We start from the raw sequence: 235,060 nt of genomic DNA on the forward strand, positions 1-235,060 counted from the left end.
CCTCCGTTCATTTTTGTGAATTTATACCACTATCCCCCTAAAATTTCGAACTCAGTTATTACATGTGAAATAGGAAGTTTTAACTTGCCTTCCGGTAGTAGGACTATATACTTGTTAAGTAAATTTAAAGTTATTAAAAGCTCTTACCTAGTAGAACATAGAATACTGTGACACGTTCACGGACGTAAAACAGACTGAATGATATAAGCGAGTCAAATTTGTTAGGGCTTTTGCTTTGGCAGATATAATAAAAAAAATCACTGATATTTAAATAATTAACATGAAACGTTAACTAAGAGCAGGTCATAATTACCATGTGATTGTATAAACAATTAGATCAGAGATTCACTAGCGGTGTTGATCAAGTCTTCCTTGAGTTGACTGGAAAGTACGCAAAATTATATATAATATAGATAATAATATTACTAATACATAAAATAGATGCATAATATAGATATATAATATATAAAATTACTAGTACATAATACATAAAATATAATACATCAAATAAAATACATAATAATACATAAAATAGACAATACTATTACTTTGCTCATGAAGACTGTTTGACATAAGGCCAGAATATTCATTTAGTAAAATTAATTTAGTAATTCATTCTTTAGTAAGAATTAATTCTTCGTTGTTTTAACCTTCTGTTATCTCCTTCCACAAACTATTCCACCATGGTAAATTATCCCTCAAAAAACAATTATCCCACAGAAAATTTTCACCACTTATCGAATTGAAAATACAAAGGGGAGGTAAGAAAAAGGAAGAAAAGAAGGGATTTTGGAATATATTATCCGTATTCTAAAATAGGAAGAGATAAATTGTGGAGAATATCATATAGTAGGCAAATTTTCTTAGGCAACTAATTTGAAAAAAAAAAATAAATTCAAAGAAAAAGCAAGATTAAAGCATTCACTATGGCCGTGATTAAGTGAACTTGAAAACATTGAGCTTCAAAACTGAAGTTAGGTTAGCCTTCTGTCTTTTAATTCTCTAGAGACCGTCGATTGTTAAAACTTCAAATAGCCCCATTTATCAAGTCTTGTGAATGGTTTTGATAGACAGCTTCCTTTGGCGAGATGCTTCAGCCGAGAAATAGTAATATATTTGGCTGCGTCTTGCAAAGCTTGGTTACCGACCAAGGGAGAAGAGAAAATGAGCAAAAGGGCACTATCATTCTCAGGTACAAAATGCCCATGTATATGAAGCTGTGACGGCATGCGTAGAGTGCATTTTAAAATTTATAAATAAAAAAACTAGTTTTTTTAACTGAAAGTAAGGAGCGACATTAAAACTTAAAACGAACAGAAATTACTCCGTATATGAAATGGGTCGTCCCCTCCGCAATCCCTCACTCTTTACACTAAAGTTTTTAATTGTTTTAAAAAGTAGAACTGTGACAAAGAGTCAAACTTTAGCGTAAAGACCGAGGGATTGCTGAGCATGATGCTCAATTCTTATAATGACGGCAGTCGACAAACTGCATGACGTCAGTCAACACACAAACAATTTATTTTTATATATACAGATATGAAGGGGTTCACCACCTCGTCAGAACCTCGGTCTTCACGCGAAAGCTTAAACTTTGTCCCAGTTTCTTAAGAATGACCCCTGAATCACAAAAGCCGTAGAATAAATAGTTGAAATTTCTAAAAATACTTTAGCGTAAAGAGCAAGGTATTAGGAGGAGGTGAGCCCCTCATATGCGTAATAATTTCTGTTCCTTTTAAGTATTAATGCTGCTCCTTACTTTCAGTTGAAAAAACTTTGTCATATTTATTTTTTCATTGTTTTTTTAAAATAATGCTAGAAAACCCTGCCCTCCCTTCATGGAAATTTTTTTCCCCATGACAAATTCCTCCATGAAAAGTTCCCCCAATATATCCCCCTCTTCTCAACCACTTCCCCCAACCAAATGAAAACACCCCTGAAAACGTATGTACACTTCCCAATAACCATTACTATGTGTAAGCACTGGTCAGTGTTTGTCACTTGTAGCCCCTCCAACGGAGACTGTGGGGAGTGAATCGTCCCAAAAGACATAGTTATAAGGATTTTCGACTACTCTGAATAAAATGGCTATCTCAGAATTTTGATCCGGTGACTTTGGGAAAATAATTAGCGTGGGACGAAAGCCTAGGTGCCCTCCGATTTTTTGGTCACTTAAAAAGGCCACTAGAACTTTTCATTTCCGTTAGAATGAGCCCTCTCGCAAGGTTCTAGGACCACTGGGTCGATACAATCAGCCCTGGAAAAATGATACGATATGATAGGAACGATACGATCTGAAATGATTCTTTCTGGCAACCGACTTGTAAAAATTTCAGGTAGCTGAAAATATTCTATGGAACTGTTAGAAAACAGGAAAATACATCGAAAAATGGTTCCAATCATCCTACAGGTTATTGTCTTCTGCTCATGATAGTACCGATTTTGTTCTAAAAGCAATATCCTTCATAGAGTAGGCTTGTGAAAAAGACCTAGACATTTTCTAAGATTTCTAAGCAATTAGAGGAAATAGAGCAAAACTGCGGAGTAACACTAGAAAATCTTGCGCCCCCTTCACAGAAATTATCGTCCCTGATGATAAATTACTCCATGGAAAGATCCTCCCACTTTAACCCTTTCCCTGACCCCCCTCCACCCCTCAACGCAAAAAGTCCCCCTGAAAATGGCTGTACACTTCCCGATAGCCATTACTATATGTAAACAGTGGTCAAAGTTTGTAACTTGCAGCTCCTCCCTCAGGGAATGTGGGGGATTAAGTCGTCCCTAAAGTCATAGTTATTAGGTTTTTCGACTATGCTGAACAAAGTGGCTATCTCAAAATTTTGATCCAGTGACTTTGGGAAAAAAACCATGACTCTTAGGGGGTATTCCCCCTATTTTCTAAAATAAAGTAAATTTTCTCCGGCTCGTAATTTTTGATGGGTAAGACTAAACTCGATATGATGTAATAAAAATATGATTTTTTATGTAACTATTGCCATCAAAATTCCGTTTTTTGGAGTTTCAGTTACTATTCAGCCGGGTCGCTCCTTACTACTGTTTGTTACCACGAACTGTTTGATACCAAGCTGACTTCTTAACATTTTTGATTTTCTAAACATTTCCTTAACCAGTTCCTTAACCACATTTCCTTAACCAGTATATAACGAATGGAAATCAGGCACATCCAAAACATTTCCCAAAATAGGCAGCAATTTCGCGGGGAAGGGGTGCTTTAAAAAACAGGCAAATTATACAAAACCTATACAAAGTAAGGGTTAGGTTAAGGGTTAGGTGACCAAAAACATAAGACTTTGGAGAGGAGCAGTGTCCCAAAGTATCCCCTCTTATGTAAGCACCTGCAACAAACGCAACACATCAACATTGAATAAAAAATGGTACAGAAGACAAATTCAGTTGCTTGATGATAAATATGGACATCAAGCACACTTTGTCACTCCTGAATTGTAGACCCCTTCCCCCCACCTTAAAGGCCAAAATATGTGGTTGGGATTGACACCTACGCTCATTTAAAAAAAATTTAAGAAGTTGTTGCCCTTTTTCTTTAGATTTTGTTGTTGTGATTCTTGTTTCTGTTGTCTGGGTAAGCTTTTCTGTATACTTAAATCTTTACAGGTGCTCTGTTAGTCAAGTAAGGTTTGCACTTCCGGAACACTGACGTACCGAAAAAGCTGAAATGAATGGTGTACGGTCAGAGTTGCCACCTCTAGCCATTGATCTATAGTTTTATTAATTTATTATGTGGCACTTTGCTTAATTGATTTTGATATTATTATTTTCCCTGTATAGTTAAACTGTTTTTTTTTTAGTCTTTATAGCAATAAAAGCTAAATTTGAAGGAACTCAAGAAAATAAATTTTCACAAAACGTTTCGAAAAGTTTGCCTTTTTTACGAAAAAGCCAATGACAGCATATCTTTGCTAGATTTCAATTTTAGTAATTGTTTATTCAACAAGCTTTTTCTAATGATTTTAGTAGTTCTAAACATTGTTTTTTTTTATCAGGATAATATCAGCTGTATATCAGTGACTATATTCATTTTCTGCCCTGATTCACGCTTAAATTTTGATAAATAATTATGTCGTTATTTTTTATAACACCATTTTTAGGTTTTCAAACAGTTCGTGGTAATGAACTGTAGTAAGGAGCGACCCGGCTCAATAGTAACCGAAAGTCTAAAAAACGGAATTTTGATACCAATAGTTACATCAAAAGAATACTGATTTTAAATACATAAGTTTCATCAAGTTTAGTCTTACCCATCAATAGTTACGAGCCTGAGAAAATTTACCTTATTTTAGAAAACAGAGGGAAACACCCCCTAAAAGTCCTATAATCTTAACAAAAATCCCACCGTCAGATTTAGCGTATCAGAAAACCCTGCTGTAGAAGTTTCAAACTTCTATCTACAAGAGGTCGGGGGTCTATCCAGGTCGGGGGTTACCTGGGAAGATCTTTCTATAGAGGAATTTATCATGAGGGAAGAAAATTTCCATGAAGAGAGCGCAGGATTTTCTAGCATTATTTAAATGAAACAATGATCAAATAAATAAAAAATTTATTCACCTGGAAGAGATGAGTAGCATTAAAACTTAAAACGAACATAAAATAATACGTATAAAAGAAGGTTTTCTCCTCCAGAATACTTCGCTCTTTACGCTAAACTATTTTTAGTAATTTCAACTATTTATTCTACGGCCTTTGTTATTGACGGATCATTCTTAAAGATTCGGTATAAAATTCAAGCTTTAGTATCAAGAACGAGGTATTGACGAGGGGGCAAATCCCCTCATATACATAATAAAAATACACAAATATAGAAGTTCGTTGCGTAAGTTAATTCGTAAGGTACGTATGTTTATTGCTAACGAAAACGCTCGTACAAAAAATAAAAAAAATCTAGTTGCATTTTTAAGTAACCGAAAATTGGAGAGCGACTAGACCTCCTCCCCCACCATTTTTTTAAATTTATCTGATCAAGACTATGAGAAAGCCATTTAGCAAAAAAGTTAATATACAAATTTTGTTTTAATTATTCATGTGCGGTGAGCCAAAATCAAAACATGCATTAATACAAAAACATTCAGAAATTAAATTTAAAAAAAATGTTTTTTTTACTGCAAGTAAGGAGCGACATTAAAACTTAAAACGAGCGAAAATTATTCCGTATGTGAGAGGGTTTCTTCCCTCCGCAACACCTCGCTCTTTATACTAAAGTTTTTTTTATCGTTTTAAAAAGTAGAGCTGTGAGAAAGAGTCAAACTAGCGTAAAAAGCGAGGCGTTGCGAAGGGGACAACACCTTTTATATACAGAACAATGTCTGTTGTCTTGAACAATTGCAAGCCTATTACCTCCAATCCATTATATATTCATGGCCGAAAATAATATACTACAAAGGGGAGGTAGCCCATGATCAATAATATAGCTAGAAAGAAGTTATCCTATCTGAACAGCCCACCAAACAAATAAAATCAGAAGGATTATCCACAATTCAAAATATGGTGTAATGCCAGGTCGTTCACTAGGCTGTAATTTCCTCGAGGTACGTCACGTCACATCTCAAGGTCACCACCCTGCACCTCGGCTCTGGGTCTGCATTCTCGGTTCTGATTGGGAAAACATGTGAAAGGTCTACCTGAATGCACTATGAGGCCAAACAAGCAAAATAGGAAAAAAGGAAAGAGCTTATATAAGAACAAAATCCTTCCTTTATATCGAAACAGCTTTATCATTTTGTACCCAGCTTATTCTCATCAGATGGTTTATTAGGGCCAGCTAGCATCAGGGAGTAGTCTATGACTGATCAAGTGAAATTATCACAAAAATGAGAGGAAATTTTGTAAGTTCTTTTAAAAACTCACGTAAACCAATGTGACTGGGGTTCTTAACATCTAGTCAGGCTTTTTTTTTTAGTGGTTTGTATTTAATAAGTAGGCTTATCATAACTGTTTATATGAAATCTGTGACTGATTATTAATTGACAAAATTTTTTCGAGGAAACTATCAAAATCAATTTTTTACGTTAATTAGCTCGTAATTTACTGCTGCGGAATAGCAAGGTGAAACAACTGTTCCAATATCTGTCTTTGACTCTGTCATCATTATTCTATGGTTGTTAATAATAATCATTATTTTAGATTTATTACAATAAGTATAAATATTAAAAATGATTCCAAAAATCTTTAAATGGTGTTTTTTTCAAAAATAAAATTCTTATTTTTTAAATGTTGTTTCATAAATAATTCTTAATTTTGTTTTCTCTCTTTCATCACTTTTGCAGCAGCGTCAGCGGATAAAACTTCTGAAAGAATCAAGGTAATGATTTTGTATATATCAATCCTAATCGTGGTTATAGTCTTTATTTTCGTCTCCTATTAAAGTTTTAATAAATTATACTCCATTTATCTTTCGAAATATTTTCTCGTCATTCATCATCACACTTAGTTAAATGTCGAGTTTGAACTTCTCCAAAATTTCAACTAGTTTAGAAGCATACTAGATGCTTAAGCCTAGGCTTTTCACCATTGTATTTGGAGTTGACAAATATCTTCAGGGTTGGTCTAACGCTAAAAGAGAATGTGGCAGGCTTAATAATAAAAGAGAATGTGGCAGGCTTTCAGGAATGAAACTAGGGCATATAATTCCCATTAACTTGAGGATGTTAACAAGTTCTATGCTTGTGTATCTTCTCTCCTCGTTTCTAGGGCTTAGAAGATGTTCTTGACGACAGGTGTCTTAACTTGGGCCTACTTATATTGGATAAAATTTTATTTAGGGGCTTCTTGATTTTAGGGGCAGTAGCCTAGTTCGAGTTTGGGGTAAAATTCTAGTTAATTGACCTCTTGCTATCTAAGAAAGCGTTTAGGTTAGGAAAATGAAACTTCCAGGGATGGGTCTACAGACTTAAGTATGTCCTGGGAAGGTGCATAGCAAAAAGTCAATGGATTAGAATTATTACCAATACATTTCCTAAATTTTGAAAAAAAAAACATTGATATGGCTCAAAATTCTACTCAAGTAACAGGAATTACATTTTCAGAACTAAAGGCAGAGAAAAAGCAAGTAGTAACTGCAAATTAAGGTAAAATGTTGTTTTGTCAAAATTTCAATAAGTATAGATCTGTCATGTAGGCAAATTTCAGGGCCCTTTAGAGGGAGAATGAGTAGTTAGAAACTTTAAAATACCTTCTGGGACATACTTTAGCCTGTAGACCCATCCCTGAAAGTTTCATTTTCCTAACCTAAACCCTTTCCAAGATTGTAAGAAGTCAATTAATTAGAATTTTACTCAGTTTGGTAATTAAAATTTTCAGGACTGATTCCAAGGCCTAAACACAACCTTGTAAGATGATACCAAGCTATTAGGCTACAATCCCATTAATTTGAGGATTTATAGGATTGATATTAATAGCCTAGTGCAAAATTACATCAAATATAAACAACCATTTGATTTTTAAGGCTATTTAAATTTGGGTAAAATTCTAGTTAGGCTACTACTAATAACTCACTGCAGCACCAAGCCGCCTGAGGCCAACACAGCTACGCACGCTCCTCCTCCAACCTAATCTATTTAAAGCCTCCCTCTTTACACCCTCCCAGGAAGTTCCCATTTCCTTTAAATCCTTAATTATGACATCCTCCCAACCCAGACAAGGACGACCTGCTTTCCGTGTAGCCCCAGACGGTTGGCCAAAAAGGACAATCTTCGGTAATCTGTCATCCTTCATCCGTAGAACGTGGCCTAGCCATCTCAACCTTTCTTTCATTATAGCCCCAGAAAGCGGGATTGAACCACACTTTTCGTACAACCTACTGTTTGAAATACGGTCAGTCAGCCGGGTACCCAGAACAATCCGTAGGCAATTTCTCTGGAAAACATCTAGTAAATTTTCATCTGCTTTTTGGAGTGTCCATGCTTCAGAGCCATATTTGACCACTGTCATCACTGTAGCTTCCAATATTCTAATCTTGGTTTGTAGGCTTATCTTTCTATTCTTCCAAACTTTTTTTAACTGTGAAAAAACACCCTGAGCTTTAGCTATTCTACTTTTAACATCTTCACTGCTCCCACCATCTTTACTAATAATACTACCAAGGTAACTGAAGCTCCCAACCTGATCAATCTTTTCGTTACCTAAGGTCACCTGTTCATCTTCACTTATTCCTAACCTTAGTGACTTAGTCTTCTTAACATTAATTTTCAAGCCTATTTTAGCACCCTGAACTCGTAAAACCTCTAAAAATTCATTCATTTTGCTCACACTTTCATCTAATATGCTTAAATCATCAGCATAATCTAAGTCCAGGAGCGTTCTTCCTCCCCATTTGATTCCATGGTCTCCAATTGCCTTTCCTGTGCTCCTTAAGACAAAGTCCATCAAAATGATCCATATAAAGGGGGATAGAACACAACCCTGCTTAACTCCTGATTTAATACAAAACCAGTTGCTAACCTCATTTCCTACCTTAACCGCAGCAGTATTATTCTCATACATAGCGCAAATCACTTTAATGTATTTTTCTGGTATACCATATAACGATAAGACCTTTGTTAACGCTGTTCTATCAACAGAATCGAAAGCTTGCTCATAATCGATAAAACTAAGGACCAAAGGTGTTTGACAATGAAGGGACTTCTCAATTATTAACCTAAGAGTGAAAACATGGTCGACACATCCTCTACCTTTTCTAAAACCGCATTGTTCTTCCCTTAAAACTTTGTCTACAGCATGTCTCAGTCTAAAAAGTATCATATTACTCAGTAATTTGCTACCTACAGAGACCAGACTAATGCCTTGATAATTCTGACATTCACTCTTGTCACCTTTCTTATACAGTGGTTTAATTAAGGTTTTCCTAAAATCATTGGGTACTTCCCCTTTTTCAAAAATCATGTTCATAATCTTCAGTAGCTTATTCCTAACCTCAGAACCACCATATTTAAGGAACTCATTAATCATACTATCAGCACCTGGGGCCTTATTATTTTTTAATCCTTCTAGTACTGTCACTAATTCTTCCTCACTAAACAAATCTTCCTTCACATCCAAGGTATCACAAACTTTTTCATTTTCATCTATATCTTTCCCTGCAACTGTATCTCGGTTTAGCACATTCTCAAAATGTTCCACCCATCTTTCTTTAACTTTTTCCTTATCACTAATTGTGGCCCCATTTCTATCTTTAACTGGGACTAGTCCGGATCGGCTACTCCCTTTCAATTTATTAACATGCCAGTATAATATTTTACTATTATGCCATCTAGCTGCATCTTCCAGATCCTCAGCAATTTTATCCATCGCCTCCATTTCACATCTCCTTAGTTCATATTTTAATGCTTTCTCCACTTTCTTTACATTCCTTTTGTTTTCATACGACCTATCGCTCAGATAATTCTTATACAAACCCCTTCTACTCTCTATTAAACCTAAAGCTTTTTCACTAATATTCCTAGTTGCTGTCTTAGCACTCTTCCCTAGGACACCATCAGCAACTTCACAAATTGTTTTTCTGAAATTATTCCATCCATCTTCCACATTGTCAAATTTTAAACCCTCAAGTTTAGTACTCAACTGTTCCTGGAATTTTTTTTCTCAAATTTTCATCCTGAAGTCTACCAACATCATAACTTTCCGGGAGGGAGTTACTCTTCCGAAATTTCAACTTTAAATTAACCTTAGACACTACTAGATGGTGATCTTTACTTTTAACATCAATAACAGCACTCCTATACACCCTAGTATCTTGTATTGATCCTGCTAGTCTTCTGTTTACAATAACATAATCAATAAGGTTTGCTGTCTTACCATCACGTGAATACCATGTCAACTTATGGGCCATTTTGTGACCAAACACCGTATTGGTTTTGCTATCTGGAGAAGGGATTAATTAGGAACACAAAACTTGCAGTGGGCTAACCCAATGAATCCAGAACCAAAATTATTCTTTTAGAAGGTTTCAAGTTCCTGTTTTGACTTTCTTCCAATTTCTAAGGTAAGGGAATCTGCCTAGGCTACTTGACAGGTCTAAACCTAATGAAATTTTGACAAAACAGCATTTTGTCTTAATTTTTACTCGTCACTTTCATTTTCTTTAGTTTTAGTTCTGAAAATGCAAATCCTGTTATTTGAGTAGAATTTTAAGCCATATTAATTTTTTTCTATAAATTTAAGAAATGTATTAAAAGATCCTTGAATCCTTGTAAATTGAGATTCAGCAATGTTATGAAGCTGAAAACTTTTATTGGGTATAATTCAGTAAATATATGACTGTCCATATTATTGACTTACCAATAAAGTGAAAATACCACTCAATACCTTTCTTTATACTTTTTACAAATGAAATAGGCCTATTCACTTCTATTGGAAAATTTGGTGAATATTGGTGTTACCTGAGCAATGGGGTAAAGCATAGCCTATATTAAATACTGCAATGGTTAGTTTAAATATTTAATATATGCTATGTTTTACCCCACCCCCACCCCTAATGTGCAAATACATAGCCCAAATTTGTTTCTAAACTTTTATAGATTTGCAATTTCAAATATACAATCAACAAAAATGGAAATGATTGCAATTCTATATGTATAAATACAAGAATATTTGGGCTGGAATAACTCCATAATGGTGAGTTTGTGGTAGTTTTGCAAGAGAAAAGATGTTCAAAAAGTCAAAATGCATCTATTAACAATAGTTTCATGACCAAAAATCCATATTTAAGCACTTTTTGAGCTCTTAAAAATGACAAACTTTCAAATACATTTCCTAAATTTAGAAAAACATTGATAGGCTATTGCTTAGGCTGTTCTACTCAAATAACAGGAATTGCATTGTCAAAAATAAAGGCAGAGTAAAAGTAACTGGTAATAGAAAATTAAGGTAAAAATGTTGTTTGTCAAAATTTCAATAGGTATCAAAATGTCATGTAGGCAAATTTCAGGGCCCTATATAGGGGGAGGGAGTGGAGGTGGGTACTTCAAAATACCTTCCCAAGATATACTTTAGCTTAGACCCACCCCCAAAAGCTTCATTGTCCTTACCTAACTGCTTTTAGCAAGAAGTCATTAGCTAGAATTTTACCATTTTTAGTAAAATAGCCTCCATGGAACACTAATTCAGTTCAATTCAGTCTTATTGTCAAGTAAGCTAACTTAAAGAATTGAGGAAGATAATGAATCTTGATAAAACATAAAGCAAGCAAACTTTCGCATGCAAACCGATAAGGGTTCGCGTAGCGCAGGTGCCGATCTCCTGATTCTCCGCCCTCGGCCGGGGGCGGCCGAGAAAATAGAAATAGGTTTTCTATTTGCCTACATTTTTGTTTTGTTTGGGTTCCTCTGACAAAAATGTGATTCATACATTGATATGATCATACATTTGATATACATTGACTGTATATCAAAGCCAAATGGTGTTGACTCACAGAATATTTCTTCGTTTTTAAAATTATTTTTTCAAGTATATGTCAAATTCTGAATTAGAATAAATTATTTACCACATGTTAATCTGCAAGTCATTCATATTATTTTGTAAATGCCATGTCTGGTTTGGTTTTATTTTTGGTAAAATTCTAGTTAATTGAATTCTTGTTATCTCAGAAAGGGTTTAGGTTAGGAAAATGAAACTTTCAGGGATGAATCTACAGACTAAAGTATGTCCTAGGAAGGTATTTTGAAACAACCACCTCCACTCTTCTCCCTCTAGAGGGCCCTCACCTTTGATGACCTTTAAAAGTGTGTGTTATTAAAGTGAAACCTTGCAAAATAGAACTTCTGCTTCATTGAACTACAACAAAATTGTTTTCAGCTTTGTACCTGCTCAACTCTATTTTATAAGGTTTTAAAGATTTCCTAAATTTTGAAAAAAACATTCATATGGCTCAAAATTCTAATCCAATAACAGGAATTGCATTTTCAGAACTAAAGGCAGAGAAAAAGCAACTAGTAAATGTAAATTAAGGTAAAATGTTGTTTGTCAAAATTTCAATAGGTATAGACCTGTCATATAGGCAAATTTCAGGGCCCTCTAGAGGGAGGAGTGGAGGTGGGTACTTTAAAATATCTTCCCGGGACATTCTTTACCCTGTAGACCCATCCCCGAAAATTTTATTTTCCTAATCTAAACCCTTTCCAAGATAGTGAAAAGTCAATTAACTAGAATTTTACCTTTTTTCTTGTTTTTTTTTTTTAAACAGTGAGATTTCAACAAAACTCAATGAATATTTTGGATCTATATCTAAGCTGTCTTTAGCAAAATAAATAAATATAAAATTAAATTTACATTTAATATAAAAAAACATTTTACATTTAAAAAAAACATTAATATTTAACACATTAAATTGTGTTAAAGTTGTAAAATTACAACTAGTAAATGTAAATTAAGGTAAAATTTTGTTTTGTCAAAATTTCAATAGGTATAGACCTGTCAAATAGGCAAATTTCAGGGCCCTCTAGAGGGAGGAGTGGAGGTGGGTACTTTAAAATATCTTCCTGGGACATTCTTTACCCTGTAGACCCATCCCCGAAAATTTTATTTTCCTAATCTAAACCCTTTCCAAGATAGTGAAAAGTCAATTAACTAGAATTTTACCTTTTTTCTTGTTTTTTTTTTAAACAGTGAGATTTCAACAAAACTCAATGAATATTTTGGATCTATATCTAAGCTGTCTTCAGCAAAATAAATAAATATAAAATTAAATTTACATTAAAATATGTTAAAATTTAAACAAAGAACAATAATGGAAAAGTCCCAACATCTTTACTGAGTAGAGGTTCTGATATTTATAGTAGACCTATTTTAATTTAAGAGAAACGCTTGTGTCTGGCTATCCTTAAAATATCGGCAATATGCACCTATGATATATACATATTTAGTGGGCTTTAAGTCCAAGACAAATGGGTGAATAATATATTGCCAAAACCTTTCTTGGTACTTGTTCATTATGGTGCCCATGTGTATAGAAGCCAATTAGAACTGGTTTTCATTGAGTTTGTGATCTGTTTTGAATGAAATTTATTAATTCTAATGAAATATCACAAAACAAGATGAAAATATGATACTAAGAGACAAATTTGGGCTTTATGTTTGTACTTCAGGGGGGGGGGTTGTAAATTATAGCAGGTCTGCATGCCAGGTGTGTTAAGGTACAAATATTCTGTATATTATAAAGCAAAAAAAATAGAATTGTTTTCTAACATCACACTGTCCAAATGCTTTACCCCTCCCCCTGCTTTGAAATTAGCTGAATTATATATTTCCAGTGTATTCCATCACTTGTCTTTTTCCTGTGTCACGGTAGGTTGGAAAAAACTAAAAAAAAATTGGTTGTAAACTATGTCCCGGAAGGTATTTTAAAGTACCTACCTCCACTCCCTCTAGAGGGTCCTGACCTTGGATGACCTTTAAAAATATGTGTTATAAAATCGAAACCTTGGAAAATAGATCTTGTGCTTGAATGAAGTACAACAAAATTGTTTTCAGCTTCAAAACTTTGCTCAATTCCAATTTACAAGGTCTTGGTATATGCAAATATTAAATTTTGAAAAAAAAAACGTTGATATGGTTCAAAATTCTACTCAAATAACAGGAATTGGTACTTCAAAATACTTTTGACATAGTTTAACCTGTAGACACATCCCTGAAAGTTTTGTTTCCCTAACCTAACTCCTTTCTGAGATAGCAAGTCGTCACTAAACTAGACTTTTACCCAAAATATTTTGGTATTTCCCTAGAGAGCTAATTGAACAGAAAGAATCATGTTAAGAAAACAATTCTCACTTCTTATTCTATGGAAAGTAAAAACCAGCAGGATCCGATTGAGCAGAATTTTGTGAAATTAAAACCCTTGGAACAAGAAAAGTAAAATTCTAGTTTAATGACTTCTTGCTTTATCGGAAAGGGGTTTGGTTAGGAAAACGAAACTTTCAGGGATGGGTCTACAGGCTAAAGTTTGTCCTGGGAAGGTATTTTGACGTACCTACCTCCACTCCCTCTCCCTCTAGAGGGTCCTGATCTTTGATGACCTCTAAAAATATGTGTGTTATAAAGTTAATAAAAAAAACTTTGATTGCAAAGAGCGAGGCGTTGCAGAGGGGAGATGTTCTTTCACATACGGAATAATTTATGTTCGTTTTAAGTTTTATTGTTGCTCCTTACATGCAGTTAAAAAAAACTTTTATTTAATTTCGGAACGTTTTTGAATTAATGTATGTTTTGATTTTGGCTCACCACACATGAATGACTACAATGTAATTTGCATATTTTTTTTTTTGCTAAATGGCTCTCATAGTTGTGAATAGACGATTTGTATAAAAAAAGGGTGGAGAAGAGGCCTAGTTGCCCTCGAATTTTTGGCTACTTAAAAATGCAACTTGATTTTTTTTTTGTATCAATGTTATTGTTAGTAATAAACATACGTGCGTTATTAATTAACTTAAGTTAAGAACTTCTATATTTGTATATTTTTACTACGTGTATGAGCGGGTTCGCCCTGTCGTCAATGCCTCGCTCTTTAGACTATAAGTTTGATTTTTATCCCAAATCTTTAAGAATGACCTCTGAATCACCAAGGCTGTAGAATAAATAGTTGAAAATACTAAAAATATCTTGGCCTAAAGAGCAAGGTATTGTGGAGGAGACGAATCCCCTTGTATACGTAATATTTTGTTTTCGTTTTTAGTTTTAATGCTAGTAAATTCTGCCAGGGGAAAATTGTTTTTATTCATTTTCAATTTTTTTTTAAATAATGCTAAAAAATCTTGCGCCCCCTTCACGTGAATTCTTTTCCCTCGTGATAAATTCCTCTATAAAAAGATCCTCTCATGTAAGCTGAGCAGAACGTCTATCTTGAAATTTTAATCCGGTGACTTTGGGGGTAAAATGTACATGGGTGGGGGCCTAGGTGCCCTGTCATTTTTGGTCACTTAAAGGGCACAAGAATTACATTTTTCGTTAGAATGAACCCTCTCGCGGCATTCCAGGACCATTGGGTCAATGATCACCCCTGAAAAAAACAAATACACATCCATGATCTGTCTTCTGGCAAAAAGTATAAAATTCCACATATTTGTCATACCTATGATAACATGCACCCATGATATATACATATTTAGTGGGCTTGAAGTCCAAGACAAATGGGTGAATAATATATTGCCAAAACCTTTCTTGGTATTTGTTCATTATGGTGCCTATGTGTATAGAAGCTAATTAGAACTGGTTTTCATTGAGTTTGTGATCCGTTTTGAATGAAATTTATTAATTCTAATGAAATATCACAAAACAAGATGAAAATATGATACTAAGCGACAAATTTGGGCTATATGTTTGTACTTCAGGGGGGGGGGGTTGTAAATTATAGCAGGTCTGCATGCCAGGTGTGTTAAGGTACAAATATTCTGTATATTATAAAGTAAAAAAAAAGAATTGTTTTCTAACATCACACTGTCCAAATGCTTTACCCCTCCCCCTGCTTTGAAATTTGCTGAATTATATATTTCCAGTGTATTCCATCACTTGTCTTTTTCCTGTGTCACGTTAGGTTGGAAAAAACTAAAAAAAATTGGTTGTAGACTATGTCCCGGGAGGTATTTTGAAGTACCTACCTCCACTCCCTCTCCTTCTAGAGGGTCCTGACCTTGGATGACCTTTAAAAATATGTGTTATAAAATCGAAACCTTGGAAAATTGATCTTGTGCTTGAATGAAGTACAACAAAATTGTTTTCAGCTTCAAAACTTTGCTCAATTCCAATTTACAAGGTCTTGGTATATGCAAATATTAAATTTTGAAAAAAACGTTGATATAGTTCAAAATTCTACTCAAATAACAGGAATTGGTACTTGAAAATACTTAGGACATAGTTTAGCCTGTAGACACATCCCTGAAAGTTTAGTTTCCCTAACCTAACTTCTTTCTGAGATAGCAAGTAGTCACTAAACTAGACTTTTACCCAAAATATTTTGGTATTTCCCTAGAGAGCTAATTGAACAGAAAGAATCATGTTAAGAAAACAATTTTCACTTCTTATTCTATGGAAAGTAAAAACCAGCAGGATCCGATTGAGCAAAATTTTGTGAAAATAAAACCCTCACATCTTGGAACAAGAAAAGTAAAATTCTAGTTTAATGACTTCTTGCTTTATCGGAAAGGGGTTTGGTTAGGAAAACGAAACTTTCAGGGATGGGTCTACAGGCTAAAGTTTGTCCTGGGAAGGTATTTTGACGTAAATACCTCCACTCCCTCTCCCTCTAGAGGGTCCTGACCTTTGATTACCTCTAAAAATATGTGTGTTATAAAAGTGAAATATTTCAAAACAGATCTTCTGCTTGAATGAAGTACAACAAAGTTGTTTCCAGCTTCACAACTTTGGTTTTAAAGATATGTAAATACATTTCCTAAATAAAAAAAAAATCCACTGATATGGCTCAGAATTCTTCTCAAATAACAGGAATTGCATTTTCAGAACTAAAGGTAGAGAAAAAGCAACTGGTAACTGAAAATTAAGGTAAAATGTTTTGTCAAAATTTCAATAGGTCTGGGACCTTCAAAATTTCAATAGGTCTGGGACCTGTCATGTAGGTAAATTTCAGGGCACTTCAAAATACCTCATGGGATATACTTGAGCCTGTAGACCTATTCTGAAAGTTTCATTTTCGTAACCTAACCCCTTTGCGAGATAGCAAGATGTCACTAAACTAGAATTTAGATCCTCCCTTAATAAACATTATTTCATGTATAGGTCTACTTAAAAATTCAGAGAGGGCTAGGCCTTTGTCAAGCATTTTGTCATTGATATTCCATAATAAGAGACTTAAGGCTCATGCCATTTTGCTGACTTAACTTTACCTAAAAGTCCTTAAAGGGGAACTGGACATTTGAAGCTATAACTTGGATGATCCTGTGATTTGCACTATGTACATTTCTTGAGCCCTTAACAAGGAGATGTTTTGGACCTTGAATGACCATGGTCACTGCAAACTGTGCAAATAGCTTCATTTTTATAGCTTGTGAATTGATGCCCATAAGCTTGACACTTGAAATATCTCACTGGGAGGGTGAGATATTCAGCTACTTTGGAGGATTATTATGGCATTCTTAAGGTCAACTTTGGTTTCAAACTTTAATCAAATCAAGTGGGTGTTGCCAATCTGTCTTGGACTGACACATTGTGGAATCAGTGCACAAAGTTCATCATTTATATTGTTGGGAACAAATTGAGCAATACCGAGGTGAAATAGGTTCCTGATTATTACAGTAAGAGATATATTGCTGTTCCGAAAGACCCTGGCAAAAGTTTCTGCATTGGCCTTGCTAGCTGTAACGACTTGCCAATTATCTCTTCTGTCCTGAACTTTGACAATTTTTTTTTTGCAAAGTGTCCTCAAATCTGACTGTTAGATCAGAGGGCAAATTCTTGAGTACCATTACTCATGAGGGCTTTGTTTCAGTAGCTGTAGGAACAATCAAGGGGGTGGGAGACATAGCTCAGAGGGGAGATGTTCTTTCATATACGGAATAATTTATGTTCGTTTTAAGTTTTAATGTTGCTCCTTACATGCAGTTAAAAAAACTTATTTAATTTCGGAACGTTTTTGAATTAATGTATGTTTTGATTTTGGCTCACCACACATGAATGACTGCAATGTAATTTGCATATTTTTTTTTTTTTTTGCTAAATGGCTCTCATAGTTGTGAATAGACGATTTGTATAAAAAAAGGGTGGGGAAGAGGCCTAGTTGCCCTCGAATTTTTGGCTACTTAAAAATGCAACTTGATTTTTTTTTTTTTGTATCAATGTTTTTGTTAGTAATAAACATACGTGTCTTACGAATTAACTTACGTTAAGAACTTCTATATTTGTATATCTCACCAAGAAAAATATTAGTAAAATTGAATCTTTGTACTTAATAAGTCGATTAGTCCCAAGGGAATTGATCCTCAAATATCTTATCAAAAACTGGGCATCATATCAAAAATTGTAAAAGTGACTAGTTTCCAATCTTTTCTGAGCCTATCTTTTCTAGCCTAAAAGAAAATTATATAGGAAAACATGAGAAGTTTAAATAGCTAACAGTTTTAGCTTTTGTATTAGGCTTAAATTTAGAAGAGAATAGCCATACTTGGGACAGTCCTAAAAAACAACCTTGTCATCTTGCAAAACAATTTCAAAGAAATTGGACAACAGCACCTTAGCAATAGATGACATCTGCAAAAGTTTCAAAGTCACCATTTCGTCGTAGTGGATGGGCCCTCAATTTTAGGTACACTCTCAAAAGTATTTTGTGAACTTCTTTGAAATTTTTAGAGAGATATATGTTTTGAAGTGGCCATTTTCTTATCTTCCTTGTGAAAAAAACTAAATAAAAACAACAAGTTTTTTTTAAAATGCAAGTAAGGAGCGACGTTGAAACTTAAAACGAACAGAAATTATTCTGTATATGAAAGGGGTTCTCCCTTCCGAATCGCCTCGCTCCTTATGCTAAAGTTAGACTCTGTCACAACTCTGCTTTTTAAAACAATAAAAAAAAAACTTTGATTGCAACGAGCGAGGCGTTGCAGAGGGGAGATGTACTTTCATATACGGAATAATTTATGTTCGTTTTAAGTTTTAATGTTGCTCCTTACATGCAGTTAAAAAAAACTTTTATGTAATTTCGGAATGTTTTTGAATTAATGTATGTTTTGATTTTGGCTCACCACACATGAATGACAAGAATGTAATTTGCATATTTTTTTTTGCTAAATGGCTCTCATAGTTGTGAATAGACGATTTGTATAAAAAAGGGTGGGGAAGAGGCCTAGTTGCCTTCCAATTTTTGCTACTTAAAAATGCAACTTGATTTTTTTGTATCAATGTTTTTGTTAGTAATAAACATACGTATCTTACGAATTAACACGTTAAGAACTTCTATATTTGTATATTTTTACTACGTGTATGAGGGGGTTCGCCCTGTCGTCAATGCCTCGCTCTTTAGACTATAAGTTTGATTTTTAGCCCAAATCTTTAAGAATGACCTCTGAATCACCAAGGCTGTAGAATAAATAGTTGAAAATACTAAAAATATCTTGGCCTAAAGAGCAAGGTATTGTGGAGGAGACGAATCCCCTTATATACGTAATATTTTGTTTTCGTTTTTAGTTTTAATGCTACTAAGTTCTGCCAGGGGAAAATTGTTTTTATTCATTTTCCAATTTTTTTTAAATAATGCTAAAAAATCTTGCACCCCCTTCACGTGAATCCTTTTCCCGTGACTTTGGGGGGGAATGGGAGGGGGCCTAGGTGCCCTCCCATTTTTTGGTCATTTAAAGGGCACAAGAACTTACAATTTCCGTTAGAATGAACCCTCTTGCGACATTTCAGGACCATTGGGTCAATATGATCACCCCTGAAAAAAAACAAATACACATCCATGATCTGTCTTCTGGCAAAAAGTATAAAATTCCACATATTTGTATATAGGAGCTTGAAACTTCTACAGTAGGGTTCTCTGATACGCTGAATCTGATAGCATGATCAGATTCAAGACAATAGGCCTAGTCACTTCTATTGGAAAATTCAGTGAATGTTGGTGTTACCTGAACAGTTGTTTTGGTCATGAAACGATTTTGACTTTTTGAACATCTCTTCTCTCTAGCAAAACTAGCCTTCTGTGAACTCACCATTATGGAGTTATTATATATTTGCACATTAGGGGGGGTAAAGTATAGCATATATTAAATAAAGCAATGGTTAGTTTACATATTTAATATATGCTATGTTTTACCCCCCCACCCCCTTAATGTGTTAACACATAGCCCAGATTTGTTTCTAAACTAATATAGATTTGAAATTTCAAATATACAATCAACAAAAATGGAAGTGATTGCAATTCTATGTGTATAAATACAAGAATATTTGGGCTGGAATAACTCCATAATTCTGTGTGTTTCTATCCCATGTTCTGTTGCCTCGATTCGGGTGGGGTATGCGAAATTAATGTTTCGTCTCCAGTTCAACCGGTTGCCACCTCAGTGGAAACCGTTAAAAAGATGATGATAACGCGAAAACAGCCTTGATCTCTTTGCTATTGGAGCCGGGGGTAAGTTCTTGTAAAGGCTACTTTAAAATTAGTTGAGAGGTGTGGTAAGTGATTCGAAAAACTTGGTAACTATGTCGAAAAATAACGTAAAGTATGGACTTTCTAAAAATAAATTGCATTTTTTGAAATTATCTTTCGTTGTGTACTATGGTTCAAACGGACCTTAATTAAAAAACATGCATTGTATATCTACCGGATCTCTTTGGTTGGTAGATCTATTTTTGGTGGGGGGGGGGGGCCAGTGTGCCTAAAGCCTCAAAAGTTCTTTTTAAGGAAAAATATTCGAACTCTCCATGAACCTTCAGATATATCTAAGAAGAAGCTTTGGGGGAGGGGGTAGAAATTAATCTCTATAATCTACCTTCATTCTGGGGAACATTCTCGGATTAGGCCGGTAAAATGAGCGATGCGGGGTGACACCTCCTTTTTTACTATTTTTTTTTTAATTCATTTGCTTATCAATACAAAAGTTAGAAAATCGGAATGGGTATCATGAGTACTACTAGGCAATCTCTCAGGGGGGGGAGTGCTGCCCCTTCAGAAATTTCAGGTAAAATTAAGCCTTTTGATGAGCTTGGAAAACTTTTTTGCATGCTGACCAATACTCCGTGTCGTGCAGGTATCCATCTCCTGATTCTCTGCCTTTGACCGGGAGTGAAATGCGCAGTTGGGGTCAAATCATCCGACACTTCTCATGTTTTCCCCCCAGATTTCTCCAGGTTCTCATACAGAACTGGGTTGTCTCTGGCTCGTTTTTATTATTGCTATTTGACAAGCCGTCTCATAGCTGTACTCAAAATGTGGATCTGCTCTCTAGGGCTATAGTGAGAGAAAAGCTGAGATCGCTAGGACATATTCTGTAGATGAAGGATGACAGATTCCCAAATATTGTCCTTGTCTGCCTACCATCTAGGGCTAAATGAAAATCAGGATGTCTTCAAATGGGATTGGGTGATGTGAGGTCGTAGGAAAGATTTAGGGCAAATGGAACTTCTTGGGAGGGTGTAAAGAAAGAATCTGTAATTAGATTGGGATGAAGGAGGATCGTGCGTAACCGTGTTGGCCTCAGACGGTTTGGTTTTGCGAGGAGTTGTCAATGGTAGTAGTTGCTTAGAAAATTCAAAAGAACAAATTACGTAGAGTAAAAGACTTACCAAAATGCCGTACAAGCGATAATGGAAGAGGCTTTTCGTTTCAACTAATAAATGCCCCCCCCCAAGAAACTTGGATTGAGTCGTGTTTTTAACGTCCTCTTTTAAAGTCAAATCTTTAAAATGTTTCACTTCCGTTTGGCGGATCTAGCAGGAATTTTAATATAGCCTAAAGCATAAAATCGCGAAGAAAGGACAATAAACAGCCATTGAAAAGTTGAAAAGTTGCGCAAATATTTTGGTCAAGACTTCTGTTTGACCGTCCTCAGTGCAAATAAAACTGATAAAAAAAAAAAAAAAACAAACCTTAAAACAAAACACTAAACTAAGATAGGATGACCCTTTCTTAGTAACGGTGAAAGGGTAACAGAAAAAATAACAAGTTTAAATGGCATTTCTCAATTTCATCTTACGTAAAGCACTCTTAGAGGCTAATCGCCTTCCAGTTAGATAATTATCAGATATTCTATTTGATTGCACAGCATTATTTTGTGAATGTGAAAACAATCACAATTAATAATTTCATCATAAATGGGACTTAAGTTTATCCAGTGTCATTATTGAGAGTTACCTTTCGGTGTATGTGCTTTTTATCTCAACTGCCTCCCTAAAAATTTGCATGAGATCTTTAACGGTGGCAATAATAGAGGTCGTACAAATGTTGAGCCAAGGCCTTTAGCGTAGCCCCAAGCCCTTGTCGATTAAGGACCTATGTTCCGATAACCTCTCCCCTATTTGCTGTTAGGTTCTTCCACTATAAAAACGGCCAAAAGAACAGGGAATTCTATAAACACTACTACTCAGAATGGGGCTGGTTATATCTTTGCTGCTTTTGAAAAAGCTCTGTATCGTATTTGAATTTTTAAAGGTGGGCATTAAGTTGATGTTTTTTAAGGATTCTTTTCAGTTTTTCCATCAATTTTGGAAGATAGGGTAGAACAATGAAAAGCTCCTTATAATCCACCAACAGTAAAAATTACTACTATTATTTTTAAGAAAATGGAAAGGAAACAAAAAAACACACGTAGACCGAGCGTAAATGGAGTACCTCTTCAGGTTGTTTCAACAACAGTAAAGGTTACAACTGTTATTTTTAAGAAAGTGAAGAGGAAACGTAAAAACATAGTTATAACGTTATAAAAAGTTATAAAACGATATATATATAAATCGATATATAACGACATATATAGTTATAAAAAGACAAGTGATGGAATACACTGGGAATATACAATTGAGCTAATTTCAAAGCAGGGCGAGGGATAAAGCATTTGGACAGTGTGATGTTAGAAAACAATTCTATTTTTTTTTACTTTATAATATACAGAATAATTGTACCTTAACACACTTGGCATGCAGACCTGCTATACTTTACTACCTCCCTCCTGAAGTACCAACATATAGCCCAAATTTGTCTCTAAAGTATCATATTTTCATCTTGTTTTGTGATATTTCATTAGAATTAATAAATTTCATTCAATACAGATCACAAACTCAATGAAAACCGTTCTAATTAGCTTCTATACACATAGACACCATAATGAACCAGTACTAAGAAAGGTTTGGCAACATTTTTATTCACCCATGTGTCTTGGACTTAAAGCCCACTAAATATGTATATATCATAGGTGCATATTGCCGATATTTTAAGGATAGCCAGAGACAAGCGTTTCGCTTAAATTAAAATACGCCTACTATAAACATCTGAACCTAGTCTACTCAGTAAAGATGTTGGGACTTTTCCATTATTGTTCTTTGTTTAAATTTTAACATATTTTAATGTAAATTTAATTTTAAATTTATTTATTTTGCTGAAGACAGCTTAGATATAGATCCAAAATATTCATTTAGTTTTGTTGAAATCTGACTTTAAAAAAACAAGAAAAAAGGTAAAATTCTAGTTAATTGACTTGTCGCTATCTCGGAAAGGGTTTAGATTAGGTAAATGAAACTTTCCGGGATGGGTCTACCTGCTAAAATATGTCCCAGGAAGATATTTTGAATTACCCACCTCCACTCCTCCCTCTAGAGGGCCCAGAAATATGTCTATATGACAGGTCTATACCTATTGAAATTTTGACAAAACAACATTTTACCTTAATTTTCATTTACTAGTTGCTTTATCTCTGCCTTTAGTTCTGAAAATGCAATTCCTGTTATTGGAGTAGAATTTTGAGCCATATCAATGTTTTTTTTTTTCAAAATTTAGGAAATGTATTTGCATATCTTTAAAAACTTATAAAATGGAATTGAGCAGGTACAAAGCTGAAAACAATTTTGTTTAGTTAAATTAAGCAGAAGATCTATTTTGTAAGGTTTCACTTTTATAACACACATTTTTAAAGGTCATTAATGGTGAGGGCCCTCTAGAGGGAGAAAGAGTGGAGGTAGTTGCTTCAAAATACCTTCCTGGAACATACTTTAGTCTGTAGATTCATCCCTGAAAGTTTCATTTTCCTAACCTAAACCCTTTCTGAGATAGCAGGAATTCAATTAACTAGAATTTTACCAAAAATAAAACCAAACCAGACATAGCATTTACAAAATAATATGAGTGACTTGCAGATTAACATATGGTAAATGATTTATTCTAATTCAGAATTTTTAACATAACTTAAAAAAATAACTTTAAAAATTAAGAAATATTCTGTGAGTCAACATTATTTGGTTTTGAGATTACAGTCAGTGTATTAAGTCTATATGAATCGAATTTTTGTCACAGGAACCCAAACAAAATAGAAATGTAGGCAAATAGAAAACCTAATCATATTAGTTAAATTTGTGTTTTATCAAGGTTCATTATCTTCCTTCAATTCTTTAAGTTAGCTTACTTGACAAAAAGACTGAATTGAACTGAATTAGTGTTACATGGAGGCTATTTTACTAAAGATGGTAAAATTCTAGCTAATGACTTGTTGCTAAAAAGCAGTTAGGTTAGGAAAATGAAACTTTTGGGGATAGGTCTACAGGCTAAAGTTTATCTTGGGAAGGTATTTTCAAGTACCCACCTCCACTACCTCCCCCTCTATAGGGCCCTGAAATTTGTCTATGACATCAATACCTATTGAAATTTTGACAAAACAACATTTTTACCTTAATTTTCTGTTACCAGTTACTTTGACTCTGCCTTTAGTTCTTACAATGCAATTCCTGTTATTTGCATAGAATAGCCAAAGCAATAGCCTATCAATGTTTTTCTAAATTTAGGAAATGCATTTGAAAGTTTGTCATTTTTAAGATCTCAAAAAGTGCTTAAATATGAATTTTTGGTCCATGTTGGTATTAACTGAACAATTGTTTTGGGTCATGAAACTATTTTTAATAGATGTATTTTGACTTTTGGACATCTTTTCTCTTGCAAAACTTCCACAAACTCACCATTATGGAGTTATTCCAGCCCAAATATTCTTGTATTTATACATATAGAATTGCAATCATTTCCATTTTTGTTGATTGTATATTTGAATTTTCTTATTCGTCGAAAGTGATTGGAGACCAACCAGTCCATGTCCTAAAACTGTTTTTCATATCGAGTCCCTTTGTTGCCCCTTCGGAGATCTGATTGACATTTTGAAGTACCTATTTTGTACTTTATTTTTGGCTGCTCCGTTTTGTGTGTGGAGGGAATTTTTTGCCGGTGGAGGGGTATATGTCTAGACCCATTTTTCATAACCAAACTAAATTGTATAGTTTCTGTCGTAAACATTTTGTATCCTAAAAATTTAATATAATTATCTTTATTTCAGATGGATCTTCCGCCAGATCGGATGATTGAGAGAGCGGTTAATCTTTCAACGGTTGATGCTAAAAGCAACGAAAAACCATTTGTTATTGTTGTTACCTGTTCAATGTTGTATAATCATCGTTATAATATAATTCCACTTCAAAGTATGAATGAGAGGAAATTGATTAAGGCGATTATATTCATACCGTGGCATGTTCTTGATGAGGTTGAAGATCACGGAAAAGAAAATCCCTTTACCCGAAAAATTATAAATTATATAATGGAGGTGCTGGAAAACAAGAAGACAGGGATGTTTTTTCAGACAGCCGAAGAGGCAGAAAAATCCAAGAGTTTATTTGCGTCAAATTTTGATGAAACCCTGTATAAAAACCCCAGTGTTTATAAAACCCTGAACTGTTGTCTTCATTGGAAACAGAGGATATGATGTCGCTCTTTTTACTAATGATAATGAGCTCTTGAATAAAGCTCAAATTTTTTCGTTAAAACCCCTTTCAAGGATATGTGATAATGGGCCAAAAAATATTTGATCTAGTAATGACACCGACAAGACTGTCTTCATTTAATATGCAAAATAAAACAGAAGAGAAAACAAGTGCATCATTTTTATCCCTTTTTGAAACAGTTATGAAAACTATTTTCAAAATTTGTGGTTATTATTCTGAAACTGTTGGACTTTAATATGGGAATGAAAAACTCTCCTAGTGTCTATATCAGAAACAAGGAAGAAAATTCCGTCCATAGCACTTAAGACTGAAGAACTTGCTAAGATCATTACTAAATTAGAAATATATGATGAATTCAGTGCTGCTGAGTTGTTAATATTTCTTTTTGCATTGATTATTTGTAGGATTGAATCCTGAAGGTGCTGAGAAACTGTCTACAGTGTTTGTTTGATTTTGTCAAATATGATGAGAACTATTGCTTGCTCGATGGGACGTCAACTATTGGTAGATGGGCAGAAGAATTTGAAAGTGTTGTTTTGTCCTCAATGAAATATGGTTTCAATTAGAATGGCATCTCGATGCAGTATTGATGCCTTTTTAAGCAATTTTATAACTTGAAAGAGTGTAGTTAATGTAATTCTTGTTTTACAGGGGTAAGAGGGTAAAACCGTTCAAGTTGTCCTTGAAGACTAATCAGTGATCTACGGAAATTTAGGGGCGTGGGACAAATGTATTTTGTCATATCTGTTGGGTGGTAAATTCTTCGTTGTTATTTTTAATGAAAACACTAAAAAGAGATTTTTCAATAAATATATCGCCACAAAAGGTAGACTACTACTGTATTCTAAAATATTGATGGGAGGGGGATGAAAAATCTAGGATGTCTTCATCACTGACTGTCGAAAATGTATCCGAAGAGCTATCCAAGACTTGATATTTTGCTAGTTGTAATGGTTTGTTTTGTTTTTTGACATAAGCAATGTTTAATTGTTGTAAATTTTGTATAAGCCAATTATTGTGAGAAAACACTGTTTGGTGATGTTTAAGCTTGTGGCGTAATTTCGTCAAAATCCTTCGGGAGAGGGGCAAAGCTAAATCCACGAGGGCGGGGGGGATTTGGAGCCAACTTTCCAGTATCAAGTGTAAGTGACTGTAAAAACTGAAAAATAAGACATTTTTTCATGAAAAAATAAAACTGAAAAATTTATAAGAAATATTAAGAACTCAGCAGCACTTAATTCAACATATATTTCTAATTCAGTAACGATCTTAGTAAGTTCTTCAGTCTTAAGTGCTATGGACGAAATTTTCTTCTTTGTTTCTGATATAGGCACTGGGACAGTTTTTCATTCCCATATTTAAGTCCAACAGTTTCAGAATAAGAACCACAAATTTTGAAAATAGTTTTCATAACTGTTTCAAAAAGTGACAAAAATGATGCACTTGTTTTCTCTTCTGTTTTATTTTGCATGTTAAATGAAGACAGTTTTGTCGGTGTCATTGCTAGATCAAATATTTTTTGGCCCATATTATATATCCTTGAAAAGGCTTTCAACGAAAGAATTTGAGTTTTATTCAAGAGCTCATTATCATCTGTGAAAAGAGCGACATCATATCCTCTTTGTTTCCAATAAAGACAACAGTTCAGGGTTTTATAAACACGGGTTTTTATACAGGGTTTCATCGAAATGTGACGCAAATAAACTCTTGGATTTTTTCTGCCTCTTCGGCTGTCTGAAAAAACATCCCTGTCTTCTTGTTTTCCAGCACCTCCATTATATAATTTATAATTTTTCGGGTAAAGGGATTTTCTTTTCCGTGATCTTCAACCTCATCAAGAACATGCCACGGTATGAATGTAATCGCCTTAATCAATTTCCTCTCAATCATACTTTGAAGTGGAATTATATTATATTGATGATTATCCAACATTGACCTGGTAACAACAATAACAAATGGTTTTTCGTTGTTTTTAGCATCTATCGTTGAAAGATTAACCATTTTCTCAATCATCCGATCTGGCGGAAGATCCATCTGAAATAAAGATAATTATATTAAATTTTTAGGATACAAAATGATCATACCAAGGGTCTTAGAAGATTGTGAGATTGATTCTTTCTTTCCCCAAAAGATATACTAATAAAACTCTGGGATAGCTATTTGATTCATCATAATTGAAAGGACAATGAAAGGATGACAAGACCCCCCACAGTCCTTAGGGAAAGGGCTGTTAGTTTTTGCAATTTGTCCATTGCTTAAAGATAGTATTTGTTACCTAGCCCTCTAAAACCGTGGCTGTAATATACCTATGAAAACTATTATATTCACCATTTAGTCCGTCATCACGCTTGTCTGTAGTTTTTTTTTGGGGGGGTGGGGCTGGGATGGCTCCAACCTCCCTTGCGCCAGGACAAAATCTTGGTCCAAATTGTTTGTTTCCAATTCTTTAATTTGATCTACTTACTTTTTACTTGATCTTCAATTTGATATAGCTTAAATTTGGTATACTTACTTCAATTTTCAAGACATGGCGATGAACATATGAAAAAACTAAAAATTTCGGATTTAATTTGCTTATGCTTAGCCTACTGTCAACTATGCCATCTACTTTGTATAGCTGAAAATTAATTTCAAAATCGCAAAATAATTATTTGAAATTTTGCACCCCAAAAAATTTCTGTGCTCGATGTAAATGGCCTCGACTGGCAGTGGTAAGCCATTAGCATAGCCGTTGGACAATGGGGGTATCTCTCTCCTGAAAACAGCAAAACAAGTGAATTAATTGGAATTTTGGAAAAATCATAAGCCTTTTGAACTAGGTTTGTTGTCAGCTCATCCTTCCACAACTTCAGCCTACTTTCCTGCCATACATCATAACTGTATGAGACTTACTACACATTAAAATCAGGCATCCCTTATTGTCTTAATTTTGTGATCCAGTTAAATGATATTTAAAAAAAGGATGTAATAGTTTTGTCGCTAGTGATTAAAAGATTTCAGACTGAATTGCATCCTGCTGAAATGAAAAATGTCCGACAATCGTTGATGTCCCCCATCCCTAAATAGCGTCTCTAGTTTGTTATTTTTTAAGGGTGTATTGTTTGTAAGCGATTTGAAATGTAGTTCCTATAAGTTTATGTGAGTTCATAATATGTGCTTCTGAATTTTATTTGAAATTCCATCCTAGTTCATCTTAGTCGGCATTATATTCGACTTTTGAAATTTAGTTTTGCTGTGTCCTCTTACTTTGTTTAATATATCTTTTTCATTCTTCCTTTGATGTATCTCAAGAATTGATAATCTGTGTTTAGGCCCTTATGCAGTGACGTAACTAAAGTTTCTCAAATCTGAGATGGTCTGCAGATAATTTGAAAACTACATGTGTCGGTTGGAGTCAGGACGATTCCCTAGTTTCGAGTAATTCACAGGAGTAAAATAAATTCAAGTTCATTGATCTTTGGAAATAACTTCTAATTTGAAACCCAAGATATTCACGGTTTAGGCATATATACATTTACCACAGCTATAAACCACACCATTAACGATAAAATATTCACTGTTTAACACGATAAGACCTATTCATAATGAGGTTTAGCTAACGCCAATATTCAGCCAGCGCCTAAGAATGCAATAAATCTAAGACGCGAGAGTAGAGAAAATATAGTCAAATAGTAATTTGAGCGCAAAACGAACATACATTGCTTTCAATGGGAGTAGAAGTAGGGCTAACAAGTATACCTTGTGAAGACCTAAGGGTCATTTGCACCTTACAGAAAGCAAATACCTTTACAACGGTAATAAATACAAAAGGGAATGATTACTAGATCTATGTTGCATGGGCAACGTGAGGCGTTGCGGCAACGTTTCTTTGGCTTCGCCGAGCAAAAGTGTTGCGAGAGCAACACTTCGGCTTTGTTTCCTCGCCTGGATTAAACGCTGAAGTTGTTAATCTGTAAGGATCTTAAAATAAAAAGTCCTCTACATATCTTACCACTGAAACCAAATTGGCATCAAATACACGGGTAAACACATCCGTGATCTGTCTTCTGGCAAAAATGCAAAATTCCACACTTTTGTAGATGGGAGCTTGAAACTTCTACAATAAGGTTTTCTGATACGCTGAATCTCATGGTGTGATTTTCATTAAGATTATATGACTTTTAGGGGATGTTTCCCCCCCTATTTTCTAAAATAAGGTAAATTTTCTCAGGCTCCTGTAAATTTTGATGGGTATAACTGATCTTGATGAAACTTGTATATTTAAAATCAGCATTAAGATGCAATTCTTTTGATGTAACTTGGTATCAAATTCCATTTTTTAGAGTTTTGGTTACTATTGAGCCAGGTCGCTCCTTACTACAGTTCATTACCACAAACTGTTTGATTCAGTGAATGTTGGTATTACCTGAATAATTGTTTTGGGTCATGAAACTGTTGTTAATATATGCATTTTGACTTTTTTAACATCTCATTCTCTCTTGCAAAGCTACTGCGAACTCACAATTATGGAGTTATTATGTATTTGCACATTAGGGGTGGGGGGTAAAGTATAGCATATATTAAATACAGCAATGGTTAGTTTACATATTTAATAATGCTGTTTTACTCCCACTCCCCTAATGTGCAAATATATAGCCCAAATTTGTTTCTAAACTATTATAGATTTGCAATTTCAAATATACAATCAACAAAAATGGAAATGATTGCAATTCTATATGTATAAATACAAGAATATTTGGGCTGGAATAACTCCATAACGGTGAGTTTGCGGTAGTTTTGCAAGAGGAAAGATGTTAAAAATGCATCTATTAACAATAGTATCATGACACAAAACAAGTGTTCAGGTAATACCAACATTGACCAAAAATTCATATTTAAGCACTTTTTGAGCTCTTAAAAATGAAATATTTTCAAATACATTTCTTAAATTTAGAAAAACATTGATAAGCTAATGCTTAGGCTGTTCTATTCAAATAACAGGAATTGCATTGTCAGAATTAAAGGCAGAGTAAAAGTAACTGGTCACAGAAAATTAAGATGAAATGTTGTTTTGTCAAAATTTCAATATGTATTGAAATGTCATTTAGGCGAATTTCAGGGCCCTATAGAGGGGGAGGGAGTGGAGGTGGGTACTTCAAAATACCTTCCCAGGATATACTATAGCCTGTAGACCCATCCCCAAAAGTTTCATTTTCCTAACCTAACTGCTTTTAGCTAGAAGTCATTAACTAGAATTTTACCATCTTTAGTAAAATAGCCTCCATGGAACACTATTTCAGTTCAATTCAGTCTTTTTGTCAAGTAAGCTAACGTAAAGAATCGAGGGAAGATAATGAAACTTGATAAAACACGGATTTAACTAATATGATTAGGTTTTCTATTTGCCTACATTTTTATTTTGTTTGGGTTCCTCTGACAAAAATGTGATTCATATATGCTTATATACATTGACTGTATATCAAAACCAAATGATGTTGACTCAAATTTCAATAAGTATAGACCTGTCATGTAGGCAAATTTCAGGGGCCCCTCTAGAGGGAGGAGTGGAGGTGGGTACTTTAAAATGTCTTCCTGGGACATACTTTAGCCTGTAGACCCGTGCCTGAAAGTTTCTTTTTCCTAACCTAAACCTTTTCCGAGATAGCGAGAAGTCAATTAACTAGAATTTTACCTTTTTTCTTGTTTTTTTTTTAAAAGCGAGATTTCGACAAAACTAAATGAATATTTAGGATAAATAATATATCTAAGCTGTCTTCAGCAAAATAAATAAATATAAAAATAAATTAAATTAAAATATTTTAAAATTTAAAAAAAGAACAACAATGGAAAAGTCCCAACATCTTTACTGAGTAGACTAGGTTCAGATGTTTATAGTAGGCCTATTTTAATTTAAGCGAAACGCTTGTGTCTGGCTATCCTTAAAATATCTGCAATATGCACCTGTGATATATACATATTTAGTGGGCTTGAAGTCCAAGACATGGTTGAATAAAATATTGTCAAAACCTTTCTTGGTACTTGTTCATTATGGTGCCTATGTGTATAGAAGCTAATTAGAACTGGTTTTCATTGAGTTTGTGATCTGTATTGAATGAAATTTATTAATTCTAATGAAATATCACAAAACAAGATGAAAATATGATACTTTAGAGACAAATTTGGGCTATATATTTATACTTTGGGGGGGGGGGGGTAGTAAAGTATAGCAGGTCTGCATGCTAAGTGTGTTAAGGTACAATTATTCTGTATATTATAAAGTAAAAAAAAAAGAATTGTTTTCTAACATCACACTGTCCAAATACTTTACCCCTCCCCCTGCTTTGAAATTATATAGCTCAATTATATATTTCCACTGTATTCCATCACTTGTTTTTTTTCCCTGTGTCACGCTAGGTTGAAAGAAACTAAAAAAAAATCGGTTGTAGACCATGTCCCGGGAAGGTATTTTGAAGTATCTACCTCCACTCCCTCTAGAGGGTCCTGACCTTTGATGACCTTTAAAAATATGTGCGTTATAAAATCGAAACCTTGGAAAATAAATCTTGTGCTTGAATGAAGTACAACAAAATTGTTTTCAGCTTCAAAACTGCTAAATCCCAATTTACAAGGTCTTAAAGATATGAAAATACATTTCCTAAATTTTGAAAAAAAAACGCTGATATGGCTCAAAATTCTACTCAAATAACTGGAATTGGTACTTCAAAATACTTTCCTAGGACAAACTTTAGCCTGTAGACCCATCCCTGAAAGTTTCGTTTTCCTAACCTAACCCCTTTCTGAGATAGCATGTAGTCACTAAACTAGAATTTTACCCAAAATATTTTGGTATTTCCCTAGAGAGCTAGTTGAAGAGAGAGAATCATGTTAAGAAAACAAGTCTCACTTTTTATTCTATGAAGGGTAAAAAACCAGTAGGATGCAATTGAGCAAAATTTTGTGAAATGAAAACCCTCACATCTTGGAACTAAAAAAAAGGTAAAATTCTAGTTTAGTGATTTCTTGCTATCTCGGAAAGGGGTTTGGTTAGGAAAATGAATCTTTCAGGGATGGGTCTACAGGCTAAAGTTTGTCCTGGGAAGGTATTTAGAAGTACCTACCTCCACTCCCTCTCCCTCTAGAGGGTCCTGACCTTTGATGACCTCTAAAAATATGTGTGTTATAAAAGGGAAACCTTTCAAAATAGATCTTCTGCTTGAATTAAGTACAACAAAGTTGTTTTCAGCTTCACAACTTTGGTTTTAAAGATATGTAAATACGTTTCCTAAATTAAAAAAAAAAATCCATTGATATGGCTCAGAATTCTTCTCAAATAACAGGAATTGCATTTTCAGAACTAAAGGTAGAGAAATTGCAACTGGTAACTGAAAATTAAGGTAAAATGTTTTGTCAAAATTTCAATAAGTCTGGGACCTGTCATGTAGGTAAATTTCAGGACACTTCAAAATACCTCGTGAGATATACTTGAGCCTGTAGACCCATCCCTGAAAGTTTCATTTTCGTAACCTAACCCCTTTGCGAGATAGCAAGATGTCACTAAACTAGAATTTAGATCCTCCCTTAAGAAACATTATTTCATGTATAGGTCTACTTAAAAGTTCAGAGAGGGCTAGGCCTTTGTCAACCATTTTGTCATTGATATTCCATAATAAGAGACTTAAGGCTCATGCCATTATGCTGACTTAACTTTACTTAAAAGTCCTTAAAGGAGAACTGGACATTTGAAGCTATAACTTGGATGATCCTGTGATTTGCACAATGTACATTTCTTGAGCCCTTGACAAGGAGATGTTTTGGACCTTGAATGACCATGGTCACTGCAAACTGTGCAAATAGCTTCATTTTTATAGCTGCTGGATTGATGCCCATAAGCTTGACACTTGAAACATCTCACTGGGAGGGTGAGATATTCAGCTACTTTGGAGGATTTTTATGGCATTCTTAAGGTCAACTTTGGTTTCAAACTTTAATCAAATCAAGTGGGTGTTGCCAATCTGTCTTGAACTGACACATTGTGGAATCAGTGCACAAAGTTCATCATTTATATTGTTGGGAACAAATTGAGCAATACCGAGGTGAAATAGGTTCCTGATTATTACAGAAAGAGATATATTGCTGTTCCGAAAGACCCTGGCAAAAGTTTCTGCATTGGCCATGCTAGCTGTAACGACTTGCCAATTATCTTTTCTGTCCTGAACTTTGACAATTTTTTTTTGCAAAAAGTGTCCTCAAATCTGACTGTTAGGTCAGAGGGCAAATTCTTGAGTACCATTACTCATGAGGGCTTTGTTTCAGTAGCTGTAGGAACAATCAAGGGGGTGGGAGATCCTTATTCATGAAATTGTCAAGCTTATTACAAACCTCTGTAACTTTTCTGGCGATTACTGCTGCTGTCTCAACAGGACAGGTAGGGGCTTCATCAGGTTCGACTATCACAAAGACTGGCAGCTCAACATTACATTGCTCACGAAATTCAAGTACCTTTAACATTTCGTTAATATTGGCTTTGGTACTTTTTTTAATTGACACTATTGGTGTCAATTGGAGTCAGCCAAAGACCACAGTATCTCCTTAGCTTTAATTATATCATGCTTCATAAAAAAGTTGCAAGCTTTACAGCTTATCTCATCACTCTTTTTTCCACCTTTTTTTAACATGATAAAAAATTCAATATTGCACTCCAAACTAATTTCTCCGACATAGCTAACGCAGATAATATCTCACCAAGAAAAATATTAATAAAATTGAATCTTTGTACTTAATAAGTCGAAAGTCACCATTTTGTCGTAAAGTGGATGGGCCCTCAATTTTAGGTACACTCTCAAAAATATTTTGTGAACTTCTTTGAAATGTTTAGGGAGATATATGTTTTGAAGTGGTCATTTGCTTATCTTCCTTGTGAAAAAAAACAAGTTTTTTTTAAATGCAAGTAAGAAGCGATGTTGAAACTTAAAACGAACAGAAATTATTCTGTATATGAAAGGGGTTCTCCCCTCCGAATCGCCTCGCTCCTTATGCTAAAGTTAGACTCTTTGTCACAACTCTACTCTTTAAAACAATAAAAAAAACTTGATTGTAAAGAGCGAGGCGTTGCGGAGGGGAGAAGTTCTTTGATATACGGAATAATTAATGTTCGTTTTAAGTTTTAATGTTGCTCCTTACTTGCAGTTAAAAAAAACTATTTAATTTCTGAACGTTTTTGAATTAATGCATGTTTTGATTTTGGCTCACCTCACATGAATGACTAAAAAAAATTTGCATATTTTTTTATTTTTTTTTTGCTAAATGGCTCTCATAGTTGTGAATAGACGATTTGTTTAAAAAAAAAGTGGGGAAGAGGCCTAGTTGCCCTCCATATTTTGGCTACTTAAAAATGCAACTTGATTTTTTTTTTTTTTTGTATCAATGTTTTTGTTAGTAATAAACATACGTACCTTACGAATTAACTTGCGTTAAGAACTTCTATATTTGTATATTTTTACTACGTGTATGAGGGGGTTCGCCATGTCGTCAATGCCTTGCTCTTTAGACTATAAGTTTGATTTTTATCCCAAATCTTTAAGAATGACCTCTGAATCACCAAGGCTGTAGAATAAATAGTTGAAACTACTAAAAATATCTTGGCGTAAAGAGCAAGGTATTGTGGAGGAGACGAATCCCCTTATATACGTAATATTTTGTTTTCGTTTTTAGTTTTAATGCTACTAAGTTCTGCCAGGGGAAAATTGTTTTTATTCATTTTCCAATTTTTTTTAAATAATGCTAAAAAATCGTGCGCCCCCTTCACATGAATTCTTTTCCCTCGTGATAAATTCCTCTATACAAAGATCCTCTCATGTAAGCTGAACAGAACGACTATCTTGAAATTTTAATCCGGTGATTTGGGACGGGGAAATGTGCATGGGAGGGGGCCTAGGTGCCCTCCCATTTTTTGGTCACTTAAAGGGCACAAGAACTTACAATTTCTTTTGGAATGAACCCTCTCGCGACATTCCAGGACCATTGGGTCAATATGATCACCCCTGAAAAAAACAAATAACAAATACACATCCATGATCTGTCTTCTGGCAAAAAGTATAAAATTCCACATATTTGTATATAGGAGCTTGAAACTTCTCCAGTAGGATTCTCTGATACGCTGAATCTGATAGCGTGATTTTCGTTAAGACTATATAACTTACGGGGTGTCCCCCCTGTTTTCTAAAACAAGGCAAATTTTTCTCAGGCTCGTAACTTTTGATGAGTAAAATTAAACTTGATGAAACATATATTTAGAAACGGCATTAAAATGCGATTCTTTTAAATGTAACTATTGGTATCAAATTTTCTTTTTTTAGAGTTTCGGTCACTGTTGAAACAGGTCCACAACCTGTTTGAAATTGATGGATCTGAAGTGTTATTTTTACCATTTTAGATTAGGATTGAATTTGTTTCTGTGACAATGTTGTATTCCATACTTGGGACTGCCCCAAGTATTGGTACTTGGGACATGGTCTTATGTATGGCAACTATAAACAGATATGAAATAGTCTGTATTATTTTGCTTTGACAAGTTAAGATATCTTGGCGTCTTGACATCTTGGAAGTCCATGAGTTGGCATGCGAATATGCAAGAAAAAATAGATTAATGTATCGTTCAAGTTGGGATTATTGATTATTATATTATTGATTATTTCACAAAATCAAGGTCATTCACTCAGAAAACCTGAAGGAACTAATCTCTCTAAGAGGACCAGTTTAAACCACTACAATGTCAGCATGTTCTTCTCCAAGATGTGTGACCAGGTTTTAACCAAGATGTATATTATGACCAGGTATGCTTTCTCTCCCCAGAGTATATGCACTATGGATGAGAGTGCCTTGACTACTGTACAAATGCCACTGAAGATTGTTGCTGAGAATGGAATTCGTCAAGTTTGGAAGAGCATCCCCTGCAGATAGAGGATAGACTTTGACAATTTATACCTGACTTTCAGCACCTGGAAATTTAATTCTACCAATACTTGCCTTTCCAAGAATAAAGACAACAGTAATGATGACTTTAGGGGGCTTCACTTAGTACTGTTGCTTGTGTTAGTGACAGTGGCTGTACTACAGCTTCAGTATTCATTGCATTTCTTCATCCCTTTGCCTCCACTGTGCAGCCAAGCAAAGAGAAGCTCCAGCTACTTATTATGAATAATCACAAATCTTGGTTTTCAGTTGAAGCTATCCAAGTAGCAAAAAATGACCATGTGACTATGTTAAGCTTCCCTCTACATGTCACAGAGACTCCAATCAATTGATCTTGGATTCTTCTACTCTCTGAGATCCCATTATAACAAAGCTATTTGCAATCTCTGTATGAAATCCCCATTTTCTTGGAGTAGCTGAAACCTTTCATTCACCATGTCACACATCACTGCAGGTGTTTAAACAACAGATATTTGCCTATTTAATGACAACTTTTTGCTATCAGTTGTAAATGACTGACCATTGGATGAGCCAGCATCTGAGCCAAGAGATGAAGATATGACTTCCTCAAATCAAGAACAATGTTAAGGTGTAGCCTTTCAACCCATGTAAGTCGCATGCACTTCAATCTAGACAGTAATCTTTCAAAGACATATCCAATAGCTTGTCTGAGTAAGGTCACATTGAGATGTCGAAAATAAGTAGTCTGCAGAATATTGATGGATACTCCACATATAAAAATATTGAGGAGCAGACTGCTTCAAAAAGCTAAGAAAGTGAAAGACTCTCAGAAACCCTTCTTTAAAATACAAATATCATGAGTAATTGCTCTTTATTGAAAGTGGCAGCATCCCAGAAGATGTTTTAGGAGCCAAGGAAATAGATCCAAACAAAAGACCTTCACTCGAGGAGAACTTCCCTTTTTCTGCTTTAAATTTTGGCAATTTTGTTTTGGTTCTTATATAAGATTAAATAATTTTTTTTTTTTTTAATGAAATAAAGGAGCGACATTAAAACTTTAAACGAACAGAAATTACTCCGTATATAAAAGGGGCTTTTCCTCCTCAACACCCCGCTCTTTACGCTAAAGTTTGACTCCTCTTAACTCTACTTCTGCGTGTTTCCATCCCATGTTCTGTTGCCTCGATTCGGGTGGGGTATGCGAAATTAATGTTTCGTCTCCAGTTCAACCGGTTGCCACCTCAGTGGAAACCGTTAAAAAGATGACGATAACGCGAAAACAGTCGTGATCTCTTTGCTATTGGAGCTGGGGGCAAGTTCTTGTAAAGACTACTTTAAAATTAATTGAGAGGTGTGGTAAGTGATTCGAAAAATTTGGTAACTATGTCGAAAAATAACAAAGTATGGACTTTCTAAAAATAAATTGCATTTTTTGAAATTATCTTTCGGTGTGTACTATGGTTCAAACAGACCTTAATTAAAAAACACGCCTTGTATATCTACCGACTCTCTTTGGTTGGTAGATCTATTTTTGGTAAGGGGGGGGGGGGGGGGGGTAGTGCGCCTAAAGCCTCAAAAGTTCTTTTTAAGGAAAAATATTCTAACTCTATGAACCTTCAAATATATCTAAGAAGAAGCTTTGGGGGAGGGAGTAGAAATTAATCTCTATAATCTACCTTCATTCTGGGGAATATTCTTGGATTAGGCCGGTAAAATGAGTGATGCGGGATGACACCTCTTTTTTTTACTGTTTTTTTTTTACATTCATTTGTTTATCAATACAAAAGTTGGAAAATCGGAATGGGTATCATGAGTACTACCAGACAATTTCTCAGGGGGGGGGGGGAGTGCTGCCCCTTCAGAAATTTTTGCCAGAAATTTCAGGTAAAATTAAGCCTTTTGATGAGCTTGGAAAACTTTTTTGCATGCTGACCAATACTCCATGTCGTGCAGGTATCCATCTCCTGATTCTCTGCCTTTGACCGGGAGTGAAATGCGCGGTTGGGGTCAAATCATCCGACACTTCTCATGTCCCCCCCCCAGATTTCTTCAGGTTCCCATATAGAACTGGGTTGTCTCTTGCTCGATTTTAATATTGCCATTTGACTAGCCGTCTCTCATAGCTGTACTCAAAATGTGGTTCTGCTCTCTAGGGCTATAGTGAGAGAAAAGCTGAGATCGCTAGGACATGTTCTGTAGATGAAGGATGACAGATTGCCAAAGATTATCCTTGTCGGCCTATCATATAGGGCCAAATGAAAATCAGGTTGTCTTCAGATGGGATTGGGTGATGTGATGTCGTAGGAAAGATTTAGGGGAAATGGGACTTCTTGGGAGGGTGTAAAGAAAATCTGTAATTAGATTGGGATGAAGGAGGATCGTGCGTAAGCGTGTTGGCCTCAGACGGTTTGGTTTTGCGAGTTGTCAATGGTAGTAGTTGCTTAGAAAATTCAAAAGAACACATTACGTAGAGTGTAAGACTTGCCAAAATGCTGTACAAGCGATAATGGAAGAGGCTTTTCGTTTCCACTAATAAATGTCCCCCCCCCCAAAGAAGCTTGGATTGAGTCGTGTTTTTAACGTCCTCTTTTAAAGCCTAATCTTTAAAATAATGTTTCACTTCCGTTTGGCGGATTTAGCAGGTATTTTAATATAGCCTAAAGCATAAAATCGCGAAGAAAGGACAATAAACAGCCAGTGAAAAGTTGAAAAGTTACGAAAATATTCTTGTCAAGACTTCTGTTTGACCGTCCTCGGTGCAAATAAAACTAATAAAAATATGAAAAAAAAAAACAAAAACCTTAAAACAAAACACTAAACTAAAATAGGATGACCCTTTCTTAGTAACGATGAAAGGGTAACAGAAAAAAAACACAAGTCTATATGGCATTTCCCAATTTCATCTTTCGTAAATCACTCTTAAAGGCTTTTCGCTTTCCAGTTAGATTATTATCAGAGATTCCAGTTGATTGCAGCATAATTTTATGATTGTATGTGAAAACAATCAGAATTAATAATTTCATCATAAATGGGACTTGGAAAAGTTTATCCAGTGTCATTATTGAGAGTTACCTTTCGGTATATGTGCTTTTTATCTCAACTGCCTCCCTGGAAATTTGCATGAGACCTTTAACGGCGGCAATATAATTTGGTCTTGCCAAATAAAATGAAATGGTGTGGATTGTCGTACAAATGTTGAGCCAAGGCCTTTGCCGTAGCCCCAAGCCCTTGTCGATTAAGGACCTATGTTCCGATAACCTCTCCCCTTTTTGCTGTTAGGTTCTTCCACTATAAAAACGGCCACAAGAACAGGGAATCCTATGAACACTACTACCCAGAATGGGGCTGGTTATATCTTTGCTGCTTTTGAAAAAGCTCTGTATCGTATTTGAATTTTTAAAGGTGACATTAAGTTGATGTTTTTTTAGGATTCTTTTGAGTTTTTCCCTCAATTTTGGAATATAGGGTAGAACAATGAAAAGTTTCTTATAATCCACCAACAGTAAAAATTACAACTATTATTTTTAAGAAAATAGGAAAAAAAAAAAAAAAAAAAACACACAGTTAAACCGAGCGTAAATGGTGTACCTCTTCAGGATGTTTCAACAACAGTAAAGGTTACAACTGTTATTTTTAAGAAAGTGAAGATAAAACGAAAAAACACAGTTAGACCGAGCGTAAATGGAGCATCTCTTCACGGTGCTCTAACAGCAGTAAAATTTACAGCCGTTATTTTTAAGGTAGTGAAAAGGAAAAAAAAACACAGTTAAATCGAACGTAAATGGAGCACCTCTTCGGGTTGTTTCAACAACAGTAAATGGTTACAACTGTTATGTTAAAGAAAGTGAACATAAAACGAAAAAAACACAGACCGAGCGTAAATTGAGTACCTCTTCAGGGTGTTCTAACAACAGTACTTTTCTTATAAGTCAAAAGTGATTGGAGACCAACCAGTCCATGTCCTAAAATTGTTTTTCAGATCTGGTCCGTTTGTTACTCCTTAGGATACCAGATTGACATTTTGAAGTACCTATTTTGTACTTTCTTCTTGGCTGCTCAGTTTTGTGTGTGGATGGAGTTTTTTGTCGGGGGAGGGGTATATGCCTAGACCCATTTTTCGTAACCAGACTAAATTGTATAGTTTCCATCGTAAACATTTTGTATCCCAAAAATTTATCATAATTATCTTTATTTCAGATGGATCTTCTGCCAGATTGGATAAAAGTAGAATCAAGAAGAAAGCCAGGTGTACAGTGTCACTGGTCAATCTTCATGGGATCCTCTGCATATACGAAATCATTGCCGAAAATCAGCATGTAATTGTTGTGTTGACACTAATATATCTCTGAATCATCTTTCATTTTTTTTGAAACTTCGAGAAATGGCTGAGAGGACTGTAGTGAAGATGACTTTTTTAATACCACAGATTGTTCTTACGGAGCTTGATCACTTTTCAGATCCCGAACTTGAAGTTGTTGCCCGGAAGGCTAGAGAATATATACAGGTGTTGAAAAACAAGGGGACAGGACTGGTTATTGAGACACCTCAAGATGCAGAACAGGCCAATAGTTTATATAAGTCCAAGCTCAATGATGACAAAATCCTAAAATGTTGTCTTCTTATGAAACAAAGAGGAAAGGATGTTGTGCTTTTCTCTGATGACCATATGCTTTTGATTAAAGCTCAGATTAATTCATTGAAAGCCTTTTCAACGAAGGACATTGTCGTAAAGATATTTGACTTAGCTCTGCCAAAGTCTGAAATAATGACACCAGCCAAACTGTTTTCAATGATTGAAAGTGATATTTATCTTCCAACACGTGATTCAGATCTAAAGGAGACCAAGCTACTACTTAAGAAGGTACAATGAGAATATAATGACTCTAATATCAGCACGGCTGAAGTTGATGTCTTTGTGAAAAATTTGCTAAGATTCTTGGAAGAAAGCTAACCCAAGTATGACCTTAAAAATACAGATAAGTTATTACAGTGAATTTGACATATAAGTTATTACATTATTACAGTGAGTAAAAGAGAAGAAAAAACAAGTGCAACTTCAGCAACAAGTGAAATGTTCCTTAAGAATCCGTATGAGGGATTGTTTTATTATTTTTATTTTGGGTTTTATTTGTATTTTATTTGTTTTTTTATTTGTTTATTATATTTTTTTATTTTTTTTTTATTGTATTTTACGTGTATTTATTTTATTTTGGTTCTATTTTATTTGGTTTATTTTTTTTATTTTAGTTTTATTTTGTATGTTAAATTCATTGTAATAACTTATCTGTCTTTTTAAGGTCGTTCATATTTAGCAAATTCAGCAAAACTTAACAAACTTAGCAAATTTTTCTTGATATCAACTTCAGCCGATCTTGCCCATATTACTATCTTTTGCCTTTAGAAGTAGTTGCTTGCACTTCTTCAGGTGTGAATTATCTTCTGGAAGATCTTTTTCAATCATTGAAAACACTTTTGCCGGTGTCATTATATCAGACTTGAGCAGAGCAAAGTCAAATATCTTTACGGCAAAGTCCTCTGTTGAAAAGGTTTTCAATGAATTAACCCAAGCTTTAATCAAAAGCATATGGTCATCAGAGAAAAGCACAACATCCTATCCTCTTTTTTTCATATGAAGACAACATTTTAGGATTTTGTCATCATTGAACTTGGACTCATATAAACTATTGGTCTGTTGTGTTTCTTGAATTGTCTCAATAACCAGTCCTGTCCCCTTGTTTTTCAACACCTGTATATATTCTCTATTCTTCCGGGCAACAACTTCAAGTTCGGGATCTGAAAAGTGATGAAGCTCCGTAAGAACAATCTGGGGTATTAAAAAAGACATCTTCACTACAGTCCTCTCAGCCATTTCTCGAAGTTTCCTAAGATCTTGAAGATGCTGCAGGAGCATTAATTGTGTGATCAAGTTAAATCATATTTTAAAAAATGATGTAATAGTTTTGTCGCTAGTGATTTACAAGATTTAAGACTAATTTGCCTCCTGCAGCAATGAAAAATGCCCGATAATCGTTAATGCCCCCCTCCCTAAATAGCGTCTCTATTTTTTTAAGGGTGTATTTTTGGTAAACGATTTGAAATGCAGTTACTATGAGTTTATAATATGTAGTTCGGAATCTTATTTGAAATTCTATCCCAGTTCATCTTGCCGGGATCATGTTCGACTTTTGAAATTTAGTTTTGCTGTGTCCTCTTACTTGGTTTAATAAATCTTTTTCATTCTTCCTTACATGCATCTCAAGAATTGATAGTTTGTGTTTAGGCCATTATGCTGTGACGTAACTAAAGTTTCTCAAATCGGAGATGGTCTGCAGATAATTTGAAAACTACATGTGTCGGTTGGAGTCATTAGGACAATTCCCTAGTTTCGAGGAATTCACAAGAGTAAAATGAATTCAAGTTCAGTGATTTTTGAAAATAACTTAATTTGAAACCCAAGATATTCACGGTTTAGGTATATGTATTCACCACAACTGTAAACTACGCCATTAACGATAAAATATACGCTGTTTAAAACGGTAAGACCTATTCATAATGAGATTTAGCTAACACCAATATTCAGCCAGCGCTTTACCATTTACTATTTTGGAGCAAAATTTTGTCAAATTTTAATTTAATCTTTTGTGTTTGGCCTTTAACCTTGACTATTCGCTTAATTTAATCTATCCTCCCTCGCCGTGAAAAATTACCCCACATTAGAAATTAAACAACCACGCAGAAAGTATGACCAAAAAAATACAACGAAGAAAATGAGAGATTTTGGATTACTTTACCAATATTCCAAAAAGAAGTGAAGAATACAATAAACCTAAGACGAGAGTAAAGAGTAAATATAGTCAAATAGTAATTTGAGCGCAAAACAAACATAAATTACTTTCAATGGGAGTAGGAGTAGGGCTAACTTGTGTACCTTGTAAAGACCATAAGGTCATTTACACCTTACAGAAAACAAATACCTTTACAACGGTAATAAATACAAATGGGAATGAATACTAGATCTATGTTGCATGGGCAACGTGAGGCGTTATGGCAACGTTTCTTTGATTTCGCCGAGCAAAAGTGTTGCAAGAGCAACACTTTGGTTTTGTTTCCTCGCTTCGATTAAACGCTGAAGTTGTTAATCTGTAAGGATCTTAAAATAAAAAGTCCCATACATATCTTACCACTGGAACCAAATTGGTCTTACCATCAAATACAACGGAAACAAATAATAGGTACACCAACTAGCAAAAGTTGCGAACCCCTTATTGCTGAAGGTGATTATGAGCTAACAGCCGACTGTTGTTCTCCTTTATGAAAAACAAAACTTTATGAAAAAAAGTTTTATTAAAACTCCCCTTTATGTCTCACAACTGGTATTGGCCTATTTTTGGTTTCAGTGTGTACCTTACTACCGAAGTTGTCAACCACTTTAAACTTTCAAACTGGTACATCTGTTGAAAGAATTTTTCTACCAAAAAATAGATGATATATTCTTTGATCAGCTTATCAAGAGCTATCGACTGCCGTCGAAAAAAAAGTTTCTTTTGTAAAGAAAGAAAGTTAGAATGTTTGTTTTAGCTGTTAGTAATAATAAATGAGCAATAAAAATTTCAATCCTTTGTTTTCACTAACTTATCTATGTATTTAATAGCATAAATAAAACAGAGCCTTGAGCCTGTCTTGATTACTTTTAGAAATTTTTGACCTCAGTCCTCTTAGCTGGAATGTTGAGGTAATTATCCAGATAACTAAGATCACCAACCCTCTGGCTAGAGGGTGTATATACTCTTATCTATCTTATTCTTTGATCAGCTTATCAAGAGAATAATTTATTACAAATCTATTACAAACTTTACTCGTATTATCTTTTGAGATCCAAGACTTGCTGGAAAAAATTGTAAATTTACGTAAACCCGAGAACGTTCTATTCATGTTCATTAATTTAAACTTCTAGTCTGATTTTGGTTCCAGGTCGATGACTTCATCAAAAAATGTACGAGTTTATGTAAACTAGAGAAAAAATTAACGTGAACTAATGTTCAGGTTTTATTTTCAGGTCCAAGACTTCATTGAAAAATCGGTGAATTTATGTAGACTAGAGAACGTTATGCTTAACACTCATTAATGCTATTACAAATTTTACTCGTATTATCTTTTGAGATCCAAGACTTGCTGGAAAAAATTGTAAATTTACGTAAACCCGAGAACGTTCTATTCATGTTCATTAATTTAAACTTCTAGTCTGAATTTGGTTCCAAGTCGATGACTTCATAAAAAAATGTAAGAGTTTATGTAAACTAGAGAAAAAATTAACGTGAACTAATGTTCAGGTTTTATTTTCAGGTCCAAGACTTCATTGAAAAATCGGTGAATTTATGTAGACTAGAGAACGTTATGCTTAACACTCATTAATGCTATTACAAATTTTACTCGTATTATCTTTTGAGATCCAAGACTTGCTGGAAAAAATTGTAAATTTACGTAAACCCGAGAACGTTATTCTAGTTGACAAACGGAAGTCAAAAAATGAACCGAGTAATTACCGACCCATTTCTATTTTACCTTTTTTTTTCGAAGATTTATGAGACAGTAGTCCATAAAAGAATGTATGATTACCTCCAGGAGCAGAATCTTCTATGTGATACCCAATTTGGCTTTCGCAAAGGACTTTCTACGGACCTTGCAATTCTTAAATTGGTTGACTGGATGAATGATGCATTTGATAAAGGCCTAATACCCGCAGCTTTACTTTTAGACATTAAAAAGGCTTTTGACACTATTGATCATGATAAATTACTCCAAATTCTTGAATCATTTGGTGTACGTAATGTGGCTTTAAAATGGTTTCGTTCGTATCTTATTAATAGAGCTCAAGTTGTACAAAATGCAAATGCAACATCAGAGTGCCATCTTTTACCGTGTGGAGTGCCACAAGGCTCAATAATAATAATTTATTTGTAACCCACTTGAAACAGCGGAATATAAAAACAAACACACACACACAAAAAAAAATAATGGGACCACTGCTTTTTCTCATTTATATTGACTATTTAAAATATTATTTATTTGAAGCTAATATCATAATAGTCGCAGATGACACACTTCTTTTTGTTGCACGTGAAAATCTACCTTCTTTATTTAAAAAAATGGAAATTGCTGACTGAATTTATATAGTGGGCTGATTCACAGTATTTGACACTAAATTATGGTAAAACAAATTTTATTTTATTTTCTAGAATCGGATCAGTCCAAACAGAACTCAATTTAATTGTAAAAAATAATATTATAAAGAGTAAAAACCTGTAGATATCTTGGATTTACTATTGATGAGAATATTTCGTGGAATGAACATGCTAAATTGATTGGTAACAAACTTTCAAGGTCCCTTGGAGTTATCCGCCGTCTTAAATTCCGTTTCCCTAAAAAAATCCTGAAAATGATTTATCATTCTATTTTTCGTCCCCATTTGTCTTATGGATGCTTTATATGGGCAAGTAACTTCATGTTATACGAGAATCCAAATCACCCAAAATAAAGCCATTGAAATTATATCACCTCATCAGCATTCAGATGTCATTAACCTCCATTTCAAACTTACTAAAATATTCGATGTGTCAAAGGCTAGGGATTTTTAGATTGCAACTTTTTGTTTTAAATATTTTAACAACCTCCTTCCATCGTCATTTGAAAATTTATTCACTTTAAATGAAGATTTGCATACTTATGAAACGCAAAATTCATGTGACATTGTCCACGAGACACCGTCAACAAAAAGAGCTTTTTTTTAAATTAGATTTCTTGCACCAGCTATCTGGAATTCAATCCCCTTGGAAATCCGGAACTCAAATAACCTTATTACCTTCAAGCGAAGCGGTGAAGGGTCATTACAGAAATACTGTTTAGATTTGACTATCGTGCGGGCCTCCTCTTTTCGGTCTTTTTCTTTTCTTTCTCTTCGTCACCCCCCTTTTTTTCTCTTTTTTTGGTAAATCCAGTTGATTCGTTGTTTCGGTTGGTTGATTGTTTAATTATTCTTTAGTTAAGTTTCTGCCCTAGTCAAGCACTTTTGTGCTTTCCTGGCAGATTATTTACATGTAATTATGTGTTTTTGTTTAAATATATATGATTGAATTAAATTTAATTCATATACAAGATTATGTATCACATGTATCTTTACACAAGAAAGGATATACAACACATATATTTTGAATTTTTTTTTTTTTATGGAGTAAGATGTCATATCTGAGTGATTCTGCTGCTCGAATCCCTTTAGTGTGTTCTTTACTAAATTCCAATAAAAAAAAGGCTTTTCCTGTTTGTTATAATATCACACGTAAACAATTAGATTATTCATAATTAATTATAAAGCCAATAACAATATAGAATAAAAAGAATTTCAGAGGAATTTTCAAAAGACAGGTAAGAGCTTAGAATTCAACAATTATAAAAATGGGATGAATCGACTCTATAAAAATATTAATAACAATAATACTAGTTGCTCAGTTTACAACTAAAAAGGCGCAAACATATGGCAGTATATGCTTCTATAGAACTATCTTATGGGGATAAAAGTAACTGGCATTTTACTGGCAATTACAGAAACAGTATCCTATGTATAAATATGATGTTTTTATTAAGAAAATTAAAGAACAGGTTGGTAGGTATCACGGAAAACTGGCATTCTAGCGTAGACAAATTTTGTGTAAGAAAAGAAGATAGTAACGGTTATAGAACACTGAAATTTTGTAAATACTATATGACAATCTAATTAAACGAGAATTGTATTAAAGCGGAAAACAGCACATTAGTTATCACGATACTCACACCATGATAAAAACAGCATGCCTTACTGACCATGCTGCTGGAAACCAAAGACTAGCAGGATCAATGCAAAATACCAAACGTAATTATCTTTCGGGCTTAAGACGTTGGTAGTGGCCATGGTGAGAGTTTGAGGGAAACTTTCAAGAAACATTTAAATATTAAATTAAAGAGTCTAAAATTGAAAAAAATAGAAGATTGATGGAATAATTTTAGTGAAAAAGCAGATGGTATCTTAGGGAGAAAGGTTAGAAACTAAGCTTCGGAATAATCAAGGAGGCACACTCGTGCCTCTATAAAGAGGCGACACACGACAATGTTAAGCGATCTTCGGTTCCAGTGGTCGCAAATGGATGGGGAGGGATGCATTTCGTAGCCCGAGCTCCAACTAAGAAACCTGCAAAATTTCATCCCCCTCCAACTTTTTCTTCATGGGGAAAATCTGGCCGAAAGTTTCGACCTGTCAACCCAAGCCCCCCTTTAACGTTGTCCGATCGGACTGAAATTCACAAGTTAAGATCCCCTAGGGCCCAGGAGCTTATCCGCGAAATTTCAGCTTGATCCGATAACTCCTTCCCTGTTTTCCAGAAACCACGCATAGCCACTTAAAATTCATTTACTTTTTTTTCCTAGACGCCTACAGGTCACATCCGACATCGGATCTGGGTGTACGAAGACTCATTCGATGCGGAATTCTCCGAGTAAGTGCCCATGAAAGTTTCGTAGGAAAATCTTAACCCCCCGAAAGTTTCGACCCTCCAACCCCCCCCCCACCCCTTTTAACGTTGTCAGATCGGGCTGAAATTCACAAGTTAAGGTCCCCTACGGCCCAGGAGCTTATCCGCGAAATTTCAGCTCGATCCGATAACTCCTTCCCTGTTTTCCAGAAACCACCCATTAGCTATTTAATTAACGGATTTCTCTCCATAAGAGCCCATGTTAATTTGAAATTTTTAAAAGCTATTGAGAAGTTATATTTACACACATGCAAGTTATTAGCTCAGTTGGTAGAGCGTGAGACTTTTAATCCTTGGGTCAAGGGTTCAAGTCCCTTACGGGCGGTTTTTTTTGTCCAAAAGAACTGACTTTTGACCCTGTTGGGGACTTTGCAACTGGGGCAATCCTCAGCGATGTCCGAAATAAGTGAGATATAAATGTGCTTTAAGTATATATTCTATAGCCTTTAAGTGCTCATTGCCAATTTTTAGGTGAATTTTCAAATGTTTTGAAGAAGTTTAAGTTTTTCTCGATTTAATGAAACGTGGAAATTTACTTATTTTATATAAATAGTTGCTAAATAAGATAAATACTATATAATTTACTATAATTACCTAAAGATGTTTCCTATATGAGAAGGCATTTTTAGAATAAAGTCTTTATTATAGGCTTTTGGACGTAGCGATCAAAATAAAAGTGTATAATTTTGTTAACACCTGGACTGCTTATCATTTGAGAGATAACAGAATATTAGCTTCTTATGAGCAAAAGAAACATTTCGGTCATTCTATCTATATTTTTTTTCTATTTTATACAATGATTTAAAAGCGGGGGGGTTGGGGGGCGGCAGCCACCCAACTTCCTCTCCTAATTCCTCCACGAGGAGTACAGGAATTATTAAATTACATCCACCATGGATTGTAGAAAAACGTACAGAAATAATATGAAAAAAACTTCGTTTTCTTAAAGAGTTAAAGAGGCTGCGTCCCAAAGTCGAACCTTAAAACGTACAGGAATTAGAAAAGGCAGTTGGGGGGCTGCCGCCCCCCAAACCCCCCGCTTTTAAAGACTCTTTTGTACAGGTTTTTTGTTTTTATGCTAACCCCCCGCTCTTGGCTTCGGAAAGGCCCTCTTTTAATTAAAAAATAATTGAAATGAATGAATAATGGAATAACTTCGAAAAATGTTAAACACAAGAGGACAGGAGAACCATTGCGCCGAAACTAGTAATTAGTAACAATGAAGTCCCCCCACAAATAAAAACTGTCCAAAAGAGTCTTTAAAAGCGGGGGGTTTGGGGGGCGGCAGCCCCCCAACTGCCTTTTCTAATTCCTGTACGTTTTAAGGTTCGACTTTGGGACGCAGCCTCTTTAACTCTTTAAGAAAACGAAGTTTTTTTCATATTATATTAAGATAAGATGAAAGCAAGCAAAGTAGGGAAAACCTAAAATATGAATTGAAGAATTGTGATGTGGAGGCATGGACAAAATTCCTAAAGATTACGTCAAAGAGTGATTGGGCAAAAGTGAAAACACCAAATTAAGTCACATAGTATCGTCGCAGTTCGGAATACTGAGATATTCTAAGCATTAAGCAGGAGAGAATTACAAAATAAGGTTGTAGCTAACAAGGAAGGAAACAGCAAGCTACAAAATGAGGTAGCACAGCTATGTTTTACAACCTGGATCTTTCTTTACTAATACATTAAAAATAGAAAACTATATATCTATATACACACACACATATATATATATATATATATGTATATATATATATATATATATATATATATATATATATATATATATATATATATATATATATATATATGTGTGTGTAGCTTTCCCTTTACATCAGAAATTTATAAAAAGTACCATCTAACATCGGCAAGATTTCTGTGGTAAACATAAAGAACAGACTTCAATTTGGAATCTACATAAAATTCACTAAACTCACCGCTAGACTAGGTTCACTATATAAAGTATATGGATTTAGATGGGGCTCATTTGATTTTAAATTGGAAGTTATTCTGCCCTTATTACAAGTCAAAAGTGATTTGATAGCAACCACCCCTCCACGCACGTCATTTCCCCAAACATAATCAATCAAAATCTTATGATAACAACTTTGTTCAGCATAAAATCCCTGCGATTTGCTTTTAAAATATAATTTTAAGTTGCGTACATTCCTTAAGCTGTATGATAAAGTTTAACAGAATTGAAACTTTCACGTGAAGTTTCCATCTTAGCCCAACTATGTACTGCAAGACGAGAAACATATTACACCAAACATATTAGAGAAACATATTACAGAAACATATTAGACGAGAAACATATTACAATACAAAAACAATCTAACCAAAAGAGTACGAATCCAGGAATGTGGCCTGAAACTCATTGAAGAAAGTTTCCCAATTTGACTTTTATTTTAATTGATATTTAGTTTATTTTAATTTTGTATTGAACAAACTGCTATGCAGTACCCCAGAACATTTCTAGGATCCGGTTCATGAGACAATCTCATGGGAGCTTCTTTCAATACATATAATATAACATTGATTAAAAACTAGATTCTTTACTTATTTTATTTAACAAAATAATTTACGTAGAATACAATATGAATAAGTCATAAGGTTAAATAAACACACATAAAAAAAAAGTATTTTTCAAAAATACATCATTTTAATGTATTTTTCACAAGCAGGAGGAGAGATGCATCAGCTCCCCTATAGCGAACACGCAAGCACTTAAATCAACATCTGCAGTCCAAATTTCGGTAATGATGGAAGACCATTACTTTTGAAGCGTGAACCATCTTGTGTTTTTAATTTCCAATTACCCCTTCTAGGGAGTACTACACCCTTGATATTTTTTTAAGAACTCAGAGTTTTACAAACAGGCTTCATGAAAAAATCTTATTTGTTTTTATTATTCTCTTAGTCAACTCAAAATTACATCAATTGGAATCAGAGTATCTTCTTTTACAACTGTTCCTTCTAGGTTCTTCTTTTCTTCTTTGGTCATCTCTCTTTTCGTTGTAATCTCTTTCTTTTTTCTTGTCAAAGTGTTCATCTTTTTCTTGATGAAGATACTTATTTCGCTTAATATTTCTTTGCGAGTCCTCATTTCCTTTCAGGTACTCCTTTTCTTTAGATTTTTCCACTTTATACATCTTTTCACTATCATCGGTATCGGAATCGTGTCGGTATTTCTCTTTTTCAGTTTTATATGATTTCGTTCCCTTCAACCGTTTCTTCTCTTTTTCAAGTTTCTTTATCTTCCTAAAAAAGAGAAAAACTGTACAATAAAAAAACAGCTCTAAACAAAGTAAGTACCAAGGACATCAAAATAAAATCATTTTTCCTTGTTATCATAGAGAATTACAATCATCAGTCGGGTATTACAATCGTTCGAAAGTTTTTCTCTAAATGCGCTGCCAAGGCCTGCCAGGGAGTTGGGTAGCAGAAAATAAGCCTAGCTTACTGCCACCAATTTAAGATGCTCATTTAATACAGAGTCTGCCAAGTGGCTTTTTGAAAATGGCTTCTCTAAATTTACTAGCTTCATTGAGTTTCAGATTATCATTGGCTTCAGGGGTTTTGAATACAGTCTAGTGGGCTAGCGGGAATATGTAAAAATTAAGCAAGAGAAGTGTAATTCTCAGAATCAGCAGAGGAAAATAAAGATTCTAAAAAAAAAAAAAAAAAAAAAAAAAAAAAAAAAAAAAAAAAAAAAAAAAAAAAGTCTTTTTTCTCATTTTATCACTTCTAGTTTTAATTCATAACCTTCAACAGAAAATAGGGACATCCTTTTAAACTTTGATACAGTGAACATGCATTTTAATAGAAATATAAGAGAGTAGTCATTCGAAAAAGAACAAATCGGCTAGTTCAAATTGCGTTCTAACCTAGCTGCCGTATTTTAGAACCTGTTGGCAAAGAAATAATAACGTAGAATATGTTATTGATTATATCATCCAAAAACTACATATAAAAGCATGACACTCGATATTACAGAGGAAATATTACAAATTTGAGATGATATAATATCCATTCATGAAGTTAGCATGAATGGACTGGATTATATATTTGAGGTGCTGTTATCACCAAGTTAGAAAGAACCACCAGTATCTCTTAATCATAAGCCTATATATCAGCTTGAATTATTTCAAGAAGATCTATTTATAAAATGTAGGTGCTGTTTATAAAATCAACTGCAAGTTTGTCCCTCTATATAAAGCAACCATTCTATAAAGTTTTCACCCTTTAACAATCAGAGCAGGCAAAATATTATTAAATAAGTGAGTACGCTTTCATGTTCGAGGTATTTTTATGGTTTTAGCCAATGGTACTCTTCCTACTCAAGCAATATTGAACCAGTAATGATTCAGAGTTCATGGTGTGAACACCAACTACAACTATTAAAGTTAAAAGAGACGTCTTTGCGGTGGTTGGGCATAAGCCTTACTAATAATCTTTCCAGTTTTGGGAAAATCGTTCCCAATCGAGGGAAATATAACAGACGGGCGCCGGCAAAACTCTACTCTACATATTACGATCAATCTGTCCTTTATACGGCAGGAATTTACCCCATCCTGAGAAAAATTGATTCAAAAAGAATCTGGAGTAGTTATTTCAGGCATTGTAAGTATCTTCTTTTCATTCCTCCTTGGACATGTAACTGGATTCTAATTGGTAAATATAGTGTACCTGATATAACATTAAAGTTGGAAAAGCTACACAAGAGGCTCTAAGGTACTGCTCTTGATGGGCTTTCTCCAAATAATCATCTTGGAAAAAATTTCTATAGTTATCTTTCTTTGGTTGACTTTTTTTTCTTTCTTACTTTTTTTGTGGATTTCATTTCTTGTTTGCATTCAATGTTGTTGTTTTTTTTCTATAGTTTTTTTTTTTTTTTTTTTTTTTAATATGTGCGAGTGTGTTTGTTTAATTTTTTTGTGTTTATTTAATGTAATAAGTGAGTATGCTTTGGCTCTTAAACAGCAAAACTATTAACAATCTTAGCAGCTAATGTTTTTTTAAATAACTGAGTATACTATGATTTTAGAGGGATTATGTAATTGGGTGAGTAGTTAAAGAAGAGAAATAGAACAACTAAAAGAGAAATATGTAACACTGTATTTTACTTACTTTAAAAGTTTCTTTTTCTGCTTATACGTCAGGTTTTTCAGCAGTTCCATTTCCTCTCCTATGTCTCCTTCGCTTTCAGATCCTGAGTATGCCCTTCTCCTTGACTCCTGAAAAAACTAAATCTCTGAAATATTGTCCTATATGATACTTATATTAATTTTAGGAAATTGAAGGATATTAAAAGAATTTAAGATGTACAGTTAATATAATTTACCGAATTTCGTACGACCATTATTGTAATTTTTCTGCCACAACGCCACTAAGATTGTTTTTAACATCTCAAAGGCAGTATCCCGGGGGGAGGGGGGGGGGCTCACCCGGTTTGACCCCCCCCCCCAAAAAAAAAAGATTATTTGACTCGTATAAAAGTAAAATGTTATTAAACATCCCTCTAAGGTGTTGTGGTCGCTTGCTACCCTTGATAATATTACAGTAGCCTGCTGGTGAGTAGATGATTTATAAAACATACTATTGGAGAGGGTTTGTTGATCCACCTCCTATTACAGATCTTTAATGTCAATTCGGCGTAATCTGGTTGTGCCAGCATGTGTCAGGGTCAAATTGACGGCACTATTAAATTACGCTAGATCTTAAGTATCGTAGCCAAGTGGTCCACTGTCACTCGTAGACTATTCTGCTCTCAATATTCACCACCCTAACGGGCTGTCAGGGTCACTTCTGATACCAAAGTCCTCCGGAAATACAGTGACACATACCTGCCGCGCTAATTGCTCCAAAACGCCACACTAAGGGTCACAGACATAACTTATATTTTGTGTTTAAAAATTCAAATTTGGTTTTTGGTTCTAGTTTTTGCAGGTACTTATTTAGCATTCTAATTTAAATTTCAGCCACCCCATAACAACTAATTTTACCTATCAAGACCTTATCCATAAAATACTTTTAGAATGAAGAAGCGGAAGATAAAATATTAGCAGATTGCAGATCTTCTTAAAAGTTTTAAACAGTACTACATTATTTAAATTTTTAAAAAAAAAGAAACAAATAAAGATTTAATAAATCGAAATAAAACGAAAGTGTAATTTATAGATAAATACAGAACACATTGAACTTACCACTACATTTTCCACAGGTTCTCCATCAAGAGTATTGACAGCACTTCGCTTTAGTTGGAGTCCTTCTTCTCTCATTTGCCTCATGAGTGAAAACGTGTCAGACCCTTGTGACCCTGCTTCCACCCCAGAAAAACTGGCAAACATCGGACATTCACGATCTACAAAAGAAAGAAAAATAAATTTTCTGAAAGACATAGAGGGTTCCTGTCACTCTAAAAAAAAAAACAAAAAAAACTGGTTTCACCCTGTAAGGTGATCGCTTGGCCAGGAAAAGACTTTACTGTTACGCCCTTTATCCAAGTAAAATTAAAATCTTTCTCAAGTTTTTCAATTTTCTTTTTTTTCTTTTTTGATTCTCTAGAAAAAACATTTCTTTTTTGTTGTATACACTATATGTTATAAAAGTAAAAAATATCTCGGATTTAATTTCAAATTACAGTGTGAACATTTTTTAGTGTTTTACAGTCTCAGATACTGTTTTACCAATAGACACATTATTTTATAATACACCACAGACAGCATGCGTTTCCACAAGCTCTTTACCCCTTTTCTTGAAGGCAACTATCGTGGGTTTCCTAAAGCTCTCTTTCCAGCTGTTTGGATAGCTCTATGGCATATTGTCTTGACAATATTGGATTTTTGTTAGATCTTGTTTTATCAACTACAATACTTATTTGGAATTAGATGGCACAAGCCTGAAGGAATTCAACTTCTGACAGCAAGCCAATCTGTCATACTTAGAAAGATCTTAAGCCAAGATCTTTGATGATTGTAGTTTAATATTGGTGGTAGTTTTTTTGTTCTTAGTTTATTTTAGTTTTTCAGTCTTTGATGTTTTTTTTGTTTTTTTGTCTTTTACACTGAAGACGCCTCATTTTTATACATGCAAAACATTTTGAACTCTAAAGTTTTTGGTTCTAGGCGTGAAAATGTTTGCGAATTTTCAAATATATTAGACAGAAAGATAAATGGCAGTAATTTAAACAGAGGGGGGGGGGGAGAGAATAAGAATAGTCTTGCATTGAAGCCCTGTAAAAAAACAAAACACTTACATAAGAATTAACCAGTGAATTAAGACGATTTCACTTCAATCAGCTTTTATCACTACCAACAAACTTAGCTGAATTATATTTTATAGTTATACTGTTAATTTGAGGTGAGTTGAGCTGGATGAGACGGATTTGGATGATGTTTGTGTCAAACAAGGTTGGATTAAATGGGGATTGAGTTGCATGAGGATTGAGTTCCATGAGGTTTGAATTACATGGGGGTTGGATTGCACAAGGATTGAATTAAACGAGGACTGAGGTGCACCAGGGTTCAGCTGCAATGGGTTCGAATAAACAAGGTTCAGTTGCATGGGGTTGAGGGGAATGAAGGTTTAAATGGGGTTCCAGTTGAATTTGTTCGGTTACATGGGGTCCAGTTACCCAAAGGTTCAGTTGTACAGGAGCCAATATATCTTGTTTGAAATTGATAAACAACTGAATCAACAAACAAAGAATCATTTGTAATGACTAACAGTCATTTGTAAATAAACAATTCTTATGAATTAATTTTTTGTTAAACTAACTTAGGCACAATCCTTAATGTGAGGAGAGAGAGTTCTGAGAAGGTAGTGTCAAAACTGAAAATAGAATTTTTGACTCAGTGTTTATTTAGTTAAGGAACGGTCCTAGCCAAGTGGTTAGCTGGCTAGATGTAAAAATTCTTAGTCCATAAAAATAGTTCAAGCCCCAATATTGCTGGTTATTTGGTTTGGAAAAGGGGTCAGTGGAGTGACTCTGCAAGCTTAGCCAGAGTTGACCCAGTTCTAATATGGTATCTGAAACAATCTGAGGAAGGTAAACAGGAAAGGTGTGCAAAATCAGAGGGCTAAACCCCCCCCCCCCATTGCACATCCTGGCTGGAGTACCATGGCATAGAAATCAGAAAAACAAAAACACAAAACTTCTACTTTTGTTTATTGAAGGTTGAGATCTCTTGTTATAGGGTTCTTAAACATGGACAACTTGAAGGTGTGACTTCCATAAAAACTTGAATGTTTTGTAGAGGAGCAGATGATCTCATACTAGAAAATACTCTTTCAGACACCAGATATTTTGATTTGTACATTTTATCTTCCTTTAGGGGAAATCCTTTGGAAAATATAGTACGAGTCCCTCCTTCTTTGTGGAATTATGTTGTTAAAGATCAAATATTTAAATTCATGGTTGGCTTTCACAATTCAGAGCTTGAAAGCAATTTTTCTAATAATCATGCAATGCTTATTTCTCTTTGGACAATATTCAAAATTTGTAATTTAAAAGAAGACAAGAAAGAAATATATAAAAATCAGGAGCTCTACCTGTATTTATATGTCCCCACTTCCTGCATTTCAGGCATCTCACATTCCTGACAGGAATACCAAAGGGCTGATCTTTGATTTCTGTATTGTCCTTACAATAGCTTTCCCTTGGTGCATTATATTTTCTCTGCCATTCAAACTTAAATTCTGCTTCTCCATCTTCCTTAATGTGATCATTTTGCAATCCAGGTGGTTGCTCATACATAAAATTTACAGATAGTTTATCTTTAGATTCTTTGCTTACTAGAGCTCTATTATTAAACACATCCTGCTCCTTTTCATATTGAATTCGCAATTCATCTTGTTTCTGCTTCTCAGCAGCTGCTTTTTGCTCTGCCATCCATACTCGTTTTAAATTGTCCCTGGATGCAGGATGGAAAAACTTTTTGCACATGTAATTGTTGAATCCTTTCCCCATCTTGACAAACTTTGCAACTCAACTAGACCTGAAAATGAAATATTACCAAATAATTAAAACTCAGACTTGAGCTGGACTATCAAGAGAACTGAAATTAAATTGGAATTTCTCTATGAAAAGACACAAAGGAGATCATTAAGGGAGGGGATAAGCTAAAAAAGAAAGTGTTAAAAATTACTGTCTCCCATGTGTATGTACCAACAAGAAGAGAAGCATAGATAAAACACAAGAACTTTAAAATCCCCTTGCTGCCCTACCCCAACAGAACTTTCTGTGAGATTCAAATTAGTTCACCAGCACTGAGACAAACCGGGTGGATTTACCAAAACTAAAACTTTGAGAATATTTATTTAAAAAGAGAAAGAATGACATAAAAAAAAGTTCTTGTAAGGGTGGCTCATCCTCGTCACATTTTTAGTCTGTAGCCTATAAAGGAATGATATTAAAGTTAAATAGTGTAAAATTCTTAGGAATTTCAATATTCAGAGGATTTTTTTAGAGCATTAGATACAGTTTGAGAAAATTCAACGGTTCAGCTACTAGGGTACAGAAAATACACGAAGCATTTCAGATCTGCGATTAGGGTAGTGTAGCCAAGCCCCATTATATGACGTGTTTACTACAAATTAAAAAACATCAGCAGCTTTACCATTTATTCTACAGATATTATTTTCGCTACAATACGGATTTATAAGCAATGTAAAAGCTTCTAGCTAGACATTTCTTTATTTTCCAGAAAAACTAACTAAATGTAATAATCTGGTGAAAAAAAGACCTTAGTTTTAAATGCCTATCTAAAATTTAGATGCTACCCTCAACAATGACAGATATTTTAAAAGGAACTTTATTTAAAATAGTTCAAAGTCCTAATAGGTAACCCTCTAGCCATGACCCCACTGCATCCAGGGCAAGGAATGGAAAATATACAAGTTGCTCATTTTTACATACAGAATTTATCATAATAGCATACACGAAAGTAAAAACCCCTCAAGTAAATTGAGGTGTTGAAGATGGGGGAGACAGAATTTTATACTTATTTCTCAAATTTGAAATGCTAGTTTGTATATTAGTTTTAGCTTGTGCGCTCCTTTTCTAAGCCCAATAACATACATGTAAATGAAAACTGTAAATCGTAAACTGCACCCACACCAAAGAGGGTTGGGTGGCAATATGGCAAGATTTTGGCACAATATTGCGTTTTACAATATCGTATCACTTCTATCGTATAACTTTATTTAAAATAGTCGAAGATCTAATAGTCATGATGTCAGCCTCTAGTCATGAATCCACTGTCCCCAGAGCAAGGAATATAAAATATACAAGTTGTTCATTTTTACATGCAGAATTTATCACTGAGAAAAGGGGGAACGTTTCATCCTCGATGTTTGCCAAAAAGGCTAAGGGTATTGATGCGAAACTTCAGGGAATGTTGAGCTAATTCAAAGGATTATCTGCATCCAAGTTATCAAAAAGGCAGATTTAAAATATTTTAGGAATAGGTAAGGGTATTAACTTGAAAATTACTACTACTACTACTACTACTACTGCTGCTGCAAATGGGACTACTTTCGAGTGCAACAACTTTGTGACTTTGACTGCTTGCAATTGCTACTACATCATCTTGTGATTACTTTCATGTAATGTTGAGTGGGATGTTGAACAAAGCAAAACACACTTTGCACATGCTGATTGTCATAAGGGCGCATTAGGAGTATCTCATGAATGGTTTAGGGCATTAACTTGAAACTTACAGGAAATGTTAAACAGGGCTTTGATGGCCAAGGACCCTTGACCTTTTAAGACCCTCTTTTATACTGATCAAAATTGTCAAATAGCCACTTTCAAATTAGTGAAAAGGTCTAATAGCTATGCCTCTGGGATGTCATGCCCCCCCCCCCCATCCTAAGCAAAGACCAACCACTTTTCCTACATAATAGCTGATAGAAAATGATAATTCGCTATACTGAACACCATGCATACTTGTTTATTTTATATGCTCCCCGTGAATTTTTAGAAACAAATGTACCACTTTCAACCATTACTGAATATAAAACTAGAAAGCTCAATATACAATTTTTCAATAACTTTAAATTGATTGGTAATTTCACAATTGAAATCAATAAACTTTACCCTTTTCTTAGTAAAAATTTTAGTTTGATGTCAAAAAATGGCAAAAACTTTGTTTCAAGCCTATTCTATTGCAATCAAGATTACTTTTTTAGAGGTTTTGCTAATAGAAGCGCAGATTGCAACTTTTTTAGAAGCAGACTCTTTGAAAGAAGCTTCAACTATCAAATCGAAAATCTTCTAAAACATTAATAGCTTTCTAACAAACTTATTTTACACACTTACCTTAATAGGAAATGTTACATAAGGAAAAAGGAAGCAACAAATGGAGAATAAAATAGCATAAGAGTTTTATTATATTTTACCTTAATTCAAACGTTTTCTTTATCAAAAAGATGGGCTACATCTATATGGGTTTATGCAATTTAAAAATACATTTTTTGTAGGTATTTTCATTGAAAACTACCTTTTTTGAACGTTTATTGGAAAAAACGAACTGTCCCTTCTAGATATTAAAAATGTCTTTTAGTACTTTAGTACTAATTTTATAGTACTTTAAAAATCTTCTTATTGTTCTAATTAAACGACCCTTGTGTTACAGAGCTGTTGTTATAGAATTAGGACAAAATTCTAACTTTAGCATAAAGAACGATGTGGTGAGGAAGGGGAAATCTCCTTCATATACGTAAAAAGTTCTGTTCGTTTTAATTTTTAATGTTGCTACTAACTTTCAGCTGCGTAAACTTGTTTTTTTTAACATTTAATTTCTGACGGTTTTTAATTAATATAGGGAAATCCACCTATATCTCTACGCAAAACCCCCTTCCCCATAGATGAAAAAATTGTTCTTTCGTAAGTAAAGAATAAAGTTTAAACTATATTATTATTATTATGTTTATTATTATTATTATATTATGCTATTATTATTATTATATTATTATGCTAGTGTTTCATAAAAGAAATTGTTTTGTATACTAAAACTAAAACAAATAACCCTTGAACAATCAAAGTCGCTTGCCGTGATCACAAAATCAGCTCTATTCCCAAAAACAGCACCGTAAATCAGCACCAAAAACAGCACCGTAGGAAGGGAGCAGGAGAGGGTATCAGCTCCAATAGATTCCCCCAACCGATTTGGAAAATATCTTTTCTTAGATGTTTTCATTGACTCCCCAATTTTTATGAACTAACACCACTCCCCAAAAAATGTCCAACACCTGGAAATAATAGCTCTTACCTAACAGAATAGAAAACATTATGAAAACTGAGCACACCAACTCCTATGACACGCGCAATTGAACAATCGTGTGAGGCAGACAGAACAATAACAAGAGCAGGTTAAAATCGCTAAAGCTTGCAGATATGCAAGATATGATTCAGATATGCCTCATGCATAAATGCATCATGCATCATATGTCTGCATCATATGTATATATGCATCATGCAGATATGATCAAACATTAATGACATTTAAACATTCAGCATCTATCCTTAACAAAGAACAGAACATAATTACCATGAGATTGCATAAACAATTAGATCAGGGGTTCCCAAATGGCTTGGATTAAGGCTTTTTTGAGTTGATCAGGAAGGTCATTGAATCAAACAGTTCGTGCTAACAAACTGTAGTAAGGAGAGACCCGGCTCAATAGAAACCAAAACTCTGAAAAATGAAATTTTGATACGAATAGTTACATCAAAAGAATCGCATTTTAATCCAGATTTTAAATAAATCTCATCAAGATTAGTCTTACTCATCAAAAGTTACGAGCCTGAGAAAATTTGCCTCATTTTAGAAAATGGAAGAAAACACCCCTTAAGTCATACGATCTTAACGAAAATCACACCATCAGATTCAGCATATTAGAGAACCTTAATATAGAAGTTTCAATCCACAAAAATATGGAATTTTGCATTTTTTGCCAGAAGACAGATCATGGATGCGTGTTTATTTGTTTTTTCCCCCGGGGTGATTGTATGGACTCAATGGTCCTAGAATGTCACAAGAGGGCTCATTCTAACGGAAATATTAGAGGGCATCTAGGCCCCCTCCCATGCTGATTTTCCCCAAAGTAATAGGATCAAAATTCTGTGATAGCCATTTTATTCACCATAGTAGAAAAACATAATAATTATGTCTTTGGGCACAACTTACTCCCCCACAGTCCCCATGAGAGGGGCTGCAAGTTACAAACTTTGACCCGTGTTTGCATCTAATAATGGTTATTGGGAAGCGTATAGAGGATTTCAGGGGATTTTTTTGGTTTGGGGGGGGGGGGGAAGTTGCGAGGGGGGTTACGTGGGAGGATCTTTCCGTGGAGGAATTTGTCATGGGGGAAGAAAATTTCAATGAAGGAGGCGCAGGATTTTCTAGCATTATTTTAAAAAACCAATGAAAAGATAAATATGAAAAAAATTTTCTACTGAAAGTAAGGAGCAGCATCAACACTTAAAATGAACAGAAATTATTACACATATGAAGGGTTTACCTCCTTGTAATACCTTGCTCTTTACACTAAAGTATTTTTAGTAATTTCAACTATCTATTCTACAGCCTTTGTGATTCAGGGGTCATTCTTAAGGAGTTGGGACAAAATTTAAGCTTTGATGTAAAGAGCGAGGTATTGACAAGGGGTGAACCCGCTCATATACGCAATGAAAACATACGAATATAGAAGTTCGTTACGTAAGTTAGTTCGCAAGTTACGTATATTTTTTACAAATGAAAACGTTTGTAAAAAATTAAAAGTTCAAGTTCAAGTTGCATTTTAAGTAATCAAAAAGTTGGAGGGCAATTAGGCCTCCTCCCTCGCTCCTTTTTTCTTAAGATCTTCCGATTAAAACTATGAGAAAGCCATTTAGGGAAAAAAATTAATATGCAAATTTCATTTTAATTATTTATGTGCAGAGCCAAGATATGCATTAATTCAAAAACATCCAGAAATTAAATAAAAAACAAGTTTTTTTTAAACTGAAAGTAAGGAGCGACATAACTTAAAATGAACAGAAATTACTTTGTATATGAAAGGGACTTTTCCTCCTCAACGCCTCACTCTTTACACTTAAGTTCTTTACTGTTTTAAAAAGTAGAGTTAAGATGAAAGAGTCAAACTGTAGTTTAAAGAGCGAGGCATTGAGGAGGAAAAGCCACTTTCATATACAAAGTAATTTCTGTTCGTTTTAAGTTTTAATGTCGCTCCTTACTTTCAGTTAAAAACTTTTTTTTTAACTTTTTTTTATTTAGTTTTTAATAATAGACCATTAATAAATAATAGTTTAAAGATAAAGGTTAAAGATAAGTATCTGTTCATTCATTAAAATAAGGATTTCTGATCATTTTAAATTTGCTTGGTTCCAAAATGCAGTTTGACTCCACTTTATCTAAATTAAACTAATAAAAAGACGTCCCTTAAAGGTATTTCAGATGAGAAAGCTTCCCAATGTATGCCGAGCGGATATGTTCTTCATCACAAGGGAAGAACTCAAAATGATGCAAAACAAATTTCAATGCCAAAGCAAGTTGACAAGAAGTCCCAGCCTGAATTTTTATGCAGTTTGATCACAAAGCAGCTCTGCCAGAGTTGTCACATAATTTCAAAGAAGTTAACCGTTCTTTAACTTTTGCTCTTTGAGTGTCCTGGTCGTCATTTATATTCCCTGTGTCCCGGTCGTCATTTGTGTCCTGGTCTGTAGTGTCATCTTATAATATCGTCATTTACAAAGCCTTATATACTTATAATGATGTCACATGCAAACCCACAAACAAACAAACATGCATATATACAACTTTTTTATATATATATAGATATAGTTTCTTTTTTAGTTTTTTCTTTTCTTAGTTTTTTCCTTTTTTTTTCTTTAGTTTCTTCTTTTTATTGATTTGTTTTCTTTTTTAGTTTGTTGTTTTTTAGTTTTTTCTTTTTTTAGTTTTTCTTTTGTTTTGTTTTTTAGTTTTTCTTTTTTTCATTTTTTTTTCTTTTCAAAATAACAGACATAGTGTAACAAACATAACAGACATACATAGTGTAACAGACATACAGCTTATTTATATATATATATATATATATATATATATATATATATATATATATATATATATATATACACATATATATATATATATATATATATATATATATATATATATATATATATATATATATATATATATATATATATACATAAATATAAATAAGTTGTCTGTGTGTGTGTGTGTCTGTCGAGTGATGTCATGTTTGTGTGTCGACTGACGTCATGTTTTCGACTGATGAAATTACAGACCAGGAAATCAGGACACAAATGACGACCAGGACACCAGCACATCTATACATATAAAAATAAGTTGTCTGTGTGTGTGTCGGTCAAGTGATGTCATGTTTTTGACTGACGAAATTACAGACTGGGACATTAGGACACAAACCGGCACATAGGGAATATGAATGATGACTGGGACACTCAAAGAGAAAGCGACTGGGACACAAGGAATGTTTGATTAGCAATCACCATCAACAAAGCACCATGACACAAATGACGACCGGGACACAGGGAGTATAAATGACGACCAGGACATAAGTAAAAAAAAAACTAAAAAACTGAAAAAAAGGTAAAAACTACAAAAAAACTAAAAAGAAAAAAAAACTAAAAACTAATAAAAAACTAAAAAAGCTAAAAAACTAAAAAAACTAAAAAAGAAAAAAAATAAAAAAAGGAAAAAAACTGAAAAATAAAGGAGAAAAACAAAACTAAAAAAAATAAAAATAAAAAAAACTAGAAAGAAAAAAAGGGGAAAAATACAAAAATTTATTTTATCATATACCATTTTAAAAACGAATGTATATACAGACCGGGACACCAGGATACAAATGACGACCGGGACACAGGGAATATAAATGATGACCAGGACACAGGGACACAACAACAACAGGGACGCTGGGGGCATAGGGGGATATATAAATGACGACGGGGACACAGGGAATGTTCAATTAGCAATCACCATCAACTAAGCTCAAGGGCAATCATTAGAATCATGAGGTATAACTAAAAAAACTAAAAAAAGGTAAAAAACTAAAAACTAAAAAAAGACCAATTCAAAAACGAATGTATATACAGACCGGGACACCAGGACACAAATGACAACCGGGACACCAGGACACAAATGACGACTGGGACACAGGGAATATAAATGACTACCGGGACACAGGGACACAACTACAACGGGGATGCCAGGGGGCACAGGGGGATATATAAATGATGACGGCGACACAGGGAATGATTGATTAGCAATCACCATCAACAAAGCTCAAGGGCAATCATTAGAATCATGAGGTATAGATCTGAATATGGATTGTTTTCCCATGGACCATTATATGTTGCATGTTCAAGAGTTGGTAAACCTGACAATCTATTTATATGCACAGACAATGGGACAGCAAAGAATGTTGTATATTTGCAAGTTTTATGTAGTTAAAAACACATATATAACCCTCAAAGATCAGAGTTTCATTTTGAATGTAAATTTGATATTTGTTTCTGTTACAAATTCAATTTTAACCTAATCTTTCTAACCTTACCTAATATATAGTCTGTATTAGCCTATATATTTCCCATGTATTTATTAATTCTCAAGTTTGTTGCCATTATTTCAAATTATCAGTAAGAAGATTTATTCTAGCATACAGAAACTATATCTAAAATAAGAAAAATTGTATCATTTTGAGACCCTCAAAGATGATGCCCTTTTCTCTCATTTTAGATATAGCTTATATACCTGTGTTCATAAACTTACCTCTGTAATCAGAATTTCATTCTGAATCTAAATATACCATTCATTTATGTTGCAAATTTAATTGTCAGCCCTTTACAGACCCTCAAAGATGATGCCCTTTTTTCTTATTTTAGATATAGCTTATACATCTTTGTTCAAAATACTTACCTCTATAATCAGAGCTTCATTTTGAATCTAAATTTGATATTTGTTTCTTTTACAAATTCAATTTTAAACTAACCTTTCTAACCTTACCCAATAGGCTATATAGTCTGTAGTAACCTATATATTTCATATGCATTTATTAATTCTCAAGTTTGTTGCTATTATTTCAAATTATCAGTAAATCAGATTTGTCAGGATTTATAAGAAAAACTGTATCATTTTGAGGGTTGGTAAAGGCCTTAAAATTAAATTTGCAACACCATAGGCTATTTGGATTCAGGATGAAATTCTGTTTGTAGAGGTAAGTTTGTGAACACAGGTATATCAGCTATATCTAAAATAAAAGAAAAAGGTAGCCTATCATCTTTGAGGGTCTGTAAAGAATTAAAAATTAAATTTGAAACAGAAACAAATGTGATATTTGGATTCAGGATGAAATTACAATTCTAAGGCAGTTTTTTCCTTGGATATCTGAATAATCTCTTAGGCCTAATAGCCTACCTTTACACATGCTTTATAGGGCCTACTACACAGTAAGAATTCCATTTTTTCTCTTAATTATTTTTTATAGCCTATATCATATTGTGATTTCTATAAGCATCAGAGGGCTGGGGTTCATTTTCAGAAGCATTAACATGGTATTTGAAAATGACATATAAACATGGATGAAATTATAATTTGTGTAGGCTTAGCCTAGGCTACTGTAAAATTCTAGTTAATTGACTTCTTGCTATCTCAGAAAGGGTTTAGGTTAAGAAAATGAAACTTTCAGGGATGAATCTACAGACTAAAGTATGTCCCAGGAAGGTATTTTGGAGCAACTATCTCCACTCCTTCCTCTAGAGGGCCCTGACCTTTGATGACCTTTAAAAATATGTGTTATAAAAGTGAAACCTTGCAAAATAGATCTTCTCCTTAATTGAAGTACAACAAAATTGTTTTCAGCTTCATTAGAATTTTACCCCTTAAATACCTTATAACATTGATCTTAAACTTACTGTTTCATTATAAATCCATTTTTCTAAATGTTATATAATCCACAAGCACTGATTTTCTAATATTAAATTGGATAAAATAATTTCTCTAATGTTATGATGTTTTCTTCTTTGTTGACATTGAATTTTAAGTAAAAGCATGCATTTTTGGTTGAAAGTATGAAATCCAGCTATTATGAACACCAGCTATACTGTTTGCTATAAATTGAACTATATTAAATGCAGTAATGGTTAGTTTACATATTTAATATTTGCTATGATTTACCCTAACCCCCCTGATGCACAAATATATAGCCCAAATTTGTTTCTAAATTATTACAGATTTGTGATTTCAAATATCTTATTATTTTGTAAAAAACAACAACAAAAATGTTTGCTTTAATTGAAATTTCAGCAACATGGAAGAAGAAAATGCCATAACTTTGATAAAATTTATTTATCCAATTGAATTGTGGAAAATCAGTGCTTGTGGATAATATAACATTCAAAAAATGGATTTATAATGAAATGGTAAGTGTGTGTCCAATGTTTTTAAGTCCAAGACCAATGTTTTAAGCCTTTTTTATACCCTATAATTAGATAACTGCTTCATCCAATCCTTCTCCAAATATTTCCCATGTCGATTTAAGAGCTATTTCTGCTAATGTTAATTCAAATGTTATATCTAATAATTCGCTTGTGTCATGTCAGAATTCAGCAGATTCAAGTTTTTCAAGTACTATATCTGATATTACCTCTGAGGCTTCCCAGGAAGAAGAAGAAGACTTGAGCTTTGTTTCTGTTGAGGAAGAAAGTGACTCTGGTGAAAATAACAACAGACAAACCATACTGGACAGAAGCCAACCAGAACCAGCAACCGTAAGTTCTGACTTTAGTGTATGTGTTACTAATGTTGACCAGTTGCCCAACAAAATTGATGAACTAAAAACCCTAATTGACTCAAAAAAGTTCGATGTGATCTTACTGACTGAAGTCTGCCCTAAAAACAGTAGTAACAAACTTCACGATTCCCATGTGAAAATCCCAGGTTACCAAGTTCTCTCAAATCTGTCATCCCAAGGTTGCAAAAGAGGAACACTAGCCCTCGCTAAAGCAGGATACAATACAAAGATAATTGATGTTCCTCTCCTTTGCCCCTTTGTTGAGGCAGTTTGCTTTGATCTATGTGTGCCAGGGAGCCATGAGTCAGAGACAGTCAGAATCGGATGCATCTACAGAAGTCCCTCAGCCCCATCCCAAGCTGTAACCGAACAAGCAATAGCAGAAATAATATGCACACTAAATTCGAACCTCAAAGGACATCTGCTTATTGCCGGCAATTTCAACCTTCCATCTATAAACTGGATAAACGGTTTTGGATGTGGTGCCACTCCAACTGAACAAGACAAGCAACAGCCTTTCCTAAATTGCCTCAGTGAATTGTCCCTACACCAGATAGTTGACCAACCAACTAGATACAGATTGTTTCAGCACCCAACAACACTTGACCTGGTTATCTTGAATGACAAAAGCTAAGTTCAAAGTATTGATTACTCACCACCCCTTGGTAAAAGCGATCACCTAACTATAGAGCTCATGCTGAAAGTGAAGGTAATTAAGAACAAGCTAGTCAAAAATGTGTTTGTCGACTACATTGCTATTTGAAATGAATTATCCACTACAGACTGGCCGAATGTACTAAGTGGCACAGTTGACAAACAATGGACCAAATTCAAGGGTGTTTTGCTGAAAGCTCAGGATGCCCACACAAAGACCAGTTTCAAACCAAAACCTAGATCCCTCCCCTACATGACAAAAGACATCAAAAGAGAAATAAACAGGAAAAAGAGGTCATGGAAAAAGTTCAGGCAGTCAGGAGACCTGCAGCAACACACAAAATTCACCAAGGCACGAAACAAGCTGAGAAACCTCACCAGAAAACTCTACGAAAATCTGGAGTCCAATCTTGCCAAAGAAAGTAAGACAAATCCTAAAAAATTCTGGAATTATGTCTCTAGCAAGAACCACTCCCGTCGAACTATCTCCAGACTGGTGAAACCCTGTGGCACTTCCGTAACCAACATAACTGATGTAGCAAACAAACTAAATAGGCACTTTGCCTCAGTTTTCACTTGTGAACCGGAAGGCCCCCTGCCAAACTGCCTGGGCTATGAAGCCCCCACAACAATGGAGCAAGTCAGCATTGACCCCTCCAACATCCTCAAACGGCTTCAAAATCTTGACACAAATAAATCGGCTGGACCAGATCACTTACACCCAAGACTGCTGAAGGAACTGGCAACCATCATCGCAGGACCACTGTCTGACCTATTCCAAAAGTCTATTAATGCCAAATCTGTCCCATCTGATTGGGAAACTGCTTTTGTGACCCCAATATTCAAAAAAGGCAGCAGACTTAAAGCAGAAAACTACAGACCTATAAGTCTCACATCAGTAGTTGCAAAAATCCTTGAAAGAGTGGTCAATGATGCAATACTGGAACATCTGAAAGTCAACAATATCCTATCCCCTAATCAGCATGGGTTTCAACCAGGAAAGTCAGTTGAAACAAACTTACTGGAAACATATGACATCATTACAGATTTGCTTGACAAAGGATTGCCAGTGGACCTAGTTTTACTAGACTTTGCTAAGGCCTTTGATAAAGTCCCACACAAAAGGCTAAGAGAAAAGCTTACTGCTGCCCAGTTACACCCCAACCTGGTTGATTGGCTTATGGACTTCCTGTCAGGACGAACCCAGAGAGTCAGGCTATTTGGTGCTGGAGGTGAAAAGGTCTTTTCTGAGCCCTGTGATGTCATCAGTGGAGTACCGCAGGGAACTGTTCTTGGTCCTACACTGTTCAACATCTACATCAATGATATATTCAGCGAGGTGGAAAACAACTTGTCTCTCTATGCTGACGACTCAAAGCTATTTGGAGCAGTGAATGTAAAATCCCTGCAAACAGATGTCCAGATAATCCAGCTGTGGGCAGACAAATGGCTCTTATCATTCAATATAAGCAAGTGCAGCACACTACGCTTTGGATCCTCAAACCCATGCACCCAATACCATATGCATGAACATGCCTCCAACTCCGATTCACCCATCAAGACCAGCACAGAGGAACGCGACCTTGGGGTCATCGTTGACAGCCTTCTCAAGTTCCATGCCAACACCATCAAGAGCGTGTCCCAGGCCAACACAAACTTAGGTCTGATCAAAAGAACAGTTACCAGCAGATCCCCACTAGTTTTCCTGAAACTTTACAAGGCACTAGTCAGACCCGTTTTGGATTTTGGCATGTGCGCTGCCTTCCCAACATACAAAGGAGATGTCAGACTAATTGAGAGAGTCCAGAGGAGAGCAACCAAGGCCATCACAAACCTTATCAAGATCGTTTCTGGGCTCTCAACCTCCCTACCCTCGTGTACAGGCGCAACCATAGCGACATGATGATGACCCACAAATTGCTGAACTCATCATATGCCAAGATCCTGCCCATCCACCCAGGCCCCCCACAGTGCACCAGAGGACACTCAAAGAAGCTGTTCAAGCAGTCAGTCAGAACCAGAAAAAGTTTCTTCACCAACAGAGTCGTCAACCCTTGGAATGAACTGTGCAAAGCAACAGTCTCAGCCCCCACCCCCAAAGCATTCAAGAAGGCACTGGACAAAGAGTGGGCCACAAAAGACTGGAAGTATGAGTGGGACATTCCGTCCTGCTCATACCTGCTATGAGACATCACCGATTCAACTCAGGAGCATTCAACAGATCTACAGATCTTAATTTGCTCCGAAATGCAAATTAAGGTAATAACTTTTAAGAGGTCAAAAGGTGCTTAAATCTGAATTTCCAGTAGAAGCAATTATTATATTTGTAAATAGCATAAAAAAAGGCATTGAGTGGTAAATTCACTTTATACAAAAGCCAGTAATACTGTTTGCTATAAATTTACCATAAATAGTAACTGAAAATTAAGGTAAAATGTTATTTTGTCAAAATTTCAATAGTCATGTAGGCAAATTTCAGGGCCCTCTAGAGATATGAGTGGAGGTGGGTAATTTAAAATACCTTCCCAGGGCATAGGCTATTTTAGCCTATAGACCCATACCTGAAAGTTTCATTTTCCTAACCTAAACCCTTTCTGAGATAGCAAGAAGTCAATTAACTAGAATTTTACCAAGGCAACTTCTCTTTATCTAGAAGGTAGTTGATTCACATGAATATGTAGCCTATAAGCCAAGAGCTGGGCTGATAAGAAGGAAATGCGTTCATAGAATAATTCTTACTAGACTCTATGTCATAAAGTGCACAAAAAGATTAAAGTGTCTGAGCACCAGTTTTCCTACCCTACCCAATAAATCTATGCAGAACAATTGCAGTTTATAGGCTACATTTTAACTGCAATTCAACTATACTTCCTCCCACCCATGTGCAAATATATAGTCCAAGTTATATATTTCTCTAGATCTAGGACTACCAATTCAATCATTAAAGCATACATTACTTACAAATTCAAAGAAGTAGGCTATTACAACAAATATGTTTAATGTTTTCTTCAGAATCATCGGATAAGCTTCTTCTATGCCAACGATGTTTTCGAAGATGTTAAGAGATGTTTAAATTCGGCTAGCCAAAATCAAGGTAATTAAAAAGGAGAAATAATGACATTATGAAGGCTATTTGAAACTGGAAGCAGTGGTGTGACTTTGCAAGCTCAGCCAGGGTCAACACAATTCAAAAAGGGGTCGAGGAAAAAACCTTGGGGAAGTTACTCGGTGAACAACGGATAATTTCCCCTTAACCTTAAATTAATAAAGATTATACAGTAGGAGGGGCAAAACAATAACTATCAAAGATCTAAATGAAGATAACACTAAAATTGACTTTAATATCCATTTTTCATTTTCAGTTCTCTATTTTTTGTATACAGCGCTTCTATACTGATAGAAACAAATCATTGCCAAAAGCAAGATTCCAGGTCTGAATCTATTTGTTTTATTAAACCACCAGCAACAGGAGTGAATTTTCGGGTTACCTTGGTCACGAACTGCTTTTTAGATGCGTTTATATCCGTTGATTTTCTTGCAGTTGGTTTTTTATTTGCCATGTTTATCGTTTGCCTCTCTTTAATGGCATAAAAACAAGGTAACCAATCTTTAGGAGCTATATTTATGCAAAGTATGAAATGGAAATAATTGTGGGGGAAGGATTCCCTTCCAAAAATTATTCGTGCTTATATAAAATTTTGCTAGTCTGAGAAAAAAACTCTTCAACAACAAGCGCACCGCTTAATTATTGGGATACCTATGGAAATTAAAATCAAACATGATAGATCTTATTACAAAATACTGAATTGAATTTATTTATTGCCCGTTATAAAGACAATAAGGAACAGAATATTAGAGAAAAGAGAAAAAAAGAAAATAAAACAAAATTAAAATTCACAGAATAATCACACAAGCATTGTAATTAACCACATACTTACATAATACACATAACAAACAAAAAGACATAGCACAGGCACCAATTAGATACGCCCAAATACAACAAAATTAAAATTCATAGAATAAGCACACAAGCACAATAATTAATCAAGCAATCATACAATATCCATAAAAACACAAAACAATAACCGTGATACTCTTATTGTTTTAAAATTGAACATCATGGGTGTCCATTAGCTTCGTTATTGTAAGCTTCAATGTATCAACCGATGACAGATGTATTTTTAAAACGAAAAGGTCTTCAAGTTTGTTTATCTTTACACCAACTTTTTACAAGCTAATTCAGATTGGTTGTTCAAGATGGTTTCAAAATGGCTCTTTGTGTTTTCACTGAATCATATAGTTTATCTATGCACAACATGATGAAAAAAAAAACACGATTACAAATAACTTGCCTCTTTGCATAGTTTCAACAGTAGTGCCTTAGAACGGTCTCTATTATTACATTCGGTTTATTTCCTTTACAGGTTTGGCCTCCCTATTAGTCCCATAAACGATTCGGTTTATGGTTAGGTTTGTAATGTTATTTTATATAATTGTAGCTCTTACAAGGGCTGTTGGTTAGTTTGCGATACGGCTGAGGCTATTCAGCCTTTGTTGGGTTTTCAGTCTTGTTAGGTAGAAGGACTGCTTGAGTATTCGGTAACATCCTATTTTGGGCAATGGTAACCCAGAGCTTATTTAGCTCTTTGTTGTTTCTAGTAACAAGCTGCTTTGACCTAATCTTGTCTATTATCTACTGCTCTTTTATACGACAAACAAATGTCAATCAATACCTAGAGGATTTATCTATGCAGCGCTTTTTCGCAAAAATTGCGAAAGAAAAATAGTTTGTAGGGAGAGATTTTCTTGTAATAAATTAAATGGGCTTTCGTGAACTCTGTTCAGTCTGAAAAAGATGTCAAAATTCGTTAGTTAGCTGCTCCCTATTAAAATTGGGTACTTTCAATTAGGTATGATCGTTAAGAATGAATGAATGAATAAATGAACTTTATTACCCGTAAAAGTATAAAAAACACAAAGTACGGAGTATTATAAATAAACAAAAACAAAAACGATAAACAGCGAAGAAAAAAAATTCAAATTAACAAAAGACAACATGGACTAATTAACCAGTATCAATATGGAAAGGTTAGAGAGAGAAAGGTTTATTTAAACAGCAATCGTAGCTCAAATGATTAATTTGATGTTGGACTAATAAATATTTGTGACAAAGTGTTTTTTGGCCAACAAACTGAACAGTAATAAAATATTTAATTTTAGAGTCACGAAAGAAAGTGTTTAGCATAATTAAATAAGAATTAAAGCTTGTTTATTTATTTTGTCATAAGTTTTTTTTTCTTTTTATAAACCCACAACCTTCAAATTTGAACTGTGACAAACATTAACATTTAATCAGCTAATTTAGATTTGTCGTGTTAGATAGCTTTGAATTGGCTATTTGTGTTTTTACTCAGTGTCTATAGCTTTGTCAATTTTATTTTTGCCATAAAATAAACTAATCAGCATCCCTTTTAAGGGGTATAAACTAATTGAAAGACACTATAAACATGATTATTTTGGAAAGACACAACTATAAAATTAATTGAACACATAAAGCGATTATCAAAAGTGTTTTAATGAAAACGTTAATATTAAAATCAAAGCACAATATTGAGTTTTTGTTTCAGAAAATGTCTATCACAAGCCCTGAAGCACCAAATTCGTACTTTAGAGTCATAAAACCAAAAAAAAAAAAAAAAAAAAAAAAAAAAATAAGCACAGGAACTAAAGAACTGGCCAAACAATGCCAAAGCAACAATATTAGAAAGGGGAAGTAATTCATTAATAAAAAGAAACAAATAAGGGGCAAAATGTCGGAAATTAAAAAGGTAAAAGCTAAAACAAAACTTAAAAAGAGTGCTATAAAATTAGCGCTAAAAAGGCTTAAACTAGAACATATAAACAAGGATAAGAGAACAAAAGAATCAAACGACAAAAACTTGCGTGTCACCATTACCAGAAAAAAAGAACAAAAAATAGCGGTTTATTTTATCAGTAATGATGGGGACAAAAATTTATTCATACCTGGGGGTTAAGCACCGGATGGGGGACAAGATAGGAATGGGTTCAGAAATAGTACATGGCAGGTGGTGTCTGGATGGGAGTGTCTTTTGTGGAAAATATTTTTCGTGCAAAGCTTTATTGTTGCATTTTTTGAAAAACAGAGGCTTAACGTTCCTCTCCTGTGCTCAAGAGTTTCCAGCTCGGCCTTTTTTACAAGGAGCGAGTATGGCACCTTAGCTTCTCTACAAATCATTCTCGGGACTCTCTTTTGAACGGATTCAATTTTTTCTGACTCGACACGGGAGATACCAGGATGACAAACCGGACAACCATATTCAAGATGCGGGTGGGAAAAGGAAGTATAGTTCCTTAAAGAATGGGATAGGGGAACATTAAATTTATTCAAGAAGTAGGGAGAAATACGGATGCATAATCCTTATGGACAATATCTTTAACGTGGATTCACTACTTTAAATTAGAGGAAATTGTAACCCCGAGTAATTTAAAGGAAGACACAGAAAAATCTTGATGGATAGAGTAAAGGAAAAGGACTGAGGTTTTTTGGAAGCTAATTGGCATTATCATAGATTTAGAGGGGTTTACTCTCATGTTTAAGTCCAGTGTGTCATCTGGAGTATCATTTAGGATGCTCATAGGATTGCTTACTAAGTTTTGGTAGCAGGTTTTAACAACCGTTAGATCATCCACAAATTTAGTCGAAAATTCCTTTGCGAGGCTATTTACAATAACAAAAAAAAGGATAGGAGCTAGGTGAGTACCTTAGGGTTATCCATTGTGGACAGGGAGGGGACTGGAATAATGATTCTGTTATTTGACTACCTATGATCTGTTTGATAAAAACGAGGCTATCAATCTCACTAGGAAAGAATCAAAATTGAAATCAGTCACAAGTTTTTCAACTAAAATATTGTAGTTAACAAGGTCCAATGCTTTTTGAAGATCAATGGAAGTTAAATTTAATCAGTAGTAAAGTTTTTCGAGAACTTTATCTGTCGAGACAGTAGCATAACTTTTCCATTTTGATACAGGCCATATAAGAAACGCTTTACGTCCTTCAAACTACCCACCCTAGTTTATTAATGGAAAAGAGGAGACGCAACTGCTACTTGCAAACTGCTAGAAAATGACCGCTCAAGTTAAGTTTTTTCCTCATCCCTCACACGTACGACAAGAGGTCACACAAAGTAGCTGCAAGTCCCCTGTTGACATCAACGTGACCGTCGGCAATTTTACTCCGTACGCGCTGTCTTTTACTGGAACAGCCACTCCGAAGTCACCATCCAGTTCGAAACCATAAATGCGTTCAAAAAGGATTTGATCAGGACTGGACCAATGCAAACTATGGGTCAGCCTGGGATCCCAGACCATAGTCATGTCACATCACAACACTGGTCAATTTAGCAAGATATTTAAAATGAAAAACCATGACATTGTAAAGACCAATATTTAGGCTATTAGAATATAAGCATTTATTGCCTTTAAGTTCAATCGATCAAGTGTTGGATGGATATGAAATATATTCTACGCTAATACTGTATATAGAAATCATTAAGAGTCTACATTGATCATGGGGAATGTGTAACATCCTTATAGGCTTATTGTGGATTAAAAAAATCTAGGCTAGGCCATTTTGCTTACTCAAATAACAAGAATCGTAATTTCAGAACCAAAGGTAGAGAAAAAGCAACTGGCAACTGAAAATTAAGGCAAAATGTTGTTTTGTATAAATTTCAATAGGTATAGACCTGTCATATAGGCCTAGGCAAATTTCAGGGCCCTCTAGAGGGAGAAGAAGTGGAGGCTTGTACTCAAAAACACTTTCCTGGGATATACTTTAGTTTGTAGAACCATCCCCAAAAGTTTCATTTTCCTAACCTTACCCCTTCCAAGATATCCTAGCCAAAAGTTACTAAACTAGAATTTTACCATTAAAAATCAAATGCACCCCAATGGAGCTTTCAGGGAACACCATTCCATTCACCATTGAATTACTTCTTGAACCCTTCAGTATTGGGTGCTAAAACTGTTTTATTTGAGAGACTATTCCAATGGTTTGCTACATAGCAGGAGAAAAACTGTTATTGGTGTCAAGTTTTGATAGACAGTTTAAACTGCTTCTTTGAATGTCTCTCTTGTTAGTGCCAATATTTTGGGAAATTTTAAAATGAATTGGGTGAGAGGTTTTTTATGAAGTAAGCTTAGGCTATGTGTCATAAGTTTAGGCCTATCAGCTCTTTTTTGACAGTAAACCAGAGTAGATAATTTAAGCTCCTTTAAATATCCAGAATAAGGCTTGTCTCATATATTAGATACTGCCTCTTTGGCTCTTCTTTGCACTCCTTCCAAAAGCTGTACATCACCTCTGTATCCTAGTGATGCTATACACATTCAAAAATCCAGCACTAGTCTGACAAGGGCCTTTTACAACCTCATAAAAACATAGGAAGAACTACTGGATATAGTTTTCTTTAAGAGTGCTAGGACAAAGTTTGTATGAGACATGGTATTTTGCAGTTTAAATAAAATCTCTGGAGGCATAGCTATTAGGCTTCACCTTTGCTTATTTTTTCAAAGCATAAGGTAGCATCAAAATGGTAAAAGAAGGGGGTATTTTGCCTTCTGTTTGTTTTTCAATGGTTTTTTTTTCAACTTATATTCCTCTCAGCAGGATTTTCAAGTTCTAACTTAATATCCTTAGCCATTCCTTAGATATTGTCTATTGTACTCTTTTAACAGTCCTACTGCATTTAGTTTGTTTTGGTTTTGTTTTACATCCCCCTAAACTTTTTTAATCCCCTTCAACTCGTTTCCCAACAATAAATCCTGTGATTAAAGAATGGTAAATTGTTTAATTTACAATTGTTGCCTTGGGGGCATTGTATCCCTGAAGGTATTCTGAGGAAAATCACTTTAAAATTTTGGATAGTGTTGAGGAGAAGGGACATCTAATAAGGGTGGCCTATATGCCCTCAATCTTTTTCTGACATCCCCCTCCACAACCTTGTAAGTTTTAACTTAGTGCTCTCAGCTGATCCTTAGATATTGCCAATACACCCTTTTGACAACTAGCAGGCACATAATGGGTTTTGATTGTTTTTGGTATTTCTCTTCAAAGGTGTAAAGCATTATGCCATTCCTATAGGCATAGCTATTTGACCTTCAGGCTATTTTGAACAAAATGGCAATTCAAAAATTTTAATTGAATCTTTTTGGGGAGAAGGCAGCTACAGAGGACATGGGAGGGGAACTGGAACCCCCCTAACCAGTTTAAAAAATCCACCTCAACATTTCTCAAGAGTTTCAACTTAACACCCTCAGCTGTTCTTAATATATTGCAGTTCCACCTTTTTGATAAATTGAATGCAGATAGTGCCTTGTGATTTAATTTAAGATGCACCTCAAAGTTCTCTAAAGTTTCACCTTAATACCCTTGAACTTTTTAGATGCACCCAGAATAAAAGCTTTCCCCTTTTCTAATGATAAATCCTGCATGTAAACAATCAATAAAGTGCATAGTTTACAATCCTTGGCCAGGGGCCATTGGGTCATGAATCTCTGGAAACAATACTATTAGATCTTTTGACTAGTTTGAACAAAATTTGACCATTATTAAGTAGAGGGGCACACATAAAAAGTGCAAGTAAGGAGGAGGGCAGGTTGCCCTCTAATATCTCTTCATCTTCTCCTCATTATATATTGAAAGTTTTAACCTAATACCATCAGGCATTACATCAATACTGCTGACATTCCCTTTTCAACACCAGCCAAGACAAAGTATATTTTGATTGTGCTTTCTGTTTTGATTTTTTATGTGCTACTCCATGTATTTTATTATTGTTTAGTGTGTGTAAAAAATAAGTATTAATGGGGCAGTTTTTACAGCACTTGATGTTTACCAAGTGACAGAGCAATTGCACATTTCTGTCAGTCTGTCTGTTAATCCTGCTTTTACTAGATTGGGCACTTCCAGATAAGCTAGGACAATGAAAGTTGGCAGGCTTATCAGGGACCAGACAAGATTAAATTAAATTTATTCTTGTTTGAATTTTTTAAATTGTCAAGTCTTGTTCAAATTGTTTTATGCAGACCACATAGCTCTAAAAAAAAGAAAGTATAAACACTGCAAATTTGTATGGAGAGATAAGTACTATTATCCCCTTGGGTTAAATAAGAATGGAGTCTAGAACTGGCCTACCTGAACCCTTAAGATTTGTATAACTATTCTGTATGTATCATACATATTTAGAAATATTGCAAGGACTGGTCAATACAGCTTCTTGGAAATTTAAATAAATATACTTAACTTAGTCACATCTACAGCATCATACCTGCCTAATGGAAGGTTGCTATGGATAGCTTGTACTCCTACAGAATTTTTTTTTTCAGAATCTATTTTACTAATTTCTCTTCTTTGATGGAGAATGCCCCCATCATGTGCCTGGTATTTTAAATTATAAGTACTGGTGGTTAGAATGCAATCAGTTACAATTACTAGATACAAAAAAACAGTAAAGAAAGAACAAATGTAAATCATTGATGTAACTGAGAGCCCTAGCCCAATTCTGCACACAAGACAAAAATAATATAATACAATATTATTATAATACAATATTATACTATTAATAATATATTAATATAATTATGTAATGAAAAATACAGCTGTTTAAAAGGGTCAAAAGTTGTTCTTAGTTCTTTAAAAATCATTTAAAAAACCTCTTATAAACTAAACTTTTATATTCCTTTCTGTACTCTTCCCTGTGTAAAAAAAAATAATACTCATTTGTATTTTTTCAGCCTTTTCTTGATGGAGACAAGACAGCCAAGCCCAATCATCAAAGATGCTTTTGGAGAAAAGTTTTAGAGACGCTTCAAATAATATTTCTGATAGTCACAGTTTTCATAATCTTTGCATCCTTCCAAAATGTATTTCAATCCCAAAAGCCAGAAATTCAATTTAAAAGATCTGCTCCAGTATCATGCAGGTAATTTAATAAAATTATCTTCTACTTTGATACATAGGTGCACACATATTTAAGCCCTGAGAGAGAGGGGTTCAGAGGAATTTTTCAAAAGAAGAAGGGGATACTTTTGACTAATTTTAGGGCATGACTTGACTAATATTTGACATGATATGACTAATATTTGAGGACATGACTTTGGAAAGGGATGTCCAATTCCTTTTTAAGGTTAAGACTTGTGATACTCAAATCTAATCTCATTTCCTTTTTAGCATGAATTTCATGTCATATATAGTCTATGCATAATGCTGCCTTAATCCTTTAATACCTTTTTCAAAAATATTTTGTGGCATCAGATTACTAAAAAATTAAGGACAAACAAATTTAATTCATTGTTTAGAGACAAATTAGGGACACATTCAAATTTAATATTTTTTCCTTTTTAGTATTTATTTCACTTCATCTATAGTCTATGCATGGCGCTGCCTTAATCCTTTAATGCCTTTTAAAACATCTTTTCTGGCATCAGATTCCTAAAAATTTAGGGTCAGACATGGTATTAGCAATCCCCCCCCTCAGAATCAATAAACGGGGTTTTAGAAAAAAAACCTCCATCTGGAGATTGCTGCAAGTAGAGTTAAAATGTCTCACAGAGCTGTTTTGTTTTAAAGCTTGTGAGAGCTGGGGATGTGCTCATGAAATGCAGCCATTGACACCAGATCAAGTCTCTCACTTAGGCTTCGTGCAGCTCGGTTTCGTGTTGCAATTCACCCATCCCTGATTTTTGATCTTCTAGAGTGATGGCGTTAGGGTATTAGGAGCCCCTATAATAAATGGGCATCCTTTTTCCAAACATGCCTCATACAAGACTGGTACAGATGAAAATGCTTATTGTCTTATTTTAAGCATAGGCCAAAGAGTTTATCTAAAGGAATGCAAACTTTGTATCCCATAATTAACAATTAAATAAACCCGTTTACCATTCCTAATTAAGATAGTTCTGTTTTCTCTTTACCTCTAGATAATTTTTATGTATTTATGGTTTTTCTTTTTTTCAATAATTTTAGTTCCCTCTTTGACTGACTGACGTTCCCTGAAAATTGTGTTTGAAGAAATATTAGCTTTTGAATATCTAATGACTCCCTACCCTTGCTCCACTAAGATGCTTCTGTTTCAGGCGAGAGGGGGATTGAAATAGCTTTGATTAATCTATAAGCAAGATTGCTTTACCATTAAGGAATGAGGTTGGCTGATTCTTTGAAATTTTTAAGATCTAAAAAGGTACTACAAAATATTCTACAAAATAAAACATTTTTTCTGACTTGACTTTTTTTATTTTTAAGTTTAAGAGCAAAAATATGCCTACTACTTATGTCACATTCCTGTTGTAGAAAAATGTGTTAATATCTATGTGATATAGTATTTACGGGTTTCCAGTAAGATTTATAAGGAATATACAAACATTACAAATTCTGTATACATCTCTAATATATATATATATATATATATATATATATATATATATATATATATATATATATATATATATATATATATATATATATATATATATATATATATATATATATATATATATATATATATATATATATATATATATATATATATATATATACATATAATATATAATATTATATATATATATATATATATATATATATAATATATATATATATATATATATATATATATATATATATATATATATATATATATATATATATATATATATATATATATATATAGCTAAGAGTAGTTGCAACCCTTTTGAAAAGTCTCCATCTTTCAGTGAACTGAACTTAGCAAACTGCGGTTGTTTTCAGAATCAAACATTAGTGAGGCTAGAGATTTTACCAGTGGAAAAACGATAGGAAACACACGTGAATTTAATTACTGCGTAAGGCATGCGATCAAAAGCGGGACTATCGACTGATCAAGCAAAACTTTTTAGTAATAAGGCTTTAAGGATGCCCAGTGTTTTCTAGTCAAAAAAATAATTTTTCAGTGTTTTAAGTCAAAGTAAGATAGTTTGTTCGCCTCATCAAGTAAGACTATGCAGTAGACAGGATTCAAACATGTTCAGTGTTTTTTAGTCAATAATTAGTATTTCTTAGTTTTATAGTTAAAGCAGGACTATTATTCGACTCATCCGGCAAATCTATATAGTAAAAAGGCTTTAAACATGCCTAGTGTTTTTAGTAAAAGCAAGAGCTAAGAGCTCATATGGCACTTGTGACGAGGCAAGAAGAGCTAAGAGCCAAGAGATCATATGGTATGAGCTCTAAAAAAATTATAAGAATCATTAGATTGATTTAAAAGGAAAATCAGAGGCTTAATGCCGGTCAGGATTTAAAATAAGAGCTCTGAGCCACGAATTCCTTCTAAATGTTAAAATTCATTAAGATCCGATCAGCCACTCGTAAGTTATAAATACCTCAGTTTTTCTAATTTTTCCTCTCCCTTTAGCCCCCCCCCCTCAGATGGTCGAATCTGCGAAAACGACTTTATCAAGTCAATTTGTGCAGCTCCCTGACACGCCTACCGATTTTCATCGTCCTAGCACGTCCAGAAGCACCAAACTCGCCAAAACACTGAACCCTCCCCCAACTCCCCCAAAGAGAGTGAATCCAGTACGGTTACGTCAATCACACGTCAAGGAAATTTGCTTATTCTATCCGCCAACAGTCATCCCGATTCCTCCACTCCCAGTGTTTTCCAAGAAATTCCTTCTAAAATTCAAATTTCATTAAGATCCAATCACCTATTCGTAAGATAAAAAATACCCCAATTTTCGCGTTTTCCAAGAATTCCGGTTTCCCCCTCCAACTCCCCCCAATGTCACCAGGATCTGGTCGGAATTTAAAATTAGAGCTTTAAAGCACAAGATCCTTCCAAATATCAAATTTCATTAAGATCTGGTCACCCTTTTGTAAGTTACAAATACCTCAATTTTCAAAATTACCCCCCCACCCAACTCCACCAAAGAGAGCAGATCTGGTCCGATTATGTCAGTCACGTATCTTAGACAGGTTTTTATTCTTCCCATCCAGTTTCATCCTGATCTCTCCGCTTTAAGTATTTTCTAAGATTTCCAGTTTCCCCAACTGCCCCCCCCCCCTCAATGACACTGGATTCGGTTGAGATTTAAAATAAGAGATCTGAGTTACGAGGTCCTTCTAAATATGAACCTTCGTGAAGATCCGATCACTCCTTCGTAAGTTAAAAATACGTCATTTCTTCTAATTTTACAGAATTACCCCCCCCCCCCCAATAGAGCGGATCCGTTCCAATTATGTAAATCACGTATCTAAGACCTTTGCTTATTTTTTCCACCAAGCTTCATCCCGATCCCTCCAATCTAAGCGTTCTCCATGATTTTAGGTTATCCCACCCCAAACTCCCCGCAATGTCACCAGATCTGGTCGGGATTTAAAATAAGAGCTTTGAGACATGATATCCTCCTAAATACCAGATTTCATTGAGATCCGATCACCCTTTCGTAAGTTACAATACCTCATTTTTTCTAATTTTTCAGAGTTACCCCCCCCCCCCAACTACCCCAAAGATAGCGGATCTGTTCCAGTTATGTCAATCATGTATCTAGGACTTGTGCTTATTTTCCCACCAAGTTTCATCCCGATCCCTCCACTTTAAGTGTTTTCCAAGATTTTAGATTTCACCCTCCCGACCCCCCCCCCCCAATGTCACCATATCCGGTCGGGATTTAAAATAAGAGCTCTGAGAAACGATATCCTTCTAAATTTCATTGAGATCTGATCACCCGCTTATATATATATATATATATATATATATATATATATATATATATATATATATATATATATATATATATATATATATATATATATATATATATATATATATATATATATATATATATATATAAATCCGATCACCCTTTCGTAAGTTACAATACCTCATTTTTTCTAATTTTTCAGAATCCCCCCCCCCCCCAACTACCCTAAAGATAGCGGATCTGTTCCAGTTATGTCAATCATGTATCTAGGACTTGTGCTTATTTTCCCACCAAGTTTCATCCCGATCCCTCCACTTTAAGTGTTTTCCAAGATTTTAGGTTTCCCCCTCCCGACCCCCCCCCCCCCAATGTCACCATATCCGGTCGGGATTTAAAATAAGAGCTCTGGGAAACGATATCCTTCTAAATTTCATTGAGATCTGATCACCCGTTTATATATATATATATATATATATATATATATATATATATATATATATATATATATATATATATATATATATATATATATATATATATATATACATATATATATATATATATATATATATATATATATATATATATATATATATATATATATATATATATATATATATAGAATTGTTGCAGTCTAAGCAGGTAGTTTTGCTTGATCAGCGTAAAGAGCGGGGCGTTGAGGAGGAAAAGCCCCTTTCATATACGGAGTAATTTCTGTTCGTTTTGAGTTTTAATGTTGCTCTTTACTTTCATTTAAAAAAAACTTTTTTTTTTATTTAATTTCTGGACGTTTTTGAATTAAAACATGTTTTGATCTTGGCTCTCCGGACATAAATAATTAAAACAAAGTTTGCATATTAATTAATTGCAATTAATCGGAAGATTTTGAGAAAAAGGAGCGAGGGAGGAGGCCTAGTTGCCCTCCAATTTTTGATTACTTAAAAAAGCAACTAGAACTTTTAATTTTGTACAAACGTTTTCGTTGGTAAAAAATATATGTAACTTACGAATTAACTTATGTAACGAACTTCTATATTCGTATGCTTTTATTGCGTATATGAGGGGGTTCAACCCTAGTCGATACCTCGCTCTTTACACTAAAGCTTAAATTTTGTCCCAATTCCTTAACAATGACCTCTGAATCACAAAGGCCGTAGAATAAACAATTGAAATTACTAAAAATACTTTACTCTAAAGAGTGAGGTATAACGAGGAGGTAAACCCCTCGTATGCTTAATAATTTTTGTTCGTTTTAAGTTTTAATGCTGCTCCTTACTTTCAGTAGAAAAAAAACTTTTCATATTTATTGTTTCATTGTTTTTTCAAATAATGCTAGAAAACCCTGCGCCCCCTTCATTGAAATTCTCTTCCCCCGTGAGCAGTTTCTCCATTGAAATATCCTCCCCGGTAACCCTACCCCCTCAACTCTTCCCCCCAAACCGAAAAATAACCCCGAAAACTTCTGTACACTTCCCAGTAACCATTACTATATGTAAACACAGGTGAAAGTTTGTAACTTGCAGCCCCTCCCACGGGGACTGCAGGGGAGTAAGTCGTCCTTAAAGACACAGTTATTAGGTTTTTCGACTATGATGAATAAAATGGCTATCTGAGGATTTTGATCCGGTGACTTTTGGGAAAAAATGAGCGTGGGAGGGGGCCTAGGTGCCTTCCAATTTTTTGGTCACTTAAAAAGGGCACTAGAACTTTTAATTTCCGTTAGAATGAACCATCTCGCAACATTTTAGGACCATTCAATCTATGCGATCATGCCTGGGAAAAAAACAACAAAAAAACAAATAAACACGGATCCGTGATTTCTCTTCTGGCAAAAAAAAATGCAAAATTCCACATTTTTGTAGATAGGAGCTTGAAACTTCTACAATAAGGTTCTCTTATAAGCTGAATCTGATGGTGCGATTTTCGTTAAGATTGTATGACCTTTAGGGGGTGTTTTCCTCTATTTTCTAAAATGAAGCAAATTTTCTCAGGCTCGTAACTTTTGATGGGTATAACTGATCTTGATGAAACTTATATACTTAAAATCAGCATCTCATGCGATTCTTTTGATGTAACTATTGGTTTACATACTAGGTGAGTGTAACTTTCAGAAACTTTTAGGAATTGATATTTGAACTAATTCTAGAAACTTTTGCCCACTTTTGTCAACTACTTTGTTTAATATATAAAAATGTGTCAAAAGTGTTGTTGCATAGATAATGGATAGGTGCTGTTTCTATGGGAATCGTAAGATTGATAAATATATAATATAAGATTGACGTAAGATCGATAAATATAATACTTATATATTTAAAATCAGCATTAAAATGCGATTAACTATTGGTATCAGAATTCCGTTTTTTAGAGTTGCGGTTGCTATTGAGCCGGGTTGCTCCTTACTATAGTTCGTTACCACGAACTGTTTGTAAAAAACTCAGTTAGAGAATCCTCTTGCCCTTTAAGGGAAAGTGTATAGGAATCCTTTCAAGATTCAAGATTCAAGATTTTATTTAAACTTCTGTACAACACACACAATATATATATAAAAAAAGGGTCAAGCCGGAGACACAAGGTCGATTGACAAAGACCCGGTATAACAATATAGCACACCTATTTGACAGAAAAAAGAAACAAAAACAAATGCATAAAATAAATATCAATAAATCCACGACTCACCACTAGACGGGATTTTAACGCGTGATCTATTACAATGTTCTTTATAAGATAGATTTTCATCAATAGTTATACCAAGATACCGGAGTGAAGTTACCCTTTGAATTCGAATATCTGTAGCCTGATCAATTATAGTTGAAATTCCTTTTGCTTTGTGTCCAAGTCTACTATAAATGATGAATTTCGTTTTGGCGGCATTCAATGACAAAAGATTAGCTTTTAGCCATACAATCAGCTGGGAAAACACGATTTGCAGCTTCTCTTTGACATCATCTTCCGACTTCCCTGCAAGTGTTGATCCAGTATCATCGGCGAAAAGGACATTCAGTGTGTTGGTTTCTGTTGCTGATGGAAGGTCATTTATGTATATTAGGAAGAGCAGTGGTCCCAGAATTGAACCCTGAGGAACACCAATATTGGGCAATAAGCATGGATCCGAAGCTGTTTTATTGATAGTTGTTACTTGGGATCGACCTGTTAGGTAAGATGCGATAAAATCGTGCGCTGGTCCTCGTATCCCGCCATGGCTTAATTTAAACAACAATATTTCGTGACAAATCGTGTCAAATGCCTTCTCAAGATCCAAAAAAACTATGAATTTCAATTTCATAGTGTGTTTACATGATGCATTAAGGCATGCGTTTTCAAGAAAACCGCAAGATTTAGCGGATCGATTCATTCTAAAGGTGAAATATCGTGATGTGAAAATCGTATTCATTTCCGGGATGATTACCTACTCGACAACGAATTTAAATTATTTTTGCTGCAGATAATGAAGTCAGGGCTGTAATAATGTCTGTTTGAATAAAAATGTTGTTTATCTGACTTTTAAATTGAATGTATAAAAATGTTTATTCGATCTGCATGCAAATAGGTATGATATTACGAGTATATAAAAGTATACAAAATATAGTATGTATAAAAGTATATATAGAGTATATAAAATAGGTATGATAGGTATATTTGCAAATAGGGTATGATCTACGAGTAACCACCTCCACATGGAAAATGAATCGTTTTTACACATCGTCTAATCATAGCTTTAAAGGATTTCGCCAAAAATCTATCTTTCTGCAATTACCATAATAGCTAATTAAGCAATTCCAAACAATATTGGGCAAAATTTGCAGATTTAGCGAAAATTTAATGTAGCAACCTGTTGTTGAGAAAAATAGCACTTTTTGGAGAGGAGCTTTTGGCAACACTATGAAATAAATCATTTAGCCTGTTAACTTGGAACATAGTGAATTTTAGCGTTCAGTCAAAACAGGATTTGCTTAAGAGGATTCGATACTTGAACATCATTTTGTGAGCCTTAACGTCGGCTAACTGTCTCAAAGGCAAAGGGTTCATTAGCGAATTCTCCCAGAGGACTACTTACCATTGAAACCTATTGAGAATTTGTGATTTGATTATGAAATCCAATTGAATTGTGTCGGCAAAGTTTTCAATCAAAGTAGACTGAACCACATACAATTTGAAGAGCTGTCACACTGATCAAATGACATTTCTTTTGAGGGTTTTTGTTTTGGCATTTTCGTAGCAGGTATACTAGAATATTCTTAGGGGCAACCTTAAGAACATTTTTAACGTTATTGACGTTTTTAGAGCAATCCTTTCCTGAATTTCAAAAAGAAAACTTTGCTCCGTTTGATCTAAAAAACGAAATTTACACTTCCTAATGATAAATGTTTTCCTAAGACTAAATATCCCTATTTCTGGCACAAAATAATAGAAGTTACAAGGTTTTCCTAAGATTTCGGGGAAAGCGGATGTCGGCTTTTAGTTTTCTGCCGTTTATTAGGATTGCTTATCCATGTTCTGCAAGTTAAGGCATGATCGCCCAATCAATTCTAAACAGTTTGGCCACACAAAATAAGAAAGTTTTTCAACGGACGAGATAGGCTGATTCCTTATGGTATCAAATTCCCTTAAGCGAATGTAAGAACGTTAAATTAAAACATGGAATGATTACATAAAATTTTTTATGAGAAATAATATGATATAATGTTGTCTAGAATATTTTGTAATATAAGCAGACAAATAGAGAATATGAAATATTCGCTTTTTTAGGCCCCCTCGTGTAAGCCCAAATGTTTGTTGTTTTATTCGTAGATTTTATATTTGTGCTTATTTTGCCTTTTTTCTTTCTTTTTTGATAATATCACCTGCAGCCTGTGTAGCGACCACAAATTATTGAATTAGCCCATTTTGAAACAAAGAGGCTATAGATTATATCCAGTTGAGCAATGTAGGCTATATGCTATGCTTTGTTGAATTCGGAATTGTGCTTTGACCAAAATAACTGAAATTTCAAACATAGATTCCCTGTAATTTTTGCACTGTTTGCCTGTGTGAATGAGCTAACCCCCAAAAAATGACACCCATAATAACTCCGAAATATGAGCCCTTAAAATGCACATCCGCCTGTCTTGGTTTTGAATGTATCAAGTAACCTGGTCATATCCTTAAAAACCAAGTTTTTTAGGCAAGTATGTATCACTGGCGGATCCAGGGGCCGGGGGACCCCCTAGAATTTTTTGGCGCCCTCTTATCCTGTTTTATTGTTGTTACTCTTTTTTAGAATAAATATGTCAATCTGGTCAATTATTGGCACCTTTGTAACATTCTCCTCCCCCTACAAGATTTTCCTCATTGGCGCCCTTGTCACATTGGGTCTCTCCCAGGAGTTTAGTCTAGATCCCGCCCCGGTGTGTATAATAAATTTAATAGCAAAACTTGTTAGGCAACTGTGTATCACTGGCGGATCGAGGGAGCCGGGGTACCCTTACCCCAGATTTTTTTGGTGCCCTCTTATTCTGTTATTTTCTTTTTTATTCTTTTTTAGAATATATTGTCAATTTGGTCAGTTATTGACACCTTTTTCTCCTTCCCCCCGCAAGATTTTGTTCATTTGTGCCCTTGTCCCCTTGGGTCTGCCCCAAGATTTTGATCTAGATCCGCCCTGGTGTGCATAATAAATTTAATAACAAAACCTGTGATAGACATGAATTTGCAAACCAGGGCATGCTTATCAATAGAATATGTTGCTCCCCTCAAAATATCCTTCATTTCTCTTGCTAATTGGCTGAACTCTGAATACACATAATTTGTACAGTGAATAACAGTGAATAGAAACAGTGAATAGAAATAGATATTCTCCCAAATTTGTGCTTCCCTTTGGAATCTGCTTTAATCTTTAAGTAGAATCGCAATTTGCTCTGTTTTAAAATTATAAACAATTTTGTGCCACCTGTAACTCTATAATTTGATCTTCAAAAAATGGACAAAATATTTTTCAGCGACACTTGATTGATGTACAATTCAATATCAGATGGCGTTTTCCTAAGTATTTCCTAGCTCAATTTCACAACGAATTATAATTCTTCTTAAAAATAATCAGGCCAAAGATGGGAATGGTTTACTGTAAACAAACACAAAACTTATTAACACAACAATTATAAACAAAAAACTTAGAAACATAAAAATTATTGAATATTATTCACTACCATGAATGGTCTGAAACTCCATTTCTTCTATAAATAATGAAGATGAAACAACCTTAAATGAGAAGTTGTATGCACGCTTTCTTAAAGCTATTGATATGTTATGTGTTTGACTGGGGTTGTTATCAAACAGGGTCGAACTTACCAAGTGTGTAATACGCAATGTCAATTTGCATATGTAATAACTCAATTTCTTATAAATGTAAGCTACCTCGTGATAAGGCTTAAAAACTTGCATTTATAAAGAAATACCTCCCACCCCAATAAATTTCATATTCCCTCTTTATTAGTCTGAACTTCGAAAAATGAAAAAAAACGAAAAAATGAAGAAGAAGAAGAAGAAGAAAAAAAAAAAACAAGCACAAATTCTCACAAAGTTTACAAAAAATGCTAAAATTCTCATAATTTGAGTCTTAACAGGTAGTTTTTGAAAGCACTACAAATTCGAATGATTGCGAATCGCGGATAACCAAGTTAAATCTTAAGCAAATGGGAAATACCGAAAAGCGGTTTGAAAAATATATTTCTGAACACGGATTAAGTGTCAAAAATGATCTAGTTGGTGACGAAAAACAAAGGCTGCGTTTATGATAATTTTTAGCGAAGATAAAAAAAAGTAATTGAAAAAGAAATACAGTAGCATATATTTGAGAGGTGAAAGAATCCCTATGCTTGGATATTTTAGCTGCAACAGTGAAAGAAAGGAAGGATATAGGAGACATAATTGGCCGGCTACTTGATTTGTCAGAAACATAGCATAAATGAATATAAACAATTTTTTTATCTGTTTTTAAAGTGTTTTTTGTCCCCTCCCCCAAAAAAAGATTCTGAATAGGACCCTTGCTATGTTGTATGTTAGTCGAATCTTCTCTTCTTGATCTACAGCAGGACCACGCGTTTTTCCTCTCTTGTTTTTCTGTTTATTTTGTTTTTCCGTTTTTCTTTTCTTGGGAATTTGTCTAACTGTAAGCTCCCCAGACTCACGGTGGCTTAGCTTGAAGAATCGAGCTGCTGACACTTCCCCCAAGCTAAAGCACTAGCTTCACCAAGACCTGAACTTTATACCAAAATAAAATTAATAGCTAATCTTAGAATTCTGTCTTCATTTGTAGATTGAAGATTGTCGAAAGCGTACCTGAGGGGATGGTTTTTAACAAAACCTATGGTAGTATTTACTCAACTTGGAAGTCCTTAATAGAAGAAGCAGAAGAAAGTATTGACATAGCTTCATTTTATTGGACTCTTAGAGGCTCTGATGTTGTCAATGACTCTTCAGCATGGCAGGTGAGTTGGTTAAATTTGCTATTTTTAAAGATTAGGAAAGCTTAAGGAAATTAATACCTTTTATAGGTAATTATAGTTGAAGTAGTAATGGTGTCATAGCAAAGTGTCATATCTTCTCTGTGTTTATTTTTCCCTTGATTTCTTGTCAAGGCAATTATAGTTAGCAATTATAGTTGGCGTAGTAATGTTGTCCTAGCAAAGTGTCATGTCTCCCCTGTGTTTATTTTTCCCTTGATTTCCCTATAGGCAATTATAGTTGGTGTAGTAATGGTGTCCTAGCAAAGTGTCTTATCTCCTCTGTGTTTATTTTTCCCTTGATTTCTTATCATATATAAAAGATGATCCAAAAAGCTGGAAGGAGACTCATTCGATCACAAATTTAGAGCTCTATTGCCTCCTAAGGGCCAAAACCGATTGCAGAGCTAACTAACCGCCCTCGGAACAGTCCTTGTGTCTTCGAGTCAGCTGTTTTGTACTCTGACACAGGACTGAAGTTTCAAAGTATTTTGTTTTTTTTTATAAGTGGCAATAAAAACTCATTCGATCACAAATTTAGAGCGCTACTGCCTCTTAAGGGCCAAAACCGATTACAGGGCCAACCAACTGCCCTTGGACCAGTCCTTGTGTCTTCGAGTCAGCTGTTTTGCACTCTGACACAGGACTGAAGTTTCAAAGTAGCAGTTTCAATAAGAAGGGTCGAAAGATCTAAGAGATGTTCCTCCGGGGTGACATAATCTTTGCGTCACCATGGGCTTCAAATTGTGCACAATCCCTATTTAAAAAAAGGGTTTCAAAATGTGCATAATCCCTATTTAAAAAAAGGGCTTCAAATTGTGCACAATCCCTATTTAAAAAAGGGCTTCAAATTGTTTCACACTCCCTATTAAAAAAAAGGGCTTCAAATTGTGCACAATCCCTATTAAAAAAAGGGCTTCAAATTGTGCACAATCCCTATTTAAAAAAAGGGCTTCAAATTATGCACAATCCCTATTTAAAAATGGTCTTAATTGACATTTAGTAAAAGAGCATATATGCTATGCCTTGTTCACATCAAGATCATCTTATGTTTTAGTCTACTTGATTTCAGGATCCTTGGACCTATTCCCCGTTGAACTGAGCCCTCCCCCCACGTTTTAAGAATTATGCTTGTTATTCATCTTTCAACCCATGGTTGTTCAGGGTTTATTTAAGGAGTAGTCTGAAATGATCATATTAGAACTCAAAAATCCGAAACGTGGCAAGTATATATTGCGAATTATGTTTCATTTCCATCAAAGTGGGTAATTAAAATTTTTTGAAGTCACTAGTCGCACACCTGGGGCTAAAGCCGCAATTTTAGCTATATGCATGTCTACTCTGCCTGGATAAGAGTGTCGAGTTACGAAAATAGCGTATCTAAAACAAAGGCTTCATATGTACCTTTAGTTAGAAAGTTCAACATGTTGTGATCTTATTTTTTATTGCAGGCTGTCGGTAGGAGCAAACTTTTTATTTTTCTATATCTATTCCTATTACTATCTATCTCTGTATATCTACTCTCTATATTTTTATATTTCTATATCCAATCCTATTCTAGCTCAATAAAACTTTACTTTGTGGTATCTGTGGAGTCATTCTTAGCCTTTTACGGAGAGGGCAAGGGGATTAGACCATCAAAGAGTGTTTTGGGGCTAGTTCTTCTCCTGAAGTCTCTCCCGGCAATTTGTGCCCTTGAGCTTGTCTTTTCATATTTTGAACTATCACAGTCAGGTTTTGTGCCAATACTAATCACTTTTAATGCTTTCAAGTGACAATGCATAACACAGATCGTTAATTCTTTGTTGATTAAATTATGATGAAACAGCAGACTTTTAGAAGTACACATTGAGTCTAATCTGGTCTAAACTGACTAAGGTTGAACTAAAACTGCTTTTGCCTTTGGTAAAACTTTTTGATTGTCATTCCGTATGAATGGTCGTAGAAAGGCAATCAAAGTGGTTTTATATTAGCATTATGCTATAAGTATTTATGTATTACTAGCTGACCCCTGCCATGCGGTGCTGTTGTGCTGCGCGCCACAGCAACACGTGGAGTGTCATCGAGTCCCCCTAACCTCCCTCCCCCCTTTGCTTTGCTATGGCGCTGCGTGTCCCAGCACCACAAGGGGTGTCAGCTAGTCAGTTGGCAAGTAGACTGACCCCTGACACCCCAGCAACACGTGGGGTGTCAGTATTTTTTTTTCGCGCCCTAGCAACAGGTTGTAACATCCCTGCCACGTGTTGCTAGAGCGCTGCCCGCCCCAGCAACACGTATACAAGGTGCTAATTTTATTTTTTTTTGTTTTAAGTATTTATTTTTTTTAGTTTTTTTAGTTCTTATTTCTTATTTTTTTTAGTTTTTTTTTAGTTTTGTTTTATAATAGATTTTTATTGTAGTTTTTTATTGTTTTTTTAGTTTTTTTAGTTTTCTTTTTGTTTTCTTAGTTTTTTTTATTTTTTTTATTATTTTTTTTAGTACAGACATACAGACAAACAAACAAACAGTATATTTATTTTTTTTTGTTTTTTTTTAGTACAGACGTACAGACAAACAAACAAACATTATATTTTTATATAGATAGACTGATTGGCCTTTAGTTTTGTTGATGATGATTGCAAATGCTAATCGAATTGGGAATTGCAATCTTTTAAATTGAAAAGGCAGATCCGTTGGAACCATGGGAATGCGAGGAATGAGAAAAGCCTCAACCTCGAAAGACCCTTTCAAGATTGTTGCCTCTATTACGTTTTTCATTGTTTTTTTTTTTTTTTTTTTTTTTTTTTTTTTTTTTTTTTTTTTTTTTTTTTTTTTTTTTTTACGGCAAGTCGCGTGCCGTTGCAAAGCTTTGATGGGTTAATATTTCGCAACAGGATTATTGGTACGCCTATTTCTAGTTGTAGCACGTGCAGTGGAAACCCTGGGAGATCCAGCGAATTTAAAAATTCTGATGGATAGTTTTCCATAGTCTGATGGATAGATAGTCTGATAGATAGTTTCTAGATGGATAGGTGGTTAGAATATTCGGAAACACCTTTTCAACCAAATCATTTTTTGATGTCACTAAATTACAGAATTTAGGAGGCAGTTGTATACGTCCTAAAATTGAGTCAATTGAGAGCTTTCCGTTTCCAATTGCCAGCAATTGATCTGAAAATATTTCACCAGAGTGATCGTTTTGCAATCGGACACGCATTTTTTTTTAGTTAATTTTAATGTCTTTAGGTATACATACCCATAAATTAGAATTTTTCAGGCGAGCATTCATTTCGTCAGCAGGTGTCGATCTAGGAATAACAGGTAATGTTTGCCTGAAATCTCCTGCAAGCAATACTAATGTGCTGCCAAAGGGTTTGGAATTTCCTCGCAAATCTTGCAATGATCGCTCGAGAGCCTCGAGCGATTTTTTGTGTGCCACTGTTCACTCGTCCCAAACAATAAGTTTTCATTCCTAATCTGGCCCTTTCTAAAGCCTGGTTTTGCGTTGCTTTGGTGTTTTCTCCTGGTGTTCTCTTTTTGATGACATTGTAGGATAATTTCTCTTTGACATTAGTCATACTTTCTCTTTGAGCCGCAAGCATTAATATTGAATCAAGTCCAATTTCTAACAACAATTTCTACTAAACTTCAAACTTTTGGTTTTGTTTTTTAAGGTTTTTGAATTGCTTTAATCCCTTGTCAAAATATATTCAAATATTTTTGCAATTACCAGTTTTTTACTCATTAAGCAATTTAATAAAATTTAATAAGAGCCTCAATTTTCGCTTTTGCAAATTACAGAAATGAAAGCTTCCTTATATTGCAAAATATTATATTGCAATTTTAACATAATTTTATTTTATAGCAATTGATTGTAATTAACTATTGCAATTTTAATGTAATGTAATTTAATGCAATTTTTATATAATTTTAGTTTAATTTGTATATCTGTTGTTTTTTTAGTTTTTCTGTTTTTTTTTTCTGAGCATAATTGGTGGCTCCGCTAAATATGTTTTAAACTACAAAATGATATTCTTGCAAAAAAAAAAAAAAGAAGTCTTACAAACCCATAGAACCTTTGAAACCAGCCGAAAATATTGTAAACTTATGCTGATAGATAAATATACCAAGAATTTCCTATCCGTGAAAGAATGAATTACAGCCTGTTGGGACACAAAAGTATTTTTTGAACGCGATTCACTAATTACAAATTGCCTGTTGAACACAGAAAATTACAAAAATCAATTGCTTACTGAATGCAGGGTTAATAGTGTAGGGGTTATATGTAATAAGTTATATATACAGTTTCCTTTCATTTAAAACCAGTAAGTTTAGTAAACGAGGTGAATTATCGAATAGCCTACTGATTAATTGAGACAGTCTGTGTGTTTAATTACTAACGCGCAATGATAAAACATTAAATGTATATAATTGTCCCAGTTTGTATATGCCCAGTGTGGTCTATAAACTGGCCCACTTTGTTATAACAGTGTAATATTTTTGGATAAATGAGCCTAAAAATTTTCAAAACTTGTAGTAGTAACAATACACATTATCCAGCGGCGTCAGTTAGATGATTAAAGTTCAGCAATGAGGGCCTGTGCTCCCTAGATTCTCTTTATTCTCTCCTTTAGATTTTGAAAAATACAATTTATTGGGGTATTTTCGTAGAAAAATGCCCTTTATTGGCATTATCACTGAAACAATTATAAAAACAAAAAAGTTACCCCCCCCCTAGATATTGAAAAATACACCCCCTATTTTCTGTGAATTTTTGCTACTGACATTATCGCGAAAACTAAAAAGAAATTCTCTAATTTCTTCAAGAATAAAAAAAAAGTTCTATGATTTTTCTTTACTTTTCTGTATTCTCATATGATTTTATCCACTCTTTGTGTTTTTTTGATTATCCCCCTCCCCTCGTAATGTTCCCCCTCTCGTGAAACATACTGTTGCATAATTTATTTTTGTAAATATAGGTTTAGCTTGTTTTAATAATATATATGTTTTTTTTCGCGTAAACTATCTTGTAACAAACGTATATCCCTACTTAAAGTTTTTCTCTTTTTTTTCTTTTGACAAGATAGCCTTCCATTGAATTTGTTTAGAGTACATCCATGTTACTTCAAATAGCCGCTTATTGACTTCTCAATTTTGAATTGTAAAATAATGTTGCCGATCAAAAGTATACTCCAGATTGATAGTTGCTCAACTCTTTGGTACTAATTCCTTAAGATAAATAAAAAAAAAAAAAAAAAACGAGTTTTTTTAAATGAAAGTAAGGAGTGACATTAAAACTTAAAACGAACAGAAATTACTCCGTATATGAAAGGGGCTGCTTCATCATCAACGTCCCGCTCTTTACGCTAAAGTTTGACTCTTCCCCTTAACTCTACATTTTAAAACAGTAAAAAACTTCAGCGTAAAGAGCGGGGCGTTGAGGAGGAAAAGCCCCTTTCATATCCGGAGTAATTTCTGTTCGTTTTAAGTTTTAATGTCGCTCCTTACTTCCATTTAAAAAAACTTGTTTTTTTGTGTTATTTCTGGACGTTTCTGAATTAATGCATGTTTTGATCTTGGCTCTCCGCACATAAATAGTTAAAACGAAATTTGCAGATTAATTTTTTTGGGCTAAATGGCTTTTTCATATTTTTAATCGGAAGATTTTGAGAAAAAAGGAGTGAAGGAGGAGGCCTAGTTGCCCTCCAATTTTTTGATTACTTAAAAATGCAACTATAACTTATAATTTTTTACGAACGTTTTCATAAGTAAAAAATATACGTAACTTACGAATTAAATTACGTAGCAAACTTTTATATTCGTATGTTTTTATTGCGTATATGAGGGGGCTCACCCCTAGTCGATACCTTGCTCTTTACATTAAAGCTTAAATTTTGTCCCAATTCCTTAAGAATGACCGCTGAATCACAAAGGCCGTAGAATAAATAGTTGAAATTACTAAAAATACTTTAGCATAAAGAGCGAGGTATTACGAGGAGGTAAACCCCTCATATGCGTAATGATTTCTGTTCGTTTTAAGTATTAATGCTGCTTCTCACTTTCAGTAGAAAAAACTTTTCATATTTATTTTTTCATTGTTTTTTTAAATAATGCTAGAAAATTCTGCGCCCCCTCCATTGAAAGTCTCTTCCCCCATGAGAAGTTCTTCCATGGAAAGATCCTACCACGTAACCCCCCCCCCCACTCACTCTCTCACCCAAACCAAAGAAATCCCCCTGAAGACATCTATACACTTCCCAGTAACCATTACTATATGTAAACAGAGCTCAAAGTTTGTAACTTGCAGCCCCTCCCACGGAGACTGTGGGGGAGTAAGTCGTCCCCAAAGACATAGTTTTTAGGTTTTTCGAATATGGTGAATAAAATGGCTATCTCAGAATTTTGATCCGGTGACTTTGGGGAAAAAATGAGCGTGGGAGGGGACCTAGGTGCCTTACAATTTTTTTGGTCACTTAAAAAGGGCACTAGGACTTTTAATTTCCGTTAGAATGAGCTCTTTCGCGACATTCTAGGACCACTGAGTCGATACGATCACCCCTGGGAAAAAAAAACAAATAAACAAATAAACACGTATCCGTGATCTGTCTTCTGGCAAGAAATGCGAAATTCCACATTTTTGTAGATAGGGGCTTGAAACTTCTACAATAAGGTTCTCTGATACGCTGAATCTGATGGTGTGATTTTCGTTAAGATTGTTTGACTTTTAGGGGGTGTTTCCCCCTATTTTCTAAAATGAGGCAAATTTTTTCAGGCTTGTAACTTTTGATGGGTAAGACTAATCTTGATGAAACTTATATATTTAAAGTCAGCGTTAAAATGCGATTCTTTTGATGTAACTATTGGTATCAAAATTCCATTTTTTAGAGTTTCGTTTACTATTGAGCCGGGTCGCTCCTTACTACAGTTCGTTACCGCGAACTGTTTGATATATATTGTATTCAAAATTATGAGTTGGGAGGTATAAACACACCGGCTGATTTGAGAAGTATTCGAGAACAATTTCTTAGATTAACAGTGTTTAGTGACAACTATACATAATCAGACACAAATCATACTGGTAATCATGCATAATCATACGGTTAACCACGTTTACAGCAGTATTAAAAAAAGAGGATATTGAGGATAAAAATAGGTACTGAACCTGTGTACTACTACTTCTGTGTTTGGTGTGTTCACTCTTGCATTTGTTTCATATGTCTTTTTCCCGATTTGTCAATTCAGGAAAATAGTAATGTGTTTTTCAGTTTGCATTGAGACCTTGACAAGAATTCTAATACTTTATTACTTTCCTGCTAACTTTGTTACCAGATTCAAGTAGATTTTATGAGAGAATATTGTAGTACGGATGTAGAGGATGTTGATGGATGTAGAAGAGGTGAAGGCAACTAACTTTGTTACCAGCTCCAAGTAAAATTCATTAGATGATATTGTAGTATGGATGCAGAGGATTTAGATGGATGTAGAATATGTGAAGGTAGCTAACTCTGTTACTAGTCCCAAGTAAATTTTTCGTGAGGATGTTGTAATATGGATGTAGAGGATGTTGATGGATGTAAAAGAGGTGAAGACAACTAACTTTGTTACCAGCTCCAAGTAAAATTCATTAGATTATATTGTAGTATGGATGCAGAGGATTTAGATGGAGGTAGAACATGTGAAGGTAACTAACTCTGTTACTAGTCCCAAGTAAATTTTTCGTGAGGATGCTGTAATATGGATGTAGAGGATGTTGATGGATGTAGAAGAGGTGAAGACAACTAACTTTGTTACCAGTTCCCAAGTAAAATTCAGGAGATGATATTGTAGTATAGATGTAGAACGTGTGAAGGTAACTAACTCTATTACTAGTCCCAAGTAAATTTTTCGTGAGGATGTTGTAATATGGATGTAGAGGAAGTTGATGGATGTAAAAAAGGTGAAGACAACTAACTTTGTTTCCAGCTCCAAGTAAAAATCAGGAGATGATATTGTAGTATGGATGTAGAGGATTTAGATGGATGTAGAACATGTGAAGGTAATTAACTCTGTTACTAGTCCCAAGTAAATTGTTCGTGAGGATGTTGTAGTATGGATGTAAAGGATGTGAGGGCAAATAAATTTGTCACCAGCTCCAAGCAAATTTTAGGTGAGAATGTTGTATTATTGATGCAGAAGCCGTAACGGATGTAAACGTAGACTTAAGACACGGCGTTTTAATGAGGAGGGACTGATGTTAAAATGGTTCAGAAAAAGTAGATTTTGTGGTATAAGCTTTTGAAGGAATCTTTTATTTTAGTTCGTAGTTCTGTTAGACTAATAATGAAATATTCTTGATATTGAGACTAATGGTAATAATAACAATAATAGTATTGTTGATAAATAATGAGAGTACTTAACAGTGAGAGGCATGGTACGTTTTCGGATTCCTGTGCACGCTCTGTCCTTGGAAAAAAAGAAACAAATCATTACAAAGCCGTCTGAAGCCTCCATATCGGTGGCGGATCGCAGGAGGGGGAGCGGGAGGACTCCCCCAAATATTTTTTCTGGTGCCCTCTTTCCTTTTTGTTAATCTTTTTATGGCACTCGGTATTAACCAAGTGACATATAGCAATCGCAAATCTTGTCGGTCTGTCGGTCTGTTCTGTCTGTCTCTCTGTCCCGGTTTTGCTAGTTTAGGCACTTCCAGATAAGCTAGGACGATGAAATTTGGCAGGAGTATCAGGGACGAGACCATAGTAAATTAAAAATAGTCTTTTCCCTGATTAGACCGTCTGGGGGGGAGTGGGGGGACGGTTAATTTGAAAAAATTAGAAAAAATGAGGTATTTTTAACTTACGAACGGGTGATTGGATCTTAATGAAATTTGATCTTTAGAAGGATATCGTGTCTCAGAGCTTCTATTTTAAATCACAACCGGATCCGGTGACATTGGGGGGAGTTGAAGGGGGAAACCTAAAATCTTTGAAAATGCTTAGAGTGGAGTGATCGGGATGAAAATTGGTGGGAAGAATAAGCACAAGTTATAGATACGTGATTGAAATAATTGGAATGTATCTGCTCTCTTTGGGGGAGTTGGGGGGGGGGGGTAATTCTGAAAAAATAGATAGGTGGTTTTAACTTACGAAGGATTGATTGGATCTGTATGAAATTTCATATCTAGAAAGACCTCGTAACTCAGATGTCTTATTTTAAACTCCGACCAGATCCAATGTCATTGGGGGGAGTTGGGGCGGGGGGAACCGGAAATCTTGGAAAAGGCTTTGAGTGGGGAGATCAGGATGAAACTTGGTGGGAAGAATAAGCACAAGTCCAAGATACGTGACTGACATAAGCGGACCGGACCCGCTCTTTTAGGGGGATTTGGGGGGGGGGGTGGCAATTCAGAAAAACTAGGAAGAGGTATTTATAACTTGCGAACGGGAGATCAGATCTCAATGAAATTTGATATTGAGAAGGATCTTGTGCTTCAGAGCTCTTATTTTAAATCCCGAACAGATCCGGTGACATTGGGGGGAGTTGGAGGGGGAAACAGGAAATCTTGGAAAACGTCAAAATTGAGGTACCTTTATCTTACGAATGGGTGATCGGATCTTAATGATACTTGATATATAAAAAGATTTTATGTATCAGATGCTCCATGTCCAATTCGAATTGGATCTGGGGACATAGGGGGCTGGATGGGGAAACAGAAATCTTGGAAACCGGAAATCTTGGAAAACGCTTATAGTGGAGAAATCGGGATGAAACTTGATGAGAAGAATAGTTCTAGATACGTGACATAATTGGAACTTATTTGCTCTCTTTGGGGGAGTTGGGGGGATTAATTTGGAAAAATTAGAAAAACTGTGGTATTTTTAACTTAAGAACGGGTGACCGGATCTTAATGAAATTTAATATTTAGAAGGAACTCATGTCTCACAGTTCTTATTTTAAATCCCGACCAGGTCTGTTGACATTGGGGGAAGTTGGTGGGGGAAACCGGAAATCTCGGAAAACGCTTAGAGTGAAGAGATCGGGATGAAACTTGGTGGGTAGAATAGGCAAATGTCTTAGATATGTGATTGATGTAACCGGAGTGGATCCGCTCTCATAGGGGGAGTTAGGGGGTCCAGTGTTAGGCGAGTTTTGTGCTTCTGGACTTGCTAGGACGATGAAAATTGGTAGGTGTGACAGGGACCTGAATAAATTGACCTGATAAGGTCACTTTTCCTGATTTAACCATCCGGGGGGCTGAAGGGAGAGAAAAACTTAAAAAAATGAGGTATTTTTAACTTACGAGTGGGTGATCGGATCTTAATGAATCTTGATATATAGAAGGACCTCGTGTCTCAGCTCTTGTGTTAAATCCAGGCCGGCATTAAGCCTATGATTTTCTTTTTAAATCAATCATTGTTTCTTAGGATTTTGCTAGAGCTCATGCCATATGAAGTCTTGGCTCTTCCGGCCTCGTCACAAGTGCCATATGAGCTCTTAGCTCTTGCCTTAGAATAAATTGGTCATTTTGGTCAATTATTGGCACCTTTGTCGCATTGCCCCCCCCCCAAGATTTTTGTCATTGGTGCCCTTGTCACATTAGGACTCCCCAGGATTTTGCTCTACATCTACCCCTGCTCCATAGCAGCGCAAAGCACATTCAGTTTCTTAGTTGTTTTTGCCTTTGAGTATCGCCTCTTTTTGAGTGCTTTATGACGGGTCGCTTTTTGTAAATGAGCTTTACTGGCAGACATACATGTCCTGTGCAGTGGGCCTTGTATGTACTTTGGTCCCTGGTTGTCCAAAGTCGTCCTCTTCTTCAAGTGCTTCCTCAATACGTGAATTTTTCTCTTGAAGGGGCCTTCTGACATTCAATTTGATACATTTAATTTTTCTTATTTGACTTGAAAGAGCCTGTCCTGTCGTTATTGTTTTTAGGAGAAATAAGATAACCTTTTTTTAGTATGGGCTGCGGTAATATGATCTGTGGTTATAGTTAAACGTAGGTTGTAAGATATTCTGATTTACTGACATACACATTAGCACGAAAACAGCAATTTAACTCTAGTTTTGGAGGTGCATACTGTCAATTTTTCGGTTTAATCAAAAATTAATTGTCGAATGATTATGTTAGCATTATATTGTATTTCAAAATAACCAATGGCTTTTCAGGGAGAAGACATTTTTCAAAGTATTTTGGAAGCAGGCTTAAATAGATCTATTAAAATAAGGATAGTAGAAAGCAAGCCGTCAAGAATTTCTCCTGATGAAGACACAATTGAAATTTCTCGTCGAAAGGCTGCTCAAGTAAGTCTCAACCAATCTTTTAGGTCTCATTCAAGGCCGCATCTGGGGTCGGGGGGAGTGCTACCGGTTTGACCCCTGCCGTGACATTTTTTTAAGCCTCGTAAAAAAGCAACAAAATTCATAAAAGCAAATATTTGATGCATTTTGTAAATTTTTTTTATTCTCCCACCCCCTTCAAACAAAGATCATGGGGCGTCCTAAATTTTCTGTCTTCGTCTTTGTCGTTTCATTATTAAAAATATCCCATTGTCCGCTTTAGCTGCATTTTCTCCTTAAAACTATTTTTCTTGTGACTAAGTTTTTACTGAAGTCAGACGTAAGTGATTTAACCACTGCACATTTCGGCCCGCTTGTGTTATGAGTTTTCAATCTTGCTATTGCCATAATGACGGTAATCTCACTGTCGGTATTGGAGTCAATTTCACTGCTGCCATTAGTGTCAAGATGGCATGGATCTTGAAATCGTAAAGATGGTGGTATTGACAAAGATAACGTGGGGTTAGATTTGTATTCATTAGCTGATCCAACCGATCTCGAAAACTAAAGACAACTAATTTTGTTACCATGTTACCATGTTACATATTTTGTTACCATGACATTTGGCTTTAAATGGTGTATGGTGTAATACACCATGTGAAAAACACCAATGGTGAATAGGACTCAAAGCTGGATGTAGAACTTCCAATAATTGTCTGAATAACTTCCAATTCCAAAACATAATTGTCTGAATTTTGTACTGGTTTAGTAGTTAGTGTGTGTAGACCTACTTATAGAATAAGATCTGCACAAAGAGTAACGAGTAAGTAGGTTTCAGAGATGGATTGGGAACTGCAGATCAGACAAGCTCTACATGAGAAGTGAACAGCAAATAGGTTTTGAAGCTGGATGTGAGACTGCAGATCGGACAAGCCCTCAATGAATAGTGACAAAGAAGTTGGTTTCAGAGTTGTATGTGGAACTGCAGATCAGACAAGATTTAAATGAAAAACGACGAGCAAGTAGGTTTTAGAGCTGGATGCTGACTACAGATCAGAGAAGCTCTAAATGAAGGGCAACAAGCAAGTAGGTGTCGGCACTGGATGCGGAAATTAGATCAAGTTTCCATACTATAAAGCATGATATAAAAGTACAGAAAAGGTCAGATTTTATACTACTTCGCTTGACATGAAAAGCATCTTTCATTAAGTAAACAGTCAAACACCGAAGGAGATGTTGTTCGACTCAGGACTCTCCGAATTTCATAGAGATCTAAGAGTTAATGCGTTGTAAATGTTAACTTTAGAATACATAGGCTACTTAAGATCTAGAAGATTTAAAATAGAGTAGCTTTTTTCTCTCACCATTCTTGCTTTATATTTATCTAAAGAACATAGCTGAGAATCTCGAGTTAAATTAAGATCTAGAAGGTTTAAAATAGAGTAGCTTTTTGCCCTAGAAGGGGCAATCCTTGCCCTAAATTTGCCCTAGAAGGGGGAATAGATATTTGTATATAAAAGTTTTGGAGTTTAAATAGACTTTTCTATCAAATCAAGCATGACAAAACCAAATACGATGTTGGGGTTGTAGTTAATTATTGGCAAAAAACGAACTTTAGAGTTTCCAGATGAGGTAGCTTTTAAGATCTAGAAGATTTAAAATAGAGTAGCTTTTTTCTCTCACCATTCTTGCTTTATATTTATCTAAAGAACATAGCTGAGAATCTCGAGTTAAATTAAGATCTAGAAGGTTTAAAATAGAGTAGCGTTTTGCCCTAGAAGGGGCAATCCTTGCCCTAAATTTGCCCTAGAAGGGGGAATAGATATTTGTATATAAAAGTTTTGGAGTTTAAATAGACTTTTCTATCAAATCAAGCATGACAAAACCAAATACGACGTTGGGGTTGTAGTTAATTATTGGCAAAAAACGAACTTTAGAGTTTCCAGATGAGGTAGCTTTTAAGATCTAGAAGGTTTAAAATAGAGTAGCTTTTTTCTCTCACCATTCTTGCTTTATATTTATCTAAAGAACATAGCTGAGAATCTCGAGTTAAATTAAGATCTAGAAGGTTTAAAATAGAGTAGCTTTTTGCCCTAGAAGGGGCAATCCTTGCCCTAAATTTGCCCTAGAAGGGGGAATAGATATTTGTATATAAAAGTTTTGGAGTTTAAATGGACTTTTCTATCAAATCAAGCATGACAAAACCAAATACGACGTTGGGGTTGTAGTTAATTATTGGCAAAAAACGAACTTTAGAGTTTCCAGATGAGGTAGCTTTTAAGATCTAGAAGGTTTAAAATAGAGTAGCTTTTTTCTCTCACCATTCTTGCTTTATATTTATCTAAAGAACATAGCTGAGAATCTCGAGTTAAATTAAGATCTAGAAGGTTTAAAATAGAGTAGCTTTTTGCCCTAGAAGGGGCAATCCTTGCCCTAAATTTGCCCTAGAAGGGGGAATAGATATTTGTATATAAAAGTTTTGGAGTTTAAATAGACTTTCCTATCAAATCAAGCATGACAAAACCAAATACGACGTTGGGGTTGTAGTTAATTATTGGCAAAAAACGAATTTTAGAGTTTCCAGATGAGGTAGCTTTTAAGATCTAGAAGGTTTAAAATAGAGTAGATTTTTTCTCTCACCATTCTTGCTTTATATTTATCTAAAGAACATAGCTGACAATCTCGAGTTAAAAACTCGGATTGAGCTTAAAAATTGGCTTCCACTTAAAATATGTATGTATTTCTGTCCGCTGACGATGTGGTTCTCGTACTGAAACCCCTCAGAACCTTCAAGTTTTATTAGATACTATAGATCAGTACTTTTTAGAGACCTAATTCAGGTAAATTTTTTAAACTTTTAGATTATTTGTATAGATGAAGTCTTGTTGCTGAAAGTGAAAAATTGAAGCACCTACTTTATGTTATGTCTTTATGTCCTTTTCATTTTTATTGATTATTTTTATTGATTTTATTATTTTGATATTTTATTGATTTATAATTGTTGATCATTAATTATTTTCATTTTTATCATTATTCTTATTTACTTTATGTCTTTTTATGTCCTTATGTCTTTATGTCTCAGAAGGGCTGCTGTAAATTGCATCTATATAAAATGGCTGAGAGTGGTAGTACTGGGACCATTTAAACTAGTAATATTACAGATGCCAGAGAATGTGTGTCGAGAATAAAACTTCTTCTACCATGCCTTCCTTGATTTAATCAAGGAGGCACACTCGTGCCTCTATAAAGAGGCGACACACGACAATGTTAAGCGATCTTCGGTTCCAGTGGTCGCAGACGGATGGGGAGGGATGCATTTCGTAGCCCGAGCTCCAACTAAGAAACCTGCAAAATTTCATCCCCCTCCAACTTTTTCTTCATGGGGAAAATCTGGCCGAAACGTTAAAAAAACGTTAAAAGGGTCGAAACTTTCGGGGGGTTAAGATTTTCCTACGAAACTTTCATGGGCACTTACTCGGAGAATTCCGCATCGAATGAGTCTTCGTACACCCAGATCCGATGTCGGATGTGACCTGTAGGCGTCTAGGAAAAAAAAGTAAATGAATTTTAAGTGGCTATGCGTGGTTTCTGGAAAACAGGGAAAGAGGGCCTTTCCGAAGCCAAGAGCTGGGGGTTAGCAAAAAAACAAAAAACCTGTACAAAAGAGTCTTTAAAAGCTGGGGGTTTGGGGGGCGGCAGCCCCCCAACTGCCTCTTCTAATTCCTGTACGTTTTAAGGTTCGACTTTGGGACGCAGCCTCTTTAACTCTTTAAGAAAACGAAGTTTTTTTCATATTATTTCTAAGTAACCCTAGATTAATATCATTAAACGTTCTGAGGGCAATTTCCATTAATGATCGTTGATTTTTTGTTCTATAATTTTTTCCATAGTTTCAATGATAGAAAGTTTACCCCCTCAATTCATTATCTTTGTTCCCGGAGGGTTGTGGTGGTTACTGTTATCTTACTATAGTTAGTATTATCGTGTTGTACAAAGTGCATATATTTATCTATCCTTGTTTCTTTTGCTTCTCTCTCTTTTCTCTCTCTTTGTCTCTATCCTTCTAATTTTTATGCTTAGCTTGACAATTTCGGTACCTACTGAATTATTTTTACACTGACTGATGAATGCTTCTCTTTTCGTGTTTTTTAGGTCAGGGTATTGGACTTTGACAGACTTGTTGGAGGTGGGGTCCTCCATACTAAGATGTGGATTGTTGATCGGAATCACATTTTTTTGGGAAGTGCGAATATGGACTGGAGGTCTTTGACTCAAGTAAAGGAGGTTGGAGTTTGGATTCAAGATTGTCCACACCTTGCAAAAGATGCTGAAAAAATGTTTAAGGTAACGGTATCATGGGAAATGTGTTAAGTGTAGAGGCCCTGACGAATATCCTGATGAGGATGAATTGGTTATAAAAGCTTAAAGTAAATCCATTCCTGTGGGGTGGTCTTGAGTCTCTGCTCCGTCATAAGTTCGTTTCTGCGTCTCTATCCCCGACTGTGAAATTCGGCTTGCGTTAACTCATAGTGGCGTCAGGGTGGACCATACGCGAGTTCTACTTACCAAAACTGTGACTGCTAGCAGAACTCCAGGGTGACCTTGAGGAGTGGCGCTCCTCAAGGAGATTATAGCCTAGTAAATGAAATAGCATTTGCACTGGATTCTGATGAATGGATAGTTTGTATGGCCTGTTTTGACTTTTTGTTTTGGCTGAAAATCTCCACCTGGCTAAGTTCTCTATTATGGGCTACCTCCCCGTATCAGCATAATATTTGTAGGCATGAATATATAATGAGTCGGTGGTAATAGGCTTGAGATTGTCAGTGCAGGATTTTGACTCTTGTTGTTAAGAGTATCGCCAAGTATGGAAAACGATGTGGTGACCAAGATAGGCCCGGGATTGCACAAACTCTCCATTAAATCCCAGGAAGCCCTGGGACGTCTTGCTACCCTGTTCTAAACCAGTTTAAGTGCTTCATGTAGACGTGAGAGAATCTGTTAGTCCCTGTCCTGCGCTGGTTTTGGGACCTATAGCATTTATTTACTCAACCGAGAAGGATGGGGCGTATCTGTAGGTAGTACGGCTCATGATGAATGGCTCAATGGCTCAAGCTGCTAAGTTTTTTTAGGTTGGGAAGGTATTAATAATAGTATGCTACTCGATAATTCTGTTGCTAAAAAGTGCAAGGTACCAGTCATAGTAGTGTATGCCCCTGTAGAACTGACAGAAGGAGTTAGGAGTGACTCAGACAAATTTTTTTTTAGAGTTACAAGAACAAATAGACAGGGTCCCATATAGAAATATGGTATTTTTCTTAGGAGGTTTTAACGTCCATGTCGGCAGAAATAGGGGTAAATGCTATCCTAGCCTAAGTAAGTTTGGTGTAAGAAAAGACAATTACAATGGTTTGACTGTTGTAGTTTTATAGGTATAACAATCTAGCAATAAATAATGCATTATTTTGTCATAAAATGACCCATTAACATCGTATGCACGTGATAGTAAGACAGCTAGCTAATCGTGTTGATAATTTTATTGTAAACCGACTTCTGGTTGGATCGATACAAGGAGTCTTGTTATTGATGTTATAAGTAAATGATTATCATCTAGTAGTGTCTAAAAATAATTTAAAGCTGAAATTTGGGAAGGGTAAATACTTGCACCCATCCAAGGCCTTATTAATTGCAAAAAGAAAGTTTTCCAACAGCTGAGGTGCCTTGAATCTAAGAAGGAGCATTTCCTGGGTCCCTTCATGGACTTCACTAAAATCTCTGGTCGCCCACATAACACTCTTCTTATCATCTTTTGCAATTAATTTAATCTGTTTCGTAATTCCATGATACTTTGTGGACGACTAAGTCAGAAACTTCCTCTTCTTCTCCTGTTCTTACTTCTTTTTTATCAGGTCGGGGAATGATGGGCTCAAAATGGATGCTATTTTCATGTTCATCTTCTTCATACAGCTTGTTTTCACTAGCAACTGATGCATTTTTAGATCTCGACTTTGATGGAGACTCTAGTTATTCAGTGGGTTTCATGGTGAAACTGAAAGCTGTACCAGCAATAATTTTCCTTGGAGTATCAAAAGCAGAAAATGGAGTAGTCGTCGAGGCTGGTCTGCTGTTTCTGGAATAACACCGAAAACAAATCTACCTGGAGTTGGAGTTCCCGCAGTGCCGATCCGAAATTTACTTGCAGCAACTGTGTATGGTTTCATTGTAAAGTATGCCGGGCTTTGGGTTACCTCACCGGGGTTGCGGCAAAAGCATCCAGAACGCTCCCAAGTACCAGCAGCTGGCTTGAACTTGTCTAGACTTTTAACCAATTATTTTACCGACTTATCCTTTTCAACAGATTCTGGCTTTTCAGTTTCCCCACTTGGTTTTGCCAATTCTTCTTTGACTTTATCCACAACTTGTTTGAACTGCTTAGCCGTGTCAGGCAGCTTGAATCTCAACGCAAGTTTTTCTTCCTTTATTTCCCCTTCGGAATAGTCGTGGGCATACCATACGAAAGCTTTAACAGAATAATTCATTGGCATCAATTCAAGCTCTGGTGCAATCAAGTGGTTACAGCAGATTTTTAATACTTGTGCACGGCACATGAGGAACCTCACCTTGCCAGTTTTTTTGTGTCTTAAAACTTTGAAATCACCTCGGCCTTTTTCTTTCCATTCTTTGATATTTGCATCGAAGCGATATAGAACTCCATGGTTGCTAAAAAGTACTGTTTCTTCTTCCTCTAGAAGTGGAGGCTTTGCTGTCTCCTCTTTCTTCTTTTCTTCAGCTAAAATTTCTGAGAGTGTCGAGAGTAATTGTGAGTAATTTTGAGCTTTGAGTAATAATGAGAGTAATGGTGAGCTACCAATTGTGAACTTTGGTTGTATTAATGATCTCCTTGGTTTTGTATGAGCTGTGGTTGAAGTAGCAGTGGTTCCAACCTGAAAACTACCAGCTGAATTTGCTCCAATTGCAGAGGATATAGGCTTGGTTCCCTTATCGAGCTCAGGAGCGCTTGTTGTCTTAGTTATAGGTCTAATTGTCAAGTTAACTGGGGTACTGGTGCCATGCTTGGCAGTTCCAGATTCTGATATAGATGTATGGTTTGTTCCAAAGACAGAAGTGACTTCTGTGTTTTCGCCATCTTTCGCGGCAGAATGGCTAACTTCGTTTTGTTGTTTGTCAACATTCTCAGAATACTGTTTGTTAGGTAATGCTGTTTGCTGGTCAAGAGTATTTATATTGTGTTCAACGGCATTTCTAGCTCCTGCAGTATCTACTGATTCTTTACAAAGGTCAGTAGCATTTCCTTTGACCTCCGTCAAAATTTGAGTTCCTTCCTGTTTAATGGCATTCTGTTCAATGGCATTTCTAGCTCCTGCAGTATCTACAAATTCTTTACAAAGGTCAGTTGCATCGCATTTGACCTCCGTCAAAATTTGAGTTCCTTCAAGTTCCATATTTTAAATGCTGTATGAGAGATGAATGGAATTTTTTAAATAGCAGTTATTAACTGACAAACAAATGGTAAAGAATTATAAAAGTATTATTTTTATTATTCTACTAATCAAAACTTTTGACACCCAAATCTACAACCCGAAATTATCAGATTATTTTGCTCTTTTTAATTTTTGTATTAAAAAAGGTCAAAAATGATCTTAGAAAAACTTGTGCCAAGAAAAAATAATGACGTAATTCGTCAATTGATCATCAAAAGTCATTAAACTGTAAGTTCTATAACTATCTTAGTTGTATGACTTTCTACTTTAGTTCTGCCCTAGGAATGACTCATGGACGGATGATAGATTTACTTATCTACTAACAAACGAACAGCACTTTATTTTTGTACAATCAGATTGTACAAAATCTGTTTTTTCATTTACAATCAACAATACAACAATACATGTACAATCAACAGATTTGCCTCTCACTCAATCGGACTCTCTGACTTGGTATTTTCTACAATTAGTCATGGCTTGATGCCCACAACCTACTTGATTTTAATTCAATGCCTTAATGTAAAGACTTTGAAAAGTTTAATGACTTTTAATGAATTTTAATTACTTTTTTTTATCAACGGATTAATATGGTCGAAGTTTGACAGTATTTTTCAGTTTCTTTCTTTCTTAACAGTTTTGTATACATATACAATTGAAAGCTGCACCCAATAGAAGAAGAGGAGGATCTCCTGTTTTGGTCACTTTCCCCTATTCAGTATACACCTACAAACAAATTAATTTAGAACTTTTAGAATAAATATGACAGTATTCCGGAAAAAAATAATACAACTATTTCATCAACCTTTGACACCCACCCATGAGATATCGTATAGCACGCCCCCCCTCCCACATGCCAGAGAAATCCCTAAGAATATACTTAGTAATTGAGAGAAAGATTTCGAATCCTTGCTTAAAGCCTGGCCATAGTAAAAGAGAAAATGCTTAGTCGTTGACTGAATCATAACCAAGCGCAACCATAGTCACACCTGTTGAACAAAAAGCTCATAGATGATACGTCTTTCCTCTTGATTTTAACGTAAAACTAAAGACACTAAAACTAAAATGACAAGAACTCAGTTCGAAAACATCAACACTAATTTGTGTACATCAACATTAATTTGTGTATACGAACACTATGTTTTCCTCGAGTATTATGTATTAATAGAGAGAGAAAGATGGGTTTATTAATATAAACAACAAAACAAAACAAGCAAATGACCCGAAGCAAAGCTTGTTTGGGCTTACAACTCCAATACACATACGAATAAAAACAATAAGAAAAAAAAGAAGAAAATAAAAAAGAAAAGGAAAAGAAAAAAAGAAAAGTAAAGAAGAAGGAAAAAATTCAATTACCCTGTATTTCAATCGATACGGAATTACACTTCAAAAAAGACAAAACATATGTCTTTGTATCTTCTAAAATTTGTTTATCCATCTTCTTAAATTTTCGTTCTGATTGGTCAATCACAAAAATAATGCTCGCTAGTTAATCCTCGTTCAACTTTTCAAATTCCACCATTATCTGTAAGTATGACTATAATTTGGCTCGAGCGCAAAGCGAATGGCCTTAATTTGAGAAGCAATTAAGCCATTGCAAAGTCAAGTTAACAACGTCCATAAAATTAAAAGTGGCCTAGGTGCCGCCAAGAAAAGTCAGGGTTGATGTTCCACTGTTCTTTAGCAAGCAAGGAGACATTTAAAAGATGTGTGAAAATAAAAAAATATGAGAAATGCTCTCACTTAAATACTGATAAAAGCAAAATTTACGGCAGTGTTTGCCACTCGCCCGCTAACATCGGCGAAACCCTTGAGCAGTAGCAAAAGTTCAAAAAGATTTATTGTTGGTGCTAACTTTAGATCACTTATCTATTGGCCGAAAAATGTGTCACGAATTTTTTGAGGGTTTTCACGTTTGTACGAGAATGGAGAAAGGACTTTTCGATTGTTGTTCATCAAGAATAGCTTTTCGTCATCTTTTGGTAAAGATCCTTATTTTTGGTCTGTATAAATATTTTATGTTGCGAAGCGAAAGGATCGGACACACATAGCTTTTTAGGCTCCGATTTTAGAGGGCAACCATCCAGTGCTTTTGCAAATCTTTCCTTTTCATTCCCCGTATTTCTCCAGGTACTTATTTAGAGCTGGATCAACAATGGCTGAGAAATAAGAATCACGCCACTGGCACCTGTACAAACCAAATAAATAACGACACCGAGACTTGAACCCCTGTCCGCGCGGTCACGAGTCTAGCTCGCTAGCCACAAGACTAACACTGCTCATAACCCGCAAACAAGGCTCAAGCAACACCATTCTAGAAGTAGGTTAATGCTTTGGTACGAATACTCAGCTCAGTCCAGCCGTTCAGAAGCCATTCCGACTAAGTCCTTTTTTTGTATTTTAGAGTTTTGACGTCAAAGCACATGATTTACTTCTGAATTTATATAGTCACAACGGTATTCATTTAAAGTGGTATAAATATATATATATATATATATATATATATATATATATATATATATATATATATATATATATATATATATATATATATATATATGTATATATATATATATATATATATATATATATATATATATATATATATATATATATATATATGTATATATATATATATATATATATATATATCTATATATATAAAAATAAGTTGTCTGTCTGTGGATCAGGTGACGTCATGTTTCTGTGTCGACTGACGTCATGAAGTTAGTTGTCGTCATTTTTGCTATGACGGTGACGTCATTAAAGATATTTAAGACATATATGTTCACGTAGAAATCTATTAATGTTTAAGTTTACAATGACTGATGAACTTACAATGGCAAAAGCCGATGAAGATGCTCAAAGAGTCTATGCCAAAAAACTTGCTGCTGATAGAGAAAGTCAGAAAAGAAAGCGTGCCGAGGAACTACCAGAGCAACGCGAAAGCAGACTTGCTGCTAAAAGAGAAAGTGAAAAAAGAAGGCGTGCCGAGGAATCACAAGAACAGCAAGAAATCAGGCTTGCTGCTGATAGAGAAAGTAAGAAAAGAAAGCGTGCCGAGGAATCACAAGAACAGCAAGAAATCAGGCTTGCTTCTTTTAGAGAAAGTAAGAAAAGAAAGCGTGCCGAGGAATCAGAGCAACCTGAAAGTTATCGCCTGGCATTCAGGTACAGCCCAGTCGATGATTATAGCTTGAGTAGATGTGTTCAAATCGGGACAATGTCTAAAATTTGTCCCTATTGCAAGGCCTTGAAATTCAATGGTGAAACAATGGGAATGTGTTGCGCCTCAGGAAAAGTTAAACTTCCTCTATTGGCTGCACCACCAGAGCCATTGAAGACTTTCCTTACTGGAACTACGTCAGAATCTAAGCGTTTTTTGTCAAAAATCAGAAAATACAACTCATGTTTCCAAATGACGTCGTTTGGAGCCCAAATCGAAAATCCAGATCAATTGATGTCTACTTTCAAAGTAAAAGGGCAAATTTATCATAGAGCAGGGTCCCTTCTACTATTCTCAGGCGAGAATCATAAATTTTTACAATTGTACTTCATCAGTGATAGAAATTCTGAATTGAATGCACGTTGCGAAATTTTTCCCAAGGTTGAAAGGACAATCGTTTCCCAATTGCAACATCTTTTCCACGAAAATAATAATTTAGTGCGTCTGTTCAAAACAGCCATCGATTTGATGCCTACTGATACGCATAAAATAGTTATTTCCGCTGACAAAACGCCTCCTGGCCAACATGTGCGTAGATACAATGCTCCAACTATCGACGAAGTCGCAATCGTTATGGTCGGTGATCAGTTTTTACCTCGAGATATTATTCTTCATAAGCGAAACGCTCAGTTGTTAAGAATTGCTGAAACTCATCGATGCTACGATGCCCTACAATATCCTATCATTTTTTGGGATGGAGCCGACGGCTATCACTTTAATATCAAATTGATGAATCCAGCCACTAACAAAGAAATGAATAAGAAATGCAGTGCAATGCATTATTATTCCTATAGACTAATGATTCGGCAGGATGAAGAAAATTATATTTTAAAATGCCGTGAATTGTTTCACCAATTTGTCGTTGATATGTATGCTAAAATTGAATCAGAACGTTTGCTATATATCAGCCTGAATCAAACCAAGCTCCGCTCTGAACAATACATTCATTTGCGAGATGCAGTTATAAATGACGGTAATACCACAAACGTTGGAAGATTAACAATTTTACCTTCGTCATATGCTGGCAGTCCCCGTCATTTGCATGAATATGCTCAAGATGCTTTTGCGTATGTTCGTCTCTATGGTCGTCCAGATTTATTTATTACATTTACATGTAATCAATCTTGGGACGAGATACTGCAGCTTTTACTTCAAGGCCAATCGGCGGTTCATAGGCATGACATTACGGCCCGTGTCTTCCGGCAAAAGTTGAAATCACTGATAAACTACAAAGTAAAACTTGAAGTGTTTGGGTCAGTGCGATGCTGGATGTACTCAGTGGAATGGCAAAAACGAGGTTTGCCACACGCACATATACTAATCTGGCTACATAAAAAAATTACTTCGAACGAAATTGATGATGTGATTTCCGCTGAAATACCTGATAAAGATGTCGATAAGGGGTTACATGATATTATTGTAAAAAATATGATACATGGACCTTGCGGTGCACTGAACGAAAATTCACCATGCATGGCCAAAGGAAGGTGCACAAAGCAATATCCTCGACTTTTAGTATCAAACACAATTACTGGCAATGATGGTTACCCACAATATAGAAGAAGATCTACTGAAGATGGCGGTAAAACAGCAATAATAAAGAAGCGTAACGGTACCACCATCGAAGTAGATAACCAGTGGGTTGTTCCATATTCCCCATTATTATCAAAAACATTTAATGCACACATAAACGTTGAATGCTGTAACTCCGTAAAGGCAATCAAATACATATGTAAATACGTCAACAAAGGCAGTGACATGGCAGTTTTTGGCTTGCAGCCCGAAATCAAAGATTTCGACGAAATCGTACAATATCAGGCTGGAAGATACATAAGCAGTAATGAAGCTGTTTGGCGAATTCTTTCATTTCCGATACATGAACGTAGTCCAGCTGTTGTTCACTTAGCGGTACGTTTACAGAATGGTCAACGTGTTTATTTCACGGAAACCAACGTGCAACAAAGAGCCCCGAATCCACCGGATACAACATTAACAGCTTTTTTTTCACTTTGCAAAAATGATTCTTTTGCAAAAAAACTGCTGTATACTGAAGTGCCTTCGTATTACACGTGGAATACTAAAAATAGAGTATTTGAACGTCGAAAACAGGGAAGTCAGTCGACGGCCAACCTACCATCTTCAAAAATACCACGATAGGAAGACTACACCGTTCACCCCAATCAACATGAATGCTTCTTTCTACGCCTGCTTTTGGTTAATGTACCCGGTCCGACATCCTTTGAGTATTTGAGAACTGTAAACGGTACTATACATGACACTTATCGTAGTGCATGCCAAGCTCTGAATTTATTGGAGAATGACCAACACTGGGATAACTGCATCAATAACGCGTGCGAAACGTCAACCCCAAGTCAAATTCGTGCATTGTTTGGCATCATTTTAACAACTTAATCTCCATCAGCTCCTACAGAGTTATGGGAAAAATATAAGTCAAAAATGTCCGAAGATATACTCCATCGAAAACAGTTAGAGACGTCAGATATGACTTTTGATTTTACATCAGAAATTTATAACTACACTTTAGTTATTATAGAAGATTTGTGCGTCCGTATGGCAAACAAACCTCTTCAGGATTTGGGAATGCCTTCACCTAACCGTATCGCTGCAGTTTCGACATGTGTAGAATTGGATGGTGAACAAAGTTACAGTACGAGTGATCTATTGTCGTATGTACAAAATAACATTTCCAAGTTAACGTCGGAACAAAAAGACATTTATGATACGATAATGCATTGTGTCGATAACAACGTTGGAGAAATTTTCTTTTTGGATGCGCCAGGAGGTACTGGTAAAACGTTTGTGATAAAACTGATTCTGGCATCAATTCGATCAAAAAATGATATAGCGTTGGCAATTGCGTCGTCCGGAATAGCCGCAACATTGCTGCCTGGTGGAAGAACTGCTCATTCCGCTTTGAAATTGCCTCTGAATTTGCATTCTACAGAAACTCCCACGTGCAATATTTCCAAATCATCTGGGATGGGTAAAGTATTGCAGCAATGCAAACTTATTATTTGGGATGAGTGCACAATGGCACACAAAAAATCGCTCGAGGCTCTGGATCAATGCTTGAAAGATTTGAGAGGCAAGTCGAAACCCTTTGGCAGCACATTAATATTGCTTGCGGGAGATTTCAGGCAAATTACCTATAATACCTAGATCAACTCCTGCAGACGAAATGAATGCTTGCCTGAAAAATTCTAATTTATGGGCACACGTAAAAATATTAAAATTAACTACAAATATGCGTGTCCGATTGCAAAACGATGACTCTGGTCAAACATTTTCAGATCAATTGCTGGCAATTGGAAACGGAAAGCTCCCAGTAGACTCAATTTCAGGACGTATACAACTACCTGCTGATTTCTGTAATTTAGTGACGTCCAAAAATGAATTGATTGAAAAAGTATTTCCGAATATTCTAAAAAATTATAAAAATAATGAATGGCTAAGTGAAAGAGCGATTCTTCCACCCAAAAATATAGACGTCCACGAAATCAACAATATTGTTTTGACCAAGATTCGAGACCAGGCAGTCCTTTACAAGTCAGTCGACACAGTTTTGGAACCAAATGAAGCGGTTAATTATCCATCTGAATTTTTAAATTCCATAGATCTTTCAGGGTTTCCACCACACGTGCTACAACCAAAAATAGGCGTACCAATAATACTTTTAAGAAATATCAACCCACCAAAGCTCTGCAATGGCACGCGACTTGCCGTAAAAAAAAACAATGGAAAACCTAATAGAGGCCACAATCTTGACAGGGCCTTTTGAGGGTGAGGCTGTTCTTATTCCTCGCATTCCCATGATTCCAACGAATCTGCCTTTTCAATTTAAAAGATTGCAATTCCCAATTCGATTAGCATTTGCAATCACCATTAACAAAGCTCAAGGTCAATCATTAGAAAAATGTGGTATAGATCTTAATACTGATTGTTTTTCCCATGGACAATTGTACGTTGCATGTTCGAGGGTCGGTAAACCTGACAATCTATTTATATGTAGCGACAATTTGACAGCGAAGAATGTTGTATATTCGCAAGTTTTACGCAGTTAATTTGTATTGTATCTATCTATCTATCTATCTATATAAAAACGAGTTGTGTGTATGCATGTTTGTTTGTTTGTAAAAAGAGCGTTTGCATATAACGTCATTATTAGTACATAAGGCTTTGTATATGCACAGACAATGGGAAAGCCAAGAATGTTGTATATTCGCAAGTTTTACGTAGTTTGAAACACATATATAAATCTATCTATATTCACAGGTGGGACACAGGGAAACAACTGCAATGGCACGTAACCAATAATGCGCGTAACGACTTACGCGCGCGGGGGGGGCTTGGGGGGGCGCGAAGCGCCCCAACATGGACAATTGTACGTTGCATGTTCGAGGGTCGGTAAACCTGACAATCTATTTATATGCAGCGACAATTGGACAGCGAAGAATGTTGTATATTCGCAAGTTTTACGCAGTTAATTTGTGTTGTATCTATCTATCTATCTATCTATATAAAAACCAGTTGTGTGTATGCATGTTTGTTTGTTTGTAAAAAGAGCGTTTGCATATGACGTCATTATTAGTACATACGGCTTTGTATATGCACAGACAATGGGAAAGCCAAGAATGTTGTATATTCGCAATTTTTACGTAGTTTGAAACACATATATAAATCTATCTATATTCTCAGGTGGGACACAGGGACACAACTACAATGGCGCGTAACTAATATGGCGCGTAACGACTTACGCGCGGGGGGGGGCTTGGGGGGCGCGAAGCGCCCCACCAACTAGGTGTTGGGGTGGCGCGAAGCGCCACCCCAACAGATAGTATATATATATATATATATATATATATATATATATATATATATACATATATATATATATATTTATATATATATATAAATATACTTGTAAATAATGGTATTTTGACAGCAAAAAAAAAAAATCCTCAGAAAATTTGGCAATCACAACACATCAGGTATTGATGGAATTGTTAGAGAACACCTTCGTAATGCGTCGTCACTACTTCTAGAGCACATCACTGTGGTCCTTCAGATGTATATTGATTCGGGAGCTGTCCCTAAATTATTTGTAGCGGTGTTGTTACGGGCATTTTGAAAAAAGGGAAAAACTCTAAGTTTTTGCGCTAGTTATTGCCCCATTAACGTGTCGGGAATTTTAAGTATGGTTCTAGAACGCATATTACTTTCTGAATTGGTGCTTATAGGTAAAGTTGGAGAACGCCAGTTCGGTTTTCGTAAAAGAATGGGTTTTGCGTTTGCACAGGGTAATGAATAAAATTATTGCAAAACTTATACTCGAAATCTGTCGTTATGTTTATGTAGTGTCGATCTCTCCGCCGCTTTTGATTCTGTTGTGCATTCTAAACTTTTCCTAACACTTTTAGACCAAGGAGGTAATCCTTGTATAGTAGCTCCTTAGTTCAACTCGTATAGTTCAATTCGTAATAAACTATCGGATGGAAGTGTGTCGTCACCTATACGCCTTTTAAAAGGTGTAAGGCAAGGTTCGGTTCTAAGTCCCTTGCTTTTTAATACCCTGATTCACTCTATTACTAAGAGAATAACCGGAGGATTTGCAATTTGAATTTTCCGACCTGAGCCTTATATGGAAACATAACAGTTCAAAATAGTGATGAAACCTTTTAATCGACAGTGAAACAAATATAAAATTTTAACTGAATATTTCGGACACATATACAGGGTCCATCATCAGCAGTCAAACTAAAAGACATGAATAAAAACAACAAAAGTTATACTCAATCAACTAATTACACACAGCTTGTCGCTCTAGGAACCCTAGAGAAGCAAATTTTCAAAATATATTTGTGTTATAATATCTTGTCAAAAGGTACGCGTGTTGTATCATCATACATATGATGAAATGGAATTTCTATTTCATTTTAATTTATTAATGCATCAAACGGTAAGCAATACTACTTGTCGCTATAGACACAAAATAAGAAATAAGCTAATTAGCAACACGAGCAACACTTATAAATGTTAGAAGAAAAAAAAAACAAAAAAAACTCAAATCCAAAACTTGTAACTCATAAACTCAAATAAAAACTCGTAATCAAAGATCAAAATATAACTAATAATTAAACATCAAAAACTACCAAATAGAATGATATCTACATTAAAGAATGTTTAAATGTCAGCACATTCCCAGCTTCCACAATTTGAATGGGTAGACTATTCCAAGGTAGAACGACCCTACTGAAAAATGAACTTAGCCCTATTTTCTTATATTACTTTGGAGGATACAGTTTGTACTGGTGTCGGCGGGTTGTGTGATAGTTACTCTGTTTCAAATGAATCAAAATATAGGTCGCCTGTATATTTAATAATATGGAACACATTGATAAGGTCACCACGACGCAGTCTGAAATGTAATGATGGAATACCAAGCCTAGAGAGTCGCTCTTTGTTGGCAAGATTTGAAGGTAAGGAATCATCCTTGACGCCCTCCTTTGTACTTTTTCTACGCAAAGCTCATCCATTACATTTAAAGGAAACCAGACGGAAGTGTTATGCTTGAGAAGTGGGCGAACAAGAGGCTTGTAAAGCAGAGGAAATGTCGAAGATTAAATTTTCTGAAACTTCTCTTCAAAGACGATGGACGGTAATTCTTATTTTTCACAGTTGCCAAAACATACTTATCAAATTTTAGTTGAGTATCGAAATGGATACCATGGTCTCGTACCATTTCTTGAGAAGGGACATTCTTACCAGACAAAAGATACGTGTAATTGGGAGGTATCCTACGACCAAAATGTAAAGCAACACACTTAGACGGATTTATAAACATGGAATTGGATTCACACTGCTGGTAATCCAGGTCCTCTTGCACAAGTTGTACATCTGTTAGATCTTTTATGGGTAAGTAGACTTTCACGTCGTCTGCAAACAACTTCAAAAATGAATGATGGATAGAACAGGGCAAGTCATTAACAAATAAACAGAATAAAATAGGTACTAGGCAACTGCACTGGGGCACCCAACTTATTACTTCAGTCGGAGATGATATCGCCTCCCAAACAACTACCTCTTGAGTACGCTCCTTTAGACAATCAGCTATTAATGAAACTCTTCTTGGTCTTAGGTTGTATATAGCACAATGACGAAGAAGTAAGGGTATCGACACCTTATCGAAAGCCTTTGAAAAGTCAATATAAACACAACCAAATGGTATATCTAGGTCTGCACAGCCCTGAAAGTCAACAATTACCTCAAGAAGTTGGGCATTACCAGGTCTTCGTTGTCGGAAACCATGTTGAGCAGTACTCCAAAGGCTATTGTCATCGAGGCACTTCTGAATTCACTCTACAATGACTTTTTCCGTGACTCAACAAAAAACAGATGTAATTGAAATTGGCCGATAATTTGTAAAAACTGATTTGGAACCGTTTTTATGAAGCGGTTTTACTAAAGCCATCTTCCAGCCAGAGATACGTGACCCACATGCAAAAGATAAATTAAATATGAAAGTAAGTGGCTCTGAAATTTCTACAGTTATTTTTATTTAATCATTTCGTTCGCTAATCTGTCTACATCTGGTGATTTTGATAAGTCTATTTTTTCAAGAATTTCAAACACGTCAATTACTGAAAAATCCGAATCGTATGAAAAATCTTAATATTTCGGTTTCTATAGGCTAGAGATATTACTTTACTAAATCATCCCAGTATTTACTCATTTTTGTGGTTGCAAGTATCCATTTATAATGAACTATACTGATTCTCTATGTCCCATAATCCCTAGTTCCTGGATTAAAAGAAAAAAAAGATACTTTTGATGTAACTTTTCTTGTTTTTCCAGCCATTGGATTTTTCTGTGTTGTTCAAGCCAAGGGACTGTATGTTTTCTGTATAAGGTTTTTAGCCAAGGTAATTTTAATGGTTTTGTTTGTGTTTCGATTCGACGTTCGAGTTTTGTATACCCTAAAGAAAATACCCTAATACCCTAAAGAAGCAACGTTTCACATGACGCTTGTAATATGCAGCATTATTCGAAAATGTCGTTTTTTTGTAAAAATTGAATTTATTTAATTTTCATTAAATACCAAAGGCACTAGATACACCAATTACTTTTACATGAACCATTAAAGAGCTTGATATAGTATTCCAGGACAAGCATTTATCTGTAAGTTCTGGCATTACAAGTGTTTCAAAAATCTTGGTGAAAGTAGTAGCAACTGTAATAGGCTGTAATATGATGAAATAAATTTTTGTTTTTTTCCTTGTTTTTCTTTTTAGTTTTTTTTGGTTTTTACCTTTTTTTAGCTTTTTTAGTTTTTTTTCTTTTTTCTTTTTAGTTTTTTTTTGTAATTTTTACCTTTTTTAGTTTTTTATTTATATTTTTATTTTTTTAGTTTTCTTTTTCTCCTTTATTTTTCAGTTTTTTCCTTTTTTAGTTTTTTTTTCTTTTTAGTTTTTGTTTTTTTTAGTTTTTTACCTTTTTCATTTTTTTTTAGTTGTTTAGTTTTTTAGTTTTTTTTTATTTTTTTTATTTTTTTTTAGTTTTTTGTAATTTTTACCTTTTTTTAAGCCAAGGTTCGAACCTGGAACCTCTTGAACTTAGAACCTGGAACATAACGCCTTACCAACTCAGCTACATCGGCTTGAATACATTCGTTTTTGAATTGGTATATGATGAAATAATTCAGACGTCATATGCGGACAAACACGACGTCATTCGACAGACAGACAGACAGACAGACAACTTATTTTTATATATATAGATATAGATTTCAGGTTTTCATTTATATTCCCTCTGTCCCGGTCGTCATTTGTGTCCCGGTCTGTAATTTCTCTTTCAGTGTTTTTTCTTTTTATTTTTTTTTAGTTTTTTACCTTTTTCTTTTTTCAGTTTTCTTTTTCTTCTTTATTTTTAAGCGTCACTATGAAATACATATCGCCGAACCTTTGTTTTTTTTTAACTAAAATCTGGTAGGCATTGATGACCTTATCCAAGCCAAATCCCAAACCCAATCATCATCGCTATCATTTTCATTTTTGATATGTTTTGACTCTCGCTGTCCAGGTGGATTTTCATCTAACTGCGCGGTTTTGCGTTCTTTAGCCGCAAGCCTGTTTTCTTGCTGTTCTTGTGATCCCTCGGCACGCTTTCTTTTCTCACTTTCTCTATCAGCCGCAAACCTGTTTTCTTGCTATTATTGTGATTCCTCGGCACGCTTTCTTTTCTTACTTTCTCTCTCAGCCGCAAGTTTTTTGGCATAGACTCTTTCAGCAGCTTCCTCGGCTGTTGCCATTGTAGGTTCTTCAGTCATTTTCTTAAATACTTTTAAGGACGTCATCGTCATAACAACCATGACGACAACTAACTTCATGACGACATGATGACATGACGTGACTCGACAGACAGAAAGACAGACAGACAACTTATTTTTATATTTATAGATAGATATGAGGGGGTTCGCCCCCTCGTCAATACCTCGCTCTTTATACTAAAGCTTAAATTTTGTCCCAATTCGTTAAGAATGACCCCTGAATCACAAAGGCTGTAGAATAAATAGTTGAAATTAATAAAATTACTTTAGCGTAAAGAGTGAAGTATTAGGAGGAGGTGAACCCCATCATGTGCGTAATAATTTCTGTTCGTTTCAGATTTAATACTGCTCCTTACTTTCAGTTGAAGAAACTTTTTCATATTTATCTTTTCATCACTCTTTAAAAAATCCTAAAAAAATTCTGCGCCCCCTTCATGGAAATTTTTCCCCCATGACAAATTCCTCCATGGAAAGTTCCCCCGTATAACCCCTTCCCCTCAACCCATCCCCCCCAACCAAAAAAATCCCCCCGAAAGCGTCTGTACACTTCCCAATAACCATTACTATGTGTAAACACTGGTCAAGGTTTGTAATTTGCAGCCCCCCCCCAAGGGGACTGTGGAGGAGTAAATCGTCCCCAAAGACAAAGTTATTAGGTTTTTCGACTATGCTAAATAAAATGGCTATCTCAGAATTTGGTCCGTTGACTTCGGGAAAGAAATGAGCATGGGAGGTGCCTAGGTACCCTCTAATTTTTTGGTCACTTGAAAAGGACTCTAGAACTTTTAATTTCCGTTAGAATGAGCCCTCATACGACATTCTAGGACCACTTGGTCGATACGATCACCCGTGGGGAAAAAAACAAACAAATAAACACGCATCCGTGATCTGTCTTGCGGCAAAAAATGTAAAATTCCACATTTTTTTAGATGGGAGCTTGAAACTTCTGCTATAAGGTTCTCTAATACGCTGAATCTGATGGTGTGATTTTCGTTAATATTCTATGACTTTTAAGGGTGTTTCCCCTATTTTCTAAAATAAGGCAAATTTTCTCAGGCTCGTAACTTTTAATGGGTAAGTCTAAACTTAATGAAACTTATATATTTAAAAATAAGCATGAAAGTGCAATTCTTTTGATGTAACTATTGTTATAAAAATTCCATTTTTTAGAGTTTCGGTTACTATTGAGCCGGGTCGCTCCTTACGACGACTTTACTCCTTTTTTTTACTCCTTAGCGACGGGCGATGTGTACATTTCTCAGTTCGTTACCACGAACTTTTGATCAGTAGATACTGCAGCTGAAAAGACGAGGGAATGGATATTGGATGGGAAACTACTTTATGCCCATCAGTCACTTATGGACCTTGAAAACTCCCGAGATAGTCTTTTATTTGAGCTTCACAAACATCCTGGAGCTCCTCAAGGTGATCAGCGGCTTTTAATATCCTACTTCACCGATATATCTGCCTTGTCTAAGGAGTTGCTGAAGCAAATCAACCTCAAACCAAGCATGTGGCAAACTTTATATTTGGAAAGTATAAGACGTTTGATTCTAGAAGATTTGAAAGTCGTCAATCAGCTGTGTGCTCCTGTTTTTCCACCTGATTGGAATGTTTGTCAAATGTTTCTAGATTTGTAGCGTGATGCCATGAGAGACAATATAGAAGAGCTGATCAGAAACGGTTTAGTAAGCGATGAGTGTCTCTTTCTTCTGATTTGGGCTTTTAACACTTATCCCAGTGCTGAGTGCATGGATCACCACAGCGTCGGGAGTCAGATAGAGAACCTTGAAATAAGTCCATTGTTGGAGAAAGAACAGATTGAAAGCTTAATTAATATCTACACCAAGGAGCTAAAGGAGAAGATTAGGGGCCTTTTTCTGGAAACATTGAACATAGTGAGTAATGATTGGGAAAAGAACGAATCACCAGTAATCGTGAAGAATTATACCAGGACGGACCTTGTACCCCTTATTTTTATGAATATTAAAGACCATTTGAAAAATCCGAAGATTGTCAGTCAAGACATCTTTAAAGAGATTCTTCTCATAAACCTGAAGTTTCTTCTGGAATTTTCAAACACTTTTAAAACTCTAGTTTACAGTTATAAAAGCAAGCATTTTATGGACATAAACCAGATTCCTCGATTTACAGAGTTCTTGGTTGCTTTGGTTAACACCTACTCAGAATTCATTGAATAGACATCTCAGCATAAACTGCGATTCCTGAGGATGAACAATGACATTGTTGATGAAGTTTAGAAGTTATTTTCATCAGTAGCTGACGCCTATCAATAAGTCCCATGTGAATTCTGTGATTACTTATTAAAAAAAAACCATTTCAAGATACAAAGATTTACTTTGATGGTATCATGACTAGAGAATGGTTAGTATCGGCTGAAACAGTTGAAACTATCTGCGTTACTTTTCAAAACTATTTCAGCGATTATGGAATGCTCCGGCACGATAACTTAAAATTTGTTGCCGAAGAGGCTCAACTAGGAGTTGCCAAACGCTACATCACTGCTCTACTTTTCCAAAAACTGTCACTTCGTACCGCCGAAGAACAGAAACAAGTTGGCGAAAAAATTTGTGAAGGAAAGGATCAACTACTAATGCTATTCCGTTATATTTCTGAAAATACTGACGAATCTAAACTGAGTCCAATTGACGAATTAGCTGACATCATTAGTGCAGATGATGTTGATTTTCTATCTTTGTCCCTTAAAACCCTGGCTCAGAAGACATGGATTTGACAGAAGATCATTTGATCTGCTTAGTGTCTACTCGAGGTGACTTGGGAAAGTTGGAAGTCCGCCAAAAAGCAAAAGAGGTCTTAGTAGATGCGGGACAAGTAGAGATGAATGTGAATGGAAGTATTTTCTCGTACATTCATGTTACTGCCTCTATTTTTTCATTGTCTGGAAGTCTTGTGCTCTTGCTGGTATTGGCGCTAAGGATTTTCAAAGGGGAAGGATGAAGACACCGAACTGATTAGAGGGACTCCAACCGGAAGAAAGTAAAAAAGTTAAAAAGCAGAAATCCATACGTTGTGGTTGAATAATAAATTCTTTTATCAAGTAAAACCTTGAAGTTTGGATTCAAATGACATGCGGGTTGTCAACATGCTCATCGCGCATTAGCTACTCTATTACAACAGAAAAGGGAAAAATCGGGTAGAGGTCAAGGCTGGCAAGGCTCAACGGACTGTAGCTGAACTTGTAAATAAGAAAATCATTTAAGTTATAATGCACGAGTTTGGTTAACCTCTTCTACCGTTGATAAAGGCTTGTGGATGTGAAGTTGAAACATTCGGAATTTGTTTTATTAATCAATGTTATTTTGTTTCGTTTGTTTTAGTACGTTTTGGTCACTGGTTGATTTAAATTAAACCTGTTTCTCTCTCTTAAACCTTCTTCAATTATCGTAAATAGAAACGTTAGTTTTAATAGTCAAAGGACTTTGGTAAGAAATGTAGTTTTGGTGTAGGGAGAAGGGGTTAAAAGATCAGCAATCCCCCTTCATATTTAGAATAACTCTATTCTAACGATATTATATAGAAAAAGTAGATAAATAAAAAAATCCGCATGGAAGCAAAGAACTGTTAAGCCATATATTGAAAATAAATTATAATATAAATGACAAAGAAGCTGCTGTCCCCTGTGAATGCTCCGATCAAAAAAGTATGGGTAATCTTTAGAGTGGGAACTAGCGCTAGTGTCACAGAAAAGAAGGATGATCACTGCCATCTAGCCATTGGCGACACTTTGCTTTTATCACTTTTTGTAATCTTTTTTTATATCAGGAACTGAGATCAGATACTTTCTACTGTACTTATTTTACAAACGACATAAATTGAATTAGTTATTCTCATCACTACACTGAAAGAAATCTCGTGTCGCCAAGTTCTAGATGGTGTGGAAGTTTTTTTCGATACTTGTGCTAGTTCCCACTCTTATAAATTACCCATGTTCATTGGCTCCTATCTTTAAACTAAATCTGATATCTTAAGACTTAAGTGGAGTTCTGTCACTGGACATACCAAAATTATCACTTTTTGAATTACAATAGAATAGTTGTGGGCATCAAGTCATGGCTAGTTGTAGAAAAAGCCAAGACGGATAGTTCAGTTGAGTGAGAAGAAAACCTGGCATTAATTCCCCCCTTTTTATTCCCCCTTTTCCCCCCTTTTTGAATTAAAATGGAATAGCCGTGGGCATCAACTCATGGTTAATTGTAGAAAAAGCCAACACAGATAGTACCATTGAGTGAGAAGAAAAGCCTGGCATTAATTCCCCCCTTATGAGGATTGTATGAAAAGGAGGTTAGGTCATTTGCTAATACAGTATCTCGGCATTTGGCTTTGAAACATGAAGCGTGTCTATAGAACAAAGCTCTCTCCCTACATATTTCTCACATTAAACTCGTTTGAGTGACTCAACAACTAGGCGATGTGTGCTTTAATGAATAATTAATTTTGCAGCGTAGGTTCAAAATCCTTGTCTCAATTTCTCTACTGAATCCCGAATTTCCTTTTAAGACAAACAGCTCTTAATGTACTGGAGATCTATAAATGACCTCCTCATTTGGGTGAGAGGCAGTGTTTCCTCTTAGAATTAATAGTCTGCTTTTAAAGGAATAGGTTGGAGCTATATTAAGAGATGCTAAAGCTAATGAATTATTGGGATTCTAGAGATACAGATTCTACATTTATATTACGTCCATGATGAAATATTCAAAACCCTTGCAATATGTCGTAGGGTCTCTTCATGTGCTAAGTTTGATATATGTTGAAACACTGGCTTATATACGGGCATGCTCAAAATATTTTCATGTAGGAAAAAGTAGTAGCAGCAGATAATGCTCATCAATCCGCGCCTCAGTATTCTGACAAATTTACCTCCACCTTTCCTCCAACTTCCCAGGACTTAGTGTTTCCGTATCTATCGAGTTTCCCGGGTTTCATAGACTCGATATTAACATATTTGTACAAAGACACGAATCTTTGGGTATAAGGATGGGTAAAGGTCCCTAAAGAGCAAGCCAAGAAATAAACCTACCATTCAACTTGGCCTATCTAGGGTCAAAAGAAAACAGGTAGTCCTTAAATTGGGTGAGAGGAGGTCGTAAGGAGTAATGAAATGGAAAGTGAAAATTCTTTTGAGGGTGTAAATAGAGAGGCTTTAAATAGTTTGAGATTGAGGAGGAGTGCGCGTAGCTGTGTAGGCCTCAGATGGCTTGGTGCTGCAGTGAGTTGTTATTAGTAGCTCTCACTTCTAATTATAATCACTTCCGTTGCAATTACTGACGGCTAAGTAAGAAAAAAAAAACTCTGACAAAATGAATAAAGAAAAGTAATTATTCGAAGTAAATCACAAATCGCTTTCATAACGAATTTGCTTCAATATTTTAAAGAAATTACTGAAGCTAGGTGAGTGTAACTTTCAGAAACTTTTAGGAATTGATATTTGAACTAATTCTAGAAATTTTTGCCCACTTTTGTCAACTACTTTGTTTAATATATAAACAATGTGTCAAAATTGTTGTTGTATAGATAATGGACAGGTGCTGTTCCTATGGGAATCGTAAGATTACGTAAATCGTAAATCGCATAAATCGTAAGATTTATATATCTGAGCTAATTTTATAGATATGCATTGTTGAGTAAGCTACTAAGCAATAGATTTTGTCCGTTCAGGAAAAATTTATTCCATCAGAAAAAAAGAACTTTATTGAAATAATAGAAGTATAGATTGAAAGAAATTGAGGTATGTGGTACATTTCTATGAGCCTGGCCCGGCTTGAGATCTCACAAAATAATGACAGATCGAATTGAAAAGCGCATCATCTGCATCATCATCGGCAAAAACTTTGAAGTGTAGGTTTTCAGTCCCTCCCCTAATTTGGAAACCCGTGAATATCTTTTACTGTTGAATATCTTAGTAACAACTACTAAACAACTATTAGACAGTCAACCTAACCCATTGGTTGGGTAATGGATCTTCGGTTTACTCGGGCAGAGAGTGTCAAGACTGGGGGAATGTCTTGACACGGGCAGGGAACGGGAATAAAAACAAGACATTATTCCCTTTTCTGTTTGTGTTTGCCAAGCACAGGCAGTAATTTTGATCTTTTTTGGCGACCTAAAAGTAAATAAGTTGTTGAATATCTGAGTGAATATCTTACTTTAACTTGTGCGTCACCGATGTGTCTCTATTTTCTTTCTTTCTTCATTCCTAGTTGGTCATTGAAATATCATGACAGCTATTTAAGGGCTCATTTAAAACATAATTCTTCTATCTACATGGTTTCTATAAAATTGCCTTGATAACGCCATCGGAAAGCGCTATTCGGTACCAAAAATGATACTTTTTTATTGTCATTTCAGGAAAGGCTGGGAAGCACATTTAGTGCATTATTGAAGTCTCTATGGTCAAAAACCCCTTAACCGTAGGTCTACCATTCTCCCTCTTGAATATTAGCCTCTGTTGCCTATTTACGTGAAAACTAAATATTGTGTTTGGAAAACAAAACCGCCTAACGAAAAAGTGTTTGTTTAAATTTGGTTCTGAAATGAAATTGCTATTTATATAAAACTTAATTACGAACACGGCGTTCAAGAACTTCGAAAAAGAGCTTGAAACGTTTAAGTGCTCATTTGGAAGCTAATGCATACATCCACTTTTTTATAAATTCGTCTTGATAACATTGTCGTTAAGTGCCATACGGCACCACAAATGTGACTTTGCATCATTGAGTAGAAAGGTTGAGGAGCATAAGCAGTGTACCATTGAAATCTCCATGGATAATGGATGAATCCAATCTTCTTCTTGAGTCCTCCCCCTCCCAGTCCCCTTAGTAAGTGAGAATAAAAAAAATTTGAAAAAGCTGTCCATTGAAAAAAAATCACTCGAATTAAAGGCTATTTGATAAATGATAAACGCTATTTTGCTTGCCTTTACAATAAGAATTAATGAAAAAACACATTCCCTGAAATTTCGAAAAAGAGCCTGAAACCCTGACGTGTCACTATTTTTGTCTTTGCCGGTAGCGGGGCTTTGGGACATACATAGGGGCTTTGAATTGGAACCAGTTTTCGCAATTAGGGATTTACTTCCTCCACCTCATCAAGGTATGCCTTAATTGGTTGCTGGTTGTAACATCACATAGCCTACTGTGCCTGGAAATCCCAAATAAAGAAAATAATTGATTTACCATTGGAAGCGGCCTCCAAATATAATATTCGCTAACGTCGTTAATTTCCATTGAGAACAGTTTTGCAGTAGCAGCTTTTTTTAAATTATTGTAAGTCTTGTTTTGCCATACGCGTCTGAAATTCTTTTTTTTATTATTACTTATGGTTATTACTAGAATAAAAAAAACTAGATGATTCCAGTTTGTGTTAAAACTAAAGTTCATTTTAGGAAAAGCACTTTCTTCTCCAGAGAAAGCCGACAGCTGAAGCCGAACACCTAATGACCGTTTTTTTTCAATGAAAAATTGCGTAAGATAACGTAAACATCAAGCATTTCTAACGCCGCATCTACATTCGGCGTTTCTAGAAAATTGGGACGGAAAACTGGAAAACTGGGTCGTGCAGACTGCTACTGCCATTCCGTTTTTCCGTTTGAATGTACGGCATAAAAAGATGCCGAAAATGGGCCGGCATGCTGAAAATCAGGAAGTGAAGATGGGGTGCTCCGTTTTATGGAAGCCTAATCAAGCAATAAATTTGAAAATTGACCCATGGGACTTATAAAGAAAGATAAGAAGCCTATAAAAACTCTCAGAAATGGTCGAATGAAGAAACCTTCTTACTAATTGAAGTTTGAAAGGACAAATTTGATGATCTAAAGAAAAATAGGACCTAAATTTCAAACTTTTATGGTCATGGCGGAAGATTTATCAAGGAGAAATAATTTGTCCTCCCCTCCCCCAAATTCTAAAGAGAATAATGTTCGTGAGTCAAAACTAGTGAATTTTTACAACCTTAATTCAAATATATCTGTTGTACCACCTTAACCATCTAACTGGGGAAGTTGTGTGTTCTGATAGTTTTACACAAATTAAGAGTTCATTACCTATTATGTGACTTATACCGGTGCGAATATTGAAGACTATGTTATAGCTAGGTTGTCAAAGGATGATGTGATGTCTTGCATAGGTAATATTTTGCCGCTTAGGGATAGAAGGATATATTCAGGAAAGGATTAGAACAAAGAATTGTCCTTACAGCTGTCTAATGCATGGAGAATGGAAGGAAAATGCAATGTATTTTCCGGGGAGGGATGGGGGGCCAAGGGATTTGGAAAATATATTTTTTAGAGAGGGTGAGAGGAAGAGTCGTCGATCCACAAATTGTTGAAGAATGGATTTTTTGTGACTATTAGGAATATGGCGCAGTTTGTTCCAATGGGCACGACCCAATGGGAGGGTGTTCTTTGATGATTATTTTTGTGATAGTATTTTTTTTAGTTGGTATTTTATATTGTTTCCTTTTTTTAATTGTTTGATTGTTTCTTTTACTTCCTTGTGTACGTTGTTTTCTTTCTTTATTTTGTTCTTTGTGACCTTGGCTGTACGGAGCTTTTTCTTTCAAATAGACATGCTAATTAAAAAAAAATGTTGATCTATGTTTGTTGAATGATCATTTTTGCCAAAACAATCATAATCGTACCATGTGGCTGCATTTTGAATTTTTTGCAATTTTTACCAGTGTAGTTTTCCACATCCATCCCAGATTTCCGCCCCAGTTTTCCAGAAAACCAGTTTTCCAGAAAACGTCAAATGTAGGCGCGGCTTGACAAAATTTTGCCATTTTGACAGTCTTTTTAACTGATATCCTAATGTAGAATTAAAAGAAAAAAATTATTTAGATATAATTGATACCTAACTTAGTCCTGCAGAGGTTTTTACATCAGTTTCTGACGTTTCGTCATATTTTTCATCCGGTAAGCTACGAATCAGAGTTTTAGACTTTAGAATTTTATACACCAATACATACAAAATGAGAATACAAAATTTTTATTCCCTCTCGAAAGGCTCCATGACCAGGGATACAAGGGGGATACAAAAAAATACAATATGAGCAATAACCAGAAAAAAGAACAATAGCCAAATAACATATAAGATGAAAAAGAGAACATACCTGAGGCCTGGGAGTAAAAGTGCAGAGAGGACAACCATACACCATGAACAAGCACTCAGGGGACATCAACTCCTCAGAGGAAAAGGAAAAGGGAAAAAAATGCTATTCTGTTTGATTCTTTAATAAATAATCCTTAAGAATCCTTTTAAAATTGAAGACGTTAGTGAATTCCAGACCTGGTTGATAAGCAATGAGGGGATTAAAATCCGATCGAATAGTAGGGGTAGGCGGAAAACAGATATAATATGAAGGACGGAGGCTATATGGAGCTGAATCAGAAATAAACTCAGGCGTTTTTTGAAGAGATTTTGGCAGATTACCGTGAAGCTGATGAAAGACAAAATAAGCACAAGAAATAATGTATATTGACCTGTTCCAGACCTGTTGACAAGCAACGAGGGGATTGAAATCTGATCGAATAGTAGGGTTAGACGGAATGTAGATATCATTTGAAGGACGGAGGCTATATGGAGCTGAATCAGAAATAAACACTGGAGTTTTTTGAAGAGATTTTGGCAGCTTACCGTGAAGCTGATGAAAGACAAAATAAGCACAAGAAATAATGTATATTGACCTGTTCCAGACCTGTTGACAAGCAATGAGGGGATTGAAATCTGATCGAATAGTAGGGTTAGGCGGAATGTAGATATCATTTGAAGGACGGAGGCTATATGGAGCTGAATCAGAAATAAACACAGGAGTTTTTTTTTAAAGAGATTTTGGCAGATTACCGTGAAGCTGATGAAAGACAAAATAAGCACAAGAAATAATGTATATTGACTGTAGACCTAAGAGCGGTGTTGGTGAGGAATGCTTGGTGTCCATAACCAGACGCCGTGCTTTATTATGCATGACAGAAATTGACAGTAATGTAGACGGAAAAATAGACAATCATACAATGGGGCAATAAGAAAGGTGCGACTGGACAAGGCAGAAAAAAAGAAGCTTCAGAATAGATCCTGGAAATGTGTGTCCAGGCTTTCAAATGATACCTAAACTCCGTGAGACCTCAACCCTAATCATGGCTATATAAATGAAAGGCTCTCATCAAGCAGGATACCAAGAAACCGGGCCAGCCGACTCTCTGGTCTAGACAAGGAGCCTTGTGACATCTGAAGGTGTGTAAGCTGAAGGATAACCATACCAATTCGAGAAAAAATAAGAAAATGTGACTTACCAACATTCAAGGCCAAGTAATTCGCATTAAGCCACGAAATAACTCTCTCGAATATTGCCACAAGGTTAGACTTGATGTCACATTCCGTCTTCCCAAGGGTCCCAAGGCTGGTTTCATCAGCAAAAGCAACTAGAAAGTCTTCATTAGAAGTACTTTTGGAACAGGATCGAGCATCAGGATGACACAGTTTGCAGCATGCCAGAGGCCTGGCGTTTTTTACCCCCGAAATCAGACCATTAACATAAATCAGAAATAAAATGGGGCCAAGAAAAGACCTCTGAGGGACGCCATGATATAATTCAGAAGATCTCCGGAAAAGCGGATCAATTGAAATAAGTCTACCAGAAAGATATGAATCAAACCAAGAAAAAGTGTTTGATCTTATACCAATATGCGATAGTTTCCAAAGAAGAATCCGATGACTCAAGGAACCAAAGTTTTACGAATATCCAACAATTAAAGCTGCCAGGATATGATCAGAGTCTATTGCCGAATGAGTGAAATTCAAGAAAGTTGCGCAAGCATGCTCTTTAGAGTGATTCGCTCGGAATCCAAACTGGAAATCATGTAAAAATAAGCAAGTTGAGCATTTGGTCTTTTACTTCTAAAGCGAGCAGTCGTTTTCCTAGACCTTCCGATTTAAAGTTCTGATCTTGTTGTGTAGATTCAATAGGGTTTAAGGAGCAGAATAACGCCATTTTTCGTCGTAATTTCTGCTCGTTTTGAGATCGGCTTCGTTGTTCCTCGCAATTCGTATTTCCTTTAGATTTCCTTTTTTCATTTATGGTAATTTTTGATCGTATTAGATTTGAATTAAATAAAAAAAAACAAGTTTTTTTTTAACTGAAAGTAAGAAGCGATATTAAAACTTAAAACGAACAGAAATTACTCCGTATATAAAAGGGGCTGTTCCCTCCTCAACGCCCCGCTCTTTACGCTAAAGTTTGACTCTTTCTCTAAACTCTACTTTTTAAAACAGTACAAAGGTGTTTCCCCCTATTTTCTAAAACAAGGCAAATTTTCTCAGGCTCGTAACTTTTGATGGGTAAACTTAGAACTCTAAACTTAATGAAACTTATATATTTATAATCAGCATTAAAATGCGATTCTTTTGATGTAACTATTGTTATAAAAAATTCCCTTTTTTTATAGTTTCGGTTACTATTGAGCTGGGTCGCTCCTTACTACAATTCATTACCATGAACTGCTAATTAATTTGAATTTGTTTTAGATTTGAAGGTAATTTCTACACGTTGTCAATTTTTAATTTGCACTTTAAATACATTTTTTTTTCCAATCGCCATTACTTTCCATAGACGACTCCTTCTTTAATTTATTGAAAGGAAAAAAATAGACGAAGGCTGAACAGGAGATTGGCTGCTTCAGAGGCCATTGACCTACTCGTTTTTAGTTCAGCTATTTTCCTTCGTCATATTTTTTACGTTTGAGAGGGTGGTTCTCCAATATTTTGGGTTTTTAGTGTTTCATTAGTTTTAAATTTGCTGTTTTGCCTGGCTGGTAAAAGAGGGCCGGAAGTATTTGCCAAGACATCTGCGTTTTAACTGTTTTACTTCACTGGCTAAAGTGAAGTTTCGGCAACACTGGACGTTTGTTGGTTTTCCTTATTCTGTATAAAGTCATTCAATTTTAATGCCTTTTATGGAAGGTTGTATTTTTTTTCAAACCGCTTTTCACCAGCATTTTTTACTTAAAATCAATATTTAAAAATGTTTTCCTTAGAAAGGTTGCCTATGTGATTGGGTGAGTGCCAATATTTGTCAGGAATTGTGATGAATTGTAGATTATGAGAGTGGAATTCATTCGAGTTCCCTATAAATATATTAGTTTTAGAATTGACGATTAACTGTTTAATAGGGGAGAGGAGGAGGTGCAACATATTTTTTTTCCCGAGGAAGCGTACTAATGGCTGATGTTTTTTTGCTTCGTCCCAAACGCTCTCGTCTGCGTCGGTATTTATTTTAAATGTAAGTGATAACGTCCATTTTTGTTGCTATTATGTAAAGATTTGACTGCTGTGTTTTTGTTCTGTTTTTGTAACCCATTTGTTGCTTAAAAAAATTTTTCTTTTTCTAGATTTACTGGAAGATGGGAGAAGATGGTGCTGTTGTCCCTGAACATTGGCCAGTTAGCCTCGGTACAGACATTAATGCTGAATCACCACTGCCAGTAACATATGGCAACAATGGATCAGTTTCAAATATTTATTTCTCAGTGAGTCGGAATCTAGCTCTAATATTTTTAGATGTGAAGAAAGCCTTGTCAAATAAAATCGTGAAAGTCGATATCTTAAAAAGAAAGTTTTAACGTTTATTTGACTGGGGAAGATTTTAACTGATTTGTAAGGGTTGAGCACCTATTCTCTCCTCTTCAAAGGTTTATTTTGGAATAGCTCAGAAACTTAAAATGGCTTGTACAAGAGGGTCGATCAATGTAGAACCGTGTAAAAGTCCATGTACAAATAAAATGGATGGAAAAATTTATGAATGTTGGTTCTATCATTTTATCAAGGTTTTATCATTTCGCATTTACAAATAAACAAATAAATTAAACAACACTTTCGTGCTGAAGAACCTATGAGGGTTTTTGGTCACGCGAAAACCACGTCACTATTTACCCATTAACTCAAATATTGAATTAAATCGATTGTGAATAATAATAAAAATAAATAAACTAAACTATATATATATATATATATATATTAAAAAGAAACTGCATTAAAGACGATGAGAAAAGAAAAATAATAATAACTATAACAAAAAGAAAAATAATAATAATAACAAATCCTTTCTTCAACATCTCAATGCTCAACCCTTCTCTCGAATTAAGTATCCCCGTTACACTTTCAATATTTTTTTTTCCGTGAAAAAGACTATGTCAATAAAAAACCAACAGAAATTAATTAAAAAAACTTTTTCAACAAAAAAAAGTTTTCAAGGAAACAATCTTTGGCAATCCTTCATCCGCACAACGTGCCCTACCCATCTCAACATTTCTTTTATTATAGCCCAAGAAAGCGGGATTGAACCACAATTTTCGTATAGTCTACTTTTCGTTTAGGAGGACCTGCTTTTTGTTTAGACGATTGGCGACAAAGGACAATGATTGGCAATCTGTCACCCGCTGAATGTTTCCTAGCCATCTCAGCGTTTTTCTCATTATATCACTAGAAAGCGGGATTGAGGTATACTTTGTCAAAGAAAACTAGCTTTGCAATAGATCTGAAATTGGAGGTTGCAAAATACTCGAACATAGTATACCTTTTCGTTTCCAATATCAAGTTTACCGGAAACACCTCAAAAATAATAAGTCTACAATTCTGGCTAAGTTCTGATGATCGAAACGCTCCTGTTTATGAGATCTACCGAAGAGTATGGGTAGCTTATAAGAGTGGAAACTGGCGCCAGTAGTCGACAAAAAACTAAGAACATCATCTAGCGTTTGGTGACGCTTGGTATTTTTTCAAGCTATTTAACCGTTTTTCTGTCCGGAACTGAGATTGAAAACTTATTACTACCCTAATTCTTCCAGTTACTTTAAATAAATTAATTGTTCTCAGTATTGCATTGAAAAAAAAATGTCAAGGGTTGCCAAAAGATAGATGGTGGTGATAGTTTTATTTTTGGACCCTAGCGCCAGTATTCAGTCTTATGAATTACCCATACTTTTTGATGTTTATCTTAAACATCTCTCTTACCCATACTCTTTGATGTTTATCTTAAATATCTCTGTTTTTTAATACTTCATTTGTTCTGTTAGATTAACATAAGATTTATTGATATTTTTATAGAGCTCTCCCCCCCAATTCGTCACTTTGGGTAGAACAGGAGACATTGATGCCATCTTGCGAGCAATTCGAACTGCCAAAAAGTTTATCAGTATATCAGTCATGGAATATTTGCCTATCATTATGTTTGACCATCCGAAAAAGTAAGTTCATTTAACATTATTCAAGTTCTTAATTCAATCAATTTGTCTTCTTATATTATGTCGAAGGAGCAATGTGTGCTTTAGATAGTGGTATCTTAAACACTTTAGTTTACATGTAACATAATATGTTTTATGTGGAACATGTGTTTTATGCTTTGCAATTGACAGGTGACGAAAGTGTACCGGGGGGGGGGCAAAATAATCTTTAAATTGAAAGAGGGGCAACTCTTTTGTGCCTCGACTTTTTCAGTTGAAATACGAAAAATGTAATTTTTTTGTCAATGAAATTACAAAAGGAAATTATTTAAAAACCTAAAGGGGATAATTATCCCCTTCCCCTTGATTGATATGCCTGCCTTGTAAGCAGGTATATGTAAGGTGTTCTAAGCAGACGCTGTAGCAGCAGTGACTTAGATCTTGTTAGCTATTACTATTGATTGCCAACGCTATTGTTAGTTGTTTACCTGCTTGCGTTTGCACTGCTTTTCTATATTATCTGGTAAACACCCGTGTCATAAATCTATGGGCAGGGACTACGAAGTCATCAAAGGCTAGATGTCTGATCAGTTTCCAGTTTTTATTGACATTATTGAAACTCCGAACTTTCATTAAAACTGAGCAATAATCATATTATGTTTTAATTCCTATGGCTAATTGTATAAATACCTAGGTCATGGGAACCGCTGGGGAGAGGGGGTAATGGTCCCCCTTGGAAATAAGGAGACTTTACAAAATTTACAAAAAATGAGAAAATAGGGGAATATTCCCATTGAGATGTTGATAAAACAAAGTTCTTGTTTTGCCTTGCTTGCACCCCCTCTCCTTCTTTTAAATTTTCTGTTGGTCCTCACGGCTTGGAGATACTGTTTTCTATAACTATGTGGTTATAGGTCAAGAAAACCTATGTTTGTACATGCCCTTTGTCTTTTTTTGCTAGATTTTTTGATTCAGACGTTTATTACTTCGCCAAAATAAATGCAACAGAAGTTCAGTATGGTTGATGGATAATAGTAACTATTGCAGTGGCCTGAGCTGTTCCTAGGGCTGGTAGTGCCCGGGGCAAAATTATTTCCACTGCTCTCTTCCCGATTCAAATATAAGCAAAACAGGCAAATCAAAGTGATAAATCAGATTGAAGTGGGCGATTCCCAAGCCACACCCCTCATCCTCCCAAAACGGCTCTTCTCATAAGGATGGAAGGGGGCTAAGTAAGTTCAGCATAGTTGAGTGATAATAGTAACTATGGCAGTGACATGTCATTTATCTAATTCTTTGTAGGTTAAGAGATATATTCAATCAAACGAAGGAGTTTAAAATTTAATCGTCTGAATTGTAGTAGAATATCCTATATAATGCAGTTATTTTTGCATGGATACCTGTTGGTTTTATGGAGGGGAGGGGTACCCAGATGTGTTGCCCTGTTCGCCGCAGCCGGGAAGCCGCTGCGGCTTGGGGGTTACCCTCTTTGATCAATTTTTCTTTTATTTGGCTTTTTTCATTATAGTTGAGTCGGGAGGGGGGGCTGCAATTAATTTTTCTCCGGGCACCACCAAGAATGGACTCGGTATGGACACCTTTTGTTTAGCTGGAAGGGAAGAAAAAGTCTGCACTCCTTTTTAGTGGGAAATGGAGTGATTTTTTTGAAGCGTTATACTTTCGGATTATAAAAAGGTATGTTTACTAAAAAGGCGTGCTAAAAAGGTGTAAGTTAAAAATTCGCATTTAAAAATGCTAATATTTGCATTTTTAATGACCTTTTAGTCATCCGAGGATGGGTGGGTGGACAAAAATCATGGTGTACTGCCCTTCAGTTTAAGGTTAGTGCTTTACTGTTAAAGTGTGGATTTTAAGCTAGCAGAATATATTCTTTGGAGTAAAGAACACTCGTTCTTTGCTCGTTTTTTCCAGCTAGAAACTACAAAATATCTTCCCAAAAGATCATTAAAGTTCTGGAAGCACTCCTACAAATTTCATTCACCTAACTCAACTACTTTCCAAGTTAACAAGAAATTCCAAAGAATTTACACATTAAGATCGTCTATTCAAAATGCACCATTTTCCAGGATTTGGCTCAAGTTTTAAATGGATTCTGAAAATGAGGCTTTACTTTTAGCTGTTAGTGTTTATAAATATCAGCACCCTTTGTGGCAAAAATATTAAAGCTAATTACAGTATTAAAAAGATTTAGACAAATCCAATTATGAAACAGTCTAATTTCCACAGTGATTTATTTATGAAATGATGATTAGCTGTCTGACTACTGGTTATCTTAACCTTAAATTGAAGGAAACCTCATAATCTGATCAATAGAAAAATCTTTTAAATTATAAAGCGAGAATTAAATCGTTTTACTGTTTTCTTTAGTGTAACCAATTCTTTTTTTTGTGTTTTCTTATGCTATTATCGACACATTTTCAGAAAATTGAATATGGTATTAGGAAACAGCATAAAACAAGGGACCTATTGGTAGTTTATGATATTTTTTTTTGACTTTATGAAGTAACAGTTTAACGAAGTTATTTAAGTTAGTTAACTAAATAATTTGTTTTATTTTCTTGATTAACCGCTTAAATGCAGTTAGCTTAATTTAAGCATTAGTTTAACTTATTTTCGTATACTTATATATATCTTCTATATATATAAAAATAAGTTGTCTGTGTGTTATGTCTGTCGAGTGACGTCATGTCGTCATGAAGTTAGTTGTCGTCATGTTTGTTTTGACGATGACGTCATTAAAGGTATTTAAGAAATTCGTTCAAAGACAAATTTTTAATTGTAAGAAGATCGTGGACGGAAAAATGTTTAATTGTAAAATGACTGAAGAACCTACAATGGCAACAGCCGAGGAAGCTGCTCAAAGAGTCTATGCCAAAAAACTTGCTGCTGATAGAGAAAGTAAGAAAAGAAAGCGTGCCGAGCAATCACAAGAACAGCATGAAAACAGGCTTGTGGCTGATAGAGACAGTAAGAACAGAAAGTGTGCCGAGGAATCACAAGAGTAACGTGAAAACAGGCTTGCGGCTTCAAGAGATAATGCCAGATTAGGAATGTGCAATTTCCGTCAACGAAGGCGTGTCGAAGAACTACCAGAGCAACGTGAAACCAGACTTGCAGCTAAAAGAGTAAGTGAAAAAAAAAGGCGTGCCGAGGAATCACAAGAGCAACGTGAAAACAGGCTTGCGGCTTCAAGAGATAATGCCAGATTAGGAATGTGCAATTTCCGTCAACGAAGCCGTGTCGAGGAACTACCAGAGCAACGCGAAACCAGACTTGCTGCTAAAAGAGAAAGTGAAAAAAGAAGGCGTGCCGAGGAATCACAAGAGCAACGTGAAAATTATCGCATGGCATTCAGGTACAGCCCAGTCGATGATTATAGTAGATGTGTTCAAATCGGGACTATGTCTAAAATTTGTCCGTACTGCAAGGCCTTGAAATTTAATGGTGAAACAATTGGAATGTGTTGCGCCTCAGGAAAAGTTAAACTTCCTCAACTGGCTGCACCCCCAGAGCCATTGAAGACTTTGCTTACTGGAACTACATCAGAATCTAAGCGTTTTTTTTTTTATAAAAAATCAGAAAATATAGCTCATGTTTCCAAATGACGGCGTTTGGTGCATTAATACAAAAGAAGAAAAAAACTAAAAAAGATAAAAACTACAAAAAAAACTTAAAGGAAAATACTAAAAAAACTAAAAAAGCTAAAAAACTAAAAAAAGGTAAAAACTAAAGACTAAAAAAGAAAAAAACAACAAAAACTAAAAAAAAGGTAAAAACTACAAAAAAAAAACTAAAAAGAAAAAAAAAACTAAAAACTAATAAAAAAACTAAAAACTGAAAAAGAAAAAAAAAGTAAAAAAAGGAAAAAAACTGAAACATAAAGGAGAAAAAGAAAACTATAGACCGGGACACAGGGAACATAAATGACGACCGGGACACTCAAAGAGAAATCACAGACTGGGACACGAGGACACAAATAACAACCAGAAGATATAAATGACGACCGGGACACTCAAAGATAAATTACAGACCGGGACACAAATGACGACCGGAACACAGGGAATATAAATGACGACCAGGACACTCAAAGATAAATTACAGACTGGGACACTGGGACACAAATGACGACCGGGAATATTAATGACGACCGGGACACAGGGACACAACTACAAGGGGGATGCCGGGGGCACAGGGGGATATATAAATGACGACGGGGACACAGGGAATGTTCGATTAGCAATCACATATATATATATATATATATGTATATATATATATATATATATATATATATATATAAATATATATATATATATATATATATATATGTATATATATATATATATATATATATATATATATATATATATATATATATATACTAGCTGTTGGGGTGACGCTTCGCGCCCCCCCAAGCCTCCCCGCGCGCGTAAGTGGTTACGCGCCATATTAGTTACGCGCTATTGTAGTTGTGTCCCTGTGTCCCACCTGTTAAAATAGATAGATTTATATATGTGTTTCAAACTACGTAAGACTTGCGAATATACAACATTCTTGGCTTTCCCATTGTCTGTGCATATACAAAGCCTTATGTACTAATAATGACGTCATATGCAAACGCTCTTTTTACAAACAAACAAACATGCATACACACAACTCGGTTTTATATATATAGATAGATAGATAGATACAATACAAATTATCTGCGTAAAACTTGCGAATATACAACATTCTTCGCTGTCCAATTGTCGCTGCATATAAACAGATTGTCAGGTTTACCGACCCTCGAACATGCAACGTACAATTGTCCATGGGAAAAACAATCAGTATTAAGATCTATACCACATTTTTCTAATGATTGACCTTGCGCTTTTTTAATGGTGATTGCAAATGCTAATTGAATTGGGAATTTCAATCTTTAAATTGAAAAGGCAGATCCGTTGGAATCACGGGAATGCGAGGAATAAGAACAGCCTCACCCTCAAAAGGTTCTGTCAAGATTGTGGCCTCTATTAGGTTTTCCATTGTTTTTTTTACGGCAAGTCGCGTGCCATTGCAAAGCTTTGGTGGGTTGATATTTCTTAAAAGTATTATTGGTACGTCTATTTTTAGTTGTAGCACGTGTGGTGGAAACCCTGAAAGATCCACGGAATTTAAAAATTCAGATGGATAATTAACCGCTTCATTTGGTTCCAAAACTGTGTCGACTGACTTGTAAAGGACTGCCTGGTCTCGAATCTTGGTCAAAAACAATATTATTGATTTCGTGGACGTCTATATTTTTGGGTGCAAGAATCGCTCTTTCACTTAGCCATTTATTATTTTTATAATTGTTTAGAATATTCGGAAATACTTTTTCAATCAATTCATTTTTGGACGTCACTAAATTACAGAAATCAGCAGGTAGTTGTATACGACCTGAAATTGAGTCTATTGGGAGCTTTCCGTTTCCAATTGCCAGCAATTGATCTGAAAATGTTTGACCAGAGTCATCGTTTTGCAATCGGACACGCATATTTGTAGTTAATTTTAATGTTTTTACGTGTGCCCATAAATTAGAATTTTTCAGGCAAGCATTCATTTCGTCTGCAGGAGTTGATCTAGGTATTATAGGTAATGTTTGCCTGAAATCTCCCGCAAGCAATATTAATGTGCTGCCAAAGGGTTTCGACTTCCCTCGCAAGTCTTTCAAGCATTGATCCAGAGCCTCGAGCGATTTTTTGTGTGCCATTGTGCACTCATCTCAAATAATAAGTTTGCATTGCTGCAATACTTTACCCATCCAAGATGATTTGGAAATATTGCACGTGGGAGTTTCTGTAGAATGCAAATTCAGAGGCAATTTCAAAGCGGAATGAACAGTTCTTCCACCAGGCAGCAATGTTGCGGCTATTCCGGACGACGTAATTGCCAACGATATATCATTTTTTGATCGAATTGATGCCAGAATCAGTTTTATCACAAACGTTTTACCAGTACCTCCTGGCGCATCCAAAAAGAAAATTTCTTCAACGTTGTTATCGACACAATGCATTATCGTATCATAAATATCTTTTTGTTCCGACGTTAACTTGAAAATGTTATTTTGTACATACGACAATAGATCACTCGTACTGTAACTTTGTTCACGATCCAATTCTACACATGTCGAAACAGCAGCGATACGGTTAGGTGAAGGCATTCCCAAATCCTGAAGAGGTCTGTTTGCCATACGTACGCACAAATCTTCTATAATAACTAAAGTGTAGTTATAAATTTCTGATGTAAAATCAAAAGTCATATCTGACGTCTCTAACTGTTTTCGATGGAGTATATCTTCAGACATTTTTGACTTATATTTTTCCCATAGCTCTGTAGGAGCTGATGGAGAGCAAGTTGTTAAAATGATGCTAAACAATGCACGAATTTGACTTGGAGTTGACGTTTCGCACGCGTCATTGATGCAGTTATCCCAGCGTTGGTCATTCTCCAATGAATTCAGAGCTTGGCATACACTACGGTAAGTGTCATGTATAGTACCGTTTACAGTTCTCAAATACCCAAAGGATGTCGGACCGGGTACATTCACCAAAAGCAGGCGTAGAAAGTAGCATTCATGTTGATTGGGGTGAATGGTGTAGAGGCTTCCTATCGTGGTAATTTTGAAGATGGTAGGTTGGCTGTCGACTGACTTACCCTGTTTTCGACGTCCAAATACTTTATTTTTAGTATTCCACGTGTAATACGAAGGCACTTCAGTATACAGCAGTTTTTTTTTGCAAAACAATCATTTTTGCAAAGCAAAAAGAAACCGGTTAACTTTTTATCCGGTGGATTCAGGGCTCTTTGTTGCGCGTTGGTTTCCGAGAAATAAACACATTGACCATTCTGTAAATGTACCGCTAAATGAACAACAGCTGGACTACGTTCATGTATCACAAATGAAAGAATTCGCCCAACAGCTTCATTACTGCTTATGTATCTTCCAGCCTGATATTGTACGATTTCGTCGATATCTTTGATTTCGGGCTGCAAGCCAAAAACTGCCATGTCACTTCCTTTGTTGACGTATTTGATTGCCTTTACGGATTTACAGTATTCAACGTTTATGTGTGCATTAAATGTTTTTGATAATAATGGGGAATATGGAACAACCCACTGGTTATCTACTTCAATGGTGGTACCGTTACGCTTCTTTATTATTGCTGTTTTACCGCCATCTTCAGTAGATCTTCTTCTATATTGTGGGTAACCATTCATTGCCAGTAATTGTGTTGGATACTAAAAGTCGAGGATATTGCTTTGTGCACCTTCCTTTGGCCATGCATGGTGAATTTTCGTTCAGTGCACCGCAAGGTCCATGTGTCATATTTTTTAAAATAATATCATGTAACCCCTTATCGACATTTTCATCAGGTATTTCAGCGGAAATCACATCATCAATTTCGTTTGAAGTAATTTTTTTATGTAGCCAGATTAGTATATGTGCGTGTGGCAAACCTTGTTTTTGCAATTCCACTGAGTACATCCAGCATCGCACTGACCCAAACACTTCAAAATTTACTATGTAGTTTATCAGTGATTTCAACTTTTGCCGGAAGACACGGGCCGTAATGTCATGTCTATGAACCGTCGATTGTCCTTGAAGTTAAAGCTACAGTATCTCGTCCCAAGATTGATTACATGTAAATGTAATAAATAAATCTGGACGACCATAGAGACGAACATACGCAATAGCATCTTCAGCATATTCATGCATATGACGGGGACTGCCAGCATATGACGAAGGTAAAATTGTTAATCTTCCAACGTTTGTGGTATTACCGTCATTTATAACTGCATCTCGCAAATGAATGTATTGTTCAGAGCGGAGCTTGGTCTGATTCAGGCGGATATATAGCAAACGTTCTGATTCAATTTTAGCATACATATCAACGACGAATTGGTGAAACAATTGACGGCATTTTAAAATATAATTTTCTTCATCCTGCCGAATCATTAGTCTATAGGAATAATAATGCATTGCACTGCATTTCTTATTCATTTCTTTGTTAGTGGCTGGATTCATCAATTTAATATTAAAGTGATAGCCGTCGGCTCCATCCCAAAAAATGATAGGATATTGTAGGGCATCGTAGCATCGATGAGTTTCAGCAATTCTTAACAACTGAGCGTTTCGCTTATGAAGAATAATATCTCGAGGTAAAAACTGATCACCGACCATAACGATTGCAACTTCGTCGATAGTTGGAGCATTGTATCTACGCACATGTTGGCCAAGAGGCGTTTTGTCAGCGGAAATAACAATTTTATGCGTATCAGTAGGCATCAAATCGATGGCTGTTTTGAACAGACGCACTAAATTATTATTTTCGTGGAAAAGATGTTGCAATTGGGAAACGATTGTCCTTTCAACGTTGGGAGAAATTTCGCAACGTGCATTCAATTCAGAATTTCTATCACTGATGAAGTACAATTGTAAAAATTTATGATTCTCGCCTGAGAATGGTAGAAGGGATCCTGCTCTATGATAAATTTGCCCTTTTACTTTGAAAGTAGACATAAATTGATCTGGATTTTCGATTTGGGCTCCAAACGACGTCATTTGGAAACATGAGTTATATTTTCTGATTTGTGACAAAAAACGCTTAGATTCTGGCGTAGTTCCAGTAAGGAAAATCTTCAATGGCTCTGGTGGTGCAACCAATAGGGGAAGTTTAACTTTTCCTGAGGCGCAACACATTCCCATTGTTTCACCATTGAATTTCAAGGCCTTGCAATAGGGACAAATTTTAGACATATTCCCGATTTGAACACATCTACTCAAGCTATAATCATCGACTGGGCTGTACGAATGCCAGGCGATAACTTTCAGGTTGCTCTGATTCCTCGGCACGCTTTCTTTTCTTACTTTCTCTATCAGCAGCAAACCTGATCTCTTGCTGTTCTTGTGATTCCTCGGCACGCCTTCTTTTTTCACTTTCTCTTTTAGCAGCAAGTCTGGTTTCATGTTGCTCTGGTAGTTCCTCGGCATGCCTTCTTTTTTCACTTTCTCTTTTAGCAGCAAGTCTGGTTTCATGTCGCTCTGGTAGTTCCTCGGCATGCCTTCTTTTATCACCTTCTCTTTTAGCAGCAAGTCTGGTTTCGCGTTGCTCTGGTAGTTCCTCGGCACGCTTTCTGTTCTTTCTTTCTCCATCAGCCTCAAGCCTGTTTCCTTGCTGTTCTTTTGATTCCTCGGCACGTTTTCTTTTCTTGCTTTCTCTATCAGCTTCAAGCCTGTTTCCTTGCTGTTCTTTTGATTCCTCGGCACGCTTTCTTTTCTTACTTTCTCTATCAGCAGCAAGTTTTTTGGCATAGACTCTTTGAGCATCTTCCTCGGCTGTTGCCATTGTAAGTTCATCAGTCATTTTACAGTTAAACATTAATAGATTTCTACGTGAACGCATGTCTTAAATATCTTTAATGACGTCACCATCATAACAAAAATGACGATATATATATATATATATATATATATATATATATATATATATATATATATATACTAGCTGTTGGGATGGCGCTTCGCGCCCCCCAAGCCCCCCCGCGCGCGTAAGTCGTTACGCGCCATACTAGTTACGCGCCATTGTAGTTGTTTCCCTGTGTCCCACCTGTGAATATAGATAGATTTATATATGTGTTTCAAACTCCGTAAAAATTGCGAATATACAACATTCTTGGCTTTCCCATTGTCTGTGCATATACAAAGCCGTATGTACTAATAATGACGTCATATGCAAACGCTCTTTTTACAAACAAACAAACATGCATACACACAACTTGTTTTTATATAGATAGATAGATAGATAGATACAATACAAATTAACTGCGTAAAACTTGCAAATATACAACATTCTTCGCTGTCCAATTGTCGCTGCATATAAATAGATTGTCAGGTTTACCGACCCTCGAACATTCAACGTACAATTGTCCATGGGAAAAACAATCAGTATTAAGATCTATACCACATTTTTCTAATGATTGACCTTGAGCTTTGTTAATGGTGATTGCAAATGCTAATCGAATTGGGAATCGCAATCTTTTAAATTGAAAAGGCAGACCCGGAAATCACATCATCAATTTCGTTCGGAGTAATTTTTTTATGTAGCCAGATTAGTATATGTGCGTGTGGCAAACCTCGTTTTTGCCATTCCACTGAGTACATCCAGCATCGCACTGACCCAAGCACTTCAAGTTTTACTATGTAGTTTATCAGTGATTTCAACTTTTGCCGGAAGACACGGGCCGTAATGTCATGTCTATGAACCGGTGATTGTCCTTGAAGTAAAAGCTGCAGTATCTCGTCACTGATGAAGTACAATTGTAAAAATTTATGATTCTTGCCTGAGAATGGTAGAAGGGACCCTGCTCTATGATAAATTTGCCCTTTTACTTTGAAAGTAGACATAAATTGATCTGGATTTTCGATTTGGGCTCCAAACAACGTCATTTGGAAACATGAGTTATATTTTCTGATTTGTGACAAAAAACGCTTAGATTCTGACGTAGTTCCCATAAGGAAAGTCTTCAATGGCTCTGGTGGTGCAGCCAATAGAGGAAGTTTAACTTTTCCTGAGGCGCAACACATTCCCATTGTTTCACCATTGAATTTCAAGGCCTTGCAATAGGGACAAATTTTAAACATAGTCCCGATTTGAACACATCTACTCAAGCTATAATCATTGACTGGGCTGTACCTGAATGCCAGGCGATAATTTTCAGGTTGGTCTGATTCCTCGGCACGCTTTCTTTTGGCATTATCTTTTGAAGCCGCAAGCCTGTTTTCACGCTGCTCTTGTGATTCCACGGCACGCCTTCTTTTTTCACTTTCTCTTTTAGCAGCAAGTCTGGTTTCGCGTTGCTCTGGTAGTTCCTCGACACGCCTTCGTTGACGGAAATTGAACATTCCTAATCTGGCAGTATCTCTTGAAGCCGCAAGCCTGTTTTCACGTTGCTCTTGTGATTCTTCGGCACGCTTTCTGTTCTTACCTTCTCTATCAGCCGCAAGCCTGTTTTCTTGCTGTTCTTGTGATTCCTCGGTACGCTTTCTTTTCTTATTTTCTCTATCAGCCGCAAGCCTATTTTCACACTGTTGTTGTGGTTCCTCGTCACGCTTTCTTTTCTTACTTTCTCTATCAGCCGCAAGCCTGTTTTCTTGCTGTTCTTGTGATTCCTCGGCACGCTTTCTTCTCTTACTTTCTCTATCAGCCGCAAGCCTGTTTTCTTGCTGTTCTTGAGATTCCTCGGTAGGCTCTTCAGTCATTTTACAATTAAACATTTTTCCGTCCACGATCTTCTTACAATTAAGAATTTGTCTAAGAACTATTTTCTTAAATACTTTTAATGACCTCATCGTCATAACGAACATGACGACAACTAACTTCATTACGACATGACGACATGATGACATGACGTAACTCGAAAGTTGTGTGTCTGTTGCCCTTGTAGGTTCTTCAGTCATTTTACGATTAAATATTTTTCCGTCCACGATCTTCTTACAATTAAAAATTTGTCTTTGAACGATTTTCTTAAATACTTTTAATGACGTTATCGTCATAACAAACATGACGACAACTAACTTTATGACAACATGACGACATGATGACATGACGTCACTCGACAGACAGACAGACAGACATAACCCACAAACAACTTATTTTTATATATGTATATATATTTATATATATATATATATATATATATATATATATATATATATATATATATATATATATACACGTATATATATATATGTATATATATGTATATATATCTATATATATATATATATATATATATATATATATATATATATATATATATATATATATATATATATATATATATATACAAGTATATATATATATGTATATATATCTATATATATATATATATATATATATATATATATATATATATATATATATATATATATATATATATATATATCTTTCTATATTCACAGGTGGGACACAGGGACACAACTACAATGGCGCGTAACTAATATGGCGCGTAACGACCCACGCACGCGGGGGGCCTTTGGGGGGCGCGAAGCGCCCCCACCAACTAGGTGTTGGGGTGGCTCGAAGCGCCACCCCAACAGCTAGTATATTTTGTATGTATTTGTATGAATGTTTTAGCTGTAAAAATTGTATTTTTTACAGCTAGTAAAGTCATTTTGTATGAATGTTTTATACGAATTTTTTTCGTCTCCGTTATATTTGACGTTAACTGGTCGCTTTGAAAGAGGTTTACAAAGTGTCTTTTGGTCAATAATTCAACTGGTGAAAGAAACTCAAGCTTTTGAGATTTCAACGATGAACACATTTTAGCTAAAAATGACACATTTTGGATGCTCATAGGACACATTCATGGACAAATAGTTGGCAATCCTGGCCCACTCACTTTTTAAATAATAAAACCAAAATTATACACAGATCCAGTGCCAATAATGTATCCCTTGTATCATTCGGAACGTTGAATTATGATCAGCTTCCAAGATGAATTTCTAACACGAATAAAACTTTCCATAGAAAGATTTAGAAGAATCATTTTTCAGTGTGAAGTTGAGGTATTGATTAAGTGAATGCCCCCGCATTTCCTTGTTAACACTTATTGTGCAATATCTATTTTGAATTTTTGAACTTGTTTCTGATAGCCTTTTTTTTCCTAAATTGTGTTTGTATTTAATTCATATGACTAAGGATTCTTTGTGTGTTTATTTGTTTAATTCTTTACAAATTATGCAAGATTTAACTTTTTTAACGTTTTTACCTTCTTGACATGTTGATCTTTTTTTTATTTTTTTTTGTGTCATTTTTTAACCCTGGAGTACGAGTTCCGGCCCATCTCTGCTTGTGACAATCACTTTTTTTAAAGCAAATCTTATCTCTTATCTTAAAACGAATCTTTATCGCAGACCTCTCAGAGTGAATATCTACGGAATACTTTTGAAATTAGAAAATATTTAATCTTTGAATAGCAGTTTACTTGTTCGTAAATCTGGCTAAAGATACAAAGATGTAGCATTAGTAAACCATGCTTGGGAATAAATATATGGGGACCAAAGTTTTTCAAAGTGATCTCTCTCCATTTCAATTGTTTACTCAACTTACAAGCGTGGTTTCTGCTGGGGGGATTTTCCAAGGAGAAAATTTTCCATGGGTAAGGAATTTTTCGGGGGGCGAACTTTTCAAGAGAATACTTAACACGGGGGGAATTTGCCAGAATTCTTATACGAAATTCTTTTTATTTGTCTTACTTTCTCTTTCCCGAATCGATTTTGCATGTGGAGGCGTTAAAGGAATCCGGGATAAATTTTCACCAGGATTGACTTGTCTAGAAGATCTTTCCGTGGGAAGAGAGGGGTTTTTCCTTTCTCCCTTTCATCTCTACAACAAGCATGACATTAAAGGTATAATTCAAAAAATCTGATTGTGGTGTGGGGTGTGCACAAGCCTAATAACCACTTTGATAATTCTACGAGCCTTTCCCTTTTACAAAATATTGATTGAAGATGCTGAGTGGATATGTGTGAGTCCATATTTACTGCTTCTACAAAAAATTACAGGACTTGGAAAATCTATAAAAACTTTGAAAGCGATTACGTTTCTATCGGAATAAAACTAGGCCTGGCAGGACTCGGATTTCGCTTCAGTTATCGGAATGACTCTTTGCAAGAAGAAAGTAGATAATTTTTGCTCTATTTTCTTTGTTTTTCAAATCATTAGAAACTGTTTTGTGATTAAAAAAAGAGCTAATTCTGTCAGGCATCTCTGTTGCCTCTCATGTAACAAATACATGAAGTGAAATGTGGTGCAAGTAAGTAAAGATGGTTAAATAGACATGTGTGCAGCTAGGGAGGGGGGTGGCTGTTGCTTTCAGAATACAGAAAATATTATTTGCTAGAGCATTGCTTCAACGCTGGTGTTAACACTTGTTCCGTTTAATTGTGGGAAATACTGATTTATATGAGGATTACAAAAAAGATTTGGAGAATTTCAGTGACATTCCGACTAAAGATGAATCAGTGAGTAAATTGACAGTTATATCTTTTCGATAGTTCTATTTTTATTGGACTCATAGACTCAAATTATCTGAAATAAATGCTTGAAATCAATATGGCGGCAAACAGTGTTGTCAATGCGCAACGCTAGTTCTGGGACAGTTGTCATCCGAGAGTGTCGTCATAGTAGCATCAAAATAAATAGTAGCCAAATGGGCGGAGCATTCAAATGAGCTCGTCAGTCACCGAAAAAAGGCGTCAATAAATGTGTAGCATGGGATGCCAATTTAGCCGATTATAGCTATGCACTACTCTGCGACGGCTGTGAAATGAGGTTTTGTGTAGAGTGCCTGGACATGTCGAAATCAGAATACGAACTTTTCACGATAATGAGTTCGTCACCTGGGGTCGATATGGTACTGCCCCGTTTGCAAATAAAAAGATCAGGAAAACACTCCTGAGGTTATTAGGAAGATTGTAACTGAATGTCTCGCTAACTTCAAAACAGATTTGCAAAACGAGTTGGAACTTAAATTTTAAGCTCTATTGAAACCAGTTGAGGAAAAAATTGCGTTTAAGTGCTCAAAAGGCGAAGTAAAAGTTGTAGTTATGCAGGAAAATTCAAAAGTGAAGGAAAGTCTACGTGAAGATCCCTTGAGCACCCAAGTAAAGACCTCTACATATTCCACTCGAGCAGTGCAATGTAAGCTATGTATTGTAATACAAATCAGAAAAACCTTATATTGTTCGGAATAGAAGAAAAAGGGATGGCAAGTCAAAAACTACAGAATGAAGCTGATCTACAGGTCATTAATAATGAAATGATGCAGAGCTGTTCAGTTAAATGTTCTTTTTGAGTGCGGTTGGGTCGTAAGCAAGCGTCTTGCTTTGTCTTGAAAAGATTTTCCCTATTGTTTCAACTTTGTATTTGTTTGTTAAGCAAGCTAACAGAAATAGACCAGTTAAGTTAATATTTAAGTCACTAATAGGCCGTAATTCAGCCGCCTTCTTTTTACCAACATAGAAGTTGAGCTCAAAGCAAAGATTCCGTATTTTCGGATTGCGCATGACAGGAGTGATGCTGAGCTGCCGATGAAAAAGAAATATGATGCTTTGAAACAGCAACTGAAGGAAAAAATTTATGCTGATGAGGTTGGTTGGAGGATTAAGACTTGCAGAAGTGAGTCGGAATTAGATCAAGAGCAGCGGCCTTTTCGTCCCCAAGCTGAATTTGAAATGTGGTAGTGATCCTCTTTTGATGCTTTACACTTGTGCTCTCTTGTGCTTTACACTAACGCAGATTGTCTCTTCTCCAAATGGGTTGTAGAGTTTAGCGAGTTAGTTAATGAATGGAAACCACACGTAGTCGCTGTTACGGAAGTTCATTTCAGTGATCCATTTATTTATGCTCAGCAGTTACCACGTTCTAGTTTAAGATTAAACAAATCATTTAAAAGGGGGATCTGTGTCTACATTCAAGAATCTGTAAAGTTTTTTGTGATAATTGATCCGTTAGCACATTCAGTGTCAGAATGCTTTTGTATTGACGTCAAGCTACCTTCTCAAAGCAGTTATAAGCATATTGTTGTTTTTATTGGAGTCCTACATCCGGTCTCACAAGCCCTGTTAACAATTCTAGCATTCTTGCGTGCCTTTCTCGTCTTGCAAAATGTTGTTCCAAATTGCTTATTTTGGGTGACTTTAACTTACCGTGCATAGATTGGTGTGTCCATAGTACAAGTCAGCCAAGTCTGTCTTATGAACAGCAGTTTTAAGATAGAGTGGAGGATCTTTACTTGTACCAGTATATTGATAGGCCAACTCTAGCCAGAAAGGATGCTGCCCCATCTATTTTGGACCTTGTTAATACTGAATCTGTAGATGATGTTTTGAATATAGATTTAGATCATCCTTAGGTAAAAGTGGTCATGTTGTCTTCGATTTTTATATGAATGCTAATGATCAGAGAGAAGGGGTTGAAACTTAGAAGTATAATTATGTTAATGCAGATTATGAATCGATGAAGAAAGCATGTGCCAAAAACTGGTTAGGTGTCTCCAGATTCAGCCTTATAATTTCTGAAAGAAGTTTTAAAGTAGTGTAGGGATAGTATTGTTCCATTGTTGAGTAAATGTTTGACCATAGAAATGTTTAACCATAGCTTCTATTTCCTCTATAATGTTTTCTATAGCTTCTATGATTCAATCTTCTACTACATCACCGAAAATACTTTGGAAGTATGTAAATAGAAATAAACCAAACCTGGCACCCTCTATATCAATAGTCACATATCCAGCTACACAATTAGCAATTGATAATGATTTTGAAAAGGCCAACATTTTTAATGAGACCTTTGCTTCTGTTTTTGTTAAGCCAAAACCAAAATTTTTAATCAGAAATTTTCATTTAATAACTTGATAAATTTAATATTAAGCTTTTTTTCATATTTTTGAATTGCGAAGAAATCCAGGCCAAGTTAGGCCTGCTAAGGCACAGATTCATAAATCCAACAATTTATGAAGTCTTGATATTTATCCTTATTTAAATCTGGATTTCCCATTCTCAAACACAGTAACGCCCTCCAGAAATATTTCCATACAAATTACCTTTTTTTGGGGGGGGGGAAGATTCATGTCCTTTTTTGTGAAAGCTGCCCCCCTCCCGTCGAACAAGTATTCTGATAACTTGTCACAATTCCATGGCTTAGCCCAAAAGAAGAGATAAAATCACTCTTACTTTATAATTTACCGTTTTTTACCTTTGTAAAATAAAAAAAAGACAATTTTTTTCAACTGAAAGTAAGGAGCAAAATCAAACTTAAAACGAACAGAAATTATTACTTATATGAGGGATTGCTCCTCCTCAACACCTCACTCTTCACGCTAAAGGTTTTTATTACCTAAAAAAAGCTTCTTATTGTTCGAATTAAACAAACGTAGTGCTTCAGAAGTCTTTGTTAAAGAATAGGGACATAATTCAAACTTTACCTTAAAGAGCGAGGTGTTGAGGAGGAGCATCCCCCTTCATATACCTCATAATTTTTGTTCGTTTTAAGTTTTAATGTTGCTCATTACTTTCAATTAACAAACTTGTTTTCTATTTAATTTCTGATTGCTTTTTAAACAATGCCAGGAAATCTGGCTAAGCCTCCACGGGAAAATCTTTCTCTCCAAGGATTTATTCTCTAGACAATTCCATCCTAATGAAAATTTACCCCGGACAATTACCCTTAACATCTCCGCGCGTAAAATTGAATCGGCAATTTTGATCGAGCGATTTTGAGAAAAAAGGGGCATGGGAGGTAGACCCCGAAGCCATGTCGAAATGAAAGTTGGCGGTGGTGGATACAATCGCGTCGGCAACTGCGCGCCGCCAGCGGCGCCGAAAAATGATTGGCGGCGTGCCAACAATTGATCGTCAATTGATTTAGTTTTTTGGCTACTTTTAAAAAGTTTTGGAAACTTAATCGATATCAGGTTTTCTCATAATTCGGTTAGCAATTTCTTTTTAGTTTCATTACCGCGACCAAACATAGGACAAAATTAGGATGAGACATCAATCTTAACTTCACAAAAACATTCTTTTAATCCAAATGATCGACAGCGAAACCTTAAACTGTCTGATAATTGAATGAATCCGACAAAATAGGTAATTCAAAATTTGATTCAAATTCAACTCTAAAACTTGAATTAAACAAATTTACTTGTACCATAAATCCTTGGCTAACTTATGGAACATCAATGGAATCTGATGAATATATCTTACTTTATGTCCGAATTTTCTGGTCTTGCAACCTGCAATCCACTTCTTTGACTACCCTACCCTTCAACCCTCTCTCTCTACGCTACATAAGCTATTATTTCTTATTACTTCAAGATTGAGTCCTCTCACTTAAGAGTGATAAAATAAAAATTTTAAGATTGAATATTTTAACCAACTCCTTTGAGAAGGAAAAAGTTTATTTTTTTTCTGCTTCCCATCTCAGCAATTAAGGTACTGTGGTCGTGGACATACTTGAAAATGGCGGGTAAGCATATCAAACGATCGAAGTTTTACTTTAGCATATAAAATTTAATATCTGATTTTCTTCTAAATAGCCAATTTTCAGAAAATTAGCATGTCGTTTTTTAAGAACAGTTTGTTCCCTGGCGTTAGAAGAAAAAAGAAGAAATATTTTTGTAAAGAAAGACTTTTCTATAAAAAGGGGCAACATGTTATAAAGAAAAGTATCGTTTATAATTATATTATTAATTGTATTATTAATATATTATTAAATTTTTAGTTCTGGCTTTAAATTTCAGAATTTAATTTGAATTAAGTTTTAAATTCCCTATTTTGTCAATTCTCAGGCAATTTAAGGAGCCAGAATTAAAAATTCAAAACACTTAGCTAAAAATAAACTCTGGCTCTTTCCTTTAAAGTTTTGACAAGCTTGTAGTTATCATGTATAAAAATAAGCTTGTTTATACGACATGGAGCCAACATAGAATGCAAATCAGTGACAATTACTTCTGCACCACTGAAAACCCTTTCTGGTGCAGCACTTGTTGCCGGCAACGATAGAAATCTTGCCAAAGCTGCAATCCATGACAGCTGAATAAACAAATTTTTCAGAAGAAAATTGCTGGATTGATTGCATCAACTAGGACAGTATCTTTTCATCTTCTGGCATGGGCTGCCAAGGCCAGATATAAATCGACTTTACGCCTAATCACATCATCATTTTCAACCTGTTCTGTATCATCGCTCTCACACATTTATCTGATCAAGCAGCTTCCTTTTCTTATGTTTGTCATGAGGAAATGTAGAGTTTCTGCTCTTCTGAGAAAATCTACTTACCATATTCACACAACTGATTGGGGTAGCTGATCCACTGACAGCACTAGAGATTACAGCCTCTTCTTGAAGCGATTTGAGGGCCCTTTCCTTTTTGTACAAAAGAATTTCTACTGCACTAAAATGCTCACCACAATTGGAAGTGTAGGGACCTGGAGCGTTGATTGGACACACTCTGTTCACAGGAGATGTGATAAAAGAACCTTATGCCAGTCTCTAGCACTAGAGTCTTAACCATTTTGAATGAGAATTCCCTTCTTGTCAATGAGCCGTCAAGAAGGTTCAGATACTCACCAGTTTCATTTATATTGAATGTTTCGAAGTCCAAAAGTGTAACTATCATCCTTAGGGTGGGAAGTGAAATTCAAACATATTTCTCGTCATTTCTTTCAGAAGCAGAATACAGCTACTATCATTTGGTTAAAGTAGTTTGTTAAGTAGTTTGTTAAGTTTGTAAAGTAGTGGTTAAGTATCAGTTTGGTTTAAGGTCACTGCTTTAAGTGACCTTAAAGCAGGCCCCAACAGAGCCGAGCAACATTCAGGGTGGGAAAGAATTCTCTTTCAATAGCCTCAACTGTAGTAAAAAATTGATAGTAGAGAGCAAAGGTCACGAATTAGTTCATATTCCTCATCACCTAGAGCAAGACCGGGTTTCCCAGTTTTACACAAAACATTTGCCAGAGGGCCTTTGTATTGAATAATTACTTTGCATCATACTATATGTTGCATTCCATCTTGTGGGCAAATTCCATTTTAAGGACCTGTATTGTCCATATGGTAACGTAGGAGGTAGATGATCTGCTACCTCAACAATGTGCAACTGAGCATCAGCATCAAGAACCCCATCTAAATCACAAAATCTTTTAAGGAATTCATTTCAATTTTCAGTTTGAATGTTTTTGAGAAGGTTGTTAGGAAGACCAAGAATTCTTTTCATATAAATTTTGTTCTTCCGCTTTATACATTATTCCATATTCTCATGTAAAGAAAAGTACGTATGTAAAAAATCTTATTCTAAGGCTTTTGTAGAATAGCTGCCTTTTTTGGATATTGTAAAGTATCTATAAGTAAGGCATTCGAGGAAAATCATGACTAGTTGAAATGAAACTAATTTTAACCAGAAAGTATACCATTTTAGCGAAGAGGACAGACACAAATGAATGATAATCTTAAGTCTATAGTTAATGAGTAGATACAAAAAATTTTTGAGAGGATCCAACATTTTTCCATGTACCATTAAATATTAGATTTTGCATTATATCTGCTTCTTAATAGTCTCAGAAAATAATTCGGTACTTTAAATTTCCGGCGGCAAGCCGCCGCCAACTGTATCAGTGGCGGTGCCGGCGTGCTGAAACCTTTTTGGCGGCGTTGCGCTGAAAGGTTTTTGGTGGCGTGCCGCTGGTTTTCAGTGTGGATTCGAGGATTAGTGGGAAGGGGCCTAGTTTACCTCTAATTTCTTAGGTCAATTAAAAAGGGTACTAGAACTTCTAATTTCTATTCGAATGAGCCCTCTCACTATATTCTAGGTCCGTTGGGTCGATACGATTACCCCTGGAAAAAAAAACAACTAAAAACAAACAAATAAATAAACACGCATCCTTGGTCTTTCTTCTGGAAAAAATCAAAAATTCCACGTTTTTGCTGATAGGAGCTTGAAACCTCTACAATGGAATTCTCGGATATGCTGAATCTAATGGTGTGATTTTGATTAAGATTCGAGGACTTTTAGGGGTGTGTTCCCTCCTTTTTTAATAATCAGGCATATTTTCTCAGGCTCATAACCTTTGATGGGTAAGACTCAACTAAATGAAGCTTATTTCTTTGAAATCGGCATAAAATGCCATTTTTTAATATATTTATTGGCATCAAAATTTCGTTTTTTAGCGTTTCGGTTACTATTGACCCGTGTCGCTCTTTACTTACAATATGCAGTGTTCTTAGTTCAGAGCATACTTTTGTTTGTTTGTATTTTTGTAACCCCTTCCCCCCTTCTGAATGTCGACTGAATTTTGTGAATTTTAACCTTATTTTAGTCGTTTTTGTATATTATTAAAAAAATATATTTGTAACTAAGTCTCTTAATTTTTGCTTGGTATGAAGGAACATCACCTATCGTAGGCTAACGTTGGGTCAGCACACATTTTTTTTTTCAATTCCCTGTTATGCTTCCGTGTTTTATTCCTGTTCTGCTGTCTTTCATGTGTTTTCCTTATAATTAGTTTATAGCCCCTGATTTCCGGGGGGGCTTGGCCTCCTTGGCCCCCTCCTTGCAGTCAACCCCGAGGCAATAATGACTTTAAAATAAGAATTTAGAATTAATACCAAAAGCTTTAAAAATACCAAGAACCAGAAACTCCTAGTACCTCATTCAAGGCCGTTTCCTTGATTTTTGTTCGGGAGGAGGGGCAAAAAAATTAAAATGGATTAAAAATGTGTTTGTATGCATTTTTATTACGCTTTTCCGAGATGGATAAAATCTTATTTTTTTGGGGGGGGGGGTATTATTGTTCTATACGTTGCTTATTATTTTTGTTTCTTTACACATTAATATTAATATTTTTCTTTCCCGGTGCAATATCTTTCGAAATGTGCAGGCTGATGTTTGATACCTTCCTAAGTTTCAAAAAACTTTTTCATATTGTTATATTTCTGGATCCTCTTTTTCCCCCTCCGTCCAAGGAGATTAAAGAAACTTCTCAATGTTTATTTCCTCTCTCAGTCTAGTTAAGTTTTTTCTTAGTATTAGATAAGGAAAAAACTACATAAATAGAGAGAAACTGTTTCTTTTTTTTTCGAAAACTAATCAGTCGAAGTGCCGAAGTTTCTTTGGTTGTCTCCAGAGATTATAAAAAAGGAGATTGACAGAGAAAGGAGATTGATGAAATAAAAAGTAGATTGAGATAAACAAATCATCACGCAGGTACCTTCTTTATGCGCTCCGTGTCTTCAAATTAAAAATAGATTAACATAAATAGAAGTTGATTTAAAAGAAATTAGCATAGATTAAAAATAGACTGAAAATAAAAATTGATCATTTAAGATTTTTTGAAGGCTATAAGTGATTAAAATAGATCATATAAAAAGGATATAAAATCATAAAAAATGAGATTAATCACAAAAAAGTTGATTGAGATAAACAAAATCATCAGGAAGTTACCTTCTTTATGCGCTTTGTGTCTTCAAATTAAAAATAGATTAACATGAATGGAAGTTGATTTAAAATAAATTAGCATAGATTAAAAATAGACTAAAAATAAAAATTGATCATGTAAGATTTTTTGAAGGCTATAAAAGATTAAAAATAGATCATATAAAAAGGATATAAAATCATAAAAAATGAGATTAATCACAAAAAAGTAGATTGAGATAAACAAAATCATCAGGAAGTTACCTTCTTTATGCGCTTTGTGTCTTCAAATTAAAAATAGATTAACATGAATGGAAGTTGATTTAAAATAAATTAGCATAGATTAAAAATAGACTAAAAATAAAAATTGATCATGTAAGATTTTTTGAAGGCTATAAAAGATTAAAAATAGATCATATAAAAAGGATATAAAATCATAAAAATGAGATTAATCACAAAAAAGTAGATTGAGATAAACAAAATCATCAGGAAGTTACCTTCTTTGTGCGCTTTGTGTCTTCAAATTAAAAATAGATTAACATGAATAGAACTTGATTTAAAATAAATTAGCATATAGTACTATTGAGTAATGTACTATAGAGTAATTCACTATAGAATACTACAGAGTAGAGTACTATAGAGTAATATACTACAGAGTACTATAGAGTAACGGACTATAGAGTACTACAGAGTATAGTACTATAGAGTAATGTACTATTGATTACTATAGAGTATAGTACTATAGAGTAATGTACTATAGAGTACTATGCGTATAGTACTATAGAGTAATGTACTATAGAGTACTACAGGGTAGAGTTCTATAGAGTAATTTACTATAGAGTATAGTACTATTGAGTAGTGTACTATTGAGTACTGTAGAGTATTGTACTATAGAGTAATGTACTATAGAGTAATGTACTGTTGAGTACTATCGAGTGTAGTACTATAGAGTAATGTACTATAGAGTACTATAGAGTATAGTACTATACAGTAATGTACTATAGATTATACTACTATAGAGTTATGTACTATAGAATGCTATAGAGTAATAGACTATAGAGTACTACAGAGTATAGTACTATAGAGTAATGTACTATAGAATACTATAGAGTATAGTATTATAGTGTAATGTACTGTAGAGTACTATAGAGTGTAGTACAATAGAGTAATGTACTATGGAGCACTTCAGAGTATAGTCAAACAGTTCGTGGTAACGAACTGTAGTAAGGAGCGACCCGGCTCAATAGAAACCAAAGCTCTAAAAAATGGAATTTTGATACCAATAGCTACATCAAAAGAATTTCATTTTAATGCTGATTTTAAATATATAAGTTTCATCAAGTTTAGTTTTACGCATCAAAAGTTACGAGCCTGAGAAAATTTGCGTTATTATAGAAAATAGGGGGAAACACCCCTAAAAGTCATAGAATCTTAACGGAAATTACACCATCAGATTCAGCGTATCAGAGAACCTTAATGTAGAAGTTTCAAACTCCTATCGACAAAAATGTGGAATTTTGTATTTTTTGCCAGAAGGCGGATCACGGATGCGTGTTTATTTGTTTGTTTTTTTTTTGTTTTTTTTCCAGGGGTGATAGTATCGACCCAGGTGTCCTAGAATGTTGCGAGAGGGCTCATTCTAACGGAAATGAAAAGTTCTAGTGCCCTTTTTAAGTGACCAAAAAAATTGGAGGGCACCTAGGCCCCCTCCCACGCTAATTATTTTCCCAAAGTCACCGGATCAAAATTCTGAGCTAGCCATTTTATTCAGCGTAGTCGAAAAACCCCATAACTATGTGTTTGGAGACGACTTACTCCTCCCCAGTCCCCGTGGGAGGGGCTACAAGTTACAAACTTTGACCAGTGCTTACATATAGTAATAGCTATTGGGAAGTGTACAGGCGTTTTCAGGAGGATTTTTTGGTTTGGGGGAGGGGTTGAGAAGAGGAGGATATACTGGGGGAACTTTCCATCGAGGAATTTGTCATGGGGGAAGAAAATTTTCATGAAGGGAGTGCAGGATTTACTAGCATTGTTTAAAAAAAAACAATGAAAAAATAAATATGAAAAAGTTTTTTCAGCTGGAAGTAAGGAGCAGCATTAAAACTTAAAACGAAGAGTCGAAAGAGTTGAGAGAAAGAGTCAAACTTTAGCGTAAAGAGCGGGGCGTTGATGAGGAAGCAGCCCCTTTCATATACGAAGTAATTTCTGTTCGTTTTAAGTTTTAATGTCGCTCCTAACTTTCAGTTGAAAAAACTTGTTTTTTTTTTATTTAATACTATAAAGTAATGTACTACAGAGTACTATAGAGTAGAGTAATGTAATATAGAGTACTACAGATTATACTACTATAGAGGTATATACTATAAACTAATGGACTATAGCTATTATAGTACATTATTGTAGTACTATAGAGTAATGATAACAGGCATACAGTATTGCAAGTTGAAAATTCAAGGCTAACAGGGATAAAACAAAAACGACAAGTTTTCTTAGTTGATAGTAAGGATGGACGTCAAAAGTTAAAACGAACAGAAAATATTGCATATATGAGGAGGTTAATCCTCCTGCTCAATACCTCCCTCTTCACAATAAAGTTGTTTATTATAAAACAAATTTTATATGCTCTTATATTTCAGGAGTCGTCCTTAAAGAATTAATACAAAAAGTCACATTTTAGCGTAAAGAGAGAGGTTTTGAGGAGGAGTGACCCCCCTTCATATGTATAATAACTTCCGTTTGTTTTAAGTTTTGATATAGCTCTTTAATTTTAACTGAAAAACTTGTTTTTTATTTAATTTATGGCCATTTTTTAGATAATACCGGGAAGTCTGGCCTCCCTCCATGAAAAATTCTTTCCCTCATGGATTATCTTTACATGAAATTTTCTCCCATGTAAAATATCACCCACCAGGAAAGTTTCCCCCAGGTAATGCCATTCTCGCTGAAAATTCTCCCCAGAAAATTTTTTGCAGCCATTCCAGCTGAAAAACTTTTGTTAGCACACTTTCATTTGAAAAGTAGTTTAATTTCTGATTGCTTTTTAAATCATGCTGGACTCCCCTCCGTGAGAAATTTTTCCGCCCCCCCCCCCTAGTAGGAAGTTGCTCCCACAAAAAATTCCCCCTTAAGAATTTATTCCGCGAAAACTCCCCCACGGAGAATTTCTCTCGTGCAAGAGATCCACCCCTCAGAATGATTCTCTTGACATTTCAAGGAGAAACTTTTACTCCAACAACTCCCCTTAACGTCTCTACATGTAAAATTGAGTTGGCAAAGAGAAAGTAAGACAAATAAAATGAATTTTCTATAGGAATTCTGGGAAGTTCCTTGTGTCCCCTGTAAAATCCACTTCATGAAATTTCCCTCCCCATGAAAAGTTCTACCTGTGAAAAATATATCAAAAGAAAATTCACCCCCCCCCAAAAAAAAAACGTCTGCATAGTTCCAATAACAAATACCAAACATAAATCATGGGCAAATTTAGTGACTTATATACCTTTCCAATTGGGCTCTGGGGGGTCATGTTATCCCCAAAGGCTTAGTTTCTGGTTCTTTCAACTATGCTGAGCAAAAAGACTATTTTTAAATTTTGATAGGAAGACGTTGGGGAAAAAAGGGGCGTGGAAGGGGGCTAGTCGCCCTCCAATCTTTCGGCCAATTAAAAAGGAAATTATAATTTTTAACTTCCGTCTCAATGAGCCTTCTCCTGATGTTCTAGGACTGTTGGTCCGATGTGACCATACCTGGTAAAAACAACAAAACACAACAACAAATGAAGCACGCATCCGTGATCTTTCTACTGACAAAAAATACAAAATTCTGCACTTCTGTAGGTGAAAGCTCTACTGTAGAGTTCTCTGATGTGTTGATTCTGATGGTGTGATTTTCATAAAGATTCCTTGACTTTTAATTGTATTTTCCCCTTTTTCGAAAATGAGGTAAATTTTCTCAGGCTTCAAGAAACGGGGTTGATGAATCTTACATATTTGGAATCCACATAATAAGCAGATTCTTTTGATGCACTTTTTCAAACAGTTCATGGTAACGAACTGTAGTAAGGAGCGACCCGGCTCAATAGAAACCAAAACTCTAAAAATGGAATTTTGATACCAATAGCTACATCAAAAGAATCGCATTTTAATGCTGATTTTAAATATATAAGTTTCACCAAGTCTTACGCATCAAAAGTTACGAGCCTGAGAAAATTTGCGTTATTTTAGAAAATAGGGATAAACACCCCCTAAAATTCATAGAATCTTAACAAAAATTACACCATCAGATTCAGCGTATCAGAGAACCCTACTGTAGAAGTTTCAAGCTCCTATCTAGAAAAATGTGGAATTTTGTATTTTTTGCCAGAAGGCAGATCACGGATGCGTGTTTATTTGTTTGTTTGTTTTTTTTCCCAGGGGTGATCGTATCGACCCAGTTATCCTAGAATGTTGCGAGAGGACTCATTCTAACGGAAATGAAAAGTTCTAGTGCCCTTTTTAAGTGACCAAAAAAATTAGAGGGCACCTAGGCCCCCTCCCACGCTAATTATTTTCCCAAAGTCAACGGATCAAAATTCTGAGATAGCCATTTTATTCAGCGTAGTCGAAAAACCTTATTACTATGTCTTTGGCGACGACTTAATCCCCCACAGTCCCCGTGGGAGGGGCTACAAGTTACAAACTTTGACCAGTGCTTTCATATAGTAATGGTTATTGGGAAGTGTACAGGCGTTTTCAGGAGGATTTTTTGGTTGGGAGAGGGGTTGAAAAGAGGGATATACTGGGGAACTTTCCATCGAGGAATTTGTCATAGGGGAAGAAAATTTCCATGAAGGGAGCGCAGGATTTACTAGCATTAAAAACAAACAATGAAAAAATAAATATCAAAAAGTTTTTTTTCCGCCGGAAGTAAGGAGCAGCATTAAAACTTAAAACAAACAGGAATTATTACCCAATGAGGGGCTCACCTCCTCCTAACACCTTGCTCTTTACGCTAAAGTATTTTTAGTAATGTCAACTATTTATTCTACGGCTTTTGTGATTCAGGGGTCATTCTTAATGAATTGGGACAAAATTCAAGATTTAGTGTAAAGAGAGAGGTACTGACGAGGGGGCGAACCCTCTCATATGTATAATAAAAACATGAGAATAAAAAATTCTTTACGTAAGCTAATTTATAAATTACGTATATCTTTTCCTAATAAAAAGATTCGTAAAAAATTAAAAGTTCTAGTTGCCTTTTTAATTAACCAAAAAATTGGAGGGCAACTAGGCTTCCTCACCCGCTCTTTTTTCTCAAAATCATTCGGTCAAAATTATGAGAAAGCCATTTAGCCAAAAAAAATAAATAAATATGCAAATTTTGTTTTAATTATTCCTCTGCGGAGGGCCAAAATCAAAACATGCATTGATTCGAAAACGTGCAGAAATTAAATAAAAAAAAAACAAGTTTTTTCAACTGAATGTAAGGAGCGACATTAAAACTTAAAACGAACAGAAATAACTTCGTATATGAAAGGGGCTACTTCCTCATCAACGCCCCGCTCTTTACGCTAAAGTTTTTTACTGTTTTAAAAAGAAGAGTTGAGAGAAAGAGTCAAACTTTAGCGTAAAGAGCGGGGCGTTGATGAGGAAGCAGCCCTTTCATATACGAAGTAATTTCTGTTCGTTTTAAGTTTTAATGTCGCTCCTTACATTCAGTTGAAAAAACTTGTTTTTTTATTTAATAATAAAAAGAATTTAATGTTGGCATGTCCGAAAACATTAAACCTATAAGACTAATGAATAAATGCACATTAGTTCTTGTAGCATGTTAACCTCTGTATGCACTACTTATTTGCAAAATTTGGTCCTGGCGGTTTCGTAACGAGAGTCTCTTTGGTGTTTATAGATGTAGCTGGGCAAACTCTTAGACTTCAATCTCAAAGATCCCTAAGAATCATTTGATTTGAATTTCTTCTTAGATCACTGTATATTTAGATATGATAAAAAAAAAAAAAAAAACTCGTCAAATCTTGATGACCAAGACAAGTATCCTTAAGTACCCGTACGAATCACTCAGTAGTCCTTTAAACTGAATTAATTATAGCTCAATTATAAACACCCAGTGATAAATTGTGCCGTTTTATCTTACAAGATAATTTCGACGGGATAACTGGAGACATAATAATGTTTTCTTGACTGAAACAATTTTTTCTTGATATAACAATTTTTAGTTGCAGAAACCACAATCAAAAACACACTGTAAAACAAAACATAACACCACTTTTCCGCTGTAATTATATATACACGTTACAACAATTTGGTTACCATGCTGATCAATCATGAACACAATGACGTCATGCAGCAAAAAAAACAGCTGATGCAAAGAAAACATGACGTCACGTGGCCAGAAAAAAAAACAGCTGGTACAAACAAAACATGACGTCATTTCATGCTTATATAGCCTCGAGGGGAATGCAGAATACTTAGAACATCTTAGAACGCTTATGTGCGAGCACTTTATAGAGTTTTAAAAATGGAAACTACTACTTTTGAAGAATTTACAAAGAAAATGCTGAACGAGAAATTCTATCAACAAGCATTCAAAGCTTATACTGATAATGAGAAGTTCAGAAGCCGCAATGCAGAAATAAATGAAAAAAAACGGTTCAGCTACAGGATTAAAAATGAAATATATGCCGAGATTGTGAATCTTTTGTTAACTGGAGCTGGTTTTGTTAAAAAGAATACAGGTGATGTTCCTACAGTTAAACCCTGCAATGATGAAAATGTGAATGCAAGAGCATCGGCTTGTAAGACTGCAAGAGCATCAATTGAAGCACCAAAATTTAACTTGACGAATTATTCCAAACTTACTTCCAAGAAGACTCCAAACCGAGTGTGGGTTAGAAAACCAAATAATTCACAAGTTCTTAAAGTAAGAGTCTCCAATAATCAAAATGTGGATGCAAGAGTAGCAGTTGAAGCATCAACACGTAATTCGACTGATTTTTGCAACGTTACTTGTAAGAATACTACAAACCGAGTGCAAATTAGACAGCCGAATTCAAAAAAACGGAGTGTATTTGAAAGACTTGGAGAAGTTGTCAATAGCAACAGAGACTCCAAAGGTTCTGAATTGTTGACAGACAGACAAATAACTCAACCAAAGTCAAAAAGAATGAGCATAAAAGATAGACTCGGGGATATTGTCAAAGTGGAAGGTAAGCAATGCTACCAGCAGAAGATGCACAGAATATACAAATATGTGAATAAACTGTGTCGATATGGTTTGAAGTGCTATAGAGCAAAATGTCCATTTATTCATTAGCCTTAGAGTAATAATTCTTTTGGACAGATGGATGCAAAATTATTTGTTTTTCATAATTTTTGGATCAGTGTTTTATAATAAAATTTGATGTTATCAACCCTTTGAATCACTTTAATAGACTTAAAGAGTCAGGAATGAGTAAAGAGTCAGGAATATTCCTATTTCATAGTCCCAAAAAAATTCCAGACTCACGGAAAGGTGAATATTTCTCGCTTTTTCGTTTCTTCCTCTGTCTTTCCCTCTATTTTAGAATTGAATTTTCAGCATACTTTTCATTTCTTTTTGCTTACATTTACTTTCTATCAATCTTAAGATTGAGAGTCAATATGTAACCGACTTCATATCAGGACTAAGTAAAGTGCAATAGGATAAAGGATTCAAGGAGTAATTTATTATATAGAATGGAAAATCAGTTGTTTTTTTCAATTCTTTTTCCTTAAATTATCATTGTAATTTACCAAAATTTTTAGCTTTTTACTAGGAATTGAACAATAATTATTTATTTTTTTAGAGATCTTGAGTTTCATGAATATCCTGATGATTTTTTCTTTGCTTTGATTGACAAATTATCAACTAAAAATTTTCAATCATACAACCATTTAGCCTATATTCAAAATATTGTCAAGCCCCATTTCCTTCTATTTTTTTTCTCTATCAAATATTGGCTACATAATATGTTGTTTGCATAAGATTATTTTACATGTGGTGAAGACTTTTTCCTGTCAATAACAACCTTTTTTCTAAAATCCTGTTAAATCATCACTATTAACGCTTAGCCTATAACCCTGACGAGGATAGGCTGGGTATAAAAGATTGCAGATATTCTACTGTTGAAAGAAAGTTGATGGTTTTTCTCCTTTGCTCCTTTATACATCCCTATCCTGGACAAGAAAATCCTGCTCTTGTGGCTTCAAGACATAAGGTTGGATCTTTCACAAGCTATAATAAGAAAACCCATGACTGCTAACGGTGCTCACGGGTGAACTTGAGGAGTGGCATCCCTTGAGGAAATTATAGCCTAGTAAACGACACAGCATTTGCATTGGATTCTGATTAACGCGATAATTCTTCTGGGTTTGTTTTGTTTTGACGGGCTTTCCTGGGCTAAGAAACTTCTTCCTAGCTAAGTTACTTATTATGGGTTGCCTCCCCCTAGTGGCATAATATTTGTAGACATGAATATATAATGAGTCAAAGGTAATAGGCTTGAGACTGCATGTGCAGGATTTTGACTCTTGTTGACAGAAGACCATCATCAAGTATGGAAAACTATGTTGTGACCAAGAATGCGCCCAGGAAATGCGCCAAGCCTCCATTCACACTGGAGGTCCCAGGTTTCCTTGCTGCCCAGTTCTAAGCCAGCTTAAGGGCTTTGAATAGACTTGAGTAGATGTTTTAGTCCCCGTCCTGCATTGGTTGTGTGCAACCATCGCTTTTCTTGAGGCCATAATAATTTCAATGATTTAAAGGACACCAAAATTGCAGCTTGAAATATTAGAACATAAATTCGGATGCTTCAACATGGACTCATTAGGAGTTTCAGAAACTCAAATGCCAGGGGTAGGAAACATTAAATTAGGAGACATATACTTCATTTACTCAGTGGGAAGAATGAGGTGCATAGGCAGGAAGTAGGACTTATGGTGAATAAGGAAAATACATTCTAAGACAAAGCTGGCAATTCATGATGTATGACAAACAAGAAAAACAAATAACATAATTAAATGCCTTAGAAATCGACGGTAATACCGGTCAGTGGACAGAAAAGAAGCAAAAAGGACAAAAGCAGAAATTTCGGCAAGAGCCTCTGACAAGCCATCTCCAGTGCTCAAAAAAAGAACAGAAACTAACTTGTAACTTTGGTTAGATTTTCTTCTCTCTTTTTTTAGCACTGAAGGCAGCTTGGGGGAGGTCCTTGCCAAAATATCTGCTTTTATCCTTTTTACTTCTTTTCTGTCCACTGGCTGATATCACCCTCGTTTTCTCAGTTATCTAATTATATAATTCATTATTTTCTTGTTTGTCAAACATGGCGAATAAGGAAGCTGCCAAGTCTTGATTAGGCTGGAAAGGCATTAATAATAGAAAGCTGATTTCTCATTTTATGACTGAAAAGTGCACAGTATCAATCATAGTATTACATGCCCCAGTAGAACTAATTGATGGAGATAGTAGTACTTCAGGCGAATTTTACTTACAGCTACAGGATCCCAAGTAGAAATATGGTACTTTTATTAGGGAATTTTAATACCAAGGGCAGTAAAAATAGGATAGATGGTATTGTAGCCTGGGTAAATTTGTTGCAGGAAAAGTTTTGTCGCTAAAGTTTTTTACTGTTTTAAAAAGAAGAGTTGAGAGAAAGAGTCAAACTTTAGCGTAAAGAGCGGGGCGTTGATGAGGAAGCAGCCCCTTTCATATACGAAGTAATTTCTGATCGTTTTAATTTTTAATGTCGCTCCTTACATTCAGTTGAAAAAACTTGTTTTTTTTTTTATTTAATTATATCAAAACTTAGTTTTTTGGAATCGCGGTTGCTATTGAGCCGCTTCGCTCCTTACCTACAGTTTATTACCACAAACTGTTTGATACTGAACTACAAGTTGAATACTTTATAATAGAATAAAGCTAGTAAATGCATTTTTGGGGGAAGGACCAAAGGCTGCAAAGAGCGCATTTTTAGACAGATGTTTTCAAATTTTTGATGAAACATCCTTGAGATAAACATGGAGAAGGATTTAAAACCTTGCACCCCTCATTTTGTGAAATATCTTTTGACTTGCAGCAAGGGCACTGGGGGGCATCACAGTTCTCATGGTATTGAAGAAATGGTACTTTTTAAGGGGTTATGTGTTTTCTAGGTATCCAAGTATTGTAAGAAAACTTGAAATTAAGCGTAAAGAAGGAGGTTCAATGGGGAGTGTGGAGGCTTGAGATTATATGGGAGCTGCTGCCTTCTTCGTATTCTAGAAAATCTATTATATTGTGTAAAATAAATACATCCAAATAACCCTTTATCCTCGAAGCATTATAATGGTATGGTTAAGTTTTAGTGTAAAGAGTGGTGATGGGAGTGGGGTTGCCATGTTTGGGAACCCTATCTATCCTAATCTCCTGGTGTAACCGTGGTTGAAACATGGCACTGACTTCATTATATTAGTGAATATACATTGTCTAAAGTTTATTTCAGATTTTTTTTCTATTGATTTTAGGTATTGGCCGATAATAGATGATGCTTTAAAAAGTGCTGCCATTGATCGAAGAATAGCTGTTAAGATTTTGGTTGGTCATTGGAAGCACTCACCACCAGAAATGGAGTTCTTTCTTAAGTCTTTTCTAAACTTGAACCTTGTTTACCCTCATGTTGACATCCAAGTGGTAAGTATCAACTGGCACTGCAGGTTGACCCGACGTAGAGTTGTCTTTGTTTTTTTCTGTACAAGCAAATGCTATACAGGAACAGCAACGCATATTTATAGCTAAAATAGTGCTAAAAAGGTAAAAAAAATGGGTGCTAAAAAGGTAAAAAAAAAAAGGTAAAGGATACGGCATTAGACTTTACAGTCCGTACCGGCGGTGCTGATCTCCGTTTCTTGGCCCTTCAGCCAGGAAGTGCAATGGGGGGGCTGGGGGCCAGCCATCCTGTGCTTTTGCACATCCTTCCTGTTTACCTTCCCCAGATTTCTCCAGGTACCCATTTAGAGCTGGGTCGACTCTGGCTAAGCTTACAGAGTCACGCCACTGACCCTCGTCCCAAATTGAAGAATTGGGTACACTTGGATCCGAACCCGTGTCCTCTCAGACAAGGGATCCCGAATCCAGCGTACCAACCCACTCGACCAGGACGGCTAACGATAGAGGGTGCTAACGATAAGCAAGCTGCTCTACAGAAATAGCAGCACTGTTTACAGAAATACAATGATGCAGAAATGTTACTCTTTACAGAAATGCTACTGTAAGCTAACTACTTTACAGAAATAGCAGCTTTTTTGGTGAATATCTTAAGTTCGTGGAATTCGTAAAGTAGTTAAAAGAGGGTAATTAACCAGAAAAAAATAGATGAGATGAAAATAAAAATAAGAGATATAGATTGGAGTGATCTGTTAAATATTGAAGACCCGAATCAGTCAGTTGCTTTATTTTATAAGTTTGACCAAATATTTTACTGAGTATGTCCTTTCGTATTAAGAAAAAGTCAGGATTTACCTCGTAAGCCATGGGCTACTCAAGGCTTGTTAAATAGTATAAATGAAAAAATTATAATAAGATTATATAAGGTGAAGATGCAGTATCCAAATGAAATTAATATTGAAAACTAAAAAATTTAAAAATCTGTTAACTTTTGTTCTCAGAGAGGCAGAAGCAAAATATTATCAACAGAAGTTTGGTGGATGCGATTCACCGCGGAAAACATGGAAAATAATAAATGAAAGAATATATAATGTCAAAACAAGAAATATTCTATCCCTCATTACAAATAATGAAGGAGTCAAAATAACGGATGAGAGAGTAATGGCAGAAGCATTTGCTAACCATTTTAGAAAAATTGGACGTAATCTGGTGGACCAAATTTCTGTTGGGACACATAATCATTGAAAATATATTCCAAATAAAGTAGGTAAGACTAAATATATGCACCCTATCCAGTTCTTGGAATTTCAAAGAGCTGTTACTAGTTTGAAAAACGGATTTTCAATAGGATGTGACGGTATGTCGTCTTTTCTGTTTAAAGAATTAGCAGAACTTATTAGCTGTACTTAGTCAGCCTCTTTTATTTATTTTTAATTCTTGCATGAAAAATGGTTTTTTCCAGTTTATTAAATAAAAAAAACAAGTTTTTTTAACTAAAAGTAAGGAGCGACATTAAAACTTAAAACGACCAGAAATTACTTCATATATGAAAGAGGCTGCTTCCTCATCAACGCCTCGCTCTTTACGCTAAAGTTTTTTACTGTTTTAAAAAGAAGAGTTGAGAGAAAGAGTCAAACTTTAGCGTAAAGAGCGGGGCGTTGATGAGGAAGCAGCCTTTTTCATATACGAAGTAATTTCTGGTCGTTTTAAGTTTTAATGTCGCTCCTTACTTTTAGTTAAAAAAACTTTTTTTTTTTTATTTAATTTCTGGACGTTTTTGAATCAATGTATGTTTTGATTTTGGCTCTCCGCAGAGGAATAATTAAAACAAAATTTGCATTTTTTTTTTTGGCTAAATGGCTTTCTCATAATTTTGATCGAATGATTTTGAGAAAAAAAGAGCGGGGGAGGAAGCCTAGTTGCCCTCCAATTTTTTTGTTAATTAAAAAGGCAACTAGAATTTTTAATTTTTTACGAATATTTTTATTAGTAAAAGATTTACGTAACTTATAAATTAGCTTACGTAAAGAACTTTTGTATTCTCATATTTTTATTACATATATGAGGGGGTTCGCCCCCTTGTCAGATCCTCGCTCTTTACACTAAAGCTTAAATTTTGTCCCAATTCATTAAGAATGACCCCAGAATCACAAAAGCCGTAGAATAAATAGTTGAAATTACTAAAAATACTTTAGCGTAAAGAGCGAGGTATTAGAAGGAGGTGAGCCCCTCAAATGGGTAATAATTTCTGTTTGTTTTAAGTTTTAATGCTGCTCCTTACTTCCAGCTGATAGAACTTTTTCATATTTATTTTTTCATTGTTTTTTTTTTTAAATAATGCTAGTAAATCCTGCGCTCCCTTCATGGAGATTTTCTTCCCCTATGACAAACTATCGATGGAAAGTTCCCCCAGCATATCCGCCTCTTCTCAACCCCTCCCCCAACCAAAAAAAATCCTCCCGAAAACGCCTGTACACTTCCCATTAACCATTACTATATGCAAGCACTGGTCAAAGTTTGTAACTTGTTGCCCCTCCCACGGGGACTTTGGGGGAGTAAGTCGTCCCCAAAGACATAGTTATAAGGTTTTTCGACTACGCTGAATAAAATGGCTATCTCAGAATTTTGATCCGTTGACTTTGGTAAAATAATTAGCGTGGGAGGGGGCCTAGGTGCCCTCCAATTTTTTTGGTCACTTAAAAAGGGCACTAGAACTTTTCATTTCCGTTAGAATGAGTCCTCTTGCAACATTCTAGGACAACTGGGTCGATACGATCACCCCTGGGAAAAAAAAAAACAAAAAAACAAAAAAAACAAATAAACACGCATCCGTGATCTGCCTTCTGGCAAAAAATACAAAATTCCACATTTTTTCAGATAGGAGCTTGAAACTTCTACAGGAGGGTTCTCTGATACGCTGAATCTGATGGTGTGATTCTATGACTTCTAGGGGGCGTTTTCTCCTATTTTCTAAAATAACGCAAATTTTCTCAGGCTCGTAACTTTTGATGGGTAAGACTAAACTTGATGAAACTTATATATTTAAAATCAGCATTAAAATGCGATTCTTTTGATTAGGTATTGGTATCAAAATTCCATTTTTTAGAGTTTTGGTTACTATTGAGCCGGGTCGCTCCTTACTACAGTTCGTTACCACGAACTGTTTGATCTTAAAGAAGCTAAGGTTTAACCTTTGTTTAAAAAAGGCCATGAAGATAATCCAAATAATTATAGGCCTATTACTGTTTTATTACCTGTTTCTAATGCTTTTGAAAAAACAATAAAGAGTAGATTTACTTCATTTCTGGTAAAGAATAATATTGTTTCTCCCAATCGGTTTGGTTTCTTGCGTGGTAGGTCAGCAGAGCAAGCAGTAGCTGCTGTACATAATTTCTCATCAGATGCTATGGATGATAGTTATTTGGCAGCAACTATATTTTTTGACATTAAAAGAGCTTTTAATACAAAAAGAACATGCAATTCTTTTTGATAAGTTGGAAAATATAGGAATTCGTGGAATAGCTCTAGGGTTAGTGAGATCTTATTTATTAGAAAGAAGTTTTACGGTCCAAGCTGGTGAGGAATCATCTCATATTTTTCCTTTAGAAAATATAGGGGTTCCACAAGGGTCTGTATTGGGGCCGTTACTTTTTTATCTACATTAATGACCTTCCAAAATGCATGCCTTCGGACGATGAATTACCAATATTGTTTTCAGATGACACAGCAATAAGTTTGAAGGCTGGCAACGAGGAGGACCTACGAGGGGCCCTCGAAATTGTTACTTTTAATGTAAAATCTTGGTTTCATGCTAATCGACTAATACATCAAACAGTTCGTGGTAACGAACTGTAGTAAGGAGCGACCCGGCTCAATAGTAACCAAAACTCTAAAAAATGGAATTTTGATACCAATACCTACATCAAAAGAATCGCATTTTAATGCCGATTTTAAATATATAAGTTTCATCAGGTTTAGTCTTACCCATCAAAAGTTACGAGCCTGAGAAAATTTGCGTTATTTTAGAAAATAGGGGGAAACGCCCCCTAGAAGTCATAGAATCTTAACGAAAATCACACCATCAGATTCAGCGTATCAGAGAACTCTACTGTAGAAGTTTCAAGCTCCTATCTACAAAAATGTGGAATTTTGTATTTTTTGCCAGAAGGCAGATCACGGATGCGTGTTTATTTGTTTTTTTGTTGTTTTTTTTCCCCAGGGGTGATCGTATCGACCTAGTTGTCCTAGAATGTTGCAAGAGGGCTCATTCTAACGGAAATGAAAAGTTATAGTGCCCTTTCTAAGTGACCAAAAAAATTGGAGGGCACCTAGGCCCCCTCCCACGCTAATTATTTTACCAAAGTCAACGGATCAAAATTTTGAGATAGCCATTTTATTCAGCGTAGTCGAAAAACCTTATAATTATGTCTTGGGGGACGACTTACTCCCCCACAGTCCCCATGGGAGGGGCAACAAGTTACAAACTTTGACCAATGCTTACATATAGTAATGGTTATTGGGAAGTGTACAGGCGTTTTCAGGAGGATTTTTTTGGTTGGGGGAGGGGTTGAGAAGAGGCGGATATGCTGGTTGAACTTTCCATCGATAATTTGTCATGGGGGAAGAAAATCTCCATGAAGGGAGCGCAGAATTTACTAGGATTATTTAAAAACACAATGAAAAAATAAATATGAAAAAGTTCTTTCAGCTGGAAGTAAGGAGCAGCATTAAAACTTAAAACCAACAGAAATTATTACCCATTTGAGGGGCTCACCTCCTCCTAATACCTCGCTGTTTACGTTAAAGTATTTTTAGTAATTTCAACTATTTATTCTACGGCTTTTGTGATTCTGGGGTCATTCTTAATGAATTGGGACAAAATTTGAGCTTTAGTGTAAAGAGTGAGGATCTGACAAGGGGGCGAACCCCCTCATATATGTAATAAAAATATGAGAATACAAAATTTCTTTACGTAAGCGAATTTATAAGTTACGTAAATCTTTTACTAATAAAAATATTCGTAAAAAATTAAAAGTTCTAGTTGCTTTTTAATTGACCAAAAAATCGGAGGGCAACTAGGCTTCCTCCCCCGCTCTTTTTTTCTCAAAATCATTCGATCTAAATTATGAGAAAGCCATTTAGCCAAAAAAAAAAAAAAAATGCAAATTTCGCTTTAATTATTCCTCTGCAGAGAGTCAAAATCAAAACATGCATTGATTCAAAAACGTTCAGAAATTAAATAAAAAAAAAAACAAGTTTTTTTAACTGAAAGTAAGGAGCGACATTAAAACTTAAAACGAACAGAAATTACTTCGTATATGAAAGAGGCTGCTTCCTCATCAACGCCCCGCTCTTTACGCTAAAGTTTTTTACTGTTTTAAAAAGAAGAATTGAGAGACAGAGTCAAACTTTAGCGTAAAGAGCAGGGCGTTGATGAGGAAGCAGCCTCTTTCATATACGAAGTAATTTCTGTTCGTTTTAAGTTTTAATGTCGCTCCTTACTTTCAGTTAAAAAAACTTGTTTTTTTTTATTTAATAACCTAGAGAAGTCGGAATTTGTGGTTTTTGGGAGAAATTTGAGAGCAGTGAAGCGTGTGTCATCTAAAACTATTTTCAATATTTTTGCTATTTTCACAATTAAGAATGCTATTTGAGAAATGCTATATGAGAAATCTGAGAGCAGTGAAGCGTGTGTTATCTAAAACTATTTTCAATATTTTTCTATTTTCAAAATTAAGAATGCTATTTGAGAAATGCTATATGAGAAATTTGAGAGCAGTGAAGCGTGTGTCATCTAAAATTATTTTCAATATTTTTGCTATTTTCAAAATTAAGAATGCTATTTTCAATATTGCCCGACCGTTTGGATGTTGACATTCCATTCACATTTACGAAGACTCCAAATTGTCCAAAACAAGTCAATAAAAATCCTGTACCAATTTTTAACACATCCTAGGAAGACAAAAGAATTATCTGAAACTAAAACATCTTTTTATTTCTTGATATTCTTCATTTACAACATATTTTTAGCCTTTATTATTATTATTTAAGAACTAACGACGCTTCTTGACTACTTTGGTCCCTGCGTCGGCCCTGCAGTGCATTCCTGCAGCGTGATTCGATCTCTGGGTCCCGTATTACCAAGCTAAGGTCAAATCCACTGCGCCACCACAGGACAAAAGTTGGTGTGGTCCGGAATTTGAACCTGGGACCTTTCGCACCCCAAACGAGAATCATACCCCTAGACCACAAGCCATACATTTTTAGCCTTAATATAGGCATATGGTTTTTTGAAATCCAGCGGAGGGTTAATTTTTTCAATAACATGAAACTTGGTTGAAAATAAACATATCCATTTATCAAGAGCAAGGAATAACTTTTTTTTTCCTTTTATTAAAAATTAGAGATCAAGATTAACTTTAAGATATCAACTTCCTCAGATATCCAATAAATATAAACTATTTGATTTAATAAGTGAGTCACCATCAATCTATACATATAAAAGGAAATTGAAAGAGATGGTTCTTTCTGCCTATAGTAGCGGGACTGAATTTAAAGTGATTTATTTATGAATTAGTTTATGAGTCCCATCCGTGTCTCCTTCTCTCTCTTTCTCTATGTACTCCGTATGAGTTACTGAGGTGTAATTCCTTCTTCTTTTTTCTCTCTCTGTTTTTAAAGGAGACAAAACGAGTTGTCTCCCTGTCTCCTTTGTATAAGATTTATGTAAATCGTTTCTTGTTTAATAAAGTAAAGTCAAGTCAAGAATATGAAACGCAAAACTTCTATGGCCAAATTATTAGTAAGTATATTAACTAAGATTGCAACTACTACTACTAGCAATTCATTGCAGCACCGAGTTGCCTAAGGCTAACACTGCTGGGCTCACTCCTCTTCCACCCCCACTCTTTGTCTCCTCCCGTATATTTATGAGTTCCTTTAAATCCGTTTTTATGTCCTTTTCCTATCCCATTCAAGGAGACCCTGTTTTTCTGTTGGCACCAAATGGATATCCAATAAGCACATTCTTTCGCGATCTGTCATCCTCCGCCCGTAAAACGTGGTCTAGCTATCTTTTTTTTTCATTGTAGCCCTAGGAAGTGGGGTCGAACAATATTTTTCATAGAGCCTAGTGTTTCATATGCGGTAATTTAAACAACTACATAAAATTATCCTTTGACAACTCTTGTGATACATGGTTGACAAATCTTATTTGGCCTTTCGAAGTGTCCTCATTTCAGAGCCGCACACAGTTACAATGCTGGCAACGCATAGACCACGTTTCAGTTCCACAAATACATTACTGAAATTAGTCAGTTTTTTTTTTAGTCAAACTCTCATTCTTAAATGAGTCAGGGTATAAATGCTCCAAATGGGCGTTAATTTCGGAAGAATCTTGTGCAAAATGCGGTTTCGCCGGTTCTAGTAAAGAGATGCCTCCATTGGCTTGTTTGTAAAAAAGGCAAACTTTTTGAAACGTTTTGCGAAAATTTCTTTTCTTGAGTGATCCCGACGCAAGGACCTTAGTAGTCAAGAAGCGTCGTTAATTCTTAAATAAAATTTCTTGAGTGATTTCAAATTTAGCTTTTATTGTTATCAAAACTAAAAAATTAACAGATTAAAATAGTTTAACTATACAGCGAAAATAATTATGTCAAAATCACTTAAGCAAAAGTGCCAGATAACAAATTAATAAAACTACAGATCAATGGCTAGATGTGGCAACTCTGACCGTACACCATTCATTTCAGCTTTTTTCAGTACGTCAATATTCTGGAAGTACAAACCTTACTTGAATAACAAGGCATCTGTAAAGATTTAAGTATACAGAAAAGCTTCAGCAGACAACCAAAACAAGAATCACAAAACAAAACAAAATCCTCTGAAGAAAAGAGGCAACAACTTCTTAAAAAAAAAAAAAAAACAGTTTTAAATGAGTGTAGATATCAACCCCAACCATGTACCTTTCAATTTGGCCTTTAAGGTGGGTGGAGGGGGTCTATCATTCAGAAGAGACAAAGTTTTCTTGATCCCTATATTTATCATCGAACAGCTGAATTTGTCTTCGGTACCATTTTTTATTCAATGTAGATATATTGCGTTTGTTGCAGGTGCTTACACGAGAGGGGATAATTTGGGACACTGCTTCTCTCCAAACTCTTTTGTTTTTGGTTAACCCTTACTTTGTATATGTTTTGCAGAATTTGTCTGTTTTTAAAGCGCCCCTTCCCCGCGAAATTGCTGCCTCTGTAGCAAATTATTTTGGATGTACCTGATATCCCTTCGTTACATATTTACGGCATCTTTTCTTTTCTTTTGCCATTTTTTTCATTTTCTTTCCTTTTTCTTTTTCACCAGAATCAAAATAAAATATTCTCAAAGTATTCATCTTTCCATTTGAATTTTCACGCTATGAAGGCTGGGACTAGAAATGAAACAAAGGACCCAGTTCTGGGACTAAATGATCAAAGGTTCCTTTTCCCTTATTCCTAGGAAAAGCTCGGAGAAGTGTGTAATACACCGTGCAATTCAAAAGACCAGGGAATTGTTGAATATTTTTGTGTCACATTATGTTTTTCTGGCTATAAATTTGTGTAATTAATTCAAAGCTTGGTTGTTTTTTTGTTATTTTTTTTTAGGGGGGATAGGTTAGTGGAAAGTTTGTCAGTAATATTTTACGAAAGAAAAACGGTAATTTATGTATCAAAATGATTGAAGACGCTAGGAATGAAAGTCTTATAATTTAGCGTTTTTTTCCCAAAGTGTCTCATGTTAGAATGATATATATGTTCGTTCTGAATTCTTGGAATGAGTTTTATCCTCCTTTTTTATGTGAATGAACTCCGATTGAAAAAAAAAAACATAATTTTATTCAGATAAAGATTGAATAGCTCGAGTTTGAATACTCTAGCGGAGTGCTTCTTAAGTTTGAGGGCCCATTAAATAAACAACATCAAACTGTTTATGGGAATGGACTGTAAGCAAAGAGCGGAGCCTAGTTATATATACAGTCATGTATGTTCCTATATGCTCCATTGAAGAGTTCTGGGACACCTCAGGCATAGTGCATTTCTCCTTGGGCTCCTCCTTCGCGCGTGCGCAATGACGAATTTATATACCTTTGCTGCATTTTGTCAAGCTATTTTTCAGTATCGTTGATCACAGTATTTTTCAGATACCTTTACAGTTTTGAAAATTCGATTTATTTTGAGACACAGTGCGCAGTAGCGATGCTAGCTGCTGGAGACAGGAAACTGGCAGCACAGCTTAGATACCAATGTTGGTATCTAAGCTGTGTATGCAAAACAAAATTGTGTTCCCGCCTATGGTGTTATAGTACGATCTACGCGTCGGAGCGCGGGCTTCGAGGAGGCGCCAAGTTCAAAGCTCTGTACCAAAAGCTTCTCATGGGCAAGATAGGAGTTTTCATAACTGTATATTGGTATCTAAGCTGTGATCGTTGATACCATCATTGACACTGGGGTGCTGTCTGTAGCAAAAAGGTGCTATTTTAGCACACAATTACCCAACTTGCTATATTTACTTCACTTTAGAAATATTTCAAGAATATAGTAATCAAACTTTGGCTTAAAGACTGTGGGCTTACGGGGCAACAGTCCCTTTCATACAGGATAATTTGTGTCCGTTTCGAGTTCTTACTCAACTCATCACTTCTATTAGAAAAAGAAGTGTATTCTTTTATATTTAATCAGACAATATGTGGTAACAAACTGTAGTAAGGAGCGACCCGGCTCAGTAGTAACCAATACTTTTTGTCGTATATATCTAGTAGTCAGTTCTGTTTTTGTATTTGGTATTCAGAAAAACATTTGTTATTTTTTGCCTTCAGAATCAGAAGCCGAAAAAGTGCTTCTAGGGAAATTTCATCAATAAGATGAAGAAGAAGAAGAAATATTCCGTTTGCCTTTCGTAATTTATTATGATAGCTCGCCTGGTTGGATCGTAGCTCTCTTTGGCGTCAAGCTTCAGAAAACCCTCTGTGGAATTCAAAGACTCTGCGCAATATTTCAAACTGATAGGGAGCAATCCAGACTGACTTCGAGTTTTCCGTCGTATATATCTATTAGTCAGTTGCGTTTTTGTATGTGGTATTCAGAAAAAAAAATTGTTATTTTTTGCCTTCAGAATCAGAAGCCGAAAAAGTGCTTCTAGAGAAATTTCATCAATAAGATGAAGAAGAAGAAGAAATATTCCGTTTGTCTTTTGTAATTTATTATGATCGCTCACCTTGCTGGATCGTAGCTCTCTTTGGTGTTGAACCTCACAATACCCTCTGTGGAACTCAAGGGGTATAGGGAAAATTCCAGACTGATAGGGAACAATCTAGACTGACTTAGTATTTTTTGTCGTATATACCTACTCGTTTTTTTAATGTGGTATTCAGTAATTTTTTTTTGCCTTAAGTACCAGAAGATGAAAAAGTGCTTCTAGAGAAATCTCATCAATTAGATGAAGAAGAAGAAATGTATGCCATTTCTCTGTCGTAGTTTATTTTAATAGTTCACCTTGTTTCATCGTAGCTCTCTTTGCCTTTGAACCTCAGAAACTCTCTGCGGAATTCAAAGGCTCCTGGGAACCCTTTTCTAGTGTTACGATCAAAAGACCTCAGCTGACATAAATACAAATACGGAAAACTCGTATCAATCTCAGCAATCTGTTTTAATATTATATAGCTGTTATAAATACAAAAATAGGTAACTCGATTTTATCGATTTAATTCGAGTTTACGATCAAAAGACCTCAGCTGACATAAATACAAATACGGAAAACTCGTATCAATCTCAGCAATCTGTTTTAATATTATATAGCTGTTATAAATACAAAAATAGATGACTCGATTTTATCAATTTAATTCGATTTAACTCGAAAAATAGATAGATCGATTTTAACTATCCGTTCTAACTACAGTGTTTTATGGGAACATTGGTTAGACATTATTAAAAATGGTCAAAAACGAAATGTTTAAAAGCACTTGAAAGAAACTTATATATCTGCCGAAGAAGATTAGAAACGATCATTTTTTATTACATGAAAAATAATCAGCCATTAATATTTTTCTTTCCTTTTGGTTTTATAAACGAGGATTATTTATTATAGAGCTAAATTTGGTAGACTTTAAATCTAAAAGGCAAGCGCCAAATAAGGTGACTTATCAGTTACCTTATAGTAACTTATAATCAGGAACACAAAAGTTTATTCTATTTTTTTGCTAAATTTTGTACAAAAAATAGAGTGTCTTTGAGAAAAATTGTGCGAGGATTAAGAGTATGTATTTATCTTGTCTTTTCAGAAACGTTTTATTGTACCTACTTTGACGCCATCTCAAGCTGCCATACCATTTGCGCGAGTTAATCACGATAAATTTATGGTTACGGACAACGTAGCTTATATTGGTAAGTAGTCTGTTTTTTTCTTGATTTTGGGGTCTTTTTACGATTCTCATATCTTTACATCCTTAAAAAACTTTCCTAATGCTTAGAGAACGGGTCCACGTTATCATTCAAAGAATAATGTTAATAAAAACGATTATTTTGAAATAATGCTCCGTCCATACGTTGTTTTTTTTTTCATCAATTTGACTTCGGACCCCTGTCTGTGGTTATTTGAAGAAATGTAAAAAACGACCATTATACTGCCTGTGAAAGTGTCATTTCCTGAAAGTTCATCTAATAATTCTAATTTATCACTAAATTACTTTTTACTAATACAGCTGGGCACAAGGTTATACCTAGAAACCAGGTTTAGGGACGGGGGATTTATTCGTAGTTTTTAGACAAGTTTCAAAATTAAAACTAAAAGAGAAAATTTATTACTTATCAAAAAAAAATAGTTGGACTGTAATGTAATGAAGAGCTAGGGTCCTTGTTTTTTCCTCCCATTAAATATATTGAAAATCCTCTAGCGATTCTCTTCCAAACGGGATGCAACATGCCTAGTTTCCCGCTAAAAATCAGGCGGGGGGCTTCTGGGCTGGAGGTAATGTAGGGGCACGGGCTTCTTTGATGTTTAAATCATACAGATGGGATTCTGTTTTAATTAGGACAAAAGTTCCTTAACTAGGACATGGGTCATAGAACATACATTTTCGTCGTTAATACTTTGTCCAAGTCGTAAAATCTTTTTTCAGAGTTAGACGTTTAACATGCTTAAGTTTTATCACCTCCAGAACATTTTGGTTTTCCTTCTATACAAGATATGGACGGACTGTTGTGAATTTTAATAAAGTCTTGACAAAGTGGACCACTGTTTCAAATGAAATGAGAAGAAAATTTCAACTTAAAAAAATTTCAACTCAACTGAAATGACTATTTCAGATGTGAAAGTAACAAAGGTTTAATCGCTTCAAAAACGAGTGGGTTTGACTTATATACAAGGCGATGATGCAAAGCACTAAAAGCAAGGCATGGACAACGCGGATTACAGTTTCAATTGAAATGTGTAAAATTTTCAATTGAAAAAAAAATTCAACTTCGACTGGAATGACTATTTTAAATGTGGAAATAAGTCAGTTTTTGTCGGCTCCAGAATAAATCAGTTTTCTTTATGCACAAGATATGGATGAACTGTTGTGGACGCAAGGCATGGACAACGTGGACCACTATTTCAAATTAAATGTAATAAATTTTCAGTTGAAAAAAATTTCAACTTTGACTAGAATGACTATTTTAAATGTGAAAATAAATAAATTTTTATCGCCTCTAGAACAAGTGGGATTGCCTTTTACGCAAGGTATGGATGAAATATTGTGGACGCGAGGCGTGGACAACTTGGACCGATGTTGCAAATGACTATTTTAAATGTGAAAATAAATAAGTCTATATCCCGACCAGAACAAGTGGGCTTGCCTTTTACACCAGATATGGATGAAATGTTATGGACGCGAGGCATGAACAACGCGATCCACTATTCAAATTAAATATAAGAAATTTTCAATTGAAAAAAAAATTCAACTTTGGCTAGAATGACTATTTTAAATGTGAAAATAAATAAATTTTTATCGCCTCCAAAACAAGTGGGCTTGACTTTTACACAAGGTATGGGTGAAATATTGTGGACGTTATGCATGGACGACTTGGACCTATGTTTCAAATGAAATTGTGATTTGTTTAAAACTCTATAGAATAATTTAGTGAATAACCGTAAGAATATTTTCCCCATTCTTCTTTGTGAAAATATTTGCTTCTCGTAGATACGATTGTAAAGCATATAAAAAATAGTCGAATGGGAATTTTCCAACGCCTCATTACCTCCCCATCTCTAAGATACTGTTTTAATGACCCTTTTCCGGCAACCATGAAATGAAGTAAGCTTGTTTTATTTTTATGAGCAATTTTCCTACTCGTTTCGTTTTCGGAAATAGTCACGGAAGAATGTTTGGAAACAAACTGGCGGCAATTCTTCTCTAAGCTTTGACATTTTGAGGATAAATCTTACAAGATGGATTAAATTTTACGAAGTTCTTGGATTGGAGGGAATATCTTGTCGAATGTCAGTTCTGGATTTCATTTTCTATTAGAAAAGACGGGTGAAGCGTTCTATTAGAAAAGACGGGTCAAAATGATAGTTTCTTATGATCGCGTCAAAAAGCCATCTAACCCTGTATTAGTAATGTGTTAACAAGTTTGACCCCTCCCCCCGGGGGAAAGTATTCATTGCTTGGTTGTTACGTATCACTTGTGTGTGCTTTTTCATAGAAACGGAATATAAAAATATATACGATATAATAGTACCTTCGTATATTCTTCCTATTGGGGGATATCCTCCCTATTATATATCCTCCCTATTATATATCCTCCCTATTGGCATTGTAAAAGGGCTGGCGGTACTTGTCTGTTATAGTGTCTATGTATATAGCAGCTAAGTATAAAATAAAACTTGTTTCTCTGACGCTCATTGCTAATGAAATATCACAAAATTTAATGAAAATATAATACTTTATTAACAAATTTGATCTATATGTTTGCTTGTTAGGGGGGAGGGTTAAAGTATAGTGGGTATGCAAGCAAAATGTGTTAGGTACAATTATTCTACATATTTTGGGCGGTGGGGGTAAAGTATAGAGGGTGCATGAAAAAAGTAGAAAGTAGAGCCTGATTCTCTGACGTTCATTCTTAATGAAATATCACAAATTATGATGAAAATATATTACTTTATTAACAAAATAGGGCTACATATTTGCATGTTAGGGGGGGGGGTAAGGGTCAAGATATAGCGGGTGTGCAAGCAAAATGTGGTAGGTACAATTATTCTGCATATTTTGAATCAAGAATTGTATTCTAACTTCACGGTGTCCAAATACTTTAACCCCCCCCCCCTAAGGTTCAAAGATTCAGCCCAAAGTTATATATTTCCCATCTATTCTGTCACTTGTGTTTGTTTGTCTCACGCTAAGCTGAAGGAAACTAACGAGGAAACCGTTTATTATTTATATTTACGCATACATAGGCGCTATAACAGACAAGTACTTGGCTGCCTAAGTAAAGAGCGATTTGGGCATAATATATTTTTTTCCGACTAGAGTACTTCGTATAGAAGGAGTTGTCGTAGAAACTTCGAAAGGGGCTCACTCAGTTTGAAATTGAAAGTTCTAGTGCCTTTTTAAGAGTCAAAAGTGATTAGAGGGCAACCAGCCCTCCCCCGACCCATCATTTCCCCAAATACATCCAACCAAAGTTTTGAGATAGCTATTTTGTTTGGCATAGTTGAATGGTCCAGTAATTATGTCTTTGGAGGTAACAGCCCCCCCCCCCCCATAAACCTCATGACAAGGGCTGTAATTTATACTGGATGCCCATTTTTAACCTATAAATTGTATCGAAAAGGTGGTCAAATAAACTTTGGTGGGGGCTCATTAAATTGGAAATCCGAAGTTTTAGTGCCATTTCCAAGAGTTTAAAGAATTTGGAGGGCAACTAGTCTCCCCGCGTCCTCTTTTCCCCAAATGCAACCTATAGAAATTTGAGATTGCTATTCTGTTGAAAATAGTCTAAAGATTATATGCCAAAGCCTTCGTAGTTGAAACAACCCTCAGAGCCTGGGGGCAGGGCTCGTAAGTTATGTCTCGGGTAATACATAAGGTTCTTATGGAAGGTGTGGTCATATAGAATTTAGAGGGGACTCATTTAATTGAAAGTTCAGTTATTTGATTGAAATTTCTAGTTCCCTTTTAAGAGTCAAAACAAATGGAAGACAACTAGCCCCCCCTCGTCCCGACGACGCTCTCTTCTCCCAAAACGCATCTGATAGAAATCGTGACATAGTCATTTTATTCAAAATACTTCGAAGACCGTATAACAACGCCTGAAGGGTTGGTACCCCTCCCCAGGAGCTCTGAGGCAAGGGTAGTAAGTTATGCCCTAAGGTCATATGAGGTTTTTATGGAATTAATTTTTAAAAAAAATTCCAAAAAGAATCTTTTCAAAAAAAAGTAAAGGCCGTATTAAACTTAAGATCAGAAGAAATAAAAGCCTACAGTAATTCAAACTCAAAACGACCATAAATTGCTATTAAAGAGTAAATGAAACCCAAAACGAGCAGAAACTAAATAAACAGTCGTAGAAAAATACACGCAACAGGTAGTAATTTAAATTAATAAAGCTTAAAACGATTTAAGCTTAAATTGAATATGCAAATCAAGCTTAAACCGAACAAAAATCATTTGCTTTTGAAGTACAAATGAAACCCAAAACAAATATAAATTAAATAAACAATCATAGCAAAGACACGTGCAGCAGGTACTAATGTAAATGAATAAATAAATATTATAACGAGTAAAATTTAAATGGTTTATGCAAATCAAGCTTAAAAGTCTAAAACCTATTGCGTCATTGTCGCTTTACTGAAAACGAGTTATATCACACATATTTTTCTTTGTACCTATTGCAGCATTGAAAATAAACATAGAAATTACAGTAAAATTAAACTTTGAACTGATGAACTTTCAGCAATTAATATCATTATGTATTAAATATTCAGCTTAATTTTTATTAGTTCTTTCCAAGACTTTTCAAGACAAATATAGTTTTACTACAAACAAAAGTTTGGGTACTGCCTCCTTCCCTAACTGTAAAAGTTTAAGTATTGCTTTGTCATTAACGCTTCACTGGAAACTAATTAGTAGAATGTGTACAATTAATTACAGGGGTGCTATCTGCCTTTAATAGAAAGTAAGTAGCTCCTCACTTATCAAGATCATTTCCTAAGCCACTTGGCAGATCAATAAACTCTTGCACAATCGACTTCACCGGCCTTGGATGCTAATTGTGTGGTTTTTTAACCCTAAGGCACTCTTAAGGATCAATGAACTTGACAATCGATTTCTCTGGTCTTGAGTGTAAGTTGCGCAATGATTTAAACCTCAGGCATTTGGAAGAGCAATGAACTTTTACGTAACTGATTTCTGTGGCTTTCAGTCTTAGTTGCGCAAAGATCTAACCCTAAGGCACTTGGAAGAGCACAAACTGATTTATCTAGCCGTAAGTGTTAGTTGTGTTATGATATTACCCTGAGGCGCATGGAGGATCAATGAACTCCTAGTACAGGTTATAGTTAAGTTTCGTAATAGTCTCCACGCTTCATTTGCATTTAATAGACATTGAGAGTTTTATGACTCTTCTCCACAATGAATTCTAAGAGTTTTTATGGCGCTTTCCCGTTAGAATTCAGACGGTTTCACAAATCCTCCCCGCAATGAGTTTAGACGGTTTTAAGACTCCTCCCCCTAGCCTTAGGAAAAAGCTCGGCTGTTCAACTATTAAAGTCAATGAACATTTACTTGCGCGATTGCATAACAACTCTTTCTGACCTTGAGTGAGTATATATAGAGAGTTAGATAGAGAGTTAGATAGAGAGTTAGTATTGCAGTTCCATACATTGGATTAGTTTCATTGACCCTAGTTTTATTTGTAAAAATTCTCTATCATAAATAAAAATTAGTGGTTTTTACACTTTTGCAACTTGAAAGAATTGACAGTGATAACATGAAGGCAAAAGGCGCCAATGGAGCAGTGGAAATTGCAACGGATTGTAGACTAACATTTGAGTGGGATGAAATGTTTGGTGAATATGTTATATCAGTGAGTAAATTAAATTGGAAGAACAATTATGGTTTGCAGATAAGGTGAACATTATGTATTTATCTAGACTACAACATGGATTGAATGCAATCAGGAATCATACTGAAGACAATGAATTGAGTCACCTTATGCAAAAGAGTGAAATATATGTGTTATTCCATTATTACATTTCTGAAAATAAAAATGTTTAATTCCGTCTGAATTACCCCTCTCGTGATATTCTAGGACCATGAAGTCGATACGATCAGCCTTGAAATAAAAAGATTTACTCCCGTCCGTGATCTTTCTTCTGGCGTAAAATACAAATTCCACACTTTTGTGGATAGAAGCTAGAAACCTCTACAGCAGGGATCTGTAATTCACTGAATGATGATGGTTTGATTTTCATTAAGATTCTATGACTTTTAGGGGTTGTTGCATACTTTTTGAAAATAAGGCAAATTTTCTCAGGCTTGTAACTCTTGATGAGTAAGACCAAATTTGATGAAACTTATATAATTGAAATATGCATAAAAATTCGATTCCTTTGATGTATTTATTGACATCAAAATTCCGTTTTCTGGTGTTTCAGTTACTATTGAGCCATGTCGCTCCTTACTTACAGTTCGTTACCACGAACTGCTACATTATTTTTGAACACTTTCGACTAAGAAAGTATTTTAAAGAAAATTAAAGAGTAATTAGTTAATTATAAAAGTAAAGTAATAGAACCTAACACGAGTAGAAATAAGGTCAAATAATTTTCCAAGCGTAAAACTATCAAGACATAATCATTAATAAATAAATGATATCCAAAACAAATAGAAATTACAAAAAATGAACCAAAACATGAGCAGAAATAAACTCAAATAACCTTCCAAGCGTAAAACAACCGCAAATCACCATCAGTAAATAATTGAAACCCTAAACGAACAGGAATTACAATAAATAACCCGAGTCAAAATCAAAACGAGGAGAAATTACTCTGAATAAAAACAAATGAGTAAAAAATGGGTAGTAATTAAAACCTTCATGCCTTCTCAAGAGAAGAAGAACGTAAATTACACTTAACTTGGAAAAAAATGTGGATTGACAGCATAATATACATATACTGATATTTATTCTGTGAAGTATTAGATATTTTTGATTTGATAAAGTTAAAAGGCAAAAACATTTAAAAGGTGAGAACAAAAACATGAAAACATTTAAAAAAGATCAAAACAGGTTGAAAAAGCGGGAACATTTAAAATGCTTAAAATATATTTTGTTATTTATTTTCATTTCTGTTTATTGTGATTTTTTTTGTTTATTGTAATTTATTTTCGTTTTGGGTTTCATTTATTTATTGATGGTGATTTGTGGTAGTTTTACAGTTGGAAGATTATTTGACTTTGTTTCTGCTCATTTTTGACTTAATGTAGCTCTTTAGTTTTCTTTGAAAACTTGTTTAGTTTTCTTGGAAAAAGTTTTTGAATTAAAAACAATCGTAAGCCTTATACAGAGCATATCTTTTGCTTATTAAAGTTTCAAATAAATAATCTAAATGTGGTAATCATTTTGTAATTATTCAAACTTTACTTTTGTTGAAGTAAAGTTGAAATTGTTGAGTTATTTTTAATTAATAAATGAATTGGATATGATTTAATTAATAATTGAAAAAGTTCTGAAAATTTGGCCTGAAAATTTTGTAGGAGACATGGAGAGGGGTGCTAATAAATATTTTGCCCCGGGCCCAAGAGAGGCCTGAAACGTCACTGGGTTGGTGGAACCTAGGAAAGAAACAGAGACAAGGTTTTTGACAAGGTTTAAATGTAATTTTAATGTGAGTTTGTTTTAAATGGTCCGGAAAAGTCGAAGGAAATATAATCTTTTGTTAAGTTCCAGTTTATGGTGACTAATCACCGTACTTAGCGGCACATATTTAGCGGACTAGCGGCACATTTATGTGCCGCTAGTCCTTGACTGGAAATCAAACTTTTATGATGCTTTGTGACAGAAAAAAAAGCTGTAAAACTTGTTAGGTTGATGTTTTACTCTCCAAGTACTGTAGTAAGAAAAATATTTGAAAATTAAAAATTTTGTAAAATTACATAAAATTATACAAATACTATATTATTATGTAAAAAATATTTAGAAAACTGTGCAATGAAAATCTTGGTAAGGTAAAGTCTTCATGAACAATCAGTTTATAGTGGCTTTTAAACAAAAACAATAACTCTTGGGAAATTGACTTAAAAATTACTCATAGAAAACTCTTAGGAAATTACTCTGAGATGCTCTTGAAAAATTGGTACAAAAATAATTCTTAGAAAGACAATGGCTCATAGAAATACCAGTTTTAACTTAAATATACAAATGTATGAAGGTAATAAGAAGTTTACAAAGAGCAACACAAAATAGTATTTTGTTTTATAAAATGGCTTTATGCTCTTTAGCACAAACCATCAAAAGAATATCATTATGCCAAAAATTTAGACATTGCCTAACACAGTGTAGAGTCCTTTGAAGCTTTTTATTGAGGACTTAGCCCTTCTCCCTGGTATTGTTTATTTGTGGCTCTTTATTCGAGCCAGAGAGAATAAACGGTAGGGAAGATTGTCTTGAAACACACAATCTGGCAACTTCTTCCTTAATTTCCAGTGTCTTGTGGATCAGTCTTAAAAAATTTTAAATTTTATTGTTGTTCTTGAACTAACAATAATTGTTGAATGCCATTGAAAATGACATTGTCAACTTTGAATGTCAATGTCAATTGGGATTGAATGCCAAGGTCAACATTGAATTTTGATTGTTATAAAATTTCAGGTTAAATGTTGTTGATAGATCTTTTGCTTAGATTTTAAGGATTAAACCTAAATATTACATACAATAATCTGCTGGAGCGGAATCAAGATAGCCTACGATAAATAATACACAATTTTCTACTTTTTTGTTGAAATTGATTGTGGGTGCTATCACATCTTTTTACAGTTAATCTTTGCCTGACTTATTAAATTGATAGACTTATTCAACATTATATGTAAAAAATAAAAGTAAATACTTCACCCTAGACCACACGCAAGGCTCTATAGTCAAGAATGCAGAGATAAAGAAGAAGAAAATGTACCAAAACTTAAATTTGGCTAGCATGTATCAATCATTAACAATGCCGGGGAAGAACAAGAAAAAAATATGCAGTAGAAAGGAAAATGAGGAACAACAGCAAAGGAAATAGCAAAGAAATAGCAATATAACTTTATTTCAATCTCAATTTCTTTAAATTCAATGTCTCAGAAACAATACATTTGTGAGCATTTAACCTTGGCTAACATTTTTAAATAAAAATAAGATAAGGAAAAAATTAAAGAAAATGACGAAAAGTAACAATGAAAATATAACTTTATTTTCTTTTTAAAATCATTTCATCTTGGAAATTTCCTTGCAGTAGATACCAAAATGATCGAATGGAAGATTGCTATTGCTTCATTACTTTCCCATCTCTTAGTTACTGCTTTACTGAGCTTTCACCGGCGAGCGTGAAATGAAGTGACCTCATTGTTTTATGTTTTAACAATTTTCCTTGCCGCTTATATTTTTCGAAAAAGTCACGGAAAGTATGTTTTGAAATGAATGGTCGGTGATTCTTCTTTAAACTTCCGACTTATGAAGATAAATCTTTAAAGATGAATAACTTTTCATTTCAAATTTTGCCAACTAAATTGACTGCGAGTTTCATATGTGTTCATGAATGTGCCCGTTTGATGTTGCGTTACAAAACAACTTGTTGGAGACTGTGTTGATATTTTGAAATCGATATGCCAAATTGACTAGCTTCAATTAATATTTGAATGAGTATCACAGAAACTTTGGCTTCCCTATTGGTAATGTTTGTCTTTCCATCCTTACAATTAGGACCGCTTTTGACCATGTGGGGGTGTACTTGTCCATAAAGCCACCCCCTGGATCCCTGTTCCAGTGCATAGGTTATTTAAGTTACGGAAACTGAACACCTTACCTTGTGGTAAGATTTTATTGGATCAGAAAAAGCTTGAAAGACAAATTTTCAAATTTTAGTATAAGCTGAGAACAGGGAAGCAAAACAAAGCCAAGTTGATTTGGTTCAATCTTCGACGCCTCGCTCTTTGCGCTAAAGTTTGGCTCTTTCTCTCAACTCTACTTTTAAAACAGTAAAAACTTTAGCGTAAAGAGCAGGGTGTTGAAGAGGGAACCGCCCCTTTCATATACAGGGTTTCGTTTTAAGTTTTAATGTCGCTTCTTACTTTCAGTTAAAAAACCTGTTTTTTTATTTATTTTCTGAATGTATTTTTTTAGTTAATCCATGTTTTGATTTCGGCTCTCCGCAGATGAATAATTAAAGCGAAATTTGCATTTTAATTTATTTGGCTAAATGGCTTTCTCATAGTTTTGATCGAATGATTATGTGAAAAAGGAGGGGGAGGAGGCCCAGTTGCCCTCCAATTTTCGGGTACTTAAAAAGGAAACTACAACTTTTAGTTTTTTACGAACGTTTTCATTAGTAGGCTAAAAGATATAAGTAACTTACGAATTAGCTTGCGTAAGAAACTTCTATATTCGTATGTTTTTATTACGTATATGAGAGGGTTCGCCCACTCGTCAATACCTCGCTCTTTACACTAAAGCTTAAATTTTGTCCCCCTGAATCACAAAGGCCGTAGAATAAATAGTTTAAATTACTAAAATACCTTAACGTAAAGAGTGAGGTATTAGGAGGAGGTGAACCCCGTCTGTAATAAGTTTTAATGCTACTCCTTACTTTCAGTTGAAAAAACTTTTTCATGTTTATTTTATCATTGTTTTTTTTTTTTAATAATGGAAGAAAATGCTGCGCCCCCTTCATGGAAATCTTCTTCCCCCATGAAAAACTCTTCCATGGAAAGTTTCCTCCGCATAACCCCCTCTTCTCAGCCCCTTCTCCCAACCCAAAAATCCCCCTGAAAACGTCTGTACACTTCCCATTAACCATTACTATATGCAAACAGTGGTCAAAGTTTGTAAATCGTCCCCAAAGACATATTTATAAGGTTTTCCGACTATGCTGAACAAAATGGCTATCTCAGAATTTTGATCCGACGAATTTGGGAAAAAATGAACATGGGAGGGGGCCTAGGTGCCCTCTAATTTTTTGTCGCTTAAAAAGGGCACTAGAAATTTTCATTTACTTTCGAATGAGCCATCTCGCAAAACTCTAGGACCACTGGGTCGATACGATCACCCGTGGGAAAAAGAAAAAAAAACAAACAAACAAATAAACACGCATCCGTGATTTGTCTTCTGGCAAAAAATACAAAATTCCACAATTTTGTAGATAGGAGCTTGGAACTTGTACAATAGGTCTCTGATACGCTGAATCTGGTGTTGTGATTTTCGTTAAGATTCTATGATTTTAAAGGGGTGTTTCCCCCTGTTTTCTAAAATAGGGCAAATTTTCTCAGGCTCCTAACTTCTGATGGGTAAGACTAAACTTGATGAAACTTACATATTTGAAATCAACATTAAAATGCGGTTCTTTTGATGTAACTATTGGTATGAAAATTCCGTTTTTTAGAGTTTTGGTTACTATTGAGCCGGGTCGCTCCTTACTACAGTTCGTTACCACGAACTGTTTGATAATTTTGACTAGAAGTGTGACCAGGTTAAGTAATACCTCTGAGTGAGACAGCAAGAGCCTACTAGATGTGGACTCAGCAACCGCGATAATATTAGTGAATTATGTTCAGAAACTACGTTCTAGCATTGACGTTCTGAATTGACGTTCTAGCATTGATGTTCCCTTGTCTTTTCAATCTGTTAATTACACTGGATATTTTTTTAGCCCATTCTTAAGATTATAAATTCTTCTTCTGGTTCTCTCTTTTATATACAAATTTAAAAGTACAGATCTACCCTTTGGTCTTTGTTGTATTATCGATGAGTAAGAAAAGGACAAGTCACTCATTTTATTACAAAATGACTTAGAAAATGGAAGACAAAGAATATAGCTCCAGTTTTGAGCGTCTGTCAAGGGTATATTTTCAATTTCTTTTACTATCATGGCGCAGCCCATTATGGATTCAAATCGCAATGCCGTTCCCTCAATAATAGCCCGATATTTTACTCCCCTGGTTGCTGGCTGCCTATATAAAGGAACAAGAATGATGGGCTATCAAATCCTTAATTTTCCAGTATGATAAGACATCGGCTCATACTTGCCAATTAATTTGTGAATTTATAGCACAAGGATGAGGCGATGATGCCACAACCATCATCTCACCAGATATTGCCCCTCTTTATTTCGTTTTACGACTTCTGGAGATAAAGAAGTACTGAAAGGGGAATATTTTACTATGATTGGGGAAAGGAAGGCAGAATCCCTTTATGATCAAAATATTATAGCGGAAATGGCACTTCCTTCATTGACAATTGGAGAAAAAAATTAATAGAATGGTAGCTTATGACAGACGTCAGTAATTTGGATTCAATTCGTTTCTTTCACCTGTGTAAATCATCACATTCATTTATACTCCGCTAAAGCTGGATAAGAGAGAATTCTTCTGGGTAGAAAACTGAGAAATCGGCAACAGCAGCCTAGTTGGAGGGTGGAGAATTCATAATTCAAAGTTTTACAGAATAGAGGTTTTCGCTGAAGAACTATTTGAGAAAGTAAGTAAAAATAATTCATGAAAACTCATTCTATAAAGTTTTGAATTGTCTGAATTTTAAATAATGTCCAGAAAGGTGCAATGTACAATAATGTGTCAAGTCAACAGAATAAAATTTTTTAAATAAGGCGACGGTTGAAGCCGTCGAAAATTTTATCAGGTGTTCTTTGCATTCAAGGTACTTTTTGCCCCAGTATCAGTCGATCATTCTTGCCTTTCATTATGTAAAAGTGCCCTATTCTAAATTCCACAGCAAATAAAGAAAGGTATGCACGTAGGGAAGAGCTTCCCTACTCCCAACCGCCCCCTCAACTGAACTTTCAAGACATATACAGTTTCTCCCATAATCTTAATTTACATAGTTACTTTATTATAATCACGTAATAACAATATAATTATATAATTACTTTATATAAATCCCAGTCAATATCTGATCTGAAAATAATCAAATGATGTTATATGAAGGGTATCTGAAGCCTAAAGGCAAGCGAGCATTCATCATCAATGCATTCAGTAGGTAGGTTTGATTAAAAGGTGACAAATGTTATATTTTGGTAAGTCTACCCTGTTCTTTCTCACGGCTAAAACTTTTTTTGGGGTGGGCTGTGAAGTTAGAGATAAATTACTGAAGATTGTGAATAGTATTTTTTCTAAAAGGGGGAAGTATTTAGCGACTGTAGGAAAACTTCAATCAAACAACTTCTTAAGAAAGGTGATAAGAGTGAGTGTGATAATTATACAGGCCATAGCTTGATTTCTGTAGAAAGGAAATTATTTAGTATTACGATACTTTTTAGATTTAGATATGCTGCAGATAGTTTCTTAAGAGGGGAACAGCTTAGTTTTAGGAAGGATGGAGGGCTCGTCGACTTTACTGAAGGTCTTATCCTTGTATGGTATACCTTATAAATATATTTAAGTTATTGGTGCTGAGTACGAAAACAATTTTGCTATAGTTAAGGTAGGAAATGAGTTTAGTGGCTGGCTTTGTATTGAAACAGGAGTTAAACAGGGTTGAGTTGGGCAGTGATGGTCTTATCTTTGTATGGTATACCAGATAATATATATTAAAGTTGTTAATGCTGAGTCGAGAACAGTTTTGCTACGGTTAAGGTAGGAAAGTTTAGTGGCTGGTATTGTGTTGAAACAGGAGTTAAGCATGGTTGGGTTGAATCCCCATTTGTATAAATAATTTTGATGGACTTTTCCCTTAAGAAAACATTGGAAAAGGCCATTGGAGCGCATGGAATCAAATAAGAAGGTAAAACTCTCCTAGATTTAGATTACGCTGATGATTAGCATATCCTAGATGAAAGGTTAGCAAATTGAAGGATTTTTTCGAAAGTTTTGAGATTTGAGGGTAGAAGAACAGGTTTGAAAACTATTGTTAAGAAGACTAAGTCGCTTAGACTAGAAATATAAAAGTTGAACAGATGATGTTCGGTAAAGAGAAAATAAATCAAGTGGATAACTTAAGCTACATTGGTAATATTATCTGTAAAGATGGTGGATATAGCGAAGATATCAAAAATAGAAGCCAATGCTCAAGGTTTTCAAACAATAAGCTGTACCAAGGGGCGTTCGGGGGGGGATACCGGGGTGAGCTGCACCGTGGCTAGAAGGTACCGCTTCTGGTTTTTTGTTTGTGTTTGAGTCGGGAGGGGGTGCCGCAGTTGACTTTGCCTCGGACACGACCAACCTTGTGGATAAAGGATGACAGAGTGCCAAGTATCGACCTTTTTGGATGGTCGTAGGAAAGGAATTACAGGAAACTGGAACTTCTTAGGAGGATGTAAAGTAATTTGCGAATTGTTTTTCATAGGAATTAGTAGTATATAGGGTTCTATTTACCTTGCCGCTATAGCCCCTACACTTTTCTTCCTTATTTGTTTAATGTCATGAAGGAGGCTTAACGGCGATTCCCTAAGGCACTCTTGAGCATCAATGAACTCTTGCACAATCGATTTCTCTGGCCTTGAATGATAGTTTCGCAATGATTTAACCCTAAGACACTTGGAAGAGCAATGAACTCTTGCACAATTGATTTCTGTGGCCTTGACTTTTAGTTGCACAATGCTTTAACCCTGAGTTACTTGGAAAAGCAATGAATTCTTGCACATTGATTTCTCTGGCATTGAATGCTTGTTGTGCAATGATTTAATTATAAGCCACTCTTGAGGATCAGTGAACTCTATCAAGGTCATCCCCTAAGGCACTCTAAAATTCAGTTGCTCTTCAACATTCAGTTGAGGAGCAATGAACTCCGAACAAACCTGGACAAGGCGATTCTAACGGTATACTGGAAGATCAATAAGATATGAACAAACCCGGTAATGGCGATTTCCTAAGGTGCTCTGGAGGAACAATGAACTCTGTACAAACCCAGACAAGGTGGTTTTATCTTTCTTGATCTTATTGCGAAACCGACTGCGCAATGATCTAAGATGTTCGCTAAGCATTTTCAATAATTTCGTAAATATTTGACTGGTGTAGGATTTGAACTGAGGACTCCTAAGGATGAAGGAATAACGTGCTAGTCAACTGAACTAAAAAGCCGATGCTAAAAAGTTGTTTTTAGAAATTCATTGACAAAAACCCTCACATATCGCCTTATGAATTAAAAATTAAGTGAAATGAGTAGTATTCTATTAATACGCCCGATCATACTCATTGAATTAATGAATTATTTGTCTAGTGTTGGAATCGAAAGTGAGACCAGAGATTTCCTGTGGTAAAAAAAACAATTCATTACCCATATTAACCAACAAGTCAATGATATTATTATGCTCTTAGAAATACAGTATAAGCAATTGGTTTCACGCACTTGCTATGCCATTGGATGGTATGTCTTTTTATATCATATACCATCTTTAGTTTGAAAAATACCTATCCCTACTAGCCATTCTTGAACCTTTGAATTCAATCCTTTAAATGTTTTTGAACTTGAATCTTCAGTGACCGGTAAGAGCAGTATAAAAACTAGTAAGTGCTTAAACACTGCCTTCAGGTAGTTTGCGAACTTAGCCCTTGAGGCGAACCTTTTATTCAATTTTTTTCTTATTTTTGTTTAGATTTTTTCAACTGATTTTCCATTTCTTAAAATCTATGTTTTAAAATCACATTAAATATACTTAATAAATAATACACAATAAATATAAAAATTACGTGATATTTTAAAAATACAAAAATGAAGGTGATATAAATATGTCTGTACTGATTTTTCTATCAGAAAAATAATGACTGTAGCAACATTTTTGTTCTTTGGAACAAATTTTTTTTGAACACAGAACTTTTTGAAGTCAGAGAGAGATGAATCTGATTGTTTTTAGAGTTAGAGACACGAAGTGGAAAATTTATCAAGATTCAGTAAGACACAGACACTACTGCAAGTTTCAAAAGTGGTGTACTGGAGTCTGAAATAGGCAAATAAGGTTTTTAACCCAAATCTGATACAGATGAATCCGATTCTCTTTAGAGTTAGAGACATATGAAGTAGGAATTTATCAAGATTTACAGGAGGGTGAATGGGAATTTATCAAGATTTAGAGGCATGTGATTGGGAATTTTTCAAAAGTCACACCTATAATATTTTCCCAAAGAGGAGAAAATCTCTCAAAGAGAATGCGAATATAAAATAGTAGTTGATTACGAGGGGCAACTTCTTGATAGTGCTTGCTGTGACACTTAGCCATTGATAACCCATATCGCCATTTTTTAGGTATTATCATTCAAGGGAAGGTAAAAAAAAAGAAAAGCATATTCCTCTACCAATATCATAAACCATATCTTTTCCACGTACCGGAATTGTTACCAGCGCAATAATAATATGGTAATAGACAACGAATTTCTAGGCAAAATAAAAAGAGTATTGGCTCATAATACCACCAAGGAAGTTAAAGACAATTCAATGGAAAGAATCACCGAATGAAACATTTGAAAAATCCTGCTATTCACGCTTGTATGTCTTTGACTTTGAAAAAAAATCCAAAGTAGCAAGACTTCACTAGATAACACACAACTAACTCTCATACTGGTCATTACCAACAGACCAGCACAAGAAACATATTCTTTTCACCTTTAACAAAAACAATAATGACCAGTATACACATAACACTTTCATTTATTATTCCAAAAACATCAGTGAAATGTCGTTAAGAAAAAAAGGGGTTCAACTGTCAAAAAATGGGAACTTAAGTTACGTTTTTCTTGTGACAGTAAAGGTTGGGATGTATATCTTGTATATAGGCACATCCTCCTCTTCCCAATTTCTAACCATACCTGCACAAAAATTACACCGAACCTGGTCACTGTTACCAACATGATTTTGCAAGTTCTATGGTATCAATGAAATCCTTTGGTTACCTTCCATTAAACGTCCTTAGTCTAACACCCTCTCGTTTATGAGCAGTACGTTCTTCTTCTGACTGTAGAGGTCGAGAGGTATATTTCGGTGGTTGCAGTCGAAATTTAATATTGTTTTGACTGTATTTTCTTGATCCCATGTATTGCTCATAAAGGTCATAGCCTCCAGTTAAAGCAGGAGTTTTCTCTAGAATGTTTCCCCCATAGACTCCTTGAACAAAAAAAACATGTTTCGAAGAGTTTTCTATGTTCATCTATAGCCACATTCTCCTCTTTCGAATTTCCAACCATACCTGCACAAAAAGTACACGGAACCTGGTTGCTGTTACCAACACAAAAGAATCCAGCTGTTGCAAGTTCTCTGGTATCAATGAAATCTTTTGACCACCCTCCATTAAACGTCCTTAGTCTAACTTCCTCTTGTTTATGACCAGTACGTTCTTTTTGTGACTGTAGAGTTCAGGAGGTATATTTCATTACTTGCAGTCGAAATTTAATATTGTTTTGACTATAGTTTCTTGATCCCATGTATTGCTCGCAGAGGTCATAGCCTCCAGTTAAAGCAGGAGTTTTCAGTGGAATGTTTCACCTATAGACTCTTTGAAAAAAAATCACATTTTTCAGAGTGTTTTCTATTTTCGTCTATAGGCACATCACCCCATTCTTGTTTTCCAACCCCACCTGCACAAAAATAAAACTGAACACGATAGCTATGGCCAACAAAAAGGAATCCAGCTTTTACAAGTTCTTTGGTATCGATCAAATCCTTTAACCACCATCCATTAAATGTCCTTAGTCTCGCATCCTCTCGTTTAACACCAGTACCTTTTTCTTTCGACTTTAAAGGTTGGGAGGTATATATTGGTGGTTGCAGACGAAAATTAATATAGTTTGGACTATAGCATCTTGATCCCATGTACCGCTCACAAATGTCGTAGCCTCCAGTTACAGCAGAAGGTTTCACTGGAATGTTTCCCAAAACTTCTTGAACAAAAGAACATTTTTGGAAGAATCTCTTTTACCCATTTATTATAGTACCTTGCACACCACTTGTGAACATCGTGGTAGTGTCTGCCTCTCACTGAATATTGATAGATTGCCAATATAAGTCTCTAATCCTAAAAAGAATCCGGTTCATCTCTCTCTCTCAGACTTTGGTAAAAAACCTTATCCGCCTATTTCAGACTCTAGTACACCACTTGTGAGCCTGCAAGTAGTGTCTGAGCCTGAAAATTACTGTTCTTGCACAACTGACTTTTGAATGGATACTCCAAATAATGGATTTGCTAGCGTACTCTAAAAACACTGGAAAAATAACAAAGTAATTCAACATCTATTTTATTGAAATATAGGTTCATATAAAACTACACGTTATTAATATCATCCTAAAAAATTTATTGTTTCAAATCCTCTCCAAAAAACAATTCACCATGTGTTATCTTGACATGGCATTTATTTAATTTCAGGGTCACACATGACTTTTAACCTTGTTACACCTACGAGCTCATCATATATTCCATTTATTGCTATTATTCTGTTCAGTGTTGGTACCTGTTATTAAGATATTAATAATACTATCAACGTTCACTGATGCTTTGCTCTTCTTTGAATTGTGTTTAATTTCCTTGGCGATATTATATGCTAATGCCATTTTTACTTTACTTGCGATTTCATTTTCTATTACAATACTATTTTTACAAAAGTAAAACAGTTCAAAATAGGGATGATACCTTTCTTTTGACAGTGAATAGATATAAAATTATTTAACTGGATATTTCGAACACATATACAGTATATAACACATATATACTTAACACATATACATATATATATATATGTATATACATATATATGTATATGTTTATATAACACATATACATATATATATATATATATATATATATATATATATATATATATATATATATATATATATATATTTATATATATGTATATATATATATATATATATATATATATATATATATATATATATATATATATATATATATATATATATATATATATATATATATATATTTATATATATATATTTATATATTTATATATATATATATATATATATATATATATATATATATATATATATATATATGTGTATATGTGTTATAACACATATACACATATACGTATACTTCTGATGATGAACACTGTATATGTGTTCGAAATATCCAGTTAAATAATTTTATATCTATTCACTGTCAATAAAAAGGTATCATCTCTATTTTAAACTGTTTTACTTTCGTCATGGAAAGGCAGTGTTGTCTTAGAAGTTATCTATATTTTTACAAAGGTAATAGTTTTGTCATGTAGACAGGTGATGGTTTATATTATTGGTAGAGCAGTAGATTTTTTTTCTATTTTTTCGGTTGAATGCTAATACCAGCAAGATGGCGATAGGATCTATCAACTGGTAATATGCTACCAGAAACAAAGGCCAGAAGCTGCCCCTCATCATCAACTATTAGTTTTCGACTTGCATTCTCTTTGATTACTATCATCTTTGGAAATGTTATTCTCGCTTATCACCGTCATAAGTGTTGGATTTTTTCGATACTGCAAAGGAATCTAATCTCTCGCTGTCACGACAACGCACACATACATTGCCAGTAGTGTTACCACTAGCTCTTGTTCAATAGTTCAAATATTTGTCCTTGTCCTTCTAAATAAGATGTAACTGTTTATCCTTCCAACGTAAAAATAATACTGTTCGAAAATATATGATAAACTAAGTACTGTCAATGACCAACCACGGAATACTATGGGGGGCAGCCGCATAGGAAAAACAAAAAAAAATCTTATTCTCCAATGATTTTGTAATGATATTTGTCAAATGCTCATGCATAGCGCAAGCGATTTCTCTATCCAGTAATTTCGTAAGACATTTCTTAGGATCAATGTACTCTTGAGACACTTGATAAGATTTTGAAATATCAGGTATGATTTTAATATCATTTCATATTCCATAAAGTAACATAAAAATCACATTTTGACGAAAAAATTTGATGCTTTGAAAAATGCATTCTTTTTTTAATTTCTCGTCATCAACTATTATTCGTAGGTTTTCATTATCTTTGACTGGTTTTCTCTTCTTTGGGAAAACACAATGTGTGTGACTTTTGAAAAATTCCTACTCACCTGCCTCTAAATATTGGGAAATTTCCACTCACTTCATCTCTCTCTTATTTTGAAAATAATATGTTCAAAATAATATATTGCTGCAAGCATTATTTTCTCATGGAAAAAATTACAACCGACATATTTATATCGTCTTTATTTTATATTTTTAAAATATCACATGATTTTATAGGTATAATTAATGTGATTTTAAGATATAAAAAATTGAAAAACTTGAAAGTTCAAAAAAAGCTAATTAAAAAACAAATCACAACTGACATATTTATATCATCTTCATTTTGTATTTTTAAAATATCACAGCAATATTTTGGTTATAAGTATATTTTGTGTCATTTTATGACATAGAAATGAAGTTGGAAAACATTTCAGGTGACTAAGACAAAAACAGAAAAAGAAAAAAATGTTCAGAATCAATAATTAGTAAGATTTACCTCAAGGGCTAAGCTCGCAACCTACCCGAAGGCATTGTTTATGCGCTTTTAGTTTTGATATTACTCTTTACCGTCTCTTGAAGGTCTAAGTTCAAAAATATTTCACGGATTGAATTCAAAAAATTTCAAGAATGGCTAGTAGGGAGGGTTGTTTTTTAAGCTAAATACGATATTTGATATAAAACACATAAAATTCAATGGTTTAGCAAGTGCATGAAACCTATTGCCTACAATGTATTTCTAAAAACATAATAATATCATTTGCTTCTTGATTCAGATGGCTAATCCACTGTTCTTTTGCCATATGAAATCCCTGGTCTCACGTTCGATTCCTGCACTAGACAAATAATTCATAGACTCAATGGTTGTGGTCGGATCTACGCCCTAAGAATTGCCTTATCTAGGTTTGTTCAGAGGTTATTGCTCCTCAAGAGTGCCTTTTGGCATAGCCTTGACAAAGTTCATTGATCCTCAAGAGTGTCTTAGGGTTAAATCATTGCACAACTAACATTCAAGATCAGAGAAATCGATCGTGCGAGAGTTCATTTATTCTCAAGAGTGTTTCAGGGAATAGCCGTTAAACTTCCCTCGTGACATTAAACCAATAAGGAAGAAAAGAGTAATGGCTATAGCAGCAAGGTAAATATAACCCTGTATACTACTAGAATTCTCAACGGACTGTTATGAGTACTTGAAATCTGAAAAAAAAACGTGGCTTTATCTGGCTTTCAAGGGCTATAGTGACAAAACGGCTGAGATTGCCAGGAGACGTTTTACGTATGTGGAGTGACAGATCATCGTAGACTGTCCTTTTTGGCCATCCATTATTGGTCAAACAAAATGAAGATCGTCTAAATGGTGTGGTAACAGGTCATAAGAAAGGGTTTTAAACTTCTATTATATTAAATTTATTAAACTAAATTAAACTTCTTGGAAGGGTGTAAAGAGAGAAGCTTTAAATGAATTGGGATGGAGGTGGAGTCTGCGCAGCTTTGCTGGCCCCAGGCTGCCAGATGCTGCATGAAATTGTTAGTAGTAGTTTCCTACATTTATCATATATTCAAAACGTTTTTATCGTCCTATCGAATTTTCCTCCCTCCCCCTCCCCATACAAAAAATGCATGGACGTAGACACTCGTACACAATAACTCATTTACGTAAAAAAGCTAGTTTTAGATACATCTTTTGGTTCGATAATATGGGTTAATGCTGTGCTGTGAAACCCTGCTTTTGTATTCAAAGTTCATTTGTTTCTTCTTTAATGGTCTGTTCTTTGCATCATATATCGTGTGTTTTTTTGTGTCAATTCGTCTCATTAACTTCGAAATTAGTGGCAGAATTATTACTACTATAATTGTGTTAATACAATTATAACTCTTGGAATGTCCTATGTATTTTTCACAAAAGGAAAGAAATAAAAACGAATTAATTTTGAATAATACTATTTAATTCTCCTCGTTTGTCTCCCATAAATATTGAAAAATACATGAAAGGTTTTAAAGCTTCATGTTAGTCAACGGTATCATTTATTCAAACAACAATGTATAATTAATGGTAACGATTACGATATTTCTTTCATGTTAAATGGAGGTGAATGAAATATCATGTCATTGTTTAATGACTAAAACAAAGACAGGAAAGTAGCCGAAATTTTGGCGAAAGTTTACAGGAGCAATTTTTGGAAGATTCTGAAATAGAACTAAAACAGCAGACGTAATCTTTTCAAAAAAAAGTTAGAGATAAAGTACAAAGGACAGTGAAAATGCAATTTGATTTTTGAGCTGGTTACATGAAATCTTGCATAAATATATATATTTCAAAAAACTAGAAAAAATCGGAATTCAATTTTTAATGAAATGACCGCCATGTGCAGTTTTACAGTTTTGTAAAACTGCAAAACTGTAAAACAGTCTTGTAACGTGTGCTGAACGAACGTATTTAGTTTGGAAAGAAGTTTTAGGGGGATTGCTAATAATCATAATGCGATTGGTCTTCCTTTAAATGCGGCTAAGTCTCAATGGCTATTATTTAAATTTAACCGTTCTAAGACCCCTGATAGAGTAAATCTGGGTGATTCTGATGTTGTACCTCTGCAGGAACTTTTGTACCTTGGATTACCTTTTGGTACATCCCTAAAGTCAATTCGGAAATTACTTATTGCCCGAACCGAATACAAGATTCGTAATGCGTATGCTGATGCAGTTGGATCACAGCTGAATGTTAGTAAATACCGCCATGCGAAAGTATATAATGTTCTTTCTATCCCTCATGTTCTATACCTGGTTCCTCTCTGGGACATTTTTAACCAATCAGATAAAACAGAAATCAAGAGGGCTTATTTCAAATATTTAAAGTTCTTTATTTGGGTTCCTCCTTGGACTAGGAATGGTAGACTGTGGGAGAGATGTAGGAGAGATGCTTACCGCGGAGACTGCGGAGAGATGCTAACCGGATCCTCTGGATGCTGCGGATAAGTTTTTTTTTTTTTTAAGTTTACAGAATACCCGTTGGACCACCCTTGGAAGGATTATTTATTTTGATGCAAGCTTGCTTTTTTTTTTTTTTTTTTTTTGCTGGGTTATTATCATTTTTATATTGTATATGATTCGTTTAAAGATGTTTACCACCCTTGGAGTGACTTACTTTTCCGAAATGTTTGGTTTATTCGAGTTTTAGTTTGTAAGTACTTGCTCCTATTTGTGTATGTGCCTTTTTAACTTTCTTTCTTTTTGTTATACTCCGTCCCCGTGGCTTCTATTTTTTATGGGTTATAAAATAAATTAGTTAATTAATAAGCTACAAAGCAGCTTAAGCATGTACAACTTTACTTTGAAGGTGTTGTTTTCCCTGAAAATCAACAGGTTGTTACTGTTTGAACTTTTTGGGGCGATAATAATTGTCAAAATTTTGGTAATTATTTTTGCTTATTTATTTTAACGAAAAAAAAGTGGCAATACCGATGAAAACGTGGAACTTCCCTAAAAACTTCCCAATTTTGAAACAACTAAACAAAAATCTTGGAAAATCGTGGCTAACGGATACGAAGTATACATAAGATGGGTCCAGGGGGGGGGGGTTGAAAAGTGCTTTCATCTTAGTATCCTTAGTAATTAAAAGTTTTAATGTTGCTCCTTACTTTGAGTTGAACAAACTTGTTTTCTTATTTTATTCCGGACTGTTCTTCAAATCATGCCAGGAAATTCCCCCGGGTAAAACTTCCTCTGGAAAATCCCTGTCTCTCCCGGAAACTCGCCCCCCCTGTAAAATTATATGTATATAAAATCCCTCCCCAGAAGAATGCCTGTATATTTTCCAATAACCCAATATGTAACAATGGGCAAATTTTATAACTTGCTCCCCTGTCCCCAGGGTCTGTGGAGGGGGCTGTTTCCATCCCCAGAGGCATATTTTTTAGCCTTTCAACTATTTTGGATATCTCAATATTTGGATCTGGTGTCTTTGGGGGAAAAGGGGGTGCGGGAGGGGATAGTTGACCTCTAATTTTTTTGATCACTTAAATATGGCACTAGAACTTTCGATTTCCGTTTGAATGAGCTCTTTCTCAATTTTCTAGGACTATTGGTTTGATATGATTACCCCTTGGGGAAACACTAAAAATCAAAACCAAATGAATAAACACGCCCCCGTTATCTTTCTTCTGGCGAAAAATACAAAATTCCGCATTTTTGTAGATAGGAACTTGAAACCTCTACCTTAGGTTTCCCTGATATGCTGAATTTGATTTTCCTTGAGATACCCTGTCTACCCTAACGTTAAGCTCAACGAATTTTAAATATTTGGAATCACCAGAAAAAGGCCAAATCTTTTGATGCATTGATTGCTATCAAAATTATGTTTTAGATTTTCTGTTATTTTGGGCCGAGTCACTCCTCACTGACAATTCGTTATCACAAACTGCAGTTCTTTAATCAACTTCCGCGAAATAAGGATAATAGACGAATAAATAAAAGAGTAGTGTGCACAGGACGGCTTTTAATTTTCTTTTTTGCCACCCAGTATAATGAGGCTCATACTCAAGGACGCTACACTAAGTTAATAATTTATATCTTGGAGACGGAATGGGGCTGTCAGTCTTATTAGATTAGCATAGTCTGGGAAGGACTGTGAATAGATTAGGATAAAAATAAACTAAACGAGGGATACATCTTAGGGCTGTAAAAAGTTGGTAAAATATATCGAGGAAAGTAATACTGGGTGGAGTTTAAGAAATTTTCTAATTGATAAATGAGCCAGGCTAGGTTCAAATCGATTCCATTAAAAACACCTGAGAAAATATAACGAACAGACACTTTTTTAGTTTTTATGTCACTTTATCATTGATCGGATTTGTTTTACGAAAGCCAAATATTTTTTTAGTATGTACATACATAATATTCATACTTAAAACCTGCAATTTTCTAAGATTTTTCTTTCGTTTACTTCAAATTTATAAAGCCCTTAGGGCAGTACTACATTTTGATCAGGTGTTGCGATGTTAAGCCGTGAAAATAAATAAGTAAAAGTAATCGTTTAAACTTAACAACGCTTAATATGCAGAAAATTATTTATTGCGATAACCAAGAATTTTGGGGCATTTACTTATTTTTAGAGTATATTCATACGTGAAAAATGCGATTTTCTAAGATTATTCTTTGGGTTGTTTCAAAATCACAACGTTTTTAGGGTAGTACCGAATTTGGGTGAGTGTTGTAGCAAAGAACTGTGGAAACGAATAAGCGTAAGCCCTTAAAGCAGCATCACATTTTGGTCAGTGTTGCAACGTTTAACGCTAAAAATAAATAAATAAAACTAATTGCTTGGCAAGGCTTAATGTGTGTAAAATTATGTATTTTTCGATAACCAAGTATTTAGGGCATTTACTTATTTATAGTATATTCATACGAGAAAACAGTGATTCTTCCTTGGGTTGTTTCAAAATCACAACGTTCTTAGGGTATTACCGGATTTTGGTCAGTTTTGTAACAAAGAGCCGTGGAAACAAAAAAGCCTAACTGATTTTTTAAACTTGACAACGCTGTATTTCTGTAACAATTCAAACATTATCAATCTGTTCATTCGCAAAGACAACTACACCTTCATTGGAGAGCTGCACCTTCTTAAGTGGTTTGGTGCCATGTGTTTTGCTTAATTATGCCAATTTTTCGCCAACGTGTTTTTTTTTTTTTTAGTATAGCGCTCGCTACCATCAAAGCAGTATATCTAAATAGTAAAAGGATTTTTGATTAAAAATTGAATTCTCAACTGTCCCTAATTTTTTAAGATATATGGTTGTATTACTTTCCACTTAACCCTGTCAAACTATCAGACTTTACATTCATCGTTCTTGGTACTTAAAAAAATTAAGTCTTGGTGAGCAGATCTTGAAAAAGCTTTGATTTATTTAGAATTTGAGATTTTAATTTTCAATTTTGAATTTGAGATCTTAAAATTTGCGACTTCATGTCTTCATACCCTACCGTAACCAGTGGCTGTTCTGGCCTGTCCTGTGCCTGGGATAAAATCTTGATTAGCCCCACCTCTTCTCTGTCTCTCAAAAGTGGTCAGGCAAAATTTTGATAAAATTTTCATTTATTGACAAATTTTTGCCAACTGCTTCCTCCGGTTTATTTAAAAAAAAAATCAAAAGTTTCAAAATGATTATAACCATCAGATTATTTGTTTGAAATTTTACGCCCGTAAAATTATTCGCCTGGGGCAAGTGCCCCCTGTGTCCCTCCCCTAAATCCGCTTTGGACCATGACAAATCCAAGATTTTGATTCAAACTCGTCATTCATTGAATTCAACCACTTTCAGGTACGTCAAATTGGTCCGGAGATTATTTCATTAATACAGCAGGAATCGGGATAGTCGTTGAGGATGATGTGCCCCATGAAAATGAATTACGAATTCAGCTTCGTGATCTGTTTGACAGAGACTGGAATTCGTCATATTCATTCTCACTATAGTGTTATGTAAGTTTTGACTTTTAACTTCTTGATCCGGTTCAGTTACCTAGTGATCATGTACTTACCTTCAACAATGTGATTGCATATGTTTCAACCTCTGACGATCTCTTGAAGGAAAACAACGTATTGTTTGGAAAAGTGCAACTTAAGCTGTTTAGTTTTCTTCACGACAGTATAAAAAATATAAATATTAAATTATGTTTCGTTTTTTTACTATGGGAATATATGATAACTTGTGTTTAGAAAATAAGATTCATCCTTCAGTTTGGCTATGATGAACATGTGGCAAAAACCTTAAATTGGAGTGATCTAATCTAACATCACTTGTTTGTGAAATCTTTGATTTCTAGTCCAGCTTAATTGCTTACCTAAGGGCTAGCTGCACCTCTCCTCCATTCCTTAATTGGAGTACCTGGAAATTCTGCAACAGTTTTGGCACACCCGTTGCCAACGGTTTTGGTAATTACGTGTTATAGCGACCTCACTTTGTTCTTGATCTTTCATGAAGCTGGTTTTCTGTGTCCAATCGGAGATAATCAGCTTAGCCTGAGCGAAATGAAATACAATGCAAGTATATTCAACTTAAATATTAATATATAGAGGTGGTCCGGTTAGGTACTTAATATCATGCATTCTGTGCGGCCTGCATTTCAGAATTCTCTGTTGTATTTTCCATAATTTTTTTATTAAAGTATTATATTTTCATCACATTTCGCAATATTTCATGAGGAGTAACCTAACTTCACTTCCTAGGTGTGGTCACTATAAGACGTAAGTACCGAGTTTTCCTCAAAGGAGGTGGGTTGTAAAGCCCTCTTGGGTTATCTAGTATTCAGCTGAATAGAAAATCATAATGTCTGTCAAATGCAGGGAGGGGCTCAACGTGTGTTTTTAAGAAACTCACATACTTTTCAACATAAAATTCTTGAAGACATGAGAGAGGAGGGGAAGAGGGTCAAGGCTTGAACGCAAGCATTATGAAATAGGTTTGCATTTACGTTTGTTTTTGTGTACCTGCTTACATCAGTAATTCAATCAAAATGTGACAAGATACATACCCTCAATACCAGCATTCTCCAACAAAAAGGCTAAAAGACAGGAGAGGGGGTTCGTTCCATACAACCATTTATCTCAGATGCTTTAAATAGGAAGTCAATTTTTATTAGAAGAGACAGATCGAGTTGTTTTCCTGACAATCCCAAGTGGCGACAATGATCGAATCTTGCTTAGGAATCCCACAGCTTTCGTTTGAACAGGGAAAGGGGTGCATAAGATACACTTTCCAACAAAGATCATGTGTCGAATGCAAGGCACATCCCCACATGGCGTTTAAACAATAATCTCTGATGTCCCAAGTTTTAGCGCTGTAAAAAAGGCTTTAATTAATTGAAAAGGAACGTAATCTAAAGTATGGGGTAATCATCTCAAGAAATACCGTCTTATCGGTCCCCAGTGAGGGTGATCAAGCCTCCACGAGGACAAGACTTTGGATAGTGTGGTAGGCAGAGTTCGTATCTACTTAAGATGCTGCAAAAACTACTTTAATTAACAAATAAACAATATACAATACTAATGCACACTCGCGAAGAGTCTTGCTCTTCCTAGTTGGTACGTCCTCTTGAAGTTGTGGAGAATCTGAGCTATATTCAACTTGCATAGGATGGCACAGTTGACTTAGAGGTAGCTGCTGCACTCTCCAAGCTCGCCGTCTATAGTTGGCTTGTAGAGGTTAATAGAACTCTCCAACGGCAGTTATTTTGGAGATTATTGGCAAACTCTCCCAGATCACCCTCTATGATAGTATAGTTGAGATTACTCAAACACTCCAACGGTGCTTCATTAATCACACAAGGCACAATCGGTCCCAAAGCTGAAATCGTCACAAAATACAACGTTAACGTGATAAAACACTAGACACTGAAAATACGCTTTTATCTAACTTGTCTAGGTCTAGCAACAACCTTTATATTTGCAACTATCTTTACCTTACCTTAGACCTTAGATCCTCCTTTGCCTCCAAAGGCGCCCAGGGCGTCAAAGAAGAGTCTCCAGTTGTCTCTGAAACTTGCGGATGTCTTCCCACTCTGACTGTATTGAGGTGTGAATCGTTCGTCATCCTCTGGATCCAATGAATGCCGAGAAGTCTACGTAGGCACATGTTTTCAAACGACTGAATTCTCCTCTCTTGTTCTTGATTTAAATGCCATGTTTCAGATGCATAGAGGAGGACGGGCAGGACGTTGCTGTTGAACAGGCGGAGCTTAAGCCGGAGAGAGAAGGTACTCGATCTCCAAACTTTTTTTAGTCTGTTGAAGGTGCTGCTAGCCTGTCTAATTCGGGCGATGACTTTTTTGGCTGTGGATCCCGCGTTCCTCGATGGGGGGCTGCCAAGATATTCGAAATGGACCACTTGTTCCACGTCGTTATCACCACATTTAATGTTCACAGGTGAACCGCTAGTTGCCATGCCTTTGGTTTTACTGGCGTTGATATTGTGTCCAAAACCTTCTGCTTTTTGTTGGACGCTCGAGAGCAGCGCTTGAAGCCGTGATTTGCAGGTTTCGAGGATGGCAATATCCACAGCTAAATCTAAGCCGCTCAGCAGGCGATCATTTAGGCGTAGCCCGGTTAAGTCGACGCTCCTCAGTACAAAATCGATGACGATTGCGAAAATTAGCGGGGATAGCACGCACCCTTGTTTCATCCCGGAGAGGATGGAAAATTTGCGTGAATTTCCCTCTGCTGTCTTCACACAACAGGTTGTATCTTCATACATCGCCATGATGAGATTTACTATGATATCAGGGATACCATATTGGCGAAGGAGCTTCCAGAGGTACTGGCGGTCTATTGAGTTGAACGTCTTTTCGAAGTCTATGAAGATCATGTAGAGCTTTTGCGCCATTCGCAACTCTCCTCCGTGAGCATTCGCAGGGTGAATATCAGTCCGTGCAAGAGCGTTTTGGGCGGAAGCCATGCTGTTCATCACGCAGGTATTCATATAGGTGACGTTGTATTCAGGACAGGATAATATAGGGCAACAAGTTGCCAGGAATCGAGAGCAGGCTGATGCCTCGCCAGTTGTTACAGAGCGTGGCATCGCCCTTCTTGATGAGCTTCACGAGCGTACTGTGGTGCCATCCTGAAGGTACTTTTGTTGTTGTCCAGATGGTTCCGAAGAAGTCTTTCCAATAGGTGACACAGGTGTCCATGGAGCATTTCAGCAATTCTGTCGTGATGTGGTCGTCTCCTAGTGATCTGCCGTTTTCAGCTTTTTGACTGCCTTCAGAATTTCGTCTTCAGTTGGGGCTCGGTGTTGATGTCTAGCGAGGTCTGAGGATCTTTGGGGATGGAGATTGGCTCCTCCGGGGGTCGTCTGTTCAGGATTTTGTCAAAGTGATTGGCCCACGCCTCCTTCTTCTCTTCGGGACCAGTAACCAGTATGCCGTTTTCGTCCTTCACTGGACCATCGCTGGCTCTCTTCTTCCCGATGATCTTGTTCGTTTTTGAGCTTCTTCTTCAGCTTTTGTGGCCTTTGTTTCGTAGAAATGGCGTTTGTCTCGGCGTGCGCTCTTTTTGACAGCTTTGTCAATCCATCTGTAATTCTCTGTCTTGTAGATCTGATTCGCGTCGTGGCAGGCAAGGATCTGAAGTTTTGCGACTTTTCTCTCCTCTATGAGCTGCCAAGTGCGGTCCGATAGCCACTGGTCCTTCGGTTTCTTGCGGTTTCCAAGGGTCTTGCTTGCTGACTCGATGTAGAGGTTCTTTATCCTGGTTGTCTTGGTCCCTGATGTAGAGTGCTTCGAACTTGTTGCTAAGTTCGGTGACGAACTCGTGCCTAGTCGTTCGGTCTAGGAGCTTGTCAGAGTTAAATTGGGGTTCTGAATTGGGTGCCTTTTTCTCATTCCTCTTCTACTTCAGGGAGAATTTGGTTATTAGCAAGTGTGGTCTGATCCAACGTCCGTGCCTCTATTTGATCTCACATCTTGTATACTGGAGCGGAACTTCCGGCTGACTAGACAGTGGTCGATCTGATTTCTAACTGCACCGCCATGGGAGGTCCATGAATACTTGTGGACGACCTCTATGAGGAAAGAGGCTGCCTCCTATCACCAGATCATTGGCCATTGCACAAGTCGACCAGCATCGTTCCATTCTTATTATGCACGCCCATGCCGTGCCTACCGAGTGTCTGTGGGCAGTATGACTCGTCGTTGCCAATGATGGCGTTGAAGTCGCCGAGAACGCACTTGATGTCATGTTTCGGAATGTTGTTGACCACTGCCTTTAGAGTGTGGTAGAATTCTTCTTTGGTCTCGACTTCTGTGACGTTAGTGGGGGCGTAGCAGACTACTACAGAAAGTTTTGCTTGTCGTCAAGTGAAAATTACTTTGAGTTGAACAAACTAGTTTTCTTGTTTTATTCCGGACTGTTCTTCAAATCATGCCAGGAAATTCCCCCGGGTAAAATTTTCTCTGGAAAATCTCTGTCTCTCCCGGAAACTCGCCCCCCTCCCTGTAAAATTATGTGTATATAAAATCCCCCCGCTTAGAAAAATCCCTTCCCAGAAGAATGCCTGTATATTTTCCAATAACCCAAAATGTAACAATGGGCAAATTTCATAACTTCCTCCCCTGTCCCCAGGGTCTGTGGAGGGGGCTGTTTCCATCCCCAGAGGCATATTTTTGAGCCTTTTAACTATTTTAGATATCTCAATATTTGGATCTGGTGTCTTTGGGGGAAAAGGGGGTGTGGGAGGGGATAGTTGACCTCTAATTTTTTTGATCACTTAAATAAGGCACTAGAACTTTCCATTTCCGTTTGAATGAGCTCTTTCTCAATTTTCTAGGACTATTGGTTTGATATTATTACCCCTGGGGGAAACACTAAAAATCAAAACCAAACGAATAAACACGCCCCCGTTATCTTTCTTCTGGCGAAAAATACAAAATTCCGCATTTTTGTAGATAGGAATTTGATTTTCATTGAGATACCCTGTCTACCCTAACGTTAAGCTCAATCAATTTTAAATATTTGAAATCACCAGAAAAAGGCCAAATCTTTTGATGCATTGAGTGCTATCCAAATTCTGTTTTAGAGTTTCTGTTATTTTGGGCCGAGTCACTCCTCACTGACAATTCGTTATCACAAACTGCAGTTCTTTAATCAACTTCCGTGAAATAAGGGTAATAGACGAATAAATAAAAGAGTAGTGTGCACAGGACGGCTTTTAATTTTCTTTTTTGCCACCCAGTATAATAAGGCTCATACTCAAGGACGCTATACTAAGTTAATAATTTATATATTGGAGACGGAATGGGGCTGTCAGTCTTATTAGATTAGCATAGTCTGGGAAGGACTGTGAATAGATTAGGATAAAAATAAACTAAACGAGGCATACATCTTAGGGCTGTAAAAAGTTGGTAAAATATATCGAGGAAAGTAATACTGGGTGGAGTTTCAGAAATTTTCTAATTGACAAATGAGCCAGGCTAGGTTCAAATCGATTCCATTAAAAACACCTGAGAAAATATAACAAACAAACACTTTTTTATTTTTTATGTCACATTATCATTGATCGGATTTGGCTTACGATAGCCAAATATTTTTTAGTATGTACATACATAATATTCATACTTAAAACCTGCAATTTTCTAAGATTTTTCTTTCGTTTACTTCAAATTTATAAAGCCCTTAGGGCAGTACCACATTTTGATCAGGTGTTGCGATGTTAAGCCGTGAAAATAAATAAGTAAAAGTAATCGTTTAAACTTAACAACGCTTAATATGCCTAAACTTATTTATTGCGATAACCAAGAATTTTGGGGCATTTACTTATTTTTAGGGTATATTCATATGTGAAAAATGCGATTTTCCAAGATTATTCTTTGGGTTGTTTCAAAATCACAACGTTTTTAGGGTAGTACCGAATTTGGGTGAGTGTTGTAGCAAAGAACTGTGGAAACGAATAAGCGTAAGCCCTTAAAGCAGCATCACATTTTGGTCAGTGTTGCAACGTTTAACGCTAGAAATAAATAAATAAAACTAATTGCTTGGCAAGGCTTAATGTGTGTAAAATTATCTATTTTTCGATAACCAAGTATTTAGGGCATTTACTTATTTATAGTATATTCATACTAGAAAACAGTGATTCTTCCTTGGGTTGTTTCAAAATCACAACGTTCTTAGGGTAGTACCGGATTTCGGTCAGTTTTGTAACAAAGAGCCGTGGAAACAAAAGAGCCTAACTGATTTCTTAAACCTGACAACGCTGTATTTCTGTAAGAATTCAAATATTATCAATCTGTTCATTCGCAATGACAACTACACCTTCATTGGAGAGCTGCACCTTCTTAAGTGGTTTGGTGCCATGTGTTTTGCTTAATTTTGTCTGTTTTTCGCCAACGTTTTTTTAAGTATAGAGCCCAATACCATCAAAGCAGTATATCTCGATAGAAAAAGGATTTTTGATTAAAAATTGAATTCCCAACTTTTCCTAATTTTTTTAGATATATGGTTGTGTTACTTTCCACTTAACCCTGTCAAACTATCAGATTTTACATTCACTGTTCTTGGTACTTAAAAAAGTTAAGTCTTGGTTAGCGGATCTTGAAAAAGATTTGATTTATTTAGAATTTGAGATTTCAATTTTCAATTTTGAATTTGAGATCTTAGTTTGCGACTTCATGTCTTCATATCCTACCGTAACCAGTGGCTGTTCTGGCCTCTCCTGCGCCTGGGATAAAAAGTTGATTAGCGCCCCCCCCCCCTTCTCTGTCTCTCAAAAATTGTCAGGCAAAATTTTAATAAAATTTTCATTTATTGAAAAATTTTTGCCAACGGCTTCCTCTGGTTTATTTTGAAAAAATTCAAAAGTTTCAAAATGATTATAACCATTAGATTATTTATTTGAAATTTTACGCCCATAAAATTATTCGCCTGGGGCAAATGCCCCCTATGTCCCTCCCCTAAATCCGCCTCGGACCATGACAAATCTAAGATTTTGATTCAAACTCGTCATTCATTGAATTCAACTACTTTCAGGTACGTCAAATTGGTCGGGAGATTATTTCATTAATACAGCAGGAATCGGAATAGTCGTTGAGGATGATGTGCCCCATGAAAATGAATAAAGAATTCAGCTTCGTGATCTTTTTGACAGAGACTGGAATTCGTCATATTCATTCTCACAATAGTGTTATAAAAGTTTTGACTTATAACTTCTTGATCCGGTTCAGTTACCTAGCGATCATTTGCTTACCTTTAACGATGTCAATGCGTATGTTTCAACTTCTGACGAACTCTTAAAGGAAAACAACATATTGTTTGAACAAGTGCAACTTCAGCTGTTTAGTTTTCGTCACGAAAGTATAAAAATATAAATATTAATTATGTTTAGTTTTTTTTTTTACTATGGGAATATGTGATAACTTGTGTTTAGAGAATAAGATTCATCCTTCAGTTTTGGCTATGATGAACACGCGGCAAAAATCCCAAATTAGAGTGATCTAAATTAACATCATTTGTTTGTGAAATCTTTGATTTCTAGTCCAGCTTAATTGCTTACCTAGGGGCTAGCTGGCCCTCTTCCCCACTCCCTAGTTGGAGTACCCGGAAATTGTGCAACGGGTGTTGTTGGCACACGCGTTGCCAACGGTTTCGGTACTTACGTGTTATAGCGACCTCACTTTGTTCTTGATCTTTCATGAAGCTGGCTTTCTGTGTCCAATCGGAGATAATCAGCTTAGCCTGAGCGAGATAAAATACAATGCAGGTATATTTAAATTAAATACTTAATATACAGAGGTGGTCAGGTTAGGTACTTAATATCATGCATTCTGTGCGGCCTGCATTTCAGAATTCTCTGTTGTATTTTCCATAATTTTGTTATTAAAGTACTATATTTTCATCATATTTTTGTATATTTCATGAGGAGTAACCTAACTTCACTTCTTAGGTGTTGTCGCTATAACATGTAAGTACCGAGTTTTTCTCAAAGGAGGGGGTTGTAAAGCTCTTTTGGGTTCTCTAATATCATGCTGAATAGAAAACCACAACATCTGTCAAATGCAGGGTGGGACTCAACGTGTGTTTCCAAGAAACTCACATACTTTCCAACATAAAATACTGGAAGACATGGGGGAGGAGGGGTAGAGAGGGTCGAGGTTTGAACGCAAACATTATGAAATAGGCTTTCATTTGACGTTTGTTGTTGTACACCCACTCACACCAATAATTCAATCAAAATGTAATAAGATACATACCCTACATACCAGCATTCTCCAACAAAAGGCTAAAATATAGGAGAAGGGGTTCGCCCCATATAACCGTCTATCTCGTATGATTTAAAATAGGAAGTCAATTTGTAGTAGAAAGACATATCGAGTTGTTATCTTGACAATCCAAAGTTGGTGACAATGATCGAATCTTGCTGAGGAATCCCAGAGCTTTCGTTTGAAGAGGGAAAGGTATACGTACGATAAATTTTTCGACAAAGATCATATAACAAATTCAAGGCACATCCCCAAAAAGGCGTTTAAACAATAATATCTGATCTCCCAAGTTTTTACGCTAAGTAGAAATCCTGAGTTGTCATGGATATTTAAAAAAAAAGGGTTGTATTAATTGAAAGGGATCGTAATGTAAATTATGGGGTAATCATTTCAGGAAATACCATCTTATCGGTCCAAGTGGGGTGATCAAGCCTCCACGAGGACAAGATCTTGGGTAGTGTGGTAGGCAGAGTTCTTATATAATAGTTTTCTCTAATTACTGTGGAAAAGATATATAATAGTTTTATATTAATAGTTTTCTTATATAATAGTTTTCTCTCCATATTATTAGGGGACAACTACATGTGTAGTTTTATAATTAGTTTGAGAAAATAATGAGTTTATTTATTTTTCATTCAGCCGTTCATTTTTTTTTTAGTCATATTGACGGGCCCCAGATATGACATCTGTGTTAGTTAAATATAATCTTTGGTTAATCCGTACCCAGCTGCAGATGTTTCCATTTTGAAACTCTCCCATTGAAGCGCAGAAAAATAAAAAAAGATGCAATATTTTTTAAAACAAACAGTAACAAAATAAAAGTAAAAATAAACGACTAAAGGAAATTATTTCATATTTGAACATTCCATCCTGCCCTCGAATGCAATTGGGCTCTTTGGTATATGGTAGATTAGAATTGTATCATTTCTTATATTATAATTTCTTATATAAAACTGATAATGTGGAGTGGAGTGGAGAAATGAAGTACTGCTGCATCTGTAAGGTTTTCATAGTAGTAGCCTTCTCAATAAGTCATTTATGCCTTTAAATAGATATGTATGCCGATAATTAATTTTTTTTCAGTCCCCCTCCTCTTCTGTCAATGGTTCATTTTTACATAACAGAAGTAACAAATGTATTTACGTAACCTAAGTTAATTTAAAAACGTGATTTGATATTGTTTAACATAATACTTCTACCACAATAATTACTTAATCATTAGACTTATTTAGTTAAAAACTAAACATATTTTTTGGACATTTTATAACCAACTACATATATTCAACGTACGCCCATCCATTTTTCAGGGTACCCTTCCGTCATAGATTATCTCTTCCATGCAAATCTACATACCTTAAAATTCTACCTAGAGCTCGATTCTACTCGACACGATATACGTTACGGATAAAATTCGCTCCGTAAGATTAAATAACGTAACATTAGGTCTTAAGTTGTTATAATCTGGAAGTTTCAACGGCGTTGCGTTCAACCAAAATTAAACTCCTCAAAACCTAGCCATTCGCAAAATTCCACCTAAGCATAACTTAACCTATGTAAAGTTAAAATCGCACAAAAATTTCCTGATTCAATGCCTCTGGCTGGGAGTGCAATACGTGTTGGGGGCAAATCATCCGACGCCTCTCGTGTTTTCCTCCACAAGAATCACAACAGCTTACAGAATCACAACATTGACCCCCGTTCCAAACTGAATAACAAGCGACACTAGGAATCGAACCCTTGAACTCTAACTCTCTTATTAATCCTTAAAAATTTCTCCCACCTAAAAACATTCTTGCTAGGGGTGCTAATTTGGGTGTGGGGGAGGAGGGGTAATCCTGCCCCCTAGATTTAGAAAAATATCTTTTTTATGTTTTAACCAGACAAAAAAAAGCCTCTCCCCCTTTATATCTTGAAAAAAAATCCTTTTTATATATTCGTTATAGAAAAATTGGACAAAAATCTTTAATGCTCCACCTACATTTTTGTAAATTGGTTCCCCTGCTTTTACTCCAGTAACACCTCTTACTCTTCAATCTATTCCTCTCCTTAATTATTCTATATTGAACATAAACCCATGTTGCTGAGGGCCTGGAAGAGAATTTTTCATCTGAATGTCTGGCTCATTTCTGACAATGAGGCTTGGTCCCAGGAAACTCCTTGAAATGCAATCGTGTATGAGCATGTTGTATTTTCAGATATCGCCCACTTTAAATTCATGTAGCTATACTTTGGCTTTACATAAATAGGGACATAATCATATGATAATCTTGGCTGAGTATAGCTTAATTAATATTGTTTACCAAGTTTGAAACTTCGAATATGAGTTCCAAGTTTATAGAATGATAATATTTTGGAGATGGGCGTTATTAGATGAAGGTTACACAAGAGGCATTCGGAAGCTGGCTAGTGAAGCCGATTTAGCTTTCTAAATAATACTCGAGACTAACAGAAAGCTTTTAGGACTTGGGAGAAGACAGAAATTGGCTAATCTTTGATAGCGAATCCAGGTCGCTAGCGGAAGTTGTTTCTCACTGGTAGTTTTATCCCTAAATTCCAATTATTTCACTCACTACCATAATCAAGTTCTGATTTTAATTGTTTTGCATTCAACAACTCCAAGAAATTAACGATGTTTTTGAAAAACATAATAAAGTATGAGTGAGACCCAGTTATTAATGCTAGTTTCAAAGAGCAGGGGTAACTTATAAGAGTGGGAACTGGTGCTAGTGTCGACAAAATAAACCATCAGCGCCGTCTATTGTTTGGGGACAATTGGCCTTTTTTCAAGCTTTGTAGTCGATCAGAAACTTAATGCTACACCAGTTTTGCTAATTAAATCCATTAAAATAATTAATTTTATTATTACACTGAAAAAGTGTTAGTTATTAATGCTAGTTTATAGAAGAAAAGTGAATGAGACAATGGAAGTGTGGTCAAATAGCTTGCTTTTTATTCTATATTTCAGATAAATTTCAATAGCAATCTTTGATATCCATTGAATATTCACCACAAGCACTATTTTGCCATCAAAACGTGACTTGTTGCAAATAACCCGTTAATTCCATTTCATTTATTAAGGAACTATTTTTTTTTCGGAAGAAAATCTCCTATTTTTTCACTATGAGTACTAACTTTCAGTGTACTGCGAGGCGAGAGTCACCTTAAATTACTACTTATTATTTGCCATCCTCCCCCACCCCTTTAAGAACAGGTTGAAAGCCTTTAATAGAGTCAGTGAATTTTTGTACTTGTGTTGTATCGCAAAATAACATTAGCAGCATAAGCGTAAGCATATTTTTATCCAAGTCCTCTGTGCAACGTATTTTCGGCATTTGGGATTTTTACCGTGGTATAAAAACAGGAAAATTGTACAGAATTGGTATATGACAGATATAACAGCCATGCTAGAGTTGCTGCACATGGGCCAAGTCTGCTATTCAGAGTCTGAGCCATTTTAAGCGGGTTCCTTATATTTACTCATTTTTAGAGGTTTTGTTTTTCATTTTGTATCTTTTCTTATGGCACTTGGTATTAACCAAGTGACAAATAGCGATCACAAATTCTGTCGGTCTGTCTGTCCCAGTTTTGCTAGTTTAGGCACTTCCAGATAAGCTAGGACGATGAAATTTGCCAGGCGTATCAGGGACCAGACCAGATTAAATTAACAATAGCCGTTTCCCCGTTTTGGCCATCTGGGGGGACGGCTTAATTCGGAAAAATTAGAAAAAATGAGGAATTTTTAACTTACGAACAGGTTATCGGATCTTAATAAAATTTGATATTTAGAAGGACATCGTGTCTCGAGGCTCTTATTTTAAATACTGACCAGATCCGGTGACATTGGGGGGGGGAGTTGGAGGGGGGAACCTAAAATCTTGGAAAACGCTTAGAGTGAAGGGATCGGGATGAAACTTGGTGGAAAAACTAAGCACAAGTCCTAGATACGTGATTGACATAACCAGAACGGATCTGCTCTCATTGGAGGAGTTGAGGGAAGGTTTAATTCTGAAAAATTAGAAAAAATCAGGTATTTTTAACTTACGAAGGAGTAATCGGATCTTAATGAAATTTCATAATTAGAAGGACATCGTTGTTCTGATCTATTATTTTAAGTCTTGACGGATCCAGTGCCATTGGGGGGACTTGGGGGGGGACATCTTGGAAAACGCTTATAGTGGAGAGATCAGGATGAAACTTGGTGGGAAGAATAAACACGAGTCCAAGATAGGTTACTGACACAACCGGACCGGATCTTCTCTCTTTTGGAGAGTTGGGGCGGGGAGGTAATTGAGAAAAATTAGACAACATGAGGCTCTTGTAACTTACGAACGGATGACGAGATCTTGATGAAATTTAATATTTAGAAGGATCTTGTGCTTCAGAGCTCTTATTTTAAATCACGACCAGATCCGGTGATATTGGTGGAGTTGGAGGGGAAACTGGAAATCTTGGAAAATGTGAAAATTGAGGTTTCTTTATCTTACGAATGGGTGATTGGATCTTAATTAAACTTGATATATAGAAATATCTTGCGTCTCAAATGCTCTATTTCAATTCGAATCGGATCCTGGGACATGGGGGTAGGAAGGGGGAAACAGAAATCTCGGAAACCGGAAATCGTGGAAAACGCTTAGAGTGGAGAGATCGGGATGAAACTTGATGGGAAGAAAAAGCACAAGTTCTAGATACATGATTGACATAATTGGAACGGATCTGTACTCTTTGGTGGAGTTAGGAGGGGGGGGTTAATTCGAAAAAATTGGAAGAATTGAGGTAATTTTAACTTAAGAACGGGCGATCAGATCTTAATGAAATTTGATACTTAGAAGAAAACCATGTCTCAGAGCTCTCATTTTAAATCCCGACCATATCTGGTGACATTGGGGGGAGTTGGAGGGGGAAACTAGAAATATTGGAAAACGCATAGAGTGGAGAGATTGGGAAAGACCTGGTGGGTAGAATAAGCGAATTTCGTAGATACGTGATTGACGTAACCAGATCGGATCCGCTCTCTTTGGGGTAGTTAGGGGGTCCAGTGCTTTGTCGAGTTTGGTGCTTCTGGATGTGCTAGGACGATGAAAATTGGTAGGCGTGTCAGGGACATGCACAAATTGACTTGGTAAAATTGTTTTCCCCGATTTGACCATCTGGGGGGAGGGTTGAAAGAAGAGGAAAAGTAAGAAAAATGACGTATTTTTAACTTACGAGTGGGTGATCGGATCTTAATGAATTTTGATATTTAGAAGGACCTTGTGTCTCAGAGCTCTTATTTTAAATCTCGACCGGCATTAAGCCTCTGATTTTCCTTTTAATTCAATCTATTGATTCTGAGAATTTTGCTAGAGCTCATGCCATATGAGCTCTTGGCCCTTCCGACCTCGTCACAAGTGCCATATGAGTTCTTAGCTCTTGTTTCTTTACATATCATTGCTCAGTTTTTCTTTTTCTTACGTATATGTATTATATGTATCTTACGTATATATGTAAAATAATATGTGTGTCTGGGTGTCTTGTTTGCATTACTACAGTGTTCATCAGATCGCCAAGAACCTTTATAAATTGTTTAGTAGACTCTTGCGACGGCTTTAGGTATAAAACCCCTCTTCCAAGGCCCTCATGATCTACTTTCCGCGATGACTGAAATTAGAGACCCTTGAACGTAAAAATTTGGAATATATGATAATGAGGAAGTAAAGCAGAAGCTAATAATCCTAATCTAATTTTTCAAATTTAAAAATAGACTTGCTATTAGGGCACGGAGGGAATTTTCTGCAGGAGGAGGAATGTTCTGGGGGATTTTTATAGGAAGGGGGATTTTCCAAGAAGAAAGACTTTTCTGCAGAGGGAATTGTCTCCAGTACGAATTTTTCAAATACTTTTTTTAGTTGTAAAATACGTTTGTTCAGCTTCTAAATCTACTGCAACTTCTTGCAACTGCGAAAGGGGCTACTTATGAGTGCGACTACTTAGGGCGGTTGCTGTGACTGTTTACTACTGCCACTGCTTATGATTGTAATTATGACTAATTGTGACTGAAACTCTGACTTCTTGTGACTCTTGACAACGATTTGGAATTGTGACTGTTGACTACGATTTGACTACGATTTTTACTGCTATTCTTGTGACTCTTGACTACGATTTGGACCAGTTCCGACTCAGACCATTTGCAACTGGGACTGGGGCAACTTGTGACTGCGACTATGACTACTTTGGGTTGTCATTATGATTGCTGAAAACTGCTACTACTACTGTGATGCTGATTGCAAATCCTAGTACTGCTCCTAATATTACTGCTACCACTGAACTAAGCCGAAGAATTTGAAGGCATCGAAGTTTTCAAAATGGATAGATGCAGTATATCAGGAACGGGATAAGATACTAAGTTGAAACTTTAAGGAAAATTATAGTGGGATGTAAAACTAAATCGAAAAGAATATGTGCATCCCTACTGTCAAAATTCGGTCTGTGCAATATTCCAGGAACAGCTAAAGGCATTGTGTTGGAACTTCCATAACATGCTTCTGGGATGTTGAACTAAATAGATAGGTACTATGCGTATCCAAGGTTGTCAAACGGACATATCTGAGATATATCAGGTTCCTCTTGGGGCCATAAGTTGAAGCTTTCAGGGAACCTTGAGGGATATGTTGAACTAAATCAAAACATACAATACGGACCATATATGTAGACAATACAGATCCAGGTTTTCAAAAGGGCATATCTGAAATATCTCAGCAATGGCTAAGGGTACTTAGTTGAAACGTTTGAAACTTCCATGGCATATCAAAGAGGCTGTTAAACTATATCGAATAAAGACGTTATGGGCATCCATGTGGTTAAAACGACGTTTCTGTATTATCTCAGGAAAGTAGTGATGGGGCTGGGAATTTAAGCAAGGCCCTATCCCTTCAAATCCCAGTTCCGAAACTTTTTTAAAACATTTAAACAAGACGCAAGTGTCTGTTACATGATTCGGAATGTTTTTTAAGAGATGCATATGTCTGTCATGTCATAGAAAATATTAAAGTTCGTTAATCAGGCGGGGAAGTCCAGGTTGTAAAATAATTTGATCATGGTCCAATATTTACAGGTCAAGATAAGGTAATCGTGCCTGACTGGTTTTGGTTCTGAGGGAGCTTTATAATCCGACAGAACTGTTTCTGAAGGTCAATAAAAAGCGAGTTGCTTGATTTGCTTCAGTATTGAAAAAGAGTTCAGTGTGTCAACATCAAGGAAAATATTCTCTTGAAATGAACGCTTTTTATCTGTCGGATATTGATAGCGCTTGCAATGACAAAATGGATCCTAGAGTGCCTAATAATAATGTAATAGAAATTACAAGGGATTGCCGACTAACCCTAGAATGGGAAGAGATTTACGCGCGATATATTATTTCATTAAGTGAATTCAAGTCAGAAGAACAGTCATGATTTGCAGCAAAGGTAAATATAATGCATGTAGAAAGATTACAAGACGGATTAAACGCATTAGTGAAATATATTGAAAGACAACGATCTGAATCAATCTATAGAATAGGAGTAAGTTCATTGTTAGCGGGAAAGAATCATTGATAGTCATTAATCGGTAGTGAGAGTGATTCAAAAATGACTGGATTTGAGAGCCAAAAATCATACGCAATCTACTGATTTTGGAAAAATGTTTGACTCCAGATGATCATTTTCTAGAGTTGTGTCTTCAAGTGAAAATATTTTCTCATAGGATGCTTAACGATATAATGAGAAATGATTCTCCTTTTTTGGAATATTGCATGAAACTTACGTCATGGTCCAGATGCATTTACTCAATTAATACACGAATAAATTGAAATTAAACGAAATGATATTGTGGTTTTGCTTTTATCCAATACCTAGAAGGCCATTTTTCAAGGTAACAAAAACTAAGTCGAAAAATCCTGTGTTAACAGGTTTTGTGACGTCTCTCGATTACTCCTCCTTCTAGAAGACATTAATTTTTTAATCGTGAATCAGTTTCTTGTAAGAAGTGAGACGGTCAACATTGAAAATGTTTTACACATGTCCTTATATTTTTTTGTAGCAGCTGGTCATCCTGTACGAATTGTACTGTTATTAAAGACAATAATAGAAAGTGTGGATTATGCAATCCATGTAAATTGCATAGAGGATACGCAGTACAAATTAGATACTGTAATTCCCGTCTTGAAGAGACTTGAGACTCTCATACTAGAGGTTTCCTATGCCCGGATTGTCACTATGATAAATGTCATTAAAGAGAAAATACTTACCCTGGCATGATTGCCAAAAAAACTAAATGTGTTTTTAGTTTATTTTTAAGAGACTGTTATCGTCGTGATTTTAAATTGTTTTGGGAAGAAGAACCTGGTCTACGCTTCAATTGCTGGAATAATAAGAGAGTCAGAATTTTATGACATTGCTCTGAGGATACTGGCTACTATCATTATAACCTACTGGTTTTTATTTGGCTGTTACAGAAATAAATTCTTTATATGAGAATTTTGTGTGTGATAATGCTTCAAGTAAGCAAATTGAAACACGTTAATTTTATAATATGAATCAAAATAGTATTATTAGCATGAACAAAAGATATAATAAAAATGAAGTTACATAATATTGTAGAAAATGTGACCCTGACTTTACATCTCAAGATGAATACGAGTTCAGTCCTGACCAGTTGCTGGCACTCATTATTATCGATGGTTACCTATACGTTGAAGAAGAAATATAAAGGAAAAAGAATTTTTTACTTTCAAGTTTTAATAACAAACAAATACATTTTCAAAGCATTTCACTCTTAGGGACCTGAAATTTATATTATATACGTAGGAAAGAGTATTTTCAACTAGTAAGTCTTTCAATTGAGAACTATCATCCTAAATTCTAAAAAATCACTGTAAGTAATATCAACAATATCGTACAATAAAATATAATAGTGCATGAAAACCACAGATTTTGTTTGATAAACTTTGTACTCCCATCCGATTTTGAATAATAGATTTCCCACTTTACTCAATAACGTTTTTGATTTGAAGCGTATAAAAAGCATACGGTAAGCAAACAGGATAAAAAATTCAATATTCTTCGCTGGTTTGATTTGTGTTCATGGTGCCAAGTCTAATAAAATATTGCCATCAGGGGTAACTTCCTAATTGGTTTCCAATTGATTTAGTAAGATTAATGCTACACTCTCCTCCAGTTTTTCAGAAAAGGTACGCTCTAAACATATTGTGCCCATTCGGACAAGAGTCACAGCTTGAGTGCCGAACGAATCCAATGTAATCAAACCATGAGTTTTCACAAACATTTCATCGTTTATACCTATACCATTTTCAAATAATTGAAAATATCGATCTATAAATTAAATTTTGAATTCATATAAGGTCCTCTAGGATATATTGAATTATAAAATATATAGGTGAATTCCATTTACTTTCAAACATTTCAAGTTTATGTGGAGAATTTATCCATGATCCAACGGCACTGACAATTTTTACAAAAGCCGAAGCAAGTTTTTTTATTTCACCATTGACAAATGACGAATCGGTGTAGGTACGTGTACCCGTAGCAATATGTTGTTGATTCGTGAGTGTATGAGGAACAAGCGTTTTGATATTACTTCCACTAGGTCTTAATTTCTCAATTGTCAAAGCATCAAAAGTCATAGCCTGTTTTCGGACATGAAATATTGCTGAGGTGAGAGAGACTGTATATTGATTGTTATATTGTTATATTATATTGATTGGTATATTGATTGTCTCATGATATATTTTCCCATTAAGTGCAAATATTTAGTTGATGTATCTCTAAGTATATTGCTAGTGTCAGTATTCGATTTATTATGATATCCAATAGCTAAACCTCCCTAAAGCTTATTGGGCATTTGAGTCATTAACACGAATTGTACATACCTTGCTTAATTTGAAAGATTATTCTTTGTGCTCCTCACCAACGTTTCATTTGTCTAGACACTGATTTATCTAAGAAAACTGTGTTCTACACAATTTTCATAGGATAACCCCTCGGCTGGACTTCGCTTTTCATTATTATATTTTTGGACAATGACATACAGATCTATAAATGTGCAAGTAAAATCTATGTGGAAGTGATCATCACTGCAATAAATTTGAAAATATACGTTTTCAGCGGTTGTTGAGAATTAATTGCTTGTAGAGACCACTCACATCAGCAGTTTTTGAATTGAAAATATTTAGAGATGAGTTGACTGAACGATGAAATTCTTTATGTGGTAAATAAGCCATTCAGAGGAAAATAGTCTTTCTTAGAGAAATTCAGAGATATTTTTTTAGAGAATGATTTGAGCTGGTTAAAAACAAAGGAATATAGTTCATCTTAGAGAGTATTTAGAGATGTTTTCTTAGAGAATGATAAAAACTTGTACAAAACATAGGAAAACAGTCCTTTTTAGAGAATTTTTAAAGATGTTTTCTCAGATAATAATAATAAAGATAATAATAATAAAGACTTTTTCAAAACTTAGGAAAAGAGTCCTTTTAGACAGTTTTTGGACAGGTTTTCTTAGAGAATGATATAAGTTTTTCCGAAACATAGGTAAATAGTCCTTCTTGTATAATCTTTGGAGATTTTTTTAAAGAATGATATAAACTAGCACAATACTTCGAAAAATAGTTCATCTTATAGAATTTCTAGAGATGTTTCCTTATAGAATGATATTAACTCATTCCAAATATCGGCAAACAGTCCTTCTTAGAGAGTCTTTAGAAATGTTATCACAGAGTCCTTCTTAGAGAATTTTTAGAGATCTTTCCTTATAGAATTAAATAAACTTGTTCAAAACATAGGAAAATGGTCCTTCTCAGACAATTTCTAGAGATTTTTTTTAACAATGATATAAACTTGTTCGAAATAGAGGCAAATAGTACTTCTTAGAGAACTTTTAGAGATGTTCTCTTGGAGAATGATATACACTTGTTAAAAACATAGGAATACAGTCCTTCTTAGAGATTTTTTAGAATGTTTTCTTAGAGAACGATATAAACTTGTACAGAACATAGGAAAATATTCCTTCTTAAAGAATTTCTAGAGATGTTTTCTTAGAGAATGATATAAACATGTTCAAAACATAAGAAAAATAATCTTTCTCAGAGAATTTGTAGAGATATTTTCTTAAAGAATTATAAAAACTTGTCGAAAACATCGGAAATTAAGTACTACTTAGAGAACTTTTAGAGGTGTTTTCTTGAAGAATCATACAAACTTGTATAAAACAAAGGGAAATATTCCATCTTAGAGAATTTCTAGAGATGTTTTCTTTGAGATGATATAAACTTGTTCGAAATATAAGAAAATAATCTTCCCTAAAGAATTTGTAGAGATATTTTCTTAGAGAATTATATAAATTTTGTTCAAAACATAGGAAAAAAGTCCTTCTTAGAGAATTTTTAGAGATTTTTTCTTAGAGAATGATATTTACTTGTTCAAAACAAAGGAAAATGGTCCTTCCTAGAGAATTTCTAGAGAATTTCTTTTTTAGGAAATGATATAAACCTGTTGAAAAAATAGGAAAATAGTCCTTGTTTGAGAATATTTAGATACATTCTCTTAAATAATGATATAAACTAGTTCAAAACATTGGAAAATAGTCCCTCTTAGAGAATTTTTAGAGGTTTAATCTTAGAGAATGAAATAAACTTGTTCAAAACTTACAAAAATACTCCTTCTTAGAGAATTTTTAGAGATGTATTCTTAGAGAATGATAGAAACTGCTACAGAATAGAAAATAGCCCTTCTTTGAGAATTTTTAAAGATGTTTTTCTGGAGAATACTATAGACTTGTTCAAAACTTAGGAAATAGTCCTTCTTACAGAATTTTTAGAGATGTTTTCTTAAAGAATCATGCAAATTTGTACAAAACAAAGTAAAATATTCCTTCTTAAAGAATTTCTAAAGAGATTTTCTCAGAGAATGATATAAACTTGTTCAAAACGTAAGAAAATAATCTTTCTTAGAGAATTTGCAGAGATGTTTTCTTAGACATGATACAAGCTTGTTCGAAAAATAAGAAAATAATCTTTCTTGAGGAATTTGTAGAGAAATATTCTTAGAGAATTATATAAACGTGTTCAAAACATAAGAAAAAGTCCCTCTTAGAGAATTCTTAGAGATTGTTTCTTAGAGAATGATATTTACTTGTTCGAAACAAAGGAAAATAGTCATTGTTAGAGAATGTTTAGATACGTCCTCTTAAATAATGATATAAACTAGTTCAAAACATAGGAAAATAGTCAATCTTAGAGAATTTTTAGAGATTTTTTCGTAGAGAATGATATTAACTTGTTCATAACTTACGAAAATACTCCTTCTTAGAGAATTTTTAGAGATGTATTCTTAGAGAACGATATAGACTTGTTCAAAACATAGTAAAATTTTCCTTTTTAGAGAATTTTTAGAGATACTTTTTTAGAGAATGATATGAACTTTTTCAAAACACTGGAAAATAGTCCTTCTTAGACAATTTTTGAGATGTTTCTCAGAGAATGATCCAAGCTTGCCGGAAACATAGGAAGGTAGTCCTTGACCACTAAAAATACCATCTTCTACAGATTTGGTACCTGTAACCCACCAATAACTTCTCCAGGTACCTGCAACCAACGTGTCACTCCCTGGGTATATCTAAACCACCAGTTTTAACAGCTAGAACAATAATATGATTCATATGGGTATTCCTTGCAAACTCATACTGTTTTTTAAGGATTCAGCCTTTTTATTACAGGCTAGTAGGTTAGATTAGGTTGTACCTAAACTCCTTGCATGAAAGAAAAAGGCGGAATCCTTAAAAAACCTTGCGAATTTGCATGAAATACCCATTTGAATCATCTTGTTTTTCTAGCTGTTAAAACTGGTCGGCTGCAGGTAACAAGGGTGCGAATCGTTGGTTGCAAGTATCTTGGTTAGTATATTTATGGTACCCATGCTGTTGGACGTTATACTTTTAGTGGTCAAGGACTATCTTCCTATCTTTTGGGTAAGCTTGAATCATTTCCGTGGAAAAAATCTCTGGAACTATCCAACAAGCAATATTTTCCTATGTTTTGAACAAATTTATATCATTCTCTAAAAGAACATCACTAAAAATTCCCTAGAAAGGACTATTTTCCTATGTTTTGAACAAATTTATATCATTCTCTAAAAGAACATCACTAAAAATTCCCTAGAAAGGACTATTTTCCTATGTTTTGAAAAAGTTTATATTATTTTCCAAGTAAACATCTCCAAGATTTCTCTAAGAAGGACTATTTCCTATGATTTTAACAAGTTTATATCATTCACTAAGAAGACATCTTTGAAAAATCTCTAAGAAGATTGTTTTAAACATGTTTTGAACAAGTGTATATCACTCTCTAAGACAAAATCTCTGAAAATTCTCTAAGAAGGAATATTTTCTTTTGTTTTGAACAAATTATATAATTCTCTGAGAAAACATCTCTAGATGCATTTAGGTACACGGAAATTGGTGTTTGTGCTTAATTCCGTTTTAAGTCCAGGGGTTGTTACCAAAGCTAATAGAAATTCCAGACACTTTTCTCTCACACCAGATACATTTGAATACACAAGAATAAAGGTGTTTATGCTTTATCCTATGATAAGTCCAGTAGTTGTTTATGGAATGCAATAAACACCCCAGATACTCTTTTTCCTCACAGCATAATTTTGGGTATAATAAAGATTGTGTTTTATATTACAATAAGTCGATTAGTTGTTGCTCCAGCTGATACTTTTTCCGCACCAGATACATTCCGATATACGCAATAAAATTGTTCGTGTTTCATCATACAATAAGGCCAATAGTTTCTTATCATAGGCAATAAACACTCCTTACCTTACATTATACCTTAGGTTCTCCTTTGACCCAAGAGGCACCCAGAGCATCCACGAGAAGTCGTAAGTCATCCCTCATGTGCGTCGCAGTAAGAACGTCTTCCCACGCCAGTTGAAGAGAAGCATTTATGTTTCGCAGATCCATCTGATAGGTGCGCCTCAGTGTGTTTCGCAGCCTGCCTCTTCTTCTTCTTCCTTCTGGCTGCTTCTATGACATCTGTCACTATGGTTTGTCCAGTCATCCGTTCCACCTTGTCATTAGAGATCTTTTGTGATCAACAGATTTTTAGTATTCTCCGGAGACATATATTCTCGAAAGCTAGGATTCGCCTTTCTTGCGTGTTATTCAGATGCCAGGTTTCAAAAGCATGTAACAGGGCGGGATGATTCTGCTATTGAACAGATGAATTTTGAGTCGGAGGGAGAAACTCTGCAACCTCCATATTTGTTTCAGCCAATTGAATGAACCAGAGACCTGCCCGATGTGGCATAGTATATCTTTTTCACTTGATACCAATTTATCACTGTCCTCCCAAGGTATTTATATTCTAAAACCTGCTTAATGTCCTCGTATATTGCATCTCAGGTGTAAAGGTGAATCCGTTACTGCCATACTTTTTGTTTTATCAGCGTTGGCTCGTAGTCCCATAAGTCGGCCTCTGTCACATACAGCTGCTAGTAGTTCTTGCAGTCTTTGTTTACAGGACTCAATGAGCGTGATATCGTCTGCAGAGTCTAAATAATTAATTTGGTGTTTTACGTGTACTTGTATGCTTCTGGTGCCAGTATTACGGACCACTGTTCAATGCCTAGGGCAAACAGGAATTAACACCCTTAGGGTGAAGATTAAGTCGGTACATGAACGTCCTGATTTAACTCTTCTCTCAAGTACTTGTCGAGTGGACTCTGTTTTCTGTGGAGGATTATTAGTGCTAGAAGTTTACCAGGTATGGATGAGAGATTAATGCCTCTCCAATTTCCAGGTAGGGTCTTATCGCCTTTTTTGAAGAGGTTTATAAGTGTGCTGTGCCTCCAATCTGTTGGTACTCTTTGTGTCATCCAAATTTTTAAAACAAGGACAGCTATATAGAAATGCATGAACTCAATGATGCGTTTATCAACTCCGCCGTGATACGCCCTTTGCCTGGTTTCTTACCGTTTAATTTCTTTGCGGTTGTTAAAAATTCGTCAAAAGTCAGGGATTCTGTATTGATGTCAAGCTTGAGGAAAGCCATAGAGGGTACGTCTTGAAGCTCATCAGGTGGTGGTTTATTCAAAAACCTTTCAAAATGGTTGGCCCATGTTTCATCAATAGCCGATCGCTCAGTGATGAGAACACCATCAGAATTTCCTGTAGGTCCACCTCGAATCGGTTTCTTTTCCATTATTTCATTTGTTAGTTTATAAAGGGACCTAGAGTCTCCTCTCTTCGATGCATCTTCAGCTTGTATTACTTTCTGCTCAATGTAGTTTCTTTTATCTGTCCGTGCATTTTTCTTGATTTCTTTGTCGATCTTCCTATAATCGCTTTGCTTGTGTATTTGTACACATGGCACATGGGCATCCGGGAGTTGGCGTTTCATCTTTTTCCTTTCAGCGATCAAGTCCCACGTCTTTTGGGAGAGCCATTCATCATTCAGTTTTGGACGGGTACCTAATTGTTGATTCCACCATTTGTTGACAGCAAGACTCCATATTCTCCCATATTGCCGCGCAATTTGCATCTTCAGGCAAAAAAAGGGTTTCAAACTTATTGGATAGTTTGATACTGAACAACGTATTCATTTCTTTGTCTTTTAGCTTTGCTGATGCGAAAAGTGGTTTTGCATGTAATGGGCGCCTTCCTGTATGCTTCTTAAGTTTCAAGAGAATGGTGGCTATCATTAAATTGTGATTGCTTCCTACATCTGCTCCTCTATAAGCTCTGATATCTTGCAGACTTGAGCGCCATTTCCTATTAATGAGACAATGATCAATTTGGTTTTTTATTCGACCAATATATGAAGTTTAGGAGTATTTATGTGTGTTTGAATGAGAAAACAACTTCCCCCCATATCCAGATCATGTAAAAGGGCAAAATCAATCAGTAATTCTCCGTTGTCATTTCGCTCTCCAATACTATGCTTTCCGAGGACCTCCGGACAGAAAGTGTAATCATTTCCGAAATATCCCAAGAGGAATAGCATATTATGTTTTGGTATGTCTCTAAAAACACCTAGAAAGCTTAGCTTCTGTGGATGCTTCGTTCGTTGGGGCGTAACATGCTACTAGGGAAAGTTTCGCTTGGGAGCCGAGGAATCTAGCCGTTATTATTTGTGATGACATTGGGGTCCATCTTATCATATGTTTGGCAGGAACAATTGTTAGCAGAAGGGCCACTCCTTGATCTCTTGTCGCATCGTTTCTACTAAATATAATAGAATACTACTGCTACTACTATTAACAACTCACTGTAGCACCAAGCCTTTGAGAGTTGGGACATGGTTCTCACGTTCCAAAAGCCGAGTTTAAGCTTTTCCTTAGAAGTCAAAATTCTCTGTCGTGGGTATGCATTAGTCTTCGTCATTAAAGGGGTTGATCCGAGGCTGTTTATTGATATTTCGTTTGCAATTTGGTTTTCCACTACAGCACGTTCGCACTTTAGAGTCTCAGGTGGGGGTCACAAGCCCCCTGCCTAACCTTTCTCCTTTATCCAGGCTTAGGACTGGCTACTGACGAAATAATCAGAAAATAGGCGGAAATTAACACCCCAGATATTGTTTTTACAGACTAGGTAATTTTGGGTATAAGGAAAATTGTGTTTGTTTCTTATTCTACGATAAGTCCAGTGGTTGTTTGTCACAGCTGATAAACATCCCAGATACCTTTTCCACACCAGATGCATTTAGGTATAGGAAAAATGGTGTTTGTGTTGTATGCTGTAAGTCCAGTAGTTGCTTACCACAGCGGATAGACACCGCAGACACTACTTTCTCTCACCAGATACATTTCGATATACGGAATAAAGTTGTTTGTGTTTTATCCTATGATAAGTTCAGCAGTTGTCTATCACTGGCAATAAACCCAGTCCCATGCTGTTTTTCCTCATCAGATAGCTTTGGGTATAGGGAAAATTGTGTTTGTGTTTATTCCTGCGATAGGTCTAGTAGTGCTTTGTCACTAGAGCTGTTAAACGCCCAAGATATTTTTTTCAAACCAGATGCATTTATGTATACAGAAAATGATGTTTGTGAAGAGAATCATGTCTTACCACAGAGAAAAGACTTCGTCAATAAGAAACGAACAGAAATTAACTTAAATATTTTTTTTCCACGGAATAAGTTCTCAAAGAAAAGTAAAGAACTCTAATAGACCAAAGAATTATCAGGAATAAAATCAAGTAATCTACCAAGCGTAAAACTGCCACAAATCACCATCAAAAAATAAATGAAACCCAAAACAAACAGAAATTAAAATAAATAACCGAGTCAAACTCAAAACTAGCAGAAATCAACATGAGTAGGGCTGACAACGCCCATGGCTTCTCAAGGCTAGAACATAATTTGCACTTTACAGAAAAACAAAATACAAATGAATGTTCATTATCAATTTAATAAACACATGCTGGTATTTATCCCTTTAACTCTTGATAGTTTTTGATTTATTAATGCTAAGGAATTTGAAATATTAAAAATTTATTGTTATATCAGGGGGGTTGTCCCACCCTCAATTTCTTTCCATTTACGCTAAATTTTCTTAAGTTTTTAGAAAGGCTTACTATTTTAATTAAATGGCCCTTGTGTTTCAGGAATCATTCTCAAGGAAATTGAGCAAAAGTCAAACTTTAGCGGAAAGAGCGAGATATTGAGGAGGAAGAAAACCCCTCATATACGTAATAAATTTTAAATGTGTTCAGTATCTACAAATTGTATATATAAAAAATTATTAAGAGATTAATATCAGCATATGTTTACTAAACTCACAATGCACAATCATTTGTATTTTTTTCAAGAAAGTGCAAATTATGTTGAGGCCTCGAGAAGGCATGGGGGTTGCCAGTCCTAATCATGATATTTTTTGCTCGTTTTTAGTTTGATTCAGTTTTTTATTATAACTTCTGTTTGTTTTGGGTTTCATTTATTTACTGATGGTGATTTGTGGTAGTTCTACGCTTGATAGAATATTTGATTTTATTTCTGTTCATTTTTAGCTTAATGGAGTTCTTCACTTTTCTTCGAAACTTATTTACTGGGAATTTTTTTTTAATCAATCTTACGATAAGTAAGATATTTTTTTATCATTGGTAAATTCCACGACTACATCTTTTCCGCGGAAAAAACATTTGCGTTTAAAAAAATAGTTTTTATGTTTTACCAGATACGCTTTGTCCTATCATATGTTATCCATTAGATGAGTCCAATAGTTACAAAATAAACAACAAATTGCATTTCTTTTCTTCTGTATTTAACTACCATAAAGAAGAAAAGAAATATATGATTAGTATTCATGGGAGATCTTTTTCCGCAAAGAATATTTGAAGAAGGCTTTTCTCTTTTTATCCTGCAGTATCTTTGTTGTAAGATTGTAACGGTTCAAATCAGTTTTGCATAATTTTATTCTGCAATCGTGACCTTTTCCTTCTCCATTTTGGCGTGAAAAAACTTCGCTGCAATTTATGGGAAATTTTTTGTTTTATAAACTCACATAGGAGCAATAATGTTTTTTTTTTCTTTTCTATTTTTGCAGAAAAAAAGAAAGTCTTAAGCATTTTACCAAAACTTGTCGCTGTATTTAGCTCTAGGGGTTGACATACTCACAAATACTGCACTCTCAGTCCCAACATGTATAAATATTTACCAAAAAGTATCAGAAACAAGTAAGAGTAGAAACTGGTGCTAGTGTTGAGAAAGAATCATGGTGCCATGGTTCGTTTTGCTTGCAGAAACTGATATAGGAAAGATAGTGAAATACCCCAAAGCTGCTGGTTTTCCTTAGAATTGATATGGATCATTTTCACTATACATCTCTCTTGAAGTTCTTTAGCACACAAAGGATGGTTAGAGCGTAAAGTGTTTTTTCAGAAGGGGGAGGTACACAATTTATTTTTTAACCAAATAAAAATTTACTTAAATGCATTTTTGGTACGTTTTTTTGTGTCGGACAAATATTTCGGGGGGGGGGATCAAACGTCGCACTCACCTCCCTGGATATAGCCTTGTGAACCAGCATCGAGTCAATTACCTACCACCCAAATTTTCCTGAGCTAATTTACGCCTACTTTTTGCCGACTAGGCTTTGAAATCAATTCTTGAGCATAAATAAATTCTGATTTAATTAGTAATGACAGAGAAACTTCAGCTTTAATACTACAATACTTGGAATTAATTAGAAGGCCTGATTTTGGGTAAAGAGCAAACCTCTCCCAACAATATTTTCCAGGGCCAGAAACATTTTCTAGAAACTAAATATCCAACCAAAATTTCGTTTTGACAATAATGAATATAACTGAAACGTTTTATTCCAAATTCCTAAAAAATAGTTTTTTTAGTTTTTACTTCTTTCAGTATGTCATAAAATGAAGAATCTAAGAGTCTTAAATGGTGTAATAAGGGTCTCACAAGGATTCTATACCAGATGCGTCAATTGGGAGTGGGTCCTGATTTATAAGCTCCCTTTTTGGGTTTTGAAAAATACTTTTTTTGGAATTTCCATTAAAAAGATTGATAAAATCACAAAATTTTCCACTCCCTAATTTGAAAAATATATTTCTACATTATTGTAGATTAACGCTCCTGTTCTACACCTCAGGAAATTTCCAAAAGGCTGCATAGAGTTAATTTCCTCCTGTCTTAATCCCGTCTAAGACGATTAGAAAAGACCACGCCTCTTTTAGTGATGACACATCTCTCACCTTTTTTGAAAATTAGGTAGAAGGTTAGATACTGTAATAATCAAAATTTTTGTGCTATAGGAAGGTTTCCATGGAGAATTTCTTCCGTGGGTAGGGAAATTTTCGGGGTGGACAGTCCAGGGGAAATTGTATGCTGGGGAGATTCGACACAATTCCTATACGAAATTCTTTTTATTTGTCTCAATTTCTCTTTGGCAACCTAATTTTGCATTTGAAGATGTTCTGGGGAATTGTCCTGTGTTCTGGGGATGTCCTGTGTGTCTGGGGAATTTCAGTGTGTTCTGATTTCTGGGAAAAATTTCCATGGACGACGGGATTACCGGAGTAATCAGAAAAACGTATAGCTTAAAATCTTTTTTTACAAAGGCAATAAATTTTACGGAAGGAGGGGGTACTTTCAGCAAGGATTGAATTGTTCGGAAGGAGTTATAAGGGGGGTGTATATTCTTGTGTGAGGAACTTTCCACTGAGGAGTTTCCCGTAAAGGGAGGGAATTTTCATAGAGTGAGCAGATTTAAGGGCATTACTTGAAAAACGATCAGAAAAAAAAGTCTTTTCAACTGAAACTAAGAAGCGACATTAAAGCTCTAAATGAAAAGAAATTATTCCGCATATGAAGTGTTTATTACATATATGAGGGGTTTCACCCTCTCGTCAGTACCTCGCTCTTTACACTAAAGCTTAAATTTTGTCCCAATTCATTAAGAATGACCCCTGAATCACAAAAGCCGTAGAATAAACAGATGAAATTACTAAAAAATACTTTAGCGTAAAGAGCGAGGTATTAGGAGGAGATGAGCCCCTCATATGCGTAATAATTTCTGTTTGTTTTAAGTTTTAATGCTGCTCCTTACTTCCAGTTGAAAAAACTTTTTCATATTTATTTTTTTCATTTTTTTTTAAATAATGTTAGAAAATCCTGCGCTCCCTTCATGGAAATTTTCTTCCCCAATGACAAATTCCTCGATGGAAAGTTCCCTAAGCATATCCCCCTCTTCTCAACCCCTCCGCCAACCAAAAAATCCCCCTGAAAACGTATGTACACTTCCCAATAACCATTGCTATATGCAAGCACTGGTCAAAGTTTAAAGCTTGCAACCCCTCCCACGGGGTCTGTGGGGGAGTAAGTCGTCTCCAAAGACATAGTTATAAGGTTTTTCGACTACGCTGAATAAAATGGCTATCTCAAAATTTTGATCCGTTGACTTTGGGAAAATAATTAGCGTGGGAGGGGGTTTAGGTGCCCTCCAATTTTTTGGTCACTTAAATAGGGCACTACAACTTTTCATTTACGTTAGAATGAGCCCTCTTTCAACATTCTAGGCCCACTGGAACGATACGATCACCCCTGGGAAAAAAAAACAAAAAACAAATAAACACGCATCCGTGATCTGCTTTCTGGCAAAAAATAGAAATTCTACATTTTCGTAGGTAGGAGCTTGAAACTTCTACAGAAGGGTTCTCTGATGCGCTGAATCTGATGGTGTGATTGTCGTTAAGATTCTATGACTTTTAGGGGTGTTTCCCCCTATTTTCTAAAAAA

At 35.2% G+C, this 235,060-nt stretch overlaps 2 protein-coding genes and 2 long non-coding RNA genes across 6 annotated transcripts; 3 read left to right on the forward strand and 1 right to left on the reverse strand.

The window, feature by feature from the left end:
* The first annotated feature begins 6,296 nt into the window (after positions 1–6,296).
* Positions 6,297–42,586, forward strand: LOC136029974 (uncharacterized). Its single transcript, XR_010618149.1, has 2 exons — positions 6,297–6,334; positions 40,537–42,586. It is a non-coding gene; the product is annotated as an uncharacterized LOC136029974 (long non-coding RNA).
* Positions 9,967–28,702, forward strand: LOC136029975 (uncharacterized). The gene is made up of 2 exons (XR_010618150.1): positions 9,967–10,012; positions 24,987–28,702. It is a non-coding gene; the product is annotated as an uncharacterized LOC136029975 (long non-coding RNA).
* A 7,857-nt stretch (positions 42,587–50,443) lies between the features above and the next one.
* On the reverse strand, positions 50,444–70,430 carry LOC136029976 (corepressor interacting with RBPJ 1-like). Of its 2 annotated transcripts, none has more exons than XM_065708544.1 (5): positions 70,355–70,430; positions 56,450–56,895; positions 54,103–54,260; positions 53,027–53,133; positions 50,444–51,157 (listed from the first exon to the last, which is right to left on the reverse strand). In XM_065708544.1, exons 2-5 carry the CDS (start codon positions 56,865–56,867, stop codon positions 50,833–50,835), a joined length of 1,008 nt encoding a protein of 335 aa, XP_065564616.1. In that variant the 5' UTR covers positions 56,868–56,895; positions 70,355–70,430; the 3' UTR covers positions 50,444–50,832. The 2 variants fall into 2 exon arrangements, with proteins under 2 accessions (XP_065564616.1, XP_065564617.1); XM_065708545.1 differs by lacking the exon at positions 70,355–70,430 and adding an exon at positions 60,172–60,309.
* A 4,312-nt stretch (positions 70,431–74,742) lies between these two features.
* Positions 74,743–212,895, forward strand: LOC136029978 (5'-3' exonuclease PLD3-like). 2 transcript variants are annotated; one of them, XM_065708546.1, is made up of 11 exons: positions 74,743–74,849; positions 78,212–78,399; positions 89,445–89,616; positions 100,756–100,890; positions 105,019–105,210; positions 133,353–133,490; positions 135,067–135,206; positions 167,710–167,875; positions 179,160–179,262; positions 205,350–205,507; positions 212,546–212,895. In XM_065708546.1, the coding sequence occupies exons 1-10, from the start codon at positions 74,790–74,792 to the stop codon at positions 205,499–205,501; spliced, it is 1,446 nt and encodes a 481-aa protein (XP_065564618.1). In that variant the 5' UTR covers positions 74,743–74,789; the 3' UTR covers positions 205,502–205,507; positions 212,546–212,895. The 2 variants fall into 2 exon arrangements, with proteins under 2 accessions (XP_065564618.1, XP_065564619.1); XM_065708547.1 differs by lacking the exon at positions 205,350–205,507.
* Positions 212,896–235,060: the final 22,165 nt, after the last annotated feature.

This window comes from Artemia franciscana, chromosome 8 (assembly GCF_032884065.1).
Source record: "Artemia franciscana chromosome 8, ASM3288406v1, whole genome shotgun sequence".
NCBI classification, from domain to species: domain Eukaryota; kingdom Metazoa; phylum Arthropoda; class Branchiopoda; order Anostraca; family Artemiidae; genus Artemia; species Artemia franciscana.

Coding starts and splice junctions, on each gene's coding strand:
- LOC136029978 (XM_065708546.1), top strand. CDS start 74,790: ATGTCACATCACAACACTGGTCAATTTAGCAAGATATTTAAAATGAAA. Junction 78,400..89,444: donor TCTGCTCCAGTATCATGCAG/GTAATTTAATAA, acceptor CTTCATTTGTAG/ATTGAAGATTGTCGAAAGCG. Junction 179,263..205,349: donor GGACAACGTAGCTTATATTG/GTAAGTAGTCTG, acceptor AACCACTTTCAG/GTACGTCAAATTGGTCCGGA.
- LOC136029976 (XM_065708544.1), bottom strand. CDS start 56,867: ATGGGGAAAGGATTCAACAATTACATGTGCAAAAAGTTTTTCCATCCT. Junction 54,261..56,449: donor GTGGGGACATATAAATACAG/GTAGAGCTCCTG, acceptor TTTCTTTTGTAG/ATCGTGAATGTCCGATGTTT. Junction 53,134..54,102: donor AACCTGTGGAAAATGTAGTG/GTAAGTTCAATG, acceptor TAGTTTTTTCAG/GAGTCAAGGAGAAGGGCATA.